The following is a 207,500-nucleotide window of genomic DNA, read 5'->3' on the forward strand; positions in this document are numbered from 1 at the left end:
ATTTTAGAGTGGAGCAGAGCGAACACATGGGTGACTCAGCACCCCCGCCCGTACCCACCATCGGCGCACTGCCGCCATCTAGTGAGCATTTCTGTTCATCACATTCCCTTTGGTGAAAAGCCTCATTTCTGATTAAAAACATGTCAGAAGGGGAACAATTGAGTCTTCCCTCAATGGGTGGACAAGTTATTGATGCTGTAGAATTTTGTGTAGGTCATAACAGTCTGACTGTTCATGATTAGGATGAAGGTTTGCAGAACTGTTCAGCTGCGGAGCTGATGAATATGCTACTGACTCATGTTAAAGGTCTGCCCAGAGAAGGTGAGCATGTTAAGCCAGCTGCCCGCACAGAGAACCTGGTAGTTTGCTGTATTACTGTCTCATCTCTGGGACAAAGAGGTTACTGCTCACATGGAAACACAAAACAGAATGTGTACACTTTCTGACAACAGCAAAGAGGAGGAGCCTGTGGTTCTGACTCTGACGAGGAGCTGAAGGAAGCCCGGAAACAGCTGAGTGAAGCTCAGACAGAAGTTGCAAATTTGTTGAATAACAAGATTCAGTTGGAGAGTGAAATTACCATCTTGGAGGATGAGAATTATGCTTTAAAGGATGATGTCATAACCTCTGCATCTCAGGTACGCAACCGAGAAAATGAAATTGAGAATTTAAAATCACAGATTTCTGCACTCACAGGAGAAAGGGGGACCCCTTTACTCCACCCACCTTACCCCCCCCCCCCCCCCTCCTCCTCCACCTCCGACAGTTGCTACAGTTGCTACTTCACCGGCTGCTATTGCTGCTAGTGGGGTTGCACCTGCTGCAGCTGGGGTGAGACCAGCACTTCAGTTACCTCTGACTTCTCAGCCAGGCCAGTTTGCTCCTCCTCCAGTGCCTCATTCAGGCTACCTGGCTCCTCAGCCAGGCCACTTTTATCCACCTCCAGCTCATCGATTCCCACCTCCAGCCCACACATATGTGCCTGAAGCTCTTACACACCTGCTGGTTGCGCAGCAACAATACCCTCCTGCTGCACCTGCTAGTGGTGCTGCGATGGTTGTGCCAGCTTCCCAGCCAGTCCAACTGAACGCACCTGTGCCCATATCTGACATCTACAGGATGTCTCAGAGCATCAAGAAGTTCTACCCTCAACCAGGTAATTCAGACCCGGTTGACACATATCTGAGTGACCTCCAAAATCACATTCAGCGATGTCCGGGAATGACCTTGGAGGACAAGATCTTTGTGATAAGGTTGACCTCCAATGCCGTGGGTTCGCTTATCGATTGCAAGCGTAATTTGATCACAAATGATTACGACAAGCTGGAAGTTGCGATTCGGAAAGAGTACACTTATGGTGCTAAGGAGGCTGGTATACAGTTAGCTTTGTCAGTCAAACAGGGTCGTACTGAAGACCCACAAGCCTTCTATCTACGCCTCTTCGACGCATACTTTGGTACGGAACGTAAGGACAGGATGGAAGAGGAAAAAGGTTTCAAGGGAATCTTCCTTGAGAATCTACATGCCCAGTATAGCCCATGCATGGGTACGGTAGACCTTAAAACCACACCCATGGATGAGCTCAGAAGAATGGCGAGTTGTGCCTTTACACGTTTTGGCAAATCCAGTAAGAGTTCGCAAAGTCCATCAGTTCTGGCGGTGGAGGCAAAACCCTCCTTGCTGTGACTCGAGGGGACTGCATCAGGGACTCATAAAAATAAAAACCGAAACAATGAGTCTAAACAACAGGCCCAGAAATCTAATAACTCCAAGCCAAAAGGCTTTCCAAATAAGCCTCAAAATCCAAACAGACCCCGGACCCCTCCACCGGCTCGTGGAGGGGATCCTAAGTCACCACGACTTGGCTGCGATAAACATCGTGTTTCTTTTAAAGAAAACGGGGGTTCGCCAGGCTCCTTCAGGAGACAGTCGCCTCGCCCAGACGAGAGACGCACTCCTTCTGGCCAAAATTCACCGCATAGTGCTCGCAAAGACTACAGTCCTGCCCCAAGGCCAAGAACTGATTCTGGGAGCTGATATCCTGGAAAAATTCACGCACTGGGAGCCGCACTTCTTGACCTGTTGAAAGATTCGACAGAACGCGAGTCGGTTCTGTGCATCTCTACGGTAGAACCTCCTCAACCTGCCTGTGGCTCGGTTGTGGAAGCAGGTCCTGCAGAGACGGAGCCTGCCACAACGGTGCATTCACCAACACCTGAGGTCTCGGCGAGACCTGCTGTGGTCGCTTCCGTCAGCGCTAGTCCTCTAGCACCCACAGAACCTGCAACCGGACCTGGCCAACCTAGCTCACCGATCAGACTTCCACTAAGGGTTCTCTGCAGTATCATCCGTAATGGTGCTATGGATAAACCTCACATTACGGTTACACTGGAGGGGGCGTTGGACTGTGAGGGTGCCTTGGACTCCGGTTCAGATTTCACCATCATGTCCAGCTCTCTCTGGGAGCAGGTCCGCATGGCTGCAGCTGCACAGGGTTGCATCTTGGGACTCACGCCCTGCGCTGTGGACATCGATCCGTACTCTTCAGGCCAAATGCCCTTGTCAAACATGGTGTCCATCAACTTCACAGTGGGAGACATGTTTGTGAGCCATCCATTCTTTGTAACTAACGTTGAAGCGTTTCCTTTCGTGTTGGAAGGGGACTTGCTCCAACGCTTAAAAGCTGTCATTTCACTCCATGATTGGACACTCCGAACTTGGTTGACTCAACCGACGCCCCTATGAATCCCTTGAGCACCTTATTACCTTTTCAGGTGGTGTTAACCACAATGTCTCCACCAGCCTGGTCGGTCAATCCAGTACCAGTAAGGTCAGTGACATCCGGAGAGTCTGCGTCGTCTCTGCATCAGGACCACTCCACACTGTGGTGGGGAAACCACCTACCCTAGTGGGAGTTGGCGGCTGCAGTGACACACCACCTGAGACTCTGCACCTTGCGGTGGGGACACCACCTGCCAAAGGGGGGACTGATGGTGGCGCTGATACTCCGGCTGAAGCCCAGTACCTTGCAGTGGGGACTCCACCTGCCGAAGGACCGGCTGATGACATCACTGACATTACTGCACTACAGCAGGCGCTGATGACCTATAGCCCCATGGTTGGTGACTCACCTACCAAAGGTGAGGTTGAACGATGCCCTGTACCACCACTGGTTGACCCCGATCTCTCTGAATGCACCTGCGCGTCAACCGACGGCCCTCCAAAGCGACCACCTGTGCCGAACCCTCGCAAGGCTGCTCCAGTCTACAACCTACAACGTTCCTGGTTTCCATATGCAGGTCTGATAAAATATGTTTTGTTAGTCGCGTGTTCCGGTCTGCTATCAACCGTAGTTGAGATTCATCCTCAGCCACCTCTAACGCGTCTGTACAAACCTGGGCCCTCTTCGGGTATCACACTCCGAGACCGCCCAGGTCTACTAATGACTAACTATCGTCTATTTACACAAAAGATTTTCGTCAAATTCGACCCAGCTATGGTGTGTACTTATAAGATGATTAATGCCTTCGGCAACCTCTCGGAAACGGGGGCCCGCTGGACTAGTACCCCGACACAGCATGCAGAAGCTGATATCCATCACATGCTAATTCAGGCACTTAAATTCACAGTTTCAAACAGTGACCTTTCCGGTTGTCACAATCTGCCCCTGCCTCCTGACTGTGTCTCTCCCCTGCCTGATTAGTCTTTATTGTTCTCACCTGCCCCGTGTTAATCCGCCCATGTGTTCCTGATTGTTTCCCTGAGTATTTATACCTCCCGTCTTGTTTGAGTCTTTGTCGGATCATTGTTTGTTGTCAGCGTTGTTTTTTTTCTGTCGTTCCTGCTCTGCCATTAAAGCTACTTTTATTTCATCCGTGCCTGCATTCCTGCCTCCTGATCTGCTCTACCACACATGGTCCGCCGTCATCCACACCCTCAACGTGACAGAATGATTCGGCCAACCTGGACCTGTCGTGAGCTCTAAACATCTGCCTGGAGGACTACTTTTTTTGCTTTTTCTCCATTTAGCGGAGGGAGATTCCGACTCGAGGGGTTTCGGCGCATCCTACCTGTTTCCGGGGTAGTTGGACCCATTGAGGGAGTTTCGGCGCATACTATTTGTTCCCGGGGTGGTCGAACCCATTCTCCTCTCCTGCTTTCAGCCCTGTCCTGTTTTTTCCCAACGGAAGCCTGGGGTTTTGGTGGAGTAAAATCCCCTACGCACTCCATCATTCTCCGGTGTGGTAGGGCTGGTCTCCCCGCTCCTTCTTCTGCTTTCCTGTGCCCAAGCCTCTGCCTGTGACCCGGTGTATCGTGATGTGCACCTGCTCAGACAGTTTGTCGAGTACCTGCCGCCGAGCTGGGTTTACTCGCGTCGCTCCTGCAGTTCAGCAACTTCCTGGTCCACGCCTGCGGGGTCTACGCCTGCAGGTCCTCCATGCTGCAGCCTCTTCAGAGTCCCGCCTCTGCAGTCTCTTCAGGGTCCCATGCCTGCTGCTGCAGCCTCTTCAGGATCCCACGCCTGCTGCTGCAGTCTCCTGTTCCAGTTTCCGAGTGTTCCAGTTTTCAAGTGTTCCAGTTCCTGTTCCAAGTCCGAGTGTTCCAATTCCTGTTCCAAGTCCGAGTGTTCCAGTTCCAGTTCCAAGTCCGAGTGTTCCAGTTCCTGAGTCCGAGTGTTCCAGTTCCAGTGTCCGAGTGTTCCAGTTCCCAGAGTCCGAGTTCAAGTCTTCCCGTCTCCAGTGTTATGTGGCTTTGTGGGCATCTGGTATCCGTCCCTTAACGGGGGGGGGGGGGGGGGGGGGGGGGGTGTACTGTCACAATCTGCCCCTGCCTCCCTGACTGTGTCTCTCCCCTGCCTGATTAGTCTTTATTGTTCTCACCTGCCCCGTGTTAATCTGCCCATGTGTTCCTGATTGTTTCCCTGAGTATTTATACCTCCCGTCTTGTTTGAGTCGTTGTCGGATCATTGTTTGTTGTCAGCGTTGTTTTTGTTCTGTCGTTCCCGCTCTGCCATTAAAACTACTTTTATTTCATCCGCGCCTGCATTCCTGCCTCCTGATCGGCTCCACCACACATGGTCCGCCGCCATCCACACCCTCAACGTGACACCGGTACCAGCATAGGGCCAAAGTGTTTCCTGGATGGAATTGCTAATACAATTGGCAGTCTTTTAAAATTTCGGATTCTCTTCAGTCAACTCGATTGAGATTAACACAGTTCATCGACACGTTGATGAGCTTAACAGAGAATATCCGGCTCTGCGTAAGCAGGCACTGCAGCAGCGACGTGCCCTGAGACAGCTGGACAAGTCTGAAAAATGTCCTATAACTGTAAATCCACGTTCACATGTTGTTCATACTACTGCTGTTGTTGTTGGCAGAGCCGGATTAACGCAAAGGCAAAGTAGGCACGTGCCTAGGGCCTGATTGGCTGGATGGGGCCCAGACAGGGGAACAAAATTAAAAATAAATAAATTAAAAATTAAATGTACAAATGTCCTATGATAGAATTTGTAGATAGCACTCCTATCTACAATTTATTTCAGTATTTATTAATTAATTAAAAATTGTGACAATGTTTATCTTAACCATAGACCGTTTCATTGGCTACGTCACATTAAGGCACCACCCAATTAAGGGTGTCAGAGAAGCGGCCAGAGTCAGAGCGGGACACAACAAAGCTAGCAGGTGTTTTTGAATAGGCTAACTTTCACGATGCTTTCGGGTGCGGCAAAACGTAAAAAAAATAAATAAAAAAAATGAAGAGGAACAAAAGAAGAGACAGCGGGGGGCTTTTCAGAAGTTTCTGTCGGGCTGCTCGGGAAACCGTCCGACAGCTGTGAACCTGCTCGAGTCAGCAGAGCCAGAGGCCGGGCCCAAGTCAGACCCAGAGGAGACACGGCCCGAAGACGCGGTGGAAGATGCGGCGGGAAATGCGGCGGAAGACGCTGTAGTGCCAATGGCGTCAACATCAACGCCTTCGCAGAAGGATAAACTGGAAGAACAGCAGCCAGCCAGAAGTGAGCCCAATATAGTCTTACAGGAGCCTGTAGACCCAGAAAGGGTATTTACAACTAGCTACCCATCTGATCCTGCAAAGTGGTACCAAACTGATGACAGGATGCGTGAGTACTTTGCACTAAACCATCCCTCTCAAAATATTGGATATTCTTCGGCATCACAGAGGAAATCTGGAGATATAAACCGAAGCTTAACCAAGGAACATTTCTTTAGACGTGTTTCTGCTGTGACTGAGGCCTGTGATGCTGGAAGGCTGAAGATTATCCCAGAGTGGAGCATGCTAAATGGTTTCCTTGGTAAGTGTTGCTGGTTTTATTAATTATTTTTCAAATAATTTTATTAATGTTCAAATAGCAAAACAATAAGTTCAAACTCAGAAAATTGACAGAATTTCTGATTCAGCAGAGGCAATAACCGCCTGAATGAGCATAAAGCAAGATCAAAACTTAAGATAACGTTTTCATTTTATTAAAATACTTTCTTTTAAGATTATAGATTGTATAAAATTTATACTGTAATAATTTAGGCTGCGTGTTTATAGTTTGTTTTTGCACCTTTAAAACATGCTTCAGTCCATTAAAATGAATCTATTTATTCTTGAATGTCTTTCCACCATCATGTGATTAATTTGTCAACATTTATAAATGTTGTAAGCTATTGTATTTTGCAGAAAATCTTTTTATTTAAATGTACTGATTAAATATAAACAGCAAATAAGAGACACATATTTGCTCTGTTTACATAGTATAATGACACCTAGTGGTTATTTACTGGTACCGCCTTGACAATGGCACTCCCAATCGATAAGATGAGGATAATTTATTAGCATTTAATACAGCTGTGTAATGACGTATAAATTATTAATATCAAAAAATTGTCTGACAGAATGTTTTACATACAACACATGACTTATTTTGGCATACAAACAACCACTTTGTAACCAAAAACTAGGCTATGTAAAATGTGAATGAACTTTTATTAGTAACTTTGGTAAGTTTCAGATTTCAATTCATTAAATAACATCGATGGGGGGGGGGGCCTAAAAATGAAGCATGCCTAGTGTAGTCCATTTATTTAATCCGGCTCTGGTTGTTGGTGACCGTTGAGCCCCCTTCAGACAGGCCATGATAAACGGAAATGTTCAGGACTCTGTCCGTAAGACCTTTATGTCTGAATACAAACATCCGGATAACGTTTTCTGTAATTAAACCGGACGACGCCCCTAGTAACAGGTCCGGACTTGTCACGGACAAGGTGGCTGCTTCAGACTGGTGAGGTCGAGTTCCGGACAGGGAGGAGGGGGAGGAGGAGGGGACCGGGGGACGCTGTGCACACCTAGATAACTCGCTCCTGCAGCATGCGGCGAACCATGGCAGCTCACCTCCTACGGTACCGTCTCCTAGACGTGCAACGGAGCACTTCACACCGCTTCCGTGATTCCTTTTAACCATTGAGCTTCATCATCCAGGTCTCTTATGTGTCTTCGTGTGCGCAGAATTATGCTAAACATAAGTCCAATCAGTAAGAGGAATTCTATTTCTTCGTCGGCCATGTTCGACTAAATGGCTTTGTTTGGGTAAATGACGCATGTACGCCTGCCGCACTATGTCCCCCCCCCCCCCCCCCCCCCCCCCCCGACATCTGGAACTTTTCCCTGATGTGTGAATGCAGCCGAAAGGACAAGTTCAGGTACAAAAGTGGTGCGTCTGAAAACACAGTTCTGGTTAAAAACCGGATTGAATTGTCCACACATATTCCAGAATGTCAATCTGAAAAGGGCTTTGGTTACTTAACACCCCTGCTAGAGAAGCTGATGCTTTCTATGAGCGTCATGGTGTGTCTACACGAGTTGTGCTTCCCTCTCAAACCCTATGGGTAACAGTTCCACGTGGTGCTACAGTCCATGTGGGTGAGGTCTCTCTGTATTACTTGGATCCTGGTGAGCATAAGTCTAAAGTGGAGTTTTCTCCTTTTTATGATAACATCTCCTTTGCTCTTTCTCCAGCTACGGTGGATCGTGTTACATTCGATGGTCCAACCATGGTTCGGGTGGGTGTGGTGAACAGGGTGCTGCGTGAGTTGTCGGCAGATCCCGGTCTCAGGATTAAACCAGTGTCTTACTCCTGGTCCTCCGATGATTCTGTCGTGATATTCACTGCATGCCTAAACCTCTGCTTGTCGTGGGGTTTGTCATTTTTCCTGTTCCGTCACTTCTCCGCACGGTTGACCTTTCTAGGGGACTCGGTCCGCGATGTCGGGGGGTGCCTAGCTCGGGCCATCGCACCGGTTTGTGAAGCACCGGCTGCCCAGGTACCTCCGCCTGAGCCGGCCGGTCCTGCTCCTCCACCTGCACCTCCTGCGCCTTCAGCTAGAACATCGAAGGTGGAGTGATTTCTATTGCCAGACTCGTCGGCTCCATGGTTCTATGTCTCAAGTTACACAGGTTTGTCTATGTTTGTGTTTGAGCATGGTTGTCTTTTCTGTTTATACATGACGTGCAGACTTGGGTGATTTGAGATGGTCATGCTGTGGGTTCCTGAAGTCAGGTAAACAGTTAGTTAACAGTAGATGGGTTTAGACCACATATTACTGTTATCCAAATTTGTTTTTATTTTCACTAATCTTAATTCCTTATAGGAACATTCACATGTAGGTTGATTACTAACTTCACTGATTTACATTTGTAGTGCTCTTTGACACTCATATATCTATCTTTTTATAGAATTTTACTACAGTGATTAAGTTTTGAAACTTTATGATCAACTCTGTTAATTTACCATTATGGGCTACAACCATTTTTGCCCTTCATTTTGATTACATTTTTACTTAGTGCAGTGATTTCTCCCATACGCAGTATAGGGTTTTATTACTTTATTCTTTTCGCACCACTTTTTCCAGTACACATAGTGTACTGCATCCATTTCTTCGCTTAATGCTAATTCACATAATTGCTACACATAGTACATGCAGGTACTCACAGTGCTAGGTTTCTTTTTGTTTGTTAATTTGCATTAGACGCCATTTTGTTGTGTCTACATTGAAGTGCCCTCTGCTGTGCTCTCTCTCCTCTGCTGAGTTTTGTCGGTGATCCTCGCTTCCTGGGGGTGGACCTATGACTCCTCATCGGATTCTACTCCTCCTGTTTGGTGTTCCGGCTCGTAGGACCTGGACGTCCGTTTGTTCCGGCAAGACTGCTGGGATACTTCGCTCGCTGGGACCTGACCTACCTGCTGCTCTTTCCTGTGCTGGATCACGATAAGTGCTATTACAAAGATCAATATACTGTTTTGGAAGTATTCCAGACCCGTGGATATATAAAGTTTTGCTCCTGGTTCAAATTATTACTTCTACAGGGATACCTTTATAATCTGCTGACTTGTGTATCTTAGGTGTGTTCTTGCTGTGTCTTTGTAAATCCATGCTTTCGTTCTTTTTTAAACACAGAAACAGTTTTGTTTACCTGTTTGTAGCTACGGTTTCGCCGACAGCTGCCGGCTTCTTCAGGCTGACGCTGATGGTGGCGCGTCACTTCCTTCTCCGTTTATCTGCGGGCAGCAGAGGACGTTGTCGCCCTCTACTGCCCGCTCTCCCCTCTCCGACGATGCAGTCCCATGCGTGGTCCAGCGTGTAAACTCCGTAACAGATCATTGCTTAAGAGAAAACCATATAATGGACTGGGACAACACACGGATCATAACCACCGAACAACAAAAATACAAAAGATGGATCAAGGAAGCAATAGAGATAAGGAGACGTGGATGTGGGACCATGAACAGGGACGACGGAGTTTACACGCTGGACCACGCATGGGACTGCATCGTCGGAGAGGGGAGAGCGGGCGGTAGAAGGCGACAACGTCCTCTGCTGCCCGCAGATAAACGGAGAAGGAAGTGACGCGCCACCATCAGCGTCAGCCTGAAGAAGCCGGCAGCTGTCGGCGAAACCGTAGCTACAAACAGGTAAACAAAACTGTTTCTGTGTTTAAAAAAGAACGAAAGCATGGATGCTGACTTGTGTGCTTCCCGAGGAGTATGCAAGACTGTTCTTCGGAGTGGGGTTCGTACCTCACCACTTTTGGCCTCTTCCTGGGGAATTGCACCCTGCTCTATCATCGGAGTCCTTCAAGACTGGTTTGTTCAATGTCAGGTGGTCTCTGGACGGACCACCATGCCCTTGAAAAGGGGGGTATGTAACGTGATGAAGGAGCTATTCCACCGAAGGTTATTTACCCTCTCTCCACAGATGCCTCTGACACAGAATTAATTTGCATGAGACTGCCTCAAGGTCATGCTTTTGCTTTTAAACTGCTTCTTTCCAGCTCAAGAGAAGAATGAAGATAAAGGACTCATTCTTTTTAATAAATCAATGAACTCTATTTTTAATAAAGCTAATCAAATAAAGTGTTAGTCAATAATATAATGTTGACCAATCTGTGAAATAACAATGTTATGATTAATATGCTTTAATAAGTAATAGGACTTTAATCTAGCTGCACTAGACATTCTGACTACACGTAATGTAAACGCATGACACGTTGTTTACTCATCCAGTCAGAACCTTCCTTTCTGAAGCATGGCATAGTCTCTGTGGTGTTTATAAATCTGCCAACTTTGATTCGACCAGAAATCAAAACATCCAGATTAATAAAACCAGTCCCACGCCATCTTAGTTCAGTTCTCTGAGTTCTCTGCTGTTCACTGCAGTTCACCGCATGCTAAGAGGAGTATCGGACCGGCCACCCGGACTTCCTTTTTAAGCAAAGAAACAACAAGCTGGATAAAATCTGTTCCAACTAAGCAATGGTTCCTTTCAGAATAAAAGCTGAACTCACAGACCCTCTGGGTCCGCCTGACGCTGTGAACCAAGTGTCGCTTTTTACCTGGAGACAATCCAAAGACTAGTCTGTCGTACTGCTGACGCTGTTACATCGGCTCCGGTACCGAAAGGGGGGTTCGAGGACCTGGCAGTCTGGATCTGTACGGAGGTCTCATCTGAAGGGTATGTGTGGAGCGACAAATATGGCGTCTTATGTGTTTATGAAACTCCGATCAAACTCCGATCATAGCTAAAGCAAAACATCACAACATCACTCAGACTTGCTTCTCCAGATACGAGAGTTCTGATGACAACACTCGCACTTACACCATTCATCTCACATCTCATTCACACCAGATCCATTTATCACTTAGAGTTTAGAGTTAGTCTTGTTTAAAATGGTTTAGAAATAATTCTTCTTAACGTTTTAAGGGTGACTCTCTCTTCTCTTGTCTCTCAGTTAATACAAGTGTTACATAATCCCTGCAATAAAAAGTTCCAATCTTCTGGTTAAAATAACCCAACGGTCCATAAGGTTGATTTCATATTTACTATGGAATCTTATGTCTCACGGTTCCTTAATTAGATGTAAATTAACTCCTTTACACAGCGAAATGTTAAAAAAGAGCAGTGACTGAAGCGGCTCATGGAGCTGTGCTGCACAAAATCAAACACACACACACACACACACACACACACACACACACACACACACACACAAACACACTGATTCAATCAATGCACACGCTGCACAAGCTCAGACTAAAGGCAGAGATGAGCGCTGCCTCCTCCGTGATAAAAACGTATAAGAGGTTTTATAACAACATTTTTCATTCAAGGTCAATATATATATGTCAGATCAGTACATTCTTAAAAAAACAGATGTTTTATATACTGTACACTTTAATTTTCTTACAAAAATGTCTAGGCAACGTCTGATATAAGGATTCAAATATCTATATCAAAAACGTAACTTTTAGGAGCAAAAGAAAAACATGAAAATGGTTCAAGGAATCAGGAAGAAGTGTTATTTCTGTTTATATATTTTTCACTTCAGTTTAACATATTTAGACATTTTTGTTTACATTGCATTTTGTCTAAAATATCTTTTAATCTATTTAGAAGTCATTTATGTCCGTTTTTATGACTATTAAAAACTGACAATGCCCCCCCCTTCATAGGAGCAGAAGTGACCCTTAAGGCAGCACAAGATGATGCAAAAAGTCAGATTTGCTTATACTTACAGGTTTGCTTACACTTTAAAGGAGCATCAGGGAGTTTGGATGGAAAACAACACAATCACAAATGGCAGCTTTAATACTTAATACTAGTCATGTATTCATGTTAACTAAATAAAAAGACACAATTGTTTGTCCTCACTCTGACAGAAGATTTAATACATTACTGGAAAGCCTTGACACAAATGTTCATGGAATTCAGCAGAATTAAAAACATTTTATATTAGTGAGTTTGTGCCTTTTTGAAAATACATTTTTATGATTGAAAAATGCAACACTGACTAAAATGCACATGGGAGATTTCCTAATTGTTACAATGGACTGGTTTACCTTTTTTAGAGAGAAAACCAATTAAACCAGATGAGCTGCAGCTGTGAAACCTGCAATTGTGGCTAGAGTATATAAACCAGGTGTGGCAGCTTTTGTCAGCTGGAAGCAAGAATCATGGGAGACATGTGGGTTCTGCTTGTTTGTTTGGTGACTGTGCAGCTCAACAAAGGTTGGTTTATTTAAGTTATTCAAAATGTTAGTTGACTGAGAAGTGGTGGGATGTGGACATAAATTCATAGCTATGGTTTGTCAGCAGTGATTTATCTTCAAGTTGCTTTATTAGTTTAAAGTTTGGGGTTTACAAACGACTGAAACAAGTCAAATGTTGTCTTGTAGGATGTTGTCTATCTGAGCCTGATGTCAGAGCTGAGCAACAGGATAAGCAGAATGGTGAGAAATAAATGGGATTGTTTTACAAGCTTCAGACAACTAATCCTAACATTGTCTCCTCCTATGTTAAGCTGTGTCACCAAATGGCCTTGCTGTCAGGGGTGTTGCATTACTCCAGTCAGTGGATTCCTCTCTGACTTCACGTTCAGTGCAAGGTAAGACTTGAAACTCAACATTGGCAGGAATGCTTGTCTTCAAAGAAGCATATTTGAACACTTCAAAAGAAGTGTTTCTGAAATCCCAATATTTTAAATTTTAAGAACACTTTGGAACCAATGAAGTGGAGCTTGTGCACGACGGCGCCCCCGCCAACACCAGCGGCCACGACGGCGCCCCCGCCAACACCAGCGGCCACGACGGCGCCCCCGCCAACACCAGCGGCCACGACGGCGCCCCCGCCAACACCAGCGGCCACGACGGCGCCCCCGCCAACACCAGCGGCCACGACGGCGCCCCCGCCAACACCAGCGGCCACGACGGCGCCCCCGCCAACACCAGCGGCCACGACGGCGCCCCCGCCAACACCAGCGGCCACGACGGCGCCCCCGCCAACACCAGCGGCCACGACGGCGCCCCCGCCAACACCAGCGGCCACGACGGCGCCCCCGCCAACACCAGCGGCCACGACGGCGCCCCCGCCAACACCAGCGGCCACGACGGCGCCCCCGCCAACACCAGCGGCCACGACGGCGCCCCCGCCAACACCAGCGGCCACGACGGCGCCCCCGCCAACACCAGCGGCCACGACGGCGCCCCCGCCAACACCAGCGGCCACGACGGCGCCCCCGCCAACACCAGCGGCCACGACGGCGCCCCCGCCAACACCAGCGGCCACGACGGCGCCCCCGCCAACACCAGCGGCCACGACGGCGCCCCCGCCAACACCAGCGGCCACGACGGCGCCCCCGCCAACACCAGCGGCCACGACGGCGCCCCCGCCAACACCAGCGGCCACGACGGCGCCCCCGCCAACACCAGCGGCCACGACGGCGCCCCCGCCAACACCAGCGGCCACGACGGCGCCCCCGCCAACACCAGCGGCCACGACGGCGCCCCCGCCAACACCAGCGGCCACGACGGCGCCCCCGCCAACACCAGCGGCCACGACGGCGCCCCCGCCAACACCAGCGGCCACGACGGCGCCCCCGCCAACACCAGCGGCCACGACGGCGCCCCCGCCAACACCAGCGGCCACGACGGCGCCCCCGCCAACACCAGCGGCCACGACGGCGCCCCCGCCAACACCAGCGGCCACGACGGCGCCCCCGCCAACACCAGCGGCCACGACGGCGCCCCCGCCAACACCAGCGGCCACGACGGCGCCCCCGCCAACACCAGCGGCCACGACGGCGCCCCCGCCAACACCAGCGGCCACGACGGCGCCCCCGCCAACACCAGCGGCCACGACGGCGCCCCCGCCAACACCAGCGGCCACGACGGCGCCCCCGCCAACACCAGCGGCCACGACGGCGCCCCCGCCAACACCAGCGGCCACGACGGCGCCCCCGCCAACACCAGCGGCCACGACGGCGCCCCCGCCAACACCAGCGGCCACGACGGCGCCCCCGCCAACACCAGCGGCCACGACGGCGCCCCCGCCAACACCAGCGGCCACGACGGCGCCCCCGCCAACACCAGCGGCCACGACGGCGCCCCCGCCAACACCAGCGGCCACGACGGCGCCCCCGCCAACACCAGCGGCCACGACGGCGCCCCCGCCAACACCAGCGGCCACGACGGCGCCCCCGCCAACACCAGCGGCCACGACGGCGCCCCCGCCAACACCAGCGGCCACGACGGCGCCCCCGCCAACACCAGCGGCCACGACGGCGCCCCCGCCAACACCAGCGGCCACGACGGCGCCCCCGCCAACACCAGCGGCCACGACGGCGCCCCCGCCAACACCAGCGGCCACGACGGCGCCCCCGCCAACACCAGCGGCCACGACGGCGCCCCCGCCAACACCAGCGGCCACGACGGCGCCCCCGCCAACACCAGCGGCCACGACGGCGCCCCCGCCAACACCAGCGGCCACGACGGCGCCCCCGCCAACACCAGCGGCCACGACGGCGCCCCCATCTCTTCATCCCTGCTGGAGTACTGAACTGGCAGAAATAAATAAAAATGGTTGTTTCCAATTCAGGAGTCATTTTGGTGTTATTTGGACATGTGACACTTTAGCCTCTTCTGAGGTTTCATTCTGTCTGGTTACCTTGGCAATGTGGTGTGTATGATTGGAGAGCAGAAGCTTATTTCTGGTTTTGTTTAAAGTGGAGTCAAATTGGGTCTGTAGTTTAATGCTCCAAGGGTTTTGGTGGTTTAACCACCAAATTAAAGAGCTGCAGCTCACAACTCTACACAGGGATGGGTTTAACGCAGAGGTGTAATTTTAGTGTTTGACAATTTTACTATACAAGTATTAAATCACAATCCATAAATTCTACCTTTATTGAATTAAGGTAAATTGGGTATGCTAGTGTAATGGCCTGGTTTTAAGACACTTGGGTCAGAGACACAGCCTGGGTCACCTTGCCCTGGCCACAATCTGCAACAGTCCTTCACAGGGGCGTAGCACCAAATTCTGGGCCCTAGGTACAAGTCTTCTGGTTGGGCCCCCATGCTCAATATCTCTCTTACACATTTTTTGTCATGCTGTAAGACTATGATCTTAGTTTAACCTCTATATTATGCAAATGCCAGCATAATAGTGAAATGCCCAGACTTCACATATAATTTTTATTTGCCAACAATGTGTTCAAACAAAAATCCTGGAATTTATTTTCCAGTAAATGCCCACTGACGGGTCTTGTTAGCAAAACCACTTATGAGATCTTTAAAGTCCAATCCTTTGGCTAATTGGCTTTAAATAGAAGAGCTAGGCTGTTCAGTCTATCCTGGGACATTGTTGATCTCAATTTTTCACCTGTTTCAGTTTGCTAAAAGCCCGTTCACCACCAGCAACAGTCACAGGTAGTGTGCAAAATATCCTCAGTCCAACACAAACTTCTCCAAAAATGCTCTGTAATTGCATCCTGTAGATGGCATTAAGCAGCTCAAGAGGAGACCGAATGTGTGGAACGTGGCACCATATATTGTTCTCAGGTGTAGCATCTCATTCTCAAATTCAGCTGAGTTCCTCGTAATATTTTCTCATCAGTGCCTGGCATGATATCTTCATCTGCTCTTCAGTCATGTCTGTCATGGTTCATGATGCTAAGCCTTGCTAATACTAATATATGTTGATATATTAAATACATATGACATGAAATAAACCATGTTCTCTGTGAATGTAATGTACTCTAAATTTTATAATCCCTGCATTATCAGCCAAATTATAAGATTGTGCGTTTTCAAGATCAAATGTAAAGAAATTTAAAATAGGCTTAAAATATCTAACCAAGTCAATAACAATCCTCTAACACCAGTGTCATCATGCTATACGAAAAACAGTGGCAGCTTCTCATTCCTGAGATTACCACCAATCCATCGATACCAAGTTTGTCCTGCTCCATGACTGGGAAGGAGCTGAAATATCCACACAGAGTGAACCTGTTTTTACTGCGAGGTCCGCCAATTAATTGGCGGCGGCCGCCCGCGATAATAATTCTGATTAATATATATATATTAATTAGTGTTTTCACTGATAACACTAATTAATTTATATTTGATCTTGATGGTGAAACTAAAGGCGTTTAACACTGAACACCTAACATGAATGCAGCTTCTGAGAGCTAGCTAATATCAGCTAAAACTGTGTTCTGCTGCTGCTCACCTTCCTTCTACTTGCTTCTGTTCAATTAACTTTTTCTCCTTCTCCTTCTTTTCTTTTCTTTTCTTTTCTTTTCTGGAAGCCAGATATCCCTTTCTTGGGAAAAGACATGACTGACTCTCCTGCCTCCAGCTCTGGCTGTCGGCATCTGCGATGTCTTCTTAGCTGTACATGCGGCCGTGCAGCCCCTGGCCGCTGGTGTGGACTAAACCACTTTGCACATTTTTAAGGGGTGATAGATGCCTCAGAGATTATTCAGTTATTATTTTTAAGGCGAAATTCTGTTTCTTAAACCCTTTATCCAGGTAAAGGGAAGTTTATTAAGACATTAAGTAAGTTGGGGGAAAAAAACAACAATAAAACATTTTTATTCAAAGCTGTCTCAGGGCCCCTCCCTGCAGTGGGCCCTGGGTAAACGGGACCTTAAATGAAAAAAACAGATTTGAATTTTCTTTACATTTATTACTAAACAGGAACTTCTAAATGACTCGAGCAAACTATGTCAAAAGAACTACCGGTATTTAAACTCAGAACTGTGTTGCAAACACTCAGAAAACAGTGTGACCCCTGACCTCATGTTAACCAGTTTAATGACTGCAGCCTGTCTGTGACCACAGGTCTACGCTCTGGTCCAGAGAACGGGATACAGTAAAATAAATACTAGGTATCATAAAATAACACTCATGGGCTACTTCACAGCTGTAGCTGCATTTCTACCAGCATCATGAAGATCAATAAGCAGATAAAAGGTTAAATCTAAACATTTCATTACAAAAAGTCAACTAATAAAATTCTGCACTGATAAAATTATATTGTCAGCTAAATAAATATTTATTGTATGTATAAATAATGCTGGAATGAAGCTGAATCATTTAGTAAACAGTTGAGTGTTCAAATAAAAACCAGTGTGACTTTAATCTGTCCCTCCTCATGTCACCATCTACAGAAACAGCCTTCTGGGACACCTGACCAACCAGGTGGATTTTATTTGTGACGTTTGTTTCCATAACTTTATAAAAGTTGCTGATGAAGAGGATCAGATCATCTCCTCCCTTTGGTTCTCGCTCTCCCGTCGCGGTCCGCACCGTTTCTTTCTGTGACGCTGCAAAGCTGGTTTCCTTCTAATAGTGATTTTTGGAGTAACATGAATTGCATCATGTAATACCTCGTTGGAAAGATCGTTTTATGTACTTTTAGAAGCCGTTAGAAGTATTTCAGAAGTTGTGACCCGGAGAATCTAGAGTGAGACACATCCGTGATTCTTTGAGTTTCTTCAACACTTCAGGAGAAGTCTCTCTCGTGTCTCATTTTCTGTCCCAGACATGCAGCTACCTGACTCTGCTCCACACACACTAGCCACGGACTCAAACGCACGTAAACAAAAGCTCTGATATTAAAATCCTTCCAGCTGACGTGAAGCAGGCAGAAAAAAAACTTACAGTTAGATGAACGCAGACTCCTGTCCGCAGGGAAAACACGGGTCTGTCGTCTCCATGGCTACAAGGTAGAGCGACAGCAAGGACAACCAATCACACATTAGTATGATGCGGCAGAGCCAATCAGTGAGCTTGTAGGTGGGTCTAAGGGAAAATAGCCTTCAGCTTGAGGCGGCTGCCTCCGCATGGTCCTAGTGCCCGATTTGTATCGCAGTATAACAGTTTTGTACGGTAAAATCTGACGAATGACCGGAAAAAGTGCACTTTGGGCACTTCGGACAAAAGGGGCAGGGTCTCAAGCACCCTCCGCACCCCCCTCTGCACGTGCCTGGTAGCACTTGGAGATTGGTGGTGGGGGTTCATATCCTGGTGGTGTACTTTTTTATTTATTTTTTTGACTGTTATCTCATATTGATGAAAGAAAAATATTTGTAAAAGTAACATTGATTACTACTGTATATGTTCAACAAATAAAGATTTTTTAAAAACATAAAGGAGACAGGTTTTCTTGCAAAACTTCATTGAACTCATTTAAGAGTAAAAGGCACACATGGTATTTGAAAAAACGTTGTTACAAGCCATCTTCCCAGGCTAGCCTAACTCTTCAAAAGATGTTAACGTCTCAGGGTTGACTTGTATTTCTATTTGCATGGAGGTCACGCCAGCTGCTCTTTAAAATGCCCTCACTCTGTAGGAGCTGATTAGCAATCACCGCTAACCTACGTTGATCCTTTTAGTTTCTCACAATAAGAAACCAAGGGTTCATTCCAAACAGGAGACAAAAAAAAAGAGTAATCCAAACAAAAACCCGACGCAGCGGGTACAAATTTCTTTACAGATCAAAGACAAGCCCCAAGCCAAAAAGCCCCCGAAGCCTTCTCGATCCAAACCTTTTATCTTCTCACCACTCCTCTCTCCTGCCTTCTTCTGGGGTGCATCTCCATGGCAATGCTCCCTGCTCATGAAGCGCAATGTCCAGCCACTTCTGGTCTTCCTCCTCTCAGCACCTCCCCCCGGCTCCCTCTCAGTGGCGGTTCTACATCGAATTACTCCCCGGGCGAGGCCCCCTTTGAGCGCCCCCCCCCCCCCAACCGCCCCCCCCCCCCACCACCACCACCACCCCACCTGCATGAACACACGCATGTTTTCTACAAACAGGCATGTTTTATTAGAACGACTATTGAACATTCATTTTTCTAAGTTGCACATATTTACATTAATTACTATGAAGTTGTCAGAATGTAAAGCACTATAGATTATATACTGTATCAAAATATATAGAATCAAATATACAAAAACAAACAATAACTAAATATTAAGAATATATGAACATAATAGATAATAAATATTCTAAATATCAAAAATATTTCACACATAACAAACTAAAGATAATCACTACAGCATTGCACTTAGAACAGAAAACACAAACTAAAATTAAAACCTAACCTTGATGCAACGTCATCAATAATATCATCATATGAAATCTGCTCCCCTACTGAGTGATTGATACTAATCAGAGCCAGGTTAGTGAGCCGCCCCTGAAACACAGGTGACCTCAGGTATGACTTGATCAAGTTTTGAAAAGCTCCTCTCAGCTGGAGCCACAGTGACTGGCAGAGCAGTCCAAAAGTTGGGGTAGATCTCCAATAGATCTTTATCATGATCCATAATATTTTAGAATTGCCTCTGAAATTGTAATTTAAACTGACATAAAAAACTGTAGACTACCAAAAATGCCAACTTTTACAGAACAAATCATGTAAAAATAATCAGTGCAGCCATCTGCAATAAATAAACAGGATAGTTAGTGGTGACTGGGGTGTTTTCTTCTGCTTGTAGAGTTGTTTTATTTATTATTATGTGAACATGATCAACATGTGTGTGTTGTTGTTCAGGCAGGCCACGGGCTGCAGTGAGCATTTAACAAATCCTAGTTTGAATCAGTAAAAAACGATTCAAGGACTTTTTTCGAACCATTTGAATATTCGTTTCAATATTTCAGCCCTATTAGCTCTGTTAACAATTAGTTGACCGCATTTAACTGTTAAAATCCCAGTTAACTGGTTCAAAAAATTGAAAACATGCATCATGAGAGCTACATACCTTTATCTTTCTCCTCTTTTTTCCCTTTTTTCCCCCTGAATGGGGCACCTGGTGGTTTTAGCCTTTTTATGTTCATCTCTTCTGTTTGGCTCCTGACTCAGTAAGTTTCCTTTAGTCAGGACTAAACAATTTGACCTTGATGGGGGGGTGACCACAAAATCGTTTTGTTTTTCCTTTTTTTATTCGGCCATTTCACACAATTCAGAGAAACCTGAAAGAATGATAGGCCTGTGTTTATGATATTATGAATGAAATATGGAAGAACATCTAGATGTGATTGACTTTAGCCATGTTAATACAGTTGATTCAGCCCCTGCACGCTCATTTCATTTGGGAAAGACGCAGAGGTGAATTCCCCCGCCGCACCCCTCCCCTTCCTGTTCTTCATAGACACACGGAGCACGTGAACGTTCTCAGTCAGCAGGAGCGCCTGCAGCTGCAGGGGGGCGCCAGTTTGCTGTTTCCAATCCAGACACTGTCATATGACAGATAATAGAAAACCTCGGTGCGCGCAGATTTCCTTTTTTTTTTATATACTCAGCGCTTGTGCGCCCCTTTGTGTCATGAAAAAATGCCGCCCCGGGCAACTGCCCTGTCTGCCCGTGCCTAAAACCGCTACTGCTCCCTCTCTTCTTTGGGATTACATCACCTCCATGTAGAAGGAAGATTTAACAAACCCTCAGAAACACTCCTCACTGAAGATAGAAAGTTCAGGTGTTATGGCAAAAGATCATGTGAGTGCAGTTACCTTTAACTTAGTTACTGTGATCTGTGTGAGCTGACTAAGTGCACATGATTGTCAAAAAATTACTGATCATAATTAACCAAATGATTCATTTCAGTAACAGTTAAAATGAACCTTTATTAGCAGTTAAGAGTTTAATTGATTTTTAAATCTTTAATGTCTTGCTTGCTGTGGACGACAGATAAGCAGACAGCTGCATAGAATTAGTGGTAACCGTCTTTACGTCTCCTGGGAAGGACCAGGTGCGTCGGACTGGGGGTGGGTGGGTGGGGGGGGGGGGTAACCGTTTACCCAGGGCCCCTTGCAGGGAGGGGCCCTGAGACAGCTTTGAATAAAAATGTTTTATTGTTGTTTTTTTCCCCCAACTTACTTAATGTCTTAATAAACTTCCCTTTACCTGGATAAAGGGTTTAAGAAACAGAATTTCGCCTTAAAAATAATAACTGAATAATCTCTGAGGCATCTATCACCCCTTAAAAATGTGCAAAGTGGTTTAGTCCACACCAGCGGCCAGGGGCTGCACGGCCGCATGTACAGCTAAGAAGACATCGCAGATGCCGACAGCCAGAGCTGGAGGCAGGAGAGTCAGTCATGTCTTTTCCCAAGAAAGGGAAATCTGGCTTCCAGAAAAGAAAAGAAAAGAAGGAGAAGGAGAAAAAGTTAATTGAACAGAAGCAAGTAGAAGGAAGGTGAGCAGCAGCAGAACACAGTTTTAGCTGATATTAGCTAGCTCTCAGAAGCTGCATTCATGTTAGGTGTTCAGTGTTAAACGCCTTTAGTTTCACCATCAAGATCAAATATAAATTAATTAGTGTTATCAGTGAAAACACTAATTAATATATATATATTAATCAGAATTATTATCGCGGGCGGCCGCCGCCAATTAATTCGCGGACCTCGCAGTAAAAACAGGTTCACTCTGTGTGGATATTTCAGCTCCTTCCCAGTCATGGACCAGGACAAACTTGGTATCGATGGATTCGTGGTAATCTCAGGAATGAGAAGCTGCCACTGTTTTTCGTATAGCATGATGACACTGGTGTTAGAGGATTGTTATTGACTTGGTTAGATATTTTAAGCCTATTTTAAATTTCTTTACATTTGATCTTGAAAACGGACAATCTTATAATTTGGCTGATAATGCAGGGATTATAAAATTTAGAGTACATTACATTCACAGAGAGAACATGGTTTATTTCATGTCATATGTATTTAATATATCAATATATATCAGTATTAGCAAAGCTTAACATCATGAACCATGACAGACATGACTGAAGAGCAGATGAAGATATCATGCCAGGCACTGATGAGAAAATATTACGAGGAACTCAGCTGAATTTGAGAATGAGATGCTACACCTGAGAACAATATATGGTGCCACGTTCCACACATTCGGTCTCCTCTTGAGCTGCTTAATGCCATCTACAGGATGCAATTACAGAGCATTTTTGGAGAAGTTTGTGTTGGACTGAGGATATTTTGCACACTACCTGTGACTGTTGCTGGGGGTGAACGGGCTTTTAGCAAACTGAAACTGGTGAAAAATTGAGATCAACAATGTCCCAGGATAGACTGAACAGCCTAGCTCTTCTATTTAAAGCCAATTAGCCAAAGGATTGGACTTTAAAGATCTCATAAGTGGTTTTGCTAACATGAAGACCCGTCAGTGGGCATTTACTGGAAAATAAATTCCAGGATTTTTGTTTGAACACATTGTTGGCAAATAAAAATTATATGTGAAGTCTGGGCATTTCACTATTATGCTGGCATTTGCATAATATAGAGGTTAAACTAAGATCATAGTCTTACAGCATGACAAAAAATGTGTAAGTGAGATATTGAGCATGGGGGCCCAACCAGAAGACTTGTACCTAGGGCCCAGAATTTGGTGCTACGCCCCTGTGAAGGACTGTTGCAGATTGTGGCCAGGGCAAGGTGACCCAGGCTGTGTCTCTGAACCGAGTGTCTTAAAACCAGGCCATTACACTAGCATACCCAATTTACCTTAATTCAAAAGGTAGAATTTATGGATTGTGATTTAATACTTCAATAGTGAAATTGTTAAACACTAAAATTACACCTCTGCGTTAAACCCATCCCTGTGTAGAGTTGTGAGCCGCAGCTCTTTAATTTGGTGGTTAAACCACCAAAACCCTTGGAGCATTAAACTACAGACCCAATTTGACTCCACTTTAAACAAAACCAGAAATAAGCTTCTGCTCTCCAATCATACACACCACATTGCCAAGGTAACCAGACAGAATGAAACCTCAGAAGAGGCTAAAGTGTCACATGTCCAAATAACACCAAAATGACTCCTGAATTGGAAACAACCATTTTTATTTATTTCTGCCAGTTCAGTACTCCAGCAGGGATGAAGAGATGGGGGCGCCGTCGTGGCCGCTGGTGTTGGCGGGGGCGCCGTCGTGGCCGCTGGTGTTGGCGGGGGCGCCGTCGTGGCCGCTGGTGTTGGCGGGGGCGCCGTCGTGGCCGCTGGTGTTGGCGGGGGCGCCGTCGTGGCCGCTGGTGTTGGCGGGGGCGCCGTCGTGGCCGCTGGTGTTGGCGGGGGCGCCGTCGTGGCCGCTGGTGTTGGCGGGGGCGCCGTCGTGGCCGCTGGTGTTGGCGGGGGCGCCGTCGTGGCCGCTGGTGTTGGCGGGGGCGCCGTCGTGGCCGCTGGTGTTGGCGGGGGCGCCGTCGTGGCCGCTGGTGTTGGCGGGGGCGCCGTCGTGGCCGCTGGTGTTGGCGGGGGCGCCGTCGTGGCCGCTGGTGTTGGCGGGGGCGCCGTCGTGGCCGCTGGTGTTGGCGGGGGCGCCGTCGTGGCCGCTGGTGTTGGCGGGGGCGCCGTCGTGGCCGCTGGTGTTGGCGGGGGCGCCGTCGTGGCCGCTGGTGTTGGCGGGGGCGCCGTCGTGGCCGCTGGTGTTGGCGGGGGCGCCGTCGTGGCCGCTGGTGTTGGCGGGGGCGCCGTCGTGGCCGCTGGTGTTGGCGGGGGCGCCGTCGTGGCCGCTGGTGTTGGCGGGGGCGCCGTCGTGGCCGCTGGTGTTGGCGGGGGCGCCGTCGTGGCCGCTGGTGTTGGCGGGGGCGCCGTCGTGGCCGCTGGTGTTGGCGGGGGCGCCGTCGTGGCCGCTGGTGTTGGCGGGGGCGCCGTCGTGGCCGCTGGTGTTGGCGGGGGCGCCGTCGTGGCCGCTGGTGTTGGCGGGGGCGCCGTCGTGGCCGCTGGTGTTGGCGGGGGCGCCGTCGTGGCCGCTGGTGTTGGCGGGGGCGCCGTCGTGGCCGCTGGTGTTGGCGGGGGCGCCGTCGTGGCCGCTGGTGTTGGCGGGGGCGCCGTCGTGGCCGCTGGTGTTGGCGGGGGCGCCGTCGTGGCCGCTGGTGTTGGCGGGGGCGCCGTCGTGGCCGCTGGTGTTGGCGGGGGCGCCGTCGTGGCCGCTGGTGTTGGCGGGGGCGCCGTCGTGGCCGCTGGTGTTGGCGGGGGCGCCGTCGTGGCCGCTGGTGTTGGCGGGGGCGCCGTCGTGGCCGCTGGTGTTGGCGGGGGCGCCGTCGTGGCCGCTGGTGTTGGCGGGGGCGCCGTCGTGGCCGCTGGTGTTGGCGGGGGCGCCGTCGTGGCCGCTGGTGTTGGCGGGGGCGCCGTCGTGGCCGCTGGTGTTGGCGGGGGCGCCGTCGTGGCCGCTGGTGTTGGCGGGGGCGCCGTCGTGGCCGCTGGTGTTGGCGGGGGCGCCGTCGTGGCCGCTGGTGTTGGCGGGGGCGCCGTCGTGGCCGCTGGTGTTGGCGGGGGCGCCGTCGTGGCCGCTGGTGTTGGCGGGGGCGCCGTCGTGGCCGCTGGTGTTGGCGGGGGCGCCGTCGTGGCCGCTGGTGTTGGCGGGGGCGCCGTCGTGGCCGCTGGTGTTGGCGGGGGCGCCGTCGTGGCCGCTGGTGTTGGCGGGGGCGCCGTCGTGGCCGCTGGTGTTGGCGGGGGCGCCGTCGTGGCCGCTGGTGTTGGCGGGGGCGCCGTCGTGGCCGCTGGTGTTGGCGGGGGCGCCGTCGTGGCCGCTGGTGTTGGCGGGGGCGCCGTCGTGGCCGCTGGTGTTGGCGGGGGCGCCGTCGTGGCCGCTGGTGTTGGCGGGGGCGCCGTCGTGGCCGCTGGTGTTGGCGGGGGCGCCGTCGTGGCCGCTGGTGTTGGCGGGGGCGCCGTCGTGGCCGCTGGTGTTGGCGGGGGCGCCGTCGTGGCCGCTGGTGTTGGCGGGGGCGCCGTCGTGGCCGCTGGTGTTGGCGGGGGCGCCGTCGTGGCCGCTGGTGTTGGCGGGGGCGCCGTCGTGGCCGCTGGTGTTGGCGGGGGCGCCGTCGTGCACAAGCTCCACTTCATTGGTTCCAAAGTGTTCTTAAAATTTAAAATGTTGGGATTTCAGAAACACTTCTTTTGAATGATTCAAATATGCTTCTTTGAAGACAACAGCATTCCTGCCAATTAATGTTGAGTGTCAAGTCTTACCTTGCACTGAACGTGAAGTCAGAGAGGAATCCACTGACTGGAGTAATGCAACACCCCTGACAGCAAGGTCATTTGGTGACACAGCTTAACATAGGAGGAGACAATGTTAGGATTAGTTGTCTGAAGCTTGTAAAACAATCCCATTTATTTCTCACCATTCTGCTTATCCTGTTGCTCAGCTCTGACATCAGGCTCAGATAAACATCCTACAAGACAACATTGACCTTGTCTCAGTCGTTTGTAAACCCCAAACTTTAAACTAATAAAGCAACTTTAAGATAAATCACTGCTGACAAACCATAGCTATGAATTTATGTCCACATCCCACCACTTCTCAGTCAACTAACATTTTGAATAACTTAAATAAACCAACCTTTGTTGAGCTGCACAGTCACCAAACAAACCAGCAGAACCCACATGTCTCCCATGATTCTTGCTTCCAGCTGACAATAGCTGCCACACCTGGTTTATATACTCTAGCCACAATCGCAGGTTTCACAGCTGCAGCTCATCTGGTTTAATTGGTTTTCTCTCTAAAAAAGGTAAATCAGTCCATTGTAACAATTAGGAAATCTCCCATGTGCATTTTAGTCAGTGTTGCATTTTTCAATCATAAAAATGTATTTTCAAAAAGGCACAAACTCACTAATATAAAATGTTTTTAATTCTGCTGAATTCCATGAAGATTTGTGTCAAGGCTTTCCAGTAATGTATTAAATCTTCTGTCAGAGTGAGGACAAACAAATGTGTCTTTTCATTTAGTTAACATGAATACATGACTAGTATTAAGTATTAAAGCTGCCATTTGTGATTGTGTTGTTTTCCATCCAAACTCCTTGATGCTCCTTTAAAGTGTAAGCAAACCTGTAAGTATAAGCAAATCTGACTTTTTGCATCATCTTGTGCTGCCTTAAGGGTCACTTCTGCTCCTATGAAGGGGGGGCATTGTCAGTTTTTAATAGTCATAAAAACGGATATAAATGACTTCTAAATAGATTAAACTTAAAGATATTTTAGACAAAATGCAATGTAAACAAAAATGTCTAAATATGTTAAACTGAAGTGAAAAATATATAAACAGAAATAACACTTCTTCCTGATTCCTTGAACCATTTTCATGTTTTTCTTTTGCTCCTAAAAGTTACGTTTTTGATATAGATATTTGAATCCTTATATCAGACGTTGCCTCGACATGTTTGTAAGAAAATTAAAGTGTACAGTATATAAAACATCTGGTTTTTTAAGAATGTACTGATCTGACATATATATATTGACCTTGAATGAAAAATGTTGTTATAAAACCTCTTATATGTTTTTATCACGGAGGAGGCAGCGCTCATCTCTGCCTTTAGTCTGAGCTTGTGCAGCGTGTGCATTGATTGAATCAGTGTGTTTGTGTGTGTGTGTGTGTGTATGTGTGTGTTTGATTTTGTAAGCACAGCTCCATGAGCCGCTTCAGTCACTGCTCTTTTTTAACATTTCGCTGTGTAAAGGAGTTAATTTACATCTAATTAAGGAACCGTGAGACATAAGATTCCATAGTAAATATGAAATCAACCTTATGGACCGTTGGGTTATTTTAACCAGAAGATTGGAACTTTTTATTGCAGGGATTATGTAACACTTGTATTAACTGAGAGACAAGAGAAGAGAGAGTCACCCTTAAAACGTTAAGAAGAATTATTTCTAAACCATTTTAAACAAGACTAACTCTAAACTCTAAGTGATAAATGGATCTGGTGTGAATGAGATGTGAGATGAATGGTGTAAGTGCGAGTGTTGTCATCAGAACTCTCGTATCTGGAGAAGCAAGTCTGAGTGATGTTGTGATGCTTTGCTTTAGCTATGATCGGAGTTTGATCGGAGTTTCATAAACACATAAGACGCCATATTTGTCGCTCTACACATACCCTTCAGATGAGACCTCCGTACAGATCCAGACTGCCAGGTCCTCGAACCCCCCTTTCGGTACCGGAGCCGATGTAACAGCGTCAGCAGTACGACAGACTAGTCTTTGGATTGTCTCCAGGTAAAAAGCGACACTTGGTTCACAGCGTCAGGCGGACCCAGAGGGTCTGTGAGTTCAGCTTTTATTCTGAAAGGAACCATTGCTTAGTTGGAACAGATTTTATCCAGCTTGTTGATTCTTCGCTTAAAAAGGAAGTCCGGGTGGCCGGTCCGATACTCCTCTTAGCATGCGGTGAACTGCAGTGAACAGCAGAGAACTCAGAGAACTGAACTAAGATGGCGTGGGACTGGTTTTATTAATCTGGATGTTTTGATTTCTGGTCGAATCAAAGTTGGCAGATTTATAAACACCACAGAGACTATGCCATGCTTCAGAAAGGAAGGTTCTGACTGGATGAGTAAACAACTTGTCATGCGTTTACATTACGTGTAGTCAGAATGTCTAGTGCAGCTAGATTAAAGTCCTATTACTTATTAAAGCATATTAATCATAGCATTGTTATTTCACAGATAGGTCAACATTATATTATTGACTAACACTTTGTTTGATTAGCTTTATTAACAATGGAGTTCCTTTATCTTCATTCTTCTCTTGAGCTGGAAAAAAGCAGTTTAATGCAAATTAATTCTGTGTCAGAGTAATCTGTGGAGAGAGGGTAAATAACCTTCGGTGGAATAGCTCCTTCATCACGTTACATACCCCCCTTTTCAAGGGCATGGTGGTCCGTCCAGAGACCACCTGACATTGAACAAACCAGTCTTGAAGGACTCCGATGATAGAGCAGGGTGCAATTCCCCAGGAAGAGGCCAAAAGTGGTGAGGTACGAACCCCACTCCGAAGAACAGTCTTGCATACTCCTCGGGAAGCACACAAGTCAGCAGATTATAAAGGTATCCCTGTAGAAGTAATAATTTGAACCAGGAGCAAAACTTTATATATCCACCGGTCTGGAATACTTCCAAAACAGTATATTGATCTTTGTAATAGCACTTATCGTGATCCAGCACAGGAAAGAGCAGCAGGTAGGTCAGGTCCCAGCGAGCGAAGTATCCCAGCAGTCATGCCGGAACAAACGGACGTCCAGGTCCTACGAGCCGGAACACCAAACAGGAGGAGTAGAATCCGATGAGGAGTCATAGGTCCACCCCCAGGAAGCGAGGATCACCGACAAAACTCAGCAGAGGAGAGAGAGCACAGCAGAGGGCACTTCAATGTAGACACAACAAAATGGCGTCTAATGCAAATTAACAAACAAAAAGAAACCTAGCACTGTGAGTACCTGCATGTACTATGTGTAGCAATTATGTGAATTAGCATTAAGCGAAGAAATGGATGCAGTACACTATGTGTACTGGAAAAAGTGGTGCGAAAAGAATAAAGTAATAAAACCCTATACTGCGTATGGGAGAAATCACTGCACTAAGTAAAAATGTAATCAAAATGAAGGGCAAAAATGGTTGTAGCCCATAATGGTAAATTAACAGAGTTGATTATAAAGTTTCAAAACTTTATCACTGTAGTAAAATTCTATAAAAATATAGATATATGAGTGTCAAAGAGCACTACAAATGTAAATCAGTGAAGTTAGTAATCAACCTACATGTGAATGTTCCTATAAGGAATTAAGATTAGTGAAAATAAAAACAACTTTGGATAACAGTAATATGTGGTCTAAACGCATCTACTGTTAACTAACTGTTTACCTGACTTCAGGAACCCACAGCATGACCATCTCAAATCACCCAAGTCTGCACGTCATGTATAAACAGAAAAGACAACCATGCTCAAACACAAACATAGACAAACCTGTGTAACTTGAGACATAGAACCATGGAGCCGACGAGTCTGGCAATAGAAATCACTCCACCTTCGATGTTCTAGCTGAAGGCGCAGGAGGTGCAGGTGGAGGAGCAGGACCGGCCGGCTCAGGCGGAGGTACCTGGGCAGCCGGTGCTTCACAAACCGGTGCGATGGCCCGAGCTAGGCACCCCCCGACATCGCGGACCGAGTCCCCTAGAAAGGTCAACCGTGCGGAGAAGTGACGGAACAGGAAAAATGACAAACCCCACGACAAGCAGAGGTTTAGGCATGCAGTGAATATCACGACAGAATCATCGGAGGACCAGGAGTAAGACACTGGTTTAAACCTGAGACCGGGATCTGCCGACAACTCACGCAGCACCCTGTTCACCACACCCACCCGAACCATGGTTGGACCATCGAATGTAACACGATCCACCGTAGCTGGAGAAAGAGCAAAGGAGATGTTATCATAAAAAGGAGAAAACTCCACTTTAGACTTATGCTCACCAGGATCCAAGTAATACAGAGAGACCTCACCCACATGGACCGTAGCACCACGTGGAACTGTTACCCATAGGGTTTGAGAGGGAAGCACAACTCGTGTAGACACACCATGATGCTCATAGAAAGCATCAGCTTCTCTAGCAGGGGTGTTAAGTAACCAAAGCCCTTTTCAGATTGACATTCTGGAATATGTGTGGACAATTCAATCCGGTTTTTAACCAGAACTGTGTTTTCAGACGCACCACTTTTGTACCTGAACTTGTCCTTTCGGCTGCATTCACACAGCAGGGAAAAGTTCCAGATGTCTGGGGTGGGGTTGGGGGGATAGTGCGGTGGGCGTACATGCGTCATTTACCCAAACAAAGCCATTTAGACGAACATGGCCGACGAAGAAATAGAATTCCTCTTACTGATTGGACTTATGTTTAGCATAATTCTGCGCACACGAAGACACATAAGAGACCTGGATGATGAAGCTCAATGGTTAAAAGGAATCACGGAAGCGGTGTGAAGCGCTCCGTTGCACGTCTAGGAGACGGTACCGTAGGAGGCGAGCTGCCATGGTTCGCCGCATGCTACAGGAGCGAGTTATCTAGGTGTGCACAGCGTCCCCCGGTCCCCTCCTCCTCCGCCTCCTCCCTGTCCGGAACTCGACCTCACCAGTCTGAAGCAGCCACCCTGTCCGTGACAAGTCCGGAGATGTTACTAGGGGCGTCGTCCGGTTTAATTACAGAAAAGGTTATCCGGATGTTTGTATTGAGACATAAAGGTCTTACGGACAGAGTCCTGAACATTTCCGTTTATCATGGCCTGTCTGAAGGGGGCTCAACGGTCACCAATAACAACAGCAGTAGTATGAACAACATGTGAACGTGGATTTACAGTTATAGGACATTTTTCAGATGTATCCAGCTGTCTCAGGGCACGTCGCTGCTGCAGTGCCTGCTTACGCAGAGCCGGATATTCTCTGTTAAGCTCATCAACGTGTCGATGAACTGTGTTAATCTCAATCGAGTTGACTGAAGAGAATCCGAAATTTTAAGACTGCGAATTGTATTAGCAATTGAGAAAAATCCATCCAGGAAACACTTTGGCCCTATGCTGGTACCAGTGTCACGTTGAGGGTGTGGATGGCGGCGGACCATGTGTGGTGGAGCAGATCAAGAGGCAGGAATGCAGGCATGGATGAAATAAAAGTAGTTTTAATGGCAGAGCGGGAACGACAGAACAAAATCAACGCTGACAACAAACAATGATCCGACAAAGACTCAAACAAGACGGGAGGTATAAATACTCAGGGAAACAATCAGGAACACATGGGCAGATTAACACGGGGCAGGTGAGAACAATAAAGACTAATCAGGCAGGGGAGAGACACAGTCAGGGAGGCAGGGGCAGATTGTGACAGTACCCCCCCCCCCCCCCCCCTTAAGGGACGGATACCAGATGCCCACAAAGCCACATAACACTGGAGACGGGAACACTTGAACTCGGACTCTGGGAACTGGAACACTCGGACTCTGGAACTGGAACACTCGGACTCAGGAACTGGAACACTCAGACTTGGAACTGGGACTGGAACACTCGGACTTGGAACAGGAACTGGAACACTTGAAAACTGGAACACTCGGAAACTGGAACAGGAGACTGCAGCAGCAGGCGTGGGATCCTGAAGAGGCTGCAGCAGCAGGCGTGGGACCCTGAAGAGACTGCAGCGGCGGGACTCTGAAGAGGCTGCAGCATGGAGGACCTGCAGGCGTAGACCCCGCAGGCGTGGACCAGGAAGTTGCTGAACTGCAGGAGCGACACGAGTAAACCCAGCTCGGCGGCAGGTTCTCGACAAACTGTCTGAGCAGGTGCACATCACGATACGCTGGGTCACAGGCAGAGGCTTGGGCACAGGAAAGCAGAAGGAGTGGGGAGACCAGCCCTACCACCCCGGAGAATGATGGAGTGCGTAGGGGATTTTACTCCACCAAAACCCCAGGATCCGTGGCTTCCGTTGGGAAAAAACAGGACAGGGCTGAAAGCAGGAGAGGAGAATGGGTTCGACCACCCCGGGAACAAATAGTATGCGCCAAAACTCCCTCAATGGGTCCAACCACCCCGGAAACAGGTAGGATGCGCCGAAACCCCTCGAGTCGGAATCCCCCTCCGCTAAATGGAGAAAAAGCAAAAAAAGTTGTCCTCCAGGCAGATGTTTAGAGCTCACCACAGGCCCAGGTTGGCCGAATCATTCTGTCACGTTGAGGGTGTGGATGACGGCGTACCATATGTGGTAGAGCAGATCAGGAGGCAGGAATGCAGGCACGGATGAAATAAAAGTAGTTTTAATGGCAGAGCAGGAACGACAGAACAAAAACAACGCTGACAACAAACAATGATCGGACAAAGACTCAAACAAGACGGGAGGTATAAATACTCAGGGAAACAATCAGGAACACATGGACGGATTAACACGAGGCAGGTGAGAACAATAAAGACTAATCAGGCAGGGGAGAGACACAGTCAGGGAGGCAGGGGCAGATTGTGACAACCGGAAAGGTCACTGTTTGAAACTGTGAATTTAAGTGCCTGAATTAGCATGTGATGGATATCAGCTTCTGCATGCTGTGTCGGGGTACTAGTCCAGCGGGCCCCCGTTTCCGAGAGGTTGCAGAAGGCATTAATCATCTTATAAGTACACACCATAGCTGGGTCGAATTTGACGAAAATCTTTTGTGTAAATAGACGATAGTTAGTCATTAGTAGACCTGGGCGGTCTCGGAGTGTGATACCCGAAGAGGGCCCAGGTTTGTACAGACGCGTTAGAGGTGGCTGAGGATGAATCTCAACTGCGGTTGATAGCAGACCGAAACACGCGACTAACAAAACATATTTTATCAGACCTGGATATGGAAACCAGGAACGTTGTAGGTTGTAGACTGGCGCGGCCTTGCGAGGGTTCGGCGCAGGTGGTCGCTTTGGAGGGCCCTCGGTTCACGCACAGGTGCAGTCAGAGAGATCGGGGTCAACCAGTGGTGGTACAGGGCATCGTTCAACCTCACCTTTGGTAGGTGAGTCACCAACCTTGGGGCTATAGGTCACCAGTGCCTGCTGTAGTGCAGTAATGTCAGTAATGTCATCAGCCGGTCCTTCGGCAGGTGGAGTCCCCACTGCAAGGTACTGGGCTTCAGCCGGAGTATGAGCGCCACCATCAGTCCCCCCTTTGGCAGGTGGTGTCCCCATCGCAAGGTGCGGAGTCTCAGGTGGTGTGTCACTGCAGCCGCCAACTCCCACTAGGGTAGGTGGTTTCCCCACCACAGTGTTGAGTGGTCCTGATGCAGAGATGACGCAGACTCTCCGGATGTCACTGACCTTACTGGTACTGGATTGACCGACCAGGCTGGTGGCGCCGTTGTGGTTAACACCACCTGAAAAGGTAATGAGGTGCTCAAGGGATTCCAAGGGCGTCGGTTGCGTCAACCAAGTTTGGAGTGTCCAATCATGGAGTGAAATGACAGCTTTTAAGCGTTGGAGCAAGTCCCCTCCCAACACGAAAGGAAACGCTTCAACGTTAGTTACAAAGAATGGATGGCTCACAAACATGTCTCCCACTGTGAAGTTGATGGACACCACGTTTGACAAGGGTATTCGGCCTGAAGAGTACGGATGGATGTCCACAGCGCAGGGCGTGAGTCCCAAGATGCAACCCTGTGCAGCTGCAGCCATGCGGACCTGCTCCCAGAGAGAGCTGGACATGATGGTGAAATCTGAACCGGAGTCCAAGAAACCCTCACAGTCCAGCGCCCCCTCCAGTGTCACCGTAATGTGAGGTTTATCCATAGCACCACTACGGATGATACTGCAGAGAACCCTTAGTGGAAGTCTGATCGGTGAGCTAGGATGGCCAGGTCCGGTTGCAGGTTCTGTGGGTGCTAGAGGACTAGCGCTGATGGAAGCGACCACAGCAGGTCTCGCCGAGACCTCAGGTGTTGGTGAATGCACCGTTGTGGCAGGCTCCGCCTCTGCAGGACCTGCTTCCACAACCGAGCCACAGGCAGGTTGAGGAGGTTCTACCGCAGAGATGCACAGAACCGACTCGCGTTCTGTCGAATCTTTCAACAGGTCAAGAAGTGCGGCTCCCAGTGCGTGAATTTTTCCAGGAGATCAGCTCCCAGAATCAGTTCTTGGCCTTGGGGCAGGACTGTAGTCTTTGCGAGCACTACGCGGTGAATTTTGGCCAGAAGGAGTGCGTCTCTCGTCTGGGCGAGGCGACTGTCTCCTGAAGGAGCCTGGCGAACCCCCGTTTTCTTTAAAAGAAACACAATGTTTATCGCAGCCAAGTCGTGGTGACTTAGGATCCCCTCCACGAGCCGGTGGAGGGGTCCGGGGTCTGTTTGGATTTTGAGGCTTATTTGGAAAGCCTTTTGGCTTGGAGTTGTTATTAGATTTCTGGGCCTGTTGTTTAGACTCCTTGTTTCGGTTTTTATTTTTATGAGTCCCTGATGCAGTCCCCTCGAGTCACAGCAAGGAGGGTTTTGCCTCCACCGCCAGAACTGATGGACTTTGCGAACTCTTACTGGATTTGCCAAAACGTGTAAAGGCACAACTCGCCATTCTTCTGAGCTCATCCATGGGTGTGGTTTTAAGGTCTACCGTACCCATGCATGGGCTATACTGGGCATGTAGATTCTCAAGGAAGATTCCCTTGAAACCTTTTTCCTCTTCCATCCTGTCCTTACGTTCCGTACCAAAGTATGCGTCGAAGAGGCGTAGATAGAAGGCTTGTGGGTCTTCAGTACGACCCTGTTTGACTGACAAAGCTAACTGTATACCAGCCTCCTTAGCACCATAAGTGTACTCTTTCCGAATCGCAGCTTCCAGCTTGTCGTAATCATTTGTGATCAAATTACGCTTGCAATCGATAAGCGAACCCACTGCATTGGAGGTCAACCTTATCACAAAGATCTTATCCTCCAAGGTCATTGCCGGACATCGCTGAATGTGATTTTGGAGGTCACTCAGATATGTGTCAACCGGGTCTGAATTACCTGGTTGAGGGTAGAACTTCTTGATGCTCTGAGACATCCTGTAGATGTCAGATATGGGCACAGGTGCGTTCAGTTGGACTGGCTGGGAAGCTGGCACAACCATCGCAGCACCAGTAGCAGGTGCAGCAGGAGGGTATTGTTGCTGCGCAACCAGCAGGTGTGTAAGAGCTTCAGGCACATATGTGTGGGCTGGAGGTGGGAATCGATGAGCTGGAGGTGGATAAAAATGGCCTGGCTGAGGAGCCAGGTAGCCTGAATGAGGCACTGGAGGAGGAGCAAACTGGCCTGGCTGAGAAGCCAGAGGTAACTGAAGTGCTGGTCTCACCCCAGCTGCAGCAGGTGCAACCCCACTAGCAGCAATAGCAGCCGGTGAAGTAGCAACTGTAGCAACTGTCGGAGGTGGGGGGGGGGGGGGGGGGGTAAGGTGGGTGGAGTAAAGGGGTCCCCCTTTCTCCTGTGAGTGCAGAAATCTGTTATTTTAAATTCTCAATTTCATTTTCTCGGTTGCGTACCTGAGATGCAGAGGTTATGACATCATCCTTTAAAGCATAATTCTCATCCTCCAAGATGGTAATTTCACTCTCCAATTGAATCTTGTTATTCAACAAATTTGCAACTTCTGTCTGAGCTTCACTCAGCTGTTTCCGGGCTTCCTTCAGCTCCTCGTCAGAGTCAGAACCACAGGCTCCTCCTCTTTGCTGTTGGTCAGAAAGTGTACACATTCTGTTTTGTGTTTCCATGTGAGCAGTAACCTCTTTGTCCCAGAGATGAGACAGTAATACAGCAAACTACCAGGTTCTCTGTGCGGGCAGCTGGCTTAACATGCTCACCTTCTCTGGGCAGACCTTTAACATGAGTCAGTAGCATATTCATCAGCTCCGCAGCTGAACAGTTCTGCAAACCTTCATCCTAACCATGAACAGTCAGACTGTTATGACCTACACAAAATTCTACAGCATCAATAACTTGTCCACCCATTGAGGGAAGACTCAATTGTTCCCCTTCTGACATGTTTTTAATCAGAAATGAGCCTTTTCACCAAAGGGAATGTGATGAACAGAAATGCTCACTAGATGGCGGCAGTGCGCCAATGGTGGGTGGGGGTGCTGACGTAACCCATGTGTTCGCTCTGCTCCACTCTAAAATGGTGATGAGTCTGGATGATGTCACTGGAAAGTTTTTTTAACACCAAAGTGCAAAAAAATACCTCTTAAAACTACTCGACCGACGTCGGAGTTTTTCCCTTAGGCGTAGCGGATTTTAAGATGCAGAAACACTGCGTCAGATGGCTTGACAGGTTGTCAGAATGCGTATCTCCAGCGGTCAACGGGCAATCAGGCAGGGTACACCCTGGACAGAGAGCCAGTCCATCACAGGGCAACACAGAGACACACAGGACAAACAATCACACACACACACACACACTCAAACCTAAGGACAATTTAGACAGATCAATCAACCTAACAGTCATGTTTTTTGGACTGTGGGAGGAAGCTGGAGCACCCGGAGAGAACCCACGCATGCACAGGGAGAACATGCAAACTCCATGCAGAAAGATCCCAGGCTGGGAAGCGAAACCAGGACCTTCTTGCTGCAAGGCAACAACTCTAACATCAAGTTTATAATTTTTAAAGTGTTTTTACTGTTTAAATATGTCTCAGACTTAGCACAAAGTGTCAACATTGTACAAATATCTGGCAATGGCTCACCATTATGTAAAGGAGTTAATTTACATCTAATTAAGGAACCGTGAGACATAGAATTCCATAGTCAATATGAAACCAATCTTACGGACCGTTGGGTTATTTTAACCAGAAGATTGGAACTTTTTATTGCAGGGATTATGTAATACTTGTATTAACTGAGAGACAAGAGAAGAGAGAGTCACCCTTAAAATGTTCAAGAAGATTTATTTCTAAACAATTTTAAAGATTAAACAAGACTAACTAGTGCACATATGTCTGAGTCAAGGCCCGCGGGCCAGATGCGGCCCGCGGAGCATTTTTATGTGGCCCGCGAGATAAATATCAAAAATATATTAAAACTGGCCCGCTGGCCGATTTTACCGCAAAGACTACAACTCCCATGATGCTTTGCGGCGCCAGCGCGGAGCAAACGCGCCCCCTCCTTTGTGTTTTTCCAGCCCGAGGCAGTCAGAGGTAGTTGGGTGTCTGCAGCTCCGCTGTCTCGGTCAAACTACACTCCTCTCACTCAGCGCCGAGTTCACTCAGCTGTTTTCTGACGTTGAAGCCCAGAAACGGAGATTCTAGCCGCTCAGTAACGTGTTCACGACTGAATGAGAAATTTTTCCAACTAACTTCCAGACAGAGCTGATATAACTCCAGCGAGCAGCGACACGCTCAAACCAGCACGACTCTGTGGTCGTGTTTCCTCCCCGACACACAACAACGTGGTCAAGCTGCTCAGAGATGTTAATCAGCACAAACCTATGTGAGCACCTGTTGTCATCTAATGTTGTCATTATTATGATGAAGATGAACAAAACAACAGGAGTCTCCTCCTCAGCTCAGATCAACTCCATGATGCAGGTATCTGGCTGGAACAGGTGAGCATCACAGTAAACCAGTGGAGCAAACTGAGCTTTAAATATGTTGGTTTGATGCTCTTTTTCTGCTCCAAAACATGAAAGTTAACAGGTGAGATGTTGCATTTTCATTTAAGATAAAATGATATTTTTATTTTGTTGTTGGCCCGTGAGAAAAGATTTAACCTACAGTAAACAGGAAGTGGAAAGGCTGCAGATAGATGAATAGAATAGAAAATCCCTTTGTTGTTCCTCAGTGGGGAAAGCTAGACGTCACAGCAGTGATGACACGTATTACAGGAGAAAAAAAGGAGAATAAAAAATAAGAAAAATGAATAAACAAGAAAACATAAATCCTGAATAGATTTTAAAAATGCTGAATATACCACAAGTAATGAATACCACTGATGCCTTTTATTTAAAACTGACTTGCTCGTGTGTAATTTGGTTATTCCACATTCAGTGTTAATGCAGAAATATGTTTGTTTCCAAATTTAAAGGTTCAAAATTGCATATATGTTGATAAAGAAAACGTGCAAATTTGCCGTCGTTTTTTCAAAAGATATTAAGTTTGGCCCTCGACTCCGGCCCAGAGTTTCATTTCGGCCCCTTGTGAGTTTGAGTTTGACACCCCTGAACTAGTGGATGCCATAGGGCTGAGTTTTCATCAGCTGTTGTAGCAGCAGCAGCACTGTTGATCTTTACAGTAGTTATTGTTTCTTCGACCCCATCAGGAACAGCTGAGTATGACTCCACAACCCTTACAACTGGCTGGATCCACCCCAACTTGGTCTTTTGTGGCAGAACTATGTCATGTGTTGTACTGTTCCCAACAGGAACATTCAAAACTGGTTGCTGTTTGCTCTGAATTTTCAACAGACCTTCTCCCATATTCTACTCATGAGACCACACCCTCCTCATCTGGCTCATAAAAAACAAACCTGCTGGGGAGATCCATGTGGCTGGGCACCCTGCATTTTATCCAAGAAACCTACCCTGCTGGAAGGATTACATCCTGTCGGCCAACCATCAAGCACCCATACCGCGTGTTGGGCTTTGTGGTGGATATGCAGCTAATTATTCCCTCAGCTTTATCTCTTGGAATTGAGATGGCCCCACAGAGCAACGTTATGAGTGTTGGGATGAGCTCAGGGCTTAATTTGAGCCGGATCTTGCTGGAACAAGATCCAGGAACTATCTTATTTTGAAAGGACCATTCTGGCAACTGTCTGCTAGGTTCCAGCAACTCACACGACCAACTTGTGCAATACGCAGGGTTCAAATTACGGGCTGCAGTTTTTCCTGTTGTTTCAGTCAGTTGAGGCAGCAAACAGCTCTGTGACCTTCGACCCCTACAAAAAAACATTGGTAACAATTGGTTAGGACTTTTTCAACACAGCTAGAACAGCTGTTTGTTCTCTGTCTCCTCATCTGTCCCACTCTCCTCTGAGAGCACTGGCAGACTTGCTCATATTGTTGTGCTTCAGTGCATTGTTTACTTGAGTCTACCATCTGAGCGAGAGCATAAATTCTGGATGTTAGCTGCTTAATAGCTTCGGTGTCAACAGCTGGCTTACTCTTTGTATGAACTGTAGGTCGTTCTTGTGTCGTGTCCGTCTCCAGCAGCGCACTGTGAACAGTGGTTTGGTTTTGGTGGGGCACAAGTCCTAAACTTTGCCGCCGCTCGTTCTCCTCACTTGTCATCTTATCAATCAATCAATCAATCAATCAATCAGTCAATCAATCAATCAATCAACCAACCAACCAATCAATCATCAATCAACTTTATTTGTATAGCACTTAATCCTACAATACATGTAACTCAAACTGCTTAACAAATTAAAAAGGCCCCACATTCCCTCCCATCCCAAAAATGCTAAAAACAGTCTGACAATAAAAATCCCTTCACAACACTCCTCCACCGACACACACACACACACACACACACACACACACACACACACACACACACACACACACACACACACATGCCCCCCTTCCCCATGGTAAAAAAAACACGATTGGCTGAGATCAGATGAGCCAGACCAGCTAAGATAAGGATAAGGAAACGCCATCAGGGGAGCCATCCACCCTGACAGCAGCAGATCCACAGCAGAAGCCGAGGCACTGACACCGGGCGCCCAGGTCAGGGAGGGCAGAGACCCCCACCACCACCCAGGCACACATGGAAAGCACCCAGGCCGCCACAGCCGACCACCGCCGCCAGGGCAGAGGGCTCCCACAGAGGAAGCACTGGAAAAAGGTTAAATTCAAGTTAAAATATAAAATCCAAAGAGCTAAAATGAGAATTGTAATATAAAAAGTTATATAGATATTAAAATAATGTTGATCATAAATCATGGTAAAAAACTGTTTAAAAAGCACGTATAAAGAAAGAATACATTAAATAAATAAAATAAATGGATCAAATAAATAAACTATGTAATTAATTAATTTAAAAAGTGAGAGTATTCAGTTAAAAGCTAAGCTAAACCACATGTCTTAGGATCGTCTCATCTTTGACACCAGGCACAGCCAGGAGAGACTTCAACTCCCTTCGAATGTCATTATGCTTATGGCCCAACCCCTGATAAACAGTGTGTGAGAATACATCTTGGACTATTGCCTGGCTGTACTTAACTTATCCACTGCCAGCCATTTCCTGATCGCTAACAGCCTTCGCTGCCAGCATTTCTCACCCTTTTTACTGTATTTTTAAGAGTCACAGAACGTTGCGCGCTCGGATGATGTCAACGCCAAAACAACCAAAACAAAGCAGAGACTCACCTCTTACATCAGGAAGAATCCGCGTGTTTTGAAGGTCATCCATTCTTTCATAATCCGTTGTCGAGTTGTGATCAGCAGAAGCTTTTCCGGTTCGTGCCTCACTTTTTTTTTACAGGAACGGCCCAAACGATCTCCTAACACATGGATTTTCTGCTTCCTGATCATGTGACGTGTGACGTATGCGGATGAAGATCGGCTTCAGAGCTGAGATGTTTGTTCTTTCAGCGCGGGGGCTCGTTCCGATGCCCACAGAGTAAAAAATTGCAAATGACGACTTTAGTCATCAATGGCAGTGAATGAGTTAATACTGGCATCAGGAAGGTTGAATGTGAACAGTATTTGCTGCTTTAATCCCATAACTCTATAGAGGAACTGTTGTGGAGTCTCACTATCATGCTATTTGTTGCAGATGAGCTCCTGAAACAGTTCCGTGCTGTTCTTTTTCCTCAGGTGAGACTGTAGAAATCCCTTCAGCTCGCTGTCATATCATCTTTGTTTATCAACATATCTTTGAAGTTGCCTGGTTTGATTATCCTAAGTACAGCTCGTACAATGTCAGAGTCAGCAAAGTTATCTTGAATTCCTTTGTCAATTTGTCTGCACACATTACTGTAGGGAATATCTGATGAGTGGTCACCAATCTGTCCACCTTGGATCTTGAATTTCCTCCGGGGGAGAAATGAGAGTTCTCTGATGGAGACAACCATCTCATTTGATTGGTTGTTACCGTTTGGTCCCCGCTCCTCATTAAAGTCTATGGATGTTCCAGCTCTTGTAGCAGTGAGCTGGGGTGGAGCTGGGTGTGTAACAGGAGGACTAGCATACTGCATCAGCTTTTTACCCAGCCCTTTGTAGTTTGATAGGATTCTTTGCAGGTCCTCATTAGGTATAGAGAATGGGGAGCTAGCTGTAGCTGCACTACTGCTCTCAGAGGCATTAATAGCAATGTTCGCTTGAACTGTTGCTGTGTTGTCTGTGTCATTTCTAGTATGAGGTGGACCCATGTTTCTGACCCCAGTTTGACTGACATCAGAATGTCGAGTCACAGGTGGTGCATTACAAGGTACAACAATATCTACATTAACATCAGAAGTGTTTTCTACAAACATTACTTTCTGTAGTTGGATTACATTATCAACAGTGTCCTTTAAAACCAACAATTCGACCATTCCTCTGTCCTCTGACTCAAGGAGAGGCTTGCTGTACACGAATATCGCCAGAGTCCGCCCCATTCTCTCTCGGGCCAATACGGAGTTGCTTATACCTGCCTACAGGCAGAAGCTGAAACGGGAAGCTCCAACCCTGAGGGCGGTGCATCGTTGGTCTGACCAATCGGAGTCTGCGCTGCAGGATTGTTTTGATCGTGCGGACTGGGAAATGTTTCACGCAGCTGCTAGAGACATTGATGAGTACACAGACTCAGTCTGCGGATTTATCAGGAAATGCGTGGAAGATGTTGTCCCATCCAGAACAGTTAAATCCTTCCCAAATCAAAAACCCTGGATTAATGGAGGTGTGCGAACGGCGCACCGCCTTTGCCTCCGTGAACACATCAGAATACAAACACGCACATTACCAACTCCGGAAGACGATCAAAGCAGCCAAACGTGAGTACAGAGATAGGGTGGAGCAACAGTTTGACAACCCCCGGAGTATGTGGCAGGGACTAAACACAATCACAGACTTTAGAGGAAGAACCAGCACACCGCAGACCACGGCCTCTCTGTGTGAGGTTCTAAACGCCTTCTATGCCAGACTCGACACAGCGAACACCATGAGACCGGACAGTGAGCGCACCGCAGATGACGTCAGTGCGCACAATGTGTCTGAAGAGGATGTGCGGAGGTGCTTCGGGAGGGTGAACGCACGCAAAGCTAGTGGTCCGGACGGGATTCCCGGCCGCGTCCTCAGGTCATGCGCGGCTCAGCTGGCTGGAGTGTTTACACACATCGTCAACCTTTCCCTCTCTCTGTCTGTAGTCCCAGCCTGCTTCAAAATGGCCACCATTGTCCCTGTACCCAAATCCTCCACCATCTCCTCATTGAATGACTGGCGACCTGTAGCCCTGACCCCATCGTGAGCAAATGCTTCGAGAAGTTGGTCAGGGGCTTCATCTGCTCTGCACTGCCCGATTCACTGGACCGTCTACAGTTTGCATACCGCCACAACAGGTCCACTGATGATGCCATAGCCCTGACACTCCATGCTGCCCTGTCACACCTGGAGAAGAGAGACACGTATGTGAGAATGCTGTTTGTAGATTACAGCTCAGCATTCAACACCATCGTTCCCTCGAAGCTGGACAGGAAACTGCAGGATCTAGGACTGAGCAGCTCCCTCTGCAGCTGGATCCTGAACTTTCTGTCTGACAGACGCCAGGTGGTCAGACTGGGCAGCACCACCTCATCCCCCGTCACACTGAACACTGGTGCTCCGCAGGGGTGTGCGCTGAGCCCTCTCCTGTACTCACTCTACACCTACGTCTGCACAGCCACGAGAAACTCCAACATCATTGTGAAGTTTGCAGACGACACCACAGTGGTAGGTCTCATCACCAATGGCGATGAGACGGCCTACAGGGAGGAGATCAGCACCCTGACCCACTGGTGTCAGGACAACCGTCTCACTCTCAATGTCACAAAGACAAAGGAGATGATAGTGGACTTCCGGAGGTGCAGAGGAATACACCCCCCCATCACCATCAACGGCGACGCTGTGGAGAGGGTGAGCAGCTTCCGTTTCCTTGGAGTTCATCTGGCAGAGGATCTTACGTGGTCAGTGCACACGAACAATACAGTGAAGAAGGCACAGCAGCGCCTCTTCTTTCTCAGAAGACTGAAAAGATTTGGCAAGAGCCGCCGCATCCTCAGGACCTTCTATCGCTGTGCCATTGAGAGCATCCTCACTGGATGCATCTCCACCTGGTATGGCAACAGCACCGCTTACAACCGCAAAGCTCTCCAGAGAGTAGTGCGGTGTGCTGAAAGGATTATTGGAGGTGAGCTTCCCTCCCTCCAGGACATCTATAAGAAGCGGTGCCTGAGGAAAGCGGGGAGGATCATCAAGGACTCAAGTCACCCCAGCCATAAACTGTTCAGACTACTTCCATCAGGAAGGAGGTTCTGCAGCATCCGGTCCAGAACCAGCAGACTGACAGACAGCTTTTTCCATCAGGCCATCAGACTGCTGAACACATCGCAGACACCTCACCCTCACTACTGAAACTCCCAACATTACACACTCCATACTGTACATTAATGCCACTGTTTTGCACATACCAGCCTCTGTATATTTTATATCTCTTATTTTATTGTTTACTTTATTCATTGGTTAAATATGTATATACGCGTTATACACACACTCACACGCACACACGTAGAAAAAAATAAAAAATAAAATACTTAGCACACACATTTATGAATGTATATACCTTACATACTATACATATTATTACTTAGATTAGCCATTTCTATACTTTGCTTGTTTTTACGTTATTGTATTTTGCACAACTCTGTTGCTGTGAAGCTCGCACACAAGAATTTCACTCGCATGTACTGTACCAGTGTACCTGCACATGTGACGTGACAATAAAAGTGATTTGATTTGATTTTGATGCATGCTTTTATCATCAGTACAATAGACTACTGTAATGCCCTGCTTTCTGGTCTTCTCAAAAAGAGTATCTCAGGTTTACAACTTCTACAAAATTCGGCAGCTCGTCTTGATGAAGACCAGGAGACGGAAGCACATGACACCAGTTTTAGAATCATTGCATTGGCTCCCCGTATGTTTTAGGATCAATTTTAAGGTTCTTCTAATGATTTTTAAGTGTCTTAACGGTCTTGGGCCTTCTTATCTCTCAGAACTGTTTTTACCATATGAACCCTCACGGCCTCTGCGCTCCTCTGGCAGGCGTCTCCTGGTCATCCCTAAAGTCAGGACACACACTCACGGCGAGGCATCCTTTCAGTGTTATGGCCCTCGCCTCTGGAACGAGCTGCCAGTGGACCTCAGGGCCGCTGAGAACGTTCATGTTTTTAAGTCCAGGCTCAAGATCCATCTATTTAGGTTAGCTTTTATCTAAATATTTACTACACTTTTATTTCTCGTTTTACATGATTATATTTTATTGCTTGCTTTGCGTGTATTATATGATTATATTTTTGCATTGTTTTCGTTAATTAATGTTATTATTTTACTGTATATATGATTTTATTTATTACTTATTTTCTAACTTTTGTCCGTAATATTAGCTCTTTTATTATATTTTTACTCATTTTAATCCAGTGGTCGACTGTAGCTTCCTGGGCGCTCTATAGGTAGTGTTTGAGTGGAGATGGGAGTCTATGCTCCTCCTCCACTGAGCGCCCTGACTTAGCGTGGAAGACCTGATGCTGCCGGGGCAGACGGCTCCTCTGATGGCGTTTCCTTGCCTTACCTTACTTGGCTCATCTGGACTCAGCCAGATATAATTTTTACTTGTGTGTGTGTGTGTGTGTGTGTGTGCGTGTGCGTGCGTGCGTGCGTGCGTGCGTGTGTGTGTGTCATGTTGCGGTGTGGGTGGCGGCAGACCATGTGTGGTGGAGCTGACCAGGAGGCAGGAATGCAGGCACGGATAACATAAAAAGGGATTTAATGGCAGGATACGGCAGGAAACGACAAGACACAACACAACAATGATCCGACACGACACATACAAGACGGGAGGTATAAATACACAGGGAAACAATCAAGAACACATGGGCAGGTTAACAAGGGGCAGGTGAGACCAATAAAAACTAATCAGGGGCAGGAGAGAATAGGAGTCAGAGGTAGGTAGAAGCAGATCGTGACAGTACCCCCACCCCCCGTTAAGGGGCGGATACCAGACGCCCATAAGAACCACATACTCAGAAGACACAGGGACTCAGGAGACTCGTGACGTAGACTCGAGAAACACTGGAGACCAGGGAAACTCGGGGAAAACACTGGAGACTCGGGAACTTGGACTCGGAAACTTGGAATCTGGAACTTGGGAACTTGGACTCGGGAACTTGGACTTGGGAACTCGGGAACTTGAGACTCTGGAACTCGGGAACTTGGGACTCTGGAACTCGGGAACGAAGACACTGGAACTCGAGAACGAAGACACTGGAACTCGGGAACGAAGACACTGGAACTCGAGAATGAAGACACTGGAACTCGGGAACGAAGACACTGGAACTCGAGAACGAAGACACTGGAACTCGGGAACGAAGACACTGGAACTCGAGAACGAAGACACTGGAACTCGGGAACGAAGACACTGGAACTCGAGAATGAAGACACTGGAACTCGGGAACGAAGACACTGGAACTCGGGAACGAAGACACTGAAACTCGGGAACGAAGACACTGGAACTCGGGAACAAAGACACTGGAACTCGGGAACGAAGATACTGGAACCTGCAGCAGCAGGCGCGAGACTCTGAAGAGGCTGCAGCGCGAGACTCTGTAGAGGCTGCAGCGGCGGGACTCTGTAGAGGCTGCAGCGGCGGGACTCTGTAGAGGCTGCAGCGGCGGGACTCTGAAGAGGCTGCAGCAGCTTGTGACTCTGTAGAGGCTGCGACAGCGTGAAGGACCTGCAGGCATAGGTCCCGCAGGCGTGGACCAGCAGGTAGATGAACTGAAGGCAGCGAAGCGAGGAAACCAGGAACGGCGGCAGGTACTCGACAACGGTCAGAGCAGGTGCACATCACAATCCGCTGGGTCACAGGCGGAGGCTTGGGTGAAGGGAAGCAGAAAAGGAGCGAGGAGACCGGCCCTACCACTCTGGAGAATGTTGGCTTGCGCAGGGGGTGTCACTCCACCAAACTCCAGGATCTCCAGCTTCCATGGAAAACAGGACAGAGTGAAAAGCAGGAGAGGAGAATGGGTTCAACCACCCCAGGAACAAGTAGGATGTGCCAAAACCCCTCGAGTCGGAATCTCCTTCCGCTAAACGAAGAAAAAATTAATCCTCCAGGGAGATGTTTCAGAGCTCACCAGAGGTCCAGGTTGGTCGGATCATTCTGTCAAGGTGAGGTGTGGGTGGCGGCGGACTATGTGTGGTGGAGCTGACCAGGAGGCAGGAATGCAGGCACGGATAACATAAAAATGGATTTAATGGCAGGATACGGCAGGAAACAACAAGACAAAACACAACAATGATCCGACACGACACACACAAGACGGGAGGTATAAATAAACAGGGAAACAATCAGGAACACATGGGCAGGTTAACAAGGGGCAGGTGAGACCAATAAAAACTAATCAGGGGCAGGAGAGAATAGGAGTCAGAGGTAGGTAGAAGCAGATCGTGACAGTGTGTGTGTGTGTGTGTGTGTGCGCATGTGTGTGCATGTGTGTGCGTGCTTGCATATGTCTGTTAATGTTTTTAAACTGTTATGGGAATCTGGTATCATTTTGTAAAGGACTTTGTTTGAAAAGCGCTTTTTAAATAAATCTGATTGATTGATTGATTGATTGATTGATTGACTGATTGATTGATTGATTGATTGAATGCATTGATGTACTCCAGGCAGCCTTCAGGATCCCCATCTTCTAGCATGGGCCGGTCTTTGTCTGGCGCGGGACCTATGTGTTTGGCAATTTGAAAGAGTTCACTTGCAGACAGATTCAGCAGACTTTTCCTAATGTCCCACACCAGGCCTTCTCTTTCACTGTCTGCCATCGTTGTCCCCTTCCTTTCCAACACACCCAGTCACACAGTCCGGCAAGTGCTCCTTAGTGTGCGATAACCTCTATCTCTCCTTGCAGCAACTCTGGGAGGTAGCAGCAATGACTCTCTTCTGGTCCCAAGTATCAAAGTCACTGGATCAGCTCCCAATCGATAGGTGGCTCCGATCCCAGACGAACCCCCATGAATCTGTTACAAGTACCAGGTCCGGCACCAGGGCAACAGATGCAGAGTTTCCTGACAACAGGATAAACAGAATAAAATATGAGGCAGGAACTGTTTCTTCACAAAGGGTTAGGGTTAGGGTCACAAATCCTCTCAGGTCGGTTCTGATTTAATAAACATATCCAAAAGCAGTATATCTTGTCTTCCAGTTTCATAACAATTGTGTCAATGCCATTCTTTTGTCATATAAACAATAAAATTATTACTGCCCTAACAGTTCCTTTAACCACAGGTATGTCACACACATAAACCTCCCTCAAATGCTTGAACCTCACCATAAAATCTTCATTACTTGCCCAATATGTCTTCACATAACCTAGCTATAATTACTTTGTATGTTGATGCACACACAAGTGCTGACAGGAAGACAGAGTAACCCCCAAATTCCACTACCTCCGCTCCGCACCGGCACGAACTCCGGAGCAAAATCGGTCCCGTTGTAGTCAATCAGAGCTATTCCACTACTGCGGCCGTGCTCCGGCAGTGCGGCGCAGTGCGCCGCCCTCTGTTCCGGCGTCCGGCAAAAATAGAATTGATCCTATTTTCGCCGGACGCCGGACCACCTCCGCAGTAAATGGACAGGAATCACAACCACCCAACAGGAAAAGGAGCAAGCACAACTTCCGTTTTTCACCATAAATCGATAAACAAAAAGCGTTTTTTGTTTCATATGCACAGGTTTAACAACTTTTAATAACCATCAATGGCGGCTGAACTTTAAATGCACAAAAGTAAGCCATAAATACAGTTTCTACTATCAAAGTAGTCGCCCTTTGTTGATCCAAACACTGCTGATCTCTCAACACAAATGATGGACAGATTAAACTGTTCATTTCGATGCTTCTCCCACACAACGGGTGTTTGGATCTAACTTCCGCGTTTATTGCTCGGACTGTATCGCAAGATCTCGAAAATCCCGCACATGCTTGTTTGCCCCCCTCAGGTCTCCGCACCGGAGCGGAGCCGTTGTAGAGCGGGTACCAGTAAAAATTGAGTTCGGAAGCGAGCAGCTGCGGAAGGCGGGGGCGGACCGGAGCGGAGCGGAGGTAGTGGAAGTTGGGGGTAACAGCTCACCAAATTAAAAGCTGATAACATGAAAAACTCTTAACTCATTCAATGCCAGCCTGATCGGTAAAGCCCTTCGCTGCCAGCATTTCTCACCGTTTTTACAGTTTTTTTTAAGAGTCACAGAGCGTTGCACGCTGGGATGATGTCGACGCCAAAGCAACCAAAACAAAGCGGAGACTCACCTCTTACATCAGGAAGAATCAGCGCATTTCGATCGTTATCCGTTCTTTCATAATCCGTCGTTGAATTGTGATCGGCAGAAGCATTTTCGGTTCACGCCTCACTTTTTTTTACAGCAGCGTCCCAAAACGATCTCCTAATACATGGATTTTCTGTTTCCTGGTCACGTGACGTGTGTCGTATGTGGATGAAGATCGGCTTTAGAGCCAAGATGTTTGTTCTCACGGTGCGGGGGCTCGTTCCGATGCCCACGCAGTAAAAACATGCAAATGATGACTTTAGTCGTCATTGGCAGTGAATGAGTTAACAAATACAGGTGCTGGCCAGTAAATTAGAATATCATCAAAAGGTTGAAAATATTTCAGTAATTCCATTCAAAACGTGAAACTTGTACATTATATTCATGCAATGCACACAGACCAATGTATTTCCAATGTTCATTACATTTAAATTTGATATTCATAAGTGACAACTAATGAAAACTCCAAATTTGGTATCTCAAAAAATTAGAATATTCTGAAAAGGCTGAATATAGAAGACACCTGCTGCCACTCTAATCAGCTGATTTACTCAAAACACCTGCAAAGGCCTTTAAAAGGTCCCTCAGTCTTGTTTTGAAGGCACCACAATCATGGGGAAGACTTCTGACTTAACAGCTGTCCAAAAGACAATCATTGACACCTTGCACAAGGAGGGCAAGACACAAAAGGTGATTGCTAAAGAAGCTGGCTGTTCGCAGAGCTCTGTGTCCAAGCACATTAACAGACAGGCGAAGGGACGGAAAAAATGTGGTAGAAAAAAGTGTACAAGCTCTAGGGATAACCGCACCCTGCAGAGAATTGTGACGACAAACCCATTCAAAAATGTGGGGGAGATCCACAAAGAGTGGACTGCAGCTGGAGTCAGCGCTTCAAGAACCACCACGAGGAGACTCATGAAAGACATGGGATTCAGGTGTCGCATTCCGTGTGTCAAGCCACTCTTGAACAAGAAACAGCGCAAGAAGCGTCTCGCCTGGGCCAAGGACAAAAAGGACTGGACTGATGCTGAGTGGTCCAAAGTTATGTTTTCTGATGAAAGCAAGTTCTGCATTTCCTTTGGAAATCAAGGACCCAGAGTCTGGAGGAAGAGCGGAGAAGCACAGAATCCACGTTGCATGAGGTCCAGTGTAAAGTTTCCACCGTCAGTGATGGTGTGGGGTGCCATGTCATCTGCCGGTGTTGGCCCACTCTGTTTCCTGAGGTCCAGGGTCAATGCAGCCGTCTACCAGGAAGTTTTAGAGCACTTCATGCTTCCTGCTGCTGACCAACTTTATGGGGATGCAGACTTCACCTTTCAACAGGACTTGGCACCTGCACACAGTGCCAAAACCACCAGCACCTGGTTCAAGGACCATGGTATCCCTGTCCTTGATTGGCCAGCAAACTCGCCTGACCTTAACCCCATAGAAAATCTATGGGGTATTGTGAAGCGGAGGATGCAATACGCTAGACCCAACAATGCAGAGGAGCTGAAGACGACTATCAGAGCAACCTGGGCTCTCATAACACCTGAGCAGTGCCACAGACTGATCGAGTCCATGCCACGCCGCATTACTGCAGTTATTGAGGCAAAAGGAGCCCCGAATAAGTATTGAGTGCTATACATGCACATTCTTTTCATGTTCATTCTTTTCAGTTGGCCAACATTAGAGAAACAAACATTTTTTCATTGGCCTTTAGAATATTCTAATTTTCTGAGATACCAGATTTGATGTTTTCATTGGTTGTCACCTATAAATATCAAAATTAAACGTAATAAACATCGGAAATACATTGGTCTGTGTGCATTGCATGAATATAATGTACAAGTTTCACGTTTTGAATGGAATTACTGAAATATTTTCAACCTTTTGATGATATTCTAATTTACTGGCCAGCACCTGTAGTAAAGCAGTAATTTCCTGCATATATGGCAAGACTTCTCATGAACAAATTTACCTTTCTTCAAAAGGATCCAAATCTAGGTCATCAGCTAAGGCCTCAACACCAGCCATTAGAAAATCTTCCCTGTAAAGATAATGTCAGAAGTGTTTGGTGGTGTGATGTTAGTTCTGAACCAAGTGTGGATATGCAAGGTGTAATTTAATGTATGAAATATCATAGCACAAAAACGTGAATATTTGTTTTACAGAAAAGATACTAACCCCTCAGACACAGGTTCAGTTGGAGATAATCGATGCGACATTTTAGCTGCTGTTCTCTTACTGGGTGTCGAGGTTGCCTGCACATTACCTCCCTGAATTGCAGTTTCAGAAGCCTGCTTCTTCCGGTAGCTGGAAAACACATTTTTAAACAAAAATGTCAAGTTGGTTGAGACTCTACACCTTCTGTTTACATAGATCAATAACGGCTAAGCTTCTTTACCTGTGGCACAACTAGTAATATGAAAATGCATGTCAGTCATAAAAAAATGTATTCACAAACATATTTTATTCTGACCTACATTCAACTGGACAAATTTAGAAAAAACACAAACTTCTGCACAACTTTACTTTTAGTTAAACATGTAGTAATGGCTGACTAGTTATTTACTCTTTTGTAGCACAGCACTAACGTTAGGAAAAGATATTCTGGGGTTCTGTTACACAAACCCCACGAATAACATTATCTACTAAAGTAACAGTCCTGCTTAGAGGCTGGACTGTAGATCAAATATGACATAATTCTAAAGACTCATCTTTGGTTTGGAAAATGTCCGTTCTCTTCTACAAACTGAAGCGTGATCGCAGCTAACATGCTAACGCACGCTAGCTCTCTCCGACTGATCGGTGACGTCATACAATCAAATCAAGCTCTGTTTACTTTTCTCGTCAGAATAAACGGAGCATCCATTTATCTCCAAACACATGCGGCGTGTCGTCCACATAACGTAGAAGTGATCGATTACTCCTTAGTTGCTTTTGGCTTTTTCAAACTGATCAGGAAGCCATATGCTAAACACCGTTAGCTTAGATAAGTTTCTTGTTCATCTGCACAAAGATTTGTTAGATTACCTAAATCAGTATTATCTAAATCCATAGGTTTTATTTTCTTTTCTTAAATTGTGGAGATACAGCTCTGATATGTTTACCTACTCGTTACTGAAACCTACAGCAGACATAAGGAGACCAGCTAATACAACACTTACCTGGTCACTAGAAAATGAGCCATGTCTGCATCCTTTTCAGGCCCAAATTGAGTTGAACCAGCCTCATTCTTCCAGAGCGTACCCAATACATATTCGGGTCCCTGACCGACTTTTATATTTTCTTTTTGACTCTCGAGATGCCGCTGATAAAACCTTCTTCTTTGTGCCACTTTAGTGGGCTTTGAGTTGTGCTTGGTCGTTTGCTACTTGTAGAATCCTTTTCCAGGGTTCTTCCTCTTCTGTTTGGGGTTTTAACGTGGCTAGTAGTGAAAGACGCATTACCGCCACCTAGCAAGCTTCCAAATGTTTTTCCGGGTTTGAACCTTGTCGAGAACGCGCTTGAAGCGTCAATTAACGTCACATCCGTAAAACAGCGCGGGAAATTCGGATCAGGAATGTTTTGCATTTTGCAGCACACAGCATGATTAACAAAATGGAATGATAAACTGGTTTCATCATTCTTTTTAGTTTAAAATGCTTCATCACCCATAAGCTTCACAAGAATGAACATGTATCCTATTTACTTCTTGTTTTTGGACAATTCCTGCCCCATGCTCCTTTAAAGTTAGATGTTTATATTGTTTAGTTTTCACCAACCGGTGACTCCGCCATATTGATTCACGTGAACAACGACCATTGTACTGCTTCACCGTGGCAGAGCACGTTCACAAATCCGGAGGGGCGCGGCCTAATGATTGTACCCGATGGGAGTGGTGAGAGTTCTGGGACGGTGTTGGTGTAAGCTAGCTAGCTGGCCTAGTTTGTTTGGAAAATGCGTTACAGCACCTTTAATGTAGAGAAGACTAAATGTATGGTTATTCAGTTCAATTCTATTTTATTTATATAGCGCCAAATCACGACAAGAGTCGTCTCAAGGCACTTCACATAATAAACATTCCAATTCAGGTCAGTTCATTAAGCCAATCAGAAAAAAATGTTTCCTATATAAAGAACCAAGCAAATTGCATCAAGTCACTGACTAGTGTCAGTGACTTTACAGCAATCCTCATACTAAGCAAGCATATAGCGACAGTGGAGAGGAAAACTCCCTTTTAACAGGAAGAAACCTCCAGAGGATCCTGGCTCAGTATGGTATCATCTCATTTGTTGACAGAGCCTGTTATATTGAATTAGGAATATTATAAATACACAAACACCAAAAACCTTTTTTTTGTCAGCTGAGATTCTTTAGAGATGTTCACCAACAAGGTACTCGTCAAACTGATGGTTGCTTTTTGTTGCCAACAAGTCAAACTAATTCTATTCAAAGGTCAGTATTTTATAGAGCAAAGGTGGAATGGAATGGTTTACCGCAAATCTTGAGGGGTCAGCGACAAAGGGGTGAATTTTAGAAAAGGTTAAGATAATTTATTTATACCCATTTGACATTAGTTGGAAGAAGAAATGAGTTTTGTTTATTTCAATTTTTTATTTTATGGTTTAATTGTTTATTTGTCTCGTTGGTTGTGTGTTGAGAAATGTGTTTTGTGTTGCTGTCAAAGGTATTTTATTTTGGTGTAGTATTAGGTGGTATGTGGCGTATTTTTATAGTGGAGATGAATATAGTTTGTTTGCTTGTTGGCCCAATGCTGATGCATTACTTTTGTTTATTTGATGATGATATGACTCCAGGAAGAATAGAAACAGTTTGAATAGTGGCTAATGGGGATCTTAATAAAAAACAAACACTTGACTTGGTAAAGAGATTTGACTAAAGGTGGCTGTGCCTTTGCTTTGGCTTGGTTTGACTGGACTTGGCTGGATGTGAACTGGAACTGGAGCATGTTTATGAGCAGCCTCAAGACCGTCCATGATCTGGCCTCAGATCTTCTTCTGTAGAGTATAACAATAGCGTGCAGCTAGCAGTGTTGCTCTGCTGTCAAGTCCTGGGCTATACTGTCCCAACAGTGCCACCACCTTAAAGTGACAATATGTAGTTTTTACAGTTAATTTCTGGAAATAGCCTTCAAAATTGTTGTTGCAAATGAATTAAAAGATGCCCAGTTGTTGAAAAATATTGGCAGTTTCATAACATATAATCGTAAAAATCTGTATTAAAATTCATGGGAGCAGGTCTAAGTCTCTGGGCGACGCCATATTGGACGCCATGTTTCCTTCTATAGAAGTCTGTGAGGACATAATGTATTTACTGACTTGTAACAAATAGTTACAAAACTTTCATCATTAATAAACATTGCTGCTTTACACATTCACCTCTTCACTCATCGCCAGTGATGAAAGGGAATCTGATGATTTTGCTGGAGGTTGCACACCCAGGGATTTTTGACACTAATGGCCATCCGTCTGTAAGATCTTATTTGAACACAAAAATAATGTTTGCTTGCAACTATTTAGGTCTGAACTGCCGCCTATCGCCCGGGAAAATACACACTGTCACTTTAAATCCTCCTAATGTGTCATGTACCCGGGCAGAGTTGAGTCACACCATCTCCACTCTAACCATCATTGAGCTGATTTCCCACAGGTGAGGAGCGGAGGGGGCGGCAGCTGCAGGAGATCCCAATCAGGAACACGGGTTTAAAAGGAGGATGGAGACGCCTCACTACGCCGGATGATTGCACCAGTTTAGGTAGCCCCTGCCACTTGTTCTTGCTCTCGTTTGTTCGTTTTGACTCGCTCTTGGATACTTGGATTTTTGACCTCGGACTGTATTTGTGGATTACGCTTTGGATTACCCCTTACATCTGGTGTTTGTTTCCCTTCCCTTCAGGATCCTCTCTCCACCTGCTTCCCGTTCGCAGTTTTTGTACACTGGACTCATACACCACGCTCTATCCTCCTCCGTTGTTCCTGTTGGCCCCCCTCTGCGACCTCACCACCCCGGATCGCTCACCCTCTGCCCAACGCTCACCTCGGCTTCCCCGCCTCCCTCATTCATCCCGAGCGCAGTTTGGACTCTAGCTGTACCGCTCACTCCCACAGGACTTCCCTGTGCTATTTTTGTTCCCGTTTAATAAAGAACTTTACTGTTATTCAATCTGCCTGACGAGTAATGATTCTGCATGTCTTGGGTTTGGCACTTACCTCGAGTCATGACATAATGAGCCCAGTACAAACATGAATCAATGAGCTGGCCTCAGAGCTGTGGTTGCAGGGAGATTAGGCATCCTAGAATTAAAACCTGCATGTACCTCGTTGTTGAATTTAGGCCGCTTGGAGTGTCTAGTGTACCATATCAAAAGGTCTGTGCCATCTCCAACCTGCTTTGCTTTGTACATTAGTAATGTATCTGTGGCCATGTTTGTTCTGAGAAAAGCTTGTATGAAACGTCATTGATATAGACACACACCCTTAAATGTGCATGCCCCAACCCACTTCACTGGTGGCAATACAGAAATGTTGGTCACAGTAATGATAACTGCAGAACAACATAGTCCAAACTAAACAAACAAAGAAGAATCTCGGAGAACCAATGACATTCCAGGAGATTCTGGTGATATTCAGACACTGAGACTTTTGATAGCACATACCACTTGAGTTAGGAACTATTCATGGTTTTATAATAGTAACCGCAAGCTGGTGCTATAAGCTACAGTGTCATGGTCTGTGTCTGCATCTCCCCTCATGTGTCTCCTTGTGTCTTCCATTCATTCTCTAGGTGCTCCTTTTGTGTCCTAGCGCCCTCATGTGTCATGTCTGCATCGTCCTCGTGTGTCTTCGGGTTTTCCCCATTTGCCCCTAGATCTCCAGCCCTCTAGGTTTCTAAAGTCATTTCCTTTAGTTACAGCCTTTCATGATTTGGTATGTTTTTTCCCATCAGTGTTTATTATTTTTCTCCCCCCTCCCTTTGAATTGTAGTTATGTTTCCTGCTGTTTTGTATTAAGTTTTATTCTTAGGTCAAGTTGGTTTCTCCCCTGATTGTTCATTGCCTTCACCTGGTCCTCCTCCCACACCCCACACACCTGCAGCTCATCTCCCTCTCATCCTCCCTGTGTATTTAAGCCCTGTCTTGTCTCAGTGTCTTGTCGGTCCATTGTTTGTGGTTATTCTGTCAGTCTCTCGTTCCTAGCTCTAGTGTTTCTTGGTTCTTCTTGTGGTTTCTAGTGTTTTTGATCTTTAGTTTATATTTTTGGACATTTTCGATTACTGGCGTCAGCCCTTTTGGATTTATTTTTGTTTTGGACTCATCCTGCAAATAAAGGGATTTTCTTATATATCATGCCCCTTGTCATCCTGGGTTCTGCATTTTGGGTCCTACCATCCCGTAACGTGACACACATGAGCCTATTAATTGACAAAATTGTTGTTAATTAGTTGACTAACAGATAATCGTTTTGGCAGCTGTAATACAAAGTTTCATCTGCTCTAAGGGGCTCAGAGAACAGTTTCCGATAGTAAAAAAGTAGTTAAATATTCTCTTCAAATCCTGGGAGAACAGTTGGAGACAGTGCATTCCCAGGTGATTATTGTTAGTCTTATTAAAATTAAAATAAATAATATCATGTAATATCCTAATATAGTATTATTATTATACAATTGGCAGTTTAGAAGTGTAAATTGATGTTACATTTTTATTATCTCTTTATTACCTCCTTGAACCGTCACCTTATCGTGGTGGAGGAGTTTGAGTGCCCTAATGATCCTAGGAGCTATGTTGTCTGGGGCACTTTTTGCCCCTGGTAGGGCCTTCCATGACAAATTGGTCTTAGGTGAAGGGTGAGACAAAGAACGGTTCACAGGATCTTTCATGGAAGTAAATTCAAAGAGTCGGAGTACCCGGCCCGGAGGGTTACCGGGGTCCCACCCTGGAGCCAGGCCTGGGGTTGGGGCCCGTGAGCGAGCGCCTGGTGGCCGGGCTGTCGCCCATGGGGCCCGGCCGGGCCCAGCCCGAACCGGATACATGGGCTCATCCAACTGTGGACCCACCACCCGCAGGAGGAACATGAAGGGTCCTGTGCAATGTGGATCGGGTGGCAGACCGGTCCGATCCCCGGACAAGAAAACTGGTTTTTGGGACATGGAACGTCACCTCACTGGCGGGGAAGGAGCAGGAGCTTGTGGCAAAGGTGAGCGGTTCCGGCTAGATATAGTCGGACTCACCTCGACACATAGCATTGGCTCTGGAACCCAAGTCCTTGAGAGGGGTTGGACACTCTCCTTTGCTGAAGTTGCTCCGGGTGAGAGGCGGAGGGCTGGGGTTGGCTTTTTGTTAGCCCCAAGACTCTCTGCCTGTGTGTTGGGGTTTACCCCGGGGGACGAGAGGGTAGCTTCCCTGCGCCTTCGGGTCGGGGAACGGGTCCTGACTGTTGTCTGTGCTTATGGGCCAAATATCAGTTCAGAGTACCCACCCTTTTTGGAGTCCCTGGGACGAGTGCTAGATAGTGCTCCATCAGGGGACTCCATTGTCCTGCTGGGGGACTTCAATGCTCACGTGGGCAATGAAAGCATGACCTGGAGTGGTGTGACTGGGAGGAACGGCCCGCCGGATCTGAACTCATGTGGTGTTTCGTTATTGGACTTCTGTGCATGCCGCAGTTCGGCCATAACGAACACCATGTTCGAACATAAGGATGCCCATCGGTACACTTGGTACCAGGGCAGCCTAGGTCGCAGGTCGATGGTAGACTTTGTAGTCATATCATCTGACCTGAGGCCTTATGTTTTGGACACCTGAGTGAAAAGAGGAGCGGAGCTGTCAACTGATTACCACCTGGTGGTGAGATGGATCAGATGGCAGGGGAAGATGCCGCGCAGACCTGGCAGACCCAAACGCATAGTGAGGGTCTGCTGGGAACGCCTGGCAGAAGAACCTGTTAAGATGGTCTTCAACTCCCACCTCCGGCAAAGCTTTGACCGCGTCCCGAGAGCAGTGGGGGACATTGACTCCGAGTGGGCCTTGTTCCACTCTGCGATTGTTGAGGTGGCTGTTGCTAGCTGTGGTCGCAAGGTGGCCGTTGCCAGTCGTGGTGGCAACCCCCGTACCCGCTGGTGGACACCAGAGGTTCGGGGAGCTGTCAGGCTGAAGAAGGAGGCCTATGGGCGTGGCTGGTCTGTGGGTCTCCGGAGGCAGCAGACAGGTACCGGATAGCCAAGCGGGGTGCAGCAGTGGCAGTTGCCGAGGCAAAATCTCGGGCGTGGGAGGAGTTTGGTGAGGCCATGGAGAAAGTCTATCGATCGGCTCCAAAGAGGTTCTGGCTAACTGTCCGGCGCTTTAGGAGAGGAAGGCAGCAACTTGCTCACACTGTTTACAGTGGGGATGGGGAGCTGCTGACGTCAACTGGGGCTACAGTTGGACGGTGGAAGGAATACTTTGAGGAGCTCCTCAATCCAACCTATGCGCATTCCGAGGAGGAACCAGAGCCGGGAGACCTGGGGATGGACCGTCCAATCTCGGGGGCAGAAGTTGCTGAGGTAGTCAAACAACTACACAGCGGTGGAACCCCGGGGGCGGATGAGGTTCGTCCTGGGTATCTCAAGGGTATGGATGTTGTAGGACTGTCATGGTTGACACGTCTCTGCAACATTGCGTGGTCATCGGGGGCAGTTCCTGTGGAGTGGCAGACCGGGGTGGTGGTCCCCATCTTTAAGAAGGGTGACCTGAGGGTGTGTTCCAACTATAGGGGGATCACACTCCTCAGCCTCCCTGGAAAGGTCTACTCTAAGGTACCGGAGAGGAGGGTCCGATCCATAGTTGAATCTCAGATTGAGGAGGAGCAGTGTGGTTTTCGTCCTGGCCGTGGAACTGTGGACCAGCTCTATACCCTTGCAAGGGTGATGGAGGGGGCATGGGAGTTTGCCCAACCAATCCACATGTGTTTTGTGGATTTGGAGAAGGCTTATGAACGTTTCCCCAGGGGCACCCTGTGGGGGGACGCTCCAGGAGTATGGGGTGGGTGGCTTTCTGTTGAGGGCCATTCAGTCCGTTTACCAGATTAGCATGTGTTGTGTCTGCATAGCCTGTAGTAAGTCGGACCTGTTCCCAGTGAGGGTTGGACTTTGTCACCAGTTCTGTTCATTACCTTTATGGACAGAATTTCTAGGTGCAGCCCTGGTGTGGAGTGTGTCGAGTTTGGTGGCAGGAGAATCTCGTCTCTGCTTTTTGCGGATGATGTGGTCCTCCTAGCCTCATCCAGCTCTGACCTTCAGCTCTTGCTGGGTAGGTTCGCGGCCGAGTGTGAAGCAGCTGGGATGAGGATCAACACCTCCAAATCTGAGACCATGGTTCTCGACCGGAAAAGGGTGGCTTGCCAACTCCGGGTCGGGGGAGAGGTCCTACCTCAAGTGGAGGAGTTTAAGTATCTCGGGGTCTTGTTCACGAGTGAGGGTAGGAGGGATCGGGAGATCGACAGGCGGATTGGTTCAGCATCTGCAGTGATGCGGACGCTAGGGGTTGCACGACTTAATTTTTTTTAAAAGTCGACAGTCAAGTAATGAAAATCGAGTCGACTTCGACTAGTCATTGATGACATCGTACACCTGAAGCGGCGGCGGTGGGTGGGGGGTGGGGGTTCAGTAGGTTCGCTGGAGTTTTTGACAATTAAAATTGCGCCCACATTTTCTAAGTTAACACATCTCTTTTAACAACGGTACTTTCTGCATCCTACTTCTGCCCTCTCCCACCTCCCCCTGCACAGCAGCCGCAAACTCACTGATGCACCTGCATCCTTTCCTGCTGCTCTAAACATTAAAATAATTATTTCATTTTCTGTTCCTCACTTCTCATTACCTTCAATGGTGTCTGTTTGTTGCAACCACCAGGTACAAAAACAAACTTGTTTTTATTTGACTATTTTTCTGTTCTGTTTATTATCTTCCTGCATCTCCTCTCAATCCTAAAGAAAAACAGCGGAGTGCCGCTGCTCGCCAGCCGACTACAACGGGACCGTTTTTGCTGCGGAGTTCCTGCCGGAGCGGAGCGGAGATAGTGGAATTTTGGGGTTGCGTCACCGGAGAACAAAACAGGTGATGTGCCTCGCTCCGCAGCAGCGAAACGCATCAGGCACAAATAACAGACAGAAAACATGAAAGGAAATGAGCCGACATGAACGGTCGCATGTTTAATTTGTTTTTGAGATGCTGACACCTGATTTGGCGGTGCTCAGAACGCAGATGTCTGGAGCGCATCAACGATCAGAGCTTTGCATGCGCAAACTGGTTAAGATTAGGATGGTGGTGAGGGGAAGGTTACATTGCAAGAGGGAAAAGGTCACAGTTTGGTTAGATGTCTGTTTTACCGGTGGTGTCAGTACCGACGCGCTGTGCCAGAGCGTCGTCTCCGCCTCCCGACGCAGGGGCTCATCACCTGCTGTCTTTTCCGAGGACTGCATCTTGTCAGTCATTATCACGTGACAGCGACTAGTCGATGACAGGCATAAAAAGTCACTACAGAGCCGTGAAGTCGACTAGTCGACTAGTTCATACAACCCCTAGCGGACGCTGAGCCAATCTGTCGTGGTGAAGAGGGAGCTGAGCCAGAAAGCCAGGTTCTCGATTTACCGGTCGATCTACGTCCCAATCCTCACCTATGGTCATGAGCTTTGGGTAATGACCGAAAGAACGAGATTGCGGATACAAGCGGCCGAAATGAGTTTCCTCCATAGGGTGGCCGGGCTCAGTCTTAGAGATAGGGTGAGGAGCTTGGACATTCAGGAGGGACTCGGAGTAGAACCGCTGCTCCTCTTGATCAAAATGAGCCAGTTGAGGTGGTTTGGGCATCTGGTCAGGATGCCTCCTGGACGCCTCCCTGGGGAGGTGTTTCGGGCATGTCCTGCCAGCAGGAGGCCCCCGGGTCAATCAATCAATCAATCAATCAAAGCTTTATTTATAAAGCGCCTTCCGCAACCCTGTCAGGAAGCCCAAAGCGCTGAACATGGTACAGTTGTAAGTAATTATATTGAATAAATCAACAATAAAAGAAATTCAAATTACAAAATACAAATTACAAAATACAAATTACAAAATACAAATTACAAAATACAAAATGGAAATTACAAAATAGATGAAACATTCTGGTAAAGGACAAATGTGTGAAACACATTTGGATTGAGTGGATGGATTGAGTGTACCAATGAAAACTGTGGAATGGATTCAACATATAATGGGCCATTCCCATCTGTACCGGGTCGGCCCGGGCCGGGTAGCGTAGGTTGTTTACATATCTGGGTGGCCTGGTATTTTTCCGGGCCAACCAAGGCTCATTCTCAGCCCTCTTCTCGAGGGGGTCTGCTTCAGGCCGACCAGGGCCAACACGCCCACTGCTGACAGCAAATTCACACCTTCCATTAGAGCAAGCCTCTGATTGGTGGGTAGAATCAGCCCACATGGGCTTAAGACAAGGATGTGTGGAATCAACCGGGCCAGGCTGGGGCCGACTGGGGCTACCCGGCCCGGGCCGACCCGGTACAGATGGGAATGGCCCAATAGAGGGCCATAATCAAACATGTTCTGGAAACGCCAAGCGGAGGAGGTGTGTTTTTAAGTGATTCTTAAAGACTGTCAGAGAAGGGGACAGCCTAACTGAGGGTGGCAACTGGTTCCAGAGTAACGGTGCTAGGACTGAGAAAGCCCGGTCCCCACGGGTACGACACCTAGACCGAGGGACAGCGAGCAGGCCTTGGTCAGAGGAGCGCAGAGCGCGTGATGGGGAATGTCTGTTCAGGAGTGTGGCCAGATAGGGGGGACCACCACCCTGGAAGATATGATAAACAAAGACGAGTATTTTGAATTGTGAGCGATAGGAAATCGGAAGCCAGTGCAGGGAGGCCAGAACTGGGCTGATGTGGTCCCGTTTCCTGGTCCCAGTCAGAAACCTGGCAGCGCTGTTCTGCACAACCTGTAGGCGACGCAGTGTTGACTGACACAACCCTGCATATAGAGAGTTGCAGTAGTCAAGCCGAGAAATTACAAAGGCATGCAGTACCCGCTCCAGGTGGGCTCTCGACAGCATATGCTTGATTTTAGCAAGGCGTCTCAGGTGAAAGAAACTGGACCGGATCACAGAATTGATGTGAGCATCAAATTTAAGTCCTACATCAAGTTTCACCCCCAAACTGGTAACAACTGGTTTTGAGTATGGAGAAAGAGGGCCAAGATCAGCATAACGATCCACATTCCTGCTGTTGGGGTCGACCCAGGACACGTTGGAGAGGTTACATCTCCAATCTGGTCCGGAAACGCCTTGGGGTCCTGCCGGAGGAGCTGGTGGAGAAGGCTGGGGAGAGGACGGTCTGGAGTTCCCTAGTTGGGATGCTGCCCCCGCGACCCGGATAAGCGGAGGAAGATGACAACGATGATTTTTATTATTAAACCCAGCAGTAGAAGACAGATTGAATTAGGCAGGGCGCCTAACACAGACCCATGGGGTCCCCCCACTTCAACAAGGCCTCTTTGGAAGAGCAGGTGCCCATAGAGATTGGATACAGCCTTATTCTAAAATCTATTACTCATTTATTTTCCTCGACATATTTAATGACAATGTGAAAAACGGGTTTTTGGGAGATTTTTTCCAAATTTATTAATCACATGTCCAGGGGCCCACCTCACCACACCATGGCCCGAGCCCTCTCACAGACAGCAACACACCAGAGGAGTTGTGCCCCCCAAGTTTTTACAACTTGATCTCCAACATGTAGAAATCCTTGCAATTATTCTGCCTTACTGCCACTAGGCGACGCCAGTTCTTCATGACCCACTTCAGTCCCAGGAGCAAAAAATAGACACGTGAGAACTGTGAAGGAACAGGCAAACAGGGTTCATGCTGTGAGAAGGATCAGGAGGTGTGGAAACAGAAGACAGAGTGGGAATGAGAACATCTGAGGTCTGTCAGAGGAACTGGGGAAGACGGTGCAGGCTGGGACGAACAGCCTGAGCTGGTTTCTCTGAAGTCAGCACTGAAAAGCAGGCTGGCACACACATGCAGTCTCATAAGTGTCAGAGCTTCATTCACAGACAGTAGATGTGCACGAGGCTTGTCCTTATGCAACACTAGATATTCACTGCATACACAGCATAGGGGCTGAGTCATTTTCATGCAAAGCTGTCTCTGACAGGTCAGTATCAAACTTAGCAGCAACCATTTTGCAGCTTGTGGTGAGGGCTTATAGAAAGATATATGCTCCCCTCTGCTCCCAGTCATAAACCATCCATCTCCTGGCTGCTGCTTCACATTTAACCCTTTGATGCATAATGGTCACTACAGTGGACAGGTACTCCAAATTGTTATTTACGGTATTTATTTTTGCTATTAAGCACACCTGTTGAAGACTTTATTGCATGTGAGCCCCTCCATTTGGAGTTAAATAAGTCAAGCCAACAAATTTCATGCTCAGAATGCACGCTGTCCACTGAGCTGGACATGTAATAAATTATTTGTAAATTAACAAAATGTTACAAAAAATATTTGTTGAAATTTGTTTCATTCACACCTAAAGATGAATAAAAAAATTGTTTAAAAAATCATGGTTGAAGATTTCATAATTCATGCATCAAAGGGTTAATGGACTCAAATGGGAGCGCTACTGATCCCCTTTCTCTGTGAAAGAAAGTTCCGTTTATCATCAAATGTCAAAGTGTCCCCCCGATGATTCACTGCAGACTGACAAAACAATGTTTCTATTTCAGACTCACAAGTATGTGAGTGAATTTCTATTCTTTGGGTCTGACACGATTGGCTAGCAGGTGAAACGTCTAAGTTTAGCGTTTAGAGTTTAATATTGTTGGCCTCTGTTGGTTTTTAACATCGGGTTGGTTCTATTTTGTTGTTGTAGATCACTGCATGTGTGGGCCTGGGTGTAGTTATTGTGTTTAGAAATTTTGTGATGCACAACCTGAAAGTTTTACTTGGAGTTAGGTCAAAGTCCTTCCCATAATGGTTTTAATAAACTTTTTATTTTATTTACAGTTGGACTCCATACAGCTAACATGGTACAGGTGTAACAAATCAGGTTACCATTCCACTTAACTTAATTTAATCCATCACTTCCTACATTTAGCCTGTTTTGAAAGTAATTTATCATTCAACATTTACACATTCAAGCTGAAGAAAAGCAAGAATATATATAGAAAAAAATCAAAAATATTTATTTGGGAATTCCATCCTCTGTAGCAGACAGATTGTGATTTTGTGTCAGGAGGATTAAAATATGTAAGGCATTAAGTGCCTCCACCCTGTTCCACTCTAAAGCACCAGTCTACTGGGAAGCCTTGTAATGATTCCTATAAAATAAAAGCATATAGAAGCAAACATGTTCCAAGTACTCACACAGCACAAAACGTTATAAAAGACTGAATAAATGAAACATTCTTTATTTAACCTGCTGAGATTTATTTTATTTTGCCTAGCTATGTGGGAAAAATTAGTTTACAGAAACGTACTAAAATCTTTTTTTTTTCTTATTTCAGCAATATTTCAGAAAAATAATCCACAACAAAAAATTCTGAAAGAAAAAACAACACATGTGCTTCTCTTAATGATAGTATGTCAACAGAGAAGAATATTATGGTGCATTAAACTAACGTCTTTATACGAGAAAAGTTGGTTTTATATCGAGAAATAAACATTTAATACCATTTGCATGTATATATTTATCCGTAAAAGAATTTTACGGGAAGACTTTAACTTTGAAAAAATCCTGACCGGAAGCTGCTTTGTTATGGCCATCTTCACGTCAGTCACCTTTTCTTGATCCCGACCCGTCAGCCAATCAGCGGCTGCGAGGCACACACGTACGGAGACGATAAAGCCAGGAACCAGGCGGGCTGCGGCCGCTGCCGGGCAGGAGGAACAAGGGAAAAGAGCCGCCCGCTCCAGCCTCCGTCCATCTTCCCCCACCACACGTCCCGGCTTCGAGGCTCGTATCGTCTTTCCCCACACTTCCCTCTTTCTCCGTGTTTGTACCGAACGGTCGGTTTACCTGAACGGAGGTTTTGTCGGGGCGTCCCGGTTCCGGAAGCCTTTCTGGATGCCCTCGCTGGGAGACAGTAGGTAAGTCCGGGTTTCTGCCCGCTTAGACGGTGACCACAGCTGCCACGAAAGCCTCCGTCGCTTTACTTTGTGGGAAAAGCTGTTGAAACTTTTTCAACCGAAACAGCGACACCACCGAAAACGACTCGTCCGACCGGAACAAGAACTTCCAGCTTCCGAACAACATAAGTGCTTTAATCTTTAGTGCCAGGCACACCAGAAACGTCCTACCATTATACATTTAGTGTTTTTATTATATTATAATCTAACGCTGTTATCATTATTAATAATAAAACGAATCTTAAACTTGTTGAGCGGCAAGGACGGCTGTAGCTGAACTGTTTCCTGACCCAAAAGGTTTAGAAGAACTTGATTTCTAAAACATTCCGTGAATGAAATTACACGACATCAGACCCACTTTTAGGGATTGCTCACAGCATTTATGAATTTCTGCTTTTCCCCAGTCTTGCTTCATTCCTGCTCGGATTGGATGAAAGCAGGGCATGTCATGTGCTGAACTGCAGAGCGGCTGTAAGGACTAGTTCCTGGAAGTTTTGCTGTTGCTAAATCCCCTGATTCCGGGTAGCGGTGGTCTTGTCTCAGAGCCCGGGCGCAGTTCCTGTGCCTTTGCCACACCATCTGCTCTGCCCTGCTGGGCTTCGGTGGGCTCCTGTTCAGATCCCGTGTGATAAAGGATTGTGTGGGTGGACCAACACCAGATGGTGAGCTGGAGAACATACTTGGCTGATGTGTTCAGGGCTGACGGTTGTCTTTGTTGGGTTTGTTCTCAGCTGTGGATCACTGTAAAAACAAAAGGTCACTATGATGTCACTTAGCTGCTGTACTTTCCCTAGGATAAGCAGATGAATGTGTTTTTCCAAATTACATTTTTTTGTTTCTATTTTTGTGAAATTTGCATTTAAAGCAACTGAGCAGACTTTGTATGAATATCATTGAAATTCATTGTAGCCACATTTTACCAACTATATCAATTTCATTTTGGTCAATAATTTTAGCATAAATCACTATTAATAAAATAAAAACACATGCTAATCACAGAAGAATCATGTTACCACCATCAACATAAATACTGGACATTTAATGTATACGTTTTTGTTTCGAAATGGGAGGTTCCCACCACTGCCACTTTGACCGTGTCACACGTCCTGTCACGCCCAGACAATCCAAAAATGGGAAGAGGGGTGGAGCTGAGGGTGGGGCTGTTATGGTTGGAACCATCAGTTGGAACAACTGTAGCTACTAGCTAACTTGGCTAACCCAAGAAGCTGAGAAAGGCCTCCGGAGTAGCCGACAGGCGCCTGTGTGAGGCTGTAGTCGTGCTGGTTGCTTCTGGAGATCTAATGTGGACTGGGACTGTTAAATTACAAGAAGAACCTCAGACCATTGCAATCGTAGCCGGACGCCGTGGCTTCTACCCATGCTCCACATTTGCAGCTCAGTGGGACATTAGCTACATGCCAACCTGAAGCCAACAAGGTTTTTCTGGGTGTTTTTGGCAAGAAAAGCACGGTAGAGCAACTCAAAAGTAAAGGCATCTCCGGCCTGCTTAGTAACGACATCATAATTAGGTAAGCTGACTAAGGATACCGGGCTTCACTGGTCCACCGCGGTCAAAAACCCGCGAGTCCGATCCTGTCGACGGTCCCATCTCTCGGAGCGGCGACTCGGCTCTATGTTGAGCCACAGTGGAACAGCAAAGCCCAATAGCCTCTGCTATCCTCGGTCAGATATGTAGCTCAGGAGGCCATGATGGAAAATCTTTCCCCTGTTGCTCTATGTGAGCGACTGTCTACTGCGGCTGCTCATGCCAGCTGGTATACACCAGATGGTGGACCAGAATTTCCTCACAGCCATATGGAAGTAGCTCCATGGTCTCACCAGACTCCTCCCATGCCTGGGTCTTTGCCTCCACAACCACCCGATCCGCATTCTGCTTAGACTGCCGCTACCCATCAGCTGCCTCTGGAGTCCCACAGGCCAAAGAGACCCGATAGGGCTCTTTCTTCAGGTTGACAGCATCCCAAACTGCTGGTGTCCACCTGCGGGTTTGGGGGTTGCCACCACGACAGGCACAGACGATCCTGCAGCTGCAGCTCTAGTCAGCCGCCTCGAACAATGAAATGCAGAACATGGCCCACTCGGACTTGATGTCTCCCGCTTCTAGGGCTGCAGCGATTCATCGATGTTGTCGACAAATATCAACAATAGAAATAGTCGACAATGGAATTCATTGTCGCCAGATGTGTTTTTTCCGGCCGAGTGAGGCATCTCACTTCATTACAATCTCTGCCGAGAGTCGCACATGCGCAATAGCTTTTCTGCTGAGCGCCAACTAACAGAAATGGCGGCGTCCAACACAGCAGCTACGCGTACCAATACTTCTAAAGTTTGGGAGTATTCTAGCCGGGATTCGGCGAATAAAAAGATGACTTCCATTATTTGCAAAGCAGTCCTCGCGTATCACGGCAGCACTTCTGTGATGCATGAACACTTAAAGAGAAAGCACGTCGGGACAGTTGAATGAAACGGAGTCTGACTCGCCTCGGTAAGATTTAAATAACACGAAAGCCAACACGTTTTGTTTTGGGTGTACATTTTTGTAAACGTACTTGGCTTTTAAAAAAGAGATTTAATGTTATGCCTGACTGTGCCTGACAAAAGTATTTTAATTTTATCTATGCATTTGTCTATACTGACTAATTTGTGTTAGACATTTTTATTTACTTTAGTATGAATTGGCCTACCAGCAGCAGAGTTCAATAAAATAAGCATTTTCCATCGAAGAACCCATCTTTCTTTTGTTATCATTGTTCACATAATTAAAGCAATCTCATGCTAAATTTAAGAAAAATTTAATAATTATCCGATTAGTCGACTAATCGTTTCAATAGTCGGTGACTAGCCGACTATTAAAATAGTCGTTAGTTGCAACTAGGGCTGCTCGATTATGGCAAAAATAATAATCACGATTTTTGTGACTGAAATTGAGATCACGATTATTTAGGACGATTTTTCAATTTATGATGATTTTATTTGTTTTTATTCAGTCATAAAACTGCTCGGGGCACAATTAGGACAAAAATAAGAAACAAGATGATCACTAAAATAACTCCTGATTCCCAGTATAAAAAGACCAATATACTTATAGCTCATAGTCTATGACCCAAGGGCTATAGACCTTGGTTTAACTCATTTAAGTCTAACCAGTACAGAACCAAATACCAATATCTTGCAAATACTGACAGCAACAATTATACAGTGGCATTTATAACAAATACATGCAAATAAATTGATGTTCACAAAATGTTGCATAACATTTATTGAGTCGTGTCAAGGTGCTGTAGGAGCACCGTGTCCTCAGAGAGGTTAGTTATTAGTTATCAGCGTGAGGAACTTATTTCTACCTTATTTATAAACTATTTATTTACAAGTTCATCAGTTAATGTAATAATTGTCCCAACCACAGCTGCACCCCCCAACCCGGTCTCACAGCAATCGGGCAAGCTGCACGTGTGTTTAGCACGCTGCACGCGCACATTTAGCTGTTTTTAGCTGCTCAGGAGTCCGCAGGTGCGGTGTGTGTGTCACTCACTCTGGTTAATCCAACAGGGAGCCGACTCCGAGAGCTGTCTTTAGCGACCGACACATCACTACATCATTCCCTTTCCTAACGTTGTGAAGAACGGTCCGGAGCTCAGGCGGAGTGTTTAGCTAACCTGCAGGAAATGTCGACGACCGTTATCCAGAAAGTAGCTAAGGGTTACCAGAGATGTTTCTGAGATGTTCGCTAGGTACTTTTAGGATTAAAAAGTCAAGAAGGGGGTCTGAAAAGCTGCTAGAAATAGCGTCAAAGTCGCTAAGTTGGCAACACGGAGCGCTTCATTTGCAACTCAGGGCAGCGCAAGCGGGAGGAGCAAATAATCGGCTTGTTTTGTTTTTTATAATCGTTCAAAACTCAGATCGTAATCGTGATTAAAATTCGATTAATTGAGCAGCCCTAGTTGCAACCCTACCCGCTTCCCTCGGGATGTGTTCGAAATTCTGTTGGAGGTTCTGCAGTTTGGAGCATAAGCACAAGCCACAGTCAGGGCCCATCCCTCCACACGTGGGCGGAGGGAGGCTAGCCCCTCATTCACCAAGGTAAACCCCAACGTACAGGCACCAAGATGGTGGACAACAAGAATGCTCACCCCTGCTCAGCACCTAATAGTGGGAGCGGTTCCAAAGTAGTAGAAAATCCAACTCCTCAAGTATACTGGTTATGAAGCCAGAGTTATGCATTGAGGGGATTTTAACGGTATCTAGCCGGAACCGCTCAACCTTACACACCAACTTTGGCTCTTTCCCCACCAGAGACGTGACATTCCATGTACCGAGAGATAGCTTTTGTAGCAGAGGATCAGACCGCCAAGGTCCCTGCCTTCACACACAATGCTAACGACCCCTTTGGCCCTTGCCACAAGTGGGGTGCTTATGGAAAGGGGGACCCGTGTCTCCTCTTCAGGCTGTGCCTGGCCGGGTTCCATGGGTAAAAGCCTGGCCACCAGGCGCTTGCCAACGTGCCCCAACTCCAGGCCTGACGTGATAAAGATGAACAGAACAACACAGGAGTCTCGTTGATGATCACCTTCCACAGCTCAGAGCCCAGCCCCAGAGATGCAGGTGTCCAGCCTGAATCAATGAGCATCAGAGTGGAGCAAACTGAGTGTGAATTATTGTAGTTTTTATACACCTTTTCTGCCCCAAAGCATGAAGGTTAACAGCTGACATATTACTTTGCCATTGGAGGAAATAATTCTTTGTTTTTTTGGCTTTTGTTGGCCTGTGAAAAGATTTAACCTACAGTAAGAAAAGACCTTAAAAAGTTACAGATGGAAGAATAAAATAGAGATCTTTAAAATTCACGGACATCATATTAGGGATGAGCCGGATACTCATTTCAGACGAGTATCTGGTACGGATAAAGCATTTTTGACGAGTACGAGCATGAAATGAGTAAAACTCGTAAATATCTGTAATCGTGCTGACGGAAAATCCTCATTGGGTAACTGACTGTCTTCACGCTCTGTGATTGGCCAGTCACATAGAGCGCCCGCCCCTCCCTACACACAAAACCCTGCAGCCGGGAGCTCACAGCCCAGTCCGCGTCCGGTCCATCCACGCACACACACACACACACACACACACACACACACACACACACACACACACACACACACACACACACACACACACACACACACACACACACACACACACACACACACAGACAGTAACGGATCTCTGTGCTTGCTTCACTGTTCACGTTTCTTCAGTACTCCCTATGTTTTCTTCAGTTTGCTTCTTTTTAAAGTTATTTAAAGTTACTTTTTTCGTAACGTACGTGGTGCATTTCACGAGACAGAGCTGAAAACTGCTCGTGCTGCGTCAGTCACTGCCTCCGCTCTGGTCGGGTTTTTTTCTTTCCTCTCTCTCCTCTTCCTCGGGATCCACTCCCTCTTTCCTATTCACTCTCTCTTTCTGTACATTTGTTAATCACAATTGTCTATTTTTTGCTCATTTTAAATATATTTTAATCATTTTCTAAATTCTTTTTTCAGTTTTACATGTTTTGTTTTTGTGAAGCGCCTCGTGACTTTTTATCTTGAGGTGCTATAGAAAAGATCTTTGATTCTCTCTCTCTTAATTCATGCACTTAAATATTAATGTTCTGATTTTTATTGAAAAACTTGTTCTGTAATAGTTCCTTTACTATTGTGATCAAAAACATTTAATCTTAACTCTGAGGCTGCTCTGTAAATAGTTTTCAAATAAACAATACACATAGCAACTTCTGATCAGACTTAAAATAACGTATTGATGTAAACCACACCCACTTCCGGTTAACTACACACACTTCCGGGTTAGGCCACGCCCACTCTGAGTACAGAAGCGGATAATTTAGATGGTTGAACAGATACAGATAGTGGTGTACTCGCTCATCCCTACATCATATGTAAAATCCATGGCACAAAACAAGCGGAATTAGAAAATAGCGTTTTTAGCCCCGTTTACTTGCATTACAATTTTTTCCTTCTTCCGGGGACCCGTGGTCCGGAAGTAGATGGGCGTGACCTAGGCTCCCTGTACCTCTCAAGTACTGATTGTAAACATCCCATAGGTACTTGTACTGAAAAAATCTTATTGAGTGCTAAATATGGGTACTTTCTTAATAAACTGTCCCTGTTAAGCCTGATTTATGCACTCCGTCTGCGTCAGTGCGGAGCACACGCAACGCCATTATCCGTCCTTGCGTAGGGATCTGGCAGGCACGCACTCGAGCCCACTTTTTTAAACATCCGTCGAACGAAACGGATTATGCAAGCTTGTGATTGGTCAGGACGCCGCTGTTGTTTACAGCGCTGCCGCCATTGCAAAGAGAGCAGAGTTTAACTAGCGGCAGACATGGAGAAGCTTGAAGAATGCCTCGCGAAAAAAACTCTAAAAATATGAACGTTTAATTCTCCCGTGACTGGAGGAGTGAAAAGATGCGCAGCAAGCGTTTTATTTGTGGACGGAAATGACAGGAAACTTGGGTTTAGAGGTGGGGAGTAGGGTTGTCACGGTATGAAAATTTAACCTCACGGTTATTGTGACCAAAATTATCACGGTTTTCGGTATTATCGCGGTATTTTTTAAACGGTGTTGCATATGTTCAGAAAGCATTGATAGTCCTGTTCTACACTAACTGAAATAGTTCTGAAAAGGTTTAACAGTGTTTATTAAACCTAAAATAACACAAAGCCTTAGCAAAAGTGCAACTTTTCACAAGTAAAGGAACAAATAGCTTCTTTTTCTGGAACGTGTTACAGTAGTCAGTGCAGGTTTAAATGATACAAATCCAAATATTCAAAACATAAACAATATGTAAACAAATCAAAGAAACACCACTTGTTTTCTCATATACTTGTTTTCTTCATATCAAAATGAAAATCTAAAACTCCAGTCCACACTTGACCTGAGCACTGTACAAGTCAACCTTAAAAAATATGTATTTAAAATAAATAGCCACTTTAAACAAATGACTAAAATAACTACTACACTATGTAATCAAATCCAAATGTTCAAGTATAAATGGCATTGAATAAGTAAACAAACCAATGACAAGGAACTAATTGTATATTTCTCTTCATCATCAACAAATAAGATGCTTCATCCAGCAACAGGGTGTCCGTGACACGGTTTAAATGCTGGCAGAGGACGCTGCGGCGACTCGTTGCATTCTCCCTCAACCAAAAGTCCTCACGTCATGCATTTGAGCTAAAATGCTAATGTTAACTTACCTTGCACTGGCTGTAGAGACGTGGGTGATGGTCACTCAGATGTGCCATTAGATTGGAAGTGTTGCTGCCTTTTGCAGACACTTGTTTCCTGCACGTTCTGCAAACGGGATAGCCGTCTTCTATTAACTGTCCCTCAGCATTTTTCAGAAATCCAAAATATGCCCATACTTCCGATTTAGTCTTCTTTGAGGGCGGATGGATGTCCTGGGCGCTGCCGTCTCCTCCTTCGGCCATTATTTCAGCTTCAAAGTTTTGGTTGCAAACTAAAAAGTGCGTGTGCGCGGGAACGTCAGCAGAAGCGACGGTGGCTGGTAAGGGTCACCGCGCCTAAACCGCGGCCACGGTAAACCCACCGAGATAATTTAGTTTTTTAAAAACTGGACGGTTATTTTTATTGTCAACTTTTTTACCGGGGTTTACCGCTATACCGGTTACCGTGACAACCCTAGTGGGGAGCGCATGAAGCAGTGGGAGAATGAGACAAATATGTCCGTGTTAAAAGTCTCTTATATACACAAAAAACACAATATAAACAAACAATCTTGGACCGATACACGACAGGATACCGCAGAACAGCGCTACGCCCCTTTTTTTTCATCTTTATGGTGTGTTTCAGTGTTTCCTCACTCTAACGATGGGCCCAGCAGGTCCTCAGTTGGTACCTGATGACAAATAAGTGATGAATCTCGTGGTCTGCTCTAATGCAGATTTGGGGAAAAGTTTTTTTTAACTCTGGTTTTAAATGGAGAAAATCACTACAGTAGATTTCAAATAAATACCACTTCAAAAGTAACACGTAACCTAAAGTGTGGGATAGGCACAAATAGGCTTTAGCATCAGCCTATTCTAATTTAGAGTTCAAAACCTTTTCTTCTTGATCTAAATAAGTGTACACACATTCATCCAGTCACTCAAGTATTACTAAACTTGCATAAAGCAGCATTGAACAGGAGTGTGTGTGTGTGTGTGTGTGTGTGTGTGTGTGCGCACAATGTGGGACAGCTGGTTCCCTGACTTGATACCTGAAGAAAGGTCCAGTGAATTTTCTCCACACTGGCTCACTAACTCGCACAAATACTGTAGTAGAGCCGTATAATCTGTGCTCTGGCTGTTTTCAGCACACGAGGGACTGCAGCCGCTGTGTTGATGCTGACTCAGTAGAATGTTAATGTTGCTTAAATCCCATTAAGAGCAATCCGGTGCTGAGCTGGGCTCTGCTTGGGCTTTACAGGACAGCAGGCCATTTAAAAGGCCCGTTGTGCTCTTGTGCTCGTAAACATTCTCTAAAGATAAAGATTTCAGTGCTTTGGACTTTACCAAGCTGTGTGAAAATATTAGCCATGAGTGTTTTGTTACTCATCCAGGTATATCACAGGATTTTGTTCAAATGCTAGATTGGAAGTGATTGTTTTGCAATAAACATTTGCACAATGGGTGAATGCTGGATGTAAACTTTTAAACATGCTGGAAGAAAGAAAGTAGAGAGAGCAAAACTACTTTGGCTTCATCAAGTTAATTGAACATCAGCACTTTCCACATTCCTGGGTCTGAGGCTGGCTCAATACTTCCTATTGGTTTAGTATTCCAACGTTATCAAAGACCATCTGTGATAAATGTGAGCAAAAGTGAACTGAGACGCTCAGCAACCATTCGTTAGCTTAGAAAAGGCACTAGTCCTTTCATTTGATTCCAGGAAGCGCCCACTGTGGTTTTCCAGAGGACACAAAGACACTAAATATTTTATATCATGCAACGCATCATACAATATTGCACATATTATCACTCACAATGCTAAGTTTCTGTTCTGTAAAGACAGAGAAAAATATGAGGTTTACGTTCAACAATCAAGTATTAGAGAGTTGAACTGCATGGTAAATGTATCGTCATCACAGTATGAGTATGACCAATACGCATATTGCAATGTACAGAAAAAATTTCTATGTCTGTGATAAGTGCAATTGAAATGTACTTACTACATCTACTACTTACTTAATTTTGATGTTTAGCAAACACCTGAGTTAGCTTCGTTCTGCTCTTTCTGCCAGTTCTAATTTCCCAGGATTTACTGATGACCTTTTCTCGTTTTTCTTTTTCCCTTTCCTCACATCTTTTGATCACAATTTTTGCTTTTTCTATTTTTTGATATTCTTAGTCTTTTTTTAAATGTCAGTTTTTTTTGTTCAATAGTATTTATTTATTATATTGCAAATCATATCATCATTGCAATATTAGTCACTGTTCGTTACGTTGTTCTTCTTTTTAACACAGTGCAGTTACAGTTGGGCATAAAAGTATCTAGTCAGCCACCGATTGTGCAAGTTCTCCCACTTAAAATGATGACAGAGGTCAGTAATTTTCATCATAGGTACACTTCAACTGTGAGAGACAGAATGTGGAAAAAAATCCATGAATTCACATGGCAGGATTTTTAAAGAATTTATTTGTAAATCAGGGTGGAAAATAAGTATTTGGTCAATAACAAAAATTCAACTCAATACTTTGTAACATAACCTTTGTTGGCAATAACGGAGGTCAAACGATTACTATAGGTCTTTACCAGGTGTGCACACACAGTAGCTGGTATTTTGGCCCATTCCTCCATGCAGATCTTCTCGAGAGCAGTGATGTTTTGGGGCTGTCGCCGAGCAACACAGACTTTCGACTCCCTCCACAGATTTTCTATGGGGCTGAGGTCTGGAGACTGGCTAGGCCACTCCAGGACTTTCAAATGCTTCTTACGGAGCCACTCCTTTGTTGCCCGGGCGGTGTGCTTGGGATCATTGTCGTGTTGGAAGACCCAGCCACGTTTCATCTTCAAAGCTCTCACTGATGGATGGAGGTTTTGGCTCAGAATCTCACGATACATGGCCCCATTCATTCTGTCCTTAACACGGATCAGTCGTCCTGTCCCCTTAGCAGAAAAACAGCCCCAAAGCATGATGTTCCCACCCCCATGCTTCACAGTAGGTATGGTGTTCTTGGGATGCAACTCAGTATTCTTCTTCCTCCAAACACGACGAGTTGAGTTTATACCAAAAAGTTCTACTTTGGTTTCATCTGACCACATGACATTCTCCCAGTCCTCTGCTGTATCATCCATGTGCTCTCTGGCAAACTTCAGATGGGCCTGGACATGCACTGGCTTCAGCAGCGGAACACGTCTGGCACTGCAGGATTTGATTCCCTGCCGTTGTAGTGTGTTACTGATGGTGACCTTTGTTACTGTGGTCCCAGCTCTCTGCAGGTCATTCACCAGGTCACCCCGTGTGGTTCTGGGATTCTTGCTCACCGTTCTCATGATCATTTTGACCCCACGGGATGAGATCTTGCGTAGAGCCCCAGACCGAGAGAGATTATCAGTGGTCTTGTATGTCTTCCATTTTCTGATAATTGCTCCCACAGTTGATTTTTTTCACACCAAGCTGCTTGCCTATTGTAGATCCACTCTTCCCAGTCTGGTGCAGGTCTACAATTCTTGTCCTGGTGTTCTTCGAAAGCTCTTTGGTCTTGTCCATAGTGGAGTTTGGAGTCTGACTGTTTGAGGCTGTGGACAGGTGTATTTTATACAGATAATGAGTTCAAACAGGCGCCATTAATACACGTAACGAGTGGAGGACAGACAAGCTTCTTAAAGAAGACGTTACAGGTCTGTGAGAGCCAGAGATTTTCCTTGTTTGAAGTGACCAAATACTTATTTTCCACGCTGATTTACAAATAAATTCTTTAAAAATCCTGTCATGTGAATTCATGGACTTTTTTTCACATTCCTTCTCCCACAGTTGAAGTGTACCTATGATGTAAATTACTGACCTCTGTCATCATTTTAAGTGGGAGAACTTGCACAATCGGTGGCTGACTAAATACTTTTTAGCCCCACTGTATAAAATGGTTGTTTACCTTGAAACTGATGTTTCGGTTAGCGACTCTCGCCATCGTCAGAGCTCACCTGTGTCGGTGGCGTCACTTCCATTTATCTGCGGCAGCAGGGGGTGATGTCGCCCTCTACTGCCCGCATCCTCCTTGCCGATGACACTGCCCCATGCGTGATCCAATATGAATACTCCATCATAAGAGGTTTTATTTTAAACTACAATCTTCAAGAACTGAAATATAAAAGGCTTTGGAATATAACCTCACAAGTTTCTCTGCTTGTTTTAAATATAGCTTCTTCAACAGTAAACAATAAAAAGAAATAAGTATGCCTTTTTACATATTGGTGAAAATGTAAGCAGCTTTTGAAGAAAAATCTAAACGATAAGAGAGACATTGTCAATACTAGAAAATACTAATTTAATTCATGTCCTTTGTAGTTGCTGAGCAACAGTAAACTTTTAATTTGATTATCTACTCGCTTTATCGGTAGATACTGACATGGTTTTGGTTCCTGACTATAACCAGCCATGCAAAGTGTTGTATACCTCCACCACTGGGTCAGTGTGAGAGCAGAATCCACACAGCTGCAGGAAGATGGGAGTTAGGGTTCTTTTAATCTATATTTTTTCAGATTTGTCAAATCCACTCATCAGTGTCTGAAAGTAGTATTGGCCTGCTTTTTTGTATTTGTATGCAATTGTTTGGGATACAAAGAAGTTTTGTCATTAGTTCAGTCATTTCTGATGACATTTTTTAAGAGTTGTTGAAATTTTTTTTATTGTTTTCCATCTTTATCAGTGTCATTAGGGCAAGCATGACTGGAAACTCCGTATTCACTCATCAGTGAACCCACGTTAGGCATGGGCAGCAAGCAAATGTTGATACTGTCCCAACGTCCTTCACATTTTACCACGGTGTACGGTATAACCTAGGGATGCACTAAAATAAACATCTTTGGCCAAATTGAAAAACCAAAAAGGAGGAAACCAAGACCTTAATATGAAACACTAAAATAAATTATGTCAATAATTAGAACCATAGCATTTATGGCTACAACGTGTACTAACTCCGCTAAAATCAAAGCATTGCAATAAGTCAATTACAAAACCATGAAATTATTTATTTAGCACTGACAAAACAAAGCAAACAATATAAAGTTAAAGTCCCATTAGTTGTCACACACAGGTGTGTGTGCAAAATTTGTTCTCCGCATTTGACCCAACCCCTGGGGGAGCGGTGAGCTGCAGACACAACCCCGCTCGGGAACCATTTGGTGGTTTAATCCCCCAATCCAACCCCTTAATGCTGAGTGTCAAGCAGGGAGGCACTGGGTCCCATTTTTTTCAAAGTCTTTGGTATGACCCGACCAGGAATCGAACCCCTGATCTCCCGATCTCAGGGCGGACACTCTACCACTAGGCACAATACAATAAATAACTTATCAGCAAATAAAATAATGAAATATGAATGCACAGGCTTTATAACTGAAAGGCCTACTGAGTAGCAACAAAGTGTTACTTTGTGCATGTTATAGCTCCATGTTTCCATAAAAATAGTTTTTGTTAAATTATGAAGTTTCTAAAGTATTAAAATCTTAATTGCTGCTTTTGGGACTCAGAGGACACCTCCATGTTGGATTAGTTTACTAAGCGTGTGCACCACATTGGTCTAAAATGATCACGATAGCCACTTCACTGCTTCTTTGGTACGCTCAAAACAAACTAGTCCCGAATTAAAATATCACCAAAACAGCATTACTAAAAGGGAAAAACTTTACTTTTGAAATCATTATTAACGTACAGTTTTTATAAAGTAAAGAGCAAGTTGTCACATGAAGACAGAGCGAGATGAAATGAAAATAGGGTTCACCTGACCGCCTATTTTGGCTGTGTTGTTTCGGTGATTTTGGTGTTTAAGCCGAAAATCGATAATGCACTTTTGGATTGGTGGCAGAATTTTCGGAACTTCCTTAATATTACCGTGAATAATTTGAAAATTATGATATACGCCTCAAATGAAATTAGCAAACTTCACAATTTATAAATCGAATGCCAAACTATAACTATTACTAAAACAATAACATAGCACACATACTTTACATAAAAAGCATCTTTGAATTTTTTGCTTGAAAAACCAGCATATTTACTTTTTCCAACTTTAACAAAGGGCAGTGGTATTCAATTTTGGGCCTGGTGGGCCAGTTTGAACCCTTTTTCAACACTCCTGATTTCAGTCAGCAGGTGACTGACGGGCTTAAGCCCGATTAACTGCTGCTGGACAGATGATTCAACCACTGAATCAACTGTGTTGGGGCAGATAGACCACTAAATCTCGCTGTATACCGGCCCTCCAGACAAGGCCGGATTAACCATATGGGCAACTGGGCAGTTGCCCAGGGCCCACGAACTCTAAAGGGCCCAGGGCAGCAAGGGCACGAGCAAAATACTGTATCTGTAATCTCCCGCTTTATATTAAACTAGTGTGACCGTACGTGCTCTTTTCCCTGGACATGTCCACTTTTCACTCTGTCCTGGATGTCCGGGTTCTTGATGAAAATGTCCGGCTTTTCATCCAGGAGCAGGGATGGGGGAGCTGTATATCCTACACATCCAGGGGAGCCGGAAAAAAAGTTTTCTACCTATATTACATCATTTATGGACTCTTTTGAGCAGAGAGCACAGAGAGCGGCACAGCGCTGATCGTTGTGGCGCAGCGCTCCAGGCTGCTGCGTCCAGCGCACGGTCCATTCTCAAAGTGGCGCAACCAAAAAACTATAATTAGCACACGATCGTTCATGTCCGCACATGTTCTCTACTTTCTGTCTTATTTGTGCCTGAAGCTCGCTACTGCGGAGCTCATCACCTGTGCTGCGGTGATGTCACCTCACGCAGCATCGAAAACGCGCTCTCCGCTTTATGGTCAGGAGATCCCTTTGATCTGCTCAGAAGTAACTGATGAGGTGAAAAAGTAAGAATCCAGGCAGCAGATTTTCTGGAGAATTAAGAGGAGATGCAGGAAGATGAGAGACAGACAGGACAGGAAAATAGTTAAATAAAAACAAGAAAACAAAACAAAGTGTTGAAAAGTAAAATGTAGGTAGATTTATCTCCACTACACGTTTTTACCAGTAAAAAACAACAAGTTGCACACATGTAATATTTATACATCTGATACAATTCAGATCACCTTCAACACTCAGTCACACACCCAGGGCCGTTTCAAGACATTTTGGTGGCCAAGGCACAATGACCCCCCCCCCCCCAAATAACTGGGCTCCCCAGAAGCCTCTGTGTAATTCATACCCTCTCCAGTAGTGTTAGTTAAACAGTGTTTATAAAAGCCCCTCAGACATTACTGACATGTTCTAATATTATCAGATGAAAAACTAAATTATCAGACATGCTGTCTCATCTGCTTCTTTTCTAAACTTGCAAAAAATAACAAAACCATCTGAAAGCCACTATTTGTGGATTCTCTGAAAGTTTCCATGGAGTGTGTGACAACTTATTTTTTCATTGATCCTATCGTCTAATCTCGCAGCTGAAACAAGCATCTTTAATAATCTGTGCACAGGAAGCGTACCGATGCTGTAGTAAAACAAAAGGTATAATAATTTATTATTAATAAAACCTTGTTGCAGCACTAAAGCAGAAAAATTAGATTTTGCATTAAATATGCAAAATATTTACATATGAATTGTTTTAGAGCCCTTTTATTGTCAGAATCTGATAATAATTTAGTTCTTACAAAAAATGGGTCCCATCGTGGTTTGTGTGGCGTTGCCATAGTGTGACGTCATAGGCACAGATCCCCTGTCCTCTTGTTTGGAAATGGAAATATGATCACCCTATTAAACAAACTGTCCACCCGGGCTTTTGCGCTGCACAGAGACGCTTCGCTGCCTATGACTGAAGAGAGGGCCTCAAGTTAAGACCCTCTCCTCATTGGCCAGTCCACACGAGGTGGGTCAAAGGTTACCCTGAGCAGGTTACGTGATGTCAGGCATTCAAGTATTGAGTATATTTACTGCATATTACAGTAATATATTCTGTATGTGACCACATTATGGTGATCCTCGGGTCGTGATGATGGGGCCCTTTAATATTGCTGCCCAGGGTACAACGAAGTGTTAATCTGGCCCTGCCTCCAGACCTGGAATTGATTATCCCTGAGATGTGGCGTTGTGGAAAAACAGCTTTGCCTCAGTGCTGAAAATCAGCTATGGTGAGCTTGTGGCACAGACACACGGGTACTTTGGTGCTAGTTGTGATATCTGTGGGAGACTAGCAGCATACACATGCTGGTCATAAAATTTGAATATCATGACAAAATAGGCCTGCACAATATATTGCAAATCTATTGTTGTTGCAGTATCCGCATTCACAATATGCATATCGCAAAGAACAGATAAATACCGCAATGAATGGTCAGCTCAAATGTTTGCTACACAACGCATTCTGCCAATCAAACGGAAGCATGATGTTTTGTTAACCAATCAAATAGAGCTCTTCACGCATTTGGCCAATTAGGTGGGTTCTCATAGGTTAGATGCCCGCCCCCGAGGTGAACTGCGCTTACTTTTGATGGTTAGCAAACACCTGAGTTAGCTTTTTTCCTGCTTTTTCTGCTGATTCTGCTTTTCCCGGGATCCACTGATTGCCTTTTCTTCATTTACTTTTTCCCTTTCCTCACATTTTTGCTTTTCTAATTTTTATGATTTATTTTTGTCAGTTTTTTGTTTGTTTTTGATCATTTTTGTTCCTGAGTTAAGTTTTTATTTATCGCAAGTAATATCGTCATCATCACTGTTCAGGGTTTTTCCTGGCTCAAACTGAGGCAGAGGTGGTACCATCCTGACCGTGCGCCAGCACATGTGTACTCTGTGCATTCAACTGCCTCACTTCTTTAAAGGCTAAATATTTTTTCATTAAGTGTTCTAATCTAAGCTTCTGTTGATTAATAGAATATTCCATTTGACAATGTTTCAAGTGAAACAAAACTGTTTGCTGCTAAAAAATGTGAAATAAAACAACAAAATTTATCAGGCTGAAATAACACTCTTATTATGAAAGGCTCAATAATATGCGTTAGATTTGTGTTTAGTTCCCTTTTTCCCATCTGATATTTATAGTTAAAATTGGGGCTGCACGATATTAGGAAAACCTGCGATATTCGATAACAGTGCTTAATATTGTGATATCGATATTACTCACGATAAATGAACAAATACTAAAGTATGCAGTGTTGATGTCGTCTGGCGTGTGACGTCTGCTCTGGGTTCAAAGCAAACAAAAACTAATGCATGAATTCCATTACAACATAACATTTTTATTGCAAACATATGCAGCTGCACCTGCTACTGTATTAGCAGCTGCACCTGCTACTGTATTAGCAGCTGCACCCGCTACTGTATTAGCAGCTGCACCTGCTACTGTATTAGCAACTGCACCTGCTACTGTATTAGCAGCTGCACCTGCTACTGTATTAGCAGCTGCACCCTCTACTGTATTAGCAGCTGTACCTGCTACTGTATTAGCAGCTGCACCCGCTACTGTATTAACAGCTGCACCTGCTACTGTATTAGCAGCTGCACCCGCTACTGTATTAGCAGCTGTACCTGCTACTGTATTAGCAGCTACACCTGCTACTGCATTAGCAGCTGCACCTGCTACTGTATTAGCAGCTGCACCTGCTACTGTATTAGCAGCTGCACCCGCTACTGTATTAGCAGCTGCACCTGCTACTGTATTAGCAGCTGCACCTGCTACTGCATTAGCAGCTGCACCCGCTACTGTGTTAGCAGCTGCACCCGCTACTGTATTAGCAGCTGCACCCGCTACTGCGTTAGCAGCTGCACCCGCTACTGCGTTAGCAGCTGCACCCGCTACTGTGTTAGCAGCTGCACCCACTACTGCGTAAGCAGCTGCACCCGCTACTGCGTTAGCAGCTGCACCCGCTGCTGTATTAGCAGCTGCACCCGCTGCTGCATTAGCAGCTGCACCCGCTACTGTATTAGCAGCTGCACCCGCTACTGTGTTAGCAGCTGCACCCGCTACTGTGTTAGCAGCTGCACCCGCTACTGTGTTAGCAGCTGCACCCGCTACTGTGTTAGCAGCTGCACCCGCTACTGTGTTAGCAGCTGCACCCGCTACTGTGTTAGCAGCTGCACCCGCTACTGTGTTAGCAGCTGCACCCGCTACTGTGTTAGCAGCTGCACCCGCTACTGTATTAGCAGCTGCACCCGCTGCTGTGTTAGCAGCTGCACCCGCTGCTGTATTAGCAGCTGCACCCGCTACTGTATTAGCAGCTGCACCCGCTGCTGTATTAGCAGCTGCACCCGCTGCTGTATTAGCAGCTGCACCCGCTACTGTATTAGCAGCTGCACCCGCTGCTGTATTAGCAGCTGCACCCGCTACTGTATTAGCAGCTGCACCCGCTACTGTGTTAGCAGCTGCACCCGCTACTGTGTTAGCAGCTGCACCCGCTACTGTATTAGCAGCTGCACCCGCTACTGTATTAGCAGCTGCACCCGCTACTGTGTTAGCAGCTGCACCCGCTACTGTGTTAGCAGCTGCACCCGCTACTGTGTTAGCAGCCTGCACCCGCTACTGTATTAGCAGCTTGCACCCGCTACTGTATTAGCAGCTTGCACCCGCTACTGTATTAGCAGCTGCACCCGCTGCTGTATTAGCAGCTGCACCTGCTGCTGTATTAGCAGCTGCACCCGCTACTGTGTTAGCAGCTGCACCCGCTACTGTGTTAGCAGCTGCACCCGCTACTGTATTAGCAGCTGCACCTGCTACTGTATTAGCAGCTGCACCCGCTACTGTGTTAGCAGCTGCACCCGCTACTGTGTTAGCAGCTGCACCCGCTACTGTATTAGCAGCCTGCACCCGCTACTGTATTAGCAGCTGCACCCGCTACTGTATTAGCAGCTGCACCCGCTACTGTATTAGCAGCCTGCACCCGCTACTGTATTAGCAGCTGCACCTGCTACTGTATTAGCAGCCTGCACCCGCTACTGTATTAGCAGCCTGCACCCGCTACTGCATTAGCAGCTGCACCTGCTACTGCATTAGCAGCTGCACCTGCTACTGCATTAGCAGCTGCACCTGCTACTGTATTAGCAGCTGCACCTGCTACTGTATTAGCAGCTGCACCTGCTACTGTATTAGCAGCTGCACCTGCTACTGTATTAGCACCTGCTACTGTATTAGCACCTGCTACTGTATTAGCAGCTGCACCTGCTACTGTATTAGCAGCTGCACCCGCTACTGTGTTAGCAGCTGCACCCGCTACTGTGTTAGCAGCTGCACCCGCTACTGTGTTAGCAGCTGCACCCGCTACTGCGTTAGCAGCTGCACCCGCTACTGTATTAGCAGCTGCACCTGCTACTGTATTAGCAGCTGCACCCGCTACTGTGTTAGCAGCTGCACCCGCTACTGTATTAGCAGCTGCACCCGCTACTGTGTTAGCAGCTGCACCCGCTACTGTATTAGCAGCTGCACCCGCTACTGTGTTAGCAGCTGCACCCGCTACTGTATTAGCAGCTGCACCTGCTACTGTATTAGCAGCTGCACCTGCTACTGTATTAGCAGCTGCACCTGCTATTGTATTAGCAGCTGCACCCGCTACTGTATTAGCAGCTGCACCCGCTACTGTGTTAGCAGCTGCACCCGCTACTGTATTAGCAGCTGCACCCGCTACTGTATTAGCAGCTGCACCCGCTACTGTGTTAGCAGCTGCACCCGCTACTGTGTTAGCAGCTGCACCCGCTACTGTGTTAGCAGCTGCACCCGCTACTGTGTTAGCAGCTGCACCCGCTACTGTATTAGCAGCCTGCACCCGCTACTGTATTAGCAGCCTGCACCCGCTACTGTATTAGCAGCTGCACCCACTACTGTATTAGCAGCCTGCACCCGCTACTGTATTAGCAGCTGCACCCGCTACTGTATTAGCAGCTGCACCCGCTACTGTATTAGCAGCTGCACCCGCTACTGTATTAGCAGCTGCACCTGCTACTGTATTAGCAGCTGCACCCGCTACTGTGTTAGCAGCTGCACCCGCTACTGTGTTAGCAGCTGCACCCGCTACTGTATTAGCAGCTGCACCCGCTACTGTATTAGCAGCCTGCACCCGCTACTGTATTAGCAGCTGCACCCGCTACTGTATTAGCAGCTGCACCTGCTACTGTATTAGCAGCTGCACCCGCTACTGTATTAGCAGCTGCACCCGCTACTGTATTAGCAGCTGCACCCGCTACTGTGTTAGCAGCTGCACCCGCTACTGTGTTAGCAGCTGCACCTGCTACTGTATTAGCAGCCTGCACCCGCTACTGTATTAGCAGCAAAACAACAAACTGCATGCATGCAGTTTCTCAGTGACTTTAAAACATCACCTCCAACATAAAACCATGCCATGGTCTGCCTGAGTGTTCGTGGCAACCGGGTCTGGGGGTTTAAGATTTTGGCATCTGCCTGATAGATCCCGGTGGCTGCCTGGTGGGGTGTGGGTCCCTGGGCTCTGCTGGGTCCCCGGCGGGGGTGGTCGCCCCTGGGTCCCGGGTCGCTGGGTCCCGGGCTCGGCCGGCTAGGGGTTGGGAGGCTGCGGGCGGGCCTGTGGGCTTGCCGCTGATGTCTCCCGGGACTCTGTCGCCTGCTGGTTGTGGCCCCCCGGGGCGATCCTCTGTGCCTCTCGAGGGGGGCGGGGGCCTTTCTGGTTGCAGTCTCCTTGGGGTCCCTGTGTTCTGGGGCAGCGCCTGGATCTCTGGGACTTGGAGCTCCCCCCGTCTCCTGCGCATCTTTGGGGGGCGGATCTGTGGTCCCTCACACTCTCTGTTGGACGCTCCTATAGAGAAACCTTACATAAACAAGTGCGTGTACACACACAGGTGCTCACATGGTGCTCTCAAAAGTATGGGCTTGGGCACGTTCAACACAGGTCTTAAGACTATGGTGGACACTTAATGCACTGTGATTTATTATCGTGATTCTTCAGTTAAGCAATGTTGATTATATATTTCTTCATCAAGTTGACGCAGTGATAGCTAGATCTTGTTGTATTGTTGTTGTGTCCCTTTTTTATGTCTTTTTCTGCAGGTCTAGAAGCAGACTCTTGTTCATTGTTTATTTTTGTGGAACCCCCCTCCTCCCTCCCCACCTTTTCTTTTCCTTTCTCTTTCACCTCTGTCTCCGTGTCTGGTCGGAATTACAAAGCATTCAACAACAATAACAATAAAGTTTTAAGTATCAGGCGTGACATTGAAAGCAGACGCTTTGATGCTCCACCTGAGAGTAAATCTGTAAGGCTTGTTACCAGCATTCAGACATCAATTCTGCTTGCTTCACAGCCAGACAGGACACGGTAAAAAAAAAAAAAAAACCTCATGTCCATGCTGTCTCTGGAGGAGCAGATAGGAGACAAGTCTCCTGTAACTTAAAATTGACCAAAGCTTCCTCCCAGTTTCTCTTTAAGCTGAATTTAACATCAGTTTATCTTCATGGAACAAAAGAATAAAGTGGAACAAGAACTTCTATCTTCTATTTCTCTCTCCTTTTAACTTCTCCGTGTCCCTAAATAAAAGAGACAGGCGATCACGCTGCAGCCGCCGTCACTGACCCCGCCCCCTCCCCAAGACCGGATCTCCCAGCATCACAACACTCGGTCTGACTGAGCGCTTCCTAGAGAAATAATTAAATTATGAAAATAATAATGCGTGTTCTCCCCCCCCCCCCCCCCCCCCCGGCCCAAATCCAACAGAACCGGTCGGGCTGATCCGATTCTGGTTCGGTCTCAGGTTACAACTCCAGCGCTCAGCCCTGCAGTACCACATTAAGGCGGAACCACCTGGTAAATGTGGAGGACACTCTGACAGATGTGGATGCGGCGCTGGTGCCGCCGTTAAACAAAACTACATTCCACTATAATCGATTATGGCGTACTCTTCTACGATGCAGAGTCGTTTATGTCCGCATCCCGATGCATCGATTATTTGATTATTTTCCTCAGCTCTAATAACATTTAATTTCAGCTGCTAACAATGTAATTGTGGCATGTCTATTATGTACGATTTGGCAATAATCCAGTTCAAATTATGTTCAAAGATGGAAGCGTTTGTGAATTATAACGGCTTGCCGTACTTCCTGCTCCTGTGTGCAGCGGTTCTGATCCGTAGCGCTGCAGGATGCAGAATAAACAGGATGGTGGGGACTTTTCATCTGCTTGTAGAGTTTAGTCTTAAGTTCATCGTATATTTTTCTGACCACCACTTGATCGTGAGTCTGCTATCCGTTAGCTTTAGCATTAGCCAGTCTGTGTGTAGCTGATCCCAAACTTTGGACCGGTTCTGCCTTTGTGCCTTTGCTGGTTCCTTTATTTTCCTCCACTGCTTCCAGATGACCACACTGTGCGCCAGTAAAAAGCATTTTTCTTACACGTAACTTACTTTTGTTCAATAAGGTTCTAGGGAAAATGGTAATTCAAAGATGTTGCACCAGTGTTAAGTTTACAATTGGACACATGCACAGTTGTTTTTTTTCGTCGCACTGTGCATCCCTGCTCTGATATGGCCTGGGGGAAAATCAGGACATCAAAAGCACCAACCATATATCTGTACCAACTAGCAAGAAAAGCAATTTTGATCTTTTTCTGCAGTGGTTTTAGCACTTTTCGCTGCACCGCTGCTGATACAGCGCCCCTGTAGTGGCGCAACGCTGCTACTGCAGTTAAACTAACATCCACATAGCTGGGGGCAGAGTGAAATCAGGCTGGGGCGGCACAAAATTAGATGGAGACGGCCGCCACGCTAATTTGAATGCAGGAAAGACCCTGCTGTTATGGCCTATCGCAGGTTTTCCTAATATCGTGCAGCCCTATGACAAAATTGATTTATTTATTTCAGTAATTCCATTTAAACAGTGAAACACGTATATTATATTAATTCATATTACGCACTGATATATTTCAAAGGCTTATTTCTTTAATTTTGATGATTGTAACTGACAACTAATGAAAATCCCAAATTCAGTATCTCAGAATATTAGAATATTGTGAAAAGGTTCAAGAATAAAGACCCCCGGTGCCACACTCTATTAACTCAAAACACCTGCAAAAGTCTTTAAATAGTGTCTCAGCCTAGTTCTGTAGGCTACACAATCGGGAGGAGGGGACTGCTGACTTGACAATTAAAAAAAATGACAATTGACCCCTTGCACAAAGAAGGGCAAGGCACAAAAGTTAATTGCTAAACAGTCTGGCTGTTCACAGAACTCTGTGTCCAAGCACATTAATAGAGAGAAGGACCAGATGTGGTAGACAAGCAATAGTGATAACCACCCTGGAGAGGATTGTGAAACAAAACCCATTCAAAAATGTGGGAGATTCAAAGAGTGGACTGCAGCTGGAGTCAGTGCTTCAACAACCACCATACACAGATGTATGCTATACATGTTTTCAGCTGTCGCATTCCTTTTGTCAAGCCACTCTTGAACAAGAGACGGCGTCAGAATTGTCTCGTTGAGGCTAAAGACAAAAAGGACTGGACTAGGGCTGCCATACGTCAACAAATAAAATGATCAACTATTAATTTAATAGTCTATGCGTCGTTTATTTAATAAACATTTTGTTAATCTCGCCTGCTGCAGTACGTTTGGCGGTTGCTTCCTGCCTCTCTGCTCCGCACATGTAGTAGTCGCCAACCGGGTCAGTTGCTGCGTTCAGCTCCGAGAGCATGCGCAGTGGTGGCCATCCAGATCAGCCTTTGTCACCGGAGAAAGAAGACAAGTCTGCAACGTAGCTCAAAAGTTTGGGAGCATTATTTAAAGAGAGAAGAAAGCCATATAGAGTGCACACTCTGCAAAGTGAAACTCCTTTGATGGGAGCCCATCGGCGATGTGCACAAGCACCCTTTAAAGGAAAGGCGTCATGGCGGAGAAGAGTCGCCTCTGTAAGTTTACCTCTTGTTAACTAACATCAACCGAGTTACTTGTTTTCATAGCTGTAGCAACACATGCAATGGTGGTGATTTTACCTTTAGAACACGTTTGTATGTCATATTTTTGCTCTAATAACAAATGCTAATGATTTATTTCTATGGAGCTAGGATTGGGACAATATTCAGCGTAACTTGTACCAAGTTTTGTAACTTGGAACATGTTTCATCACATGTAACTTTGGATTCGTAACTTGTAACTTTAGTTTTCTAACTTGTAATTCTCAATTTGTACTTGTATTTCTTGTTTTGTAACAGGAACATTGTATTTTGTACAAGTATTTTTTATTTTCTAAAATCAAACTTTTATTTTGTACATTTACTTCTCATTTTGTAACATCAAACATTCATTCAGAAACATGAAACTTTCGTTTTGTAACTAGCAGACTTCCAAATTGAAAAAATCAAGGTACAAGTTTGAAATCAAAACTCTAAAAACACACGTTTCATTCTACAGTTACAAACCTCAAATCTACAGTTACGGATCTTTTTGTCTCGATTCTAGCGTCAGTGGGAGGAACTTGGGTGGAACCAATGAGAGCACGAGTCTTAGCTACCAATCGTGTTTCTCAAATCCCAATCTCGTTTGTCCCAATCCTAGCTCCATATATTTCATCCCGCTACGTTACAGTGTTACTAAAAGTGCTTCTCTTCAGTAGACGAATTTGTTACGCACACACCTCAGCAAGCCAACGTCCTGACGGCGGCCATTGTGAGCACGTTGGTCTCTAGACTCCTGTCCATGGTTGGTATCAAGGTTTCAGAGAGATTACCAAGCAGTTCAACCCAGGATACCACAAAAACTACCTACCAGGCTGGTCCTATTTCACAACCATGATGGAAAAGAAATATGAAACAACTCTTAAGGTGTGTGTGTGTGTGTGTGTGTGTGTGTGTGTGTGTCAGTTTCTCGCTGGACACAAATAAAATAAACATTAGAATAAAATGCATTTATGATAAAATAAAAAGGTTGCTGACTGAACAACAAGAAAGTAATATTTTTAAAGCATAAAACATTTTCTTTGTGATAAATCTTAACCTACTTTATGTGATTTAACAGAATTATTAATCTGTTAAATAAACTAACTTTAATATCTTTTATCTTTACACTAAAGCAGACCCTCGGAGCTGTCGATGGTCCCTGGCTGCTGACGTGTGGACCAGCCGTGCTACAGAGGCGTATCTTGGTGTGTCCTGCTATTTCCTGAGTGAAGATTGGAAGATAAAGCGCTTCAACCTCACCACCATGCCTCTTGTGAGCACAAGTCATGTTTGGTTTTAGGTGCCTACCTCCACGTGGTTGTAGCATTTGTATGAACAGGTTACAAGTTCATTAAAGTTGATAAGCTTTCATCTTGTCTTTATTATTAGATGGCCCATAGCTGATCACACTTCAGACTAGAAGCTAATGATAGTATATTTGAGCATCCCATATTAAGTAGCTGTCAGTTATAATCATCAGCATGAAAGAAATAAACACTTGAAGTGTATCAGTGCGTAATGAATTAATCTAATATACAAGTTTTACTTTTTGAATGAAACTACTGAAGTAAATAAATTCTGTCCTGATCTTCTGATTTTATGACCAGCACCTGTACTTCCACCTGAAAAGTGCATTGTCTCCTTTTAATGGCAGGCTCCAAACATCTCTGGGTCGCTCCTCTGCATTGTCGACAGGACCTGTATCTTTCCCGGTCACCTTTTGTTTGCCTCATCAGTGTTTACTGGCTCAACTTTATTGTTTGCTTCAAACCCAAAATACTCCTAAACTGCAAAAGTTGTATTCTTTTCCTGAAACCAAGTCAGTTGGTGCGTGACCTGCCATTTTTCTCCCCGTCTCCTTTGCGCTGTCACGTGATGATGTCTCGTTCAAAAACTATATGGAATGTCTTCAAAAGTTGAACAAAACATTTAAAACTATTTAAGTTGTTGGGGTTATTAGGAGCGAACAATTAGTAAGCTTTAACTTACTTTTGGATTCTTCAATAAATTCTGTAAATATGAGAATATTTACTGATTTATTAATTAATTAAGATATTCTTAGATATACGGGGCACCATTCCCCTTTAACCGGGGAAAAATTGAATCCAAAACTCTTATCAGTCTTTCTTGAAGTTCGTAGAATCCTTGGAGCAGAGACTTCTCTTCGACACAACAAAGCTACTGGAGACGAAAATCTGAATTTTATAACGTTTAATTAACAATTTGTCAAATGAATAAACAGTGGCATAAATGAATAATAACCATGTGATATAATAAAAGGATGTATATTCAAAATAATGTTCAAGGTGTTTGTGTGGTGTGTGTGAGTGAGTGTGTGTGTGTGTGTGAGATGAATGGGTCTTTGTTTCCCCAGAGTAGGTGGGGGGAGTGAGCTGTGAGTGTGTGTGGGGCTCTTCCCCTCCCCTCGCATTCAACAGGAGACCTGGATGTGTAAAGTTTTCTACTTTCCCGAACACTTAGTGGCTTAGAATCACAGTAAAACTTAACTCAAACACTTCAAAAGTTAACAAACAACAAAAGGTCACTTGTAAATTATCTAATCTGAAAGGAGTCGGCAGCCTGGCCAGAGCTGACGACTAAAGATATTAGCGATGATCAATAAGCAGTTTATTCTTTCAAAATGACCCGAAGGACGAATTGGGAGCGAAAGAGGAAAACACGAAGCTACTTTTTAAGCAATAGCGCGGTTTTATTGCTTATTCTGGACTATAGAGGAAACGGGAGAAGAAAAGGAGAGAAAAAATATGAGTTTTCTGATCACCAGAGCAGCAAGGCGTCCCCGCTGTTATGATTTTACGGTTCTCCGTTTTTCTCCGCAGTTTTCAGCGTCATCCGTCGGTTTGATGCTTTCTCCGTTGTTTGGCTCCACGTGTGTTTCTCCACGGGCTGGACACAAAGAGAACGAAGTTTCTTTTGTGCTGAGTTTGACAACTTACAGCGTCTCTGAGAGCTGAATGGAGCTCCGCTCGTTCCCAGTCAGGTCCCGATGGAGTTGAGGTAGTTTCCAGCGGTTGCGTGGGCTCAACTTGGGCACTTAGAGCTTCCGCGTGCTCAAGTTGTCGGAGCGTTCGACAAGCGTGTCCTTACCGCCAGGTATCCTGGGCAAAAGAACGAGGTTTCTTTGTCTCTGCTGAAGATTTATGGTCTTAGTTCGCGGGAAAAGCTCCACGGCTTCCCGCACATGCGCAGAACGTGTTTCTGGTACTAGGCGGTGACATCACCCAATGCTTCCGTGTGCAAAGCATCATGGGAAATGAAGTTTCTTGGCGCTGATGTGATTATTTGCCTTTCAGAGCAATTTAAGCACAGTCATTTTGGAGAAAATCACTGCATAGTAATTTCCTCATGAGGTCAGACCCTCAACATTCCCCCTTTTGGTTTCGGGGATCGCGCCCAAAGCTCGATCGTCGGAAGCACAGATGGGTTTGTTCCTCATGAACGTAGGTCGACTTGATTGTCGGAAGCACAGGTGGGTTCGTCCCTTAGGACGTTGGTCTCCTTGGACGCCTTTGTCTTTGGTCTTTGTCTTGGATCCTGGCGCCTTTGGTCTTTGATCCTGGTCAGGCACAAAGAGGATAGGAAACGGGATAGTCCCCAACGCGCATAACGAGAAGAAACCACTCACGCAGGTGGTACGCAATGAAGATGTCGTCCATGCGAGAGGTAGTAGTGTAGAAGGAGGAAGGTCGGTGGGCGGTTAACTCCACGAGGGGACACAAAGGCATCTCACCGCCGGCCATACAGTTCAGTTTATGGAGCACGCGGTGATGTACGAGGTCCATAGTTCGCAAACGCGCATTGACCTATGTGGTCCCAAGAAAGTAAAACTGGAGATTCGACCACCCATCTGCTTAATACAAATAAATGACTTGTATTTTTTTCCTTGTCTCCTAAGCGCACAGCTGTTTTTTCACGATTGTATTGAAACTAATACTGTTGCTATTTTTCAACACTGGCTGTTTACTGTATTACTGTAATAATGCCCAAGCCTAGCACACATCTACATTTAAAACTAAAAATATAAATTTGTATTCTTGATACTCGGGGATAGATTGATAAATTGGTTGGCTGATCCATCAGGCTGATATTTATCATTTTTACATATTGGCATTGTCTGATACACCTCTTCCATAGAGCTGATTTAGAAAACTATAGGGAGCCTAAGTCACATCTACTTCTGGACCACGGGTCCCAGGAAGAATGAAAAACTTAATGCAAGTCAAAGGGGCTAAAAACGCTATTGTCCATTTCTGCAGTTGCATTTTCATACCAAGAAGGCACTTATTTTCAAAGGGGGAAAATGCTATTTCAGGTTTTGTGTGAAAATAAATCCAGGACTGCAAATGTGCTTCAAGAAAGTGACATTATCGAACCAGACACGGATAAAAACTGAGCAAAATGACTGGAAGTTGAGCGAACTTCAAATCCTTCCTTCAGGAGGAAAGAAACACCATAAACCTGGCCATGTGGTAAGTAGCAGCTAAGCTAGGGGAGAGGAGATTCTGTGGTGACGTCATATACGCGGCATACTGGCGTCTGATTTGCTGTCATGCTAATTATGAATTTTCACAAACTGATAAATCTTAAAGTGCATGATTGGCGTGGTCGAAATGCACCATTACTTTTCATGTAAATGGCAGGACAACATATGTGTGATCGAGGCCGTAAGGCTAAGCAAATTAGAAAATAGCTTTTTAGCTCCGTTGACTCGCGTTCATTTTTTCGCTCTTCCAGGGACCCATAAGCTGACCGGAAAGGGAGGAGACTTGGGTTCCCTTTTCAGGTTCAGAAGTGTTACGCCCCCCGTTATTAGTTACTGTTTAGCAGTTAGATCAGTCAAATTGTCTAGAAATCATCAGTATCGTCAACATATCCCACATCAATTGATCTCTAAAAATAATGTACTGCACATGCCATTTAATATTCCCATGCTTCCCTGGAACTGTCCTGAATCACTTCCCAGATGAAAATTTGCTCTTGGCGCATCTGGGAAATTACACTTTCATGTTTTTTTTTTTTGTTTTTTTTTGGGTGTTGAGTCACCAGGAGTCGTTCTTCCTGTTATCCAACTGCAACCTGAACCACACACCAAGCTCTCTTCTGCTTCCGACAATCCCATCAGCGTAGCCATTGTTCAGATGTGCTGTATTGACGTGAATAATTGACTTATCCTGTGAGCTTGTAGAGGTGCACCACTGAGATCCTGTTTCACTAATGATGGTCAGTGCCTGCTGGTGACCCTGCAAAGTTTTAGCTCAGCTTTATTAGGTCTGAGGTTCATAAAAAGCATTTTTTAAATGTATTTTCTACAGGGTTTCCCCCAGAAAATGAGTAAAGCCTGACGGCTTTTGGGGGCGGGGGTCACACGCTCCGTCCCGCAGCGCTCCTCTGTGAGAGCGAGGGTGGGGGTGGGGGGTTGCACACGGGGAGGGGGGCGGGGCATGATGATTAGCCTGGCGGGTGGGCAAGCAAAGCCTGGCGGGCCGCCAGGCTTATAAAGCGCTGGGGGAAACCCTGATTTCTATATCCCTTTCTCCTCCAGTCCTGTAGCTATTGAAGTTCAGTGCTTTACCACTAAGGTGTGAAGCTGAACATCTTTGCAGCTTTGTGACAAATCAACAAGATCATAAGAACTTGATACAAAAAGATGCCACTTCTCTTTAATTGTCTTTCTGAGATGTGTTTTCTGGTTTATTTAAAGTTATTTAGAGTTCAAACAAACAAAACTCCATATTTTACTGTGGTTGATTTCATTTTCTTCCTGGCTGTTGAAGCCACAAGCTCAAATATCACAATTTCCACTAATTTAGCAGCTTGAATAACGTGACAACAAACGTGCCTCCCAGTTTGGCTCCTTTTCATTATAGCTGTTCTGTAGCCTACATGCGGAATATGTGGAGGCATTTCTGAGAATGGTAGGATTAGCTGTTTGCTTTTAACTCGCTGTCCCTGAAAGTAGACATCATGGCCCCCTTCCTTCTCTTAGCCCAAAACTCTCTGAGTTGGTCTATCTTTATGTAAAGCAAGATTGTGTGAAGTAACATGATTGACAGCAGTAGCATGAGCTTTTGTGTGTACACAATCAGATGGTTAAATCAGGTCTGAACGCTGCACAGACCTGCCTTACTGTTGCTGTTTTCGCTTGGATTCATAAACACTGTTTAAATCTAATCAGCTGGTGTTATGGGTTCTGGTCATGTGTTTCTAAAATACATGTGATTGCAGTGACCCCAATCCTACACTGTGATTAGCAGATTAAAAATCCAGGTTAGCAGATATCTTGATCTTAAATCACTCTGTATCTGGGACCAAAATTCATCTTGATGAGGACGTCCTCAGTGAGTGTCCATGGATCTATGGAGGGGGCCTGAGTGTTTCTACACATGGGTTAAAGTGACAGATGCATCAGAGCTGTACTGATTGAACCACAGATTTTTAACTCCTGCTTAGTCATTATGCCTTTCCAGTTCATCAGTTGGCATTGAAAATGATATTTTCCTTAGTTAGGAGGTGGAACGTTTTAATAAAAAGCTATATTTAAAAAAAAAACGTTCACGGGGCGTTCAAAGGTGTGCAGAATGGATGTACGGTTTCCCCTTTAAAAGCTATATTAAAAAATATAATCACATTTTTTTTCTGTCGCGCACGACACTGTTTTTATGTTTACATCTACCGGCCACTAGAGAGAGTAGTTGCACTAAAATGTCCCCTCAGCAAGGCACGGTTGGGACTGTAAAATGGCAGACTTGACAAGTCAAGCTGCTGATTCTGAGCCCAGAAGATGTTATAATGGTAACTGTCGTAAAATAAACTCATCAGTAATGTGCTCCTATTAGATTATAAATCACTCAATGGCATGGGGCCAAAATACATGTCAGATCTCATCTCAGTATACAATAATAATAATAATAATACATTTTATTTGTAAGCACTCTCAAGGTCAGTGACCATAAAACATGAACATAGTACCACAGTTTAAAAACAATGCAAACAAATCAATTACAGATAAAAACAATGCACAAACAACTGAGCTACACCTAAAATAAATAAGAGCAGGTTAAAACGTAACGCCTAAAAATAAATAAACAAACACCCAATAGGGATCTGAATTCCTTAGGTAACAATCAGCTGGTAGAACCTCGGGTCAGAACCAAACAGGATGAAGATGAGTTTAGCTGCTATGTTGCTCACACAGGGAATCGGCTTCCCCGTGACCTCAGATCTGCCCCAACTCGTGTTATCAAAACTTAAAACGCTAATGTACTCATCAGCCTTTGAATAAATTGTCTTAGCTGCGTCATCTCCACTGTAATCTCTGAAGTAATTGCTCAACCTTAATTCTGCCTTTTCCTTTTAGCTCGAAATTATAATTTTATCTGTGTATATTTGGTCAACATGTTTGTTGTTGTTGTTGTTGTGCCATTTCATGCTAATTGTAAAGCACATTGAATTGCCCCTGTGTTTGAAATGTGGTATGTAAATAAAGCTGCCTTGCCACGCCTAGTAGAAACTAGCCCTTAAACTGTACGATTGGTCTCTGAGTATGGTGCTAGAACGTGTCGGCAGTGAACCAGCATCCCAGCGGTTGGAATATCCGTCCTGTTGTTACAATACTACGTCTGAACACCAGAGTTCACCAGGTTGTACGTGTTCCATAGTCAACCTTTAATGATACTTCTGGTGGATATATTTAAGTGCTGTTTATTATTCAGGTTAAGTAACCTTAATTCCCTCCAACCTGACACAGCCAGTCAAAACAATGGAAGATTCGATTTCACCGTGGAACAGAACGCATCGACGGCTTTACCGCTGCCGCGGGTCGCCTCCTGTGTGTCGGGTAATAAAAGCGACAGCGACGAATTTCGCCGATCGCTGTCGTTTGCCGCCTCCCTTGTGTCGAACCCATAAGTTATTTTGTTATTGTCATTTATGGAGTTTGTATTATTTGGTAATTACTTCAGTATAATTCATAATATCACTTTGAAGTGCTAACCACTAGCAAGTAACAACTTACTGTCTTGTTTTTCTCCATTATAAATTAGACCGTCAACAAGTTGATGACGTGTTGCGTTGCAATAGGATATCTGCATTTACTTTTAGACGGGCGAAGGGGAACATCAGTTTGATATCTTGTTAAAATTCCTAAATGTCAGGTCTGATTTTACACAGCTAGTTGCAGCTGTCCCTGTTGGATCAGAGCCTAGGCTGTCACCTAGTGTGATTTAAGACACTGACATGGACTTTGTTTATTTTAAGGCTTCTACTTTCTGTTAAGCTGGGCGTACACTGTGCGACTTTTTCACTCGTAGCACTCAGCTTCATCTCAAACTGTACAATTCCTCGCAGGGTAGATCTCACGAGTCATGTGCTCACACTGCACGACCCAGTTCTCGCATGCGACCTGACTGCTCACACTGTACGTCTGGTAGCAACAATCTGTGAGTAAAAAAACGTGTAGAAACAAAAACGAACAGCGTGTGTTATTAGGGAAATAGCGGGGAGCGGCGTTGATGCAGGATTGCGCATGTGCCGTGAGCGGTTCTGATACTTTTTGGGTCGCAGCTGCTCGCAGCGCCGCTTCAACAGTGCGATACCCTCACGAGGGACGAGCGAAATTTTAAACACGCCAGAAGTCCGCGCGACCTCACGACTGCTGATCGGCAGCTGGTCACGTGGTGTTAATCGCCTCTCGTAACCCCCTGTACACTACACGACCGCTCGGCACAAAACTCGCCCCGATGTCGTGGACTCTCGCACGACTGGAAAATCGGCTCAAAAAAGTGAAAAAGTCACACAGTGTATGCCACGCTTTAGACCTCTTTTCAATCAGTCCAGTATGCAATGACCAGTTCAACAAGCCATTAATCTGCAAATACGCACCGACTGTCTGTGTGTTTGTGCTAAGTGCATTTACTTGCACATCCAAGTCTGTCTAGGCCAAGTCTGTCTAGGCCAAGTCTGTCTAGGCCTATCTAAAGTAATGAACTAGGAGCCTTATCCTAGTTTACATGTATGTTAGAAAACCAGTCTCTCAAATGGAGTATGTTCCACTCCAGTGTAATGGGGGCAACTTTAGTGTTAACATACATTTAAAACAGACAGTTAGTCTATTTAGGGCAGTAGTTTGGTTGTCTGATTTGCATTTAAACACACTGACTGTCGTCTTCTGTAGTGGGTGCATCTGGGAGAGTGGGTAGTTTTGAACAGCTTTGGGAAAACTTTGAACATGCTTCAGACTAAGCCCCTCTCTCCTTTCATTTCCCACCCTTCCTTTAGCAGCTGTTTTCCTCTTTACTGGGGAATGAAGACAAGGTGTCTCCCACCCCCGTCCTTTCGTCACTAACAAGAATTTGCCATCTTACTGATGAACTCAACTACCTTTTTTGTCTGTCCCTTCTCCGTCCCACACTTGTCTGGCTAGTGGCTGTTCTGACCTCATTTTGGAGGAGACTGAGGAGAAAGTATTCTCGCTATTCTACTTGGCTGCAGTGTTTTTCTTCACATTGCTGTGAGAGTGGCCTGACTTTTCCAGAGAAAAGCTTTTATTGTTTGTGCGTCTTCCATCCACTCCTTTAGCAGGGCTGCTCCAGAACTTGTTCCTCACGTTCCATCGCTAAAAGTCTTTTTGACAGTTTCATGCTGTCTGTATATCAAAGACATCAAAATCAGCCTCTTATGTAAAACATAGCATTGTATTTGTTACTTTCCTGGGTTTTCACACAGAAAAGCTTTTGTCTTGTAATTTAAACTTATTTAACTTTTTTTGAAGTTCCTGAATAAAATTTTTGTGTTCAGATTATTTGACCGTTTCTGGTCTTGAATCTGTGTATAAAAGAGCCTGTCTGAAGCACGACTGTGCTGAGTTTCATATTTTCAGTGCAGTCTTTCATGTGTGAGTAGCTCAGAAGGGAAGTGACATGATTTTAGTTTTTTGTGTGTTGGACCAGGAACCTGCACAAGGTGTGCCAAGCCTCCCCAGACAAGTTCAATCAGGACTCGGTAGCATTTGGAAGATCAGCTTGGATGCTCCTCCCTCAAATTTATCACACCCTGGTTATATTTTACTGGAATTTGGCAAAAATGACAATTTCCATCTTACCGTAGCAATGTTGCACCATTGGTCATAGTAAGTGGATTGCAATCAAGGGCGTTTTTTTTTTATTTTTAACTGTCATAGTTCACACCTACAGCCAGGTGTTTGTGTAACATGTCAACAGCTGATTTCCCCCTAGCTCACCTATCAGGTGTGCTGGGCTACCCGTGATGCCCTCTGGAGGAGGGAATGAAAGCTGGTAGGCTCCCTTGTTCAGGCTGATTGGCTGGGTTTTAAAACAGAACCAAACACAACGTGTAAGGTATTGTAGAAACAAATGACACACGAAGAAAAACCGGGACACGCCACAAGAGCAACAACAAAGAATGCTAAACATGAAAACATCTGTACCCAACCCAACCACAGGTATATTTCTGGTTTTATATAAAATAACCAGCATGATCTCTTTTTGACATTCATGTTCGTATTTGTTGGCTCTAAATGGCATAATTGTAAGTTTATCATAAAAAGGCCATAGTTAAATGAAGGAAAGAACGTTTTTGGTTTTCAGCTTCGTCTGAACTGATGTCAGGCTTTTTAAATGTCACGCTATGTCCTCCTTTCTGCTCTATACTATACGGATCCCTCCATTACCCATCTGTCACTTTGTCCCATCGGTTTTCCTCCTTTGTTATCCTCCACCTTTTCCATTTTTACTTGTCTCCCTCCTGTCACTTTTGATCAGTTTTGACCCTTACATCCAACTTTTACATCACCCTTTCACTCTTTTTGATCAACTCCCATATTTGTTAATGTGCTCAATGGTTGGGGGGGAAAAAGGATAGATTTGATTTACTGTTACAAGAAGACATTAGAAAAACTGTCTTAAGTTTCAAATTTTGAGTTTAAAGCCATTTGGTTGTGAAGAAAGCCATAATATTTCCTAATTAACATCTTAATGTTTTATATTGGTGTTACTTTGATAAATGAAATGAATGTTTTCTACGTGCTTGCTTCTGCTCTGTGTGCTTTTCTTTGCATGGTCAGAAACAGTTGTGCACACTTATGCTAATGGCTTCATGGTGGCGCTGGTCGTAGCGCTGTTGCCTCGCTTTGTAGTAAATGTCAGTTAAGGTTTGGGGTCACATTATGGTTTAAATAAAATAAAAAATGTCAATACAAATAATTTGGTTAATACCTAACCTTGGTATCAATTGAAACCAAACACTTTAGGCAGATTCAGGAAATTTTTCTAAAATAAGATTGTCAGAGGACAAGCTGTTGAAGTCCGTTTTCAGCTACCTTGCTCACTCAGCTGTATACCTGTTAAAACTGGGATTTTTAACAGAGACAAAGAGCAGATGGGCCTCAGGTGTCCCAAAGTCTCATTCCTGGACAAAACGGCAAGGACTGGGGACTAATGGCCTCTTACATGACAACGAAGAGTTTTTTATTCATGTATTTTATTTATTTATTTACACTGGGTTTAAATCTAGGCTGAATAAAACCCTAGTTGATCTTTTAGCAGCATTCAGACAGAGTTGCTGACTGAGGATCCAAAAGTAACAGAACTGTGAGAACACCCTTTTCTCTTGCAGATGTTGCGTCAGCTGACAAATGGACCTTTTATGTGTCCTGCTATGGCTCCGTCATGCTTCATCATTGAATGTGGAAACATGGGGTTCGTCACTCTTCGTGATATCCAGTCATGAGACCATTCCCAACAAGTGACTAGTCAGAGTGGGTTGTTAATGAAAACTCAGCCTTGTACTGTTGTCAAACTGGCAGCTGTTTGTTATGTCTACAGGCGCTTGCCTGTCGTTCTAGAGCTCCATAATTAAACTCATTTGTATTTCATATTTGATTTTAGCTCAAAACGATCAGAAATACAATGCAATTTAAAATCTGATTACTAGTATTAAATTGAGTTAAATTCTGTTCCAAATGATAACACTTTCCAGCTTCTACCAAAGCGCAGACTCCCATGCATCTTGTGGTGCTTTAAGTGGTGTGGTGTGGTGCTGAAGATAAGACTGAGATCCTCATCTGTGCCCCAGACAAGCTGGTTCCCAGAGTCAGAGACTCTTGGTCAGCTTGCTTCCCACACCAAACCTTCTGTCAGGAATCTTGGCGTGACCTTTGACCCAGCTCTCACCCTGGATTCTCATGTCAGTTCTCTTGTTGGCTCTTCCTTCTTCCATCTCAGGAACGTTGCTAAGCTGAGTCCCATTCTGTCCCGCTCTGAACTTGAGACAGTTCTCCACACCTTCATCTCCTCACGCTTAGACTACTGTAACTCTCTTTTCACGTGTCTGAGCAGAACCTCCCTGAACCGTCTACAGGTGGTTCAGAACGCCTGTGCTCGGCTTCTGACCAAGTCCTCCAAACACACCCACATCACCCCGCTTCTCCTCCAGCTTCACTGGCTGCCAGTCAACTTCAGGGTTCATTTCAAGATCCTGGTTCTGGTCTATAGGGCCTTACATGGACAAGCACCATCTTACATTGGTGGTCTTCTTAGTCCCTACACCCCCAGCAGGTCCCTGAGGTCCAGTGACCAAGGCCTACTGATTGTGCAGCACCAGGCTAAAGGTCAAAGGTGACAGATCATCTGCTGCTGTGGCCCCCAGACTCTGGAACTCTCTCCCCCTGAGCCAGAGATCAGTGGACTCAGTGGTCTTTCAAAAAGCAGCTGAAGACTCACTTGTTCAAGCTTTGGTGTGACCTTCATCACCACCCTCTCTTTATTCTGCTCTCCCCACCTATTTCACCTTCCTTAGGATCCACTGAGTTCCCTCTTTCCTGTTCACTCTCTCTCTTTCTTAACATTTTTTCTTTTAAATCCCAATTGCCCATTTTTGCTCATTTTAAATATATTTTAAACATTTTCTAAATGCCTTTTCATATTTTTACATTTTTTTTTGTTTTTGTGAAGCGCCTCGTGATTTTTATCTTGAGAGGCACTATAGAAATTATATTTTTTGCTCTGTTTATTATTTTTTGTTATTCTCTTGCCCCTTTGAACGGCTTTTTGGGGACCTTATCATACCCCAAAACTCACAATATTTTGCAAACTTGTCAGGCCCTGTGAAAAATTTGAAATTTTAAAAGTCCCAAAAAAATCGCCAAGAAAGTGGCTGAACAGCGCCCCCTACAACGTGAAAAATACCCCTCTCCATAAAGTATCGTACAGTTGTGAAATTTGGTGCATTTGTAGTATGCAACAGTCCGCACAGAAAAGTCTCTTGCAACCATGGTCAATATCAAACAGGAAGTCGGCCATTTTGGGTTTAAATGGCGATTTTTAGCCGTTTTGGCCGTTTTTAGGGTCCGTTTCTGATTGGATTGCTCGATCATTTTTCGCTCAATCATCGCAAAAATTGTGTAACATTGCCCAGAAGGGATGGGCGAATAAAATGAGACAAGGATTCTGAGTTTTCGCACATGTTGAAGGGGCAGGGCCAGGCCTCGAAGTTTGACTACTCGCCAAAATTGTTAAATTGCTATAATTGCTAACCCTAACCCTAACCCTGTGAATGGAACAGAGTTACAAAAATTTCTGGTCATTCGTCATCCACCCACAGAGTAAATTGAATGGTCGGATGATGACATCACACAAGCCCCGCCCCCTCTGGACCAAAAAGGTCAAGTTTTACTATGATAGGTCCCAAATCGCCCCATTTCACTTAATCACCACAAATTTGTAGCTGGTAACTCAAGACAAGTGGGGGTTGCTTGGCGTCACTTGATGGGAGTTTTCGGCAGAGGGCGGGGCTGTGGCGGCGTGGCAAAAGCAGGCGTACCGCCGTGGCCTTACGTTTGCCTCCCATTTCGTCATTTCTAAAGATATTGCCACGAAACTTCTTGTGAGTGATCCTAGTCCGGCCCCCCCCCCCCCAAAAAAATCTTATGTGAACATCCGCCCCCTAGGACCATTAAAACTGTCAGCCCCAAGCCATGCTTTGACTGATTACGAAATTTCGTACATTAATGTGGTGTCTCGGGACCTACAAAAAAGTCTCCTGGAGCCAAGCGCAAAGTCGCACAGGAAGTCGGCCATTTTGGTCCAAGTATGCGATTTAGTGGTTTTCACACACATTGTTTGGAGAGTGATGCTCCGTCGCCCTTTTCACCAATCGCCTTCAAACTTCTGCTATATACTCTTAAGACAGGGGGAAAAATTCAACCATCAGATTTGTCAAAAGTTCAATTCAATTCAATTTTATTTATATAGCACCAAATCACAAGAGGCACTTCACATAATAAATATTCCAATTCAGGTCAGTTCATTAAGCTAATCAGAAATAATGTTTCCTATATAAGGAACCCAGCAAATTGCATCAAGTCACTGACTAGTGTGAGTGACTATACAGCAATCCTCATACTAAGCAAGCATAAAGCGACAGTGGAGAGGAAAACTCCCTTTTAACAGGAAGAAGCCTCCAGAGAATCCTGGCTCAGTATAAGCAGCCATCCTCCACGACTCACTGGGGATGGAGAAGACAGAGCAGGCACGCACGCACGCACACACACACACACACACACACACACACACACACACACACACACGACAAAGTAATGTTCTATAGTTATATTGTGATTTCTTAGTAAATATTCTATTTGGTGAGAGATAAACTTCAGGGATGTGTATTGTTGAAATTCTGGCGATACGATACATATCACGATATATTGCAATACATTCAGTCAGACGTTACAAGCATTTTTTTTACTGAATTTATTGTAAGAATGTTCAATAAACTGTCAAAACTGATACGTAACATGTTTTACATGAGGTATCTGACCCATGATGGAGGGATTTACATTTTAAATGGTGGAAACGAAACCCGTTGTACACTGCTGCCAACTAGCGGGTGGCGATTGAATTGCACAAAACAAAAAGAAAATACACAAATGTTTGCATGTAAATTCTTTCAAAGATTAGATACATGGCTTTTGAATATCGATGTAATGATCGCAGGAAGAAAATCACGATATATTGCCATATCGATATTTCCGATACACAGCTTTTGAATATTGATATAATATTGCTGGAAAAAATATCACGATATATTGCCATATCGATATTTTCTTACATCCCTAATAAACTTAATTGTATTTATCCTAGTGGATATATAATTTAACGGATAAACTAGTAGTAGCACATCCAACATCAAGGAAAGCAAAAAGTTATCAGGAGAGGGAGAATGTTTAAGTGGTTAGCAGCAGTGTGCTAGACGATGGCCCCCTCCATGAGGCCACCACAGCTCAGCAGAACATCATTGTAGCTTCTTCTGGGGAGAAAAACACTTAGAGAGAAAATAATGCTAACAGCTGAAATTGCAGAAAATAATACAGTTAAAGAGCAGATTGTAGAAGAAAGCAGTAGAGTGTGAAAAGTGGTCAGTGTATCCTCCAGCAGTCTAAGCTTATAGCAGCATAACTACAGAGATAACTGGATAATCTATCCTATTTAGTTGGAGGAAGGGCAAGGGAGAGCCGTCTTTACCGACTGTACACTCCACCTCCCTCTACTCCCCCACTTGTCCATATTTAGGCTAACATCAGATTTTAACCATAGGCCCTATCAAATAAAAATGTTTTAAGCCTATTCTTAAAAGTAGACAAAGTGTCTGCCTCACGGACTAAAGCTGGGAGCTGGTTCCACAGGAGAGGAGCCTGATAACTAAAAGATCTGCCTCCCATCCTAATTTTAGATATTCTGGTAACCACCAGTAGACCTGCAGTCTGAGAGCGATGTGCTCGGTTAGGAACGTATGGAACAATCAGATCACTGATGTATGATGGAGCTTGATTATTAAGAGCTTTGTATGTGAGAAGGAGGATCTTAAAATCTATTCTGAATTTAACAGGTAGCCAATGCAGGGAAGCTAAGACAGGAGAGATATGATCTCTCTTTTTAATTCTCATGAGAACTCTAGCTGCAGCATTTTGGACAAGCTGAAGACTTTTAACTACATTCTGTGGACTTCCTGAGAGTAAAGGATTACAGTAATCCAGTCTTGATGTAATAAATGCATGAACTAGTTTTTCAGCATCACTCCTGGAAAGGATGCTTCTAATCTTAGCAATATTCCGAAGGTGGAAAAAGAAAATCCTACAAACCTGTTTAACCTGGGATTTGAATGACATGTCCTGGTCAAAGATAACACCAAGGTTCCTTACTTTGTTCTCGGAGATTAATGTAATGCCATTCAGGTCAGGCGATTGGCTAAGCAATTTCCTTTTCTGGATTTCTGGTCCAAAGATGAGAACTTCCGTCTTGTCTTGATTTAAAAGCAAAAAGTTTAGAGTCATCCAATTTTTTTATGTCCTCAAGACAAGCCTGTAATCTACCAACCGATTAGGTTCATCAGGTTTAATGGATAAATATAGCTGAGTATCGTCAGCATAACAGTGGAAGTTTATCCCATGCTGTCTATATATATGCTGTATATATAGTAAAAAGAATTGGTCCAAGCACTGAACCCTGTGGTACTCCGCAAGTAACCCTGGAGTATGAAGACAATTTGTCATGTACATTTACAAAATGAATTCTATCAGACAGGTAGGATTTAAACCAGCCTAGCGCTGTTCCTTTGATCCCTACAACATGTTCAAGTCTTTCTAAAAGAACATTGTGAAAAAAGCAATAAACGGCTACAAACTGGCTTATTTTGTGAAGTGGCCCCATAAGCAACGTGACATCACGTGTAAAGAGTCAGTAGTGGATTAATGTTTATCCTTTAGCCAGCATCTTTAAAAATCTACAGAAATTTGCAACAACATATGCTAAACTAGTGATGGGTAGATGAGGCCTCGTGAAGTGTTTCAACACATTACCCAAACTATGGGTGTGTCTGAATCCACGGGAAGGATGCTTGTAAGAGTGCATTTTGAGGTCGATGACATCACAGTGCAGCGACGAGTACTGTCCGAATTCCAAGAATACTCATTCTCGCGTCCTCGCTCCGCCCACATTTCGAGGACGGGTCTGTTGTATCCTCACAGAACAAGGCTATCCCAGCATGCTTTGCACGCTGGCTGTGGATTTTCAACAGGAAGAAAAAATGGGGAGAGCTACGAAGTTTTAAACGTAAGTTTGTTAAAAACTAGCTGTAGAAAACTAAAAAGCTTAAAGCGGTTCGGTTTATAGACATTTTTCGTTTGTATTTGTTTTTTAAATTAAATTTTAGGCAGAAATCAGCCAGAAGGAGTTTGTTTCGCAGGTCCCAGTTATTCCCGTGTGTGTGTGTGTGTGTGTGTGTGTGTGTGTGTGTGTGTGTGTGTGTGTGTGTGTGTGTGTGTGTGTGTGTGTGTGTGGTGAATTAACTTAGTCATTTGTTTTAAGGACAACGGAGCAAAGAAGCGTTTTTATTAAGCTTAGAGGTGAAGAGTGAAGCTTTTTACACACAACCACAGAAGTTCTTCTGCGAAAAGTAGTTTTACATTCAGGGATTTACACAGCTGACACGTTTTTAAACAACAATTAAAATTAGTTTGTGTGAAGAATATAATTTTTATCTTCTCATGTGGATAAATGTAAAAATGTGTTTATTGCCTTTTTGTCACCTGTGGTCTGATTTTCTCTATAGGACTGCAGGTGTCCAGGGTCAGGAGAGGCTTTACCTGGTGGTCCTCCTGGGAGAGAGGCCTTCTACTGTCATCATGTTAACGTTATTTAGCTGTTTGATATTTGAACACATTTATTAAAACAAATACTAACTGATAACTCTTTCTGGTCATTGATTTTATCACCAGTTTTATTATTACAGATGTTTTTGAACATGTTACATGAACAGAAAATGAAAAGATGGTAAGGAGACAAGATTATTTATAATACCATCCATCCATCCATCTTCTGAACCCGCTTAGTCCACGTAGGGTCGCGGTGGAGCTGGTGCCTATCTCCAGCATTACGTTAAACTTATTTACAGATCAAAACTAGTATGGACCAGTTATGCACGGTTAAAGCAGGATTAACCTGAGTGACTCTTCCTGGATCATTTTTTTAAACTGAGTGAGCAGGAAGTCTTTAACAGTGCAGCTGGATCTACTGCAGGAGGATCCAGACGTGGATGGAGGGCTGGAGCAGACCTGTGGCTGGACGTTTCTGGCCAGAGGAACATCATACAGGACGGTCTGCAGAGAGAGCTTTGGGACGCTTCCTCTCACTGTCCACTCCATCGTCCATCTACAGGGCCTGCTGGGCTGGCTCAGACGACGGCTGTTGCGTCTCTGTGAATGACTTGCCTGTTAACAGCAGTGGTGGTCTGCTGGGACCTCCTGCAGGACAGAGCACCACTGACCTCCTCCACACACATTTTCCTCAGGCTCATCCTCCAGACCCACAACTTCACCAGCACTGATACAGATGTGCAGCACAGTGCATGCTGACCTGTAATAGATTAAATAAGAGTTTTTGTTTATTGAAAAATGTAAAACAAACATATAACCTGCAGTACACTGGTTCTGTTCAGTTTAAAGAAAAGCAGCAGGGAATAGTTAAATAAAAACTACAGAGAATTTACATTTTTAAGACAAATCTAATCATTATTAGGCTTAAGTAGAATAAACAAATGCACATTGAAAACACTTTGAGTGTAGCTGCCGCCACGACTGTAACGGGACCTACGGGCCACCGTAGAGGTGAAGGCTAGACTGTCCTAATTAAGAGCCGCTGCGTTCCAGTCTTAGCGGTCTAGCAGGGACCCGGCCTTGCTAGACCGGCAAGGACCCATACTCGTAAGCATCCTACCCGTGGATTCAGACACACCCTATGTCGATACCATGTCAAAAATGTGTCACCATTTTGGACTACTGACACCTGCTGGATTATAATCATCACTGCAAGCAAACCTAATGGCGAGACTCTACTGACATCAAGTCCCGGTGGACTGTTTATCCAATTTGGGCCAGTCCGGTCCGCACCCCCCACCCCCAGCCCACCGATCTGACGCCCGGCGAGACGGCCAAATTCTCACTCGTTTCTCGGTGATGTATCAGTATTATTTTATTAATGTATTTAAGTTCAGTTTAACAAATTTGACGTTTAACCTGAATTAAATAGTATGAATGATTTAAAAAGAATAATTAGAAACAAAATTCTGATGGATCAAGCAGAAACTGAGAAGAACAGAATGAAACAAGGATATAAAAACAAAAAACTTATTTGCCGATACAAGAACAAAATGATCCCTCATGAACCACCTTGCATTTTCTTTCTGGCTCCTTGATGTAACAGTGGAATCATTTTGCTTCAAAAGTTGTACTTGTGTCAGAAACTCATCCCGTTGACGGGGGGAGACGCTGCTGCATTTAAACACAGTTCAACACTTCACTGACGAGTGACACAGCAGCTGTATCAATCACGTAACTACTTCTTAATTGATACGCACACCAACACGGGTGTTGCTGTAATGAGCCAGATACATGTGCCGGTGCGTCCGTGTTGCTGGACCCATCACTATGCTAAACAACTGTTATAGACTTTTACTATCAAGACCTTTTTACCTTGACTCGACCTGGTTCGGCCCAGTTCTAAAGCCTTTCGTCACGTAATTGGTACCAGCTTCGCTGTGGTTCTCAGCATACCAAGATGGGCCAAAAACATAATTGGAGACTGTGGGTCACCAAATGCGTTGAGTCTCTGGTTTCCCCAGAATTTTCTGCCTCACTTCCACTTTTTTGGAAAAAAGTCACAGACTAAGCAGAATGTTCACCATTGCTACCATGTCCGCCATCGCTGAGGTGTGTGTGTGTGTGTGTGTGTGTGTGTGTGTGTGTGTGTGTGTGTGTGTGTGTGTGTGTGTGTGTGTGTGTGTGTGTGTGTGTGTGTGTGTGTTGCATACTGACCAACGCTCGCTACTTTTCAAACTCAAACAACACAAGTAAGATGCTCGGTCACGTCTGCGAGGTAATGAAGAACCCTCAGGAATGTTTTGAGGCGGTATGAAGTTCTATTACAAATGTTGTTTGTAAAATGTCAAATCCCGGTGAGATACTGGCTTTACCAAAGTGTTTGGAATGAGGTACATGATTTTTGAGTGATGCTGATTACAATCATGATTTCTCCCTCTAACGGTTTTATCTTGTCGATCAGTGAATTAATATCTTTCTCTTTTAGAGAAAACTGAATATTGTTACAATAAAGTGATTGTGAAGTGATTATAGCTGGCCACAAATCAGTGCATAGTTTAAAGCATCAAAAGGAAGTAGTTGCTGATTTGTAGAAGTAGCTCATCAGTTTTTTTGTGTTCAAATAGTGTCAGCTTTGCCTCATGCAAGAACTCTGAATGTTGCTACAGAAGGTTTTGTTTATTTGTCAGAGACCATGCTTGTGAACCAGAACACCAGTAACTGTAGTTTCCCTAGAAAAATCCTGTGGAGCTTCCTCGGAAACCGTAGGGGAGTGTGAAACTAGACAGCACACACAAGTGTTTGAGGATTAGGAGCTGCAGCAGTGCAGTCAGTTATGAACAGCCTGGTCATTTCAAAGGAAAAGGAAATACAAGAAGAACTCTGTAACTGTGTAGTTTAAAGCTTTTAGTCAGCATGAACCATTTTCTTACACAAAATATAAAATTTTCCATTTTTGTGTGCTGGCTGAGGCATATTGACGTAGTGGCGGAGCGTAAATCTTCAAAGAAGTCTAGTCATTTGTTTTTTCTTTGGTTCTTTGTGTCAAAAAACATTTCATTTTTTTAGTTTGGAGCCCGAGAAGTCTGTGAAGCATGCGTTGATATTTTGCAGCGCCGACAGTCCAGTTTGTTTTAGTCACAACCTAAAAACATAAATAAGTCTCTTTAAAATGTCCACTCTGACATCTTACTTTAGATACAAACTTTGATTTCAATATGGACCGAGAGAGAATTAATTGTGATTTATTTCCTCCATAATTTAGCAGCCTTGGGTTTTTAAGCAAAGGAAATTAAGCTTTAATGTTTTGTAAAATAAATACACTTTTGATGCTTTATAAGGCATTTACCACATAATTATGAACCTCACTCACATCTGCACTGTTTAAAAATGGACTTCACAATATCAACTTCCGTACTATTGAGGTTCTTTTTAAAAATGTTTTTCTAATTTTTTATTCTCCCTGTGTCTTATTGATTTTTAGCTGTTAGTTTTGGGAATTTTGTTGTATTTCCTTTTTATCTTTTATCTGTGTTCGACATGTTTGTATAACGCCGGATTAATTAACTAACATTTATAGTGTACAGCGCCTGTTTGGTTGTAATGCCTTGTGAATGCGCTTTATAAATAAAATTGGATTGGATTGGATTTAAAGCTAACAGTAACTATGCTGTGTATCTTATCAGCCATATTTTTTAGAACAGGTGAAAGAAAACTTTTACGTGATGGGTTTAATCATGTATTGTTTGTTTGTTTGTTTCAGGAGTGAAGTTCTCCGTGGTTGAAGACCTTGTGTGTCCAATGCCATGAACTCATGAGTTAACAAAGGACCTGCTGGCCATTTGTTGCCACTCTTGGTCCTTCCTTCTTCCCTCACCTTGGCCCCTTCCTCCCTTGGATCCACCAAACAATGGGCCAGAAGATCTCAAGCAGCATAAAGTCAGTCGATGTACATGGGGAGCCCTCATACCAGCCAGTGCGGCGAGAACTACATGGTCCAGACTTCTGTCGGCCTCCCAGGCTAGACTTACTGCTGGACATGCCATCAGCTAGCCCTGAGATGCAACTGCGCCATGCATGGAACCCAGATGATAGATCTCTTAATGTCTTTGTCAAGGAAGACGACAAGCTGACCTTTCACCGGCACCCTGTGGCGCAGAGCACAGACTGTATCCGAGGCAGAGTAGGCTACACCCGAGGTCTCCACGTATGGAGGATTCACTGGCCAGCCAGACAAAGAGGGACTCATGCTGTTGTGGGGGTGGCGACTGCTGAAGCACCTTTACACTCTGTAGGCTACACAGCCCTGGTGGGCTCAGATTCTGAGTCATGGGGCTGGGACCTTGGCCGAAACAGGCTTTACCACGATGGAAAGAACAGACCTGTTTCTACATCTGCACCAACGTACCCTTCATCTCTGGAACCGGATGAGTCCTTTGTACTCCCAGACTGTCTGACAGTCATACTGGACATGGACGAAGGAACACTGAGTTTTATGGTTGATGGACAATATCTAGGAGTTGCTTTTAGGGGGTTGAAGGGCAAGAGACTGTTTCCAATCGTCAGTGCTGTGTGGGGGCATTGTGAAGTGTCAATTCGCTACGTCAATGGACTAGATCGTAAGTACAAAATTTGACACACACACACACACACATCCGATAAAAACAGTGTTTGTCCTACGTAGATCCACCCTGTCTGCCAACCACCTGCCTTCTCAATGCTAAAGCACAGGTATAAACCTGGTCCTGTTGTGAAAAAACACGTTTATTTCCTGGTGTATACAGTGGTGTGAAAAACTAGAGAATCACATTGATGGTTCTTTATTCAAATTATTTCAACAGATTATTGTCATAATAAAAATATGTATAATATGTTAAGGTCACTACAATACCCACTGTTAAACAGTTACAAATCGGAAGCCTGTGAGCACATTGTCCTACATGGTTCAAAAATGTTCTGCATGAGACACCCCCACATCTGCTAGTTTGGCAGGCGTGGCTCTAAAGTTTTCTCAAACACTCATCTATTAACAGCTATTTTTACAAAACAACGCCGTCAATTAGCCACAATGCTGCAGCGGCATCAGGGAGCCTTAGGTCATTTAGAAGTGGTCAGAAAGTGGCGGGAATGTGGCGCAATCGTGTCCTTTTTATAAAAGATTAGGCGATGGCAATGTAAAGGGGGAATGGGGGCGGTCTCTGCACTGCCGCGGACTTCCGTTTATCTTAGACTTAACTTGCTGTTTATTGTGATTGAAGCCACGACCTTCAAGGTGTTTTAACAAGACACTCCTTAAAGTGTCTGTCTCCGTGCAGTCTTTAGTGATCTGAGCTCCAGTTCTGATGGAGAGAAGCTCCTGCTTGCCATCTCAGCTGATTTTGTTCAAAAAACCAAAACTTATGGCTGTGTTTACTTTCATTTTCAATATAGTTGTCGGCCGGAGCTCAGCAGTAACTCCCTACGTCATCGTGGCGCGTTTATTAAACACACCGTTGTGGTAATATTACGCCAGTTTGGCGACACCTTGTGTCTTGAACAAAAGGCTAATGTGAGGCCCAGGCTGAAGCCTTGTTATTAATCAATATTTGCACTTTTATTTTAAATACAAAGTTTAAATTTGTTTGATTCCAACGGGAGAAATTTGTCTCATATTTTAAAAAATGTCTGGAATCTTAAAAACAAAGTTAAAAAAATCACTGTTGATGTTCAATAATTACTGTTATCAATGCTAATTAAAGATCATGTTAAACAACCAAGATCTCAGTTTCAGTCAAAATAATTGTTATTATCATTTTTGCCATAAATGAGCAGCGCTATTGACCATGATGGTGTTGTTTTTACTTTGACTGGAACACAATTAGATTAAGCATGTTGGTAATTTGTCTGAGTCAGTATGCTATTATTATATACAAGAATCTTAAAGCAAAATGACAAGTTTTAGGTCTATGTTTGACATTGAAGCGCAGATTCAAGCAGCGATACGTTATTAAAATAGAAAACTGATTTTTATCTTTAGTTTGTTTTAGGGCTGAAACGATTCCTCGAGTACCTCGAATAATTCGAGTACAAAAAATCCTCGAGTCAAATTCTCTGCCTCGAAGCTTCGTTTAAATCATGTTTATTTAATTCATGGCTTTGCAATCGCTCGTGGTCATGTTTCACCCGGACCGAAATAAGTGACGCACACACACACTGCACTGAATGCACACGCGAATAGCGAACGCAACTTAACTTTCTCTTAAGCCATGGCGGACAACGTGGACCCCGGTGGAGTGTGAAAAAGACACAAAATGTCAAAGATGTGGGACCATTTTTCACGTCGTAAGGCGGAAAACGTACTCCAGTGTAAATACTGTAAAATGGGTTTAGCCTACCACAACACCACATCCTCCATGCTGCAGCACCTGACCAGGAAACATCCACCTGTAAATGTCACTTCTGCAAGTGGACTCGGAGCCTCTGCAAGATAATGCATTTTAGCCTGTATTTCTATATATTCTGCGGACTCTGTGCGACTTTTTCATTTGTAGCACTCAGTCTCAGCTCACACCGTACGTCTGATAGCAACACGTCGGTCTTAAAATGTGCCAAAAATAGCAGTTTTACAACACGTCAGACTTTTTACTGTGTTATTGATGACCGTTGTCCCTCAGGTTTGCTTTAGGAGGACACAGGTATTTATGAGTGGCGGAGGAAAATGAAAGAAAGTAATTAAATGTTGTGTGATCAGTATAATTTGACATAACCACGGCAAACATGCTTTCGACAATCCTTGTTAGTGTGAGACAAAAAAAAAGTGTAGAAATTAAAACGAACGTGTGTTAATAGGGAAACAGCTGGCGAGCCATGTTTGCGCATGTGCCGTGAGCGGTTCTGGTGCTGTTTGGGCCGCAGCCGCTCGCATTTGTTTTCTGTGAAGTAAAGTTGAAGTGCTGAAGTTTTGAAAACTAATTTTGAATAAAACTTGAAGAATAACTGGCAATTAATTTCTCATTTCAAGAGGTCTTTCATATTTTATAACATGCTATTTGATATAATGGTTTAAAAACGCAAAAGAGTAATTTATTAGAGTACTCGATTAATCGATAGAGTACTCGATTACAAAAATATTCGATAGCTGCAGCCCTAGTTTGTTTCCATTCATAAAAGAACCAGGGCTTCCATTGGGCAACAAACCATATGTTGTTTATTATAATCAAGCAGTCAGACTGATGATCTTAACTCATTCACTGCCATTGATGACTAAAGTCGTCATTTTAGATCCAACCCTTCACTGCCAATGACGACTAAAGTCGTCAATTGCAATTTTTTTACTGTTTGGGCATCAAAACGAGCTCCGCACCATGAGAACAAACATCTCAGCTCTGAAGCCAATCTTCTTCCGCATACGTCACACGTCACATGATCAGGAAGCAGAAAATCCACGTGTTAGGAGATCGTTTTGGGCCATTCCTGTAAAAAAAAAAGTGAGGCACGAACTGGAAAAGCTTCTGCCGATCACAATTCAACAACGGATTATGAAAGAATGGATAACGCTCGACACACACAGATTCTTTCTGATGTAAGAGATGATTCTCCGCTTTGTTTTGGTTGTTTTAGGCGTCAACATCATCCTAGCGCGCAGCGTTCTGTGATTCTTAAAAAAACAGTAAAAATGGCAAAAAACGCTGGCAGCGAAGGCCGTTAGGAATCAGGAAACGGCTGGCAGTGAATGAGTTAAGAGGACTTGGTTCAACTCACAGAAATTTAAAAACATGGCTGTCATCAGGTGTTGCTGAGTGAAGCGTACATCCATTTTAAAATGTTGTGTATTCAGCGCAGAGTTGTACCTTTTTGTGGAGGCATTCAGAATCTGTCATTATTGATCTTTGTCAAACAGAGGCTTTTTTTCAAGGTTATCATTCTGTCCAAAATCATTGAAAGGGTGGCTTTCAAGCAGATCACAGAATACCTCCCACAAAACTGTCTGCTTGACCCTTACCAATCTGGGTTCAAAAAGGGCCACTCCACTGAAACTGCTCTGTTAGCGGTGACTGAATCTTTAAAAGAAGCTAGATCGACTGCCAAATCCTCAGTGCTTATCCTGCTCGACTTATCAGCAGCATTTGACACTGTCAACCATGGCTTCCTTTTGTCCACACTCTCTAGCATGGGCTTCACAGAGAAAGCTCATGCCTGGTTTGAATCGTACCTTACGGGATGATCATTCAGTGTATCTTGGCTTGGACAATCTTCAACCATGCACCATTTTGCCACAGGAGTCCCCCAGGGCTCTGTACTAGGACCTCTTCTCTTTGCCATACACACCACTTAACTGGGTGTGATCATTTGATTACATGGCTTCACCTACCACTACTATGCAGACGACACCCAGCTCTATCGGTCATTTCCATTGGACAACCACACTGTCTCTGCACGATTATCAAATGGTCTCTCTGACATATCAAAATGGATGAAATTCCACCATCTCCAACTCAACCTCTCTAAAACTGAACTACTTGTCATCCCATCAAAACCATCCATACAACACAATATCTCAATCCAAAATGACTTCCTATCTCTGGCTCCTTCAAAGGCAGTTCGAATCTGGGTGTTGTGATTGATGAACACCTGACCTTTAAAGATCATGTTGCCTCTGTTGCTCGTTCGTGCCGCTTTGCGCTGTATAACATACGAAAGATCAGACCATACCTAACACAACATGCCACCCAGCTCCTGGTGCAAACTACTGTCGTCTCCAAGACCCTGCTCTTCAGAGAGCATCTTCTAAACTAGCACCCTCCCTGCACCCGTCCCCCTCTCTACTGTCCACTCCTTGTTCCCTCCTCTCCATGATTCATCATGCTGCCTCACTGCAACCAACGACTGACTGGAAATTGTTTGTTGTTGTTGTTGTTATTGTTGTTGTTAGCCTCAAGGGCAACATGCTGATTATCACTTGTAAGTTGCTTTGGACAAAAACTTCTGCTAAGTACGTAAACATAAACATCATTCCATCAAAATCTCATACCAGCCCATGCCTCCTCCCACTAAGAATGTGATCACTGGGTAATGTGATCTGAACAATGCATTCCATCTAATCTTGTTTAAACCATTCAAATAATTCACCGATTGAAATTATTTTTGTTGCTACGATCTTTCCTCTGACCCCAGTAATACAAGGATGTGCTCATCAGCAGTGGAGACAATTCAGAAACATTTTCTCTCCTTTCGCTCAATTTTTCTGCATTGGCGCTTCAGGCTGTGAAGGCTGTCATTAAACCAGGGAGTAGGGTTCACTGCAGGAACTGATCTGGTTCTGACAGGACAGATGTTGTCCAGAATGGAGAGGCAGTGCTCGTTAAACTGAGAAGTTAAGGAATCTGGGTCGTTATCAGAAGATCAGGGTGGATCAAAAGCAGCAGAAAAATAGCTAGCTGTGCTCTCTTTAAGAAAACGAGAACTAACCATACGGCGAGCAGGAGGTGGGGATGCAGAAACTGACAAGTTAAAGAAAATGCAATGGTAATCTGAAATATAAACGTCCTTAGGACAAACACTGTCAGCATTTAGACTGAGGGTAAAACAAGGTCTAGAGTGTGTCCCCTGGTGTGTGTGGGGCCAGAAACATGCTGGGTAAAGCTGAAGGAGTCCATAAGGCTGGAGAAATTCATGGCAAAGTGATCAGAGGGATCATCAACATGGATGTTAAAATCACCAACAATCACCAGTCGGGGCAGCTTCACAGTGGAGGATAGAAAGTCACTAAACTCCTGAAGGAAAGAACTGTTTGGACCAGGTGGACGATAGACCACAGCACAGTAGAACGGGTCTTTACGCCTGACTTTAATCAGCTGCAGTTCAAAGGAAGCAAAGTGACCAGAGGTTGTAGAGCTACATGGAAGGTGGTCTCTGAAAACAACAGCTAGGCCTCCACCACGACCAGAACCCCGGGCTGGCTAAGAAAAGAATAACCACTCGGGCAGAGTTCAATCAGAGCAGAATAATCAGATGTTTGCTGCCAAACTTCAGTCAGAAACAGAAAATCCAGGTTTTTAGACAGAATTAAATCATTGAGCAGGAAGGTCTTATTGTTAACAGAGCGGGTGTTTAATAGAGCCATGCTGAGTGAGGTGGAAGAATCAGAAACTACAAAAACAGCTGGAGTTAGTGGACGTAAATTAGCAGGGTTAGATCCACGGTGTTTATAAAAACCACTTATGGAGGGAACAGGAGGAGAAACCACTGAGGAATGAGGATAAACCGACCTTAAAAAACTTGACGGATGAACCGCGCTGCAGCGCAGCCTGGCGGGAATGCGGAAGTGGCGCTCAGGCCACCAAACAAAGGACAAGAAGCTAGAAGATTGCGCCGATGTTTACTAGATAAACCACGCTTTAAGAGAATTCTTATTCTCACCTGGTTTCCTGCTCGTTTACCTATTTTCCTCCGACGTTTTCCCGGAACCGGACAAACATAGCAGCTTGGGGCCGTCGTTTGGCTCCGGGCCAGGGCGCCACTCAGGTAAACAAACAGGATGGTACGTCCTCGGTGCATCTTGGGCGATCGTGAACGAACGGAAGGACAAAAGAGTCTGGCGATCATAGGAGATGGTAGCAGGGACACTACTGAAGAGGATCGCAGACCGGAGCAAGGTGGAAAAGAGGAGGTTAGTCGAGAAAAGTTTGAAAAAGTGGCCGGTGACTGCGGCTAAGCCAAGCACAGGCGCCATCTTGTTCCAAGTTCTAAGCTAACGGAGGTAGCAACCTAGCTACAACTGGAGTTAACTGTGCACAACACCAGAGCTTTTGAGTCAGAGATACGCCGGGCTGACCGCTGGGTAAAACCGGGTGGAACACAGAGGTCTCCCGAAAGCTGCTGAAAGCCGGCAGCCCGCGCAGCAGACAGAAGCCGCGATCAGACAGAGATGCGCGGAGCTGCGGGGAGGGGAGTAACGGGTGGAAAACATCGGTCTTCCGAGAGCTCCACAAGCCGATAGTGGGAACCCAGCTCCACCAACATGTTATATTTCAACCCATTTTCTAAAGTGCAGCATTATGTTAAATGCACTGGGTGTTACCCTATTACATTTAAATTTCATGGTTAAACAGTACATGTTAACATCTAAGCTCAGCTCGGCAGTGACCTAAAATACATAAATATAATTTTACTTACCGAAAAAAATGAAGTGGAGACTCCTTGGACGCTCTATTAGTGCAATCAATGCCACAGCAAGTCATTTTGTCCAACAATTGCACAAATAATATCCAAAAAAGAACGCACAAACACGGAGACTCAAAATCCCGGAACAGTTTCCAGGCCAGACCGAGGCTCTACTGAGGCCTTTCCACGGAGCTAGCTCTGTGGTCACGTGGGTCTGATGCTCATTAATTATACAGAATTTTAGGCTTTTAATACACTTAAACAGAAGAGTGAGAAAAAATTCACCCCCCTCAGAGTTGTCATGAGTGTAAACTAGATCATTTAAACCAAAACATGTTCTGGTACCAGGCTGTAAACATGTTTATTTCTGCTGTGAAATTGGTATTTTTAACATGGGAGTCAATGAGGACTTGCTCGCTTCTGACACCAGCCCCTAGTGGAAGCAATTTTTGGTACTTCCGGGTTGTGCACAATTTTTGAGCCGCATTGTGGGGGCTTGGTTTGGCTATGGTTTTTCATTTTGGTGCATCCCTACATAATATATTGTTGCAGTTACTGGGGGGTAATTCACTTCCTGTTTCCCAGGTGTGCTTAGTGGCATGTGGGTGTGGTCTGGCTCAACCATTAGTCAGAAGGAAGTGTCTGTTCTTGACTTAACTAACTCCTGAATGCTCAGCTGTCTTGCTGTTCGATATTGCTGTCATTACTGACCCAACACATTTAACTCCTACAATATTACACACAAGCACAGTTAAAGGATGTGAGCAGCAATTAACCGGAAACGTAATCAGCTATGACCTTTACGGCATTTAACCGGTTTACTATTTACATTTCTACTTGCTGAGCTAGCTTGCTAGCTTCAGTAATGTGAGCTGATTAGAGATGCTGGAGGAGTTTGTCTGTAGTCCAGCATGCAGCTGGTATTGGTTCTGTTACTGAGAGCATTATTGCACCCTTTCTCATTATTTAATTTACATTTTAGTCTAATATGTTTTGTCCACACTTGGATGTAACCCCCCTGTTTGTGAACAACAGTGTGGAACTTGAGATGAGTCCACACTTTAAGGGTGACACGCTGCTGTGGTAAAACTAGGCCACACAGCCCCAAGTGTTATGCTAATATTCTGGGTAGGACTGGCTGGACACGCACACCTGAATCCATTAGCACGATACATATCTTATCAAAGGTTTGCAGTTGAAGGGAAAGCAAATTAGGACTTGTTCTAAGACGATGGACCTGTCCCCTCCATTAGCTGTGAGTAGGACAGAACTGGGTCATCTCATCTGCCATATTGAGCTGATGTCTGGGGCTGCACACACCAAACCACACACATTCAATGAGCTGTTTGTGTGAGTGCAGGAGAGCGGAGGGAACTGTTACCACTTGGCTGTAAGCTGTCTCACCTGACTGTGGGCAGACTAGCTGACGCGCCACCATACCCGTCCTCCACTTTGTTCTCAGTGAAGTGTTAGCTGAACACTCCTACTTGCCAGCCTGCAATTGTTTCTAGTCCAGTGGTGCATTAGGCTTTCAGTTGTCTTTCAGCACCCTTTCCCACACACACTGTCTTCATGAACCTGTCTGACGCTGATTCCGTACTATTTCAGACAGGATGTGGGAAGGATGATGGATTAGAGGAAAGAAGGAGATAAAGGTGCAAAAATCCCCGTGATTCAGCTAACTGAAAGTAAAGGTGAATGTCTGTTCATCCCACAGTGTCAGACTCCTCTGAATAGGCCTGTAAGTTACCAGGATGTTGACATGAAACTTAGTGGAATTAATCAGCATCTAGTGGAAATAATTTGACCAACTTTTGGCAGTTTTTGAATAAACATTTTTTCAGAGACGGCCTTTTTACTAACTCTGCACATTTAATTCAGAATATTGATGTTAAATTTGTAAAATGCTTTAAAACCTCAAATATGAGGCTTTGTTGTGTTGGAGGCGCCACCTCCGGTTTCAGGTTCCGGCTTGTTAGTGAAAATTTCAAGTGACTGAAACGTGTTTATGAACTCAGAGACCTCATGCTAGCATTGTTAGCCAGTTGTTCTACTTGATGGAGTGTGTACCTTCTGTTTGTTCTCATCAGCTTGGGTGACTGGGCATTTGTCTCCCCAGGCAACCCTTACTATGGAGACCAGTGTGTGACAGCAGCCACTGGCTGGTTTACCTAGTGTCTATGGTAGCTTCACCTCACTTCTGTTAGAGGTGGACATTAACTAACAAGTGGTTAGTGTGTGACCCTCACTTTAAAAACCTTCAGCAAACATACTACAGGTTTATGGTACCAACTCTTTGGAACGAGATCCCTCTGGCAGTAAAGCAAGCTCCATCTCTTCAGGTGTTTAAGCCTCCATTTTTACTTGTTAGCTTCCCCCCAACACTGTTCACACTGGCTTTTGTATTTTTACCTCTTGTTTTTAATTTCTTTATATTGCTTAACTTTTTATTGCTCTTATTCTATTTCATCTTCTTTTAACTGGGACGTCTATCCATGTTTTTATATACTGTTCAGCACCTTGGGCTTCCGTTAAGGTGGTAAAAGGTGCTATAGAGCTCCGGGAGTTGACGTCACTTCTCCCGGCATGCAACAGTTCAAATCGAAACAGCGCCATATTGGCATGCAGAAGCCGGCAGCTGGACTATTTGTTATTGTCAGAAAACCAATCAAACGGGAAATATGGTAGATTCCTGTTGTGCCCCAGGATGCAGAACAGACGCGGACGACATAAGGAATGAGCCATCTACAGGATTCCCCAAGATCCGGAGCGCCGCAAACGTTGGATCATTGTAATAAAACACATTAGTGACCGGGTTAAAATGAAGCTGTGGGATCCCGAGAGTAAAGTTTTTCCTTATGCAGCGACCGCTTCATATCAGGTACTTAAACCAACGTTTCCTCAACTGTGTGTGGTATTTATTTTAAATGCTTTTATTACGATTCTTAGTGGGCTTCCTAAACTTATTTTGGCGTGGCTTTTTCTGTCTTATTACTCATAGCAGCAAGTAAACATCACGTAAAACGTTGCCTCGTGAGTTCTGCGTGCTGCCGTTTACGTGTTTTATGATCACAGCAATTAACCGGCTAAGCTGTATTTAATTTTTAAGCAATGGTTGATCAATTGTCAGATCACACATAAAAAGCACTTTGGATTGCTATTATCTGTCTCACCGAGACTACTTACGTGTAAATCTGTTATTTGTCCGTCCATCCATCCATTTTCATCCGCGTATCCGGAGTCGGGTTGCGGGGGCAGTAGCGTGACTTCCCTCTCCCCAGCCGCCGGAGCCAGCTCCTCCGGGTAAATCCCAAGGGGTTCCCCGGTCAGGTCCGGTGTTGTGCCGGTAAGAAGTCTGCTCCGACAGCTTCTGGTGTCGGAGCGGGCAGTAGAGTCGAGAGTCCCAGACCTTCTCCCCAGCTCCTCCGGCCGGGGGAATCCCAAGGGGTTCCCCCGGCCAGGTCCGGTGTTGTGCCGGTAAGAAGTCCGCTCCGACAGCTTCTGGCGTTTTTAAAAAGTATCCCAGGGGCACAGTAAGGGTCGGAGATGTTTAGTCTATTTAATTTCTGACTATATAAAATGATTTATTCTGTTTTAAAGTGTGAAGTAAACTCAGACGAAGTAAAATCCAAGCGGATCCCATTCATGTTCATGGTTACATCCGTGTTTGTTTACCTTTTTTGCATGCCAAAATGGCGTCCACTAACTGAGAGTCACGTGGGGTCCGGAGCTCTATACAGATACATTTAATTGATTGATTATGGGATCATTGTAGGTCTGGGCAATAAATCAAGATTTTGTTATCAAAATTTCTGACTGTTATTAAGAATTGTTTCCATGTCAATAAATTTGACAATAAAAAGATGAAAAGATGTGTTTAGGTTGGCAACAACTCGTGTCCTTTTGAGAAGCTGTACCACCTTGAATCACGTAAAAATGTGACTCAATGTAATTCACGTGACAACCCCATCTAGTGGACAACTTTTGTTTCTGCACATACCTGTAGTTATCTTCCATGTATTGTTATCGAGGTAAAATCCTCAATGTGGTGTCATATTGCTTTAAGGCCATATCTGCCAGCCCTAGGTCATTGCTTCTACCATAAATACAAAAAAGGCTAATTTTACTCCTTCCTAAATCTTAAAGGCACAGTTAAAATGCCGATCTTAGATGTCATCAGCCTTTAACACTTTTAAAGATCAAAGTTAGATTATCTGCTGTTGTCCCTGTTATGACCCGGGCGTCTAGGCGACCTGGGGTAACATGAAGGACGTGTGACACAGGCAAAATCTGCTTAAAAAGGGTTTAACAAAAATGATCCTGGCGTGAGGCTTTTACTCAAATATAACACACTAATAAAAACAGCTGAGTCAGCTGTAAAAGGACCACAAAGTTACAGATATATGCAATGTCTCATGAGCGACACCACTGTGTCCAAACGGAGACCGAACACTAATCAGGTACTCCCCCACAAACACGAGAGGTTTTTAAGCAGGACCTCGCCTGTGTTTCTGATGGGGGATCCCCTTTTCAGACAAACATTTACGTATACAACACACGATAGAAACACTAAGACACAAAACAGACATCGGCTACATGAATGCAAAATATACGCCAAGGAGACAACAGGCCAGAGACAGGTGTCCCTAGTATGTCACTCGTAAGTCGCTTTGGACAAAAGCGTCCGCTAAATACATTAAACATAGTCTGCTGCTCAGAGAGGAAGAGTTTCAGGAGCCATTTACACCGTTTGTCCTCCTTCAACTTGCTGCTTCAGGGCACAGCCAGGTCCTCTCAGCACATGATGAAAATAGAGGAGGAACAAACAAAGCAGCTGTAGCCGTAACAGTCCCTCACTGTAAACTAGGGTTGAGCATCGATTGGAACCGGTTCCAGCTGTTAGTTTTTCCCGGAATCGTTCAGTTTTTTACTTTGATTCCTAGTTTAAATTCCGGAAGAGGAGTCCGCGGCCGATCTCCGTGAAAAATAAACGTGATCTGCTAATTGTGATCAACGCTTTTCAGAGCTGATCACACCAGCTGTCTGTCTGCAGCACGAGCCCCCCCCCCCCCCCCCCCCCCCCAGATATAAACAAACACGTCTGCCGAACTTTTACTCCGTGACGTAAACTTTAACTCCTGCAGCGTAGAGGAAACGTGTTAAATACGTCAACACGGTGGATTTAATAGAAGCTTTAAAGAACAAACTCTGGACGCTGTGAGGTGAGTTTGTCTCACTGCAGAAGTAAAAACGCACACGGAGCGTCAGCAGTCACACGCAGCCGCTCAACAAAACTCGTGAGTGTGTGTGTGTGTGTGTGTGTCAGAAGGCTGAACAATAACCTGTAGAATAATTAAAGTCATCATGCTAGAGCAGCTTCTCTATGGTGGACCACACCCGCTTCTGCCACAATAATAAATAATAATAAATAATATTTAAATTTCCTTTCTGAACTATTTCTGTTGAGTTTTAATGTTTAAACCTGTTAGCTTGTTACTGACAGCAGCTACGGTTAAGTTTCACTTCCTGTTGTGACTGAACGCTGCTGCAGCATGGAGGTGTAGGTCTCAGTCATCCTGGACATGATCATCCTGAGAGTTTTAGCTGGAAACAGCCGGACGTTTCTGGATATGTTGGAGACATTTAGCCTCTCATCCCAGAGGCTGCTTCCACACTTTGGTTGTGGTTAGAAACAAACACACTGGTCGTGCTGCAAGTCGTCTTCTTTTTGTCTCCAGAGCATGTTTGTGTCTGAATGAAGGTGATGTTGTTGTTCATAGAGTTAAAATTCATGTTGAAGTTCAGATTATTTCATCCAGTAGGACCTGTGGTTAACTGGCTCGTGTAAAACATGTCATGTCTTGAAAGAATCTGAATCGGGAATCGATAGGAACCAGAATTGAAACAAGGAGTCGGAATCGTTCAAAATCAAACAATGCCTAACCCTACTGTAAACTCAAGACAGCTGAGCTGCCTAAAGTGGTATCAGCTCCGTGGTATCGGAGGATTTTAGCGGTTACATGACCAACCTGATGCTAGGGTTAGTTTGGGGTATTTTGGGATATTTGGGTGTATTTTGTTAATCCCAGGCTTCACTTAGACAACTTAAAATAAGTTTATCAGATTGAATGTGGGTCTATACCGTATGGTTCCTATTGAAACTGCCCAGTTTTACATTGCAATAGTAAACAAATGGACTTGGCATGTCAGAGTTGATGTAGCAGTCCTACTGTCTTATTTGATGTGCTGGAAAACTGGTTTCCATTGTGAGGAATGGTGGATGCTGGAATGATGTCATGTTGTTGACCTGCCAACTATTTCACCAGCTGCTGTGCAGAACTAACAGTCTCAAGATCAGTCCTTAAGGTTCCTTCTGTCTGTTTTCAGCATATTGATGTGGCTGATGATGAGTCCGCTCTCTAGCACGTGTCCCCAGGGCATCCTCAGATGGAGTTTTCATTCAGCACCCGGTGGTTGAATCAGTCCTGATGACTGATCTGAATTTTTAGACTTCAGCTGCTGGATTCCTTCATGTCACATCGGTGCTGCTTCCATCAGCCACTAAAAGCTATGCCAAAACATGTCACTGCTGATCTCTCAATGCAAAGAGCACAACAAAGCAAAACTAAATGTGAAAATGGGTTCATTATGAACGCGTTTCTGTAGCAGACACCTCTCTAGTCAACTTTCATTCTGTGTAGGTAGCAGCCGTTGATTTCGATTCAAACTTGGCATCCGACATGTGCATCACTCAACTTAACAGCCAATAATTTATTGAAATTTCTTGTGTGAAATCTGAAATGACTAAATAATTATTTAAATATGGTGATCTGCTCATGAGAATCTGAAACTGTTGATTTCTTCTGTCGGTGAGTGCTCCATCACTAAGGTCTGTTTCACATTACCACTAGAACATCTTCAAAGGGAAAAATTCTACTCCCAAAATCAGGATTTTTGAAGTTAATGAAAAATGTAATAAAAGTACTTGCAGTACTTATTGATAAACTTATCAAGAAAATCTGTGTGGGCTGGTCAGAGTAGTACAAGAATATCTAAATCAACCCTTAAAGTAGGGCTGCAGCTATTGAATATTTTTGTAATCAAGTACTCTTATCTAATCTTTTATCGATGAGTACTCTAATAAATGACCCTTTTGTGTTTGTAAACCATTATATCAAACAGCATGTTATAAAATATGAAAGTCCTCTTAAAATGAGCATACGATTGCCAGTTACTCAAGTTTTATTCAAAATGAGTTTTCAAAACTTCAGCACTTCAACTTTACTTCACAGTAAACAAACGCAAAACATAAGTAAACAACCTGAGCCCATTTAGAGTCTACTAGCCTGCAAGCCAGACAGAAACTAGGACAATAACTGTTGAAGTAGCGCTGGAGCGGCTGCGGCCCAAACAGCACCAGAACCGCTCACGGCGCATGCGCAAACATGGCTCGCCAGCTGTTTCCCTATTAACACACGTCTGTTTTAATTTCTACACTTATTTTCTCACACAATAACAAGGATAGTCGAGAAGGCATGTTTGCCGTGGTTCTGTCAAATTATACTGATCACACAACATTTATTTACTTTCTTTCGTTTTCCTCTCATAAATACCTGCGTCCTCCTGCAGCGATCCCGAGGGACAACAGGCATCAGCAACACAGTAAAAAGTCCCACGTGTTGTACTAAAAATAGCAGTTTTTACACATTTTTAGGTCTGACGTGTTGCTAGCAGACACAGCGTGAGCTGAAACTGAGCGCTACAAACGAAAAAGTCGCACAGTGTCTGCAGAATATATAGCGGACCTCCGAGTCCGCTTGCAGAAGAGACATTTACAGGTGGATGTTTCCTGGTCAGGTGCTGCAGCATGGAGGATGTGGTGGTGTGGTAGGCTAAATCCATTCTACAGTATTTACTCTGGGCTACGTTTCCCGCCTTACCACGTGAAAAATGGTCCCACACCTTTGATATTTTCTGTCTTTTTCGCACTCCACCAGGGTCCACGTCGTCCGCCATGGCTTGAGAGAATCTTGAGTTACTCGCGTGTGCATTCAGTGCAGTGTGTGTGTGCGTCACTGATTTCGGTCCGGGTGAAACATGACCCCAGGCGGTTGTAAAGCCATGAATTAATTAAACATGAATTAAACGAAGCCTCGAGGCAGAGAATTTGACTCGAGGATTTTTTGAACTTGAATTATTTGAGGTACTCGATGAATCGTTTCAGCCCTACCTTGAAGTGATGATGTGTAGTTTTACCGTTAATCTATGGAAATATCCATCAAAATGTTGAAAATTAATTAAATGATGCCCATTTGTTAGAAAATATTGACAGCTTTGTAACATAACCATAAAAATCAGGTCTGAAGTATATATGGCGCAGGTCTAGCGTCTTTGGGGTACACCATATTAGACTCCATGTTTCCTAATGGCCGGCTTGGGGTCCTGCGCTTGTTGATGACATCACACTAGATAATTGGCTGAACTTTTTTTTTTTTTTTTTGCCCCGTGTCCTCTCTGGCTGTGAAGAAAACAGAATTAATGTCTGAATGCTGGTGACAAGCCTTACAGATTTACTCTCAGTCAACATACTGTACAATCACACGATAATAAATCACAGTGCATTAAGTGCCCACCACAGCCTTAAGACATGTGTTGAACATGCCCAAGTCCATACTTATGAGAGCACCATTTGAGCACTTGTGTGTGTACACGCGCTTGTTTATGTAAGGTTTCTCTATAGGAGCATCCAATAGAGAGGGTGAGGGGCCACAGATCTGCCCCCTAAAGATGTGCAGGAGACTGAGGGAGCTCCCAAGTCCCAGAGATCCAGGAGCTGCCCCAGAGCACAGGAACTCCAGGGAGACTGTGACCAGAAAAGCCCCTGCCCCCCTTGAGAGGCGCAGAGGATCGCCCCGGGGGGCCACAACCAGCAGCGTCCCGGGAGATATTGGCAGCAGGCCCACAGGCCCGCCCACAGCCTCCCATCCCCTAGCCGGTCGAGCCCGGGACCCAGGGGCGACCACCCCCGCCGGGAACCCAGCAGAGCCCAGGGACCCAGACCCCACCAGGCAGCCACCAGGATTGGTCAGGCAGACGCAAAAAATCTTAAACTTCCTGAACCGGGAGCCACGGCCCAGGCAGACTAAGGCACCGCACTCCACACCAGGCGTGGCAGAGGGAGGGTAGACAAAGATGTGTAGCAGCACAAGAAGTCCCAGGAGAAGGAAGGAGTCCAAGACCCCACCTGACATATACAATCATATACAGACACAGTCGCACACTCCCTCCCTCATGCTCACACATACACATACAACCTAGGACTTACAAAAATGAACACTACACACCCACTCACACTCCCCATACACACCCTATTCACTCTGGTCCCGGTACTGCTGCACATTGGGTACAACCATTACCGGTTCCCAGAGTTCGACCCTTTCTGCTGGGGTGCTGATGAGCATGCTCCCCCTGCCCAACGCTGAGCAAAGCAACCCACCACCCCAGACCCCAGCCAGACGGCCAGATCTCCCTCCTAGCCTCCAGCCCCAGGAAGCCAATCGACAACAGAGGTGTGCTAAGACCCCTAGTCTCCCTTCGCCTGCTCTAATATAGTGTTGGTGCGTGTTGATGAGGTGTATTCCATGGCTGTGGTGAGCGGGCAGTGCAGACATCATCTGGCCTACGCCAGCTGATGCCACCACACCACCACACCACCCCACTTCCCCTCACAGCCCTCTGGTTCTAAGTGCAGTTTAAAATTGGAAGTTGGCACCAGCACTCGAGATGAGGCTACAAGATCCCCTTGCCAAATGCTGTGCAGAGTGTTCACTCCCAAGGCCCCTAAATGTGTGTTTGCGTGGAATGTCGTTGATGGAAGTGTTTAATGTGCAAATAAAATTGGGGGGGCAGGCTGCCACAGGAATGCGGAAATGGGATCCATACCCACACCCCCTGACTTGTCCACCCCCCAAGGTTCAATGTGCATGATTGTGTGATGATGTGAGGGAGCAGGAGGAGAAAAATGTGTGGGGATGGGAAGGAATGGCTGGTTGGCCTAAGCCCTCCAGGGAGCCAGCTCCCCCACTGGCCCCAATAGGCAACTCTGTTCCCATAATGCCCTCCAGGGCATAGAGACCCCAGCCCATCTCGCCAGGGCCCAAAGCAGTAGCAACAGCAGCATCGCAGAGCTCCACGGAGTCCAAGGCCCCCAACCCAGCCCAACCCCACCCCAGCAGAATATGTACTCCCATCCATGCATTTGCACAACTTCCAGAATATGTAAGACATTAAATGTCCAGGTAAGGTTGGGTCCTCCCCCTCCTGGACATCCCCCTCCCCGTGATGGGACAGAGTTGTTATTATTTCAGAGGAGCCAAGGTCCACCTGAAACCCCTGAGCCTGGACCATGCACCGCCGCTTGTTCCTGCCTTCTTCCCGGCAGCTTACGAGTCAGGATCCAATCCCAAGGCCCCGCCCAGATCCCCACACGGGGCCCGCCGCCCCCGCCCAGACCCACTCAGGGGTGATGTAGCCACCAGGCAGCAACTCATGGCTGCCGCCAAGACCCCCCAAGGGGCCCCGCTCACAACCGCCAGTAGTCCCTCCCCCGAGGCAACCCAAGCTGGACTTAAGGAAGTCACGTTACCACGTTAAAAAACATTTAGGCAGTAAGAAACACTAATTTCATAACATAACTGCAAAACTCTTTCCAAATCCTATGTGAAAGAACAGACTTGAAAGAGTTGCAATATATTTGACCAAAACTTCAATCTGCATTGCATTCTCTCAGTGGAACTACCTGAAGGACCATCAAAGTCTGAGGAGTCGTGCCAAGGTCGCATGCTTACTGCTCCACAGGTAACATTTACCGTAGCGAAAGTCACGGCGATATGGTGTAAAAGTACCCTGACATGTACTTATGAACTGTCCTCTAGTGCCAGAAAATTGCACACTGTAACTTTAAAACAAGAAATGTGCAATTAAATAAGAATCTATTACAGCTGTATTATACCTTTACATCTAATTACTGGGAGTTTTATTAATGCACAGCTTGCGTGTGTGTCTGTATTTATTTATTTTTATTTACCTAAGTTCATATAAAGCTCTCAGATCACCAAACCTGATTGGTGGGTGTATCGCTGAGCCCTAATTCTAGCAGCTTGTTTCTACTCAGAGCGACCTCAGGCTTTCTGTTTGTTCCCAAGGACAGTCCTCACACTTGATTTGCTTTCTGTTTATTGGTTTGAGGTTTTTGGTAATGGGTCTAGATTTAATGGAACAAAAGGGGAAACAGCTCAGTTGGTCACAGAGGAAGTTTGTTTAGATGGTTTTGTATGTGTTGTGTGTGCCCAGTTTACTGTGCAGCTGGACTTTCCTCAGAGCTCTCATTCTGACCCGTCACAGTAGGCAAAGCGCAGATGTGTTAATGACTGCGTCACTCTTATTGCAGCCTCCGTGCAGATCATCTTACCGTCATGTTCCCTGGAATTCAGCCAATCATAGTTGTTTGTGTGCCTGTTGTGACTAGGCAGAATGTCTGCAGTATTAATGTGATGCTAACACAAGACGCGTCGTTGCATCTTGCTGCCAGATCAGCAGACATGCTCTTTTGTTATGCTTGTGTCTGGCAGCCTTGCTGGAGAAAGAAACCTTTAGAAGTAATCCGTTCTCATCAGAGAGCGCAAACCTTCACTCTTCAGTTGTTACCGTGTGTGTGTGTGTGTGTACACCTCTCCCTTATGTCCTTCAAACTGTAAGTGAAGTCAGAGCAGCAGGACTTTTATTTCTCCAGCAGGTGGTGAAGCATGACTTCAGTAAAAGAGCCACGGTTGCGTCTGTCTGACATTCCGACAACGTTTAGCTTTCCAAACCATCTGGAGGGAAACTGGCACAGTGCAGAAAAACAACATGTTTATATGTGAACACTGTAAATAGTCCGATTGCTTTGCCTGCAGTGATTGTTTTCTTCTGGATGTGGGGATGATGTCATGAATGAGTCAGCAGGAGGCGGAGTTCAGTCAAAAGATGCTTTCTGTACATGGTGATGCAGCTGAGTTCATTCTTCCTCTGTGTACATTCAACTGTTATGCACTTAATTATTATTGTGCGGTCAAAGTCTTGATTGAACAGCGTTCGTATTTTAAATTAAAATAAAAACAAAAATAAAACATAAAAAGTTGAAAAAAGAAATAAAATTAAATAGAAGATAAAAAGAATAAAAGAAACACGGGGTAGATGGTTATGGACAACAGCTGGAACTAATTAAGGTCAGTGCGCGCGTCGCTCCACGTCACAGTGCGTCATCGCGCATTTCCTGAAATGTTTTCTGTAGGACGTGTCAGAGGAGAGAACTGGTTTTGAAAGTTTCTAGAGGAAGCACCAACGCGGTGATCCTCCAAAGCGATGCAAACGAGATTCATCAAAAAGACTAGAGAGGCAGCTGGTAAGACGCCGATTTGTAACGCGTGCCGATCACCTGATGGATGATGGTTTAGCGCAGCTCGGAGCTGGCTCTGTAGACTCCGGTGTTTGTGTTGGGTGTTTAGTAATCAACTTAGTGTTTGATTGTTAAATAAGTTATTTCAGATATGATAATTATTTAATGTTTTGATATAAAGTTGAATCATAAATAGTTGTAGTGATGAATTAAAGTGAGTTTGGGTTCGAATAAATTAATCATGCATTTATCTATTTTATAAATGTTAGCTTGTATAGATATAATAACATTTTACACAATTACAGTTTCTTAGTACACACACTGTTTTTGTTTAGGTTTTTCACCTGCTCTTAGGCTTTGCCTGGCTTCATGCTTCACCACCTCCTTTTTCCATTTTAAATAATACGAAATGAGAAAGAAATAAAGGAAAATGAAAAGTGAAGTTATGAAGTCCTGAGTGGAGTCCTGCACATATTCCCCCAGCTAGATGATCCCTTTCAAGTGTACTTGTGTACTACACAAATAACTAGACAATTATTATTATGCCTTTGTGTTGTAAAAAATGTCATTATGGCCCCAAGAAGTTCTGAGCCAAGGACCCAACAGTTTCTGTAGAGCAGAGACGCAGTTTTGGTTTTTCATGAAGTTTTAAAAGTTGACCTCAACTATGTTGGAACTCCTCAGTAGATCTGATCCCAGCATTGGCCTCAGTGGGAAAATTCAACTAGTTTCAGCAATTTACTGAGCAAAAAAAAATGACATTTCAATGAAAATGCCACAGAAAACGTTTCTGTTAAACAGAAAATTCAGTTTTATTGTGGAACTGTAAAGATCTGCCTGTATAATAGACGTTCTAGTGAGAAAACCCACCATCCATAGATAATGCTCTACTTTAGTAAAACAAAATGCTTCTTTTAGGAACTTCTAATTAACTCCATTTACACATTTACTATTTAAAATGGTGTTGAAGCTCGTTTTATATCTTTTTAAATTTATTTTTATTCGGGGTCATCTGTTAAGCCCCCAGCTGCTCCTTCACCTGAACCGGCACCAGAGTTTTAACGGAACGCCTCATTCTTCACATCCGTTCCCAGTGTCTTTAAGTTTTCACACATTAATAATCCTTTCAACTAGGGCTGGGCAATAGATCAAAAATGTGTTGTTGTTGAAATTTCTGACTCTTATCGAGAATTTTTCCCATGCCAATACATTTGATAATAGATGTGTGTAGGTTGGCAACATTCATGCCCCTTTAAGAAGCTGCACCACCTTGAGTCACGTAAAAGTGTGTCAATGTAATACGTGTGACAGCGCCATCTAGTGGACAGCTCTTGTTTCTGCGCGTGCCTGTAGTTATCGTCCTCGTATCGTTATCAAGGTGAAACCCTCAATATATCGTGATATTGATATTAGGCCATATCGCCCAGCCCTACTTTCAACAAAGGAACTTATTTCAACACAACACCGGTGGCTCCAAACAGAAGGACCAAAGTAAACGGCTCATTCAGAAAAGAGGGCAACATTTCAGATCTTGTTCAAATCTGGATGTACCTTCATAGATCTGGTCTTCCGTAACAATCTTAAGTGTTTTTCACATTTTACAATAATGTCTACAGTAAAGGGGGACTGGATTATTGCTGCAGCTTGTGTGGGAAGGAAGGGGCAATCAGGCTGAGTCAGCAGCTTCACATGTAACACGAAGCATGTGAACCATGTGACCTGCAGCAAGACATAAGTGATGTCTGGGATCTTTCATTTGTTTTAATCCATTCATGTTTGAGCCAAACACCGAGTGCTGCTACTTAGCTAACATAACCACAGTTCATGCATCATATTGTTTTCCAGCTATAAATAATTCTATTGGAATATGAGGTATTTATTCATCACACAACCCTTCTGCTAAACCTCGTGTTTAGTGTTAAATTTGCCTGCAGCCTCGCCTCAGCTCTCCGAGACGCATCCTGTCCCCTCCATCACGTCACATAGACGGGAGCGGCTCTACTCCGAGCCCCTCCCGGATGGCCGAGCTTCTCACCCAGGTGCTTGAAATCCTTAAATACTTGAATTTCAATAACAAGTTTTCAAGCTGTGGAAAGTGCTTGATTTCTGTATCAGGTCCTTGAAAATGCTTGTCAAACAGCACAGTTGGGTATAAGATAAACCAAGATAGTTTGATGGAAAAGCTCGTTGTTTACAACAATACCTACAGAGTGATTAGAGTCACGTGGGGTCCGGAGCTCTATAGAGTGATTAGGGATGTCAGAAACTATGGATATGGCAATATATCGTGATATGTTTTCCAGCGATGTTATATGAATATTCAAAAGCAGTGTATCTCATTTTTGGAAGACTTTACATGCAAACATTTGTGTATTTTCTTGTCTTTCGTGCTATTCAAACGCTGGCAGCCGTGTGCAATGGGTTTGGTTTCCACCATTGAACTGTAAAGCCCTCTGTTGTGGTTCAGATGCCTCATCTTCAACATGTTACATATCAGTTTGGACTGTTTAGTGAATTTTCCTACAGTACATTAATTCTAAAACGATCACTAATCTGGCTGAATGTACTGCATCATATCGTATCGTCTCCTGTAGCGTAATACGCATCGTATCACCAGAATTTCACCGGTACGCATCCCTAAGAGCGATTGTTTAGCCTAAACACAGTTGCTGCTGCTCTGAGAGGGTCTGCTCCATTCTGTAACACCGGTGTCTGAGCAGCAGACTCCTAATATAGAGACCAGCTGCTGGACCGGCGGCGTCCTCTGGCCTCGCCATGGAGCAGACCTCTGTGTGTGTGAGTGATCCATATGTGTGTGTGAGAACCCTGCTTTGGCTCTGGGACCCAACAGGTCTTTCTGTGATGCTTGGTTATGACACCAATGAAGGGGAAACACTGATAACGTTAACGCAACGTGTTCTGAAATCAGACTTGCAGCCGAGCTAGATCCCAGAGCTAGCCACGTTGGTGTGGAACTGAGGGTCCTGACTACTTCTCTTCTGTTTCCTCCCTCACAGCGGAGCCCCTCCCCCTCATGGATCTGTGCAGACGAGTGGCTCGACTAGCACTGGGTCGAGAACGCATCCATCACATCGAGACACTTCCACTGCCGCAGACTCTGAAAAACTACCTCCAGTACCAATGATTGCTCGTGCACAGACAGGAAAACCTGGAGGTCTGCCTGATTTCTCCATCAGACTCCCACTGACGGGGTTACAGGGCACTGCAAAGGGGTTTGTTTACACCCTCAGGGGTTCTTGGTTTGGGTGGATGATCTTGTTTTCAGCTTTTTACAGTAGATTTTTCAGAATTTTATTCTTCCAAACTTTTAATGGAGCTGGATAATATGTTTTAAAATAAGAAATCTGTAGTCTAATGGTGTGAGACCACATGATCTGACTTCCTGTAGTTACACAGATGTCTGTTCTGCACAGTGAAGCCTCAAAGCATGTTGGTATTTACATTTCTGTTCCAACAACACAGCCGTCCCTGTAAGCGACGGTACGGGGAGGCATCTGCAGGCTGGACTGGGTCTGCTCCCTCCTGCAGCTTCTCCATCACTCGGAGCTGCTGTCATTCTGCTCCCCTTCCTGTAACACTCGAGAGAGCTTAATGGAAGGGTGAAGCCGTTTTTGACCGTGTAATGTGCCTGCTCAGCTATAGCATCCTAAAACACCACCGTTCTGGCATGAGAGAGGAAACTTTCCTAAAGATGGAGATGCTGCTTTTATAAAACCCTTCTCATGGTTAGTTTTTATTCTTGAATTGCTTTTCAATGTTTGGGATATCCTTTTTTTTTATGAAATTCTGAAATGTTTGGGGATGCGTCTCGCATGCAAAGGCTGAAGAATGTGCTGCCATGGAAATCTTTTTAAATGTGAATATGAATAAACTCGGTGAAACTAACTCTGTGTGTGTGTGTGTGTGTGTGTGTGTGTGTGTGTGTGTGTGTGTGTGTGTGTGTGTGTGTGTGTGTGTGTGTGTGTGTGTGTGTGTGTGTGTGTGTGTGTGTGTGTGTGTGTGTGTGTGTTGTACTTACTACACACTGAGGACCATTTTGACCATTTTCTCTTCAAACTGAGGACAATTTTGTGGTCCTCACTTTTTTTTCGAAGCTTACCAGTTGTTTTTAAAACTATGGGGTGAGGTTAGGGTATGGGTATGGGTTGGGCATAGTGGAGTCACAAAAATGAATGGAAGTCATTGGAGGGTCCTCACTACGATAGACAGATGTGTGTTTGGGGGGTGGGGTGTTGTGGGATCAGGATCAGCAGCATGGATGAGAAATGCTGTATTTTGTAACAAATGCTATCGAAAACCAGGGAGAGAAAATTACTTCTAATGGAGGAAAACATGACTGTTGTCAGTAGAGACGTTTGTCCAGATCATTAACATCACTTTTTGTTCCTGTTTTTTTCTTATAGGAAACGGCTAACTTATCTTACCACGGTTAAACGTTGTTTAAAATCATCACTGATGGGCTCCAACCAGGGGCGCCTCCAGAAAATTTTGATGGGGTGGCCAGATGGGGCCAAAGAAATTTTTGGGGTGGCACACCAAATTGGTCCTTGTGGTAACTCTGGTTGAATTTAGTCTGTGGCGATGTGCTGCATTGCGCCTTTAATCGTTTTTATTAAAATAGCCGTACGTATCCAAACATTTAACTTAAATTTTACAAAAACAAACATTTAGACAAATACATTTCAGTTATTTACAATGTTATCCCAAATTTAATTTAAAAATGTCTCTTTTAGGTTTATCCACCTGTTGCTGTGTTCCCAAAAAACTTAAAATGGTGAGCAGCAGAAACATGTATTTTTTAAAATTCTGATTATTTCGTTACTCATTAATTGAAATATTTTTATTTTGTTTTACAATTATGTCTTGAATAAATAAGATCAATATATGGTTTGACTGAACATTAATATGATTTGTTAACACTGGCTTTTCCTGGGGGTGGGGCAGCGATTTCCAAGGGGTGGCCAGGGCCCTTGGCTCCAACCCACTGGTGATGTGGAGAACCTCCCTGTGGAGTTGACATGTTCGGTCTCTGCTGTCCAGAGCCCTGCTGGGCCCATATGCTGTAAATAAGCAGTCCGTTTTGGACTACTGGTGGTAAAAAGTCCGGTCCAGGGCCTGTACAGATGATTCTCTGTTAAATGCTCACTAATTTAATCGTAACGCCAACCTTCAGACCAAACATCGTGTTGCTGCTAGCGCTCAGTTTCTGGTTATGGTCCAGGACAGAGATGGACCTGCTCCAGACACGATACCCCATCCCAGGACGGTTTTGGGCTCCAGAACAAAGGTGGTGGTGTGATCAAAACTTGGCCCCACTTTTCCTCCCCATTAACATTTGCTAGCAGAGAGCCGCTTGTTTTCAAAACATGATCAGTGCTTTAGCTTTTGGCTCCATCTGAGATGCAGATGACCTCCAGTAACACAAGACAAGTGATGTGTTTATGCTTTTGTACAAACTACAAATGTGTTCTGAAAACACGAATGATTACAGATTAAATCTGCGCAAAAGCAAAAAATAAAGTGCAAGTTCCTGCAGAGAAGAAGCCTGGTTTGTTTTCCCCTGACTGGTTCTTAAAGAAAAGACCTGATGGGCCCAAACCAAACTGGTATCAAGATAGCTTAATTTTTCATACAATTTCAACTCGGACACAATATATTATGTCTACATTTAAAAATAATTAATAGTGTGTGATTAAATGTTACACTGGCTTGCCATAATTGACAGCTAAACAGTGAAAACAAAACATGTCAGGGAACAGAGACGACTTCAACTGTGAGACGATAGGTGGAAATAAGTTTAGCTGGTTCTTGGAGAAGAATGAAAATGAAGTTGAGGATTTCCAGCTGGTCACCTTTCAGTTTTCTGTTCATCAACACTCATCTTCCTGCTTCTTCTCATGTTCATCGGTAAACAAGCTGAGCTGCGCGATTCTTTATGGCCATCAATGCATTTAGTATGACTGCCAAGAGTTGTTGTAGCACATCCACCATGACCACGTGTACTACAGAAAACCATGAAGGCAATTAGAGATTGTTTTTAAATATTCTGCAGAAAAAAATACCGAGGTCCAGACCTCGATGTCCTCAATGGTAGATACGGCCATGGTGGTGTCTAATAGCGGGTAAATGTTTGTTTTTACTCATGCAGCTCTGCACAGATTTCCATGGGATCAGAAATCCAAACCTGCAACACTCCTGTTGTTGACTGGACCTGTAGTCACCTCAACATCTGATGCTGTACAAAAGGAGGAGGACTGAAACTTCAGCAGCGAGCTCTGAAGAAGACTGCAGTAGTAGTTGAATGTGTTAAAGAAGAATGGTGGTGAAGATGACCTCCATCCTACAAAACCCCTCCTACCCACTCAGTGTATAACCCCTCAGTTTAAGCTGTACTGGCATGATCCTGGTACACAATAACACCAATGCAATATTCAGTATGTGTTCAATATTCGTGCAATACCAGATTTACATGGCATGTCTGTGTCCCTTACAGCATGCTGCATAGTTCTGGAACCCAAGTTTTTCATTTTTATTTGTAGTTTCTAGTGGTCGAAGGTTACAATAATAGCTTACTGCCTATTTGTTATTATTTCTCTTCAAATTATTCTGGTGAGTGCTGGTGCTGCTGTAACAAGTGAATTTCCCCACTGTGGGATCAATAAAGTCTCTTCTCTTCTAAATTAACAATCGCTTTCTGCTATGATTAATAATGTATCTTCCTTCAGTGCATGTAACAACTCTGGGGTGGTTTTTGATTTAAAAAAATTCATAAACAAGTTGAGTCAAGTAGTTTTCATACCTCCAGATTTTAGCTCAAGTTAAGCTCAGCTTTCAGCAGATGAGTCCAACAGGTTCCAGCTGAGAGCAGTTTTTATGTTTTGGTAACAATGACCAGCACAAATCATCACTTTGGAAAAGTCACACCGGGTAATCTAGAAATCTGATGGAGGACATGCAAGTGAAACTGGAAAAATGTAAATATTGTGTAAAAGTCCATCTTTTTCAGTAATTCAACTCAGACTGAGAGACCAGGAGCGAGCCACCCCGATTACGTTGCCATGACATGTCGAGATGTGCAGCAAAACATGAAGTTACGCGTCACGCTGACGTCACTCAGAAGACTCAGAAGATTCAAAAGTAAGTAAATAAAAAAATAAAATGAATAAATAATAAATTCAATCAAAATATCCCCCACCCACCCACTATCTCTCTCCCATGCTTATTTCTCAGTGTGGTCTCAGGGAGCTGCTACAGAACTCCATCAGTCAGTCCATCACGGGGACAGTCTAAGATCTTCTAGTCGTGGGCTGGTGTAGAAACTCCCACACCCGTTTTTCACACAACAGGAGATGTTTTAGAGCACTGGTCCCAGGTGGATGAATAGAATAGAACATTAATGTCAGTGGGGAAATTCATTTGCTAGAGCAGCACAAACACTTACAGAAAAGAAAAAGGAAAATTAATAAGATCAGAGGTAAACACACAAAGGCAGTAAGCTATTATAGTAACCTTCAACCACTAAAAACAACCAACAAAAAAAAACCCTGGGTTTCCAGAACTATGCAGCAGGGACACAAACATACTACATCCGGTAATAAAATCATCTCTATATTCTTTTTAACAGCAGCTGATTCATGTATCATGGTTTGAACTAGATTTTGGCTGTATGACTTTTTGTTTTATCAATTTTATTTTTGCTTTTATGTCCTTAATTTCATCTATGGTGCCTTAAGATTTATTGTGAAGCACTGTCAGTTTTTTAAATCCTGTACAAATAAATTTTAACACACCTGTCTCACTCCATGCTGCACGTGCTTGCGTCTGACTGGGCGCCATTAATGAGCAGTGAAAATGCAGACAGCGCCTCACTGACTAGTGCGAGCCAGGGAGAGGAAATGTCAGAGATGGTTTTTACAACAGCGTGATGAAGATGTTAGGTGCATGGGCGTAATTTTAATTAGATCAAAACTGGTTTTATTACAGATGTTTCGTTTTCTTTCAGAACCATTAGAATAATGTCAATATTTTAGGTGCAGTACCAGCAAACAGCCACAAGAGGGGGCAACATTGGTCCAACAGACGGTTTACATTTACCTGTAACACCGTGGTTAAGACAACTGACTTCATCTGCCTGATTTCATGTTCCTGATATTTTCTAATTAAAGTTGATCTGTTTGGTCATCTTGTTGTCTCTACTTCCTGGATTCAGCGCCAGAAACGATTTTCCACTCCTTTTACGTAACGTAGAAGCAAGCCCTTGTTGCCATGGTGACCTGCCGCGTGCTACGCTAAATACCGCTCGCCCTCTACTGTTGTTGCTGCGTGTGCACAAAGTTCACGTGTTTACTTTCACGTGCTTCATTGAGCTCGTATTTACAGGTAGGACTGACATTTCTAGTCTTTAGTGTTTAAAAGTGTTTCATTAGAACCTGCAGAAGCAGCTAAACGTTCTTTCTGTCCCAACTGGACCGGACCGGACCCTCTGGAGACAGAAACCCGACACAAGACGGCCACAGCGTTGACGCATGTCTGACAGCACTTGTAGCACCAGTAGAAGACGTATCGTAGTACCAGCTGACGTAAAGTAGCACGCGCACCAGTACAATTGTAATCGTCTGCACGCACGGAAGCGCAGGTGGCGTGATGACGTCACAAAGCCTTTATGACCAACACGTCTGCAGCATGGACATATACATATAGGTCTGCAGTCAGTGGTCAGTCAGTATCAGACTTGCTTTGAAGAAGGTGGTTGGACGATTGTTGCTCTCAGAAAACTTGTTGGTTTTGTGTAAACAACATCTTTTAACAGCTTCCTTCAGAGAAATCTGGTGCATTTGGTGAATATTTATAGCTAAATTATTCACTGCTCGAAAATCATGGAGTGCAAAAAGGTCTTTGTTCTCTCAAACAGCCAACCAGCTTTCCAGTCAGGGCTAAGGTCCTCTGAGCTACAGTCGCTTCACAAACGACGCAGATATGAACTTCTGGCTAGCTACAGAGGAACTAGCTTTGCAGAAACACAAAACCTGTGTCTGTCTGCATCAAAACCTGACAAGTCTCGTCAGATTCAGCCCTTTGAGGAACCACGTGTCTTTTTCAAGACAGCCGCGTCTGTGGACACCAGTGGAGGTTTAACATCCATCTCCAGCAAAAACTCCTCTGTTTTACGGGCTAATCGACAAGACCAAAGATATAAAACGCTGGCAAGGTACCGAGGAATTTCCTTAGTGGAGAAAAGACAGATGTCCTCTGTCCAACTCCAGGATACTCCTCGCATTCAGCTGTTGGGGAGAAGAAAGCGTTCGAGTGACGGAGGTCACGAGAACTCTGACTTCCCCAGCGCTGCTAAAAGGCCGCGGCTGTCAGAAGGCACACCTCAGCAGAAACGTCCCACTATGATCCGCCTCAAAGGTCGTAGGAAAGGGACGGATTCAGGACCCAAAAGTGTCTCCGAACCCCCCAAAACTGCATCTACCATCAAGTCTGAGCAGCCTCGAACTCCAGTAATCTGGATTATTGGATCCAGTTACATCAGACGGGGTGAAGAGGCGGCTCAGAAGCAGTTTGGGACAAACTTTGGACTCAGAGCTAAGGTCCAATGGTTTGGCAAAGGAGGCATGCGCTGGGGCGGTGTCCTTCCCAGGTTTTACTCCGAGGCTCCCACACACGGTCCTCCAGACATTCTGGTCGTCCATGCCGGAGGAAACGATCTGGGTCTCGTTTCCCCGGTGGAACTGGCTTCTCAGATCCAAAAGGATTTGTCCCACCTCCATAAGGACTTTCCGGGAATGAGAATAGCCTTTTCCGCCATCAACGAACGGCAGTCGTGGCGATACGGGCGACCAGGAAGAATTAACAGCAACAGAAAACAGGTTAATTCTTTACTGAGGAGGGCCGTTAGGAGCTTTGGGGGCCTGGTCATCGAGCATCCTGAGCTCAGGTTCTTCAACAACGCCCTTTTTCTCCCAGACAGAGTGCATTTCAGTAAGAGAGGAAACAGCTTGTTTCTGGGCCACATTCACTCTGTTCTGGAGAAGATTCTGGCTCAGAGGTGTAACACCTAAATCTGTTACGCCTTAAAAAGATAACAGCTGACAGAATAGGGACACGCTTCTCATCCGGCACGTGTGTGAATCAACCGTTGGATTAGGACTCCTGAAGAACAACTGTCACGCTGAGCAGGAGGAGGTAGGACCCAAAACGCAGAAGCCCAGAATGACTCGAGGCAAGAGCGGTTGAAAAAAGGTCAAATCCTTTTATTAAGGTGGCAACGAAAATGACTTAGAAGCAGGAATCAAATCCAGAAAACTGAAAGCCAAAAGAACACAAAAGCTCAATAATGAGCACAAAGACTAGAACCTGACGAGGGAACAAAACAACGCTGACTCACAACGATGGACCGACAAACACTGAGGGACAAGACAGGACTTTTAAACACAGAGCGAGGTGATCAGAGGAACAGGTGACAGGTGTGAGTGATCTGGAGGGAAGGCAGGTGCATTCAGTAAACTAAATGTGGAAAGAACTAAGCAGGAGAACCTGGAGGAGAACAGGAGGAGGCTGGGGACAGAGGGACACAGAACATGACAACAACTGTCTTTTTAAAGACAAAACTAAACAAAATACATGAAAAAAGATGAACTTAAAGTTCAGAAAGCATCTGAATAAAAAACCAAACCAAAAAAAAAAAACAACAAAAAAAAAACAACTAACTCTGCCAGGGTTTCCCTTTTGGGTCACTTCTGCCGGTCCCAAGCCCGGATTAAAGAGGAGGGGTTGGATTATAACACAGAACTAAATCCACAGTAGAGGGATTTTACTCTTAAGAAATAAAATGAAGGCAGGTTATGACATATACATATACGCGTCTTTTGAACAGGTCTGATTTGGGACGCTGTAGCAGCAAGACTCCGCCTCCCTGAGTTTCGGTTTCAATTCGGCTTTAAAAAGGAGATTATAAACTACACCCCAGTTTTTAAATTTTGTTAATAGGCAACGTAAAAGCGGAGTTATACTAAACTAAAAAATGACCTATTTTTAGACAATCTGATAACTTGTCAAAACAGCGGTTTAGTAATCTGTGAGCGGGAATGTGCTTGTGAACATTAAAAACCCACAAAAACACGAGATCCTTTTGCTGTTGGTGGAAGTCTCACATATTCAGCTGACAAAAAGTATTATGTAGCTGAGAGAGAGAAAGGAAGGCTGCACGAGTAACGAGATGTGTGCAAAAAGGAGCCGCTTCGCAGGGAAAGTAGTGGCGCGAACGGAGTAACAACAAACAATTAGACAGATATTGACGGTAAACTTTGTATTTTGGAGCGATCCGGACAGATATATTGTCGCTGCAGTTTAGTAGGCTTTTACTAGGCTTATATAAAGGATGATGAGAAGGATAAATGTCCACCAGGCAGTTCAGATAGTACGGCTGTTTTTAGAACTGGAAGCAGAGGAAGTGGACGGAGACTCACAGCCGGAGTCTGAGGCAAATAGCGAGGATGTTGATGACGATGTGGCAAATCCATCCTTCCTCATAGAAGAGTTGGGTCATGATGAGGTAGAGGATGAAGGCAGAGATCCAGCTCCTCGGAGATCCAACAAGAGGAGTGGGCGGCGCCGCGCAGCTGTCAGATCTCGGCGTGAGACGGAGCCACTCTTCTCTCTCCAAAATCCATGTATATTATTGCCAAATTAATAAATAAGTATAAATTCAGATAGTCCAGGCTGTCCTGAAATTAATGATACCCCATAAGGCAATATTTATTGTTTTTATTAGAAAATACAAAAGACAAACCAAAATGAGTCAAAAACGGTGATTTACACTCTGGATCCCAGAGAGCTAATAATTTTTTTAAATTAGTTATTTGCTATATTTAGTCATATTTTTTATAAATGTACAGTCTAGATTACCAGTCTAAATGATAAAAAACATTCGTCATAAATGTTTGTTGGTTTCACAGTAAAATAAACAACTTTTTTCCTATTCAGATTTTATGTTTTTGAGTGATTTAAGGTCTAATATGCAACCCCTTTATGTCCAAATATAAAAAATAAGCATAGATTCATAAAGTCCAGGTTGTGCTGAAAAGATTGATACCACATAAGGTAGTGGTTATGGTTTTTATTTTGGAAATACAAAGGAAAACTGACGGCAAATTACACCCTGGACCCCAGAGGGTTAAGGCGCCACCCAATGAAGGACGTCAGAGAAGCGGTCAGAGTCAGAGCGGGACACAACAAAGCTAGCAGGTGTTTTTGAGTAGGCTAACTTTCACAATGCTTTCGGGTGCGGCAAAACGTAAAAAAAAAAATGAAGAGGAACTAAAGAAGAGACAGCGGGGGGCCTTACAGAAGTTTCTGTCGGGCTGCTCGGGCAGCCGTCCGACAGCTGTGAACATGCTCGAGTCAGCAGAGCCAGAGGCCGGGCCCGAGCAAGACCCGGAGGAGACACAACCCGAAGACGCAGTGGAAGATGCGGCGGAAGACGATGTAGCGCCAACGCCGTCAACATCAGCGCCTTCACAGAAGGACAAACTGGAAGAACAGCAGCCAGCCAGAAGTGAGCCCAATATAGTCTTATAGGAGCCTCTAGACCCAGACAGGGTATTAACAACTAGCTACCCATCTGATCCTGCAAAGTGGTACCAAACTGATGAGTACTTTGCACTAAACTATCCCTCTCAAAATATTGGATATTCTTCTGCATCACAGAGGAAATCTGGAGACATAGACTGAAGCTTAACCAAGGAACATTTCTTTAGGCGTGTTTCTGCTGTGATTGAGGCCCTGTGATGCTGGAAGGCTGAAGATTATCCCGGAGTAGATAATGCTAAATGGTTTCCTTGGTAAATGTTGCTGGTTTTATTAATTATTTGTCAAATAATTTTATTAATGTTCAAATAGCAAAACAATAAGTTCACACTCAGAAAATTGACACAGAATTTCTGATTCAGCAGAGGCAACAGCCTACAACACATGACTTATTTTGGCATACAAACAACCAATTTGTAACCAAAAACTAGGCTATGTAAAATGTGAATGAACTTTTATAAGTAAATTTTGTAAGTTTCAGATTTCAATTCATTACATAACATCGATGGAGGGGGGGGGGGGGGGGGGGGGGGGGGCTAAAAATGCAGCCTGCCTAGTGTAGTCCATTTATTTAATCCGGATCTGGTCGTGACCCGTGCTGTCACATTCAGAACACTTTATTGAAGATTTGCATTCCTTCGCAAGATGAGTGTCTGAAGAACAGCATCTGAAGCATATTCCTTTCTCTTTGAGGAAGGCCTTCCTTTCGTCCAGTGGTTTATTCCTAAATGTTCTGCATCTTTTGAGCGGATGTGGCTTGTTATGCAGTGGGCAGTTCTGGTTAATGTCCTTGTTAGGGGGAGAAATATTGGTTTTGTGTACCGTAATTGGTTTGCTGGAATTTAAGTTTTTTGCAAAAGGTTTTTCTGGTTTTAAGTTTTGCTAGTGGAAACTTGGATCATTGTGTTTCTTAGCCTCTTTACATAAGAAATCACAGAAGTACTCAAAGGGTGGGAAACAGCCTTGGTTACTCTCTTTATATTGAGAGCTGTGTGACATCCACCTCTCCTGAAGTCCATATGGGAGTTTGTCTATGATTGGGCTTATTCCACGAGAAGTGTCTAGATTGAGTAGACCAGTGTTGGGGTTATTAGGAGGGAACAATTCGTAAGCTTTAACTTACTTTTGGATTCTTCAATAAATTCTGTAAATATGGGAATATTTACTGATTTATTAATTAATTAAGATATTCTTAGATATACGGGGCACCATTCCCCTTTAACCGGGGAAAAATTGAATCCAAAACTCTTATCAGTCTTTCTTGAAGTTCCTTGGAGCAGAGACTTCTCTTCGACACAACAAAGCTACTGGAGACGAAAATCTGAATTTTATAACGTTTAATTAACAATTTGTCAAATGAATAAACAGTGGCATAAATGAATAATAACCATGTGATATAATAAAAGGATGTATATTCAAAATAATGTTCAGGTGTTTTGTGTGTATGTATGTGTGTGTGTTTCTAAAATGGAGTCTGTATGCAAGATGGCTGACCCCTTTGTCTGGCTAAAGTGTGAGTGGCAACTTGCACTTTAACTTCCAAGGCACTTAGAATCATCAGTAACTTAACCTTAAATCACTCAAAACATTTCAAAGGATCATGAAACAACACAAAGGATTAATCACGAATAATATCTTTTAGTTTAACCACGTGGCCAAGCAGAAAACATTTAAAGATACCAAACAATGATCAATAAGCAGTTTATTTATTCAAAATGACCCGGCGGACGTGTTTTGGGAGCGAAAGAGGAAGACACGAAGCTACTTTTTAAGCAATAGCGCGGTTTTATTGCTTATTCTGGACTATAGAGGAAACGGGAGAAGAAAAGGAGAGAAAAAAATGAGTTTTCTGATCACCAGAAGAGCAAGGCGTCCCCAGCTGTTTGATTTGACGGTTCTCCGTGTTTTCTCCGCAGTTTGGCGTCGTCCGTCGGTTTGATGCTTTCTCCGTTGTTTACCTCCACGAGTGTTTCTCCACGGGCTGGACACAAAGAGAACGAAGTTTCTTTTGTGCTGAGTTTGACAACTTACAGCGTCTCTGAGAGCTGGATGGAGCTCCGCTCGTTCCCAGTCAGGTCCTGATGGAGTTCGAGTGGCTTTGTAGCGGTTTCGTGGCTCAACTTGGGCACTTAGAGCTTCCGCGTGCTCAAGTTGTCGGAGCGTTCGACAAGCGTGTCCTTACCGCCAGGTATCCTGGGCAAAAGAACGAGGTTTCTTTGTCTCTGCTGAAGATTTATGGTCTTAGTTCGCGGGAAAAGCTCCACGGCCTCCCGCACATGCGCAGATCGTGTTTCTGGTATTAGGCGCTGACATCATCCCAATGCTTCCGTGTGCAAAGCATCATGGGAAATGAAGTTTCTTGGCGCTGATGTGATTATTTGCTTTTCAAAGCAATTTAAGCACAGTCATTTTGGAGAAAATCACTGCATAGTAATTTCCTCACGAGGTCAGACCCTCAACACCAGGCAGATGGCCGTCTTCCTTGGCACCTTGAATCTCTTGCAGTAAATCCCCTAGTTCACGTAGCTTGACATGATCTTTGGCTGTTAATTTTGGGAAACTGTCCAACCGTTGGAAAAGTGACCATTCGATTATTTCTGATGCTGCATAACATTCATTCAGTCTTTCCCATGCTTTGTACAGAGCTACTGTAGGGTTGTTGACACATACTGAACGTATGCGTTTCACCTGATCACTTGACTCCCTCCCTTACCACTTCGTCATGAGATCTAGCTCTTGAATGGGGGTGAGTTGGACCTCAGCTGTTCAATTCAATTCAATTCAAGTTTATTTATATAGCGCCAAATCACGACAAGAGTCGTCTCAAGGCACTTCACATAATAAACATTCCAATTCACAGTTCATTAAGCCAATCAGAAATAATGTTTCCTATATAAGGAACCCAGCAAATTGCATCAAGTCACTGACTAGTGTCAGTGACCATACAGCAATCCTCATACTAAGCAAGCATGCAGCGACAGTGGAGAGGAAAACTTCCTTTTAACAGGAAGAAACCTCCAGAGAATCCTGGCTCAGTGTAAGCAGCCATCCTCCACGACTCACTGGGGATGGAGAAGACAGAGCAGGCAGACACACACACACACACACACACACACACACACACACACACACACACACACACACACACACACACACACACACACACAAGTAATGTGTCTATAGTTATATTGTGATGTCTTAGTAAATATTCTATTTGGTGAGAGATAAACTTTATTGTATTTATCCTAGTGGATCTATAATTAAACGGATAAACTAGTATTAGCACATCAAAAGTCAAAAACAAAAAGTTATTATCAGGAGAGAGAGAATGTTTAAGTGGTTAGCAGCAGTGTGCTAAACGATGGCCCCCTCCATGAGGCCACCACAGCTCAGCAGAACATCATTGTAGCTTCTTCTGGGGAGAAAAACACAAAGAAAATAAAGTTAACAGCTGAAATAGCAGGAAATAGTACAGTTAAAGAGCAGACTGTAGAATAAAGCAGTAGAGTGTGAAAGTGGTCAGTGTGTCCTCCAGCAGTCTAAGCCTATAGCAGCATAACTACAGAGTTAACTCTGGATAATCTATCCTATTTAGATGTAGGCATGTTGGAGGCAGGGCAAGGGAGAGCCGTCTTTACCGACTGTACACGCCACCTCCCTCTACTCCCCCACTTGTCCAGATTTAGGCTAACATCAGATTTTAACCATAGGCCCTATCAAATAAAAATGTTTTAAACCTAGTCTTAAATGTAGACAAAGTGTCTGCCTCACGGACTAAAGCTGGGAGCTGGTTCCACAGGAGAGGAGCCTGATAACTAAAAGATCTGCCTCCCATCCTAAGTTTAGATATTCTTGGAACCACCAGTAGACCTGCAGTCTGAGAGCGAAGTGCTCGGTTAGGAACGTATGGAACAATCAGATCACTGATGTATGATGGAGCTTGATTATTAAGAGCTTTATATGTGAGAAGGAGGATCTTAAAATCTATTCTGAATTTACAGGTAGCCAATGTAGGGAAGCTAAGACAGGAGAGATATGATCTCTCTTTTTAATTCTCATCAGAACTCTAGCTGCAGCATTTTGGACAAGCTGAAGACTTTTAACTACATTCTGTGGACTTCCTGAGAGTAATGAATTACAGTAATCCAGTCTTGATGTAATAAATGCATGAACTAGTTTTTCAGCATCACTCCTGGAAAGGATGCTTCTAATCTTAGCAATATTCCGAAGGTGGAAAAAGGAAATCCGACAAACTTGTGAAACCTGGGATTTGAATGACATGTCCTGGTCAAAGATAACACCAAGGTTCCTTACTTTGTTCTCGGAGATTAATGTAACACTGGTAAACGAAGCGCACCATGCTCTGTAATTCTCTGGCCTGTCGTCGAACTGGTAAAGGCCTGCGATTATTAAATCTCGACGTGCCATGTATTGGGTAAAGGGCTCTGCTGGATTTAAAATGCTGGCCGTGGTGTTACAGTTATGCTGAGGTATAAATGGTGAGCCGCATGGGTTGAGAGAGGTATTTTGTTTCTCCACTTTAGCTTTTGTTTCACCTTTCAGCTGGCTGGGTTATTTAGAGCAGCGAAATTAGCTTTGGTAAGCCTTATTTCAGAGTTGATGGGTTGTGGCTCTAAATTGCCATCTTCAGATGGATGCTACGTTACAAATGTGTTGGGTGAACTTGCTCGGGGACAAGAAGTGGTTGGTAATTGTCGTGGACTGGGAGATAGCTTGGTGTCCATTTGAGATTGTACATCTTCATTCGTACATTCTAATTTTACACTTTCTGATGGAGATTTTCTACTCTCAGGTTCTTCTTGTATTGCTTCAGCTTCCTCTAGCACTTCTTCTTCAGCTAGAGCAGCATCAGCTTCCCTCTGTAATGTTAACACTTCTAATTCTGCATCTATTTTTGCCTTTCCCAGTTCGCTTTGAGCTTTTTCAATTTTTAACTGTGCTTCTTTTGTTGCATAGCATGCTCTCACCTTTGCAGCCTCCGCTTTAGCTCAAGCATGGGCAGCGCTTACTGCTGATCCAGATGAGCGACTCGTCCTCAAACTGCGTTTAGACTTGTTACTCGATGCCATTTTGACCGTGATGAATCGTCAGTAGTCGCCTTTTCACTCAGGGGTGGACATTAACTTCAAAACCAACCGGCCAGCCGGGCCGGTAACTCTGAATATTTACCGGCCCCGCTGGTCAGCTGCCAAAACGAGTCAAAATAACAACTGAACCGTTTTAAATGTAATAAACCTTTATTTTGTACACATTCACAAACATAATAACGTATTCAAGTTTGAATTTGCTTGTTCCCTCAACAAAACTCGATTTTGTCGTCGCATACTTCCGGCATACAATGCAGTACATCACCAACTCCGCTTTGCTGTACTCGAGTCATTGGCTGTGTTCGAGATGAGCCAGTTCTGCGCAGATTAGACCAGCGAGGATCGGCGAGCAGTGCATGCCGGTTAGATTTGTGTCCGACTTGACGCTGATTTGCTCTGACGTCATGCATGCGTAGGCAACAATAACCTCGTGAGATTGTGGCAAGGTGGATAAACGAGGGCCCGGGCGGGATTCGATCCCCAGACTCCCGGGTGAGAGTCATACGCACTAACCAGTCAGCCAAAGGGACATCCCCTTGGCCAAGTAGCCAAGGCGCATGATCAATCGGGACACTGACAGGACACTCACACAGTCACATCTTCCCCCCTCTTTCCACAAGCACGTCCTCGTGCTCCCGCGCAGGGTGCCACAAACTTCACATCCATGGAACTAGTTGACAGTACTACATGGATCCTGCCAACAACGCCAAATGTGGCAAGGTGGATAAACGAGGGCCCGGGCGGGATTCGATCCCCAGACTCCCGGGTGAGAGTCATACGCACTAACCAGTCAGCCAAAGGGACATCCCCTTGGCCAAGTAGCCAAGGCGCATGATCAATCAGGACACTGATAGGACACTCACACAGTCACAAGATCAAGGCGGCCGCAGATTTTGGAGCAAGGCGCTGCAGTTGCTCTCCCTCGGCTGCAAAACCTAGGGGATGACGGGAAACGCCTGGCTCTCACCTGATTTAAGATCTGATTGGTTCATATTTTGATCCAAACATCCGGTGGTAGAACATGAAATGTTAGTTGGTCACATGTATTCTGTAAATCATGTTATGTTGATGATGACAACTATACAGGCCATAAAGAGAAATGTGTTTTGTGTTCTTTTGTCACGTTTCCTGTGATCACACTGAAGCTACAGCTGATAACCTTTACTTATTATTACAGTCATGTTTTCATATACAATGTATGATATCCACAAGTACGTGAGGATGTGTTTCAGCTGCTAACAGGCACCAGAATTAAAATAGAAAATTGAACAAGTGTGAACGCTAACGCGATATCGTCACCCCCGAGCTACACATGCAGGGAAATCTGTCCAACTTAAACGCCGGCTTTCAGCCACTCCCCCTGCTGCTTCCGTCTGCTCTCGTCTGTTTTCCAGGCGAGGCGCTGCTCAACTCGAACACGGCCATTCTCTGCGCCTCCCGTCGTCTTTGACCCTCCAAGAATCATTCCACCTACGCACACGCTTCTCTGCTTCATACCGTTTCGAACTGTCTTGCTTCTCCTCACCAGTTTTAAAGCGTTTTGCCGGAGATTTCATTAAGAAATCCCATCCCTGTGGTGGAGCCATCTTCCTGTGTGCTTTTGTGTTTCTAGTGTGGTTCCACTTCGTCTTTAATAGTGAACTTATAGTTCACGTGACTATAACTAGAATCGTGCAGTATGTGCACGAGTCGTAAAAGTGCAGTACGTGGCTAGAGGCGCACAGTTTCACGCGCGCGAAACGAAAACGGCGGCTTCCTACAGGGCGTGGCCATGATGTAGGTGAAAGCCGTTGTGTAAATGACAAACAAGGCTTGGGCGCCACCCGGGCAGTAAGTCGTCAATTATTTACCACCCGACGAGAAAATTTAGCGCCATTGGCGCTCGGGCGCTTTAAAGGTCCACCCCTGTCACTGTAGCGTTTTCAACAGGGATGTTGGTGACACCGAGTTAAACCACAAATGAAGACCCTGGAGTTTAGTTGCAGCTTGTTTAATTGTCTCATGAACATGTGGTGAAAACTGAAATGACAGAAAATAGACTCCATCTCAACAGATTTACACCCAAAAAGTGCATTACTCTCACTGAAACATTCATGTTAGCAAAATATACACTAATATCCAAAGCTATTCGTATAAACTGTCATATAAAGCAACTTACGGCGTTCCAGCCTGATAATTCAGAGAAGATGGCAACTGATTACATCTCCACGCTGCCTTCTGCATGAGGCGCCTGTTTCTCAGCAAAAACAGTGTTTGACCGGAACCGGAAGTGAGCCGCCAGAACAGGAAATACATTTTAGTGATATTTTCCTTTTAACTAAAATGCATATAAAGCATGAATTATTCATTTTAACAAGACATATCAATGTTTTAATGACAAATCATTTTAGAATGATTTATTTCAAACTTATGAACCTATTTATTCAGAGAAATGCCTCAAGGGCAACACACTACTATTTACCATGGTAAGAACCCAAGGGCCCACGGAGGAAAAAAACCTCCTTAAAGAGGCGGGGAGGAATCACATCAGTAGGAGAACCTGAGGGTTTTAAGGGTTCCACGATCTCCCACAGGCAATCCAGAGTCAGTGGTTCAAATTGACAAAAAGTTGAAGGGCAGCATCCTGCAGCAACCTGGAGAGAACATGCCAGTATCTGAGCTCTAATGCTCACTATTTTATCGATAAAAAATGTCAAAAATGATTCACACAGCCCCTGAGAGATCCCAATTTCTGCAAGTTGGTCGACATTGAGGACGTTATCTAAAACATTTAAAAGAACACGTGGCTTACTGCAGGCAGACTGAATGATATCTGAGAAATATTTCCTTCTTTCCTCCATCACCATAGCCTGATAGCAATGAAGAGCATTTCTTAACATCTGGAAATAAATCATTAGCCTGTCCTTTTTCCATTTCCTCTCAACCATTCGACATTTTCTTCTTGCATTGCGCGTGGACTCATTTATTCACGGCTCACGTTTAGCCCTTGGTTTCCTGAGCCGCAACGGGGCCACTGAGTCCATAATGGTGCTGCAGCAATCATGGAACTGTGAGCTAAGTTCATTTACATTATCAGAAAAGGATTCTAGGTTGTTACAAATCAAATCAAATTCGCCACAAAAACGGGGAGCAGTTAATGGGTTAACAATCCTAACCTGCCTGAAAGGAGCAGGTGATTTTAGATTGTTGTCAGAGAGGGCTATGCTAAAAAGTACAGGCATGTGATCTGAGAAAACAGCGTCACAAATCTCAATGTCAGAAACAGACAGCCCAGATGTTAAAACAAGATCAAGAACGTGTCCCTGCTCCTGAGTCGGTCCAAAAACATGTTGCACCAAATTGCAAGAGTCCACAATTCTCAAAAATTCATTCACCTTGGGTTTATCAGGACAACACATGTGAATGTTGAAATCTCCCAAAATGAGCAGCTTATCAAAAGCAGGCAACACTTCGACTAAAAGTCGTGCAAACTCAGTCAAAAAATCTTTGTTGTATCGCGGGGGACGATAGATTACCATACACAGCACAGGATCATGCCTACCAAGTTCAAAGAGATGACATTCAAAAATGGAAAAACATCGAGGTAGGCGGAATCGCTGATATTTAAAAGAGTCTTTAAACACTGTAGCAGTCCCCCCTCCACGTCCTGAGACACATGAAAATTTAAAAAGGCAGCACCCAGGAGGCAACAATTCAGAAAAGATGCTAGACTCACTTTCCGGCGTTGTCCATACCTCCATGAAACAGAAAATCCAGACTATTTGATGAGAGGAAATCCTTGATAATAACTGTCTTGTTTGATAGAGATCTCACGTTCACCAAACCAAACTTTACAGCAGCTGTCTTCTCCAAGTTGTCAGATGTCCTCGAAGCTCGAAGACCATACCGCAGATTGTTAAAATTAAAACCAGGTTGCCGATAACGCGACGAATAAGGACCGCACAGCCGATCCAAACAATCCGAGTCCACAACGGGCACTAGCCAGGTGTCAGGGGGATTTGCCAGCCGCCGATGATCAAGGGAGCTGGGACCGGGAAAACTGCCCGACAGCTTCATTTTCGCCAGCTTTCCTCCTCTCTTCCCCCTGCGGCGTTGCCTCCTCCTCCAGGGCGGCGGCGCAGGAACACGGCACAGGTACGGAGGAACTGAAGCCAGAAAAGGGGGCAAAACCTTCTGTCCATCTTTATAAGATCCAGATATGGTTTTTGCAGAAATCTTGAGATCCAGGAGCTGTTGACGCTCATATATCAGCAGAGAGTTTGCATCGAAAATAAAAACAGATAAAAACAATAAAATCAAAAAGAGCTCTAACACAAAACGGCAGGCCAGGCACACTGGTGCCATTTTGGGACAATCATTTTCTGTCTTTCCGGCATCTGTCCACTGCTTATAACTCTACAACAGCATCCCTAAAAACTCTGGTACAGGCACATTCCTAAGCCTGCTTAGAATAGCAAAATGCTATTGTAGGAGAATGGAGTCTCCACAGAGCCGCCTTGTAATTTATGACTTCTTGACAACAGTCCCAGCTGTCTCTCCACAGCCTTTAAGGTGGGATTTCTTCTTAGGGGCTCCAAATGAATAAAGATGGCACGTTCTTTTTAAGCTGCAGTTATTACAACATTGTATGTTATTATTTTATATACAGATTATTTGTTTAAAGCAGACGCCACAGGTATCTAACACCTCTGAATTGCAGTGAGTTATGTACTACAACCAACATGTGCCTGTTGTCTGTTTATTAAATACAGGAGGGTATAACAGTTTTTTCTTAATCTTGAAGTAAACATTTTTTTTATTCAGAATTCATGAAAGAACATCTCAAATGTTTGGTTAAGGTCTGAGTTTAAAAAACAAAGGAGATTTGAAAAAGAAAATCAAAGAAGAGGTGGCTCAAGGGCAGAGTACGGACTTGATCAACAACAGTTGAGCAGAGGTACAAGACTAATATTAAGGTTGTAAAAAAACTAAATAGTACTTTTGGAAGTACAGTTGTTAAATAAATCCCTCGAGTCTTGTGTGGCTGCTTGTATGTCTCTTTAAATTTGTCTTTAGGCTAAATCTTTGTCCACAGAGCTCACAGGCAAAAGGCTTCTCTCCTGTGTGGACGCTCATGTGTCTGTTTAAACTTGCCTTTTGGGTACATCTGTATTCACAGAGCTCACAGGCAAAAGGCTTCTCTCCTGTGTGGACTCTCATGTGATAGTTTAAACTTGCCTTTTGGGTACATCTGTATTCACAGAGCTCACAGGCAAAAGGCTTATCTCCTGTGTGGACTTTCATGTGTGTGTTTAAATTATGTTTATGGCTAAATCTTTGTCCACAGAGCTCACAGGCAAAAGGTTTCTCTCCTGTGTGGACTTTCATGTGTGTGTTTAAACTATGTTTATGGCTACATCTTTGTCCACAGAGCTCACAGGTAAAAGGCTTATCACCTGTGTGAACTCTCATGTGGTCGTTTAAATGATCTTTACGGCTAAATCTTTGTCCACAGAGCTCACAGGCAAAAGGCTTCTCTCCTGTGTGGACTTTCATGTGTATGTTTAAACTATGTTTACGGCTAAATATTTGTCCACAGAGGTCACACTCAAAAGGCTTCTCTTCTGTGTGGACTTTCATGTGTAAGTTACACCTATTTTTATGGCTAAATCTTTGGCCCCTGAGGTCACAGGCAAAAGGCTTCTGCCCGGTGTGGCCTTTCATATGATGGGTAAAACTGGACTTTAGGCTAAATCTTTTGCCACAGTCATCACAGCTAAATGATTTTGGTTCTTTCTGGACTTTTCTGCATGAGCCTCCATGTTGTTTCTCTTTCACACATTTTGTATTAACCGAACACGCTGGATGGCTTGTCACTCTCACATGTTTCTGAAGAGACCACTTGTGGAGGAACCTTATACCACACACAGGGCAGCTAAACAATTTGTTAACTGTCTTAATATCTGACTCCGAAGACTTGTTCTCATTACAGCCATGGTCTCCGTTTCCAGTTTCAGGCCCAGAGTCTGAACGCTCAGAGTCTAGATTCAAATCATCTTCATCTTCTCCACCAACTTCAATCTCTGAAGAATCGGATGTCTTTTCATTAGGGTCCAGATCTTGGTTCTTGATAGTTTCTGCTCCTCCACCAACTTTTGCAGTCATCTGCCCAGCCAAGCTGCTGGTTGGGACACCTCCATCTTTCATTGGATGGTTGTGGAAACGTAAGAGCAGAGGTTTCTCATCCGTCGCCTCTCTCTTCCTTGAATCTGCAGGGAACCAAGCAGAAATATATAAAATAAAAATATTCAGTAAAAAGAGAAGACAAAATACCTAGGGGTGTTTTTGCAATCAGTAATATACAAAACCAATGTTGGTAAACACATTACTATTTATGGTAATGCATTACTTTTACAAATAACTATGGATCTAATGAGTTGCTTTTAAGCCCAGACATCACTATGCGATTAATTCTGATTAACGCCTCTCAGAGCCGGTCAAACCAGCCGTCCGTCGCTGCTACTGTGGAGCCTAGAGATACCCTGACAGCAGCATTGTGTCGGCCCCTCCCTTCCTTTCCCCAACACTGAAGGCGCACAGCAGCAAAAATGTAAACAAACATATCTGCCGAACCTTTACTCCATTAGAGTGTTGTAAAGTTTGTAACGAAATCACGGCGCGGAGGAAGCTCATTAAAATGCGTCAAAACAGTAAATGTTAGGGATGTCCCGATCAGGTTTTTTTGCCCTCGAGTCAGAGTCATTTGATTTTGAGAATCTGCCGACACCGAGTCCCGATCTGATACTTTCGATACGTAAAAAAAAGGGAAGAAACTGTTCCAGAATGTTCCTTATTTTTTATTTAATTACCTTTTTATTTTAATTTTTAACAACAGATCACTTCTGTGAGGTAGCTTGAACAATCAAGTAATAAATAACATAAATTCTTCACTTTTGGACTTTATTGCAAATATAAAAAGTGTAATATAAAAACTTTAGGTTACTATCGTAACCCCGGTTCTCTGAGTAACATGAGTGAGATGTCTCACTATGGGATACGCCCCTCCGCGGATTCCTCAGAAGCACTTATCTCAATACGCCAATCCTGATTGGCCAGTGACCGTGACGTACGCGTCCCCCTGCTACTATAAGTAGCAAGCGTCCCAACGTACGCACTATTCAAGATAAACACCTCTTCTCGCTTCGCCCAGCAAGAAGGGTTGTCTGGTGAGACATCTCACTCATGTTACTCAGAGAACCGGGGTTACGATAGTAACCTAAAGTTCTCTTTCTTAACATTCGTTTCGATGTCTCACTATGGGATATGGAGACTCCCGTATTGCCAGACAGCTTATCCAGCGATCACCAACCTACAGGGATACATCTTGGCCCGCCAAAGACCCCACACTCAGAATCGTGTGAGTCATTGCAGGGACCAAAACATCAAGCTTATAGAAGCGTGCAAATGCAAATGGAGAAGCCCAACTTGCTGCAGCACAAATCTCCTGGATTGACAGCCCCCGAAAAAGGGCCCAAGAAGCAGACAGGCCCCTAGTAGAATGGGCCCTGAGCCCAACAGGTGCCTGAATGTCCTGACAGGAGTAAGCCATAGAAATAGCCTCCACAATCCAGTGGGAAAGCCGCTGCTTTGTGACGGGTTTCCCCTTACGAGGCCCACCCCATGACACAAAAAGCTGGTCCCCCCTGCGAAGGTTCTCCGTCCGATTCACATACTCCTTGAGCGCGCGAATCGGACACAGCTTGTGCCACCGCTCTTCCTCAGGAGAGGAGAAGGGTGGCGGGTAGAAAGCTGTGAGGATAATAGGAGAAAAGGAGCCCACCACCTTAGGCACAAAGGCAGGGTTGGGCTTCAAGGACACCTTCATGTCACCTGGTGCAAACTGGGTGCAGGATGGGTGCACAGAGAGAGCCTGTAAGTCACTAACTCGCTTTGCAGATACCAAAGCCAGGAGTAGCACCACCTTAAGAGACAAGATCTTAAGGTCCAGGCCGTCCATAGGTTCAAATGGAGGCCCGGAGAGGGCCGACAGCACCAAGGACAGATCCCATGAGGGCACCAGGGGTCGGGACACAGGGAGAAGCCTGCGCGCGCCCCTCATGAAGCTACACACCAGGGGGTGTTGACCTGCCAATTTCCTCCCAAAACCCAAGTGTCGGGCGGAAATGGCTGCTAGGTACACTTTAATGGTGGAGAAAGCCTTCTTCCCATCCAACAAGTCTTGCAGGAAAGACAGAATGACGTTCACCGGGCATTGGAAGGGTGAGACCTCCCTGCCCTGACACCAGGCTTCAAACACCCTCCATTTACAGTCATATAGGGACCTAGTGGAGGGGGCCCTAGCATTCTGAATGGTTCGAATGACTGCCTGGGGCAGCTCTGCTGACACTAGCCCACACCCCTCAGGGGCCAGGCCCACAGGGCCAGCCGTTCTGGATGAGGGTGGAAGATCGAGCCTCCCGCTTGGGACACCAGGTCCCTGCGAAGCGGCAGTTTCCAAGGTTGGCCCTCCAGGAGCTGGAAAATGTCCGCCACCCAATGCATGGCTGGCCAGTATGGGGCCACCAGAATGAGAGTGTGGCGCTGGGTTCGTACCCTCAGCAAGGTGGGTGGTATCAGGGCCACTGGGGGAAAAGCGTAAAGCAGTCCCCGTGGCCAGTCGTGCGCCAGCGCGTCCACGCCGAGTGGAGCGTCTCGGTCGCGCAGGGAGAAGAACAGAGGACACTGAGCATTCTCCTTGGAGGCAAAAAGATCCACTACGGCTGTGCCGAACCGGATCCAAATCTGTTCCAACACTGCTGGATGCAGGCTCCAATCCCCGTACAGGGGTGTCCCTCTGGACAACAGATCCGCCCCCCGATTCCGAACACCCGGGACATGGGTGGCTCTGATTGAGAGGAGATGCCTGCTGCACCATAGGATCAGTCTGCGTGCCAGCGTGTGTAACCGCACGGAGCGCAGCCCCCCCTGGCGGTTTATATAAGCCACAGTCGTGGTGTTGTCTGTTCTCACTAGGACATGATGGCCGGAGAGAAAAGGCAGGAAGCGCTTCAGGGCCAGAAAGACCGCGAGGAGTTCCAGATAATTTATGTGTGTCCCCCAGAGCTCTCTGCTCCACACACCCCTGACAGAGCGACCCTCCAGGAGCCCCCCCCAACCTGACAGGCTCGCATCTGTCGTGACCACTTTCCTCACGAGAACCAACCCCAAAGGCACCCCCTGTGCCAAGAGGGAGGGGTGACGCCAACAGCGGAGCGCCGCGACGCACGCTGCAGAGACCGTCACCCTGCGCGCTCTGTGGCGCACTGGAGAAAGACCCAGAGAAGCCACCCAGCGTTGAAAATCTCTCATGTGTAGACGGCCGAGTGGTACCACTGAAATAGCCGACGCCATGAGACCCAAAAGCCTGAGGCATAACGCAAACCGCACCGAACTGTGTAGGCGGAAGCGCGCCAGGCAGAGCGAGAGCGCGTTCACGCGCGGTGTCGAGAGACGGGCCGTGAACGCCCCTGAGTCCAGATTCAGACCTAGAAAGGTTATTTTCTGGGAGGGGAGTAAAGCGCTTTTCTGCCAGTTTATCCTGAAACCCAGACCACACAAGTGATGGATCACAACCAGCGTGTTTGACGCTGCCTCCTCTCTGGACCGTGCCAGCAGGAGCCAGTCGTCTAAATACGTGGCCAGCCGAATGCCCCTCCCTCTCAGAGGGGCGATCGCTGCCTCCGTACACCTGACAAACACCCTCGGGCTCAGCGAGAGGCCGAATGGGAGCACGGTGTATTCATAACACACTCCCTGAAAGGCAAACCTCAGAAATTTCCTGTGTGGAGGGTACACGGGAATATGAAAGTATGCGTCCCTCAGGTCAATTGAGGTGAACCAGTCGTTCTGGTGAATCAGACGCAAAAGGGATGAGAGCGTGAGCATTTTGAATCTTTACTTTCTGAGGCATCGGTTCAGGGCCCTCAGATCCAGGATCGGGCGAATCCCGGTCCCTCCCCGTTTCGGGACCAGGAAGTACCTGGAGTAGAAACCGCTCTGAGACCGATCGGGAGGCACAATGCATATCGCTCCCTTCTCCAGCAGGGAGGAGATTTCTCCCTGAAGGATGTGAGCTGACGTCCCCTGGGCGTGGGAGAACACTACGCCGGAGAATCGAGGAGGAACTGAGGCGAATTGGAGCCTGTAACCTCTCGAAATAGTTCTCAGCACCCAACGTGAAGCAGAAACCGCTGTCCATTCCTCCATGTGAGTGGAGAGCGGTGACACAGCCGTGACACACGGAGCACCAGCTCCCTCCAGAGGTTGTGGGGCAGCGGTGCTCGTGGCAACCACTGCGCATGCGCGGGGGCTTTGTGCTTTGACGGCCCAGGCGTGCAGGGACGACGTTTGGCTGGCGGGTAAGTCTGCCAGGGGCCGCCCCCGCCTGGTTCCGCTCATGGGTAACATTTTTATTGATTTTTGCTGCACCCTTGACATTTCGTCTGGATGCGTCAGCGAACGTTTTAATGCTCCTTGAGCGTGACATGTTTGTGAAAAACAATGTGAGTGCTTGTGACGTGTGTTTTGAGCCGGCACAGCCGGCTGCACGTCCTGGCCCCACCCTGGACCGCTCGGGGACTCTGCCGGAGGGGTTCCGTGAGGGGGGGGAGAAGGCACCGTGGCAACATCGAACAGGAGGAGCTGGCGAACGGGGAACTGCCAGCTGCAGCGTCCGGAGGGAAAGAACTCCGTCAGGCTGCCCTCTTCTTCTTCCTCACCTGCTGACCGCTGGGTCGGGTGGGTTGTCCCGACGGCGGAGCGGCTTGGTTGCCGGATCTCTGAGGCCAAACTGGTCGAGGCGCTGAGCCCGAAGGAGCTGGTTGGACAGCTTGAGGCTTCGGGCGCTTTGGGATCCGGAACTGAGGCTGGGCTCGGGCAGCTGCCTGAGGCAGGTTCAGCCGAGCCGGCAGCGCCGGTGAGGGTTTACGGGGAAGGCAGAGATGAAGGGCCTCATCCTCTTTCTTTTTGGCCTCACACCGTTGCTGCATTGATACCAGGGCAGAGCCAAAAATGCCTTCAGGCACGATTGGCATGTCCAAAATGTCCTCCTTCTCTCTATCAGAGAGGTTGGAGAGGTTCAGCCATCGTGCACGTTATTGAAGCACCATCATGCCCAACGCTTTTCCCGTGGCCTGGACCGCGCAGCGCTGCACACGCAGGCAGATGTCGGTCATTACGGTGATTTCCTCCCACACCTCCGGGTCCGGCTTCGTATTCATGTCCTCACAGAGCTCGGCTTGGTACGCCGAGAGCATGGAGGAGACATTCAAAGCTCGGACCGAGATGGCGGCAGCCTTGTACGCCCTCTCGTTCAGCGCCGACTGGAAGCGGTCCGCCTTCGCGGGGAGAGCGGGAGGCCTGGAGGAAGTTGCCGAGAGCCGTGGGTGCAGGTGGGCTGCAACCAGCGGTTCCATCGGCGGCATGCGAAGCATGCCAGCCTTCTCCATCCCCTCGAAATCCAGCGAGGAGGCTCCTTGGACAGGAGACCTGGAGCTGAAAGGGTGTTTGTCCCAGGAGGACCTCACTTCTTGGAGAAGCTCCGGGAAGGCGGGAAGGAGGGGCTTTGCCGCTCTTGTGGCCTGAGGCAGCTTCTTTCCCTCGTAGCGGGATCTGACAGCCTCAGTGACCATGGTGGGCCAAGGGATGTTGAGCCTGGTCACAGCGCGTCGGCAGACTGACTGCATGTCCAGGTGGGCGGCCGGAGAAGCCGCTCCATCCCTGGGAGAGGACGGAAAGCTAGGCATGGAGGCCTGAGCGATGGGGAGAAAAACGTCGTCATCCTCGTCCTCCTCTGAAATGAGGAGTTCCGAGGTGCCCCCGTCGTCTCCGTAGTCCAACTCCAACACGTCCTCGACGGGGTGGCTCGGACCGGCCGGTTCGAGCTGTGAGCCCCAGCTGAGTTCGGCACACGGTTCCGGCTCCGGGAGGACATGTTCGCTGGCGTCCCCAGGCGGTGGCCCAGGGGCCGGCAGGCAAGGGTCCTTCCCCGACAGGCTAGCTTGGCGCGCTAGCCGCCGGCGAAGGCTCTTCAGGGTGAAGCAAGCGCAGCTCTCACATGACCCGGGGACTTCCAATGCCAGCTGGGCGTGTTCCAGCCCGAGGCAGCTCGAGCAGACCTTGTGCGGGTCTGTGCTTGAGATTTTGTTCCCACAGGTACAGAGGCGAGCTCCTGCGCCGTCGACTCCTCTGGTGGGAGGAGCGGCTTCCATGTAGGCTAACTGGTGTGTTAGCAGAGAACGAACAGATGCACTGGAGTGTGAAGCTGCTCGTTATGCCCCGAGCCTATGGTGAAGGCCAGGACAGAAGGACAGTAAGTTAACGTTCGGCGACGGAGAGAATATTAGAAGGCTCCGTCTGTGAACAGTTGAGCTAACTTACCTCAGAGATAAGCGACCACCGAAGCGAGAAGAGGTGATTGAATAGTGCGTACGTTGGGACGCTTGCTACTTATAGTAGCAGGGGGACGCGTACGTCACGGTCACTGGCCAATCAGGATTGGCGTATTGAGATAAGTGCTTCTGAGGAATCCGCGGAGGGGTGTATCCCATAGTGAGACATCGAAACGAATGTTAAGAAAGAGAACAGACAGCACTTCAACTTAAAATACCTGGCAGGGGTCTATTTTGCCTCGGCCCCCAAAATGCTTAGATACGTCCCTGGTCATGGGACGGAGTTTTGAAGATGATCTGAATTGTATCAACTATAAAAATACTACATGCTGATAAATTACTGCTTTATACAGGTACAAACCTGTAGTGGGAAAAATCTACCTAGGCTATATTTTACTTATTTAAGAACTTTGTTTAGTTCTCTTGGTTTTGATCAAAAAAAGACAGAACTTACCAGAGAGAAAATGAACGGACACGAATGAATGTGTGTTAATTATATATTTTTTGTGACGCCACTTAGAAACTTAGAAAATGTTACTGTGGCCGTGTGCAGAACGCAGCTGGAGTTCATGAATGATCAGCGGTCTGCCTGCTGCTCTCTGCATCTCTGCTCAAAAGAGTCCCCGCTACGCTGAGTCCATATAAATAATACAATATAGGTGGAAACTGGATCTTTTTTGGGCTCCTTCTGGGTGTGTAAGATAAGGGGATCAGGGGAGCCTGACAACCTTTAAGGAGAACCAAGTTGCTCTCCTGTAATTTGAACTCAGTATCCGAGTCCGGATCGGGAAATAAAGCCCGAGTCTTAACAACACTCTTTAAATTTGCATCCATGAAAGATCCTGTGAACCGTTCTTTGTCTCACCCTTCACCTCAGACCAATTTGTCATGGGAGACCCTACCAGGGGCACAAAGTGCCCCAGACAACATAGCTCCTAGGATCACTAGAGCCCTTTTCAGACAGACATTCTGGAACATTTGCGGACAATTCAATCCGGTTTTTAGCCGGAACTGTGTTTTCAGACACACCACTTTTGTACCGGAACTTGTCCTTTCGGCTGCGTTCACACAGCAGGGCGGGGGGTGGGGTGGGGTGGGAATCGGACTTATGTTAAGAAGAAGAAGAAGAAAATATCATTTCTATAGCACCTCTCAAGATAAAAATCACGAGGTGCTTAAGCATAATTCTGCACACACGAAGACGCATAAGAGACCTGGATGATGAAGCTCAATGGTTAAAGGAATCACTGAAGCGGTGTGAAGCGCTCCGTCGCGCGTCTAGATGGTACCGTAGGAGGCGAGCTGCCGTGGTTCGCCGCATGCTACAGCAGCGGGCTATCTAGGTGCGCACAGCGTCCCCCGGTCCCCTCCTCCTCCCCCTCCCCCTTGTCCGGAACTTTACCTCACCAGTCTGAAGCAGCCACCCTGTCCGTAACAATTCCGGACCTGTTACTAGGGGCTTCGTCCGGATAAATTCCGGAACACGTTATCCGGATGTTTGTATTCAGACAGAAAGGTCTTACGGACAGATTCCGGAACATTTCCGTTTTTCATGGCCTGTCTGAAGGGGGCTTAGAACACTCAAACTCCTCCACCACGATAAGGTGACGGTTCGAGGAGGATTTACATTTGTAGTAAACCTTTCTCCACAGTCATCACGACTAAATGATTTAGGTTTCTTCTGGACTTTCCTGCACGAGTCTACATGTTGCTTCACTCTAACACATTTCTTATTAACCAAACAGCCTGAAGACCTGACTGCTGCATGACTCGTCTCCCTCACGTGTCTCTGGAGAGACCACTTGTGAAGAACTTGACAGACTTACCATCTGACTCAGAAGACCTGCTCTCATTCCAGTCATCATCTTCATCTCCAGTTTCAGACCCAGAGTCTGACAGCTCAGAGTCCAGATTCACATCATCATCATCTCCACTAACTTCAGTCTCTGAAGAATCAGATGTTTGTTCATGAGGGTTCAGATCTGGGTTCCTGCTAGTTCCTGCTCCTCCACCAGTTTCTGCGGTCATCTGGTCAGTTGAGCTGCTGGTTGGAACATCTCGGTCTTCTAGTTGCTGCTGATGAAGCTGTGAGACCAGAGGTTTCTCTTCATCATCCTCACTCTTTATAGAAACAGCAGTAACAGGAGACCCGACAGCTTCAGTTTCCTCCTTCAAACAGAGATGCTCTCCCTCCAGACTGGTCCAGAGCTCCTCCTGTTCCTCCTTTATGTGGAGGTGTTCTGGGTCCTGCTGGTCCACACCAGCACTCTGTTCTTCAGGAGCTTCTTCTTTAACCAGCACCAGCTGTGGAACATCTGTAGGAAACACAGACACATGATGTTACAGACCACCATACCTTTATATTTACACCATGAGTGATACTGGCTACATGATGTGGGAAAAAGGAACAAGAACATGAACTTCATTTAGATAAAAACAGATTTCTACTTTAGGAACAATAAAAACTTCCATCACAATCAGCGTGTTCATTTCTGACCAGAACTTCTAAGCCTCCTACTCACAACCCAAGCTTTAGATCTGAAGCTGATGTGAGGAGAAACGTCTCCAAGATAAAACCAGCAACTATTCAGTCCAAAGGAAAATGAATAAACACTTAGATGTAGCTGCTGTCAGTGACAATCTTTAACTTTTAAGCTCTCAGTGGGCTAAAGCACTACAAAGCAAAGGAATCTTACAAATTAGCATTTTGGGGGATTTATTGTTGTTATTATAATATTTTATTATTATGATTACTGTAGTTGTTATTATTATATTTTATTATAATGATTATTGTAGTTGTTATTATTATATTTTATTATTATGATTATTGTAGTTTTTATTATTATATTTTATTATTATGATTATTGTAGTTGTTATTATATTTTATTATAATGATTATTGTAGTTGTTATTATTATATTTTATTATGATGATTATTGTAGTTGTTATTATATTTTATTATAATGATTATTGTAGTTGTTATTATATTTTATTATAATGATTATTGTAGTTGTTATTATTATATTTTATTATGATGATTATTGTAGTTGTTATTATTATATTTTATTATGATGATTATTGTAGCTGTTATTATTATATTTTATTATGATGATTATTGTAGTTGTTATTATTATATTTTATTATAATGATTATTGTAGTTGTTATTATTACATGTTATTATTATGATTATTGTAGTTTTATTATTATATTTTATTATTACGATTATTGTAGTTTTTATTATTATATTTTATTATTATGATTATTGTAGTTGTTGTTATTATATTTTATTATGATGATTATTGTAGTTGTTATTATTATATTTTATTATAGTGATTATTGTAGTTGTTATTATTACATGTTATTATTATGATTATTGTAGTTGTTATTATTACATGTTATTATTATGATTAATGTAGTTTTTATTATTATATTTTATTATTATGATTATTGTAGTTTTTATTATTATATTTTATTATTATGATTATTGTAGTTGTTGTTATTATATTGTATTATAATGATTATTGTAGTTGTTATTATATTTTATTATAATGATTATTAGAATAGAATAGAATAGAATAGAATAGAATAATCCTTTAATAGTCCCACAAGGGGAAATTTGGTTGTGTCAGCAGCAACATCACACATATACAAACAATGCAGGACACAGAACAGAAGCACAGTTATTACCTATTTACATCATGGACAATAGTTACCAGAGCAGAGTACAATACAGTTGTTTATATAGGCGCACACATACAGGTGCTGGCCAGTAAATTAGAATATCATCAAAAGGTTGAAAATATTTCAGTAATTCCATTCAAAACGTGAAACTTGTACATTATATTCATGCAATGCACACAGACCAATGTATTTCCGATGTTTATTACGTTTAATTTTGATATTTATAGGTGACAACCAATGAAAACATCAAATCTGGTATCTCAGAAAATTAGAATATTCTAAAGGCCAATGAAAAAATGTTTGTTTCTCTAATGTTGGCCAACTGAAAAGAATGAACATGAAAAGAATGTGCATGTATAGCACTCAATACTTAGTCGGGGCTCCTTTTGCCTCAATAACTGCAGTAATGCGGCGTGGCATGGACTCGATCAGTCTGTGGCACTGCTCAGGTGTTATGAGAGCCCAGGTTGCTCTGATAGTCGTCTTCAGCTCCTCTGCATTGTTGGGTCTAGCGTATTGCATCCTCCGCTTCACAATACCCTGTTGAGGGTCTGACCTCATGAGGAAATTACTATGCAGTGATTTTCTCCAAAATGACTGTGCTTAAATTGCTCTGAAAAGCAAATAATCACATCAGCGCCAAGAAACTTCATTTCCCATGATGCTTTGCACACGGAAGCATTGGGTGATGTTACCGCCTAGTACCAGAAACACGTTCTGCGCATGTGCGGGAAGCCGTGGAGCTTTTCCCGCGAACTAAGACCATAAATCTTCAGCAGAGACAAAGAAACCTCGTTCTTTTGCCCAGGATACCTGGCGGTAAGGACACGCTTATCGAACGCTCCGACTCCCTTGAGCACGCGGAAGCTCTAAGTGCCAAGTTGAGCCACGGAACTGCTGGAAACTAAACTGCAAGCCCATCAGATCTGCTCGTTTCTGCTCCCCTCCAGCTGATGTTTGAGGACACAGAACTGCGGAGCCCGTGGAGAAACACTCGTGAACGCCAAACAACGGAGAAAGCATCAAACCGACGGATGACGCTGGAAACTGCGGAGAAAAACGGAGAACCGTCAAATCATAACAGCGGGGGACGCCTTGCTGCTTTGGTGATCAGAAAACTCATTTTTTTCTCTCCTTTTCTTCTCCCGTTTCCTCTATAGTCCAGAATAAGCAATAAACCGCATCTATTGCTTAAAAAGTAGCTTCGTGTTTTCCTCTTTCGTCCCAAACACGTCCGTCGGGTCATTTTGAAAGAATAAACTGCTTATTGATCATTGTTTGGTATCTTAAAATGGTTTCTGTCATGGCCAGGCTGAAACTAAAAGATATTAATTTGTGATTAATCTTTTGTGTTGTTTCATGATCTTTTGAAATGTTTTGAGTGATTTAAGGTTAAGTTACTACTGATTCTAAGTGCTTTGGAAGTTAAAGTGCAAGTTGCCACCCACACTTTAGCCAGACAAAGGGGTCAGCCATCTTGTATTCAAGACTCCATTTTGAATCCATACACACGCACACACACACACACACACACACACACTACTCCTTTGTGAGAACAAAGGACCCCATTCATACATCCTCCATCACATACAAACACATCCATCTTCAATCATATCACACGGTTATTATTCATCTATTCCACTGTTTATTCATTTGACAAATTGTTAATTAAATGTTATAAAATTCAGATTTTTGTGTCCAGTAGCTTTGTTGTGTCGAAGAGAAGTCTCTGCTCCAAGGATTCTACGAACTTCAAGAAAGACTGATAAGAGTTTTGGATTCAATTTTTCCCCGGTTGAAGGGGAATGGTGCCCCGTATATCTAAGAATATCTTAATTAATTAATAAATCAGTAAATATTCCCATATTTACAGAATTTATTGAAGAATCCAAAAGTAAGTTGAAGCTTACTAATTGTTCGCTCCTAATAACCCCAACATTTTATTGGTGCCCCGCGTGAGGCTTGGATACACAGAGACTTTCTATCCGGCACAAACAAATAAATCCAAAGAGCTTGAATTAAAAATAATCCGTTGTTCAGCCTTGAACCAGCAACAGAGTGGTGCTGATTTCGCTGAGCAGGAAGCTGCATCGAACTCTCACCAGTAACTCAGTGCTTCTTTAAAGGTGCAACGTGTAAATTAATTCTGGTTGACCTTTTAGGTTAAAAATTCAGTTTTCCTTAAAGGTGCAACGTGTAATTAATTCTGGCTAACCTTTTAGGTTAAAATTCAGTTCCTCATTAAAGGTGCAGCGTGTAAGTAATTCTGACTAACCCTTTTAGGCTAAAATTAACTGCTAATTTAGCGACTTTAACTCACAGTGGCTATTGTAACTAACTGAAACCTTCACTCAAAGACTGATAACACCTTGTTTGCTAATATTCTGAAGGAATAACTAGCATATTTAACACTGCAAGTGTTGTAAGACGTTGCTACGGCAACGCACCAGCTTTTGCTAAAATACTGAAAGGAATAGTATTTTAGGCGTTAGTCACGGCATTCCGTGCAATCTTAAAACGCTAAAACCTGTGCGCACAAAGGTTAATTTAGTGTTTTTCTGCTACAAAGCTAGCAGTTGCTGCCCAAAAGGTGCAGTTTGAGCTATCTGCAGAAGCTCTACTAGGCTATTTTTGGTTCGGTTGTTAAAATGGAGGGACAGAGTAGTGAACTGACCAACTCCCAGCAACCAGGTGACGCTGCGGCCCACGACTATGAACCTGGCCTACTTTCTGGACAAATATTGTCCAAACTGGTCGCGGTTGCTCGAGAACCCGACTACCCTTCTAGGGATTTCACTGAAGAACAGCGTAGCGTCGAGCTAGAAGCTGTAATCGATCAAATAGAAAACCCGGATGGTACAAAACCAATCCAGGTTCACTTAGCTAAGTTAGCCCTGATCCTCTATCAGAGAGGACTCCAACGTGGTCAGAAGATCATGAACCTCCAGAGTATGCTAGCTGAAAAACAGCGAAATGGAAGGCTGATCGAGGAAGACGACACCCGCACCGATTCTGGGGAAGATGGGGAGGAGACCCCGCCCCCCTCTGCTGATGACAACAGACAGTGGGAAGGGGGGAAACACCAGGACTCTCTGGACGGACGCACGCCGCAGGGGAGAGATGAAGCTCATCTGTTCCAACCTTCGGCCCCGTTCCCTACACACACTATAGGGCATTCAGGACCACCTAGGGGCCGAGAGCAGTTCACCCTCGAATCCCAGGTTGGACCACCACCCTCATCTTCACGGCCTTCTCAATCAGTGAGAAGTCGACCAGCTGAGCGGCACCTCTATTTAGACCGCTCCCCCAGTCCACGAAGGGTGCAAGGTGCCGATTGGGGTTATGCACCCCAAGCTGCACCTCAACCATCCACCCATCCTAGCTACTCCGGTATTCGGCATGCCGATAACCAGCTGCATGACCAAGCATCATACGCCAGTCCGTACCCGGACAGTGCGTATTACGCAGAAGCCCCAGTTGAAAGACGCAGGCTGCACTACGCAGACGTGCCCCGGGAGGAGGACCTCCCAAGACACCCACGTGACGTGCCAGCAGCCCGCCACAGCATGCCGAACCCCGATTTGGGCCCCAGGAGTCAACATTGGGAGCCCAGAGCACACCAGCGATATCCAGCGCCTTCTGAGACAGACCGTGGGTCAGAGTCAGAGGATGACGCGCCGTACCGTGAGTCAGGGCTCCGTGTACGTCAAATTGAATCGCTAGCTAAAGACGTAGAACGCTTTGATCCTAACACCAATGAATCCAATGTCGACGATTATCTCAGGGAGATAGAACGTTGTCTGCTTGATCTTCCAGCACCCTCTTCAAGGGAAAAGCTCAAGCTAATTTGGAAAACCACATCTAGAACGGTGCATGGTTTCATGGAAACTCTACCACCTGACATTCGAGATCGGTACTCCTCGCTCTGCCGAGCGTTGAGAGATGAATACGCCACGTATGCAGACTCTGTGTCAGCTACAATGGGGGCCTTCTCCATCAAACACGGGAGGAACGAACCCCCCAGAGAGTATTATCGCCGACTCAAAAGTGCTTATTTCCAAGGTCGAAACGGCCCTGGGCTCGAGGAAGACCCTGCCTTCAGATCCCTGTTCATTCACAACCTGCACGAGTGTGTTCGCTCCGAAGTCTCAATGTATTGTCGGATGAAAAAACTGACAACTCAGGAGATTAGGAGATACGCTCAACAGGCTTGGGAAGCCGGCGGAAAGCCCCAAAAGCCTGACGCACATCACCGCGTCATGCACCTAGCTCCCGACGCCGAGCCGCGTTTGGAGCTTGAAGGCACAGAAGCTCCACCCACTAAGCCAAAATCTGCTAAACCTAGACCTGTTAAACCGCGAGAGCAGTCCCAATCTCCTCAACAGGGGAAGGGGGGTGCTGATTGGCCGCCTAGGTCTGGACAATCAGACAGGAAGTGGCCCAACCAAAACCAACGGCAGGCAGGTCGGAACAGTGGAAGGTTTAAGGAGCGCCGCCCACAGGTAGGTCCCGAACACAAGTCCGCAGGTGAGTACTTGACCAAAGCCGACCTCCAGGAGATGTTTCAGCAGTTCCTAGCTAAACAGAAGGAACAGCTGAGATCTGCAGATGAGACCCCTGCACCAAAGTCTGCTTCTAAGAAGCCAGACTCAGAGTCAACGTCCGCATGACTAGGCGTGGCTCAACCCCCCAGCGTGGCCAGGACTTACCTGATCAGTTGGGGAAACACTACTGGTAGACCACAGGAGTCTCCTGAAATCTACCCCCCAGAGAAACCAGATACTAAATTTCTGAAGTTCCTTGGTGACTTAACAAACCATGATCATGCTCGCCGTTTGTACTGTAGCACCAACGTAGGTGGGTGCATACAGGTTGATGCTCTGCTGGATACCGGCTCAGAAATCACCCTGATGTGCTCCACATTGTTCCATCGCGTGTCTGACACCATGCGGTCGCTCGGGAAACCAGTCCAGGTTGAACCTTGTGACCTGAAAATCACCAGCTACACCCAGACCCGGGAGTGTATCACTCACCGGGCGTGGCTGGATATCACCTTCCAAGACATGACTCTGGTTCACCCGTTTTATGTCTGCCAGCTAGACACTGAACCACTTCTCATTGGTCAGGACCTGCTTGAACGTCTAGCTCCCCTCATCGACTGCCAGAAGGGTCAACTGTGGGCCCAGGTGGACACACCTAAGCCCTGGAACCCGGATAGCAGCCGACCATCCTCCATTCTTGAAGTCAGCATAAGTGAGCAGCAAAACCCTTGTTCCAAGGTCATGCCCCTCCCTACAGCTCCCACAGACGATGTCCGCCTGCAAAGGCATGAAACCGCTCCTGGAACTCCGTTCCGCACACATTCATCTTTTCTCTGCTCGCTGAAGAACGTCAGCCTGCAGCCATATGCACCACACATAGTTGGTGGTCTTACCATCAACTGCACCCACATCTCAGATGCTCGCCTTGCTCTTTGGTCTGAAAAGTCAGCCATCAGCCAGCAGACGTTTGAACACCTGCGTCAGAAGGACCCCCTTCTGGTCAGTGTGACACGTAGCCATCGGCTCTTGTCACCTACTTGGCCGCAGAGGCTCCTGAAAGCGCCAGAGGTCTGCTCTCTGACTATCCAACTTGGAGCAAGACAGCTCACACATACATTCAGCATCATACCACAGCTTGATCCACCTGCACTCATCGGAGCAGATCTGCTGGTTCGACTCGGTGCCCAGCTGGACACTTGCAATCAAGTCCTTTGGGCCCGAGCCACACCATCCTCTGAGCCTCGCTCAGAAGGCCGTGAACACTTGCTGTCCGGTCAGACCATTCCACAGGCCTGCCGTGCAGTGGTTGAGGCCAGCACGGTTCTGCCCCCACTGGTCAAAGGAGTGCCTGTTCGTCTGACTCTGATGAAGCATCAGAAGCTGCCAGGCACACAGGCCTTCTTCCAGCCATCACCACACTTCTTGGAGCTCAACTTAGCCGTCTGTGGCACGCCACTCTTGGAGCTGAACAATCGTTCTGCCTACTTGTTGGTCGAAAATCCGACCCGGAGTCCTATCCACATGCCGGCAGGAAAGCCCTTGGGCATGCTGATAGATAGCTCATTCCATGACTTCGAACCTTCAGTCCCCGTGATCGGACAACTTCCGTTGTTCTTGAACGACAGACAGGTTGGTTTAGACACATTCAGTACTTTCCCTTCACAAATGATTACCATCAAGCGGCATGAAGCCCTTCCTGAGGAACCCATTTGCAGTGCAACCTTAGATACTGACGGTGGTCAGTGTCTAACGGTTTTTGCAATAAATACTCAACCCTCTGAGTCACCGGCTGAAAGCCCGGAACACCAGAGACCCTCCTCCTCTGAACCTTATGACGGCTTCGAGGCCGAAGTCAGCCAGCAGCTTGACAAAGCGGATGCGCTGGAGTCAGAGGAGCAGAGAGCAGAGCTTAGAAGCCTGTTCTATGAGTTTCAGTCCGTCTTATCCAGGGACTCCCTGGACTGTGGACTCACAAACCTGCACACGGTTCGCATTCCAACGAACCCGAATGCCCCTCCTACTTTTGTACGTCAGTACAAGATTCCCCTCGCTGCTTATGAGTCGATCCAGGAGATCCTCGATCAGCTGAAGGAGAAAAACATCATCAGAGAGTGTAACTCCACTTACAACTCTCCCATCTGGCCGGTTCTGAAACCGACTGGGAAATGGCGTCTCACCATAGACTATCGCGCACTGAACAAACAAGTACCTCTCTCCAGGTGGCCTATGATCCATTTAGATCAGGAGCTAGCCAGAGTCAGAGATGCTCGTTTCTTCTCTACGGTTGACGTAGCCAACGGCTTCTGGACCATGAAGGTTGAGCCGGCGGACCAGTATAAACTGGCTTTCTCCTTTGAAAATCGCCAATATACTTGGAACCGCTGCCCCTTTGGCTACTCTAACTCACCTGCCGAGTTCAACATCTTCCTCCACAAAGCCATGTCAGATGCTGCTTCCAGAGGGAACCTCATATATGTCGATGACATCTTGATGAGGAGTCGAACCTTCGAGGAGCACCTGGCCGAACTCCGTCACGTGCTGCAACAGCTCGCTGACGCCGGAGCTAAATTGGCGATTGTCAAGGGACAGTGGTGTCGAACCAAAGTGGAGTATGTTGGACTGCTGGTTGGCCCTAATGGAGTCGAGCCCCAAGCGGGACGCATTAGAGCCATTCAGGACATCAAAGCCCCAGCTAATCTGACTGAACTCAGGAGCTTCCTCGGAGTCTGCAACTACTCCAGGCAGTTCATTGAGGAGTACGCTGAAACAGCGAGGCCCCTCACTGAGCTGCTTCGGAACGACACACCTTTCGTGTGGGACAGACCCCAAGAACTCTCCTTCCAGTTCCTAAAACAGAAGTTGGCGTCCGCACCCTGTCTGGCTTACCCAGACAAGGATAAAGAGTTCTACATAGAGGCGACTTTCTCCTCTCACTGCCTGAGCGCTGCTTTGAAGCAGAAACACGACCAGGACATGAGAGTTGTGGCATACGCCAGCAAGCCTCTGAGCAAGGTGGAACTCCAGTTCTCAGACTGTGAGAGAGCCCTCCTCTCTACAGTCTGGGCTGTCGAACACTTTCGTAGTTACATCGGTGGACAGAAAGTGATCATTGAAACGTGTCATCAGCCTGTCACCTTCCTAAACAGCCAGCGTCTGCGCGAAGGAAGAGTGTCAAACAGCCGCATTGCGACGTGGATGATGGTGCTCCAAGGATACAACATTGAGGTCAAGTATGGTCAGAACACCAAGCTAGCGCTAGGACAAGGGCTAGCTGGCTGCCAGCACTGTGACTCTGACTCCGTCATGGGCCCCCTGGACACACCTGCCGCAGTCTACCCAACCGCATCCAATCATCGCTACTTTGATGAGAATGTTTGCCAAGGGCTTCCGAAAGTTTACACTGATGGATGCTCCTACCTTCACGAAGGCCAGCTCCGTGCTGGGGTTGGAGTCGTTTGGGTTGACTGTGACACCAAGCAACCAAATCACTACCGGTTGGGCCAAAAGTCTAGTCAGTACGCCGAAATTGCTGCAGTGTTGATAACCCTCCAGCAGGCGGCAGCCTTGGACATCACTCAAATCGTCCTTTGCTCTGATTCAAACTACGCTAGACACAGCTTCATCTCTCACTTCCCCATGTGGAAGGAGAACAACATGAAAAACGCCAGGAACAGAGACGTGAAACACTCGGAGTTATTCCTAGCGTGTGATCTGCTCACCACTGAGAAAGGCATAATGGTCTACTGGAAAAAGGTCAAAGGTCACTCCAGGACCCTAGGTCCGGAGAAAGATGGTAATGACGAAGCTGACCGCCTTGCTAAGCTCGGTGCTGACCAGGGAACCTGTTGGGAATTCAAAGACGAGTGGCTTCCACCCAAGGCCGTTCACGAGGTCTGCGCGATTACTCGTCGCCATGCTAGCCAGGCAGACGAACCTCGGACCGTTGAGGTACCCGTGTTTCTAGGCAGAAAACCACAGGACGCGGACCTAGTCACCATGCAGGAACAAGATCCTGACCTGAAGCTCATCCGCGAGCTTCTCCAAAAGGGCCCGATGCCTGAACAACCGTCACCACCTACTGGCGCAAGCCGAGATTTGGTAACCCTGCATCGTCAACTCGCGCACCTGAAACTACAAAACGATTTGTTAGTTTACATGCGTGACGATCACAGCCCGCCGCGCTGGGTTGTTCCACTTGACCACAGAGGAGTCATGCTTGCCTACGCCCACGACACTCCGGTTGGAGGTCACCGCGGAGCAAAAGCTACCCTCGCGTCACTGACAGAAGTAGCATATTGGCCGTCGATGTCCAAGGACGTACACAGCTATGTCCAAGGCTGTCTCGTCTGTGCCCAGTTTCAACCCTCCCAGCCGCTTGCTAGAGCACCACTGCAACGCAGGGGAATAACCTTCCCTTGGTCCCACCTGCAGATCGACTGGGTTGGACCGGTTCCCAAATCGGCAAGAGGAAACAAATATATGCTAACTGTAACTTGCAGTTTCACAAAGTGGGTGGAATGCCTTCCAGCGCCAAACGATACAGCCGTCACAACCGCTGTACTGCTGATTAACCACGTTTTCAGTCGATGGGGACTTCCACTCTGCATTGACTCTGACCGGGGAACTCATTTCACATCCAGTGTAATGACGTCCCTGTTTGAACTTCTGGGAGTGGAAGTGAGATTCCACCTCCCCTATCACCCACAGTCATCCGGACAGGTCGAACGGATGAACCGCACGGTCGTCTCCATGCTCAAAAAGTGCGTCTGCTCCACGGGGAAGGACTGGGACGTCAAGCTCCCTCTGGTCCTGATGGCCATACGGTCCACTCCCCAGCGATCCACAGGGGTTACGCCCTTTGAGATGATGACCGGCAGACTGATGACTCTACCACTGCACCTCCTGTATCACCCAGAGGATGTCAGTGTTGCCACTGCCTATACCGCTCATCAGTATGTGGCAGACTTGAAAACACACCTCAGAGCTACGTTCGCGCACGCTCAGAAGAAACTGGAGACCAACGTAGAAGGCGCTAAGGCCTACTACGACCAAAAGACAACCAGCCGCGAATACGAGGTGGGTGACAAAGTATTCTACTTTCGGTTCGCCCAACCGGCACGCAAAGCTAAGAAGTTCCTGCCCTGCTGGTCAGGACCATTTGAGATCGTGGCAAAACTCTCTCCAGTTGCATACAGGTTACGCATCACCAAAGCGAGACAGGAGCCTGTCTACAAATGGGTGCATGCAAACCAAATCAAACCCTACGTCAAACCATCCCCGCGGGTACAGAGACCAGACTCCCCGCAGGAGGTAGACGTAGTCTCGACATAGTTCTATGCATGGAAATGGAAAGGGGGGGAAAGTGCACGTTTAACCCACTAACATGTACTAACCGACAAAGAACCAAGCCCCCCCCCGCCGTCACTTTCACTAACCAAGAGAAACTCCTTCCTAGACCGCTAACAGGATGTACCTACTAAAACCTTACAGAGTACTCTGGTACCTATACTAGGCTCTGATTAATGAATCTCTACGTGCAATCAAGACTTTGTCTGAAACCATACATCAGGATATTGTGTACACACGAGTGGTGAGAGATTTGATGCAGGACCTGCTCAGGGAAGTAAGTTCCACACTGGACAGCTTGGTTGAAAGTCGTATTTCCCCGTACTTGGTACCACTGGACCTGCTCAAAGTTAGCTTGACAGCTGCTACCCCTCTACTGTGCACCTTTCACAAATCCACCTAGCGTACAGCCTAGGCAGTGCAATTCCCATTCACGTTGGAAAAAAAATTAGAACTCGGTTTCCTGTTAAACGTTCCCATAATTGTGACACCTCACATCTATAGGTAGGTCGATGCTAAACTTTGGTATTTGAAAGGACGGTAGGCATTTCCACTTTGAACTAGAAACCTGACACTCCATCACCTCAACCTCGAACAGCATGACTCAGAGATTGAGATCATGGACGCTTTCCAGGGTTATAACTTTGCCTTCGATTTAGAAATTGACCAACAATTACTGATTGAAGGAACCAAATTTGCTAAGTTCACACAAAACCCGCGTGAACTTACTTTGACGCCCAAGACGCTACATTGACACAGATTATACGACTTTAATCTGCACATTGGTCGCCCTGGGGATGGAATGGCTCATCACGGCCGTGATAGCTTATTCCGCCTACAGGCGTGTTAAGAAACTCCAAGATAAGATGCACTTGCTCACCTACGGTGTGCCTCGTGACCGCGTTCGGGGAGACTCCAAGCGTGAATGTACCACACCTGTCTAAAGGGGGTGAGCAACATTTTCTTTGTTATTTTGTAACCCTAAGAGTAGTTCTCACTTTAGTCTACCTCACATTTTTATCTGAGTGTTGCATTATGTCACATTCTTTATAAGCTACACACTGAATGTATGACCTAAGAATGTATTTTATGAGACCTCAAGGTTGCTATGAATTTTCTTGGATGTTATATGTTTTTTTTGGGTTTTCTGTATTTTTGTTTCGTACTTGGTCACATATTAACTAGTGGTTATGTGCCGGCCCAGCTCAGTCTGTCAATGACTCTGTCTGACGCACCAGCACATTGTAGTACCTCTTAGTTTTATGGTCCTTGTTTTAGCCCAAAGACTGTCCTGATCCGCCCTTTGGACCAAAAAGGGGGGAATCTTGGGACCACATAGGTCAATGCGCGTTTGCGAACTATGGACCTCGTACATCACCGCGTGCTCCATAAACTGAACTGTATGGCCGGCGGTGAGATGCCTTTGTGTCCACTCGTGGAGTTAACCGCCCACCGACCTTCCTCCTTCTACACTACTACCTCTCGCATGGACGACATCATCATTGCGTACCACCTGCGTGAGTGGCTTCTTCTCGTTATGCGCGTTGGGGACTATCCCGTTTCCTATCCTCTTTGTGCCTGACCAGGATCAAAGACCAAAGGCGCCAGGATCCAAGACAAAGACCAAAGACAAAGGCGTCCAAGGAGACCAACGTCCTAAGGGACAAACCCACCTGTGCTTCCGACAATCAAGTCGACCTACGTTCATGAGGAACAAACCCATCTGTGCTTCCGACGATCGAGCTTTGGGCGCGATCCCCGAAACCAAAAGGGGGAATGTTGAGGGTCTGACCTCATGAGGAAATTACTATGCAGTGATTTTCTCCAAAATGACTGTGCTTAAATTGCTCTGAAAAGCAAATAATCACATCAGCGCCAAGAAACTTCATTTCCCATGATGCTTTGCACACGGAAGCATTGGGTGATGTTACCGCCTAGTACCAGAAACACGTTCTGCGCATGTGCGGGAAGCCGTGGAGCTTTTCCCGCGAACTAAGACCATAAATCTTCAGCAGAGACAAAGAAACCTCGTTCTTTTGCCCAGGATACCTGGCGGTAAGGACACGCTTATCGAACGCTCCGACTCCCTTGAGCACGCGGAAGCTCTAAGTGCCAAGTTGAGCCACGGAACTGCTGGAAACTAAACTGCAAGCCCATCAGATCTGCTCGTTTCTGCTCCCCTCCAGCTGATGTTTGAGGACACAGAACTGCGGAGCCCGTGGAGAAACACTCGTGAACGCCAAACAACGGAGAAAGCATCAAACCGACGGATGACGCTGGAAACTGCGGAGAAAAACGGAGAACCGTCAAATCATAACAGCGGGGGACGCCTTGCTGCTTTGGTGATCAGAAAACTCATTTTTTTCTCTCCTTTTCTTCTCCCGTTTCCTCTATAGTCCAGAATAAGCAATAAACCGCGTCTATTGCTTAAAAAGTAGCTTCGTGTTTTCCTCTTTCGTCCCAAACACGTCCGTCGGGTCATTTTGAAAGAATAAACTGCTTATTGATCATTGTTTGGTATCTTAAAATGGTTTCTGTCATGGCCAGGCTGAAACTAAAAGATATTAATTTGTGATTAATCTTTTGTGTTGTTTCATGATCTTTTGAAATGTTTTGAGTGATTTAAGGTTAAGTTACTACTGATTCTAAGTGCTTTGGAAGTTAAAGTGCAAGTTGCCACCCACACTTTAGCCAGACAAAGGGGTCAGCCATCTTGTATTCAAGACTCCATTTTGAATCCATACACACGCACACACACACACACACACACACACACTACTCCTTTGTGAGAACAAAGGACCCCATTCATACATCCTCCATCACATACAAACACATCCATCTTCAATCATATCACACGGTTATTATTCATCTATTCCACTGTTTATTCATTTGACAAATTGTTAATTAAATGTTATAAAATTCAGATTTTTGTGTCCAGTAGCTTTGTTGTGTCGAAGAGAAGTCTCTGCTCCAAGGATTCTACGAACTTCAAGAAAGACTGATAAGAGTTTTGGATTCAATTTTCCCCGGTTGAAGGGGAATGGTGCCCCGTATATCTAAGAATATCTTAATTAATTAATAAATCAGTAAATATTCCCATATTTACAGAATTTATTGAAGAATCCAAAAGTAAGTTGAAGCTTACTAATTGTTCGCTCCTAATAACCCCAACAACCCCATAGATTTTCTATGGGGTTAAGGTCAGGCGAGTTTGCTGGCCAATCAAGGACAGGGATACCATGGTCCTTGAACCAGGTGCTGGTGGTTTTGGCACTGTGTGCAGGTGCCAAGTCCTGTTGAAAGGTGAAGTCTGCATCCCCATAAAGTTGGTCAGCAGCAGGAAGCATGAAGTGCTCTAAAACTTCCTGGTAGATGGCTGCATTGACCCTGGACCTCAGGAAACAGAGTGGGCCAACACCGGCAGATGACATGGCACCCCACACCATCACTGACGGTGGAAACTTTACACTGGACCTCATGCAACGTGGATTCTGTGCTTCTCCGCTCTTCCTCCAGACTCTGGGTCCTTGATTTCCAAAGGAAATGCAGAACTTGCTTTCATCAGAAAACATAACTTTGGACCACTCAGCATCAGTCCAGTCCTTTTTGTCCTTGGCCCAGGCGAGACGCTTCTTGCGCTGTTTCATGTTCAAGAGTGGCTTGACACACGGAATGCGACACCTGAATCCCATGTCTTTCATGAGTCTCCTCGTGGTGGTTCTTGAAGCGCTGACTCCAGCTGCAGTCCACTCTTTGTGGATCTCCCCCACATTTTTGAATGGGTTTGTCGTCACAATTCTCTGCAGGGTGCGGTTATCCCTAGAGCTTGTACACTTTTTTCTACCACATTTTTTCCGTCCCTTCGCCTGTCTGTTAATGTGCTTGGACACAGAGCTCTGCGAACAGCCAGCTTCTTTAGCAATCACCTTTTGTGTCTTGCCCTCCTTGTGCAAGGTGTCAATGATTGTCTTTTGGACAGCTGTTAAGTCAGAAGTCTTCCCCATGATTGTGGTGCCTTCAAAACAAGACTGAGGGACCTTTTAAAGGCCTTTGCAGGTGTTTTGAGTAAATCAGCTGATTAGAGTGGCAGCAGGTGTCTTCTATATTCAGCCTTTTCAGAATATTCTAATTTTTTGAGATACCAAATTTGGAGTTTTCATTAGTTGTCACTTATGAATATCAAATTTAAATGTAATAAACATCGGAAATACATTGGTCTGTGTGCATTGCATGAATATAATGTACAAGTTTCACGTTTTGAATGGAATTACTGAAATATTTTCAACCTTTTGATGATATTCTAATTTACTGGCCAGCACCTGTAATGTGTAAGCATAGCAGGATACTGAAGATGTTAAAATAGTTTTAAAAGTTTAAGATGATTAAAAGAGTGCAGATTGTTTATTTTTTACCCGTTCATTAAAAAGTAGACATGTAGCCTTCAATAAATTATTGCATGTATAAGCTGAGAAAAAGTAATGTGTAAGTTATAATTGTAGAAGTTATTACAGCACTGATGCCGACAACTGTTTTTTTTGGGAGCAGTTCTGATTGTACAGTCTAACAGCTGCAGGGAGGAAGGACCTTCGGAAACGCTCCTTCATGCATCTAGGATGCAGCAGTCTGTCACTAAAGGAGCTCTGCAGTTCAGCAACATTTACATGCATGGGGTGGGAGACTCTGTCCATCAGAGATGTTATTTTGGCCAGAGACCTTCTGTCTCCCACCACCTGCACTGGGTCTAGGGTGCATCCTAGAACAGAGCTGGCCTTCCTGATGAGTTTATCCAACCTCTTCCTCTCAGCTGCCAATAAACTGCTGCTCCAACATACCACGCTGTAAAAAATGACAGATGCTACCACAGAGTCATAGAAGCTCTTTAAAAGCGCTCCCTGTACCCCAAATGACCTCAGCCGCCTCAGCAGGTAGAGTCTGCTCTATTATTATTATTATTATTGTAGTTGTTATTATTATATTTTATTATTATGATTATTGTAGTTGTTATTATTATATTTTATTATGATGATTATTGTAGTTGTTATTATTATATTTTATTATAATGATTATTGTAGTTGTTATTATTATATTTTATTATTATGATTATAGTAGTTGTTATTATTACATGTTATTATTATGATTATTGTAGTTGTTATTATTATATGTCCTTTAGTGGATTACTTGGTGATTGAGCAGTGGGCGGAGCCTGCTGTTCTCTACTCATTGTCTTATTTTCTAGCTTTAGTGTTCAGCGTTTTAATGGAACTCCTTGTGTGACCTCAGTCTGGGACACGTGCTGTATGAATAAACTTGGTTCTTCTTCCACCACAGAGAAAGGCTGCTCTTCCAGCATCATGAACTTCCTTATGGTCCGGTTATTAGCCGAGCCTTCTGACGCTCATACAGCCGGGTGTTGGTGAGCGTAGCTGCGTCTGACTGGGAGGTGTTTATCTCTGCAGCGATCCCTGGAAACTCACCTCACTCCACCCAGATGTTGTTCTTCACATCTTATTAAACCAGCTGTGATCAGCTTCCCCAGGAGCTGGAGCTTTTCATTGCAGGACTCAAAGCTTACATCACTCTCGCAGACAGAGTTAAAGTTAGGCGGACATGTTGTTTTACATTTTTGCTGCTGTCCTGCACAGCATGAAGGAAAAGGGGAAGAACCCCAAGTGCATCACACAGGGTTCACACAGGTGTTGCTGGTATGATCAGAACATCCCAAACTAACACCAACGTAGATAAACAATAAACAACTTGAATTAAGTACTGATGAGCTATCTGCAGGGGAACAGGACCAGCTGGCATCCTCACACAAACAGGACGAACGGATGTCTTTCATAGGCCAGCCAGGCACTAATTGGTGTGTTTCCATTACTGAAACTTCTCAGTATGACCGTCTCCACTTCACCAGAGCCAGCCCAACCGGTCGTTTTCCAGACCTTTAGAGAGTCTTTGCAGGTTCTGTGGCCTCACCCAGATCACCCACGGGCAAACCGGGTTCTAACCAGAACTGGGGGACGGAGGGTTTCAAAGCATCTGTCAGCATTCATTCTGGACAGATTTACTTATTTTATGCTTCTTTGTGAGAAATGTCCTCATGTCCCCGTGTCTGTGGAGGGATCAGACATGGACACTGCTTATTATGGGATAGGAATGGCACTGACTCCTCCTCCAGCTTCCACAAGCCTGTAGTTTTATTTTGGTTCGTTCGGTCCATCATTTTCTAACTGTGTTGACAACCATGTCAGTCACGTCCAGCATGCGTGCAGCAGAGCAACCAGAAAAACGTGGAACGGATTTCAGCAGACAGAGTCATTTCTAATGCATCAAGTGGAATGGATTTCTTTGAGAACAACCGAAAGAGCAAAAGGTGTGTGTGCATCCTTTTAAAAAGTGGAGGGGGTGTTCCCTTCTGACATAATGGTTGTGACGTCTATGAACCACCTCCACTCAGTCAGCCAATTCAGTAGTTTGCTCGTAGTTTAACTCTTGATCCAAACGTTGGACCGTTTCTGCCTCTAACGATGGTTTCCGTCGTTGCTGGTTTCTCTTTTTTCGCCACAGCACCGAGATCACCACATAGAGCTCCAGTAAAATGTGTTCAGACTGTGGAGCGCACGTTTAACGAAACTTCGAATCAGTAAAAAAATGAATCGAGGAACTTAATGAATCGAACCATTTGATGATTCGTTTCAGCCCTACTTCCTTTCAACACTTTAACAACTCTTTAACTGTCATTGGCATGTTTTTACTGTGTGGGTGTCGGAACGAGCCCCGGCACCGTGAGAACAAACATCCCAGCTCTAAAGCCGATCTTCATCCGCGTGCGTCACACGTCACGTGATAAGGAAGCAGAAAGTCCATGTGTCAGATCAGGGGTGTCAAACTCAAACTCACAAGGGGCCGAAATGAAACTCTGGGATGGAGTCGAGGGTCAAACTTCATATTTTTTGAAAAAGTGACGGCAAATTTGCACATTTTCTTTATCAACATGTATGCAATTTTGAACCTTTAAATTTGGAAACAAACTTATTTCTGCATTAACACTGAATGTGGAATAACCAAATTACACACGAGCAAGTCCGTTTTAAGTTAAGTTAAAGTTAAAGTCCCATTAGTTGTCACACACACAGGTGTGTGTGCGAAATTTGTTCTCCGCACTTGACCCATCCCCTGGGGGAGCGGTGAGCTGCAGACACAGCCGCGCTCGGGAACCATTTGGTGGTTTAACCCCCCAATCCAACCCCTTAATGCTGAGTGTCAAGCAGGGAGGCATTGGGACCCATTTTTTTCAAAGTCTTTGGTATGACCCAACCAGGAATCGAACCCTGATCTCCCAGTCTCAGGGCGGACACTCTACCGCTAGGCCACTGAGAAAAGGCATCAGTGGTATTCATTACTTGTGGTATAATCAGCATTTTTAAAATCTATTCAGGATTTATGTTTTCTTGTTTATTCCTTTTCCTTATTTTTTATTCTCCTTTTTTTCTCCTGTAATACGTGTCATCGCTGCTGTGACGTCTAGCTTTCCCCACTGAGGAACAATAAGGGATTTTCTATTCTATTCATCTATCTGCAGCCTTTCCACTTCCTGTTTCCTGTAGGTTAAATCTTTTCTCACGGGCCAACAACAAAATAAAATATCATTTTATCTTAAATGAAAATGCAACCTCTCACCTGTTAACTTTCATGTTTTGGAGCAGAAAAAGAGCATAAAACCCAACATATTTAAAGCTCAGTTTGCTCCACTGGTTTACTGTGATGCTCACCTGTGTTAATTTTGTTGACAAAATATTTTCGTCTTTTTTTTCGTCACGAAAATATATTTACAGATGAAAATGAAACAAAATTCCAAAATTAAAGCTTGGAAAAAGATGAAGACGATAATAAAATTGATTGAAACTTTTAGTCAACGAATGAAAGACGAGACGAAAATCCACGAAGACGCTCTACATGGCGCTCCATGGTGCGGTGCGCCTATTGTGTTGTTGTGAGACACGAACGTAGTAGAAGACAAGGGGCGTGGCGTGCCATGAACGTGCGGGACGTGAGCGAAGACAGACCCCGAATAGTACAAAGGGGCAGGTATGCGCGGTATGCTGAACATTGTTCAGAAGACAGGAAAGATGCATGACGCAAACAAAAGGACCAATCAACAAATTGAACAGGCGGGACTAGCCGTGGAGCTTTTCAGAGCTGATCACGCCAGCTGTGATCAGCTGGTGTGATCAACTTTAACTCCTGCAGCGAAAAATGCGGCGTAGAGGAAACTTGTTAAAATACGTCAACACGGTGGATTTAATAGAAGCTTTAAAGAACAAACTCTGGACGGTGTGAGGTGAGTTTGTCTCAGACGTGTTTTGTCCTCCAAATTCGGAGCAAAGCCTAAACCAAAGTCTTCCAAGTGTAGTGTTAGACAGCAGATAAGCCAGTATAAGGAAGAGCTCTCACAGTCCATCACTTGTGAAACGGGAATGGAGTTTTGGCTTGGAAAATGTGACACATTTTATCACGGCCTGAAACCATTAGCATTAGACATATTGGCAATGCCAGCTTCTCAATCTTTTGCAGAAAGAGTGATCAGTATCACAGGTGACCTCACTAGAGGGAAACGCAACCGAGCAAAGGTCACACTAGCACAAAGTGCTTTTCTCAAAATGAATCGCAGCAAATTAATATTCACACTGTTTGGCTGAGCCTGTGTTGTAACAAGTGAATATCTACAGACTCAGGGTTAACATGTTTAAATTTGCTGTTCTTGTAAATTCTTGTTGTGCAATTGCTAAAAAGAGCACCTTTGAAATTTCCAGTGTGCTTTTTGTTTTTTATTAAACACGTAAGTGTTAAACATGTGAAGTTTTTTTATTGAAATATTCTATGTTCTTAGCTGTGTGTGCTATATCTGATCAGTGGTGGTTAAGAGTTTGGACCATGTGTATTAAATTACACTCGTTTTTCTGTGCTCTATACAAAAGTAGGAAATTACTTCATTAGAAAAAAAAATGCATTTTGTTGACTAAAATTGCTTATTTTTATCGACTAAAATTATTTGTAATTTTCATCGACTAAAATGGGACTAAAACTAAAATAAATCTAATGACAAAAATTGGACTAAGACTAAAATTCATTTTTAGCCAAAAGACTAAGACTAAAATAAAATGAAAGTTTCCTGTCAAAATAAACACTGAATGCTCACCTGTTCCAGCCAGATACCTGCATCATGGGGCTGATCTGAGCTGAGGAGGAGACTCCTGTTGTTTTGTTCATCTTCATCATAATAATGACAACATTAGATGACAACAGGTGCTCACATAGGTTTGTGCTGATGAACATGTCTGAGCAGCTTGACCGCGTTGTTGTGTGTCGGGGAGGAAACACAACGACAGCCACAGAGTCGTGCTGGTTTGAGCGTGTTACTGCTCGCTGGAGTTATATCAGCTCTGTCTGGAAGTTAGCTGGAAAACTTTCTCTTTCAGTCGTGAACACATCACTGAGCGGCTAGAATCTCCATTTCTGGGCTTCAACGTCAGAAAATAGCTGAGTAAACGCGGCGCTGAGTGAGAGGAGTGTTTCGTTTGTCAGAGACAGCGGAGCTGCAGACACCGGCAGCAGACGCTGGAAAAAACACAAAGGAGGGGGCGCTTCGGTTCTGCGCTAACGCCGCAAAGCATCATGGAAGTTGTAGTCTTTGCTGTAAAATCGGCCAGCGGGTCAGTTTTATCATATTTTTTATAATTATCTCGCGGGCCACATAAAAAGAGAGGGTGCTCACTGCAGAACTACAAAGGTGGAGCTGCACCAGAGTCAGCCCCACCCATTCACGCAAACCCAGCCTAGCCCACTGACTTCTTCTGTTTTTGTTTGTGTAATCTGACCCACATGAATTACGGCCATTACTAGTTTAGAACTGTTAATGCTACGTTCTATGCTCCAATTAAACAAGATAAATATAACTTGCTACATGACAAAGCCTGAATATATCCCGAAACAAAAAGGTTTCTTTTAGCAAATATCTGCCCACAGCCGCTCTAACAAAAGCGTCCTATACAGCATTTAAGGCTTATTGTTGTGCGGGCTCTGGTAGTCCAGTGGCAAGATCGACTGCCTTAAGTTTTGCTTTCCCCTCTGCTGATGCTGGTTCGACTCTCGGTGGGCTCGGCAGCAATCTATTTAGCCAGCTGAAACATTTAACTTGTTTATATTTTAGTTGTAATGTTTATTTTCTGCAACATATTTATGTCTCTAAAAGTTCTTTGAATTTGGTCGTTCCTAAAGAGCATTTTAGTTGAAACTCTGCTCACAAATGGGCTCACACTGGCTAAATAAACAAATAAATAAAAAAACAAACACATTAGTCATTATATTTTAAACGGTATACCAATAAATGGTTGTAAACATAGTACTGGCAAGTGTAGCTAGAAATGAAGAAAAAAGTTAATGCCGCTGCTGGGAGGCGAACCTGCACAAAACTGCATGACAATCTGACTCCATAACCACTTCACCACTACATCTGATAACAAGCAAGTGGTGTCACATGTAATTGTGCCATCCAGTGTGTCTTTGTAGATGGGATGTATGGTTTTTCTGGCGGTGTCTCGGTAGAAGTCATTTCAGAAATAATTGTCAGAAAATTCACAGAATATCCAGATTTGAGAACCAAGAACAGAGCCGCTTCAGGGGAGGAGATCAAATTGAAGCTGAGATGGGAGGAAAATGCATGAATGAGGCCAAAAATGGCTTTGGCGTGTTTCTTATGAGGAAATGACAATATAACATGGTAAAAAGTTCCAAAATTTAGATTTTTAATTATATGGAACCTTTACAAAAACAGTTCAATTAACCTCTCAGCTCCGTCCTCAATCTTGCATTTTAGATGATATTAGCTATAACACCCTCTATGGGCGGGGCTGACTCTGGTGCAGCTCCATCTTCTGGTGCAGCTCCGCCTTTGTGGTTCTGCAGCGAGCACTACTTGCATAAAAATGCTCCGTGGGCCAGATGTGGCCTGCGGGCCTTGTGTCTGACACGTGTGTGTTAGGAGATCGTTTTGGGACGCTGCTGTAAAAAAAAGTGAGACGAGAACCCGAAAAGCTTCTGCCGATCACAATTCGACAACGGACTATGAAAGAACAGATAACACTCAAAATGCACGGATTCTTCCTGTAAGAGGTGAGTCTTCGCTATGTTTTGGTAGTTTTGGCGTTGGCATCATCATAGAGCGCAATGTCCTGTGACTCTTAAAAAAACAGTAAAAGCGCTGAAAAATGCTGGCAGCGAAGGGCTTTCCTGATCAGGAAACGGCTGGCAGTGAGTGGGTTAAACGAAAAGGAAAATCTAATTTGTGTTGCTCATCCATAAAAACATCCATGTTTAGACTTCTTCTGTGTTCGTAAATCAGTCAGTGAATCATACCGTAATCAGTCACATGTAGTGCTGAAACAACTAATCGATTATAATCGATTATTAAAATAGTTAACAACTTTTTTAGTCATCGATTAGTTGTTTAATAATCATATTTTACCGCATAAAGTCTATTTTTTTTACCACAATCTGACATCGGTTACAATCTGTTAAATTTGCCGCCAGTGTGTGGCAGTAATGAGCCACTGATCTACCAGTGGAGCCGTAGAAGAAGAAATGAGCCAATAAGTGCCCTCGGTTTTCATGACGTATCACGTTACTGACGCTCATCTTGCTGTGAGAGATGGCGGATCAACAAGAAATACGGAAGAAAAATAGAAGCGACAAAACAAGAGAAACCCCGGACAAAAACCTCACGAGTATGGGAGCACTTCACTAGATGCCTTGAAAAGACCGGTGACCTGCAAAATATGCAAAAACCATCTAGCATGGCACGGAAGCACGACGTCCCTAAGTGAACATTTGAGACGAAAACGTGGGGGCTGATGCTGCAGAGGAAAGTCCGGTAAGTAACAGAAAATAAACAAGCTAACGCAGATCAAATTTGGGACTTAGTGTTAGCTGAGTTCGTTATAGTGGATGTTAAACATGTTTTTTTGCCGCGTCAGTTTACGGTGTTCTACTTCTGATTGACTAGATGCAATCGTGAATCTCCTCCGTGTTGTGAATCATGCGCTTGCCAAATTTAGCACGTCTGTTTATAAGAATGTTCTCGTTAAGAGAAAAACGGCACAAACCCATAACTATGTTCCTCATTCAAAAAAGGACAACTCCGCGGTGAAAAATATACAGACGAGCTGTGTCCAGGTGAATATAACGCGGCATAGTTGTACGCTTTCAATTTTTAAATACAGGAGAAATTCAGAAAGTCCTTTTTTTAACTATTAAAAGGCTGTTTTACTATCTAACGCTGTAAAACGCCTCACAACACATTTTTGTCTAAATAAATGATCACTGTATATTGTTAATTAATTCAAATAATGTAATATTGATTTAGTGTTGTAGTGTGTGTGCTGCTTTATTTTATATGTGTACTTAATTCAGTTTATTTGTGTTTCTTATGCAGAAAAAACAAGCAACGATGGACAACTACATGGGGAACAAGACACTCACCCCCAGCAATGCATACCACTTACAAACTCTATTCTAGATTCTACATTAATTTTTTATGGAATTTACCTCTTATATTTTGATGCCAAAAAACTTATTCTGGACTGATATTTTGCACTGTTTAGCTCATTTTACACCACTGACTGTGTTCATGTGCAATAAAATAGATTGCAGTCAACTGCACAATTCTCTTATGTTTTTCTTTTTCTTAACTGAAATGTATTCATCACTTGTATAGGTTAAATAGCTAAACAATAACAAACCGATTAATCGATTAATCGAAAAAAATAATCGACAGATTAATCGATTATGAAAATAATCGTTAGTTGCAGCCCTAGTCACATGCACCAACCACGGCCCATCGTCATTTACTGGACTAATGATGGGCAAATGGAAAAACAGCCCGACCTTAGTGTGGGCTACCGGAGCTGCAATACTTACTCTGAACTGTGTGGCGCTAAAGAGTCAAATGTTTTTACACACTGGGCCTTTAAGCTCTAAACCACAGCGATGTGCTGAAGCAACAGCAGTCATACGTGCTGTCAGCGCCGCTGCCGTCGTGTCTGCAGCAGGCAGTCTCCCCAACTGTGATTGGTCACATGATGATGCGTGACTGACGCTACAACAAAGGTAGGTTGTGAACACATGAAAACCTCTCCTGTCTCTGACTGATTCTCGTAGTGACTGAAACCCGACAGAAGACCAAATAGTTCCCACAGCTTCATCTCACCGCTCCCCATGGGGACGGGTCGAATGCAGCACGTAACTTCACCAGTGTGTCACGATGACTTTGGGACTTTAACTCCCCTCAAAACAAAAAATTCTTTGGATCAATACGAGTCACATGACCAATATACTCGGCTTCAAAAATCATTCATTAGAGAGATCTATTCACTCTACAACTTCAAAGTTATACAACAGTGTGTGAATGAGTGAATGACTGGTTGTGATGTAAAACGCTTTGGGGGGTTTTAGAACCCCAGTAGTGCTAAACATATACAGATCATTATTTTAAAGACTGAACCTCATTCTCATAATTTCACTGTATTGTCCCACCATAGACTGACTATATTCATCCACCAGTACCTGTGTCCATGCTGTCCAGGTGGTGAAGAACACACGATGTATCAGTCCCAGCTGATGGATGATCCTGAAGTGGTAGCAGGTTTTCTTTAGCCGTGTTTAGCTAACAGCTGCAATAGAAACAAAGCAGGAGAGCTGATTAAGATGCTGCTTCAGAACAACGCAGGAGATTAAAGATCCAACGCTTTGGTTCTGATCAGCTGAGGACACATCCAGTCTGGAAAAGAGGACCTTTGCTAACCAGAGTTCACAGAGTAGAGCTAACCGCTTTTTCCTCCAGAGTCACATTCAGATTCGGAACTTTTCCGTCGGAGAGTGTGAGCAGGATGGATGAGAGAGCGAGCAGCGATCCTGCATCATGACCAACTCAGATGAGCGAGTCTGATAGAGGGAACCTCTTCAATCTGATGAAAGCAGCTAAACGAGCGCGTTTCTCAGAGAGGCCAAAGGAACAGCAGCAGATCCAGAGGGCAGGAAGTCTAGAGAAAAGCTTTTCTCACCCACAACCTGATTCTGGAGCTCCGATTGTCACGAAGACCGCAGAATATCTTCTCTGGTTCTGGAAAGAACTCCACCAAGTTGTTGAGGAGAAGAAAGTTTCCACAGCCTGGTGAGAAGATTTCTGCAGCAGCAGCAGTTAGTCGCTTTAGCTGATCAACTCTCCCAGAGACTGAAGTGAAGACATTTTTACTGCAGAGCCTCAAATATTCTCCTCACACACCAGAACAACAAGCTAGCCCTGCTAGCAGCTTCCGGTTTCTGCTTCTTCTGGTGGTCGGTGACCAGCGTAAAGGTGCACCAGCGCCACCTGCTGGAGCAGAATAAAACACATGTGTGTTCAGAATGGGACTAATAAAACACACATAACATGTGATATCTTCCTCAAACAATAGTTTTACACCTGTTATATTAATATTGTTATTAACTTTATTTTTATTTTAATCTTGTTTGTTTTTATCTAATCTGTTTTTCTTTGATGTAAAGCTAATTATGTGTCTGTTGCTGCTGCCTCTTGGCCAGATCGTTGTTGTAAATGAGAATGAGTTCTCTATCGACTCATCTGGTTAAATAAATAACATTTTAAGTTGTTTCTTCAAATGCACTGAGAAACAAGTAAAATGATTTCCCTTTTTGACGTTTCATTATCTAAATAGATTTTATTTACTTATTTTTATATTCTTTATTTAACCAGGAAGGTTCCATTGAGATTAAAGTTCTCATTTTTGAGGGAGCCCTGGCCAAGAGGCAGCAAAAGATACAATCACAACATTTATGTTACAGTTATGTACAAAATTATAGAAGGCAGTTACAACCAGGGGCGTGGGACAAGAAGTAAGCCACAAGTTGCCTTATGTTAAAATCGTCACACTTTATTTTCCACATGCATTAGGAGAGATTCTGCCACCCCAGTCCCTGTGACAAATCTGAAGATTTTACAAGATGTACACCTTTTGATTCTTCCTCTCATGCTGCAAAGTTCATGTTGACCCATCCCTAACTTTATCGAAGGCCATCACCTGTTGCCTTGGTAACTGACACCCCTCTCTGCTTTCACTCCCTCCTCCAGATAAGATGGGAGACACAGCCCCATCTGCTTCCTACCCTATCTTCCTTTGCTAAGGCTGCGATGACCTACGCCCTGGCTTTTTCCCGTTGAACAGCTTTTAGATGGTCTAGTCTGCACCTGGCCTTCGCCTGTTGAGAATCTCCTTCAGCACAAGCTGAAACTTCTAGCAGTATCAGCCTGCATAAATCAGATATAGGTCTAACTCAGTGCTAGGCTGTACCAGTCACAGGTGAGTCATCCATTTGGTATATGCATCGTTCAGTTCAAAGGGACGTGAGTAACACCCGAACATTGAAATTATTAATATGAGGATTAACATACATGTGTGTGTGTACATATACATATATATATATATATATATATATATATATATATATATATATATACACATACATATGCTGTTTGTCATACACACACATACATATGCTAGAGTTTTTCCCCATCGTTCTGATCGCAGGGTTAAAATCAGGTCATGATAAGCTTCTTTCCTTTGCTTTTATTTTTAAATAATAATAATTAACACTCAACAGCATTACCTTTCTGTTTTAATTTAACTATCATAGATATTTAAAGTGCCCCGGTAAACAATGCAATGTAATGCTTCCACTTGAGGCCAGAATGCTCTCTCACCATCCTTCTGCTCCGTGAAAACCTGAACTGGTCATCTGCTTGTGCGTAACCATATATGTCTCCAGGGAAAAACTGAAAAATCTACAGCCGTGAGGTTCACTTTGCCTCAGACAGACTTTTTGCTGTTTTATGTTCTGGCTGAATCCGCGATCCGCTGCCACAGGGACTGGAATAACAAATGCTTCTGCATCAGCATGAGTTCTGGTGAGCTCACGAAGAGGCTGCTGCAGAGCGGACTTTCATACGTTAACCCAAAATAGAAGCTAATGTTTCAATTTGATGTTGAAGGCTGTCAGTCATCCAGGTCATGGTAATCCAAAGGGTTCAAATGAAGGCAACTAGACTTCTTTGGTTCCTCGAAGAAGTTTGGCTTTTATGTGAGGAGCTTTGTCAGTTCTAACTGGAATATGGGAGAGCCAAGCTTATAAGCTGTAGCTGTCTGTTGCTGTTTAACGAGCAGAAACTATGGTGAAAGATGTGGGTTAACTTTTAGAGAGGTTATTAATCTCCCTCTACGATTAAAGGTTTCCCTTCTAAAGCTTCACTTTTGCCTTTCTATTTTGTGTAGCGACATGAATGGCCTCATTTGTGACCCAAAGGTCACACTTCCTCAGCTGGTTCAAGCTGTCCTGGCTGTACTTCTATCTACAGATTATCCATCACAGGAGACACAAAGTCTGCTGTAAACCATCTTTAATCTGACTACTGTTCCATCCACAAAAGGACACTTCAAGATTTAAAAGAATTTTTAATAAACTCTTTTCACTGTCTATTACAAGGTTCATAAATAATCGTCAAGGTTCATTATAAATGTATTTAATTACTGAAATGAATTATTATTTTTTGGTTAATAATAATTATTATCTATGATAATCAGTAATGTTGATCAATGAAAGAAGGTCATGTGCACTTATACACAGGACACAGTAATCAGGTTAAAGGTAACTGCACTCACATGTCTTTGTTCCATAACACCAGAGCTTTCCATCTTGGGAGGGCGTGTTCTGAGGTATGTTAAGTCCCACCCTCTAACATGTCAAAATCTAATTCGTTAAAATAAGATTACCGTTCGTCTCTTAAAACCTAACTCCTCAGTTCAAGTTCAGTTCTTGAGCTCACCAAAATCTCTCCGTGGCACAGGAGTCCAGAGGATCGAGTCGGCCGTTCGAAACCTCTACTAAAGCTTTTCTGTCACGCCGATAGAATTGCTTCAACAGAAACGCCATCTGCAACAAGCTGACGCAAAATTCCTTCAGAGTTAATTTTAAGATGCAAACCATCCACCTGTGTGCCTGCAGCAACTCTAGGACCAGAGAGTCGGTACCACTGGTCTACCCTACCGGACAGAGTACCCAGAGGCTGATCGACATCCTCCCTTGACCTACGGATCCAAACAGAGGGTCGTCTGAACGGTGAGGTAGAACACAGATTGCGTCTGGAATGCCTCTTTTAAGAAATAATTTAGCTTAACTGCAAACCAATTTCTTTCACCCAGAATGCCTTTTCTCTCTCTAAGATAAAAACCTTCTGAGACCTACATTCACACATCCAAACACACACACTTCATGTTTAGTTTCATCCAGACACAGATTGCTTTAATACCACGCTTTAATGCCAAAGCTTTTATAAGTTGTCATTTATGAATTGTCTTTTAAATTGTCATGTTTAGATTGTTGTTGTCGTCTTCCTCCGCTTATTCGGGTCCGGGTCGCGGGGGCAGCATTCCAACTAGGGAGGTCCAGACCGTCCTCTCCCCGGCCTTCTCCACCAGCTCCTCCATCAGGACCCCAAGGCGTTCCCGGACCAGATTGGAGATGTAACCTCTCCAACGTGTCCTGGGTTGACCCGGGGGCCTCCTGCCGGCAGGACATGCCCGAAACACCTCCCCGGGGAGGCGTCCAGGAGGCATCCTGACCAGATGCCCAAACCACCTCAACTGACTCCTTTCGATCCGGAGGAGCAGCGGTTCTACTTCGAGTCCCTCCCGAATGTCCGAGCTTCTCACCCTATCTCTAAGGCTGAGCCCGGCCACCCTACGGAGGAAACTCATTTTGGCCGCTTGTATCCACGATCTCGTTCTTTCGGTCATTACCCAAAGCTCATGACCATAGGTGAGGATTGGGACGTAGATCGACCGGTAAATCGAGAGCCTGGCTTTCTGGCTCAGCTCCCTCTTCACCATGACGGATCGGCTCAGTGTCTGCATCACTGCAGACGCCAAACCAATCCGCCTGTCGATCTCCCGATCCCTCCTACCCTCACTTGTGAACAAGACCCCGAGATACATAAACTCCTTCCCTTGAGGTAGGACCTCTCCCCCGACCCGGAGTTGGCAAGCCACCCTTTTCCGGTCGAGAACCATGGTCTCAGATTTGGCTCATCCCAGCCGCTTCACACTCGGCTGCGAACCTACCCAGCAAGAGCTGAAGGTCAGAGCTGGATGAAGCTAGGAGGACCACATCATCTGCAAAAAGCAGAGACGAGATTCTCCTGCCACCCAACTCGACACACTCCACACCACGGCTGTGCCTAGAAATTCTGTCCATAAAGGTAATGAACAGAACCGGTGACAAAGGGCAGCCCTGGCGGAGTCCAACCCTCACCGGGAACAGGTCTGACTTACTACCGGCTATGCGGACCAAACTCACGCTCCTCTGGTAAAGGGACTGAATGGCCCTTAACAGAAAGCAACCCACCCCATACTCCTGGAGCGTCCCCCACAGGGTGCCCCTGGGGACACGGTCATAAGCCTTCTCCAAATCCACAAAGCACATGTGGATTGGTTGGGCAAACTCCCATGCCCCCTCCATCACCCTTGCAAGGGTATAGAGCTGGTCCACAGTTCCACGGCCAGGACGAAAACCACATTGCTCCTCCTCAATCTGAGATTCAACTATCGATCGGACCCTCCTCTCCAGTACCTTGGAGTAGACCTTTCCAGGGAGGCTGAGGAGTGTGATCCCCCTATAGTTGGAACACACCCTCAGGTCACCCTTCTTAAAGATGGGGATCACCACCCCGGTCTGCCACTCCACAGGAACTGCCCCCGATAGCCACGCAATGTTGCAGAGATGTGTCTACCACGACATTACTACAACATCCATAGCCTTGAGATACCCAGGGCGGACCTCATCCGCCCCCGGGGCTCCGCCGCTGTGTAGTTGTTTGACTACCTCAGCAACTTCTGCCCCCGAGATTGGACAGTCCATCCCCAGGCCTCCCGGCTCTGGTTCCTCCTCAGAATGCGCGTAGGTGGGATTGAGGAGCTCCTCAAATTATTCCTTCCACCGTCCGACTCTAGCCTCAGTTGACGTCAGCAGCTCCCCATCCCCACTGTAAACAGTGTGAGCGAGTTGCTGCCTTCCTCTCCTGAGGTGCCGGACAGTTTGCCAGAACCTCTTTGGAGCCGATCGATAGTCTTTCTCCATGGCCTCACCAAACTCCTCCCACGCCCAAGATTTTGCCTCGGCAACTGCCACTGCTGCACTGTCTGCTGCCTCCGGTGACCCACAGACCAGCCACGCCCTGTAGGCCTCCTTCTTCAACCTGACGGCTCCCCGAACCTCTGGTGTTCACCAGCGGGTACGGGGGTTGCCACCACGAATGGCACCGGCCACCTTACGACCATAGTTAGCAACAGCCGCCTCAACAATTGCAGAGTGGAACAAGGCCCACTCGGAGTCAATGTCCGCCACTGCTCTCAGGACGCGGTCAAAGCTCTGCTGGAGGTGGGAGTTGAAGACCGTCTTAACAGGTTCTTCTGCCAGGCGTTCCCAGCAGACCCTCACTATGCGTTTGGGTCTGCCAGGTCTACACGGCATCTTCCCCTGCCAACTGATCCAACTCACCACCAGGTGGTGATCAGTTGACAGCTCCGCCCCTCTCTTCACTCAGGTGTCCAAAACATACGGCCGCAGGTCAGATGATACGACTACAAAGTCTATCATCGACCTGCGACCTAGGCTGTCCTGGTACCAAGTGTACCGATGGGCATCCTTATGTTCGAACATGGTGTTCAGTATGGCCAAACTGCGGCTTGCACAGAAATCTAATAACAAAACACCACTCGAGTTCAGATCTGGCGGGCCGCTCCTCCCAATCACACCCCTCCAGGTCAAGCTGTCATTGCCCACGTTAGCACTGATGTCCCCCAGCAGGACAATGGAGTCCCCTGATGGAGCACTATCTAGCACTCATCCCAGGGACTCCAAAAAGGGTGGGTACTCTGAACTGATATTTGGCCCATAAGCACAAAGAACAGTCAGGACCCATTCCCCGACCCGAAGGCGCAGGGAAGCTACCCTCTCGTCCCCCGGGGTAAACCCCAACACACAGGCAGAGAGTCTTGGGGCTAACAAAAAGCCAACCCCAGCCCTCCGCCTCTCACCCGGAGCAACTCCAGCAAAGGAGAGTGTCCAACCCCTCTCAATGACTTGGGTTCCAGAGCCAATGCTATGTGTCGAGGTGAGTCCGACTATATCTAGCCAGTAACGCTCAACCTCTGCCACAAGCTCCTGCTCCTTCCCCGCCAGCGAGGTGACGTTCCATGTCCCAAAAACCAGTTTTCTTGTCCATGGGATCGGACCGCCAAGGCTCCCACCTTGGTATGCCATCCGATCCACATTGCACCGCACCCTTCATGTTCCTCCTGCGGGTCCACAGTTGGATGAGACCATGTATCCGGTTCGGGCTGGGCCCGGCCGGGCCCCATGGTCGAAAGCCCGGCCACCAGGCGCTCGCTCACGGGCCCCAACCCCAGACCTGGCTCCAGGGTGGGACCCCGGTAACCCTCCGGGCCGGGTACTCCGACTCTTTGATTTTACCTCCACGAAAGATCCTGTGAACCGTTCTTTGTCTCACCCTTCACCTAAGACCAATTTGTCATGGGAGACTCTACCAGGGGCACAAAGTGCCCCAGACAACATAGCTCCTAGGATCATTAGGGCACTCAAACTTCTTCACCACGATAAGGTGACGGTTCAAGGAGGAGTCTCTCCAACGTAAATTGTTAGTAATAAATTCTTATCTTTTTTAAACCTGACTCTTCTTTGAAATAAAACACAGAGTGGTGTATATTTGGTCACTGAACGAGCAAAGATCTCTTTAGATCTTCTGAATGAATAAATAATCTTTTGCCATTATTTTAAATCTCTTAAATTAATTATTAAACTTTTGATTAAATATAGACCAAGCCAGTTAGTGTATGAACTTCTATCGATTATGTCAATATCCATGGATATATATATATATATATATATATATATATATATATATATATATATATATAATATAAGTTTCACTACCAATTCGTTTGATCTTCCTCAGAATTTAACAAAGCTGAATAGCAACAGCTTAATTTCTAGTTATGTAGATTAACAATGCTACATTTGCTTGCTAATTCCATTTCCATAATTAGGGAACATTTTCTAAGTGAGAAGTCTCGCTTCAGTCGGAGGAATCTTCCTGCATGTGCTCTGGTTCTGCGACGCGCTCCAAGCCCCTCTCCACATCTTCAGCTCGCTGTGCACCGTATGTACGTGCTGACAACGAGCTGTGCTGAGCGGTGTCCAGCTCAGATGTTCAGAAGGAAATCTTTTCTTGAGTGATTTAGCTACATCTGCGATGTGCGTAACAAATAAAATGTCAGTTCGTCTGCATGCGTCGGGGTAATTCTTTCTATTCTTTCTCCGTCAAAATAAACCGTCAAATACGGGAACTGTCCGGTCAACACAAGCCCTGCTTTTAACTGTTAAACGGCACTGCGCCGTTATCTCCGTCACTGTAAATGAGGGAAAAACAAAATGATTGGATCCTTTTCTGACCTTCCCCACCTACAAAGTTTAATTACAACAATCAAACGTGACAGAGCCTGGATTTGTATTCTGAACAGTCTAAACATGTTTTAAAAAGAAATGTATGACAAAAGTGGCACCTGCTCAGTAAAACCACCAACAGGGTGAAAAATATCTAAATATTGTAGGCAGAGACGGGCTACAACTTCTGGATCCACTTTATATAAATCGTTTTATTGATTATCTTCTTATGAAAGATAACTTTGACGTACACGAGCGACCGGTACCGGCTGCTGTCACCTGTTGTGAGCAGCGCTCTGCTGTCTGAGGGTAGGCCCCGCCCACAATGCCGCGGCTGCTATGGCTCCCAGTGTTTTCTTTACTGTGGGAAACAGGTAATAATGGCTCTTTGATGGGAACAGGTTGCCGACCCCTGTACTAGGAGAACTTCTATGTAGAACAAACAAACAACAGATTCACGAGTCTGCTTGAAATGCACAGACTACTTCTTTCTTGACTGAAATATTTTTTTGATTAGAGGATGATCATAAACCTTTCAAGCAGCTATTATTTCATGAATTTTAGAGAGAATAAATAGGGTAAAATAGGGTTATCAGGGGTAACGAGAGGAGTGAATGATGCCAGTAGAAGAACGAGAGGGATGAACAGACTTTGAATTAAACATCGGAGGGTTTGCAGACAAGTGGTAGGCTTAGATGTTTGAAAGAGGTGGGATGTTTCAGTGAGAGAGGGATGCTGAAGCTTAAAGTGAGTGAGAGAGAAAGGAAGTCAGTTGTAGTGGTGAGGAAAGCTAGGATGAGTCAGCTGGGGATGAATAGAGTCAGTAGGGTCATTAATAAAAATTGCACAAGTCAGTGAAGTAGCACTGAGTCTGGATGATAGAGACTAAGAACAGTAGAGAATAGAGTGTTTGTGTTTTCCCCTAAATAGTGGACGATTTTGAACAATTTAGTAGCATCTCTGCAGAGAAAATAGTAATTTTGTACGTTTAATTATGAATAATGAGTCTGTTTTTAATTCTAGGTTAGAGATGCTGTAGATCTGGGTTAAAACCAAAATAACAGAGACCACATAGTTTGTGTTTGTAGTGTTAGAGAAGTTCATCAGAATGGTTAAAGGTGCAACAAGTAATAACTTTACAGTGAAAATAATCACAAACAGTATAAGGGTGAGAATACTTGCGTTAAGGTTTTAAGTTTAGACTCACACGTCAAAACCATCTCCCGCTCTTGTTTTTCCAACTGAGAAACATTTCAAAAGTCCGTAAACTGGTTTCTACTGCAGATCTGGAAAAAATCATCCATGCCTTTGTGTCATCACGCTTAGACTACTGTAACACTCTTTTTACTGGTCTCAGCAAAACCTCCCTCTCACGCCTTCAAGGCATCCAAAATGCAGCAGCCAGACTCCTAACCAAATCCAGCAGACGAGCTCACATCACTCCAGGTTTACAGTCCCTCCACTGGCTCCCGGTAGAATTTAGAATACAGTTTAAAGTTTTAGTCCTGACCTATAGAGCTCTTAACAACCAGGCTCCAAGCTACCTATCTGAGCTTTTATCCCCACACACCACCTCTCTGAACCTCAGATCCACATCTGAAAACCTCCTGGCTGTTCCTCGAACCAGACTGAAAACCAAAGGGGACAGGGCCTTTCAGTCTATTGCCCCCAGACTTTGAAACAGTCTACCTTCAAATCTCCGTCTCTTGAAATCTGTAGAGGTCTTCAAAAAACATCTTAAAAGTCATCTTTTCATCCAGGCTTTCCCCCGCTAAATATTCTAAAAGATGGCTTTGTTCTTGTTCACACATTGACTTTGTTTTTACTCCTGATTTTGTTTACTATTGTTGTCACTGCTATTGTTTTTCTGATGTTTTTATTGGTTAGTGGTATTTGCCCTGATCTTTATCATGTTGTACAGCGCTTTGTGATTTATATCTGTGAAAGGCGCTATATAAATAAACTTTACTTACTTACTTAAATCACGCAGACTGGTGTTCATCATGGCTACCTCACATCACTTGTTTGTGCACGTCCTAAGTGCAAAATATGAGCGACCAGTTGGTGGTTCAGTGGTCTTACTGACAAATTGAGTGAAAGACACTCGCCACTTTAATGCGTTTCTTGTTTTATAAACCATCTACAAAACTGCTGCTGTCTTTTTTGTTGTGATCTCAAAATTAAGCAGCTAATGAGCTCTTCTATTGTCGCCATCTTTGTTTTTTAGTACCCATCGACATATATGTTAAACAAATAATGTTCATAGGCTTGAATTATATGTTTTTGTTTCAAAGGGAGGTTCCCACCACCGCCATTTTGACCGTGTCACATGTCTCGTCATGCCCAGACAATCCAAAGATGGGAAAAGAGGTGGAGCTGAGGGTGGGGCTGTTAGGGTTGGAACAAATGAACCAATGCAGCTACTAGCTAACTTAGCTAACCCAAGAAGCTAAGAAGAGCTCTGGGGACCAGGGTAGCCCACTCGCTCGGCCGCCTGGCTCCCGTGCGAGGCTGGTCGCCTGTGGAGATCTAATATGGACTGGGACTGTTAAATTTCAAGCAGAGCCTCAGACCGCTGCAATCGTAGCCGAGCGCCGTGGCCTTTATATCAGGTCACGCTCCACAGTCAAAACTCAGCGGGACATTAGCTACACGCTAACCTAAAGCTAACAGAGTTTTTCCGGGCATTTTTAGAGAGAAAAACGTGGTAGAGCGACTGAAAAGTAAAGGCACCTCCAGCCTGCTTAGTAACAAAATCATCATTAGGTTAGCTGACTAAGGATATCGGGCTTCACTGGTCCACCGCGGTCAAAGATCCGCGAGTCAGCCACTGTCCACAGTCCTGGGTCTGGGAGCCGACATGGAGCTGAATGACCAAGCAGTGTTACCCCTGGATCACATCAGATGCGGGCACGCGACGATGCGCTGCGAAGCGCCTTGGAACGACGAGCGCTTTTATTCGGCACCCTTGTTAACCTGTGGTCTTGGTCACATCAGCTGCCGAGCAATCGTTTTGGTGTGTGCTCTAATTATTTCATGAGCCTTGAGTGAGCCGTGTGAATTCTGGCAGGATGTCAAACCCAACCAGAAGAGGCATGCTGGTAAATTTAACAAAATAAAGATATTTTTCTAAATAGAGCACCACGATTAATACATGTGATCATTTTTGTGTATCTAAACAGACTAAAGAGATGAAAATGAACACACACACACACACACACACACACACACACACACACACACACACACACACACACACACACACACACACACACACACACACACACACCTGCAGATAAACATAGTGTTTCCATAATTTTAAATGCAGTTTTTCAAACAAAAGATGGATTTAATAAATGTGAACATGTTTAATTCAAAGGTAAATAAATGTACAACAGCATTGTACGTTACCACAGACACGAGTTATTTACTTACCCCTTTAGAAAGAACTGGTCTACAAAACAGCAGCAGGATCAGCACAGTTGCTGAGGCGTTCATATGCAAAAGGTCTCCATAATCCAGAATAGACAGAAATGTTGCAGTAACTGGTCGTTTTTTTGCTTTAAAAGAAAAACACTGTTTATTTTGAAGAAAGAAACCCATTATGAGTTTCAGTTTCTTCACAAGATGATCTATATGAGGAGTCATCGAGCCAGACACAAGGTGTTTGTGTGTGTGAACCACCTCTATGATATTTCCATCCCTTTAGAAGCAAATTAGACATTAGAATTAGATTATACAGCAGATTATACAATATCTCAAGCTACTTTTTGAATTACCAACAAGTTGTTATTACAGTGAAAACACACACACACACACACACACACACACACACACACACACACACACACACACACACACACACACACACACCTCCACAGATCGATGTCAAAACAAGTTTTTATTGGCCAATATACAGAAAGTGCTGCAGTGACCATTCCAAAGAAAACCAGACCAAAGAGTCCAAAGAAGGAAAGAAAAATGTACACGTTATACAAGGTTCCAACGTTAATTCCACCGTCCTCTTCTAAAACAAACATCAGGACAAATTAGGGCTCGAGTTGATGCAAACGCCACCAGAGATTTTAAGTGGGGGAGGGGTCAGGGAAAGGAAGTGACATCACAAGAGCGGGCGTGGCTGCAGCGGAAGAAAACTCCTAAACAACACATGAGCTCTTTGCATGGACAGACAACAGTAACACACACACACACACACACAGTGTATTCCTTCAGCTGGAGGACTCGCTCCAGTTTGTGGGACAAACGGTGGCAGATCTGAGAGGGACAGGGCCCCAACACAGCAGCTTCCTCACCTCTGGACTCTCCTGTCAGAACGGTTGGAGTAATGCCCTTTCACTTTGATGTGGGATCAAATAGTCATGTGCCAGCTGGACCCATTCCTGTCCTCATGAGACAAGGTCACAGCGTGTGTGCAGGATAATGGAGCTGTGCTTCAGACATGTTTGACTCACTTTTCTATTTCCTAAAACTAAACTGTAAAATTTAGATTAAAGGAACAGAGTTGAATTTTCGCAACAATAATTACTTCATGTGTCTTATTTATTATTATTGGCATTGATACTATATTATCATTTAGCATTTTAAACCAAAATCTCAATAACTTTGATCAGTGTAAAATCAATTCACCAGGAACATTTGAAGTGTTTCTAATCCATAACCCATAAAACAGGTCACTGCTATTCAATTATTATTACAGCAATAAATTATTCTAATTTTTGAGAATCAGACCTTTGTTGTTCATGATGATGATACACACTTAAAGTGCACTCATCCAGATAAGGAAACACCTCTAAAGAGGACAGCCTCCATGATGCCACCTGGTGTCAGTCTGCAGAGTTTCAGCCTGAAACCACCCAGAGCCAACAGAAGTCCAACTTTAATCTGAACTTTCCTTAAATGAAGACGTCTTTGGTCCTTTTCTGTCTCTCTAAGGTGCTCTACACTTTTTCACTTGGACCAGTTTTGTCCTCATGGAGGCTGTGACACATCCACATGGATAAACCAGCTGGAATGACCTGATCTCAGAGCTCAAACACACACACAGATTACTATGGGATGGGATCTGAAGTGTCCCTCCAGGTGTGTGAGTTGATGAATGCATAACAACACGGGTGCTGTGTACAGGTGGACAGGATGAGACATATCGGGGTGGTGATGGAGGAGAGAGAGAGCGGGAGGGTTGTCACCCACGAGATTCAATATTTACAAGGGGCCATATAAAAATGTACAAGGAGACTCGTCTTTCCTTCCCAGAAACCCAGAACTCCGACCCTGCTGCGAGTTTACATGACATCTGCAACAGCACACAGATTTTTACCTCTTTTTCTGTTGAAAATTTGTTTTTTGTGTAAAATCACCTGGCTGTGCCACATTGGCGATAACAAAAACTGATAAATAACACATATACAAACCAAAAATAGTCTCATTCCTTTGTTTTTTTTAAATATATTTTTGTAAATAAAGGCTTTTTTGGAATACTAATGTGGGGACATCAGAAATCTCACCGTAGGATTTTAGACATCAAACCAGATGAGTGGTTCTGTGCTGAACTTGGCTAGCAGCCTGATTTCACCCAGGACTGTCGTTCTGGTGGGTTCAAGCAGCAGCTGGACTGCTTTCCTACGCGCTAGAGTCATTTTATTTCTTCTTCAAGGATTTCTCCCAATTCAAGCAGAAGCAGCAAATTTCCAAACTTTGAAGCTGTAGTGAGTAGTCCGCTAACGCGAGTGAACTCCAACCCTCTCTCCTGAGCACCACTGGAGCGTTTGCTGGCCCGGTGAGCTTGTGTTCCTGAAAATGAACTGATGTGAAACGGGAATAAATTCAACGGAGCATTTTGTTTTCTCTTTTGACACCAGCAGCCTCTTCTACCCTCCTCTCAAATCCTCCATCTGTGTGTAAAATATGAGCATTCCCATGCCTGCCTGCTGGTGGTGTTCGGTGGGGCCGGTGGTGTCTCGCCTCTGTCAGCGCGCCCCAGGGCAGCTGTGGCCAACCCTAACCCATCATCAGCATGCGAATGTGTGTGTGTGTGTGTGAATGGGTAGTTGTAAAGTGCCTTGAGGGGTTGTGGAACCCTAGAAGGCGCTATGTAAATACAGGGGTATTCAATTCCGGTCCAGGAGGTCTGGGGTCCAGCACGTTTTAGTGGTTTTTCTGTTTCAACACACTTGTTGCCTGTGCAGCAGCACACCAGGCTCTGCAGAGGCCTGTTAATCACCTGCTGATTGAAATCAGGTGTGTAGAAGCAGGGTTAAACGCGCTAAACGGCGTCTCTAGTAATCCTTGGGATAAGTGAGGAGTAAAGGAGTATCGCACCAGTCTGGACATCTGCACTGTTCTGTTTGAATTGAGAAAGCTCCTTGGATAGAGTAAAACATTTCTAAAGTAAAAAAAAGGCCCAACAGCCTTCATTTAAGCCTCCGGGGACCACCGCACGCTGGACGACGGAGAACTTCACCAGAAGAAGACTCTAGGTGCAGATGAGAGAAAATAATCCCTCCTCTCAGGGGAGGATCGGATTAATTTGTGAGGAAGATAAAAGAAAATTCAGGTTGACATTATTTTTGTTGAAAGTATAAATAAAAAGTTTTCAAAGCCAAGTCAGTTTGATCTGCATGTGTGTCGTCTTCCAGCAGGGGGCAATATAACCTAATATTTCAGAGCATTAGGTCCTTTTATTCTGTTTTCATCTGATGTGTGAGTGTGCGTGCGCACGTGCGTGTGTGTGTGTGTGAGAGAGAGACAGTGTGAGTACATATTTCAGAAACATCGCGTTGTTTTGTCCCAGCTTTGACCCGTCTTGCTTGACTGCTGCATCCTCTTTAGTTGGACGTCCACTTCCTCTTCACTGTCATCTGACTCAGCACTGGTGATCTCGTCGTCCTCTTCATCATCATCCTCTTCCTCCTCACTGGCCTCCTCCTCTGCACACTGGGGTTCCTCCAGGTCCTGTAGTGAAACATGTTTGCAGTGTCTGAAATGTTGGGGCAAATTCACCAAGCAGGTCAAGTTAGCAAGGAGGCTATGCTAAAACAGGAGCTGTTAGCATCTAGCTGAGAACAGAACCAGCACCAGAATTTATGCACCCCAAAACAACCTGGAGGAACACTCCAAAATCAGGTCTGGCAAATCGTTGCCACCTACTTTGATTCTTTGATGATGTGGGATGCTGGTTTTGGTGGACACACACCTCAGGCACACACACACACACACCACTGGACACACATTCAGCATGGATGACTGACAGCATGTCTAACCCCCCTTTCCCTAGGAACCTTCATGGCCAATACGGAGCCTAAGTCACGCCCATCCACTTCCGGACCACGGGTCCCCGGAAGAACGGAGAAATGAATGCAAGTCAACTGGGCTAAAACGCAGTTTTCTGATTCGCTTGTTCTGAGTCATGGAGTTCACATATGATGTCCTCGAATTTTAAAGACGCATTTTGTTACCAAGGAAACATTGGTTTTGATTTTGTGTAAAAATAAGTCCAGGACTACAAATGTGCATCACCAAAGTGACGTCACTGAACCAGACACGGAGAAAAACAGGGAAAATGGCTGTAAGTTGAGCTAACTTAAAATCCTTCCTTCAGGAGGAAAGAACCACCATAATTCTGGCCATGTGGTAAGTAGCAGCTACGCTAGGGTAGAGGGGATTCTGTGGTGACGTCATATATGCGACGTGCTGATTACTAAGTTGTAGTCATGCTAATTACGAACATTAACAAGCTAATAAATCTCAAAGTATGTGACTGGCGTGGTCAAAACACCCGTCATAACTGTTCATATGTGTGATCCAGGGCGTAAGGCAAAGCGGATTAGAAAATAACTCTTTAGCCCCGTTGACTTCCATTCATTTTTTCGTTCTTCCGGTGACCCATGAGCCGACCGGAAAGGGAGGAGACTTAGGCTCCCTATGTGGATACATCATCTCTCCAGCTGGTCCTGGGTCAACCTGGGGGCCTCCTGCCTGAAACATCTCCCCTGGAAGATGTTTCAGGTGGCATTCTCATCAAACGCTCAAACTACTTGAGATGTCTGCTCTTGACCTGGAGGAGCAGCAGTTCTACTCTGGGTCTCTCTCTGAGGCTGAGCCCATGGGAAACTCATGTCAGCCGTTGTTTTTACCATCTTGTTCGTTTGGTCATTAGCCAAAGCTCATGACCAGAGGTGAGGATCGGGATGAAGACTGCCCGATAAATTGAGCTTTGCTTACTGGCTTTACCTGCCACGGCTCTGATCACCTGTCGATCTCCTGATTCCTCCTTGTCTCTAATGCACAAGACCAGAAGATGCTTAAGAGACAAGATTCTCCTGCCACCAAACTCGACACACACCACTGCACGGCTGCACCTAGAAATTCTGCCCTTGTAAACATGATGGAAGCAGATTTTGACAGGATTGAACCAACTGCACCTACCTAGATGTTCTACGGCAAGAAAACCTGATGAAGTAGCAAAGACTCAATGTCTTTGGGAACTGAATAGCTCTTAAGAGAGGGTCATCCACCCCAAACACCCATAGGGTGTTCATGGGGACACAAGCATAAGCCTTCTCCAACTCCTCAAAACTCATGTGGGCATTCCCTTTTCCCCTCCAGCACCCTAGCAAGAGTGAAGAATGAATGAAGGATTCCAATCACATGACAAAAACACCCAGAGCCCCTCCATCACCAACACACTTTTTCCTCTTCCGTTGCCACAGCCTGCCTCCTCAAATATGCCAGTCTAGAGCTGGCCCTGGTTAGCATGTAGCTAATCTCCCGCTGATCTCCGACCGTGGCATTGCATGACCTCACGTAACCAGCCGTGACAGGCTCCGTTCGCAGTGGTCTGAGGCACTGCTTGTATTTTAACAGTCCGGTAGAGCTCCACAGGCGACCAGCATGACTACAGCCTCACACGGGAGCCAGGTCGGTGTGCAGGTCGGCTACCCCGGAACTCCGTTTAGCTTCAGGGGTTAGCTCAGCTAGCTAATAGCTACATTGGTTCATTTGTTCCCATACTCAGCTCCACCTCTTTGCCCATTTTTGGATTGTCTGGGCATGATGAGACATGTGACACGGCCAAAATGGTGGTGGTGGGAACCTCCCATTTTGATTCATTTCATGAGAGAAATGGATGCTGCTACGTCCAATAATACACAGCAAATTCAGCATGCTCAAAATAACTATCAGAGTTGATTTCAACACTTTTGAAGTGTCTATATGGGTCCACCCCAGTAAGTGTTAATTTAACACTTTTTGGAGAGTTGGTACTTTAACTCTGATTTAGTGTTAAAAACCAGCTCCTCTAGAGTTAAACATTTAACACCAGTGTAAGTGTTAAGACAGTAACACTAACACTGGTGTTAAATATTAAGACAGTAACACTAACACTGGTGTTAAATATTAAGACAGTAACACTAACACTGGTGTTAAATATTAAGACAGTAACACTAACACTGGTGTTAAATATTAAGACAGTAACACTAACACTGGTGTTAAATGGTTAACACTAAATCAGAGTTTACGAACCAACTCTCCAAAAAGTGTTAAATTAACACTTACTGGGGTGGACCCATATAGACATTTTAAAAGTGTTGAAATCAACTCTGACAGAGTTATTTTGAGCATGCTGAATTTGCTGTGTACAGTACAACCAGTGCTAATTTTCAGAGTCAGTTTACACTCAAATTATTAGTCACCACCATGATTTAATGAATTTAAATACTTTTCAGTGTGCCATGCCAGGAAGCTAACAGCTACACTGAACAACAATAGCTAACTCATGCTTTGTACCCCTCATGACTGCAATCAGTCAGTGGGGAGAGGATCACAAGAAGCAGAGTCCTGAGCATGTAGTATGAATTATGCACCACATTCTTATTGTGATAGAGGAACACACAGTGGACCCATTCTTTTGACCGGCCTCCTCGCTTACGGTACAAACATGACATAACAAGCAAAACCACATTAGCAACAGTGAACAAAGTACTAACTAAGTGCAACACAACTCCCCAAAATAAACATGCATAAACACCCCAAAATAGATCTAACTAACTAAAAACATGACTACCCACAATGCACCTTGCCCACTGTAGCTCCTGCAACTCTCTGCAGCCAATCGGTTGCTACCAGTCCAACTTTTAGAATAAAAGGGTGGAGTCTACAGATGAACTTTGCAGGTGTTACAGCTGCTGCGGGAGTTCAGAGTTAGATTTTCAGGAGTTATTTAGTCCAAAATGACTCCTACAGAGTTGATTAGGAAACACTCCTTTTTTAACACTGGGTTTAAACTCTCATGTCAGTGTTAAAAATCAATTATATAACATGATTTAGTGTTAAATGAACTATTCTTGGTGTTAAATTGTACCAACACCAGAAAATTAACTTTTCTGAATTTGCTGTGTATGTTTATGGATGATGGTCATACACCACATATTATGGGGTACTATAGTGGAATTAGGGGGTTGTAACTGATATTGGCATCATAGTCTAACACTAGCTTCTCTAGAGAGTTCAGGATAACATCAGCTAGGTTGTTTATCTTATTTATGAAGATGTGTCACTTTTCTGGAACTTTTGAAGTTTGAACAAAATAGTGCAAAATATGAAGCGTTGAAACTGTAATGAGAACTTTGTTATTGTGAGCATGCGTATGCTCCACAATCCTCCACGCATCGTTTGTTTTTCTTTGGAGATGAAAATCTTGGGACCACATAGGTCAATGCGCATTTGCGAACCATGGACCTCGTACATCACCGCGTGCTCCATGAACTGAACTGTATGGCCGGCAGTGAGATGCCCCTTTATCCCTGAAGGATGCCCTTTTGTCCCCTCGTGGAGTCAACCGCCCACCGACCTTCCTTCTTCTACTACTACCTTTCGCATGGACGACATCATCATTGCGTACCACCTGCATGGGTGGCTTCTTCTCGTTATGCGCGTTGGGGACTATCCCGTTTCCTATCCTCTTTTATTTTGTGTCTGACCAGGATCCAAGACAAAGACCAAAGACAAAGGTGTCCAAGGAGACCAACGTCATAAGGGACAAACCCACCTGTGCTTCCGACAATCAAGTCGTCCGACAACAAAAGTCGAACAACATCATGAGGGACACACCCATCTGTGCTTCCGACGATCGAGCTTTGGGCGCGATCCCCGAAACCAAAAGGGGGAATGTTGAGGGTCTGCCCTCGTCAGAAATAATCACTGCAGTGATTTTCTCCAAAAAGACTGTGCTAAATATGCTCTGAAAAAGCAAATAATCACATCAGCGCCAAGAAACTTCATTTCCCATGATGCTTTGCATAGGGAAGCAAGGTGATGACGTCACCACGACAACCAGCTCAAAAACTATAAGTTTCAGCGAAAAACGAAACTTAACTTTCTTATGCCCAGTTCACTGGCTGTAAAGGACGCTCATTGCTGCTGCTCTGATCAACGTCAGCCAGCAGGAGGCTGGCTGCTGGAGCAGATCGTACACAGAACCGCTGAAAGCAGGACTTGGAAACCCAAAAAGCAACTCCAGCTCCATCAAGCACGCTGTAAGTTACCCAACTCAGCACAAAAAGAAACTTTGCTCTCTTCCAGCCCAGTGGGAGAAACAACGGAGAAGCGTAAATCACATCTGACCAGGGAACACAAAGGGACGCCTTGCTTTGCCCCGGAACAGCTGTTATCTCCTGCAAGTTTTTATTTCATTTAAACTTTTACCTTTTCTCGTCTCTTCTAGACCAAGATAAGCAGTCGACCGCGTGACTTGCTTCAAATTATCAGACGTGTTTTCCTCTTTTCCGTATCAAAATCCGCTGGTCGGGTTTTTTGGTAAAGAGTAAACTGTTTATTGATCATCGTTAATATCTTTTGTCGGTCAGCTCTGGCCAGGCTGGTCGACTTCTCTTTTAGAATAAATAATTTACGAGTGACCTTTGTTGTTTTGTCAACTTTTGAAGTGTTACAGTTAAGTTTTACTGTGATTTTTAAGCCACTAAATGCAAGCTAATTCCCTTTTGTCTGCATCTGAGAGAGGAAAGTCAGCTTACAGCTCACACAACTCCAAGGACACACTCCCCACACACCTGGGAAAACAAAGCCCCATTCATACATCCTCCATCTCACACACACACACACACACACACACACACACACACACACACACGCACACACACACACACACACACACACACACACACACACACACACACACACACACACACACACACACACACACACACACACACACACGTACGTGTTTTTAGTGCTCGGGGAGGACGAAGCATTCATTCACACACACACACACACACACACACACACACACACACACACACACACACACACACACACACTCATACGGGTTTTTAGTGTTTGTGGGGACATCCTCCATTACACACACACATTTTCAATTATATCAAATTGTTTTGCATTATTAACCTCCTTGTTTAATTAAATGTTATAAAATTCAGATTTTGCCTCAAGAGACTGTTTGTGTTGGTTGAAATTTCTGCTCCTAGGATTCACATCTTTTTGATAGACTGATAAGAGTTTTGGATTAATTTCCCTTTCTAATTAAAGGGATGGTGCCCCGTAAGATGCCTAAAGAGTATCTTAATTAATTAATAACTCGGTAAATATTCCCATATTTACAGAATTTATTGAAGAATCCAAAAGTAAGTTAAAACTTACAAATTATTAGCTCCTAATTACCCCAACAAAAGTAACTTTTAACTTTTAATTCTCCTTTTCTCTGTTGCCTCCTCTCATCTCCAGACCCCCCCTACCTCCATTGGGTTGACTGTGATTGTCAGAGCTGAGTCATCCCAGTTCACATCAGCCACTTTAGTCGTCTCTGCCAGCCTCATATCCTGTTGATGGGTCACATGGATGCGGTATATGCCCAGCACCACCACCACCACAAGGGCGGCGATACACACAACGATCACCACAGTGGCAGCACTCGGTACACCTGTGAACATGTGGGAGGCAGAAGATAGGGTTAGCAGAACAATGCAGAAAGACCAAAGTTCACTCAAATAGTCCCATAGGGCTACTCGTTTATCAATGAACTGAGCTAGGCTAAATGGCTACAAACATGGTTTTATGCTCCTTCTAATTTTTATTTTCTTATGATTTTAACCTTCAGGAACATTTGGGCAAATTTAGTTTTATGCGGCTTATCCTGCATTTTCCATCAGTAAAAGAATGTTTTTCATGTTTTTGCTTCAGAGCTGCACAGAGCAGAAACACGGGACCTCTAGAAACATCTGGCCTTCACCTACCAGAGATGTGTGAAATTCTGAAACATGTAACAGCCCCTCTGTTTGCTCCTGTGCAAAAGTACGAACCAAGTCCAATCAATAATTAGAAATGCGTACATCATTAGAAAACAATTAAAAATAATTAAGCAAATTCAGATACATTAGAATAACATAAGCTATGAATCATAAATGAACGTTAAACAGTTTAATAACTCGTTGTTTAATTTACTTTA

General features: G+C 45.2%; 3 protein-coding genes across 8 annotated transcripts in view; 1 reads left to right on the plus strand and 2 right to left on the minus strand.

Moving 5' to 3' along the window:
- The first annotated feature begins 63,026 nt into the window (after positions 1 to 63,026).
- LOC107395749 (SPRY domain-containing SOCS box protein 4) lies at positions 63,027 to 132,572 on the plus strand. Of its 2 annotated transcripts, XM_054738013.2 has the most exons (4): positions 63,027 to 64,233; positions 64,677 to 64,934; positions 108,852 to 109,707; positions 131,684 to 132,572. In XM_054738013.2, exons 3-4 carry the CDS (start codon positions 108,999 to 109,001, stop codon positions 131,809 to 131,811), a joined length of 837 nt encoding a protein of 278 aa, XP_054593988.1. In that variant the 5' UTR covers positions 63,027 to 64,233; positions 64,677 to 64,934; positions 108,852 to 108,998; the 3' UTR covers positions 131,812 to 132,572. The 2 variants fall into 2 exon arrangements, with proteins under 2 accessions (XP_054593988.1, XP_015830684.1); XM_015975198.3 differs by lacking the exon at positions 64,677 to 64,934.
- Positions 132,573 to 150,095: 17,523 nt separating this feature from the next.
- LOC129160923 (gastrula zinc finger protein XlCGF57.1-like) lies at positions 150,096 to 186,785 on the minus strand. 4 transcript variants are annotated; one of them, XM_070543764.1, is made up of 5 exons: positions 186,496 to 186,785; positions 186,261 to 186,399; positions 185,999 to 186,105; positions 160,641 to 161,129; positions 150,096 to 152,634 (listed from the first exon to the last, which is right to left on the minus strand). In XM_070543764.1, exons 3-5 carry the CDS (start codon positions 186,006 to 186,008, stop codon positions 151,382 to 151,384), a joined length of 1,752 nt encoding a protein of 583 aa, XP_070399865.1. In that variant the 5' UTR covers positions 186,009 to 186,105; positions 186,261 to 186,399; positions 186,496 to 186,785; the 3' UTR covers positions 150,096 to 151,381. The 4 variants fall into 4 exon arrangements, with proteins under 4 accessions (XP_070399865.1, XP_070399864.1, XP_054593985.2 ...); XM_070543763.1 differs by having other exon boundaries at positions 186,237 to 186,399; XM_054738010.2 differs by lacking the exon at positions 186,261 to 186,399 and having other exon boundaries at positions 186,503 to 186,785.
- Positions 186,786 to 200,654: 13,869 nt separating this feature from the next.
- Positions 200,655 to 207,500, minus strand: part of LOC107374383 (calsyntenin-2) — a 542,719-nt gene continuing 535,873 nt past the window's right edge. For both annotated transcript variants that reach the window (XM_070543765.1, XM_070543766.1), the window contains 2 exons: positions 206,791 to 206,975; positions 200,655 to 200,977 (listed from right to left, as the gene is read on the minus strand). In XM_070543765.1, coding sequence (XP_070399866.1) covers positions 200,789 to 200,977; positions 206,791 to 206,975 — 374 coding nt within the window. In that variant the 3' untranslated portion in view covers positions 200,655 to 200,788. The remainder of the gene's footprint in view (positions 200,978 to 206,790; positions 206,976 to 207,500) is intronic.

This window comes from Nothobranchius furzeri, chromosome 13 (assembly GCF_043380555.1).
Source record: "Nothobranchius furzeri strain GRZ-AD chromosome 13, NfurGRZ-RIMD1, whole genome shotgun sequence".
NCBI classification, from domain to species: Eukaryota; Metazoa; Chordata; class Actinopteri; order Cyprinodontiformes; family Nothobranchiidae; genus Nothobranchius; species Nothobranchius furzeri.

Coding starts and splice junctions, on each gene's coding strand:
- LOC107395749 (XM_054738013.2), top strand. CDS start 108,999: ATGGGCCAGAAGATCTCAAGCAGCATAAAGTCAGTCGATGTACATGGG. Junction 109,708..131,683: donor CTACGTCAATGGACTAGATC/GTAAGTACAAAA, acceptor CCTCCCTCACAG/CGGAGCCCCTCCCCCTCATG.
- LOC129160923 (XM_054738010.2), bottom strand. Junction 152,635..160,640: donor CAGGTCTTCTGAGTCAGATG/GTAAGTCTGTCA, acceptor GGTTCCCTGCAG/ATTCAAGGAAGAGAGAGGCG.